Source organism: Alosa alosa, chromosome 11 (assembly GCF_017589495.1).
Source record: "Alosa alosa isolate M-15738 ecotype Scorff River chromosome 11, AALO_Geno_1.1, whole genome shotgun sequence".
Taxonomy (NCBI): Eukaryota; Metazoa; Chordata; class Actinopteri; order Clupeiformes; family Clupeidae; genus Alosa; species Alosa alosa.
In genome coordinates, this window is record NC_063199.1 from 6,630,561 (window position 1) to 6,918,918 (window position 288,358).

Here is a 288,358-nt window from a genome sequence, read left to right on the forward strand (position 1 = left end):
TCCATCACACCATGAAGAAAGCATCTGTCAGGGTAGTGAGAATATGGAGAGCGCTCAATTGACTGAGTTCAATATGCAATATGTGCTGACATAACTGACAATAACACTTGTGCACAGTAGCCCTTCCCCATAAATATGTATTTGAATGTGTGTTTGCATACACACTCTCACTGCCACTCTGTCTCTCTCTAACACAGTCACAGTAAGAGAGTGACTTAAGCAGTTACTAATATTTGAAATGCTTTAATTTTTGTATCCTCTAAGCAGGGGCGCTGATAATTTGGGCCCTATGACAAACAATAATTCTGCAAATATATAGTATTTGAGGGAGGGCCCCCTCTCAGTGTCGGGCCCTTAGAATCGCCCTAACAACCCCCTCCCCTTGCGGCCTACCATTTTTTAGTGTAGCTCTGGTATAGGGAGTCAGCTTTCATCAATTAACACAAATGAAATCCCACATGAAAACAAAAGAGGCATTTATAAATTCTATTTTCAAAAACATAAAACATATATCCTCTACTTTTCTCCCGGGACAGCCTTGATTAGATAGGCCCCTCTTCTGAGCTGGGTATAGTGCTCAAAGGTCATAACTGCTGGGTGCTCATAGGGAGTTCATGCCTCAGGCTACGCAATAAGAAAATGGGCTTTGTAAATTAATCAATATAAACAAAGATAAATATAACTTGGACTACACTGGACTATTACATTATTGATCCTTTGTGTTGTTCTGAAGACATTTGTAGTCATGTAATGAGAGGTTCATTCTATTTTGTCAAGATACTGTAAGCATGCATTGCTGTTGTTATTACAAAAGGAAATCCTGCTGTGGGACGCACACTCTTTGCACCTTCTTATGACGGATAAGATTGAGATACTATGACAAAATGTTTTTGAAGTGTACAGACCGGAGGACATAGATGGCTTTTAATTATATGAAATAATGCTACCACCTAGTGCTAGTATCTTGTAAACATTATTTCCTACGGGTACGTTGGCCTACTGTGCGTTGTCCTTTTCTGACTGCCCTCAATCAACTACTTATGGTGTATAGATGAATCATCCTCGGGCTGTAACAATCATAACTAGGGCTGTAACAATATGTCTACTCATACTAAACCATCATGGTGTGGACCTCAAGGTTCAATAAATATAAGCACATGGAGAATACATAATATATTTGATAAACTTCATGTTCATTCTCATTCGTAGACTGATAGATGGAGCAAAATATGGATAAAGGTTTACATGGCCAGGTCAGGAGAGCCATTCGTAGAATTTCACTCAGGGCCTCAGGGAGGTCAGGACTGTCTGAAACATAACATTATGGATTTTATTTTGTCAGAGGAATGACAAATCCATCAAATCTATAAAGGCATTCCGAGATTTTATTTTTATTTGTTCACACACACACAAATACACACATGGGAGCCTAAATTGGACCCTCTATTCAATTCAATTCAATTCAGTTTTTATTTAAATAGCGCCTTTCGTGCAAACAGCAAAACAAGGTGCATAACAGAAATTAAAAGATAAAACAAAATAAATATAAAAATAATAAAAACAATACAATATATGTATATGAATATATGTATATAAACACCAAAGTGCAAGTCATAAAATAAGAAATGTATACACACATACATATGCATACAGAACAAACCCATCAATTCATAAAATTCAAAACGGTCATGGATTAAGAAAAGGCAAGGCTAAAAAGGTATGTCTTGAGATGTTTTTTAAACAGTCCAGTTGACTGGGGCATTCTCAGCTCAGGTGGCAAGCTGTTCCAAAGGGAAGGACCATAGTGAGAGAAAGCTGCCTCCCCGGGTGTCTGTAGGAGGCCAGACTCTACATTTGACATATCCCCTACTAAAAGCAGTAACCGCACACACACAGGGGGCAGCTGGGTGGAAGGGTGGAGGGTGTTGAGGGCCAGCCTATCTTTCTGACTCCCTGGTCAGAAATCTTGCGAGGAGCTCCTGTGCATGGCCGGTTGATGATGCAGTGATGTTCCTTCCACTTGCAGATAATGGCCCCTGCTTACTGGAAGATTCTGAAGTTTTGACATGCATCTGTAACTAGTTCCATCAATATGTTTTGCAACAATAAGATTATGAAGGTCTTTACTCATCATGAGATGTTTCTTGTGTGACACCATGGTGGTGAAAAACCTTTTTATAGCCCATCAAAATGTACTAACCCAGCTTATATTAATTTGCAATTTGCATAGGAAGGGATAATTACTTTCTAACTATTTACAGATTCTAGCTCATTCCTTGCTTTTCCATACTTTTTTTTCTGTCGGTCCACTTTATTACACCAAACTCTTATGGATTTTAATTTTTGGATTTTTTAATATGTGTGAATTACCTGAGTTAATACTAATGTGTGGTGAAAATTTCAAGCGAATAGCCTCATTGGAAAGTACTGAAAAGGTAACACTTTACTTGACAGTATTGAAATAAGAGTGACATGACACTGGCATGACACATGAACCCAAACCCTAACCCTAATCCTAACCTCTAACCCTAACCCTAAAATGTTATGACAAAAAACAAATGTCACTTAATAACAGAAGCGTTATGTCATAAAGTGTATGACTTGTTTATGACACATTCATGACAGTGTCATGTCACTCTAATGACGATACTGTCAAGTAAAGTGTAACCACTGAAAAAAATGTTGATGTGAATACTTATTTGCCCCGCTGTATGTTTAACTTGTTGTCATTACTAGTTGTCATGGTCTGTCTAGCATACAGAGTATACATATATGTGACCTGACACTGACAGACAGGAACATCAGGATGTATAGAAAGATGTACAGTGCACAGTTCTGACCAAGGTGGCATTTTTCACTTGCAGAATGCTGTAAAATCCTTTGTTTTCTCTATGCTGTCAATGGCTTTCACCAGTAAAAACTTTGAAACACATCCACTGTCTTGCAATCAAACCTAATAATGTGTAACTTTGTAATTTTGAAATAAAAAATAGTGCTGCCTTGCGCATTGTTCATTAAAAAAATACTTACAGAGTAAACTGTTATATTGACGACAAGACAAATCAGTTTGACTATTGACATAAACAATGGCATCATGACTTGTCATTTTGATTGCACTGACCATTTCATTGCCATAAATATTTGCTTTTGAGGCATGAACTAAGCATTTTGAGTAAGACACATGCTTTTGCAGGTTATCCACTATGCTGTACAGTTTGCACTAATTGTTTTGAGAAATGCACTAAATGTTGGGCAAATGTTTATTATGATTCGAGAAATGCACCAAAGCTACTAAGAAAAACTGTAAAAGTCAAAAGCAATTACAGCATCTACATAATAATGATAATGCAAGTCAATGGCCACTGCAGCATGGAACCAATTCAATTCAGAAACAACTTCTTTTCAGCACCTGCTATTCAAAGAACTTTTGCTGATTCCCGAATTCTCCATTGTGACTTACTGTCAATGACATTCCGTCTACTAACAATTGTAACATAGCATGAGGTCAAAGTCGTTTCCTTTTCATGTTCCTGTAACAAGAAAAACAGAAACACTCAGATTAAGGACTTGCACAATGACATTTGTTTCAATTAGTGCCCTTGGTGCCCCTCACAAAAGCAACCAGGAGGCCATAGCCAACCTCCCATTCCCTTCACACTCTTATGTTCATAAGTGTAAGTGTTTGTGCTTATGGGGGGTCCATTTATCTTGCAATTAGTTTTAGGTTGGGTGAAACTTTCTCACAGATTTCTCACAGCATTGAGCCACCCTAGATGTGAATTTCCCAAATATTAGCCGCGGTTTATACATTGATTTTGCAAAATTTCTTCACCTATGAGCAGGCTTGGAATTTCACCATTCTGGGGGCAAGGCCACTTGGCCTTCAGTTGGGCATATTTGGTGGGGGGCACAAAGGCCAAATGTCAGGGCACCAAGGCCAAAGTTAACTATACAGTAGTAGGCTATAAAAATGATCAAAGTTGTATTTAGCCTATTCACTGCAGTAGACCTGCATCACTGTATGAAACATTACAAAAACATGAAACATGACATAACATAGAACTGTAAATCATCTGATCATCTAATATTTACAGATTTCTAGGCTATATATAACATTTGGCCTGTTATGAAATCATGTATTGAACAATTTAAGCACAGCTCAGCTTTAAGAAACTCAAATAGCCTAGATGCATGCTTAGCATTTTGTGATCATTAAGGCTACTTTCACAAACTCTTAGTCAACTGTCCTCTGGTTTACCAATATCTAGACGATATTTGTAACATTTATTTTGTATTTGACCCGTTTTGAAATCATGTGGAACAATTTAAACACATTGTAAAACTTAAAGGAACCATATGTAAGATTGTGGCCAAAACTGGTAAATCACGCTCAAATTACTGTAGAGCTGATTGTATACCTCCCCCCTGACTCGAGGTTTGCCAACCTGGATGCGAAACAATTACTGTCTTCTTGATTAGTAGATAGGCTGAGGGTGGCGCATCAGGCCAAAATACAACATGACATGACAAAACACAACATCAACATCAGTTGAGGGCTGCAACTTCACTTTTTAAATGACAATATCCTGGTCGGACTACTGTTGTCAGTGATATAAGTATTTGAAATTAACATGATTTCTTAATGTCTAGTGACATATCAGGGCCATTTTAGGATTAATTGAAATACATTTCTTACATACGGTTCCTTTAAAGCCCAAATTTGGAGACATCCATGTATGTCGAACTTTACTGCAAATTCAAAAGGGGATTACTCTGGAACGGCTAACTGTACAGGGGCTTTACACCTTTGTGTTCGGTAAGGTCTCCTGTTTATTCTGATATCTGGTTTGTCACGTGTTAAAAGAAGGGTTCGTAAAGTATTCCACCGAGATGAATGGGTAGGGAGATCATGGGACGCAACCTTCAGTGTAGAATGTATGATTAAATTGAATTATATTATTTACTTTTCTCGCGAACCGTTCAACACAATTATCGGCTAACATCGTTTAAAAGCTGAGAAAAAGCTCTTTCATGTGATACTTGTGATGTCTGTGTGATGAATAGGCTAGGCCTACTTCGCGAGTAGTTCAACTAAGAATGGGTGAATTTGGACGCACTTTCTTTCTTGCGCTGTCACTTTCTCCACTGCGTAAAAGACTAAATTAATTTTATTTAGCACAGGCTAAATAAAAATCGCTATTAGTAGGACGCAAAGCAGAATATTGAAAGAAGGGGGCACCAAGGCCACCGTGGCCTGTAAACCTCTGATTTTCAAAGGGGCTACGACCCATGGCCATCGTGGCCAAATTCCTACCCTGCCTATGAGGTTAATACACGGGGGCAGTTAATATGGTATTAATAGTTTGATAATATTTTTTTGTTTTGTTTATTACTTGCATAAAACACTGTCCTGTGTAATACACAATGTGGCTAATACACAGGAAATTACTGAGACAGCAAAAAAGTACAAATAACCAGTAGATGGTGCTATTCTAATACACTTTCACTTCTTCTGGAAGCTATCCACATTTGTATTAGCCTTAGATTAGTCACAGCAGTCATGTAAACTCTGGCTCTGATATGTTGTGTTATCTGTGCCAATTAAACAATATCCTCCTAAGCTGACATAGAGCTAACATTAGCCTCTAAGCGCAATTTTATCTTTGACAAACTATCCCACCTATGCCACCTACAACCCAACACCACTTCCAGCCGCAACTTAAGTCTTTACAGGAGGTCTCCTATTCAAGTACTAACCAAGCCCACAACTGATTAGCTTCAGTAATTCAGCAGAGACATCCATTGGTCTGGCTGCTGGCCTGGTTCTGTCAGTGTAATCGGAAGACCCAAAGATTATCCCTAGTGGATGTCAGAACTCAGAAGGACAGCCTAAAGACATCAAGAGCTGGTCCTGAACATTTTGGTGTATGAGATCCAGTTTAATCTCCATTGTACTTGTTTATGTATTCATTTTCATATCTGGTGTAATTTGTTCTGTGACTACAAAGCACATTTAACCTCGGACATGAATGAAAGGATGAAGAATAATAGCACTTAAACCATTTGAAATAATTTGCCATAATGTTTTAATTGTGAAGGCGAGGCACACAAATAATGAATTGATTTCTTTGGTAAAGGTGTTTGGATGTTAAATTTGTCATAAGATACAACTTGATTTACTACATACAGTGGAAAAAGTTTAACCAGATTGTAAATGTCACTCACCAGACAACTTCATGTTAACTTCATTTTACAATGGTGACACTGCTTTCTTGTCTTACTTGCCAGATTTTCACGTTTACTCTTTGGATTCCATTTGTATAACATTACATTTTGTGCTGATAATACAACATCATTGATCAATGTTGTGAAAAAAAACAATTGATGTGCAACAATATTTGAAAAGTAGAGTCGTTATGGTTCAAAAACTTTATGTGGATAATCAAAGCAGTTTGGTTGATGTACATTTGGGGGAAATAATCAGTAAAGGTTATCTAATCAGTGAAGACACACAAATGTTCTCACTATCTCCAAAATAAAGTTGCATAATATCAATAAATATTTTTGCTATGTCGTGGAAAAATAACCACAAAGTTACTGATAATGATAGCATGTCATTTCATTCATTATTTATCACATCTATCCATGCATATATATATTCAAGCATTTACTGAGGAATAATTTTGACACTTTTTGTCATTTATAATGGATTAACTAGTTGCAAGTATTCCTACCCATACAAAATATAATTGTTGCAATTGAGAAGAGGAAGATCAGCTGGAGAGCGCTATGGGCCATGGATCTTAACTGCAGTGAATGTAAAAGGAGTAGGAGCCACTAATGATGTTCTTTCGACTCCACAGAACCTTGGCCAATGGGTAGGTGAAGATGGAAGCTATGGCTATGGTATAAGCTATGTATAGGTCATGGCTATTTGCAACATATTTGTTCTAGTTGTAAAACTAGCATGAGAGAGTCGCTACACCTGGAGACAAAATCAGGTTTTAAAATCACTGGCGGGTTCTCTTGAGAACAAGAGTTGAGGTTAACTCTTTGCCAGGAAGTGACAGGGACTGTAGAATTACGTTTGTGTCAGAGGGACAGAAAAGGCCATTGGGCAAATAATAATAATAATAATAATAATAATAATAATAACAATAATAATAATGGCTTAAATTTACATAGCGCCTTTCAGGATACCCAAGGTCGCATAACAAACAAAAAGGGAAGGGTAGGGAATGAAACGTGGAAAAGGGAATGGGGGATCAGAGGCCAAAGGCTTCAGAGAACAGGTGTGTTTTTTGAACATGTCTAGGGGATAGACTGTTCCATAGTCTAGGGGCAGCAGCACAGAAGGCTCTGTCCCCAAAGGTCCGGAGTCTGGTGCAGGGAATGGTAAGCTGATCCTTGTCAGAGGACCGCAGGGACCGTGATTGACTGTAAGGGAGGAGGAGATCAGTAAGATTCTGGGGTGCAAGTGCGTACAAGCAATACAGGAAGATAGGGCAAAGCACAGGACTGGAAACTCCTGGTGGATGTTGGAAGGCAACAGCAAGTTCCACAGTATATTGTGACTGCTTCGACACCAGGCATGGTGTTGTATTTGGAGAGTGAGCGCATTATTTGCCTTATTGAGTTAACTTTTTCCCTTTGACGATATGATGGAGGAAGCCTTTGAAAGGAGGAAGTTAAAGTGCAGAACTAGTAGCAGAACTAAGGGAACATGGCTTGAAAGCACACACACAACTAGTGGAGATAGATGCCTGAGGATTTGTAACAGTCAGCCACAACACTTCTGTTAGATTTTGGTTTTCAAGGATGGTCACTGAAAGGGGCTGTAAAACAGTTATTGCAGGTTGCTGAAAATGCAATCCAACAGCTTTGGCTGAGGCGCTCACAGATTCCTTGGGGCCATGATGTATCCTGAATTGATTCTGAGATGCATGAAAACTTGCCACTGTGTTTCTAGAGGGGTACAGTAACTGTTGGTGCCCGCATCAAGGCATGGCGTTTTATTTGGTTAAGTTGCTGACTGGATCAGAAACGGCCACAGCACCAAAGTGGATACACTGAAGAATTTGATTGCACTTGTTGGTATTTGTGGGTGCCCACATCAAGGGTTTTGCGTTTTGTCTGGTTATGTTGCTGATCGGATCATAAACAGCCACAGTAATGAAAAGGAATGTCCAAAGAATTTGATGATACTTCTTGGTGCCTTTATCAAGGGTTTGCATTTGTTTGGGATATATTGTTGATCGGATCATAAATAGCCACAGCAAATGAAGAGAACCGTATCAGTATTTGTGGGTGGCTGCGGTTTATCTGGTTATATTGATGATTATCATAATAGTATTGGACAGAAGATGTCAGTAACACTGTTGAGCGCTCTGAAGGTGTTGTAGGGCCTAATTCAATGAAACACCAATGAAGGGAGGTACCTGGTTGATAACCCTAGTGAAATGCTCTAGACGGCTGTTTTGTTGGTGATGTTTTTTGGCCACAAAGGTTGCTTTTTTCCCTACCCACAGCACTGTGTATATCTGGAATTATTTCAACTCTTCCAAAGCAGATTGTTTTGTTATTGTTGTCCATTCATTTGGGATACTTCCACGGCCTCTGAATTTAAATCCATACCTGTTCTCCCATTCTTTCTGAAACCTACAAATGAACCATTTCCAGTAGCGCTGCCCTGTGCCATCTGCAGTAATGCTCCATTTATCAAATGGGTCTCCAGCATCTGTGTATGTCTTAAAGTGGATCCACTTATTCTTTGTATGGGCAAAGAAGCTTTTATCACTGTTAACTGATGTGGTGCAAAAATCTACAGAAAAATGGTCTGTGTCATCATAAAAGCACCCAGTCAGAGCCTCACAGCGATGAAACTTAACACTGTGTTTTCCATCATGGTCAGGGATGGTGTTTGTGCAGACAGCTTGGCAGAAAGGACACTGGGCCCAACATCCCTCGAAATGCTGGAGTAGATTTTTGGTAGGTTTCTCTCTCACTGCCTCCACGTCCAACTTTTCATCCTTGATCATCTCTTCCAAGGATTTGGCCATCATGTCTTTGAAGAACTGCCAGTCTCCAATGTCTTCATTTTCAATGCAATGCAATTCATCTCTCTTTATTGTAATTAGATGCCCAATGTTTCTGCAGAACCAGTCAAGCCACATGTGTGCATTGCCTGCCTTCTCGTCAACTTCTATAGTTACAGCTGTACTTGCTGTTAATAATTGATTTTTCATGGCCTGAAGGTGTTCCTGGTGGATTGCATCCAAGTTTCTGGTATCACATCTATATTCATCTACTTTTTCCTGGATAAATCTATCAAAGTATCTCTTTGGGAAATCTAAATATTCCTCATACATTTTGAAGTTCTCTTGAGTTGCCAGATGCTGTAGTATATGATTCTCAAGATTTGATCGGTTGCCATTGAGAGCAGGGTTGTTGAATTTCATGTCATCTGCTATCTGTTGACAGAGTTTCTCATTTGCTGCCTTCAAAACCTCTGGTGTGATGTGTTTACACAGAAAATCAACAAATATCTTTACAGAGCTGGCTCCTTTGCAGTAATTTTTGAAAGACTGGAGATATTTGTCTCTTTGGCTTTCTAAATACGATAGTGGTTGGTTTGCAGTCTTGAATTCCTCATGCATCCTCTGAAATCTTGTAACATTTGTGAGGCACAGATGGACAGACAGGTCCACTCTGAATTCATAGGTAAATTTAGGACTTTCCGATCTTCCCTCAAATGCAAGGACTTTAGTCTCAATATTTGACAAGATTTCATAGATGAAGTTTTCATCAAAATCCTTCTTATTTTCCTTGGCAGTGATGTATTCATCAATTGCACTTACAACATTGCTTTTGAAAACTTCTACGGAACGGCTGAAAGGACTGCCAAACATCAAGTCCCCAAGCATTTTCAAAGTATTTTGTTGAATGTGCTTTTTTGGGTCAAATTGAAATAAGCCTCTTTTAATTTTGTCTTGGATGCCTGGTTGTTTATGAAACCATTTTAAGAGGACTGATTCAACTATAGCTTTCACATTCAGTGGCTTCGGTTTGGGCTGTGAATTCAACACCTGACTTGTCCAGTCAATCCAGAGTTCATCAAATTTCTCCATCACTTGCTCATCCCTCAGGTGCATGTCTTTAAGTGTAGATGCCAGCCTTTTACTCTGCTGAGTCAGTTCATCTGTGTATTGGGTTTTCCTCTTGTCCAGTTCTGACCTGTTTCGCTTTGATGTAAGTAATTCCTGACATTTCTTTATGGTCCCATCAATGAGCTCATCCTTCAGGCTTTCAAAACGTTTGTCAATATTTGCCTTCCACTTTATGAGGGTCTCTTTGTTTTTATCTTCTGTGAAATACTTCTCTATCTCAGTCCTCAGAGGATCATAGACTTTGTCATACTTTCCCATAAGATCTGCTGCAATCACATTCTGAATTAGGTTGCTGCCAATTTGATTCTCCAGCTCAGCCTGAAGGCTCAGGGAATATTTTCTCAGGTTCCATGACCAATCTCCATATTTATTTTCCAAAGAACTGTACACCATCATCTCAACTGTGTTTTTGAAGCTGAACACAAAGTTCTCCTTCAGCAGTGCAGTCCAAAGATCAGAAACCCTACATTTGAATTCTGACAATGAAGAAAATGTACATTTCCTCTGCATTGATGCAGCTCTTAGGAGCTTGATCTTCAGATCAAGAACATTCTGACTATAGGAAGGATTAGGAGGGGCCATGGGAGGATCCCCCTCCAGAAGACTTTTGAAGTAGAATACCTGTGTTTCAATGTCAAAGTGAATTACATCACTGAAGCAACTGATATCATCAATATTCTCTTCTTTTGCTGCCATTTGAGCCATGTCATCCAGTTTCTCCAAGAGACGTCTCCTCCCCTCAACGTTTTTATCTCCAGCTGATGATTCGGCAACATTCTGGTGCACAAAAATGCAACTAGGTGTGATTTTAACCTGTTTCATTCTCAAGAAGGCCTGGACACAAATCTGAAGAATGTCATGCATCTCAGAAGGGTTCTCCCCCATGATATTGATTACTGTTGTATCACCAATTCCAATGATGAAAGTGGCAAGCTCGTTGTCATGGTTCAGTGATGTCTTTACACTGAACTCTGGTGATCGGAGTCCCTCCGTGTCCACAATCAGGACAAAGTCATATCCAAGATCATTTCTAATACTGGAGTCTACTTCCACAAGCTGCATGAAGGCTCCACGGGTGCACCTTCCAGCACTCACAGCAAACTGAAGACCAAACATGGTATTCAACAGTGTGGATTTCCCAGAGCTTTGAATTCCTAGAATGGATAGAACAAACACCTTTTTGTCTCCAAGGCTTTTGATGAGCTCATCCAGGACCGCCTTAATCCATGTTAAAGGAACATGGGCAGCATCCCCATCCATTATTTCAAATGGATACCCAGAGAGTAGCATTGTCACTCCTATTTTTGGAAGTGTGACATATTGTTCAATGTTTTTCCCATCTTGCATGCACATCTGAACGGCCTCATAGAGTTGACCAACTTCTCTCATAATGTGCTGCAATCCAACTGTCGTAGCAGCCATTTCGTCAGTTATTCTGTCCAGTTTGGTTTGCAGAGAATTTACAACTGATGCTTTTCCTTTATCTTTGGGTACACTTGTCATTTTTCTCCAAGTTGAGTGATAATCCTCTTCAAGCCATCCAAGCTTGTCAGTGGTAAGATCATCCAGGAGGACTCTAAGCCACTGCAACGTATACAGATGTGTGTCTTCAAACTGAGAAGGTACTGTTAAGCATTCCAGGAATGATCTCATGAAGTCATTGAGAGGAGTGGCTGCATGAAGTTGTCCCTTCCGGATATTAGTCCTCTCAGCTGAGATTTTACTCAGCTGTTCTTCAATACCTTCATTTTCTTTGGATTGCAATCGATATTGCTCTTTGTCTTTTTTACACCAATCATGCCACAATTTACCCTGTAGTGGTAAAATCCTTTCCTTAAGATTGGATAAATTTACATCCTTCAGAAGGCACATTAAGGTTTGGGCCAGTGCATACCCATCTTTACATGATTGCTTATCCTCATCGATTATGAACTGTTGTTTCCTTGCCTCTTCACAGCACCCTTCAATTGACACGGTCTGCTTATTTCCAGTGAGGCAGTGTTTGATACTTGAAATCAGTTCCTCTGTTAATTTAGCTTGATTCCTATTCTTTGCAGCTAGTTTCACCTTTGTAGGGTTATTTGACTGCTGAAGTCTGTCCGCACTTGAGAACAAGCATATTAAGGGGACAGAGGACTTGGATAGTTTCTGGGAGACCTCTTTAGCGGTTTTGCTCAAAGGATGCTCTGAAAGTAGAAGCACATTGACTGTACTTACTGCTTGAAGAAATTCAAGTTGTTTTGGATATTCTGCAGCATCACCATGAAGGTTTAGAAAGGCCACACAGTCATCAAATACATCATCTTCCTTCCCTCCAGGACAATACCATGCAATCTCCACAACTCCCTGCATAAGCAGGCTGTCTGGAGTGCTGCCTTTGCAATGACGGTGGAAGAACATATCATGCCTCTGTTTGCTAATGACACAATTTAATATCTGTGACTTGGAATTGGAATCAGAAACTCCCAATCTGATGAAGGACACAATTGGCACTGGTGTATTGAACATTTGTCTGTTATGGTACTTTCCGCAGGTGTCAGATACACCTTGTATTTTGCTATGCCATGATTTCCTGATGTGTCGGAGTGCCCAGAGGGGGAATTCCACTTCACCTGTATAGGGGTTGGGCACTAAGAAGGGTAGGCTAAACTGACATGCCGAGAGCTTTGTAAAGATGTACTGTCGCAAGAAGTCATTGGAACAGTGGAAAATGGCCATGTGTACATCCATTGGATGAACCTGTGCCTGTCTGCTGCTCAGCACTATTTCCGATTTATCATCAACATCAAAGAAGTCATCATCATTCTCAGGATCAAAATTCAAGATAGTTGCTTCAGGTTTTACAAATAGATACCTGGCTCTGTAGTCTAACGTCATGAGTTTGTAGAGATACAGAGAGCTCAAGTCTTTTTCTGTTGTGGGCTCTTTTACACTCAACGATAATCTGTCTGTGACAAGAACATTAGATTTTGTCATCTTTTTGGGGTAGGAGTCTTGTAGACCTAACTTCAGAAGCAGATCCATGAAGTTGCTTGTGTTTTCACTTTTGTCCATCACTGATGTGTTGTGCTCATCTGTTGTCTGAACCTCAGATAAAATTGCCAATGGCTTCATTAGAATACTTTCCAGCTGACTGACTGACTCCTCCACTGACGTACTTCCATCACTCATCTGCTTACCCATTATGATGGAATGTAATGCACTCTCCAGGGATTCCCAATCATCACGGTTTTTCTCAATCACTGATTCAATGTGACTTGAAAGCTTGCTCTTTAGTTGTGTTTGTATGAATTCCAATCTTTCTCTCTTTTCTTTAGGTGAAATAATTATGTATGCGTTGGTGGAAACAGTCAAAGCCGTATGCAACAGGTAGGCCTGTGCCCTAATGGAACACTGTTCTTTTAGAGAGGGTAACATGTTAAATGTTTTTGCAGTTCAGACTGCAAGAATATGATTTCATTCATACACAGAGCATGATTAAATGTCCTATTTTCTCTGTTGTACCCTAAAACTGTGATTATGGATAGTACCAACAGTTCAGTTTCCTTTTGATCATTTTCTCCCAAGGTCTTACAAAATGATTTAAGTGAGAGAGCCACAGTTTTTGTAGCTTTTATGTTTGCACTGTGTTCCTGTTCAGCAGACCTGAAGGCATGATTGCTTTCCTCCAGTTCTTTTTTGACAGACTGCAAGATTCTACTTAGATCTGAGTATTCAGAAACAGAAACTTGGTCATGGGAGTCGCCTTCAGTTTGGTAAGCCCATTTCACAATGGTCTTTCTGTTTGGGAAGTTCTCCACTGTATTATAAAGATATGGTTCCAACAGGGAGCTTGTTAAAATTCTTAAGTTTACAGCTTCGGATTTGCTGTTTGCTGTAGCCACTTCAAGCAGATAATTTTGAAGAATCTCATTTGAGAGGCATTTCCGAAACCAGATTTTGTGGGATCCTGTTTTCTCAAAGAGACTGTTTTTGAAGTTCAACAACTTTGTCAATAATATTTCACAGTCAGTGGCAATCCATCCCTTTACTGACTGAATCAGAGTTTCTGCTTTTTCCTCTTCCAAAAGAATGTTCTCTCCCCGCACTTCTTCCACATTTTCTTTGGTAATGTCTGTGTATGCCTCCATCAATATTCTGCTTAAATTGGACACATCTTCAAAATCATCTCTGTGGGAAGCCAGCACTATTTCCCAGACAGGAACCAGGTTTGTTCCTCTGTCAATAAGACTCCACGTTCTGTTTTTAATGGCAAGATGGGTTTTCCACTGCAAGTAGTCATCAATCTCAGCAGGACCACCAGTTTTACTGACTGACAGCTGAACTTGACTCATCAGGTCCTCTCTGTATTTCCCTGTGAAAGACCCCTTCAGCTGCGTGGAAGATGTTGCTACTTTGCCTGAGACGGACAGCGTACCAAATCCAAATCCAGCACCACAGTAAGCATCAAGAGATTCTGAAGTCAACTTTTTTACCTCTGACAAATCAGTACTTCTGAAGCCTGATGCAGAAGCTCTCCACCAGAAAACTCCACCAAAGTGTAGAGGGCCCTGGTTCACATGGGACCCGTATCTCTCAAAAAACCCTCCAACTTTGCTGGTTTGTCTGCAGTCATTAGAATACAAAATTACCTTCTCAATTTCTTTAAGGGCATTAATAGCTCCAGTAGAAAGTTTAAGTCCATCCTTCTGAAAAAATCCAGATGCAAGTGGGATGTAGTTGTATTTTGTGTGCAGGATGTAGGATTCTTCTTGTGAATTTGAACTTGTTTCCTCTGTCTCGCTGAATTCTTTTTTTTGTACTCCAGAACCAAAGCTGAAGCCTTTGAACCCAATGCTAAATTCAGAGCTAAAGCTATAGCCTAGTTTCTCCATAACCTTGTGAAAATGTCTTTCTGATTTGTGGGATGAAAATTCTTTTTGCTCATACCTGGTACATTGCTTTGGGCTGTTAAGTGAAAATGAATCTGGAATCTCAATGAGCTGCTCTCTTTTCATCAGCAAGTCTACAGGATTACCAGTTTTGTAAACACCTTCCAAAGCCAAACTTCCTGATGCATTCTTCAGGACATCTTTATCTGAAATCATCTCAGATGAGGATGTTACTTTCTGTACAATGTCCAGATGTTTATGCAAGTTTTCTATGACACCTTTTAAAGTTTGACCAGTTTTTATCCAGCTTTCACTTGGGACATCCAAAGCTATGCAAATCTTTTCTTCCATGTCTTTGACTTTAGCATCATTTCGATCTTTGCCCTCTTTAACCCAGTTCTCAAGCCTTCTTAGACTTTCCTTAACCTGAGCTATAGATTTTTCTGACAACTCCTTTTCGGTCTGCTCCTTCTTGGATAACTCCATTCCGGCCTTTCATGTATTCTTTTTTCTTTTCAAAGATGTCTCATTAGTCCCACAGTTGACTTATTTTTGTAATTGTAAATGTTGTCAAAGGTTTATTCCATATTTTCTTAATTGTCCTATTGTCTGAATTCCAATTGGAAGAATTAACAGGTCTTCAACGTGTCACATTTCCTAGAGGATGAAATAAATTGACAGAAATGGAATCAGTCATAATGAAATATATGTTGTCAAATTCTACGGAGCCTGGGAGGTGTCATTGCAAGGTATTTTACATTTTACTAAATTGTGCACACATTTTACTAGATTGTGCGCACAATTTTGAATATTGTGTACTCATTTTACTAAATCTTTTACTAAATTCTATGCTCATTTTACAAAGATTCAAATGAGAGCACGATTTAGTAAAATGAGCACACAATTTAGTAAAATGAATGCACATTTTCTGGATATACACAAAAATATCTTGCAATGACACCTCAAGGGTTCCATATATATAAATGTCAATGTCAATTTATTTATATAGCGCATTTACAAAACAACAACAGTTGACCAAAGTGCTGACTTATAATAATACTGAAAATAACACACATATTAGGCTATACAATTTACTTTCAGTAAAATTGTATAATTGTATACTTTTTTATACCATCATTTTAAGCATGAAAAAATCTGTACAGGAAGCATATTCACACATTATTGTCATCTGTCAAACTTTTAGCCTTATAGCTTTAGCTGTATGGACTTTTTTGTTGTTTTGTGAATTCTCTTGTAGGCTACAGATGGTCCCGACAATTGCACAGGTGACCATAATGCTCAAAACGCTCAATGAATAATGTTTGGTTTAACTATCAGTTCATATTGCACAAACCACAAACACACTGCCAGAAAGAAATAATTCCTTCACGCTTCTCTGGTAAACAATCTTGTGCATCAACGGGAGAGGACTAATTGTAGAGAGAGAGACATAGTTCACCGGAGCAGCACAGATGTTAAATCTTTAGATTTTTTTTAAGGTGCCAACATACAAGGGACTAACATTTCAACGTGCACCCACATCTTCGTCAGAGTCTATTATGAAAGGCATAGGTGGTGGTATCCTATTAAGCTAAACAGGATCATCTGACAGGTGTGTAGAGGGCGGTACCTCAGTCTTCCTATGACTACCATAGAAGTAGGCTACACTCAAAACATTATCAGTCCTGAAATTGTAAATATGTTAAGCAGTGGTTATAGACACAGGGACAATATTACAGATATAAAAAGACATAGAAAAAGCAGACATAGAAATCACATGCATGGTAACATCAAGTAAATGCCAATTCCAATAAATACTCTCATCAGTATAAAATGCCATTAAGATCAATGCAAAAAGACTAATCTAAGTTAATTTAGTACGCATGTCAGTCTACAAGAAACATGATAGATTTAATTCCTCATTAAGGCCATGAGGTTCCAGTGTGTCTAAAGTAAATATCCAAAACAAATTTTTAATCATATCTCCGTCTCTGGAGGGTGTGGTGATTCGTTCTATCCCGCATTTTAGTGAAGCTGGAGAGCCATGGTTAGCCTGCATATACAGTAATGTCTTGCCATGGCATAAGTGGTATTTTTAGTATTGCTGTTTTGTGTTCTGATACTCAGATTTTTAATTGACGTAGAAGGGAAGAACGATCAAAAGTTAAAGTCTTTTCCCAAGCGTTTTCAATATTTTCTTTCGCATACCCCCGTTGAGCAAAACACTGCGCCAGTTGAGATGCTCTAGACATAAAGTCTAGGGGTGGAGCTACAGTTTATTCTCACTCTTAAAAATTGACCCGTTGGAATATTGCGAATTAAATGGGTAGGATGGTTGCTGTCTGCTCGGAGCAGAGTATTTCTACTCAGTGGTTTTCCGTAGATTGTAGTTTGCAGTGTATTGTTCACATCTTTCAAGATTGTAAGGTCTAAAAAGTCAATCGAATGGGAGTCATGCTTAGGGTTGGCACATTTGATTTGTGAAAATCCGGGACATTCATTGGCGACCCCCCCAAAAAAAAAAAAAAAAAAGTTATCATTTTGATAATTCATATAATTCATAGTTATACTAGGCCTATTTCTGGTTTTAAATAATAAATTATTAACAAATGCTGCAAATGTTACTGTTTAACTATAAATGGTGCATTCATTGTCACTTTAGGTTGCTGAGTCTAAACGGTTCTTATAATGCCCTTTCACCTGCTCTTTTAGCTAATCCATAAAACATTAACAATAGGCTACTATGCATTTTAAGTTGTTACCAATGTTTTCACCAACAACTTACTATTGGCTACCCTCTCCAATCTGCCAAATCGACTCATAATTTCTCACTACTCTTGGACATGCTCTTCTTGGACATGGGCTGGTAGTTGCTAGGTGATGCTGATGGGTAAACTTTTGTTTCGCAGGTCTGCATTAACACCAATCAAATACGCGCATCCCTGCCTCCGACAGCTGGATACAATCAAGATAACTTAGTAGGAATATAGTAGGAAAATAGTAGGATTGCAGGAGCGGAACGTAGGTTTTATTGAAAGTGAAACTAGGGAATACTTTAAAAAAAAGTGCATTTGCACCAAAAAACGGGACATTTGGTGTCCCGGGAAAGCTTATCAATTTTCCGGGACAGACATTAAAAAAAGAGAACAATCCCGGGAAAACCAGAACGTGTGGTAACCCTAGTCATGCTCCATAGTAAAAGATATGTAGTTAGAGTTAGCATAAGACAGAAAGTCGTTTAATTCCTAGTACCTTTCCATATTAAAAGCACATCATCTATATATCTGTGCCAAAGCACGATTCTTGAATGGAAAGGATTAAGGCTGTTGAGCATGCACTTATCTTCCCAACGGCCCATGACTAAACAGGCATATGATGGTGCGAATGGCGCTGTACCTTGTAGTTGTAGGTAGAACCTTCCTGATTTTTTGAAGAAGCTGTTGGAAAGTATTATTTCAACTAAGTTAATCAGAACTTCAGGCTAGCATATCCGACAATTAACTAATGCGCTACTAATTTGTGCGATAATTTGTAATTTGCAAAACTATCATCCGCCATCGTAGTTACTTATCAGCATTCTCCGCAGACCAAGAGCCTAGCCTGTTAGCTTAGCTTAAAAAAAAGATGGAGGATATTGGTTTTAGTTTCTGCAAGTGAAGTCCCACCCACAGATCTGTAATAGGTATGTAGCGTGAGTGCGTAAAAATGAGAAATGAGTGTTTGTAGTCTCAAGTCCTCTACAAAGATATGGGACTTTCTGCTTATAATGAAGCAAAATTACGATTTTTACATAATTGTAAGCAGGAACTGCAACACTGAAATCCGTATTTTCCCATCTCAGGGGAAAGTGAGGGAATAATGCACGACCATTCAAAAATTTGACTTGAGTTTCTAACGATACAAAGCTTAATGCAAATGGGTGAAGTGTCCCTTTAAATTTGTAGGAATTGTCTATCCAAAAATATGAGGCACAAAGTGTAACATGCCTTATTTCGTGGACAGAATGCCTTTAGTGTGTCAAAATACATAGGCCTACTGTGACGGTGATGTAATTGCAGGTAGCCATGGTTTGGGGTGGTGGGTAGCCTGTAAGGTTCTTTGTTAGGTACAAAACCAAGTAACATTGTAACGCCTGTTGTCCACAAAATATACAAATCAGTTTGCATTGGGTAGATCCCAAACATCTATTTGCATGCGGCCTCTCTCCTCGGTCCTCCAGCGTGTGCCCCGGAAATAGTTCAAAGCTCGACATCATTGAGGATGTTTCATTTGTCTAATTGCAACCAGAGGAGGGGAGAACAAGGAGAGAGGAGAAAGGGCCGATACGCGAGGAAACAAGAGCAAACTATGCGGAAGCGTTTTCAGTCGGAATTGTGCGATCCCTGGTCCAAGCCATCGATATATATAGAATGGCTAAATGTCTCGTCCACGCTGCTTGCCAATGGAGGTTGACGTCCGCACCTCGCGGCCATCTTGCCACAGTCAGCTCGCTAACTCAACATTGTGTTTCAATGGTGCACTGTAATGACAGGTGTCCTTGTTATAGCCTGGGGGCATTGTTCTGCCTTTAGTAGAAGAAGAGCCATCAGGTACCACAGAGCCCACTAGATGGCCGCCGATCAGAGCCCGTTTACGGAGAGCCGGATCACTCCCTATTAACTCCATTGTACCTGCAATCTGTTGTAGTTCCGCTAGGGGCAATCACGAATAAGTGCAAAAACAATGGGGGTCTATGGAGCTAGACGGCTAAATGTATCTCTTTCACCTGGTTGTCGTTGAAAAATCGAAGATTTGATTGTGGTTTCTGCAAGCTCAATATGGATTATAGGTCAAAAGTTGAATGAACGAGTACTTACGTCCTTTCGATTTCTTACAGGTTAGGTCGTTGTTGCCCACAACACACTAGCTTTCTGCTAATGAATGACGTCATTGACACTTTTGAAAGGCTTTTTAGAACAAATAAGTGACTCAAAAAATATAATATAGCGGTCTGTATTTTCTCTGCACCCTCTTTCGCATTTCAAATTTCTGGGCAAAAAATTATATCCAGAGAAAAGTGGATTTGAGGGGTACAGCTCCATAGACCTCCATTCATTCTGCACTTATTCGTGAGCACCCTCATGTGGAACCAGAAGAGGAACTGCAACCAGTTCAAAAACCGGGAGTTTCCCTAGAGTGGAGGTTCTCCCCTTATTAGACATTAGGCGTGTTCGACTTGAGGCAGATCTGTGCAGATCTGACTTGATGTGATGCATGCTGGGTTGAACACAATGCATACTGCGATGGACACAATGCTTGCTGGTTAGAAATTCTGTCCGACTTCTGTCAGCCGGGGAGGGACTTACCACCGTGACACCATGTCACATGGCCTTAAAATATCGCGGGAGTCTTAGCCTGCAGACAGATCTTGCAGTTGCCTTCCACGAGCTGCACGAGCTGAAACACGCCCTCATGACGTCAGTTCAAAGACGTGATAGGGCCATTTGGGAGGAATCTCCTCATGACCATTTTGACGGGAGTCTCATGCTGCTTCCTTATGTTGGAATATGCGAAAATAAACAGAAATCGAAGGGATACCTTCTTATATGTGATTTCTGCAACAATGGTAGGCTAGCCTACTGAAAACGTTTGGATATTCTGTTATTTTCTGCTGTTGGCTAAATAGATAGACACACTGTGATGTCAATGAGGAGGCTGCGCTCTGGAGGGGCCTTCGTTCCCCTGAGATGGCTGCAGTCACGGACCGCTTTGGCTCCATCTGCTGGGGAGTTGGAAACTCCACCCCTCAAACACTACGATATCCCAACACACCTGAGACCCGATCAGGGGCCTGATGAGCTGAAGGGCTTTTAAGGCCCAGAGACACAGTTGGTGGGAGAGTGGGATTTGAGGGACAAGCTCAAGTTGTGCTCTCAGAGGAGCTACAGACGGTCGAAGTGGCACTTTCTACCTGAAGACTGGAATACTTACCTGAAGACTGGAATACTTACCTGAAGACTGGAATACTTACCTGAAGACTGGAATACTTACCACGGATTGGCCACGGGCTGCGGTGCTGTCTAAAGTAAGGCTGAAGACTAGTTTTCACAAAGAGATTTACCTGAGGGAATCGGGACTATGACTTTTTCGCTTGAAAAGACCTTTGTTTAGTTTTGACGGTTGAACAATCAACCTTATCCTCAGTTACCTTTTGTTAATTCCCCAGAACTTGATTAAAACCTTCGTTATACCCTAAATTTGTGTCCTTGCACTGCTGAACTGTCCCGCCGAGAGCCGTGTAGCCTCTCATGATATCACAACACATATAGGGAAAACACTTGATATTGAATTTATGTGCTACAATGCAGGCCTGTTAACTGTATGACAACAGTGGTTTATTTAAACTACATCATAAGAATTTATTTTGTCAGTCATCATGCTCATTTTAATGAGTAAGAATGAAAGTTCTGCTGTATTTATTCCAAACAAAATTCATGATATCTCCCATGAAGTCATGTCAGGCAGACTGTAGCCTGACTGTCCGGATGAGCTGTTGTAGCTCCTCCCGTTAGCCTCTGAAGATCACGTTTACGTGAAAGCCAGACCAAGTCAGATCTGCCTCAAGTCGAACACGCCTATTCTCTGCCGCCGATGATGCCGTTGGAGCAGTAGGGGTTAAGTCATTAGGTGTGTTCGACTTGAGGCAGGTCTGACTTGGTCTGGCTTTCTACGTAAACGTGATCTTCAGAGGCTAGCCGGGAGGAGCACATATAAGAAGCACATAGAAATCACATATAAGAAGGTATCCCTTCGATTTCTGTTTATTTTCGCATATTCCAACATAAGGAAGCAGCATGAGACTCCCGTCATAATCGTCATGAGGACATTCCTCCCAAATGGCCCTATCATGTCTTTGAACTGACGTCATGAGGGCGTGTTTTAGCTCGTGGAAGGCAACTGCAAGATCTGTCTGCAGGCTAAGACTCCCGTGATATTTTAAGGTCATGTGACATGGTGTCACGGTGGTAAGTCCCTCTCCGGGCTGACAGAAGTCGGACAGAATTTCTAACCAGCAAGCATTATGCTCATCCCAGTATGCATTGTGTTCAACCCAGCATGCATCACATCAAGTCAGATCTGCACAGATCTGCCTCAAGTCGAACACGCCTATTTAGAGACCTCAGACCAGCTTCAGACGAGTCCAGGAAGTGACGTCAATTCCGGAAATAAGTACATCATTTACTTTACTCTTTATGGAGAATACAGCGGGAATTTTTTTTTTTCTTTTACAGTTCATGGAGTTGGAGTACAGTTGGAGACTCCACCATAAGACATCTACCCTACGGATCGAACAATATGTTTTTTTCAGGGCCGATACCGATATCAATTATTTCCAAAACAGGAGGCAGATAACCGATATGTAAAACCGATATGTCAGTTGTCAAAAAGGGGGGTAGATAGTAAAGGCTATATGCTGCAAAAATTTAATTAAAAATAATTTAATTATGCAAACTTTTCTTTCTTCTTTTGATACACAATTGTCTATCAACTTGCATCACTTTGCAAGTGTAAATCCTGTGTATCATGTTAATCCAAGAGCTGAGTGATAGCAATTATTTTCATAGAGTAGGCCTGCACAATGGGCTATGTGCTTGTTAAGGGACCTGTCACAAAGAGGATGCTTTGCCATCGTGTGTGTGAGTGCACGAGAGAGGGAGAGGGAGAGGAGCATGCGTGATGGCAAGTGTTACGGTTGAATAGTTTAACAAAACAGTTTTAAAATAGTTCTTAGGCTATTTAAGCATGCAATTTGTGTCCATGTGTAGGCTATAAACTACACTTTTGAGAGCCTAAAAGGCACGTTAATAGCCAGCTGATGACGCGATTTTGTTCAGGTCGGATTAAATTTGGCCCTGGGTGCATGTAGTCTTTTCTGACAGTCCGTTTCAAAAAGGAGCAATTAGACTTTTTGACGTTCGCTATCGCATAATTTAGGACTTGTCTGTACTATGTCCGCCGAGGTGTCCCGTTATTCACAATTAACGAACGAGGCGGAGGCAGAGAACTCCCAACGCGCAGAACCCGAGTTTGTGGGCTAACTAGTAAACAGCATCAGTAACGTGCATCAATCGGTAATTCGCTAAATGAAGGAAGTGGGTGCTTTACTTATTGATCCGGATCAAAGAGACAATAGCTTACAAAGTGGTGTTTTTGTAACTTCAGTGTAGATGATTGTGATTCACTGCAACTTCAGCAATGTAGGCCAGGGGTTCCCAAACTTTTCCACGACAAGGCCCCCCAAATACCACTAGGTTCTGGCCAAGGACCCCCTTGATGTTTTATTAATTAAACCCATTGACAATACTACGGCAAATGTAAAAATACAGTGTGTAAAAATTTAATTTGGGTCTTTCTGCTATATGAGAGCCATCACTCTACTATTATTCCCAGTCATTATCATGGGAAATATATTCAGATATGCGTCACATTATTATAATGGCATTGTATAACAACCCTCATAGTATATTTTAAATGTTTCAAATGTATTTATTTCTTGCTTTTATTTTTCCCTCCAACTTGCTGAGGCCCCCCTGGCACCCCCTCGCGGCCCCCACTTTGAAAACCACTGATGTAGGCTACCTTCCTTACCTTCAAAAAATAGCTCCGTAGGCTACAACTGAAGCCCAGTCTGCCTCAGTGAGAATCCTAAACTTTGTCTGTGTTCAGTCTTCGATCCTGATTGGCTGCATTCGTGCTAACTAACAAATCAGACGGTGTAGTGGGCGGGACAATGCTCTTGACCACAGAGTAGGAAATGCAGGGAGTGAGAGACGCTTTACAGACAAAATAGCGCGTTTCATTCTTTATCCATTTCAATATCGGCTTATCGGAAAAAATTACCAATACCGATTATTATAAAAATGCTAAATATCGGCCCTAATAATCGGCCAGGCCAATAATTGGTCGACCCCTAATCTAGCCATTCTATATATCTATGGTCCAAGCTGCCAAGGTGAAAAGTTCCCTCCCACGTCTGTCAACTTTCAAACAAGTTCGTAGTGATTTATTAGCGACAATAAATGACTAGATAAACCAAGAAAAGATCTTTACTGTATATCCTGGAATTGATATTTTTTCCCCCAGGATGGTAGGGGAAGGTACCGTCTTTTTCGCCTCTGATTGGCTACAAGGGCTCTCGCCCGATTGGTTATTTGATTTGGCCGTGAAACGTCATCTCATGTTCATGGCAGTCTGTTTTGATCGTCTTTACAACAGAAGTAGCCTAAATGAAGTCAATCCAACAGGCTACTTAGAAAAGCGCTATAGATGTGTTGGTCGAAATAAACATAATACTTACTCTGACACACACACACACACACACACACAATAATTACTAATGTTTAACATGCAGTTAATGTTGATGCACTATATTGTTTAGGCTATTAGGCTACTTTGAAATGACAACTATGCTGCAAGCATCAGAGTTTGTAGGGAAGAGATTGTTTCTAGATTCTAGATTCTCCAGATCCGCACTTACAGTATGCAATATTAGGTTCACAATAAATAAAATCTGTCATATTTGAGTTATACTGTGGTGTCTTTTATGCAATTGGCTGTCTGTGGCTTCATTAATCTGTGGTAGCCTATTACAAATTATCATACCTTTACTTTGGTAATAATTTGGAGGTAATAGTTTCATTAAATAGTTTCTGTTGAGCAGGCAGGATACAAGTTAGGACCAACACATCTCTCGTCACATCAGGGAGCTTTAATGAACTCTGTGTTGACTGTTCTGTTATTGTGCTGCTGTTCTAAGCCTATTTGCTGGTTGGGAAAACTTGGAGTCTAACTGTTAGAGGTTGTTGTCAGTGTTACTCCCCTGCAGTATAGGCTACAATAGTCATTAAATGTGTCATTGCTTTCCATACCTAGTTCCCTCTGTAATTGTGTGTATTATTTAATGGACCTTAATTCAAAGCTGAGCAGCATGATGATGCATCACTAGTTTCCATTAGTCTGGAATAGGGACAGACCTGCACTGCACTACACACAAAATGGCATTTGATTGTATTGCATACATCTTAAAACCCAGGCAATGCATACGTCTGCTTATGTGGGCCACTCCTTAATAGGATAAATCAGTGCTCGAGCCACGGCAAATTTACGAAATGCGGGTCAGATTTGTACTCCCAAGTTCACGTTCATCACAAAACTCCCACAAACAGCTAGGACTAATCTAAACACGATCTAAACATGTTATGAAATTGTGAACTTGGAATATAAATCTGACGGCACGCACTTCGCTTTTCTTAGTAGCCTGTTGGATTGACTTCTTTTAGGCTACTTCTGTTGTAAAGACGATCAAAACAGACTAGCCGACCACTTGTCATGAACGTGACATGACGTTTCACAGCCAAATCAAATAACCAATCGGGCGAGACCCCTTCTAGCCAATCATAGACGAAAAAGGCGGTACCTTCCCTACCATCCTGGGGGAAAAATATTGCATCCTGGAATTATCATGAACTATCATGCAAACTTTTAAAAAAAGTTGATACCGTTTTGTTCACATGTTAAATAAGTATTTATTCATGTGTCGAGAACTATCAAACATGACCTCATCCTAAGTAGGCTATCCTGCAGAGTGCGAGGTAGAGTGCGAATTACCCCACCATAATTGGGGGGTACTGCTCCTTCACTTCTTCTATGACCATCATGGTCCACTACCATATCAATCCCTATTGTGATCGCCAAGTGCAACATGTGTTGTGCAACACACATACAAAGTGTAAACATGCAACAAACTGATAATCAGTTGGCTACAGAATATCTCATTGTTATTATATCCAAAAGAGAACTGTTTTGATCAACTCTCAAAAGTTAGAAGTTAAGTGCACTGAAATACCATTCTAATTACTAGTAAAAGTAATACATTTACAAGAAGCCTATTGCCTATTTCATAACATATTGATTTGGTTTATTTTTAGATTTCATAAGACCTGGATCCAACCCTCTATTATAGCCTACTGTATAAACAGAAACCAATTTTCCATTATAGTCTATGGTAGTCAGTGTCAAATCAACACAATTGCCTAGAGACAGGACTTTGAACCAGATTTTTTTGTCAATTGGTTCGTTCTGAACAGAAACAGTATTTTAACGTTTCTGGTTTTGGTTCCCACCCTAAAATTGACGTTCCCGAACCGGTTAGAACAAAAAAATATTGTTCCAGAACCGGTTAATAACGTTCCATGTCAGCTGTCGGAAAAAAATATACGTATGCTTTCAAAACGGCTATTAATAGTCACAATATTGTCTTTTAGACTCTATCCTACAGCAAACAAACACTAGGCCTGGTCAAACAAAAAAAGTATATTTTTGGTGGGTACTGTAATATTGGATTCTTGGATGCCTTCCCATTGTCTAAATGTCAAAATGAGGACTATTATGTTTATCCAAATAAATTAAAGCTGTAGCCTTAATGTTAATGCTAGGTTTTTCCAACAATGTTCGTCACGGCCTAGTAAAAAAAGAAAACAGGTGAAATGAAATCATTCAGATTTGGAGACTTAATAGGCCTTTTGATTGCCTGCTAGTGGCAAGCTCTGTCTGTCTGCACTCTCCCTGCATTCATTGACAGGTGGTGACCCTCACCATTTCACTGAAGACACAAAACTTTCCCAGGAACAAAAAAAGAACCGGTATTAACTGGTTACCACTATTTTAAAAAATCGTTTCTGTTCCGGAACATAAAATAATCATAAAGTTTCTGGTTTCGTTTATGTTCCTAGCAAAATGGCAAAAGTTTCTGGTTTTCATTTTCGTTCCATGAACCGGTTCAAAGCCTTGCCTAGATATGTGAAACCTGAGCAATCTTTAATGTGATTAATAAGGAGCATACTATGAAAAAACATACTACCACAGAAGAACTACAGAGCGGTAACCTACAAGAATCCGATAACCAGAATGTAAAAACAATACTATATTAAAAACAAATTCAAATACTAGCATGTAGCCTACTATTTAGCCTAGGCTACTTGGCTCTTTTTATGTTTTTCACAGGTTTCACTGATGTTATGTAGGCTTAGCTACATCAGACCCTCTTGTGCATAATATAAAAACAACACAGGATCTGTGCCAAACTAATTTCAAAAGGGCACAATAATTTATTCAAGAAAAAATGGAGAATGGACACCTAGGCTATAGACTGGAGTTCATCTCCTTGGAAATGACAATCGATTTTACCTCACCACAATGTAAAATAATAATAATAAATTATTTAAATAGAGAATTATCTTGCTTACTAACCAAGGTCCACTTTACTAGCCTCAGTGGGTAAGTAGCAGGTAGCCGGTAATTAAATGTATGAAGACATGACTATGACTCAGTCATGAGCTATGAAAGAACAAAACACGTTAAAACATGAAGGTTGTAAAATAGCACATTTTCAACAAGCTAGACGTCTGCTAGCAACTTACATTTACCCATGCACGTCAGCAGCAAACCAAATTTAGGTTACTGGAGGAATCTACCTAGTGTTTTGTCATTCAACGCGCTTGAGAAGTTGAAGTCGTTATCTATCTCCGTTGCTTCTAGCCACGGTGGTTAAAAATGGTACGGTCCATAATAGGGGTGTCTGACATCTTTTGATGTCAGATTGATCTGACATCAATTTTTCCTAGTGAAAATAGGAGTTGACTTGTATTGTAGCCAACTGTAAAGATATTTTTTCACAATATCAGAAAAATTATCTGACCCCCAAAACTGATATGTCTGTCTCTTTGGGGGTACTGGATAATTTTTTTACGAGGACATGGTAGGCAAAAAGAAACTCAGGAATAAACGGGAAATCGCAGGAGTTCTTAGCTGTGTGGTTGGTACATGTCTACCGGTTCACTCTGGCTTGTTCTGAGGGAATGTTTTCCCCTCAAAAGGGGCATGGCGCAAACAACCTGCTCTGTGTGACGCGGGTCCGGTTGTAAGTAGTATGATCTGCTCGAGGCGCTCGCTCGCACGCACGGCTACTATCAATGAAAAGGAGAACAGCACTTTGCATATCATTATCATTGAAATGCGTCTGTGCAATAAAAAGACTGACATGCAAAGTGCGGCATTTTCTCCTGTTCTGATTACCTGTACGTTTGGCCCAGCTCTTAAAGCATAAAAAGAGGGATTGTGTGAAGCCTGCTCCTGTCCTTGAATGCAGTCAACGAACGACTGTTTCTCAGATTATGAGTTAGTTACCCAATCTATCCATAATCTCTTAATAATTGTTGACATTAATATCTCAATGTAATTTGGCAATAATTGTTACCTGTATGTTGTTCCGGTAGGTTGCTTGCGCTGTGTCTCGTCGCACTCTACAGCTGCTCAATGCGAGACTGAATGACAATCGGAAAGTGATCTGAGGGGCTAGTTGGTATGTTACGTCATAGACTTTATCCGGTGATCATCTGTGAAGGAGCATGGTTTCTGGGAAGTTGAAACTGGAAGTAAAAAATAAGCCAGACCCACATTTGCTGCCGCTAGGGTGCGTCTAGATTTCTAGGCTAGTTGAGTGTGGCTTTTGAACACATTTATTGTGCAAAATGTTTTTTTACATAGCCTAGTAGCCTATAGGCTACACATGGCAAGAACATGATCAGCACTGCACAGTAGAAATAATTCAGTTGGTCAGCATATTTTCAATGTAGCTAGCCTACTGACTGGGAATTTTGATTTTAAAAAATCCACACAGAAAAGGAGTCATAATATCACAATCCACGTGTCATTAAATGGTATCATTGTGCAATACTAAACACCGATACTAAACAATGTGCCAGTGGCATGGGCTCTGGGTCCCATGAAGGTGCTGGAGCAGGAGGCTTGCTCCCTCCTGCTCTGTGGCACTGGTATCCAGCCACTCCCTCGTTGTTCTGGGCTGACTGCTCCTTCATGCAGCTGCCAGGGTAGAGGCACTGCAAGCTCGTCCCATTAGGGCTCTTGGAATGTAGTTCGACCGGGGTTATGCCTCTCCCTGCTGCAGGTTTGTAGTCACTGCGGTTGGGCCTGTGAGGGATTCTGGGTTTCTGAATTTGCCACCATTTCACTTGACTCAAAAACATTGCCTGATTATTTTTACCATATTATCCATCATCATTAAACATCCTGACTTAAGTCAAAGTTCTCGGCAATAAAGGAGGTTTTATGATTATGGTTACAGCCTTAATATGTAACGCAAATGACACTAAAGCCTCATTGTGGCATTGACACCTCTATACCATCCTCAAGTCAGAATCTTTATGCCTCAGTGAAATGTTCATTCAGGTCATATTGTATTCAGGCAGATCCATGCATGAACATGTTGTGGACTTTGCAGTATTACAGTAACACCAGTTACAGCAACAAAACAGATTGATGTGGAGCCACTCTGTGTGCATTGTCATTTCTTGTAAACCAGGTGACTGCATTTTTAGTAATTTGGCCCACTATTACAGCTTGATTTATCAGGCCATATGTTTGTGTTCCAATGAATGTGCCATAAATAGACACACCATCTGACACAAGACACCATAATCATGTGGCCTCCAACTAATGAGCAAAGGAAAGTATAAAACATTTTGATGTAGAAAAGAAACAGTTATGGACTAAAAAAATATATATTACAGTGACCTATTTGACCTTTATTGACTTTCTTCTGGTAATTTCCTGGAGATAAATGGAAGTTTTTTTTAAGCAGGCCACTTGTTACCTAGCCTGGAAAATCCAGACCCTGGTCTAGAAAGATTAAGGGTCTGGCCAAGAACAATGTAATGGCCCAACTCGTGGGGCGGCAACAAGCATGCATTTAAAAATCTCACTACAAGCAATTGGATAACACTAGACCATGTTTACTCTATGTTGGGTTTTATGTTGGGCAGCCGTGGCCTACTGGTTAGCACTTCGGACTTGTAACCGGAGGGTTGCCGGTTTGAACCCCGACCAGTAGGCACGGCTGAAGTGCCCTTGAACCCCTCACTGCTTCCCGAGTACCGCTGTTGTTGCAGGCAGCTCACTGCGTTGAGATTAGTGTGTGCTTCACCTCACTGTGTGCTGTGTGTGTTTCACTAATTCATGGATTGGGATAAATGCAGAGACCAAATTTCCCTCACGGGATCAAAAGAGTATATATACTTATATATATACTCTGAATGATTTCGGACTTTGACGCAATCGGATAACACTACGACCAATGTTTACTGTCCTCCAACGTTGCAGTCTTCATCAGTTTAGCTGGTTCCCCGGGATTCAAGGGGTAAAAGTAACGTCAGAGACTTTCTAATGTGGAGACACAGCACTCAAAAAATACTCAATAGAAATGCATGGGGCTAGTTTGTCACGCCAATATGGCCATTGTCTACACATATCCCACCCCTTCCTTGGCAAAACGTCGACATGTCAATACATTGAGCCAATCATGTGGTATGATGTGAATACATTGAGCCAATCATATGGTGTGTTGTAAAGACATTGTGCCAATCATGTGTTGTGATCTCGCCGCTGGAGCAAGATTGGTGTCGTGAAGCCTTGCGCACACGCATTTCTGCCGAAATGGATGCCCGACGAGTGCCCAAAAAGCGTTGTCAAACAGCCGCCGAGTGGAGAGACTTGCCTAAAAGGACTTTGGTAACGTGCATCATTGCTCATTGTCACAGTGTCTCGCAGATTTCCTGGGTACTTGTTACCAGTATAAAATGGGCATGCAGAACACTGGGTGCTAGCTCCCGTTGGACAAAATTTACACAGACATTGGATTTACTTTGATTACTTGATGATGATGATGACTTGTGTTGGCCAAAGGGGATCAAAAGTCAGCTGTCACACCATAGATGATGGTGTTCACAGCAACCCCCAAAGCAAAGATCACACACAGCTTGTGATATGCGCATCAGTCTGAAGTGCCTGTCATATATTGTCCATCTGTAAGTGCAAGTTCCACGAGTGCCGCTGTCGTTGCAGGCAGCTCACTGCACCGGGATTAGTGTGTGCTTCACCTCACTGCGTGTTCACTGTGTGCTGAGTGTGTTTCACTAATTCACGGATTGGGATAAATGCAGAGACCAAATTTCCCACACGGGATCAAAAGAGTATATATACTTATATACCGGCTTCGGCAGGGGTTTATCCTGCAATGGACTGGTGTCCAGGAGAGTCTACATCTCTCTTGCCCTTAGCACTATGGCCACCGCACTTTGTAGCACTACGGCCACCACAAACAGGCACCACTAGACATATTAGACTTCATGCCTGGGAAAGGACTAACTCCCTTCCTGGAATCTTGAGGAAAGGGTTACAGTGTATATAATGGGGACATCATAGTGATCCCCAGATGACCAGGATAGGTGGTAGGGAATGTTAAGGCCTAAACAGATTATGGCCTAATGGCTGGTGGACAGTGGGTCTTGAAAAAACAAAACTAAGCTCTGTAGATTTCTCGTTTTTAATGCTGCTACTGCTTCTCCTTTGTCTCTGAGCTTGTTGATCTTTTGATCTCAGTAACACTTCAGTTTAGGGAGCCCATGTTAACCGTACATAATTAAAGTTCTCAATAAGCGCAAGTAGGTTTTTATTCAACAATTTCTTATTCTTACTGAATAGATGACTTATTCTTGGTAAATCCTTAACTAAATAGTTGATCTTGATCTAAGGTTATTGATATATAGTATGGATCAAAATACAAACTTTATAACGCATTATAACACAAAATACAAACTTAAAAACGAATTGTCTTAATATATTTCTATTCTGTCACTTGAAGTTGCATATTCAGACAGTGTGTTAGGAGTTCATAAACTATTTCGATCCATACTATATAACAGTAACTATAGATCAAGACCAAGTAATTACTTTTTAAGGATTTACAAACAAAAAATGACCTATTGAGTAATAAGAAATTGTTTAATAAAGACCTAATAAATTACCCTGTTGAACTCTAATACCTACACATATTAGTGATGTATTAAAGGGACACCAGGCAAGCCTGATGCTTTTTCTCTACGAAACTCCCCCTCTCTCGGTCTGAAGCTCTTTTCCTTTTCTTTGCGGCTTCCGTCAAGGGTTTTAAGCTGCTTCTTAAATACACACGTTTGCAACAATCTCTAGCGTTTTGTTACCCTGCCTGCTTCGGTCGGCGGGTAGGATACACTGAACTTGCAAACGGGATATTCTTCCTACAGGCAGTAGGGGCAGGAGAGAGTCTTCATTCGCCCTGTAACGAGTCATTTAACCATATACCGACTTACGAAGATGAGTATTTAACACGAAAACGTTGCCTGGTGTCCCTTTAATGGTTAACATGTTCCCTAAAGCATTACACTTTTCTCCTAAGTGCACTGTGGGTAACACTGGTTGTGGGGATGTGCTGATTCTTGCAGTGTAGCTATGTTATGGAGAGACTGATCAGTGCTGAGTCTATTGTATATTGGACTGTTTTCTGCAAAAGTACCATAAAACATAAAAAAATGCCTCTACTTCTGTCATAGGAAAGCCATTGGCAGATGGGTTGAATAATACTTAATATTTTGCTCTAATAATTATAAAGAAGAGCGTTTGGCCAGGATGATGTTTATTGATATTAAATGATGCACCTGGTGATAGCATCACCTGGTGGCTGGTGGTAGCATCTTGAAAAGACGTGGAAACATTCTTCTTTGTCCTTTGTCTTGTTTGACTCTATTCCATGATCATGCAAACAACATGTCAGCATTATACATTATTTCAGATTTAATCAGAATAATACTTCAGAGTAATGACATATTCATAAAACACACCACAGATGCAACATTCAGAGACATCTCTTACCCCTGTTTGATTGACTAAAAAGAACTGTTAATGTACAAAAAAACTTTCAGAAATACAATATAAAAACAGAAGGTTAAAAAGTACACAGTGTGTTGAATTTCAAGTATCCTGGAACTCCAGCACTTGTAAACAACTCACAAGAATGTGTTTATTCTCATGGTTGCATACACATGCACACACACACATACTTGTGCACGCAGACGCACACACACACACACACACACACAAAATCCCCCTCATTTACTCCGGGTCTTATCAAACTCTAGGGCAATTTTCAGTGCAGTGGTGTTCAGTCCCACAGACTGCATGTTGGTAATGATGGTGACCACCACACCCTGAGGAAGAGTCTGACCCTGTGCCCGGGTCCCTGCGTCTGCCTCGCCATTAAACTCACTCGGCAGCACCAGCAGAACGCTACTGGCGCCCACAGCGCCCCCTGTATGTGAGACGTAGTGCCTGCGGCTCCGGCACTGGCCATATTTCTGCAGCTTCTCCACCACCAGCCAGCCCTGCGCGTACAGGCCGTCTTTGTCCCAGGAGGCCTCGGTCTTGTCCACTGGGGACCAAAGGGCCATGGCCGTGTGGGGCTTGAGGAAGCCAGGCAGGCGACCACTGGGGTCCTGGAGGCTGGCCAGCTGGTAGCTGTAGAGAAGGGCGTTCCCAAACAGAAGTAGATCCCCCGCCGTGGAGAGGAAACCTCCCCCAGCCCACTTGTAGGAGTTGTCCACATACGGGCAATTCACCACGCGGCCTTTCTTATTGAGGTGGTAGTTTCTGAGACATGTACGGGAGTGAGAATGGTAGCGAAGGAAAGAAAGATGGAGAGAAAGCAAGAGAGAGAGAGAGAGACTGATACATTAGCTTACAGCCACAGCTACCCCATTCTGGATTATAGAGAAACTGATTTCCCATGGCATTGTCCTCCGTAGCAAACAGGACGCACCCCACTGCCACTACAGAATTACAGGGTGGAAAAAGTATTTTATGGACACGGGTTGCCTGGGAAACTCATTTTAAACATAATTCAGCTGTCCCTCATGTTTGATCAGGACAAGCTTGTTTGGTGATTCTTATCTCACTTTTGAGCCATATTTTTTCGCTCTACTCAGTGTTATTCTACTCTTTGCTATACTAAGCAAGCCCAGACAACCCAACCCAAGTGATCTAATCCCTGTATCTACTGTGGCTTACCTAGCCTAGAAATCTAGACGCACCCTAGCGGCGGCAAATTAATTTGCTCAGCCTGTACGTCTAGTATCAAACCATAGGGATTTCTATTGGCTGACACTGTGGACGTCATCCAATCACAGCGCTCTATTTTGTTAGAGAGTCTTAAGGCGGGTTTAACAGGATAACGACAGTCCTGTGACGGTGAACAACAAGGAAGGTGGCTATGGCTAACTAAGAGCGGTTGTTTCAATCGGCGTTACGCCAACTTTGGAGGAGTTGGACTTGTGCTTTTCTTTGAAAGTTGAGCAACACAATGCACTTAAGTAATTCCTTTCAAGAAGGATGTATTTACCGCTTTTGCCGACCGGATACGGATATGGTCGTAGCGCTGGCCTATTGCATGCCTAGGCAGTTTGAAAGACAATTCTCTGCCCGCCCCTTGGATTAAGCGAGGTAAATGGTTCGATTCCAGACTATACATTTCAATGATATAGGATGGCCCGCCAGGCTATGGCTTACCTGGAGCGGTGATAGATGATGGGATCGTTCTCATCAGGGACAGTATTGAGCATGCCCAGTTCACGGAACATCTTGGCCATGTGATCAAGGAAGCGCTGGCCAGCCACCCTCTCCACCACAGCACTCAGCAGACAGAAGGCATGGGTGGAGTACAAGAAGGTGGTTCCTATAGAGATACACAAAAACAAATGCACTGACAAACAACAAACAACCTAAATACTACATGGGGTATGCCAACTGGAGACTCTACAGTCCTGTATAACCAGAGAGGAGATGTCACATCAGTGTCATGTGGGAATGGATTTTATCCCGTTGGCCCAGCAGGAAAACGCTTCACCATCTTTTACAGGTCCTGCAGTAGCACTTGTTCATATCATAGGTCAATTCATGAGTGATGACGATGACACTGAAAAAGAAGATGCACCTGGTTTGTAAATAAGTGGGTCGTTCTTGAAAAGGTCTAAGGCCTGGATGACATTTTCAAAGCGGTCTTTGAGGTAGTACTCTTCCTGTTCAAACTCCTTCTTTTTCTTGTCCTCTTTGGTCTTGCTGGTGCGGTCATCCTCAGCTTTTGCTTTCTCTTTGCTCACAGCACTGTTCTTTTCTTCCTTCTCATTCCGTTCAGGTAGCTTGATAAGGCGTTTGGCTTTCTCCTTGTCCTCCCGCACCTTCTTGGCATCCTTCTCATAGTGGCGAATACCACTCAGGTGAGACAGAATCAGACGTGGTGTTATGGTGACCTGAACAACACCCAAACATTAAACAAAAAGGAAATAAAATAATACATACACCAATACATACACATTTTAAATATGAATCCTAGAAATAGCCTATGCTTCCTAAATCTATACTGTACACAATCCGCACTGTTCTTATTGGCAAATGTTGACAGGACTTACAGCTTCTCCTTCAAATGTTTTCTCAGGGAATTCAGGCACGTATTTCTGGACAGGGGCATCAAGGTCCAGCTTGCCCTCTTCCCACAAGCGGCCGCAGCAGCTGCTGTCAGTGGCTTACTGATACTGGCAATACGCATCACCGTGTCTGGGCCGCAAGGCACCCGGTTCTCCAAATCAGCATAACCCATTCCTGTGTGGGAATGGTATTGTTTTTCTAAAGGTCTCACAAAACCAAGGACTATTGATTGTACCACAGTTGAGAAGACTTCAGAAAACATCAGAACACACCTTCAGTCCAGACCTGTACGCCATCCACTGACACACCAATCACCATGCCTGGGGCCCCCACCTCATCCTATGCCACAAAAGGTTAGCAGTCAGATCATAAAAGTAGCCTATACTAGAGTGATACCAACAAACTAACTCGATATCGACCAAAACTATTTGGAAATACAGTGGGTCTCCTGTGTACCTGTACCTTTATCCGTCGAACCAGATCTCTACTAATTTCTATGGCTTCAGCATATTTCAAGTCTGTTTGAGGCTCGTAGGGTGTCTCTGCATTGCACGACTCGCTGTTATACGCATGGTGTTTTAACCCAAATGCTAAAACAAATCCGGCCCCTAAACCCAAAACCCATAACTTCGACCTTGTTTTAGTAAATGACTGGTATACACTCTGTCCTTTAAATCCTGTGTATGGTCTCGTTGGTTGTTGGTAAAGAACGCCTTTAGACAGCTTGCCAGAGTAGTTTGTTCGGGATGTCAACAAAGGATAAGAGCGAAATCGTCCAGGACAGTCTTTACATCTGACGTTCACACGTTCCAGAGTTAAGAGTAACACACGCGACATAGTTACCAAACCTCCTAAATGTGTCTAGGACAAATTATTTATCACAGTAACAGGCAGCGCTTTAGTTCAAAGGTTGCGAGTAATGTTAATCAAATTTGTGAAAGGCTAGGCCAATCGAGACACGTCGCTCTAGTCATCAATAGCTGAATGTCGATATAATCGATGCAGTGGCCTTTCCTCTTGGGGTCACTGTTTCCTCGCCTGTGAAAAAGATACGGTCCGAAAACCACTCCATACGCCCCGTGATAATGAGCAAGAACTTAAGCATGTTCAATATTATTAACGGAGTTGGAGAGATGTCATCTTGGATTAGGCTGTATGCCTAATGCAAATGAGCAGTCTATTATTAGTTATTTTGCATATCAGTCAGCAAACAAGACACCTCTATTAAGTGCTCATTGGAAGTTGACACACACACACACCAGAACAGTTCATTCAAAATAATTCACCAATTATAAATGTCTGCATTGCATGACAAGTTGAACCCAACTTGAGTTCATTAGGTTAGTCTAGAGTCATTCCAGAGCCAGTGAAGATGAATTCAATAACGTCTTACCTAATAACAACTTTCCGGCTGGTAAATGGATTTCTTAAAATCCAACAAGCGGGAGAACCAAGCACAACTGAACATATTTCTGGATAACTTTTGGTCCATGGTGAACCCTGCTGGCCAGCTCCTACACTAGGTGACTTTGAGCAGGCCTATCACTGGCTACACGAAGCCTACAGACCGGTCACGTGTGTAGGCTACTATTGTTTGTTATAAAGGGCCACACCGAAGGTTAGGATCTGTCCTTAAATGTTTACACTAGCAATGGGCACATGTTTAGAAAGTCTAAACACTGATAAGCTTTTCCATTCCATCCAAGAACTTGACCTTGCCTATATTGCAGCACTTTCTCTTCAGTCCACAGAGCGGCCACTTCAAGAACAATTAAGTGGAAATATTAGTAAGTGAACAATGGACCCAAGAGCCCCAAGATTTTACAATTTTAAATAAGAATTGTATAGGCCAGTGGTTCTCAAATGGGGGTACCCCTTTGGGGTACGTGAAGGCACTCCAGGGGGTACGCGAGATTTTAAAATATACATATAGGCCTATTTAAAAAGTAGAATCCATGCAAAAATACTTTAAAAACAATTATTTAATAAATCTTTCAGGAAAATATAAAATCATAAAATAAATTTTATATTTCAGTAGGCTATTCAATTTCATTATCCTAAAAATTCAGTCCCCCCATACCAGGATGGTTCGACCCAACCTGTCACATGCCACCTGCCATCACCTGTCAATCACTTTCAAAACTCAAACGATGTCGTGGTTGAAGTGTAGCGGTAATTCGCGCAGGTTAGGGGGTACTTGGCTGAAAAAAGGTTGAGAACCACTGGTATAGGCTACACCTAGATTTCCAAGGTCAGTAGCTTGCATTTGCAAATGGACACAGACTATGTGTGACGTATATTTCACAGGGGGTACATCACTGAAAGGTCAGTAGCTTGCATTTGCAAATGGACACAGACTATGTGTGAAGTATATTTCACAGGGGGTACACCACTGAAAAAAGGTTGAGAACCACTGGTATAGGCTACACCCAGATTTCCAAGGTCAGTAGCTTGCATTTGCAAATGGACACAGACTATGTGTGAAGTATATTATAAACTTCCCTTTAAGAAGGCATTTGAGGTGAGGAGGCATTGTGCTATTAACATCCGGTCATTGCATGGTATCTCTGCATGCACTCACCACATTTAGCGGTCACAATAATACAAGACTAACAGCAAGATTAGACGCTATAATGTGACTTGTAAAGATCTTCTCCTCCTCTCCTTGACCGCGTATAGCCTACATAGCATGACATGGGGGTCGGGGTGTGTACTCATGCCCCACTTCAGCTGAGAGACAGCCGAAGGCAAGGAGTAATGAGATAAAAAGGAGAAGTGGGCTCAGTAGATTTTGTTGAATTCGCAATTGAACAGACATCCACTGAGATGAGCATAAAGGTCTCCAACCCACCTGCATAAGTGGCTGCACTGGTTCCGACACCTTATGCAATGATGGTCATCAATCCAAGAACAAATATATGATAACATCAAGAATGACGCAACAGACCATAAAATACCATAATTTTCCACCAGCCTTTAGAAAACGTCAAACTTGTGTGGTTTATTCATATTTATTAACTTTATACATTTCATATATGACATACATTTCAACATCTACATTTAAAACAGTAAAATAAAAATGTTTTGAACCATGAGCATGAGGAAAACCCACAATGGATTTGCAAAAAAATAATGCTGCCATACATTTTGTTTTGAGTTTAGTCAAAAAAACAAACAAAACATAAATAATAAAAATTACAATAAAAAACCTTTGGAGTGTAGGCAAGTCCCTTTATGGTCAGGACCAAGGTTTGGCACAAAATTATTAAGAACTGAAATACAATCCAAATTATGGTACTGGAATATTGGCAATAACTTATATCTACCTAGCAACAAGCTGCTAAAACTTGTTTTCACAGTAGCACCAGTATGCACATGAACAACCTAATTCAATGCACACTTCAGAAAATTTCCACAAAAAAAAAAAAAAAAAAAAAACTAAACGACAGTTGGATTTTCAAGAACGGAATTCGTACAAAACCTATGTGCATAATATTGGATTTAAGTGCAAAAGATTTATCCCATGTTGTCTTTAATGAATTGACAAAAGTATGTGCATGATCAGAATGAAATGACTAAGTGCCCAATTCAATCTTAGCTGAACTACATCTTTCAGTCATACCTAATAAATGGCACATGTGTTTTCAACCTGATAATTTGTCACAATGATGTTGGGGAGGGGAGGGGGGATAAACTCAAAGAACTACAAAATGCAGACATCATTATGATGATGCTAAGCTATCGATTGGGCTGAGTGATAGTGTTTCTCTGTTTGGGCCTCTTTCAAAGGATTCTTCCTTATCTATCTTCCTTTACTGCTCTTTCGTTGGTCTCTGCTGAAAGCAGGAATGGTGCAAACGGGGTAAAGGTAAAGCGCCTGGTTATTTCTCTCTCCACAGTGAAGTGCAGAGAAGAGAGAAAGAGGTGGGAGGGAAGAGTTCATGGCAAGCGAGGTGCAAAATAACCACAAATTATAAACACAAACACAGGGGAGTAAAGGTGGAGGGGCGCTGGAGGGGAGCTGGTGGGAAACTGGAAAGGACTGCGGGTGGGGAAGGGCTGGCACACCTCTGGCTTTTCACATATTATTTAACTCCATTAGAGTTTGGTCCAACATCTGGTTCATTTCAAGGTTCTCTTCTTTAGCATGTGAAAGTTTCTCTGTTAGAACATCAAATAAAGAGACATTTTTTAAAAATATGCCATACATGATAAAAAAAAAAAACAAATACATGCAACTGGTTCCATAAGCACACTTGTTTCCCTTTTTAGCACTCCATAAAAGGCCCAAACTGTAGTTGTTAAATAGTAAGCCGTTTGTGAATTCAACAGTGATGTCATATAGTTAACTCGAGTGTCACTGCTCATCCAGACATTCATGCATAATAAGCTAACCAGAGTGCAACAAAATTTCTGCTGTCTTGGTCCCTTTGTAAGACCAGTAAGTAAGCCTTGCAGCTCATCTCATCTTCCAACACGCAGCATGCTTAATATGAACAGGATGTTAAATTGGAGACATTACTCCTAAAGCGTGTATTAATAAACAGTAGACAGTTCACAACACAATATTTTGGAGTGATATAAAGTGTTGCACAGTATAAGTGTTTAAAATACAATGTTCATCTCAATTCAGACACACGGTTAGTATGAAGGCGTGTTATGTGTATAAACCCGTAGTTAAGACGCAAAACATCCAGATTATGTTTAATCCTCATTCAAGGCCAGTCTTAGTTCGTTAGAGAGAAGGCGGTTTTTCTCAAGTTGCTGGTAGAGGCGATCTAGCAGAGTGCATCAGGCCACAGAGCAGATGAAAGGCAAGGGAGCAGGAAGGAGCACATCAGTGGCAGAGCAGGCGAAAGGAAGAAAGAGAGAAAGAGAGAGAGAGAGAGAGAGAGAGAGAGAGAGAGAGAGAGAGAGAGAGAGAGAGAGAGAGAGAGAGAGAGAGAGAGAGAGAGAGAGAAAACACACAGAGTGAGGGAAAATCAGTAATCAGTACAATCACAGGATTGTGAGGGAGAGAAAACCTTTGGTGTTAAATGAGTATTAGTTCACATCCACTGGTATTTTCATATGCTGTCAATGTTAACACTACATACTGTAGGGATGCTGGCGGGGATAAGGCAATGACACTTCGGACACCTGTTACTATGGACACAGCAGGCACAAAGTCGCTCATTACCTGGCTGACAGAGGAGACAGTTGCTCACCCCAAACTACCACAGGGTCTCACCTCATCGACTCACTGAGAACCTGAGTACTCAGCTACAAGTCATCCAGCGATATATGGGACAGCCATTATTTACTGGACTATTTTCAGTGTATACAGTATATTATAAGCATGTTAGAAAGAAAAAGAAAGAAAGGGCTTGACTCAAAGGAGTGTCATGAGCAAACAGGACAGTCACAACCCCCACTTCCCTCTTAACTAAGGTGTTCTAGCAGCAGGTAGTTAGCCCCAGCCTCTATCTTGTCTCCTGATATGGCCAGGGAAGACAGACTCGCTCATTGAAATTGCTGCCCATACAAAACCACATTATTTGTATAGGCACCAATACCTGATTTGCATTGCATGCAAAATACAAATGACGCCATCCTTTCTTAAATCTCCTCCTCATGAAAGAATAGATTATAACAGTAGATTATAGTACTTTCATTGCATTCTCGTGAGTAATAGACTGCAGTAATATCATTAATTATAAGTATCACCATAAGAGCTGGTTAAATGTCCCTACGACTAATAAAGTGTTACTTAGCAAAATGGTATTTAAACGTAATGGCGAATCTCCAATGTGACTGTTACTGGTGAGGGGGGTCTGAGGGGTTTACATAAATTTCCATACAACATTTTCACCATGAGCAGAACAGAATGTAAACAGAGGAACAGCCAAAAAGGGAAGGGTGAAATAAGGAGAGAGAAGTAGGTTTAAATACAAGGAAGAATGTTTTATTTATACACAACTTAGAGAGAATGAAAGGTTCTGTACAACAAGCGTGACACACAATGGTGATGGTCAGGTGCAGACACATAGTGTCACAGAAAAAGAAAAGAAAAGAAGAGAGGGATAGGGAGAGGGATGAGAGAAGGGAAGGGTAGAGAAGGCAGGTGTAAAAGAAAGGGAGGGGCAGAGGGGCCACTCAGCTGGAGAGGCGGCGTCTTTGGACAGGTGGAGAGTAAACAATTTATCTGTGCGGAGGAAAAGAAGTAAAGACAAAGTGATGGAAGGGCCTTGTGGAGTATGAGGGAAGGTACCTTTTCCAGCACATTCACTCGTAGGCGCGCGCACACACACACACACACACACACACACACACTCTAAGGTAGCATTAGTTTTCTGATCCAACATATCTTTATCCACTCACATTCCTAAGGTTTATATCAACATTTTCCTAGGATTTACAGAATCATATGTGGTGCCAAACGGTGTCTAGCATAACACTATGAAAAGAGTAGCCTAGCATTCAATGATTACAGGAAGAAAACTTAAGAGGAGCTTCAACTGACCACACTGAAGGAAGAGGTCTCTCTTCTAATCAGAAGTAGACCACATTAGTAATGCAGGAGCTGAGTTACTCAAGAAGAGTATATAAGAGTATACACACACACACACACACACACACACACCTCTGTGGTACAGGAAGCGAATCTTGTACGTTCAGAGCAGACCTGTTTCATTGAAATGTCTCTTGCTAATCCAGTGGGGAAATTTCAACAAAGCATGCAGGATTTATGGGCCACTAAGAGGTTACCTTAACTCAGGAAAGGAGGGGGAAATACATTAATTTGAAAGGCGTAAGATAGACATATGAAAATGATCAGAGATTACTTTTCCAGTAAAAAAGTAATATTATTAAAAAAATAAATCATTATTTCACATCATTGCCGTTTTCTGTGCTCACACAAAAATAGTAAAAATATGGCTCCAGCTCTAATTTTTTTAAAATGGGCTCTTCCCTTGGCGACAGTACATAGCCATCAGACGTTTAGCAGTTAGTGGAGGGGGGTGAGAGTGTGAGTGAGGAAACCACTTGCTAACAAATCTTTTAGACTGGCTAAGAAAAAATAGTTGAGCTACAGACTTCTCAGTTTTTGCTTTCATGACATGACTACACAATATGAAACTATCCCATGATACAAATTCAGCTATGAGGACACAGAACTAGAAGCCATTGTTACCGTATGAGAGCAGAAATGCCCCCTTGTGAGAACAGAAAGAGCAGATGATGGTTTGAGAGGATGAAGATTTAAGAGTCAGTATAGGAAAGGGCAGTGGAGGGGTAAGAGGGGCAGGTTGTTGTGGGGTCAGGGGCAGGATGGGGCAGAAAGAGGCACAAGCAGACACGGCCAGGACGATGAATTACATTGAAGTCATGTCGTTGAGAGCGTGGTCCAGCTCCTCGCTGATGGCTTTGTACTTGAGTTTCTGGGCATACAACTCGTCTGTGGGTGGAGTGGGTCAGGGGGTTGGGGTGGGGTTTTGGGTTGGAGCAGGGTGGTGGAAGGGGAAGGGTGGTGATGGTGGTGGTGGAGAAGGAAGATTGGGAGAGGGTGACGATGAGGAGAGGGGTAGCGTGTCCATTCCAGCAGCAGAAACCAGGGTGAGAAGCCCAGAGAAGTGGAGGCAAGAAGACAGCAGGACAGAGAGAGGACAATGGGGGAGAAACAGAAACAGAAAGAGTGAAAACAGAAAAGCAATTATGAAACCAAATATAGAAAGGAGGAAGTGGTTGTGGAACGTCACAGATGGGGGCGGAAATATGGCGAGGGAGGCCCTGTCAAATTCCTCAAGTGCACCAGGAAATACCGGCATTGCCCAATAGCATCCATACCTAACTGCACCCATATACAGTCATGCAGATTCCTCAGAGTCAGTAACTGAACTGGCATCTCTGTGAGAGATTCCTGCATCCCCATTGTGGAAGGCTGGACTTTGAGCCCCAGCAGCCATAAATCAGATTACTCTTAACTAGCAAGTGCAAACACCACACTGACCTAATTATGAAAACGACTGGGGATGTATACGTGTGAAGTCAGCTGTGTCTAGAACGCTTAGCACACTAAAACGTCAAAGGTGGCCACAAAGACAAAGTCATAAAAACTTCAACATGACGCTATCAGTGTCATCAGCTCTACACATTTCAGGTTTCCGGTCATGAACATAAGGATGTGAACCAACGAGAGCTTTCTTTAGTGGAAACACTAACAACGGAGGAAAGAAGAGATTGTTTCAGCATAGCTCAATTAGCAAAGAGAAAAAGTGGAAAAAGGCTAAAGCGGTAGGATTTATAGAATATAAATTGGAGCTTTAGATTAAGTGTGACTGCAGAGAATGTGGTCAAAAACCAGGGTGCAATTGCTGAGTGAACCATCAATGTCGACGAGCCCTCAGCTCTACGATGGTGTTCAGGAGAAACCCCTGTGTAAGTGAAAGGACAGACAGTCATACCTTCCAGGTCATCAATGGTCTTCTCAAGCTTGGCTACTGATCTCTCAGCAAACTCGGCACGGGTCTCAGCCTGTGGGACAAAGAGACACACAAACGTATCACCCAAACAGCATAGAAAAACATTCATTCATTCACTTTCTTTTTTATTTACTCCTTTATTCACTCTTTTCTTCCTTCTGGCACACCTTCACCAACCCCAACCCACACACACACACTATCTCTCGCTCTCTCAAAGGACACAGTCCAAAGGTGAGCCCAGTAACTTGCCTCCTTCAGTTTGTCGGTGAGGACCTTGATCTCCTCCTCGTACTTATCCTCCTTCTGAGAGTACTGTGGGTAGAACGCAAACGACACAAATGTCAACAGTGTCTCCACATTCCTAAGGAGCCACTCCCTATGATGGAGTGGGGTGGGGAGTGGAGATGGCTCCCCTCCAGGTACACTGCCATAGATAGCCACCTCACCCACCATTCAGCTTTGGTCAGGCTATAGCTAACCCAATTAGCCTTTCTACATGCTATATTTTCAGTACCCTGGGAACTCATTTTAATGAGACACACAGTCCTAAGGCAAGACTAAAGAGTTAGACTACAATGTAAAGTTTACAATTTCATGAGACCGCACGAGCAGACTTGATTCAAATCCAAAGCAGAGTTGTCATACTGGTCAGTTTCAGGTCCTCCTGGCCAGTGTTTTGAGCAGGAGCTGGAGTATGTCCAGGGGATGGGGGGGGTCTGGAGAGGCTTGGGGGCAGGACACCTACCTTCTCAGCCTGGGCCTCCAGGGACTTCAGATTGTTGGTCACGGTTTTCAACTCTTCCTCAAGGTCAGAGCATTTGCTGGTGTTTCACACAAGAGGAGCGGAGGTACAGAGAAGAAGGGAGGGAGAGGAATGGAGAACACCACAAATGGCAGGGGAAGACCAGGGAAATAACAGAAGCAGTTGGAGAAAAGGAGAGGTAGAGCCAGAGAGTATAAAAATAAAACATAAAAAGAAAAAAATGTGAATAAGACCAGGGCAATTAAACTGTAAGGGAGCCAAGAAAGTCCAAACTCAGCAGGAATGTCACAAGAAAAATATCACAAGGCCATGGCTAAATATATATACACACATACACACACACACACACACACACACACACACACGATGCATATTTCCTGAAACACAATCATTAACCTTGCCGACACCACTGAGTTATTGTTAATCATGCAGCATTCCTGCTAGGTTAGAGGAGCCAAACTAAATGAGTTTCAAAATAAACAAAACAAAAATGCGGAGAGAAAAAAAAGATGGAAAAGAAAGCCAGGCAACCCAAGAAGCAAGCAGGAGAAAAGCCTTTGTTAGCAGGGAAGTTAGTATGGCGGCAGCAGACGCACAGGAGAAGGCGACTAGGTAGGTCACAGGACAGGTTGTAGTGAGTGAGCGTTAACCCTTTAGTACCTGATTTTGAGAAGCTTGTAATGACTTTGTGGCCTGGTCCAAAACCTTGGCCTCCTCCTCTGATTGTCGGACCACTCTGTTAATGTAGGCCACGAGGAGGGTAAGGCCAATCAAAGCCCGGGAACACATGCGTGTTAATAGTCCATGCGAAACAAAGGAAACAAAACACCAATAGTAATGATGACCAAGTAAAAACATGTTAGTATGGCGTCAGTTGTAAGTCCACCATAGGTCACACATTTAGCTTCATCTCTGTGGTGGGTTAACTAAATACTGATATGCAACAGATGGGTGTTATGCAGGAGCAATGGATTGCTGGTGCCTCCGTGCAGCTACACAATGTAGGCTACAGTAGAAGTACAACAGCAACACCATGCTCTAGCACATGCAGCAAATCAATGAGTCCAACAGAAATTACTAAAACATTGATCTGACAACTGACAAATTATAATAAGTATAATAAACTGTGTTTGCGGGAGAAGGGAGTGGGAGTGTCAGCCGTGGGGAAAAGCCTCCATCCTTTCTCCATCTTACCTCTCGGCCAGCTCAGCACGCTCCTCAGTGCGCTCCAGTTCACCCTCAACAATCACCAGCTTACGGGCCACCTGTCAGCACACCACACACTAGTTACAGCCTACCTAGCCAGCCCAACAACTTCCAACACTAACTATACTGAAGCTTCTCCGTAATAATCTATAACATGCAAATGTGGAAAAGTATACAACTAAGTTATTGCTGAAAAAAAAAAAACCATGTTCATAGCACTAAATTAAAGCTGATGATGCGAGCTGAAACAGATACAGACCACCGTGAATGATCTTAAACATCACCTAGATAGTGGAGTCTTGCACTATAAATACACACAGCTTCTTTAAACTATGGGGAATCATGGAATGAGACTGAGCAGTGGCAATGTAATGTTATACCATGAGTATGTAAGTAAGTGGTATCTATGCATGACAGGGATGGTTGTTTATTTACAAACAGTCATCAAGCTTGGAGTTGCTGACATGTGTCTGGCTGCACAGCGGGCATCAGTTACAGGGAGATTGGCAGAGGCCAACCTACCCAACCCCATCCCACTCACCTCCTCGTATTTGCGGTCGGCCTCCTCTGCAATGTGCTTGGCCTCCTTCAGCTGGATCTCCTGAAGCTCCATCTTCTCCTCATCCTTCATAGCTCTGTTCTCAATGACCTTCATGCCTCTGGAGAGAGAGAGAGAAAGAGAGAGAGAGATTAAAAGTTAGGCTTTCCTCTTGCTGGGGCTGTAACTTGACCCCAATCAATATCCCCTTGCACCGCACCATGGCAACAGGCTTGCCGGCAACCACCTACACACTCACTCAAACAATCCAGTGGGCAGACATGACAGAAAACATAAAATATCACATTATCAGCACTCCTTGGTGGTTGGAAACGAGTAAGGGGGATGTGGGTGGTGGAGTGTTAGCCATCGAGGGGAAGGTGGGCGGGTGGGAGTGGGGCACTGCGATGGTCACTGGCACACATGAACGTCAGGTCAGGTCCACACACACACAGTGGCTCTATGTTTAGGCAGCAGGCCCTGTGGAGCACAGAGGGCCACTGTGTGCTGTGGAACAAAGGCAGGGAAACACGGCCTTGTGCCCCGTGAATCACTGTTTATTCTCGGCCTGGCCATTTCTCCTTAACCAGCTCACGTCTGCAGGCGCTGCCAATAAACACCAGCGGCCGAGCGTCAGCTTCCTCGGGGCACACTCACAATGACTGGCCACACAGCCCCACATACATCACCTTTCATGTCCAAACTGCTGTGGAAAATGCTTCAGCTACAACAGCAGACACTGCCCTCATAGAAGGCCATGATCAATTACGAGTGGCTCGAATGAAATCACTTGTTGACGTTTTTTTCCCCTCCCCACTCTTTCCCAGTTAAACGGCTTTTAAAACATTGACATGTCTTAAGTGAATGAGTGAATGTAGGTCTGCTGCCACTCAGGGCAGGTTTCAGTTAAGCACAAACCAGCTGTGAGAGACTGCAGAGGAAGTGGGGACACACCAATACATTTCTCTCAAAAGAACAGTCAAGAGCTGACAACCGAAACCACAGTGGGAGGGACCAAAGAGAGTGACAGAAAGAATGAAGAATTTGAATCCGAAGAAGAAAAAAATGAACGGATACAAGCACTAGTGACAAAACAAAAAACAAAAAATCTTAAGAAACTGGTCTTAAGTAAAAGATGGGCGGGAAAGCAAATGGAAAGATGAATAGGTAGAAGCAGATAGAAAATCAACCCCAAACATCACAACATTGCTGCTATGCCACTGGTTCCTCCACAGGCCCTGTACAACCCCCCGCAGCTCCCGCCATCGTTTACCTCTCACTCTCATCTGCGGCCTTCTCGGCTTCCTCCAGCTTCTGCAGAGCGGTGGCCAGGCGTTCCTGAGCCCTGTCCAACTCCTCCTCGACCAGCTGGATGCGTCTGTTCAGGGAGGCCACATCCCCCTCGGCCTTTGGGAGCACACCAATGGCTGTTATGAGTCAATCTGCAGAGGCCGTGGATTAACATACCTGTGTCCACCCTGTGCATACGCACGGACGGGCGGGCACACATGGGCAATTCAACATATTTACACACATACACATTTTGAGTGTTCATCATTATCATAAAGGATGTGGTTGACTTTTTTGCATGCTTGTTGGCCTCGCTGCTAGGTGTGACTGACTTGAACTGATGAAACAGCATGTCAAGTTTATGTCCAGTTCCCTAAGTCATCTGTCAACAGAGGAGTGAGGGCCTAGCCCTGAAGACCCTTCCAACACTACTTGTACACGTACACACACACACACACACAGTGTGTATCTGTGTGCTGGCTGTGGCGACTGTTGAGGGGAGGGCAGGGCTGAGCTTTGTGCATTATTACTGGCCTCTTGAGAGAAGCTGAAGTCACTGTGGGCTGCAGAGACTCAAACCCACTGCCTGTCAGAGGCAACACAGGCCTGTCCAGGGGAATCACTCCTGCCCGTTTTAATAACTCCAGCTTCTCCTGTCTGGCCCTATTGTAAATGGAGCAACCTCTCATCACAGGTCTGTGGAAGGTTTATCTCCAAGGTCATAAAAATACAAGTAGCCAATTATTTTCAAACCCCAATGAATTTGCCTGAGCATATAAGAGACATCTTTGAACTCGAGATATCAGCTATTTGCACTGCACTTGTAGCATGGGTCCGTGTGTCATGATCAAACTGTATGAGGTCAATAAATGCATTTTGAGGTAGGCCTACTTCCTGGCGTAATAAGGGAGCTGAACTCTACTGAAGACTCCCATACAGTGGCCTCACGCACGTGCTATTTGCAGCGTACGGGCAAAGTGCATCTTGTGTAGTCAATTGAGATAATGAGGACGTAACGCAAAGATAAACTGACAGTATCTAATGCTGTCATCATATGCTTCACTGAGCCACTAACAAACCACACCCTAAAGCATGCCGTCTTTTTTTAATAGACGCGAAAGGCTCATTATAATTTGCATCTTAACCACCAATGTAGTTAAAGAGTTGGCAAGGAGACTGATGGCATAGACCACGCTGATTTTGAGTGAGATAGCTGTGACCGACCGTAGCCTCAGAGAGGAAGGTGGATCCCCTGACTGTTTGAATGTGCGACACCACGGCTTGCTTGTCCTTATATGGCAAACTAACTTTAAAACGGTGGTTGTCAGGTCCCAAAAGGCTCTCCACTGAGCACGGAGAAGGTGAGCCTGCGTTTAAATCAGTCATAGCCTAAATATTAGGCCTTCAGAGACAGGCCAAGATCAATCCGACAACATCCCTCCATCACAGCAAGATGCGTTGCTGGAATGCAATCTTACAACCTCTCAGCCTACTAAAGAGTAATTAATTAAATTCCAACAGGCGGGTTTTACCATTCAAATACCCCACCACAAGTCACCCAGGCGGAATTAAAAGAGGTATGCAAACCACGTTCAAACACCCACAGCACCATCGCCGTCAGGTTTCGTAGCCGAACCCACTCTAATGAATTTAGCGATTATTGAAGATGCTCATGACACAGGGGTAAGACGCCGCGACTAGCCCATTTCTAAGTTAGTGTGGAATTAACGCTTAGTATTTCGTACGGTCCTAACAACACACCAAGGGATTTCAGTCGAATTTCTGCAAGTCTTCTATCTCATAAGCCTGCCGTACAGGTAATCTGTTGCTGTGGGAAAATACTAAGGCGTGCGCATGTTATATTTAGCTGGCTAACTAGCTGGTGCGCTGCACAGCGGGGTGCAACGTAAATACCGCTATGTCACAGCACCACATCATCTTGCACTGTAGGGTACCATTAAACATATCTACAACCTCAGACTTGAAATGCATCTCCCTATGAAATGACATGGATTACAAAATTGTTAACGGAAAAAATAGAAGAAGCGGATACAATCGTCACTGGTGGTGCTACTTTGTATCAAATGAATCATTGAAGGCTTACTGTTTCTCTGGCTTTCCTCTCCAAGCCCAACTCCTTCTGCAACCTTTCGGCTTTCTCTTCAGCACCGTCTGCTTGATCTTGCAAGGATCTTATTTTTCGTTTCACAGCTTCCAGTGATGTTAGTCCTGCCATTATGTTTACTTTGTCTTAAAATAGTGAGCTATGATGAATTTCCCTGAAATTTCCACAGAGCGCAAAATCGCCCTGGAAAGCAAGACACCGACTAAATAACAGCTCAACGCTGTACTTGCCTCGAGACGCTCAGCAACGCCTGGATTTCACCGGAAGTAACCATGTTTTCATAGCCGTGTGTAAGAAGAGCGAATATGCTAAAATTACAATTAAAGGCTATTGTTTAATCAGTAATTTATTTTACACAGTGGTTGATATATTTATAAACAAATAAAAACAACTGTAATATTTGTTTATTTCAAAAATGCATTTTCTAAGTCACGCCTCCGCATTACCGTGCATTAACCTAATGCATTCCACTAGGTAAGCTATGGACCTCCGTATTGTTATTGTGCGCCCTCTGCTGTAGGCTAGTGATTTGCGCTGTGCAAGAAAATTCTACTGCGCTCTTAACTTGGATAAACACTACATGGTCTGTACAGCCTATTAAACATGCGAAACTACGAAAAGTAAATAAACAAACAACACCATTATTACCTAATAGGCTACATAACATAGTAGGCCTAGGCCTAGACGACTTGATTCAGCTTCATTGAAAACTTCATTGTAAGGTAGCCTACCCATTTTTTCCAATAGGTGGTACTTCAGGCTTGGATTATGTCAAGTTCAAAGATATATTTCACGAATTTAGTCAGATAGGCTATAGAAGCTCACTTTTCATGAGCTCGTTAAACACTATACATTACACTTGTAAAAAATTCCATGTATTTAACATGAGCATGATAATATATCATAGCCTACGGACAAAAATCTGCCATTAATCATCTGCATGATTGTAAATCACTACATATAGTAGGCCTACAATATAGGCTACTTGTCATATTACACTACACAGACACATTCCTTTCATGGAGTTTTTTTGCACATTGACTCACGATTTAATTGGCTATTATCGACTGTCCTGCTGACTTAATTAATAGGCTAGATGAGATCTTAACTTTTCGGATCAGGGCGTAGCCACTGAAAACATAACCACCATTTCAATAATAGTCCTGCGACTGAACCTAGCTATTTAAAAATAAAAATGCCTTTTTGAAACAAAGGCAAGAACCGAATAGGGAAGGGACAATTTAGAAGCGGACAGCCCAAATGTTAGTCTTTACCATATAAAGTACTGAGCTAAATGTATCGGGCTTACAATCCAGTTGAGAAGATTCAGCATCCATTTCAAGGGCAATAATGTAAATGCTGTTGCTGTAAATGTAGTTGTAGCAAGTTTGCCAAGTGTTGCTCGTCTCATATGACTAGTGGGCTACTACCAAAAGACAACCACATCCTTTACGAAGGTGAAAGGTGATTCTTTGGTGACACCACTTAAAACATGCACAGAAAATACCTTGTGTAACATGACAGTTCTTACGGATTTTTTTTCGCAACAGATTTTGACCTTATAGATCATTAATTATACATTAAGTAGGCATACCAGAGAAATATATTCAATGACATTGTTTAAAAACTGTCATTTCACACAGCAGGCAACTTGGAAATATGGACAACTTGTGGGGAAAGCAGTGAACTGCGAGAATGGTGTGGCATTCTGTGGTGACCCTTCATACTTACGTCTGTGGCTTTCTTCTCTGCGAGTTCCAATTTCTCTTGGGCATCTTTAAGGGATGTAGAATATTTGTCCAACTCATCTTCAGTGGACTTCAATTTCTTCTGCAGTGCTACCAGGTCATCTTCCAGCTGATTTTTTTATTATTATTATCGTGTGAGAGGTCAGAAGGGTGAACAGCAGGAAACAAAGCGTGTGCGCGTAGAGGACGCGAGGGAGGCAATGGACATGGACAGAGGAGAGAGAAAGAAGCAGCAAAATTAAAAAGAGGCAAAGATGCACACGTGGAATACCTTGGTGGCCGTCTTCTCGGCCTCAAGCAATTTTTCTTCAGCAGACTGGAACTCCTCATGTAATTTATCTCGCTCATCTTCGGTAATACGCAATTTCTTTTCCACATCTCTTAATTCATCTTCTAACTATACATGCATGTAAACAGTCAGCATTAGGCATACAAGACATGAAGTCATTCGAACTAATAATTAAACAAAGTGTCTAGGTAGCAACATATCTATTTCACTGTAATACAATCACTTATAGGATATACTGTAAAATGCAATACTGATGGTGATTAAATCACAATTGATGACAAATAGGCTATTCAGTATCATTCACAGCACAGATGCAAACTATTTTATCCCACACGAAACACAAAAGGTAGTCTAATTCAAACGTTTAGTTCTTTCAAAATACTATATTCCATGTTTTGAGCAATATTATTAAATCCACACCGGATGGGTAGTCCACTCAGATCGTGATTTAGAAGTTAACTCGCCATCCCTCGCTCTTTTCTATGGTACACATTTATCTCCCCCAAATAAAGCCGACCTGTTTGCTCCTGTCCTCCGCTGCTTTCTTGTCGGATTCAGCCTGCTCCGCTCTGTCCAAGGCATTCTCCTTGTCGAGCTTGAGCATTTGCATCTTCTTCTTGATGGCATCCATGGCTGGTTATTGTTTGTTTCACTGCACCAAAAATCTCCGAAAAGTTAACCAAGGGGGGATGTGAGGCAGCGCCGGTTTACACTGAGGCGACTGTGTCGGACTGATGGCTGAGCTGGAGTGCAAGCGTTTGCAAGAGTAAGTTCAGTCAAATATGTACTTCCACAAGGGGAGCGACTGAATTCCTTGGGACATTCAATACTTTTTTGGAAACGGCGTTTGTGGGTTCCTTCCCCATGCCCTTTCTTTTTTATGGATCTGCATGGCGATTCGCTGTTGCCAGACACTTGACCGTTGATATGACTATATATGGGATGTGATGTTCCAACCAAGGAGGTACACCTCTTAAGACGGCTGTGTGTATTGCTAACGCCTCAATCTGTACAAGTAGACCTCGCAGTGAAAAGAATCAGAAGTGCGGCGAGACAAGTGAACAATTTTCAGTGGACTAGATCTTCTTTCTGTAACCGCATTAAGCCAAGACAAACACCTTTTGTCAAGGTTATCCAACATACAAACTCTAAACCTAAGCCCTTCTGCTTATTTTCATTGCAAGTGATTTTCATATTTTAGTTGGCCTACTTTGTCTCTCGTGAAATGTGATTGTCTGGTTTGACAACAAATGTTAAGGGTTCATGGAGAGCACTGAGCACTCAGTCAAACACATTGCTTTTCAGCTGCAACTCGGCAAACTTCGTGAAAATGACCAACTGTTTTGCGTTGGAATGCTGACTTCCCCGTCTTCGACCACCCCCCCGAGGTCGTTTCGAAGAAGCAGCTGTTAATACAACCACTGAGATGGGTTTTACTGTCATGTCCCAAAGCATCCCAGAGAAGTACCTATGAGACTTGGAACTGGCAAATAGTTACATTAATTAGTATGGAACAGAGATGAATGATGGGGATTGACACCCTAAATGTGGATCATTCAAATATATTGTGGTAGGTTAATCCTGGCCCAATTAAGAAAGTCTCCAGATGGACAGTCAATGATTAGTCATCTTATGTTACTTCTGCCAGAGCCTGTCCTGTTTAACCACAGGTCTAACTCACGCAAAGCAAACAGTAATGACAAATTAAGTCAGACAAGGCAGATAAGTTGAAGTGCTGACTTGTTGGCAGTATCTTTTAACTCAATGTACAATAGATGCCCACTTGACAGTAAACAATGCAAACCATGCAATCCAATATTTTCTTTATGTTCTGTTCACTTGTCTCAAGATGACTCGGTGCATATTTTTAGATTTCCTTCGACCACCTGCCTCTGTTTGTATATCTCTTCTATGTGCTCAGGGCATAAGCACAGTGTTAGATGCCCTCTAAAATTATCACAGGCATCCTCTTCTGAATCTCAACCTCTCAGCATTGTGATTACTCTTGGAAATGCAATAGGTTGCAGGACATCATTAGACTTTCAGAAATGTAATATGAACAAATAGCTTAGGACTGACAAGGTATACCACAAGAGATACATCAGTTTCTGAATTAGATTCAATAATAATGTAATTCAGTAGCCAATACATACTGTAGAATGTAGATACATAGCGGATGGCATTAGAGACAACAAAACATGTTACATCATTAAGTAAATTAGTATTGTACTCCATGGTATATAAAAGTGGTAGATACTGAAGTGGGAGTTCCCATCTGTCAAATCAAAGCCAGTTCGACCCCAGGCTCTGTTACCACCAGGGGTAACAAGTTCTCAGATCTGTGTGAAACTCCTCAGGCCAGCTAGACTGTAAATGTGCTCCCAGGGATGACTTAACTGGCGAGTCATTTGTGAGTAAGCATTCATCAGCAGTGTATAGACTGGTAAATATGTGTGTGTGTGTGTGTGTGTGTGTGTGTGTGTGTGTGTGTGTGTGGAGGGGGGTGCTGTGTGATTATGACTGGCAGGTAATATTACATTGTTTTCATGATCCTGCAGGTCAGAGCGCAAGCCCCGACAGAGAAGTCCTGGCAAAACAATAACTGCCAGTGAAAATAATAGCCAACCTTTTTTAAAAAAAAAAACTTTTTTTTCAATTTTACCACACATCCCTCCCCAGCCCCTCCAATCCCAAACAGACTTTGAAAAATTATATTGGAATTCACATATGGTTGGAAAGGCAGAGGTCAACAAAGCTTTCATCCCATTGCTTTTAAACCATTTCATCGTGCTGTGAAGGTGTCACTAGAGTTTACTTTCATTAAAACTTATGCTAAAGAAAGTCCGTCAGCAGCATGGTTCAGGACTCCTGTCTCAGCACAGACCGAGAAGGGGGGTTATCCATCCTCCGTTTCACTTTACAACTCCATAAACTCTATTTTCTACAGTACAGATTCAAAGAGCACACTCAATATCCAGCTTTAAATTCATGTGTGAAATGTTATTGTTGTGTCTGAAGACACACTGAAGATCCAAAACAAGCAAGGAAACCAACACACACACACAGGTTTTGATACAGTACCAGGAAACACTCCTCCCCACTCCTCTCCTTTGTAACAGGAGCTGATCACGGAAGCTGTTAATTAGCTCAGCTTTTATTCTGAGGCTGTCAGTTGAAGTTTGAGGATGCCATGTTGTACTCACAAAGGCATTCGGGGCATGAGAATAAGTCTCATCATAAGGTATTAGTTTAATGTTTTCATTTTGGATATTGTAACGGTATAAATAACCACAAGCTCATTTGGAGAAGATTTGATGTAAATAAACAACTAAAAATACCTCTTAGTGTCTAGACAACGTGATGGGTTTCAGAAGAGGCCCCCTCAGGCATTAGGCAAGCTGGAGTTACCAGCAATCAAATTGGACAGTCCCGAAAGAGAAAATGGATCTGTTTACAAAAACTCAACAAGGTTATCTGTTTCTTTATAAGATATGAATCTTCATAGGATTCTTCATATTTATAATGTTAATGCAATGTCCATTGTGAACATGCCGTATTTTGTGCAGCAACAAATATTTGCCCGAAAGCACAGAAAAATGGCATGAAAAGTTTTAACTGTAAATGTAATGTATGAAGAAAAAGATACATAAGATACATACATATGTGTGCACAGATGCATGCTCATACCCACACAAAATAAGTTTAAATGTAGGCTTCTGAGTTATTTCGGTTCACTAGGTCAGACCATATCATGCCAGTTCTCTACTTTTGTATTTAAACAGTCCCTGCCTTGGATGTCATGTTTAAAATAAAGTGGTATAATTATGAGGTGGCTTGACATCCAACATTTCAAACAAACTGTGTGCCTGTAAAACTCAAGACTCTAAAAGAAGTTGACTCTTTCAAAGCCTTTCTGAGAGTTTGTCTTTTTTAAGCAACAGAGAAGACATTTTGCATGTGTCTTTTATGTTTAAGTGCAAACTTTTTGAGAGCCATTTGGTCTGCAGCTTCTTAAGCCTTCCACATTACATATGTCCCAGCAAATGACACATGCTCCAATCCCTATGGGAGAAGTGGATGAAATGTTTGCCATGGTTGTTTAAAACCCAGCCTGTCTCTGGAATGTCTGCTTTTGTTAGAAGGGGACCAGCACATCTTTACCCAGGCAGCAGTAGCTGACTCTAACATGCTTGTGTCCTTGATGTGCCAGACATCAAGGCCACGCCTCTTCAAGTATCAGTTTTTATCTTCCGCTGGGAAATACTGTAGCTGTCACTTTTTTCATCACACCGGGCGTGACCCTATTGGCAATCCTTCTCTAACATGCCTGTTCCACATGGAGATCAGAGAGGCTCAGGGAGCAAAGGCTTTTGTGGCAGTAAGGTTCCTCCTCACAGAGAGTTGTGCGTGTCCGGCCTATCCCTCACCTGGGCAGGCTCTTCCTTTGTTCCCATGGCGCTCACATGAGACTGTCCCGTGGCAGGTGGCCAATAGGAATCAGATCAGTGGACTAGCGTGTTTCCCCATCGTAAGTGCTGCTTTATAAAACATAGTCAGGTTATGATTAGGAGAGAGATTCGATCCATGTGCTCAAAGGGGGGTGGGGGGAGAAACAGGAAACGCTCCAACTAAAATAAGAGGAGACATGAAAATGGCACAATTACAGGGAGGAATGCACCCTCATAGCAATGAAGGCAATGTCTGTATGTCTGTTTTCTTTAGACCAGGGAGGGCTGGTTGTGCTGGTTGGAATGTTTTTGCTATTTTTGTCTCTTTAACTCCATTAGCTTGGTGTTACCGACTGTCTATCAAGTCAGCAGATCGCATCCAGTAAAAGAGATGCGGTGTTTATTTTGTTTAATTATTATCCGGTGTACCCCCGCCCCCCCCTGGTCAGCTCTGAGATATAAGACCACTGCCCTCTGCTGTGGAAGCTTATCTCACTCAGCCCTCCGGAGGGGTGCAGCTCAGATAACAGCCGGATTCTGTCCACCAGATGCCGCAGGATTTATGCCAGGTCTGGGCCGGATCCGAGACGGCTCTGAGCCAGGTCCATTCTAGAATCTGCTACTGCCTGGGAGCGGAACCTCCCCGTGGCCTAGAATGATCCAGGAACTCCCATGGCACTCCCTCCCTTCAGTTGTCATGCCGAGAGGAAATGCATTCCAAATACTTCAGAGGAGGGGTAGAGAGAAAGAGATTCAGAGAGAGAGAGAGAGAGAGAGAGAGAGAGAGAGAGAGAGGTTAGATCCTCCCCAACACACCAACTTCTCTCTTCTCACTCTGCGATACTGTGTCTCACACATGCCCAGCTGGGTCGGACAGTGTAAATGTGATGAAAGTTTAGTTCAAGTACATACTCACTAAGTAGAAAGAGAGGTTCAAATATTTCTTCAAATATTTTAATCGTCATACTGTAAATAGGGGTAAAAATATGCTCAGCCAGAGTGATTATTGGTCCGTAAACATTGACTTCATCACCCTGTGCACAAAAACGTGGCACCGTATTAGAGCATTGAAATATAAATGTCAATTCTGCCTCCAAAGAACCTAAGAACAGGTGTTGTGTACACCTACACTTATCTCATAAATGCATCAGGGGTGACTATGTGTCGTCATGGTCCCAGGATTTTATTGTATCTCATGCTAAATTCGCCAACCCAGGAGGGGGTACTGGACTAATAAGAAGCTACTGTGTATTTGTTGACGTTACAGTAGCTGATTTGGTTGGAAGGAATGCCAATGGACAAATCTTTGGATGCTACTGGGTAGAACTGATCTGGTGTCAGGTAAACTATATTTCACTGACAGACACAAAAACAGGCTTTTGCCAGCAGCCTACCTTGTAATGGTAACACTATCCACAGCTTTTTTATGTCTAAAAATACCCCACACTAAAAGAGCATGTTTTTACATGACAGCTGCGAGTCACCATGACTGCAGTTTCTTGGCCCCCTTTTTCCGTTCTAAGGCCTACTCAAGATCACCCACAAAAACTTAAGGCCCAACACAGCTGTCTTCAACATAGCCGACACAACATGGCCACACACTGCAGGCTGTACCTTAAAGCTGAAGATAGGAACTGTAAACGGCACCTTGAAACGTTGAGATTTCCCCACCTCAAAGTGTCAGGGTATAGCCTTCCCATCTGTGAGACATCTAGATATTATATGTCAGGGTATATGGAGTGATAAAGATCTCTCTGGCTTGTTTGAGGATTATCCCATTCCATAGAAGGGCACGCTCATCTTGGTGGGAGACCTTGCGAGGGTATAGGGAGCCAGAGAGGAGGAGGTTACGTGTGTATGTGTGTGTGTGTGTGTGTCTGTGGAGAGAGCTGCAACCTCATAACCCAAACACTCTACTTTCTCTCTCTCTCTCTCTACCACCCACCATATCAAAACCAGCCCTTTTAGCCGCTGACTGCCCTGGACCTCAGCAAAGCTTACACGCGCCTGGGGAAATCAGCTTCCACTGCGGACACAACTGAGCCTCAGCAGGGGTGCCTAGTCATCCATGGATTTTGAAACGAGAGACGAAGGGGCCGGCAGAGTACAATTTAGTCCGCCCCTCCAAGGTCACGACCTGCGGGGTGAGCACCTCACATCTCATGTGAGAGGGAGGCATTGATTGACTCTGGTTCTCCTGGGTCACCTCTGAGTGTTTGGGTGCAGTTTTACACAAATCCAATCTCTCATGATCGAAAGGTCACGTCTGAACTTTCATCACAGGAAAAGAAGAAAAAAAAACCCCGAACAGAATCATTTCCCCTCGTGTCCTTGCCCTTGGAAAGAAATATTGCTTTTTAGGATCACTTGTCAGTCAGTCAGCAATGACAGCTTAAACAGCAAAGCAGTGTGATACAACCTACCGCAGAGGGTGTATTGAATTCACTTGGCAGTTAGGAAATGCCAAATGGGCATGGCTGATTAGGGTCCCTAATGGCTCGGGCTGGTGTTAGTGACCTGAGCTAAAGTAATCACATGCTTGGGCTGGTGGCACTGTATAAAAAGCTCCGAGCAGAATGTCACCACTGCCAGCCCCCCCACACTTAAGAGGGCCAGCTGATGACGGAGACGGTCTCTCCAGGGGCACACAGATGGCAGAGGCACGCCAGTCAGGCCTGTTGGTTTGTTGGCTCTGAGGGAGGACTAATGGCTTTGCTGTGTGTGTGTGACTGACTGACTGACGGACGGAAGCTGATCTGATCTCCGAGGAGGAGGCCAAGAGAAGGGACTAGACCAGCTCCAGCCCGCCCCTGTCTCAGCTGACCGCAGATTTGGCCTCAGTCTTGTTCCTCACACTAACAAGTTTTTTCCCCTCTGGCTGACTTATTTCTGTGGCCATATTACTGCAAATCAGCACTTATAATCTTCAAAGTCATCAGTAAATGTTTTTTTTTTTATCCCAACCCTGCGGAGTGGGACTTAAGTCTCTTAAAAACAGCACACTGACCTGCAATTGACACCATTCCATCGAAGCTACAAAAAACAACAACAACATTATGTTCATGTTATGTTTATCTGCCAGTTAAAATGCCAGAGCAGAAAAAGTCGCTGAGCAAGCAAACTAATTTAAGTCCATGTGCCCTCTCTTGACCTAATGTATTATCAGTCACAAATGGGGGGAAAAAATCCTGTGCGGTTCCAGACGAGTAACGTTTGAGCAAAAGTTCCCGAGCCGAGCAGAGAGAGTAGAAGTGGAGGGAGGCCACCATGAGAAGAATTTGTTTTCTCTTCGTCCTCCGCTGGCCTTTGCTGTGGGTTGCGCCGCCATGATGGTGAAATACTTGTGGGCTTGTGTGGGCTCCTCCCAAATGTTTGTTTGCGCTCCACTGACACACAGCTGTGGAGGACAAAAGGCATATCTAACGCTGGGATGGGAGGGTACTGGCATCAACCATCAGCCCCATTTCTGCGATCACAGAGAAGAGGGTTGGCACTGGGCACGCAGCTGGTTGAGCCACAACGCCCAAACAAAGCCTTCCTTTGCACCTGGGAAACTCATTCTTGACCATCTCATACTTTTCAGAAAAATATCGCAAATGCACACCAGCCTGATTGGAGTAATTCCTAAGAAGACTGTCCCGAATGAACAAAGTCCTCTTTGAACTGGAAGCTACCCTGGTGTCTGGCACATTTGGCTGGTTGTTGTTTGCACATTCCACACTGGAAGCCAATGAGGGGTGGAGAGTGAATGGTCATTTAGCGGCATATCTTCTCAGTGTGCAGATAAGAGATTCCTTACCTGCAAACGGATCCATGCGTGCTGCTCTACTCTACCCCTCATCCACCCCAACACATGCACATATACACACACACACACACACACAGGGATGGTTTGCTGAACGAGCCTACCGGGCCCAGGGGCCCCTGAAGCTCAAGCCTCTGCGTGAAGTCACTACTATGTTCTCCACCCCTGATATCTGAATAGGGCCCCTCAGTCAAATAACCACGGGTTATGTTATGTAATATGCCCCCACACACACACACACACACACACACACACACACACACACACACACACACACACACACACACAGACACACACACACACACACACACACACCTTACTGCATAAGCTACTGAAATATTTTGATAGGAAAACGTTCACAAGCTGTTTCAGTTGGCTGAAGGCAAGGGCGTAGGTTTGGTCTCAGCTTTGGTGGGGACACATCCACAACTCCTGTTGTCACGAAACCAACATTATTGTTTCAATACAAGTGAAGTGAAGCAAGTGAAGAATCTCGCAAGTGAAGAATCTCGATTTCGATTCTATTGCGATTTTTTAAAATTTGATTTGGTTTGTGTGATTTGTGAGATCATTTACATCAGTGGCAATCATAGAATTTGATTGACCCTACACACACACACACAGAAAGTGATGGTTGTAGGCTAGGTTTCTTTTTCATATTTTGGAATTCATATAAACTATACATTTATATTGATAATTATTCATAGTATTTTATGATCTGCATGATTACTAATAGCTAAACATATTTAGTAATTTGATTAGGCTACATCATATCAATATTTAAATTATTAGGCTACACTTGTCTATATCATCACATTTGGTGTGTAAATCTAATTTAGTGCCTGCCACTTTAAGAGGAACGTGAATGCTGAAAAATAGTTTCGCAAGTGCAAGGATAATGTGGATTCAATGTTTGCTATGTCATTAGATAAAATAAATGTAAAAAAAAAAAAACTAGTCAAAGAAAATCTTTCTGGGATGAGATCATAGAAGAGATAAGTGTCTCGCAATGTTCATTTCTATGAGTATGGAAATGCACCAGTTTATCTTTTATTTCTTTGCATTGTGCAGGCACATTCACAAATACATTAGCCTACATAAACAGAATATAGGAACAGGAAAATGTCTGTGACAATATCCTGGGTAATATCCTAACAGCTAGTGCTATTTTACACAGTAAAATCCGCATTTGAAAGCCTGATCACCAGTTGCCAGTTTGTATGGCTAACTATTTTGCCTAGACTGCAATGAAAAAGCTTCGTATTTTTGTGTGGCAAAGCTGATCTACAAACCACAAAAAGGGGCAAACATGTACATGCTGAAGGGCAAAGGGAATATCACAATGTTTTACTCTGGCATTTTTTTGGGATAGGCTATGTATTGGCAGACAGCCCTAACTTACCGTTGTCGTTGACACACCCATAGACACACCCGCTCGCGGTGCAAGTACAGTAGCCTGCTTTGATACTCTCCGTGCGTGTAGGCCTGTAGCGTGCATGTCAGATAACACTTCCCCCTCCCCCTCTGTTTTTCAACAAATCATATGACGACGTTTCTTGTACTGTTGTGCTGGTTGTCGGAATGATCAGCTGCACAAATAAGTTCGCTAAAATATTGGTGGGGACAATTTTGTCATCTTAAAATATTGATTAGGACTAGTCCTTAGCGTCCCACCCTAAATCTACGCCCATGGCTGAAGGACTCGAATAGGTGAAATAGGTGATTGGCTGAATCCCTGAATTTGTTTGGAGGGAAACCGCGAGGAATGAGAGCAAGCATCTTTAACTGCATTGTACAGAACTAGAACTATCTTTTAAATATGAAAGAAACACTGAAGTATCTTGCACATACAGTCTTTACTGTAGGCCTACTACACTTGCTCAGCTGAAACAGCTTTCTTGTTCACACAAACACGCACACACACACACACACACACACACATACGTTTGTGTATATGAGTTCCTTAATAATTAACAATGCATTGGTTTTTTTTTATACATGAACATTAGAAAGGTTCCTCTTTGGTCTTGTCCTGCTCAGTTGATACAGAAGCACAACATTTAGACAACATTTCATCAGCTCTGAGACGAGGGATAAAAGCAGCTAAATTCATCCTCATCTTCCCATGCCCTGTGTGTATGTCATCTTGACCTGGCTATGAAATTATGTATGTTTATGTGTTGGTACTTTCGTGTGTGCTTTAAAGAACGGGCAAGAGCATGTTGACAGGACTGTCAATATTTGCCTTGATTCCTCTCTCAATGTCAGAGGGTTAAAACTTTCCATGGCTGCACGCTGGGCAAGTCTTTCCCAACCGGCCTTATATGGAGCCTGTCTTCTTCTCTCAGTACACAGAGAGCGGAGAGGTTCAGGTTGGACGCTCGATTTGTGAGGTCCAAAGACTCGCCTGGTTCCCCCTTTCCATTCCACAGCACTGTAAAACTTCTCGGTATGCACTTCACACAAACTTCATGCAGAGGTTCTTCACATTACTTTGCTGCTTGTGTCACAGCCGAGTCCACTAGAGCAGAACCAAGCCGGCCCAGACCGAGATTGCGGCAGCGCTGGGAGAGTGGGAGTGAGAGAGCCAAGCTGCTGCCGCTGCCGCTGCCGCTGCTGCCGTAGCAGGAAATTCACTCCGAAACAACAAACACAGGGCACCCCAGAGAGGGGCTGAGTCTGAGGACAGATCGGCATGGGATCAGACCTGGACCCGCACCAACTCAGAACCAAACCCTCACCAGATCAGATAAGGGCCAGAACTACACCAGAAAAGGTCCAGAATGACACCAGATAAGGGCCTGAACTACACCACATAAGGACCAAATCCACACTAGATAAGGACCACATATCCAGGCGATATGTGGAGTCTGCAGTAATCTGTAAAGCCACCTAACAATCAGTTCACATAATTGATTTTTTTATTTTGTAGTTTGTGGTAAGCAAATAGACTATCTTGTGCTGAGTTAAATGTATGTTTGATCGTTTTTCCTCTACATCCCAAACATCCCTCATTGTATGTAAATCGTAATGAGAAGCCATTTGTTTGAAAGTTCTAAACTGTAGTTAGTGCCAGCAGAGTGGGATTAAGGGGTTTGCAAACAGACCAGCAGTGAACTCAAAAACCCCTAAATGAGGGCTGCAGGGTTGAAGACAATATTTTGGGTGCTTGTGTGGGAATACCCAGATTCAATGCATTCCAGTGGTTTTGAGTGGGCAGTGCGAAGTGTGTGCGTGTGTGTGTGTGCGTGTGTGTGTGTGTGTGTGTGTGCAGAGCAGCGGCACGCCATACGTGAGGAATGCGAGGTAAACCCACATTGCTTGAGTACCTGTCTGCTCTCACCCCGAGTCTGCCAGTAAAACGTCCTGCCCTGGATTTGTTTGTTCAGATGCTGTGACTGACTGGTCTACTCCCCTTCCTCTCCATTTCTTCCTCACTGTGAGAAACTGGGTTCACTGGCTGGAGGGCCAGGCGTTTGCCATTTCCTCTCTCTCTATTTCTCTCACATACACACATACCACACAATCTCTCCCTACGTCTCTCACACTCACTCACTCACTCTCTGTTGCTCTCTACTCTCTCACACACTCATTCTCTCTCTCTCTCTCTCTCTCTCTCTCACACTGATCAGTGCCTGCAGGCAGTGCAGCCCAAGATTACAGTTTACGATGAGAAAGTTTAATTATCCTCTGCTCAGCTCAGTATTGCCACTGACTCACATCGGAAGAGGCTAAGGAGGAGATGATGAGTGAGGAGGAGTCAGAGAAACAAAAACAACAACGGCACAAATTCATTCGCAAGATTGCAAGTCCTGGGAAAGTCCTGAGATATTGGATTGCAAATCCAATATCTGGGTCAAACAGCGGTAGCAGCTAGTGGCAGGTAAATGAAGCACTGCCTGAGGGTGGAGAAAAATAGGGCCCATGAAGCATGCATGTGTGGAAGAAATCCACAGAATGTCATTTAGAATACAAAATTGTTGAGGTATTAACCATGCGTTGCAAAAAAAGATGTCTGAAATTGATCGCATTTTGCAAAAGCATTTGTCACTTCGAAATTAATTTCCTTAGCACAATTCTTGAGTCAGAGAGAGAGAGAGAGAAGACGTGAGTGAAAGAGGGGGGGGGTGCCTCGCTGTTGTTTATTCAGCTTTAATACAGTTTGGGTGGGGAAGCCACAACTCAGGGTGAGAGAGTTATTGAGTGTGGGACATTACAACAGCACTGCAGTGATCGTGAGTGTGTTAAAAATGGGCCAGTTTCTTCTCTCTGAACTGAAAAGTGTTTTTTTTAGTCAAAAACGTTTGGAAAAGGAATGGAGGAACAACATTTCTTTCAAGACAGCTCTCTCTCCCTCTCTTTCTCTCTCTCTCTCTCTCTCACACACACACACACACACACACACACACACACACACACATATACTGTACATGAAGCATTACAGTTCAACTACAGACTACAGACTCATTTCCCACTGTGAAATAAGTCCTTCCCTTTATTTGCTAGACATAAACATAAACGAGCCCCTACAGTACGTCTGTTAAAACCCCACAGAGTTGACTTGACCGTCCTTGTGGATGACCCACAGAGAGGCTTCACCGCGAACACACAAACAACCGAAGCTTTGCAAGTCCAAAACAGTTATCAATAAGAGTGTGCTAATTGCTGTTGCGTTTCTCGGGTCGTTTGAGGTGTCCAAAATTAGCCCCTGTGGTTTGAGTCTTGATCCCAGGCCTGATGTAAATTAGGCCCCAATGCTGACTCAGAAAAGCTGTCCTCTGGTTTCAAACTCAAGAAGTGTCCTTGGGTTAGAGGAGACGTCTCAAGGGCTCAAAAGCATTTAGAGGATGGGCACACACACACATGCGCACACACACAAACACACACACACACACACACACACACACACACACACACACACACACACACACACACAAACACCACCCTGTAACCTCCTTGTGTGACCTGGGCCAATGACCCAGACCCAAACCACAAGGCTGATGTGACATTCCATCAGAATAACAAAATAAGCCTTTTTTGAACCAGAATGTTCTGTCAGTTTATCTTGAGGCATTCTGAAGTGTCTTGTTTGTGATGGTGTGCCATCCATATTCAAGCAGAGAGAGTTTTTCATTGTGTTCTTAAAAGACATGATAACAAAGTTGATGATGTTTAAGTTGAAGTTGAAGTTACAAGATACAAGATACTAACGTGTTATCTTCTGTTGTTAAATCTGAGGGCGGGGATCGGTCTAAAAAGTTTTTGGAGGAAGTTCATTAACTTTATGTGTTTCTTCTTGACATGTGCTTGGATTTGGATACAAAGATGGCAACAATATGCAAAGGATCATCAGACTCTTTGTAAAAGTGTCAGACATTTTGTTATTCCTGTACTGATATAGATAGATATTTTGCTGTTCCTGTTTTGTTCTGTTCTGTTTCTGACAAATGAAATTTGAATGGAAATACATTTACAGTGTTTCTGATATTGATATCAGCTCCTCGGTTTTCTTCCATACTGTAAAATGTATATGAGTAACAAGAAGCGACATTGTCTGCCTTCAGATAACACCATAATCACAAGGAATGGTGTGCATCTCAGTTGTAAAGCAAGAAAAGCATACAGGACATACGAAATGCAAAGGTAAGTGAAAGTTGAATGTAAAGTAAGTGGTATACCGGTAGTTGTGCAGTTCACTGCTCGACACGACTCGTACGAATTTGCCGCCAGCTAAGTTTGTCAATTGTTTTGGTCTGTCATGTAATAGATCAACTGGAAAAAAGCCCAATACTAATTAGCTGAGAGTGGCCATAGCATAGCAGTGTCATACTTTGGATAATAAATTGATTCTTCTCCCATGCTTGTATTCAGGGATAAGGACAGTAGTCCAATTAAATGGGCTACTTAGCTGTACATGTAACAAATTGTATGCTATCTAAAGTAATGGCCGATGTGTGAATATGTACATGCCTGGTCTCTCTTTAACAGACACACAAAGAGAGAGAGGGAAAGAGAGAGAGGGGGGGAGAACAGAGAGGGAGAAAGACAGTGGGGGTTAAGAAAGATGGAGCCTCTCTAGACAAGGTCGCAGCCTGTATTTGGAAATGCCGTTTCTTCACTTTTAGACAGGGAGCAGCCAGCCTTGTTATGAAACAATCAACGCTGTTCTTCACCAAACATTGCGCTCCAGAGAGAGCCTGTGTTTGAAGGGTCTGACGTCTTAGGGGCCGCGCGGCAGGCGACCCTGCTGCCGACAGGCCTAAAATAGGCAAGAGCTGCAGCAGAGCCAGCCCTCTCTCCGATCTCCCATTCATTGCCTCCTGTCGTGTGAGTTTATATTACGGGGCAATCCATACAGCCCCGCGGCAGCAGATTCCTTCAGGTCTAAACAAGCTGCCCGAGTATGACCACTGCCATCAGCCCCTAAGCACTCTCCAGGCATGACATCACACTCACATCCAGGAAAGGTAAGACATTGTGGATGAAGGACATTAGCTTTTCAGCAGGGGAGTTTTGAACATTGTAACAAAAGAAGCAACAATGAAAGGTTCCAAAATTCCATGTTGAATACAATAAACCCAAATCTTTTTTTTAACCCACACAGGTTGAACATGGGTGTGCTCTGGCAGAAAAGACTTAACCTAATCACTCTTTCTATTTAAAAGCTCCATGCTGTCACTGGATAATAAAGGGAAGTGGGGCTCATTAAAAAGTTAAAATGTGTCATTAAAATTAAGCATAGATTTCTTTATCAAAGAAAGATCCAAAAATAAGTTCAGGTTGTGTCGGTCAGTCAGCCTGTTGGTCGGTCCTGTAACATTGATCAGTCTCACAAACTGTGTGTGTGTATACCTGTAAGTGTATGCAAGTGTGTGTGAGTGTATGTAAAAAAGGGGTTGGAGCAAGGGAGCTTTCACTTACTCTTTCAAATGTGTGTGAAATCGTGAGAAAATGTCACAGTGTTTGACACATAACATTTCAAATGGCAAATTGACTTTGTGAATGAGGGGTGAACAAACTGTCATGGTGCGATTTCAACACATACTTCCATTTCTGGTGTTAATTGTATATCCTTGCCACATGCTTAGAACTTTAAAGGCATGGTGGCAGAGTCTTCCCCTCTAAGGCAGTCAGCACTTCAATCTCCCTCTGATCAGTCCGTCATCTGTCATTGATCGAACCATCTCAAGAAGCCTGTTCGCGGAAAAAGTAAAATATGGTTTGCATTTGCAAACCCTAAAATGACTTTGTAGGTCTGTGAGAGGCTTGAAAAAGAAACAGAAAAATCAGACCCCGGGACAGATGAAAAAGGGATTTGTTTCCTGACACATGCAGACATTTATTTTTTTCAGAACTTTTCCTATTTCCCCTCTCACTCAACTTTCTGCTCAGGGAGGCAAGCCAGATCCACTGGGCTCAGCATGGAATCCACCCTCATTCAGATCTATGAAAAAAAAACTAAACAGAATCAAACGAAACGTGATTATATCAGAACTCCGTCCAAATTCAGATCTACTTATCTTGGACTACTGAAACCTACTACAAGACAACACAAACAGACAAAAGCTTGAGCTCTGGTAGGCCTTGTTCAGAGTCTGGCTCAGGCTATCTGGGTGCAGAGGCCTTTTTCTCTGTCCTCGGCAGTTTCACAGAAGCACAGAGTCTCCATTAAGAGCCCATCCTGTTAACATTAAAACCCCCAGCCAAAGACAGAAATCATTATAATTACACGCAGCCTTAAAATCTGACATCTGGCCTTGAAAGGAGGGATGAATAGGCGAAAATTGGTATTTGCGCTTGGGAGCAAGACTCCCAGCTCGGCTCCTCTCGAAATGCGAAACTGCTGCTCATAACTCTCGGAGCCTGAGAGGCAGAAATGGTATTTCATCAGCTCCAGCGCGGCGGGGAGAAATGCTGTGGTGCTGAACCGCATCGCTTTCCCTTCCCTTGGCTGGACTCCCACTTCGCCACTGCGGTTTAAGGCAACAGGAATTCAAGCAAGGCCACCAGACTAGCACTGGAAATACAGTTTTGGGAGAATGTGTAACTTTCTGTGTGAGTGAGTATGTGTGCGTGTGCAGTATGTAAGTGTCCGTGTGTGTGTGTGTGTGTGTCAGTAAAAGTGTGTGCTTATTTGAATGTTTACGTATGAGTGTGTCTGTTTATGTGAGTGTTTGTGTGTGTATGTGTGTCCCATGTCCTGATCTAAATGAGTGAAATGAGGGATAGCAGTGTAAGTGAATGTGAGTATCAGGACTCTGGTGAGCTGAAACTATAGGCTTGGGTTAACATCAAGCTTTTTAGGAGCTTGAGTGCATCAACTCTTTAAAGGGCACATGCCGGACCTCCCAGCCCTGCATGTGTGAAGACAGCTGAGGGAGGACAACAGTAACACACACACACACACACACAAACATAACAGATAGTTAGTTATCTCAGGGCAAAAAGATTTTTTGGGGGGGAATAATCAATACAAACACAATAATGATATATTTGATATCAGTGACACAGTTATGATATATTTGATATCAGTGACACAGTAATGATATATCTGATATAGACACTGGCTCCTACAGACCATCACTGTACGCCCACCTACAAGTTCAGTGAAGTGGTATAGCTGTATCGTTGAGGATAAGTAAAGTTGATGAAGTAGTTTCTTCATATACCAGGAATCTGACCTGACTAGAACTTCTTAAAGGTGACCAATTAAGCCAATCAAACCGTATTACCGTATCACAATCTATTAGTCTCGGTTCAGTGATGGTGGGCACGTTTAGCCACTGGGCCTTGTGGTTAAGTAAAACCTGCTTGTTCTTAATATCTTAAGTATTCGGTATCAATCACTGAGGTGTCAGAGCCATGTTTACTAATATGCCTCGTCTCACCTCACTGACACCAAAAATGTGCGAGAAATGAAAGACACATGACCTACTAACACCAAGTTAAGTCTCCAGCTGGCCTACTCGCTTTCAAGTGAATCCAAGAGCGGAACAAAACTAGGCCCAAATCACTGCCAGCCAGGAGGGATTAGACCCACCCGCAGTCCCTTAACCTCACACATACTTACACACGGGCACACACACACATGGGCACACACACACACACACACACACACACACACACACACACACACACACTAAAGGCAGTCACTCACTTACACACACATACTAAATGCAGTCCCCAAACTTCATATCCATATAAACTCATCCACACAAACAGGTTTCTGCATCATACAAAGACACCAACACACACACATGGTTGCACAGAGGAACGCAGCCCTGCAGGCTGAAATCCCGTTTAAGCAACATAAACATAATGAACCCATCTGTCCTGCACACAGCTCAGAATCATACACACACACACACACACACACACACACAGACACACACACCGAGCTAATGTAAGCAGCTGATAAGTGGTCGGGCTTCTGTGGTTAGTTGGTTGGGATACAGCTTAATCCCTTAGGCCTGCATGAGACCTCTCATTATTAATGACTCACTCCATCATGCCAGACATCAAAAGCATCCCAGCGTCCAGGTGTGCACGAGGCAGCACCCACTTTTACTCACACACACTTTAGTACACTCACTTTTACTCACACCCACTTTAGTACACTCACTTTTACTCACACACACTTTAGTACACTCACTTTTACTCACACACACTTTAGTACACTCTCTTTTACTACAACTCATCTTTTTTCCCTCTCTTTTACGTAGATGCTTACAATCTTCGGTAACCCTTTACTTGACAGTATCGACATAAGAGTGACATGACACTGTCATGACATATGAACCCTAACCCTAAGACAAAAACCGAATGACACTTAATAACGTTTATAGCGTGATAATAGTGTGAGGTCATAAACATTTATTACTTGTTTATGACACGTTCATGACAGTGTCATGTCACTCTTATGTCGATACTGTCAAGTAAAGTGCAACCCAATCTTTTTTCCTTTCTCTTTCACTCATCTTTTTTCTCTTTTCTCTCTCACACACATACCAGTGCACAGGATGTTAAACAGTCCACAGGCAATCACAGTGTTTAGAGAATAGAGCTAACAACTCCAATTCTTTGATTTTTGGCATCACTGAAAAAATGTCAAAATACATTCACTGTTGAGTGCAAATGAAAGAAAGAGAGAAACACAGAGAGAAAGTGGGAGAGAAAGAGAGAGGCGGAACATCAAATCAGCAATAGCTGAATTCTCAAGTAACTTACAATAACACAGTTTAGACTGACCACCTTCCTGACAGCCCTCAACATCATTCAGTAGCACGTGCCAGGGCCTGATTGCACATGTACTGTGACATTTTGCTCATCATGGAAACCGTCAGGACCTATGGTTCATCTAAAAAGCCTCTATGAGTCATGACGATCCTCCACACACACGCACGCACACACACACACACACCCCTCTATTTCATGGTGGAATCTGACAGAGCACAGTGCAACACAAAGCTGCTGAGTGACTGCCAAACAGACGCCGGCGGCGGCCGCCGCCTCCTTCCTCTCGGCTTCCTGGGCTGCTTTGCTGCTTCTCCACTGGGGTGGAATGGCACTCCCTGCCCTGAACACATGGCTTGAGTTTCGGCTCTTCCAGCGTGCGGCCGTGGCCCTCGCACGAGTCCCAGACATGCCGAGCGAGCGCCTAATATGGAGTTCATTAAGCAGACTTCCCCCAAAGAGCCGAGGAGAGTTGAGCCGGGTACCACTGGACAACCCCCTCCTCCTCCTCCAAATGCACGGACAAGAGTCGGACACATTGGAGCAGGACATAGTGACAGTGTGATGTGACACTCACCAGAGACGTTTATGGAACAGAACAAACCAAAACAGAACAGATTAGAACCGAACAGGGCCAAGCACAACAGAGAGCAGCTAGGGACCAAATTAGAAAGCCAATGAGGAGTGGTACTAAATAGTGGAGTCGGCCCGCTCTAAGCCCTGGTGGTTGCGGAGTCTGATGCCATCTCAGAAGATAGTGTGGTCCAGCTTAAACACCACCCATGCTCTGGTCCAGCCTACTCCACTCAGTTGTTTCTGGTCTCAAAAGGGGGATGTCATTGGCTGACTCAGACACAGCCAGTTCAGAATAACACTCTGGCCTCCCCAAACTTCACTTAGCTGCCGATTTCTTCTGAGCACACAGTATGTTCAGAACAGAATGGCACAACTGTTTTAATCTCAAAATCAACCCAGACCCTAACACCCAAATACCACCAGAACACCAAAGCCTTAATTTACAACAGGAATGGTTAAGCGGAAAAAATCAACCAATACATGTTACGCTCAAAGAATAATTTAGGCTTTTTAAGTTGTGTAGTCAACCGTCCACAACATCCTGTTTAGAAGTTCTGGTGGTTCTTTAAAAAGACACTCCCCTTCTTGGAAACTTTCCATACTGTTACTTATAGTTCAAGGTCTAGACTGCAGACCAGGAGAGAAAGGCCACATGTCCTTATTTGGTTCGACAGGCTGTAATTTGGCCATCCATCCATTCAAATACTTCCCAGAGCACAAGCATACTGCAACCAGCTCACAGGGAGGCGCAACAGTGACATCTACAGGAGAGAATGCAGCAACTGCAGCTCTGCTGTCCAAACAATCTCACGGCCTCCCACATGTGTAATTGCCATAAGAGGGAAGTATTATAAATATTATACAAGCTGTAAATCGAGCTTCGCAACGTCGCCTTGAGAGCTCATCGCCGAGTCTCGGGAGCCCTGGCATTCATGCTCTATGTGTGATACCGCGCGTTAAGGCTGGCATGAAACGGGGTGTGTTTGTGTGTGTGTCTGGTTTGACATTCTTCACTTGGCCCCTTCTGCGGCGTAGCCTGGCAGGACCACTGCTCCTTCCAACCAAATGTCATTCCTTTACCCAATGGGCCCCTCAAAACAGCCCCAGATGGAGAAGCAAGTAAATGAACTGGTGCTTCATAGCCGCATGGAAACTTTTATCATCTACTTCAAGTCTGGCAAAAGGTTGTTTAGGGATAAAATGGCTTTGTAAACACTAAAGAGCTGGTACACCAGCCATAGGGAAATAACATTTTGAGTGTTCTTGGAGTAGCATCATTCATGATTTTGCTTTTGAGACATAAAAGACAGCCAAAACTATGGTCTCAAGACTGCAACCGAGGAGATGAAAGCTTTAAGATAGCACCACTAAGGCACTATGAAGCAAAGTCTGGCTTAGATCTGCTAGTTTTAAATGACTCCTGGAGACTGAACAATGCGATGTTGAAGAAGAAGCCCATGTACAAAGTTTCCATAGTTTGAAATTCTTTTTTATTATTATTTTTTTTTCAGGGAATACAAAAAATACTTTTGTGACCAGATAAATATTATACATACAGCATCATTTTTCATGTTCATAATGTCATCATTGTCACTATCTCAGTGGGTTAAGAAAGCCCTAAACTCTATTGAAATGAAGGCGTAGTTTTTCTTTTTTTTATTTTCTGCTGCGGTAAGACACACCACATTTGTAACCACACGTTTCAATATCTTCATTACATTTATTGTTTCAAATAAAATAAAAACAAACAAAGAAAAAAAAAACTTCATTAGTAGTGGTTTGCCCACGACAGACATCAGAAGAACAGGAGTTATTACAGAGTCTTGTGAGTAGTGTGACGACTGTGACACTGCTACATGAACTCTGAATAAAAAGAAGGTAGAAGATGTACTCCGAAGGTAGAAGATTTTGTGTCATGACTTCAGAAGCATCATGGTACATGCTTATGGAATGCACAGTACTTATGACTCCTTATTACTGATCATATTAGTATACATACTTGATAGCATCTTATTACTTTTTATTTGTAACTCGACAGCATGTCTTTCAGTGACTACAGACAGTCAGAAAGACTGCCACGGCTTTGTATTGGGCCATACGGATTCATAATGGCTGACAAGGCCCAAAACGACTTGACAAGGGGCCGACAATGCTGAAAGCTGAGAGAGAGACATTGGCGTAGACCCCGGGGTTTAGAACAGGGACCTGGCTGGGCCCAACTGCCATTATCAGGTCAGTACTAGATCCGCTGTATTTCCTATTACCAGACAGACAGAATAAGGCACTATTAGACTAGGCAGTCCAGATTCTGAGGGAGAAATTGTTTTGTGTGTATATGTGTGTGCGCCTCTATTTCTGTGTGTGTGTGTGTGTGTGTGTGTGTGTGTGTGTGTAGATCTGAGTGTGAAAAGAGTACGTGGAGAACAAAAGACTAACGCTAACAAACTCAAAAGCGAGCATTCCTATGTGGGATTGTTGAGGATGCAGAACAGAGACAGCAGGAAGGAGATAAGCGGGCACAGACACAGAGCGCATCACCAGCTGCTCACAATGCAGCCAATTAACAGCTACTCCTGCCAGATACCAGCCGGCGAGTCCGGGGCCGTTCAGGCTCACATCTGGCACGGATCCTGCTAATAACGCTCCAGGCTCCCAAGCCATCTGGATTAATGCATGCTGAAGAGCTACAAGTGCTTTTTTTGTCTCACGACTTAAGTTTCTCCTAAATGCCATGCAATGTACAATCATAAATGTTCTTTTTGTCATAAAATAAGGGTCTTTGACGAGAGGATATGCAATGCTTTGTCTTCTTAAAAAGCTACACAATCAGTCTCTTTAATAGCACAACACGTGACTGTTTTGTCGTAATCAGACCCAACCTGTCTACCGCATTGTGTATTGTATGAACCTGGAGAGTGGCTCATCTTTACAAAGAGTTCCCGTTTTAATTGAGACTCGATGACCCCGCTACACTATAGATGTGTGTGCGTGTGTGTGTGTGTGCGCAAGCCTGTGTGTAGACAAAGACATTTGACTCGTGGGGGCTGAGTTCCTGACCAGCATCTGGTTACTGTCAATGAGAGCACAATTAAAACAGAGTTGGGAGAGAACAAACATCAAAAGGGAATGTAAACACAGGGCCCCCTTATACAGACTACTGCACCACTGTGCTGTGAGGATTTACGGCCATGTGTGGGGCAATGAGAGTACATGGATGTGTGCACTACTGTGTGTGTGTGTGTGTGTGTGTGTGTGTGTGTGTGTGTGTGTGTGTGTGTGTCTGTCTGTCTGTCTGTCTGTCTGTCTGTCTGTCTGTCTGTCTGTGTGTGGGGAGAAAAGGAAGACAGGGTGAATATTGGCCTGACAGCTCGGACAGTTTGAGCAGAAGATCCGACCCAAGTTTGTAGCACACCTGACTGCTGTTACAGAGACCCGAGCCGTATGCGGGCGGCTCCAGAGGAAAAGGCCTGCTCGGAAACTTAGCAGAGACACTCCGACTGACACCTCGACTCCACAGAACCGACAACACTGTAAATAGTCTGCTATTCATTCTGTCTGCTGTGGCTGCTCTGAAACTAACTGACCCCAAATGTTTCGCTGCACAGAAACAAACAACAACAACAACAAAAAAAGTCGGTAGCGACTTCCTCTCTTTATACTAAAACATGATAGTGTACATCCTATGACATACTAGCCTATGGCTTTACAAGCAGCCTTCTGATTGGGTATTAAACCATAATGATATGTGTGGTTTTAATACTGCTTGCTAACCCAGTGAGGACGCGGCAGAGAGAGAGCGCTACAACCATGCACTGTAAACAGGGGGAATGTTCTGAGAGAACTTCTGTGTGGCATTCCTATGGTAATATATTAGTGCTTTAAGCCAGTTCTGAAGTAAGAAAGACATCCTATTGCAATGGCTCACACAAGACTAAAACTCACTTCATCCACAGGGTTTACTCTGACCATTAATATGTTGTATCATAAAACACAAGGATACATTATAGCATTTATTGCGTAAGTGTATACTTATAAAATACGAGGCCTTTACATTTTTAAAATCAATAGACGTCAACTGAGGCCTAAACGGCATGATGTCGTAACATTAGACCAAACACTGTATATACCTATATTCAGATGGTCCTTGATTCTATTTTCACTGAAAGACTCTTACTCAGGCACACGTAACAGACACACACACACACACACAGGTGACCAAGACTCAAACACCCTCACACACACACACACACACACACACACACACACACACACTTAACCGAGCACACAGCCACTCATCAAGGCTTCCAGCAAGTACGCTAGAGAAATGTGGACTAGTTTGCATCAAACCCCGACCTCAATCACCGATTACTCCCTCCCCACAAGTAGTTATAGGTAGTAGCCCCACCCCCTTCGTTGAGAGAAGAAACCAACGAGTCATAAACTCTGCCCCTGGCCAAAAAAAAACGAGCAAGCAGCCAGCCAACCAACCAGTGACAGCCTCCCCCTCCCTCCCCCCTCTTTCAGCAAATGGATTAACCAATCAGAGGCTGATGATTACAGTGGGCTCCTCCTGACTGGACAGACTGATGGCCTAGTCCTGGCGGGAGTGGAGTGCTTGGCGCTCGGCGCTGCGTGGGCAGACGGCGCCAGCTCTAGCCCTCAGCACTTGCTTCGCTGGGCAGGAACTTGTACTGCTGCTGGCGGATCTGGGCCAGCTTTTTACGGGCCTCCTCCAGCTCACGCTCCTTACGCAGCATCTCCTCCTGCGCCGCGATGATCTAAGAGAGAGAGAGAGAGAGAAAGAGAGAGAGAAGGATTAAAGGGCCTATAATGATAACGGCACAAAGAATCATTTGAGCTAATATGAATGACGACGTCCACACAAACTATAACAATAACGACATGAGGAACCAAATTGTGAGGGATCACTTTCAGAGCGATTTTGAGAACAATAAAAAGCTGACAGCCAATCAGAATTCATCACATTTTAGCCATCACGTTCATCAACACGAGAGACTTTCCTTATCGTTGGTCAGTGTGGACGCTATTATCGTTATAGTTATATTTATAGTTATAGTTATTGTTCCTGCCTTGAATGGCCCTTAACACTATTTCTAACTTCTAATGTCTAACACTCTAACCACTATTTCACTCTCACTCCATTAAGCTACGCACTTAAAACACATGGCACATTAGAATCCCCAAACAGAAGCCATACATCTTCACATTAAAATAAGACAAAAACTGTGTACAAGTGCCTGCCACCTCATGCATAGGCTACATACAAACATTTTAGTAAGCATATCCAATATATTAAAGCACCACCTTAACCTCTTAAGGTGGTGCTTTGTAAGAATAGATCTTCTGTAAGATTAGTTTGACTACCAGTAGATTATTATTTCCAGGCCTCGAAACTGCCTTGAATGACCTGGCAAGTCTTCTTGGTCTCAGTGCATCTATTAGTCTACACACAAACTCTCCCCAAACAAGTTGCTGGTAATACGTCTACTCTATCATCACCTTTTAGGTGAGGGTCACATTGACCAGAGGCAAGCAGCATATTTCCTATTGTTCGCTATGGTATCGCTAACAATTTGAATGGCAGCATTGCAAACTTGGCTCAACTGTCAAAGTGCAATGCAAGGTTCATCAATGATAGTTTAAGAATGTTCAGGTGTTTTGACCAATCAATTTCGTGTAGGGGCAGTGAATTTGGCTTCTGTAAATCATTACACAAGGGGTTTGCTGACAGTGCTATGAGCCAGCATCCCTCTCCTGATCGTGACATTGCAACGTAATAAAAGTAAAAGACGGCCTTTCGCGAGGCTCAGAGACGGCCGCCTGGACTCCAATGCCAGGGGATATTACGGGCAGGCCGGCATTTTCAGCGGGATATGCATGACCTATAATTAACATAAGTGCAGAGTCCTAAAAGAAGGGGGGGTTTTGAACTGCGGGTCTGCAGAACGCGTCTAGCGGTCGCCCCGAGGGAGACGGAGCTCTGGCTGGATTTGGAAGATGACAGTGGTGGATTAGAAGGCGGAGCACTTGAGAGGTACCGGCAGAGTGAGAAATGCCTTTCACGAGCTCGGAGCCCTACACACAAATGCGCGCACACACACACACACAGACTCTCTCTCTCTCCCTCTCAAACACACACACACACACACACAAAAAACATTCACACCTTAACACATCATCAGTCAAACCACATGCAGAGCCTGACATCATGTACCCCTCCACCACACACACACACACACACATACAGTACAGCATTTGTTCTCAATGGGATCCTTTAGATCAATCAGCTCTTTCCAAATGAACGCTGAGCATTGTGGCTGAAAACACCATGGGCTTTAAAAAGGCAGCAGGCAAGCAGACAGGCAGCAAAGCACTCTTCAATTACTCTCCATCTGGCCCTGGATGAAACACAGGACTGGTCCTCCTCTGGGCTCTGCAAGGGCTGGGAGAGCCTCTGAGGAGGCCACTGATGAGATGCCGAGACCGGCCGCCGCTGCTGAGCCACGGCTTTCAGGCACGGCCAACGCTGGGCGGTTCGCTTTGAAGAGGGCGTTCCTAAACCAACACTGCCCCACCTCAAACCACGGTTGGAGATGAATCTCTGGTCCAGTGGTTTCATTAACTTCAGTCTCCAACACACACACACGCTTTTGAAAAGCAATTCTATGGTGACACCATCGTCTCTAAGCATGTCACTGGTGGGAATGATAAGGTGTGGTATGGTCCTGGGAACTTGCTGAAGATCAGAATAATAGACTAAGGACCTGGGAACTTGCTGAAGATCAGAATAATAGACTAAGGACCTGGGAACTTGCTGAAGATCAGAATAATAGACTAAGGACAGAGAGATTCCCTGACCATCCACCTCTGCACAGTAAATAGGGATGAAAAAAAAAAAAAAATCACCTGGGCTATGCCACCCACGAATTTGGTCTTGACCACCACGTTGTCGTCATCGGGTTTGTCGAAGGCTGCCTTCTGGGCTGCCTTCACCAGGTTGTCAGACGCTCGCTTCACTGCATTCCCAGCAGCCTGAGAGAGAGAGAGAGAGAGAGAGAGAGAGAGAGAGAGAGAGAGAGAGAGAGAGAGAGAGAGAGAGAGAGAGAGAGAGAGAGAGAGCAGAAATAGCTCAGAGCAACACACTTCAGCTGTATGGAGTCACACTGACAGACAGGGAGAGGGAGGTGTGTGTGTGTGTGTGTGTGTGTGTGTGTACTGTATGTGTGTGTGTGTGTGTGTGTGTGTGTGTGTGTGTGTGTGTGTGTGTGTGTGTGTGTGTGAAAGAGATAGATAAGGAGACAGAGCGATAGAAAAGTAGGGTGAAATACACTGTGTGAGAATTAAAGACAAACTAGAGGGAGATTCACATCAGAGAATGGGAAGACAACTCAAGAGTTTAACAGATAAAAAGAATGCTAGTCAGCCTGTTGAATCTGAAGATAAGTGTGTGTGTGTGTGTGTTTGAGTGTGCGCGCGCGCGCGCGTGTGTGTTTGTGTACCTGTAATCTCCTCATGGCCTCTGAGTCCTGGTCAGCCTTGACCTTGCAAGCCACCAGGAGCTGGGCGGTGGAGGCGGCCACCTGCTTGGCGGAGGAGATGAGCTTCTCCTCGCTGGCATGGCCCTGCACTGACGCGTTCGCTGCCTCGCACAGGTTACTGGTGGCCGCCGCTACCATTCGAGCCTGGGGAGGAATGAAAGAGGCACATGAGCAGGTCTAGATATAGCACCTTCACATATCACACAGTTTAATCCAAATACTTCAGTTCCTCTTATGGACACACTATCACACAGTAGACTGTGCCCCAAACATAGGTGACATCCTGTCCTCCATCAATGTTGTGTTATACAAGGAAACATGGCACAGAGAGCCGAGGCAGAGGCAAGCCTAGAGCTTCCTGAGAGGGGACTGGTGGACATCACCCAGGTGGTCATACAGGGCACATACTAAGGGCCGTAGGAGAGTACAGGGGCAATTCCACACAAAAGTGTCACATCTATAATGCCAACTAAATACCATGGCATTGTGTTGGCGTTACGGATGTGACAGTTTTGCGTGGAATTGCCCACAGGCTATTCAAAGGTTTAATCAAAAATCTCGATTTGCCAGTGAAGAATCTTCTGCTTCTTCTAAAAATGCATGACCCCCTTCTGTTCTACCTATAGCTAAGGAACCCTCATAAAGGTACCAAAATGGGTGCATCAACGCAGAGGGGTGTACATTGGATTTTAAAACAGTTCCTCTGTGTTGAATCCAGATAATCTTCAAGAGGAACCTGCATCCACTCTTTGTGTGAATAGGTCAGGGAACAGGACAAATGTAAAGTGCTACTCACGGCTGATATGAGACCCTGGGACCACTGGCCATCATCAACAGCATTGCCAAGGATGGAGCCCACCTACGGCAGAGAGGAGATTGGTTAGATACTTTTTAAATGGAGAGAGCAAGAAAAAGAGGAAAGAAAGACAATGAAAGCAGAGACAGTCATAGTGGAAGACAGGAAGACAGTGACGGAGAGATGGAAAGGCAGTGAAAAAGAACACGACAAGGGTGCTACACAAAAAGAGCAACTTCAGGTGAAGTCAAGTCATCATTATGCGACACGACAGCTAGCACTCACCTTGCCCTGTGCCACCAGCTCCCTCTGAGCAGCAGAGGCAGATTTCACCAGGGCGCTTGTTGCCGCGGCAATGGATTTAGCTGCCTCCAATATCTGCTCCTCAAAATCCAGAGACTCATCTGCTTGCTGAAACATGAAACAAGGTTTAGAAAGATTTTACAAAAGCTCATCCACAGAGTCAATGTTATAACAAGAATACTGCATGATTGTGTGATATATCAACTTGTCTGGCAAACCCCAGAGACATTTGATTTATAGATTTATAGAATGATATAAACATGGTTAGAAATAAGCATATGTCTGATCAAGCTCAACAAATATTGTCTGTGTTGAGCATAGCTCATCAGTCTTTCAACATTGCGAGGCAAGATTAACACTCTGAACAAACTCATCTTTCTCAACAGTCCTTTGATGGAACCATACAGCTCTGGATGGAACACTTATAGTGCGACACCTTGTGGTGTACAATTGTAACTACAGCCCCCTGCCTCATGTGGATAATTGCAGAGGCATTCCTGATGGCTGTTGACACGTTCCCCTCACCATAAATCCCTCAACAACATCTCCACATTCGCAGGTGTGCTGTTAGAAGACCTTGACTAATCATTGGCGGACACACACACACACACACACCAAAGGGGAGAAAAATGCTTTGTGGTATGTTTTCCCTCATAAGACTTTTATATCTGCGAGAGCATGCCAAGACTGAACATGTACACACGCACGCGCAAAAACACACACACACACACACACAAACACCACAAGAGCACATGTGTCTTCTGGAGACAGGGCGGGACACTGTAGGAATATGTTTGATATATAGTTGGACTGAATAACAACCTAATATATCAAACATATCAGACAGAGCCCTGCTGGGAAGGCTTCCGGATCTACCTCGTCTCACGAGAATGGGAAGTGGGCGGTGGTGGTGGTGGTGGGTGTAGGGGGTAATGTGGAGATCTATTCTGGGGTGAAGTGGGGCCGAGCACTGGGGCGCTTGGCTCAACATGCATGAACAAGTAAGGCCCAGCTACAGGTGGTTGGAGAGGAGAGGAAGAGAGAGCAAAAATGAGAGAGGGAGAGAGAGATACAGTAGAGGTACAGAGAGAAGGAGTGAGTCCACGGGATAAATATGACGGAGAGACCAGGATGAGGAGGAGGAGGAGGAGGAGGAGGAAGAGGGATTCTCATGGCAGTCCATTCATAAGAACATGGATTCATCAGAGACGGCTTAGATGGCAGATCATCCTTCTCATTAAGGGACACACTGAGGGGCAGGGGGATGTAAAACACAGAGTATCACTCCAGCTTGTTCTACACGTCCTCCTTAAGCCCGACCGGCCTTCATCATCATCATGCCGCTTTATAAGACAGAATCACTCAGCCTTCAGCACACATCACCTATCATTTTGTAAACTCATGAGCCAGCAGGGAGGCAACAGGCTGGTGCTCTAACGAACACTGATGCTGACCCAATTGCTCCAGCGGGAGCTGGGTGTCAGGTGCTCATGGGGCTAGTCACCAACGTCAATGACCCCACAGGGAGGAAGATAATATGCGGTTCAGGTAGTGTGTGTGTGTGTGTGTGTGTGTGTGTGTGTGTGTGTGTAATGGGATGGGGTGCATATCAGAATTAAGTTATGCTGTCATCTGTCCAGGATCAGTGGTGCCAAGACACAAACGCACACACAGATAGGCTACTGTATATGGGAGTACAAACAGGAGTGTGTGTATCTAAGAGTGTGTATGTACGAGTGTGTGTGTGCATGAGTGTGTGTGTGCTGGTATGTATGTTAATGAAATGGGTGGAACAGCTTCCTCTTTGCTTGCATGATCGCCGCTGACGTCACAGCCCTATCTGTGAATACAACATAAGTGTTTTGTAACATGTTGTACCAGATATTTTACAGTACTAGAGTCATCGACACCTCAAACGTTATCACCACTCAAACAGCAGGATTTGTGGCTCATCATGAAAATCCCCTCCAGTGAAAGTCTATTTGGAGGGATTAGACAGCTCTCTGCCTTGGTGCCATGCTTTCAAATGACATATTAGCCCACCAGAGAACAGAGATAGAGTCTATGTGTGTGTGTGTGTGTGTGTGTGTGTGTGTGTGTGTATTTATATGAATATGAGAGTGAGTAAGTGAGTGAGTGTGTGTGTGGGAGAGAGAGAGAGAGAGAGAGACAGAGAGAGAGAGAAGCCCACTCTGACTACAGTATAAGCCTTTTAGCCTCCTCATTTTCCTGAGTCAGGCAACACGAGCCGTGCGAGGGAGAGTCTTTGATCAGATCTCCTCATCTGCGCCAGCATCTGCTGCGTCCGCTCTAAGTGCTCTGCGGACAGCGAGCTTCGGAGCACACTGTACACTGAAAGCTGAGCTAAAAGGCCATCAATCTGTACCGGTCATCAACTGTGACAAGTGGGTGCTAACAGAAAGGAGGCTAATGGTAAACAAAAACAGCTGGCCAGAGACACACACAGTGTGAGTCGCAAAGGTTATGCACAGTTACTGGAACAGTGCTGCTCCATTAGTGACTGTAAACCAGATGTGACATTTCTGGAGTAGAGCTAAGCTGGTGAGCAAGAGACCCTGGTTGGAATGCAGCTGTGCTTTCTGGAGGGGCACTGGGGAGCCACGCGAATCAGGGCCGGATCTGGGCCAGATGTCCCCCAAAGGCAGGAGGGCAAGAGCTACATCTGGTCCATTCAACCACCCTGACCAAAAAGCAAGCAAACAGACAAACAAACAAAAAACAAAAAAACAAAACAAACGGACCAGGCCCAACACAAGCTTTGGCGCCACCCAAAGGAGCAACATGTCTAAGCAAAACAAACTTGCTAACAGAACCAACCGAACAGTCTCCTCCCCGACACACACAGGCCAAAAAACATAAGCAAAACAAACACACAAAGCCAACCAGAAGCAGAACTAATGTGGGGCAGATTTGAACCACCCGGCGCCTGTAGTCCACCCTCTCCCCTCTTCTGTGTCTGCCACCACTCAATCCCACGGAGAGTATCTTATCAGCTCACAGGACGAGTGACATGTCAGTCACGTCAAAGGACATTTCATAACCCATGAGCGGTGAAATAAAACATCAACACAATGTTATAAACATGCCAAGAATCCTGAAGTAGCATACACTATTTAAACAAATCTCTGCATACACAGTACACTGGATTGCTGCATGCCTGCCGTTGCATGGCAAGAGGATTTGGTCTAAAAATGTGTAATATATCTGATGAACTGGTAAAGACTGAAATGGCACCAACCCAGATGAAATCTGCAGTACACTGCACTTCTGTATTCAAAAGCGGGATTAGTACACTTCAGTGATGGATCAGTGATGTGTGTGTGCTTTAAACGTCACTGACTTACATACAGTACTGCCACACACACACACACACACACACACACACACACACACACACACACACAGGTTAATTGCTACCACTTTTCCAGCCCTGTCTATAGTAGAGCCAATCTTTTGTGACAGAGACAATGCTGGAGGTGGTGCTGGCCTTTGTTTGTTTGTTTGTGTGTGTGTGTGTGTGTGTGTGTGTGTGTGTGTGTGACTAAGAGCATGTGATTGTGTTTGTGTTTGTGTGCATGTGTGTCAGCACAAGTGTGTGTGTGTGTGTGTGTGTGTGTGTGTGTGTGTGTGTGTGTGTGTGTGTGTGTGTGTGGCGTGTGTGTGTGTGCACGCATGCTCATGCAGTCAAGAAGAAGTACAGCTTACAGCTAAAAGCTCTGACAGATATTCCCCAGTGATGTGTTCAGATACGGGTGTACTACTGCTTGTCATGCTTGCAGTGAGTGTTTCACATTTTGTTTTGCAATGTTAGCTTGAGATGGGTGATGCAAGAAAAAGATACTATGGCTACGATAAATAACCATCATCCTTTGGTTTCTTGAAGCTCAAAAGGATGAGCAGAACATGAGATAATGCCTTACAGGTCACGTTTTTGACTCTAAAAATACGAACCTTACAGAGGCAGACCTTCACCTCACATCACTTTGCATTCAACAATTCCTTCTTGAAAGCATTGGAGCTGACAGCATTCTTTGCTGTTTGCTGTTCTCTCGAGGGAAGCTGTTTGTTTGTTTGTCTGTGTGTGTGTGTGTGTGTGTGTGTGTGTGTGTGTGTGTGTGTGTGTGTGTGTATGTACCTTCGGTTTGGCTCTCGGCTTCAGCTGCTCCAGCTTCTTGGCGGCAGCTTCGATGGATGCCGCTGCGCCCAACAGCTCGGTCTCGGCGATGACGGTGGGGTCTTCGGGGTCCACCCACTCGGTTCCTGGGGGGAGAGGAGAGGTTTTCCCAGAGAGGGTCAGAGCAGCGGAGGCGCTAGGTCTGGCACAAACATATACGCATGCTAAACTAACACAGGCACGACGCACAACACTGTACAACATAGTTTGTGCTCAGAGACACACATCACCTTGCATACTCCTCCACCATGAACTCCTATAGGACGGGGCTGCAAATTTGGGGAGACCAAACAAGGCAAATTTGAGACACACACACACACACACACACACACACACACACACACACACACACACACACAGAAGCAGGAGGAGCAGTGTAAATGACACGCCAGACCCCCAGACAAGCGCCATCTGTCAGTGAATTCACAGAGGGCTAGACTCAGAGCACACTTCAAAGTGCTCACCAAATTAGCCATCGCAGTCCTTCACACACGGCACCAGTCTGGACCAGGCACTGGCTGGTCTCAAACGGATCAGGACCAGATCAGAACCAGCTCTGGGCCAGAACCATGTGCTCAGGACCACTATCGGGCTCGCATACTTCATGCCCTTATACTAGACTTTATGTTAATGACAGATTCCCAGAATTTTAATGCATAATTTACCTTCTTTGAGCATAATGAATCATCTTTGATTTTTATGAACCAATATTAAATTCCATTAAAAACAGGGTCACTTCGAACAGCTTGTAGAAACAGATGGAACTTTGTTTTGGCAGATTATGTTGAACCCTGGGGGGAATTCTACTCCGCAAAATCCCTCACGCTCAACCCCACCCCACCCCTGCTTCTCCCCAACACCCCCCCCCCCAAATACTCCCTCCCAGAGTGAGTGGCCCCCTCCGAGGAGAGAAAGGTGATCTTGATGAACAACATGGCCGAGCTCTTACTTACCCCCGTCTGCGGCAGAGAGAGGGAGAGAAAACATGGAGCGTTAGAGAGGAGAACTGGAGAGCCCCTCAGGGCCAATGGGCCTATTAACCCCACTGAGATCTCTTTTACGCACACACACACACACAGTCCTATTATTCCCACCGAGATCCCTCTTACAGACACACCATATAAACACTTGATACACACACACACACACACACACACACACACACACACACACACACACACACACACACACACACACACATAGCCATAAACCCAAAATTATGTTCACACGCTTACATACTGCCTACACACACACACACACACACACACACACACACACACACACACACACACACACACACACTATTGAAGTTCACAGAGATTATGGTATCTAACCAAACGCAGCTGTTGCTGTGTGACCTCACTTGTGGCTTTGGGTTGGACACCTACAGTAATATTTCATTCATGCGTTCTCGGTCACCCCCCCATCCCATGGCATCCAGCCTGCCCCACATAGAGACTGTGCCTCCCTCCTGTGTGTCTCTTATCGTGGCTAAGAGGGCTTTTACGGGTCACATTTTACTGGGAGGGTAAACGCCACTATCCACTGGAGGAGAAGTGAGTGGAAAAGCGCAGTCAACCTGAGAGACCATAAAATGGAGCAGGGCAGCAGAATGTGTGCCTGACATGTTTATTTCTGTGTGTGTGTGTGTGTGTCTGTGTCTGTGTGTGTTTTAAGTGTATTTATGTGTGTGTGAATGTGATTTGTATTTGTGTGTGTGTGTGTATGTGTGAATGTGATCTGTGTGCGAAGGTGTTCTGTGTGTGTATATGTGTGAATGTGATCTGTGTGTGAAGGTCTTCTGTGTGTGTGTGTACTGTATGTGAAGAGTCTATGTGTGTGTGCGCGCGTCTATGTGTTTGTGTGTGTAGTAGTGTATAAGATTCTGTGTGCGTTTCAATGTCCTACTGGTTGTGTGTACATGGAGATGCTCTACGAGAGCAAGATGCTCTACGAGAGCATGCATAAGAGGGTGTCAAGATGTCCACTGGCTGCAGTGGTGGGAGTCTGAGTGGGAGAAGCCATACAGCTGTGCTTGCATGATAAATGTACAGATATTCTTGTCTCCTGTGAAATATGGATGATATATACAATATCATGATGCATACGTGGGTGCGTGTGTGTGTGTGTTTGTGTGTGTGTGTGTACTGTATACTGGGAGAGTTCTCACCTTTCATGGCTTCTGCGGTCTGAATGAGTTCTGTGACAGAGCCGGCCACTCGCTTAGAGAACACAGCCAACTGCTGCTTCTGCTCGGCCGTGGGCTTCTGCAGGACCTGTTTGACACACACACACACACACACACAGATGCATTACTCACCTCACACACACAAACATACATAGACACACACCATCAGACACACACGCACAAACACACTTGTACCCACCAGGAGGACATGCTCCAGCAGGTCCACGTATCCTGTAGTGCACTCAATACCATAGAGCAGAGCCTTGTTCCTTACATCCTCGCTCACCTCTGGGTGATATGCAGCTTGCTATATGGTAGAGGACACACACACACACACACACATTAAAACCAAGTGGTGGTGCTTAGGTGTGGTAAACATACATCACATGTCTATCTCTGCTTCTCTTGTGAGAGAACCTGATAAATGCGTTACAATAAACAATGAAAAACACACACAAACTATAACATAGACATAAACAGATAAAGATAAAGAAAAACAAAGAAAAACTTCTGAAAGAACAAAAGGAAATAAATGAATGAATTGTGATGGGACCAACCCACATTAATAAGTCCAAACCCAGGTGTATTTATCTTCCCAGGACAAGACATCTCTGCAATAAAGATGTCACCACCTTTAAAGGTCAAGGAAAATGGCAAAATGCTCCAGATTCTTGAAGGCATTTGTGAGACAATCCTCCTTCAAAAACACCCGAGTAAAGGCATCAAATCATTCTTAGATCAGTCTACTGCATCAGACCTAGAGCTATTTTTTACAGACAGTAGCTTGTGAATGATTCAGCATAACTTTAAATTACAATATAACATGAGTGACAGTGGATAAGATATCCCTACAGCTGTGATTCAAGTCTCATATTGCTTCCAACTCCCAACTAATTGGGTTTGAAGACACCAGGCTGACCCTCATAAATGTGCAGTGTTAAGTGTTGCTAAGCAACACACACAGTCACTCTGCAGGCAAATGGGGTCAGGGAGGCGACTTGCATGAAATTTCAAGGCTATTTTATAGCTAAAACGTTGCTAACTTGGACTAGTTACAGTCGTAGAATGCCTCTTGTCCAATCAGAAATCAATGCTCAGTTTGATGGGAGCTCACTGTTGTATGATATACTGATAAGCGGTCTGTAGCGACTGGGTAAGGCTGCATCTCCTCTGGCCTGCCTGCACTGTTTGACTGACTGAGACATCTCCTTGGCTGCCTCGCAGTGCCCTTGTAATGACGTGCTCAGAAACGCTCAGAGCTACGGGTGTCAGTGTCCCTCTCCCGGAGTGGCTCCTCTTTGTGGCACAAGAGACCGTGACAAGCCAGGCAACCTGACACTCTCCGCTCTCCATTCACCACCAGCCTTCCAGGCCGAACCTGAGGACAAGCTCGTGGCAAACGCCCGCAGCTAGAGCGGCTGGGAGATGACATTTAGACGCACTAAGGAAGCGCTTTGCAGGTCCTCAAAGGGTACACTGTGTTACACTGAGTGCTGTACATTTACCCATTCAGCAATACCACACACTCGTCACTCGGGTAATAGCAGAGGTCCCCGAGCAAGGTGGCAACAGCTTCTCAGGAGGAAGAATGCCAGCGAAGGCCTTTCAGTAGCCATGACACTAATCTGTTGAAACGGCAACCTGTGGCCAGTCTGTGTTGCGTCAATAGTTCGGAATTGTTTCATGTTTTAATTAAATATCTCAGAACAGGTTTACATTAACATAACACATTAGCATTGACAGATGGAACTTAATTTCTGTTGTTTCACTGTAAACCAATTACAGCTCATCACAACTTACTAGTCACTGTGATTATAAAATGTGTAATTTTGTGGACCCTCCAGTAATGCTCACATTAATTGCATTTTTTGAGGTCAGAATATAAATTGGTTTAACTGTCAAGAGCAGCTGAACTAGTAATGTTTATGCTGAAGGGCACTATTGGCACCATGGCAACAAGTGCTGGTCTAGATACAGGGTACCTGAGTGATCTTCTGAAGACAGCTGGGTATGTTACCAGCCAATAAGCATACAAATAGTAGATCTGCCTTCAATGCCCTGAATGTGGCTTAGGTTGAAGCTCATGAGAGAATACGGCTAATGGCCAGAGTGGCATGAGAAGTGACCCCGGTGTGGACACTAGATGGCGTCCTTTTGCGTTTTTGCTGGTGGAGAGGAACTCGGTGACTTTGCTGGTGGTGACATTGAGCTGGAGTGAGTCAGACTACCCAGTGAGCCAAGTCAGTCACTGGGAGGTGTGTGTGTGTATGTGTATGTATGTGTATGTATGTGTGTGTGTGTGTGTGTGTGTGTGTGTGTGTGTGTGTGTGTGTGTGTGTGTGTGTGTGGGGCCTGGCAGAAAACTATGGATGTGGTTGAGAGGGCACAGATAGCTGTAGTATTGCCACCCTAACACACACAGACACAGAGCTGGAAAAAGCCTATCTTCACACAAGCAAACACACACCTTCCTTGTGGCAAGCTAAAACATTACAGGGTTTTGTATCCAACAGAAACACACACATCCACACAAACATGCAAAGACACACACTCACACACCTTGCAGGTGGTCAGCATGTCGGCGATGGCTTTACGGCTCAGGTTGGCAGTGGCAATCACATCCTCCTGCTGGGCCGAGTTGCCCGCAGCAACGGCCTTGGCCGTCGCCGTGGTGATGCCCTTGGTCATGCGGATGAACTCCTCGGGGGTGGTGGACTTCTCCGGAACGTCCTTGGACTGGAAGACCTGCGGTCGAAGGCCACGCGCATTACAGCAAACTGTGTGACTGCAGCCAAACATTCCACATACATATTTATAAATACCGCATTAGCCGCCATCACACCTCTACGCTCTCATCTCATGCTGTCACAGAGATGATGAGCAGTAATGAAGCAGGAAATTATGTAATGCTGAACAATGCTCTCACCCACCACACGCACGCACGCACACTGCCTGCACTAACACAGACATGCATGTAGCAGGGGCTGTGGGGTCTCGAGGGCTTCCTCCACTAGAGCGGAGTAAGTGAGTAGCACTAATGGGCCTGGCGGAGCAGAGCTCTGTTTGGCTTAGGGTGGAGCCGTGCTGCGGCTCAGCTCTCTCGGCCGCCTAGCGCCTCCTGAAGAAACGCTGATAAGCGCTAGCGGGCAAATCCTGGACCAGCAAAGCCAATAAAAAAACAGAACACCACTCTCCTGCACCCACCCCCCATATCTGTGCCCTTCTCTCTCTCTCTTTCTCTCTCTCTGACTTCCTCTTCTTTCCTATTTGTTTCTGTTTCTCCTTCGCTCGGTTTTCACTCCACGTTTGCGATCACTCTCCTCTCACTGGCCTCTGACTCTCTCCTCTCTCTTGTCTAAACATTCCACATTTGATAAGTGGCCTAAATCACCCAAAGGGATTCTGGGATACAGATATAGTCAGAGGTTGGTACTACTGTAGCAATAGCCTGGTAGTGTATCTCTCTCTCACTCTCTCACACACACACACACACATAATATCTCACAATACTGCGCCTTATTCAAAATTGCATTCAGTTTGGTTAGTAACAGGAACCGTGTATAACTACAGCACAACACACTGCTTTATCCGCTTAAAGCAGCATCTGCTGAGAGCTTTGACTTGACTAGCCAAACTGCACCTAAAAATCTGCTGAACATGGAGCACTGTTTGATCATGGCCTCAAAGCTACCATGCAGCATCAAAGTATACATGCTTTATGTACTCACCAGGGGCCTCATGTACAAAGCTTGCGTACGCACAAAAATGCTGCGTACGCCATTTCTCACGCTCACGTCCGGATGTACGAAGACTGACTTGAACGTGAGAATGTTTGCCCAGTGTTTTCCCTTCATATCTCCGATAGTTTTCATTTTAAAAGAAATACATATGGGACAGGATCATGCATGTGAATAGATAGGCTGACGAGTAAGCATTTGCATTATTGTCACACTTGTGTGCAAATATAGGGATATGATCCAGAAATCGTAATGTTGTGGCGAGGTGGCTTGGATCAACTTAGTTTATTCCATTCGGGTGCACATGCGTGGTACGATTGATTTAATGATTTTTTAATAAATGCAGTTATGTTGTAATGGTCCAAATGCATTCAAACCCAGTTATGCGAACCCTGTCACCTACTTGCAGACTGGCCAATAATTCTGCCGCGGTCTCCTATAGCCTAGCCACTGCCACACTCTGCCACTACTGTTTTTTTGTTATTAATTACAGATGACAAAGACGTAAGATTCTTGCGATTTTTGTATGCCATTTCGTCAGATAAGCACTTCTACCTCGCATTCGCTGGAAATAAACTTTTTTATTCATTTGATGATTTCAATTATTAAACTTTGCAACAGGTTTGAGTATGAATGGGTCCACAGATGAGTTCATTGTTCTTAATATTGCAGGATAGGCCATTTTGTCTTCGCGGAGGTCTGCACACTTGAATGTCCTTCTAGTTAGCATATTAAAATGAGTGTGATTGAAGGAGGAGAGAGGGTGGAGTGTAATGTTTGTGCATGTGCGCTTAATTTCACGTTAATTGGGATGTACAAAGAAAAGCTGCGTGGAATACTGCATACGCACAGTTTCATACATCAGGATTTTTTTTGTGCGTACGCTACTTTTCAGGTTTGGGCGTACGCAATGTTTTAGTATGAAATCCACGCAAGTCTTTGTACATGAGACCCCTGGGCCATAGGATTTGTGATGTAGCGGGTGCTATGGCTACATTTAATGTGATGCCATGGGTATCTGAGCGTTTGCAGTTTGAGTTCTGGTGTGTGTGTAGAAATATAGTGATATAATAGTGAGAACTAGGCTAAGGGCATAGGGGAAAGAGTGAGAGCAAGAAAGAAGGCATAAAAACAGGGCAAGAGAGTTATCTAGAAAGAGAGGAGACGAGAGACAAGGGTAATCTTTACGGTCAGTTACTGCATCCTTTGCATTGTGGCGACTTCCAGGGATAGTCTCACATGTGGCCTTTTGCATGTGCCTGGGAATATATCTGTGTGTGTGTGTGTTGTGCATAGCGCTCACAGTCAGTTCTTGTTTGATGCACTCGATGGTGGCCTCCAGGGCTCTGGTCCCTCGTGTGGCTTCGTCCTCGACAGCCTTCACCGTCTTCAGCAGAGACGTCACATTTGTCACCATCACCTGAGGAAGAGGAGGAGGATGAGGAGGAGGAAAAACAGTCTTACTCGCCCTCCAGCTTCACAAACACAGTCGAGAAGGACACACATTTGCTTAAACCTGGAAATTCAGTAGCTTAATGACCTTTACTACAAGGCATTGGTGTAGTAGACATTTTGAAACTCAGTTAACCATCAAACTGTTCTAAACTACCCTGAAGTGAATTATGGCCCATATGGTTATCTGCAGATAAATAACATACAATTTCAACTCTGAAGGACTACAGCACAAGCTTCATATATCTCAGACTAAAATGTGTGCTGGCTAATTTGAGTGTTGTTACCCTCAACTGGAGTGTGCCACCCTTCCCTTAGCCAAAGCCTATTTGTGTTGCTTGTTTCAAAGCTGACTGCACTGTTTCAGCCGCAAGTAATGATATTACTCTCAGTCCCTGAGTCAAAACAACATGGCGTGCTAAAACCTGATAATGGGTTTCAGAAGGAGCCTTTTGTGGTGGCAGGCTGCCGAGACTGGAGGATGAATCATATAAAAGATTATGGCTGGTACTCACAAAATCTAATATGGATTATTAGAAGAGCATCAGTGCATCCTGTAATAACAGAATCTAGGCTACGGCTGCTACCTTGGACAAACACACTGCTCTGTTTCAACTAACCTGAATTAAGGTGAAATGTCAAAATACAAAATACAACAAAAAAGAATGATTAAAAATCCCGAGGTGACCGGTCCTAATTCTCCCTGGTGGTGAATGTATCATGCAAAGCCTGCATGAGACCTACAGAAGGAGCTCTGCAGAGGTCTGAGTGCAGCGAAGAGCCAGACATTTTGGGCAAAAAGTGTGGGTGGATCAGTCACGGAAACACTGTGTGCATACATGCAAGATGACAACACTCAAGAGGAAGGGTAGGGCATGAAGGGGTGTGTGTGTGTGTGTGTGTGTGTGTGTGTGTGTGTGGTACTGGAATGGGTGGGGGGTGGGGTGGGGGGTTGCTCCACAGGTCACCATATGTTCTGCCAATGAAAGTGATCTGGGAGACTGCTCCCTCCCACAAGCCTTAATTAGATTAAAACCCTGTTGGTGAAAGTGTGTCTAATCAGGAAAAGTTTCATCTAAGAGTTTTTAAGGTGGTTCTGCTAAAACCATTGAACTGTGGCAAGGATTAGGGACGCGCGCATACGCGTGTGTGTGAATGTGTGCGTGCACGTCTGTGCGTGGGTGTATTCAATTACACTGAAACACAATTAAAGGAGGCCGATGGTTTTAATTCAAGGCAGTCAGAAGAGTAAGGGGTGGGATGTGATGGGGTCACTTTTACAAGAGGAAGGGGGTGTGAGTGAGTTTGGTTATGCAAGGCCTCCAACCCACACCGTTACAATGAGGAGGAAAGGCATAGGGAGGATAATGAGAGTGAGTGTTTGGTGTGTGTGTGACTGAGTGAGAGGGGAGGGAGGGGAGGAGAGGGAGAGGGAGAGAGAGAGAGAGAGAGAGAGAGAGAGAGAGAGAGAGAGAGAGAGAGAGAGAGAGAGAGAGAGAGAGAGAGAGAGAGAGAGAGAGAGAGAGAGAGAGAGCAAGTGGGAAGAGGGGGGAAAGAGAAAGATAAGGAAGCTCTTGAGATGTGTCGTCTCTGTGCCATGATCACAGACTGTTCAGTGACCCCCTGCTGTGAAACCCATGAGTCATGGCCCTGTTATCGGTCAGACACGCACACACACTTCCAAGAATGGGTCTCAGAAACGGCAATGGAGAAACAGAGTGTGCAGACACACACACACACACACACACACACACACACACACACAACACACACAGCGTGGTTGAGCCTTGGCTGGAACTGACTGTTTGGAGGTCACACACAGGTTCAACAGCAAGCCATGCGGTAATGACAAGTGTCTGGCCACTGCCAGAGGCCTTCACACTGAACTGAGAGAAGGAGGTAACTCTGATGTTCAGCATCACACAGTCAAACACACACACGCACGCACACACAGAAAAAAAACATGAATTCACACAGGCTAACAAACTCACACGCACACACACACACAAAAACTTCACACAGACAAACACAGATGCACACTGTATGCAAAAAAATATTCATACAGTTACAGCTTGGGTCCTTTCAGTGTGTGTATGAGTATGAGTGTGTGTGTGTGTGTGTGTGTGTGTGTGTGTGTGTGTGTGTGTGTGTGTGTGTGTGTGTGTGTGTAGGTCAACTACTTTGGCAGCGCTCTTCAACTGGTACATGGAGGGGTCATCAGCTGGCTTGCCTGCGGCACACTTGGTGGCACCGATGAGCTCGGCCAGTGCCTTGGCCACATCCCTCACTGCATTTATGAGCACGACCTGAGGGAGAGAGAGAGCAATGGAGAGTGACAGAGAGAGAGGGAGAGGAGAGAGGGAAAAAAAGAAAAAGGGGGAAGTGAGGGGAATGGAGAGGAGAGTAGAGAGAGAGAGAGGTGGAACAGTAAGTCCAGAAAAGGAAGAGCAAAAGTCGGAGAAGAAGCATTGGAGAAGAGAAAGAGATTTTGAGAAGGGAAAAAAAAAAATCATCATCAATAACTGTCCTGTCCGTGACACACACACACACACACACTCAAACACAGACAAAACATACACCCACACACAAACACAGGCAGACAGCCACACACACACACACACACACACACACACACACACGGGAATCCAGCGCCGCTCTAACTGGCCACAGACCCGGCGGGTTTAATACACATGGCGGCACAATGAGGCCTTATCTCCCCGCGGTCGCCTCAGGCTCTGGTCTTATGAGAAAAAAAGAGCCTAATGGCACACTGAGAGATGGAGGGGGGGGGGCTGTTTGCTCCTGCCTCTGCTGATGGGACACTAAAGAACAACACCCCCACCCCCAACACACACACCCGACTCTCAACTCCCATAAACCTTCACACATCCATCAATTTTAGATGGAGGGAAAAAGGGCAGTCTGGGAGAAAGAGAGAGAGATGTATATAGAGAGAGAAACAGAGAGAGGGAGAAATAAAGAGAGAATGAGGGAGAGAAAGAGGCAGGAGGCCCCTGTAGAAATGAGAGAGCACAGCAGACTCCTCTGAGAGATGGCGCTGGACACGCAAACATATGAAGGTGATTACCAGACAGTGGCACGGCATTTCAGCTCAGGGGGAAATAGGTAACTCATAAGAGTGAGTCAGAGAGAACGAGGGAAAGACCGAGAGAGAGAGAGAGAGAGAGAGAGAGAGAGAGAGACAGAGTGACTGAAGTCGCTCTTTGCAGACGATTTGGTTTTGCTGTCACCGAGGAAAGAAGGCCTCCAACATCACATGGATGTACTGGCAAAATTCTGCCAGACATGGGCCCTGAAAATAAACCCTCAAAAAACCAAGGTACTTATCTTCCAAAAACGTTCCAGGCTACAGGGAAATGCAAACAACTTTAAAATAGGCAACATCAAAATTGATCGTCCAAAAAACTATACCTATTTAGGTATAAGCCTAACTTCAACAGAACACTTTGGCTTGGCTGTGAAGGAACTAAAAGAAAAGGCAAAAAGAGCATTTTGTGCCATCAAAAGATCAATTAAATTGGAACTACCAATTAGAATCTGGATTAAAATATTTAAAACTGGCTGTGAAAAATTTAAATATGGCTGTGAGGTATGGGGGTTGGAGTATGATTTTTCAAGCTGGGATAAACATCCAACTGAAGCCCTGCATACAGAGTTCTGCAGAAGTATCCTCCGGCTACAGAGGAGGACGCCGAACAACGCATGCAGGGCAGAATTGGGCCAATACCCCCTATTAATCAACATTCAAAAAAGAGCCCTTAAATTCTGGCAACACATTAAAATGAGCAACCCTGACTCACTCCATCATCTAGCACTTCAAAGCCAAGATGACAATGAGGAGGAAAGGCATAGGGAGGATAATGAGAGTGAGTGTTTGGTGTGTGTGTGACTGAGTGAGAGGGAGAGAGTGTGAGAGAGAGAGAGAGAGAGAGAGAGAGAGAGAGAGAGAGAGAGAGAGAGAGAGAGAGAGAGAGAGAGAGAGAGAGAGAGAGGGAGAGGGAGGGAGAGGGAGAGACTCTAAACCCAGTCTAGTCACCTGTGTCTCTGGGTCGTCGGAGCCCATGCTGGTTGCCCCGAGCTTGACCACCTCGGTGAGCTGGGTGATCGTCTTGGCCGACGACTGTGCGGCCTGGGCCAGCTTCTCTTGGCTGGAGGCCGCTCCTGCCACCAGCATCTTAGTGTCCTCCACCAGGGCCTTGGCCGTCTTCAGGATGCTCTCCCTGGGGGGGAAAGGCAGGAAAACAGTACGATGACCTTGAGTAATGCTCAGCTCAACTCAACTCTGTTCCAGACCAGATCAGGGGACTCAGCAGAGAGTCTGGGCCGGAGCAGGTGTGGACTGGACTGAAGTCAGTCTGGTCTCAGTGGTCCTTGTGGGGCACCGCAACGAACAGGACCGAGTCAGCACAGGAAAAGAGCTCCTTCAGTCAGTCACCCAAAGGAGCTCAGCCCAACAACAAGACCATCTCTCCATTTTGGATTTGTGAGGGGCGTTGTTCAGATGAAGTGAAATGGGATTACTGGAGACAGAGAGATTAAAGCTGGGAGGAACTGGTTTGATTATGGGGCATGTTTCCACCTAGCCTGGAAGCCAGCAAAATTTAAGGATGTCAAATGCCTTGACCTCTTTTAAAAAGTCTTTTGAAGTATTGTAATTACGCCGTCAATGACTTGAATAACATAAGCAATAGTGGAATCTAAACATATCACTTCTCCTGCGGCAGCGATTTTACTGTAAACAAAATCAACTCAAGCGCTTTCAGCTGACGTGGATGACTGCATTACTGTTTCCAACATCCATCTTAACCTTATAAGTTATTTGTTTTTGCTGTCTGTGTATGCATGAGCATGCATATACATATTGTGCGAACATTAATGTTCATCTATCAGTGTGTGTGTTTGTGTGTGTGTGTGTGTGTGTGTGTGGCATGTCTTACCTATGGTCAGCGAAGGATTCCTCGTTTTCAGAGTTGAGCGTTCCGGCTGAGGCGAACATGATGGTAGTGTCGAGGTCTGCGATGATGCCAGACACAGAGCTGGCGGCTGTGATGCAGGCCTGCGTACCCTTATTACCAGCCTGAAGGGCAGAGAGGACCATAGACACCTGAGAGAGAAAGAGAGAAAAAGAAAGAGGGAGAGAGAGAGAGAGAGAGGATATTTATTCATGTACAGTATATGTAATTTACAAATGTGTTAAAAGCCATAATGGCCATTCATATTTCTACAATTTTTCCTGGGGAGCATTGAGAATTTAACTGACTGAAGAAAAGGACTAGTTATTGCGAGAAAGAAAAGTGTGTGAGAGAAAGAGAGAGAAAGAAAGAAAGAAAGAAAGAAAGAAAGAAAGAAAAGAAAAAAAAAAGAAGGAAAGAAGGAAAGAAAGAAAGAAAGAAAGAAAGAAAAAAAGAAAGAAAGGAGAGATGAAAGAGACCAGGCCCACAGTGCACTTCAAAATCCCTCTGACATTTAGCCCAGCCATCTACCACAGCCTGTTAAGTCACCAGATCCAGCCGTAGCCATGACTACATCATCACAGCTAAAATCCCAGTCTGACCCCTAGGGCTGAGAGAGTAGGGGCGCTCATGAATTATGTTACACTGTTACATCAACCTGACCACTGCTAATGCAGGTAAGCCTGGCGCTTCATCCGGCAGGCAAAGCAGATGGACAACAAGCAGCTGGTGGCTTTTCACCACAGGCCATATCTCAACCATGCATCTCAGATAATGATTACATTAAAGATGTGCGTGTAATTTAGTCTGTCTGTGTTTCAGATCGACCCTTATCTGCCATCAAACCCTCACGGTTGCACAGAGAGCCAGAGCTTAAGTGTGAAAGGGAGGGAGGGGGAGACGGTAAAGAGAGAAGAGAGAAGAGAGAGAGAGAGAGAGAGAGAGAGAGAGAGAGAGAGAGAGAGAGAGAGAGAGAGAGAGAGAGCACTTAAGAGATGAGGAGGGGACAGATGTGGCATGGGAGGCAGCTGACAGCAGGAGAGGCATAAAGGTAAGAGCACATTAGTGCCGCGCCCACTAGACAAACACATTTAGAAAATGAGACTGGAGAGGGCGGGGGAGGGGTGGAGTGAGGGAGAGAGGAGAGAGAGAGAGAGAGAGGGAGGGAGGGGGGGAGAGAGAGAGAGAGAGAGAGAGAGAGAGAGAGAGAGAGAGAGAGAGAGAGAGAGAGAGAGAGAGAGAGGGAGGGAGAGAGAGAGAGAGAGAGAGAGAGAGAGAGAGAGAATGGGGAGGGGAGGGGTACAAAAAGACAGAGATTGGCAGTGGATGTGTTCGTAGAGTGGAAGGAGACACAACATCTGATGAAGGAAAACAATCAAAAAGGGGGGGGGGGAAAGCATTCTACAGAACAGATGAGAGAAAAGAGAGTTATGAAGGCAGGATGGATGGAGTGAGACAATGCGAGATCTCCACTGAAGGATAAGGAGCCACTGGAGAGACATCGAGGTGATGAGACGCCGTGTCCTTCGCCTTCACATAAAATTGAGAAATTACTTCAAGACCGGGGCTGGAATTAAACACGGCAACCGGGGGAATCTCTCTCTCTCACACACCATCAAAAGCCTCAAGCTCATTTCACTAGCCCTTAATGGACCGGTGTCCTCTACTGCTGCTTATAACGACATAGAGAAATGAAGCAAAACACAGGGAGTTGATACCGTGTTGATGCCGTATAGACACCATCACATCATTTCACTTACGACACAGCCCTCAAATAACAGTGTCCACATTTCAGTCACCTGCGTAAGCACTGACCACAAGGGATCACATTAGTCTTCAGTGTGTTTGGCAAACCTTTAGCAAAGTTTGATGAAAAAAAGATGTACACATAGATATTTACTCAAATACATATATATCCTGTATTACCTAGGTGGACACTCAACAACCATGAAGAAAATAGTAGGCTTTCATCATGGACTTTGTATGAACAGTTGAGGGCGGCTGGTTATGACAAGTTAATCTAGATTCCCGGAGAAGCCAGGGCGCTTGAGGAGCCAAAACAGCTGCATGTGTCTACCCTAAAACTAGCCACTGTGTCTCTGACAGACCAGCCCAATGAGACACGAGGCTCAACGTCAGTCAAATATGAAAACATGATCGTTCAGCCATCAGTTAAGCAGATCTGGATGGTCTCATAGTTTACCAGTCAATATGGAAAATGTTGTGGCCAGCCAACGGAACAGTCAATCAATAATTCAATGTTTCAAATGATCAAACATGCAAACCACTTGTGTCTGCTCTCTTACATTTTCAGTGCCATTGTGGTAACACTTTAGTTCAGGAAACATTCGTTAGCCATTAATACATCTGTAACATATGTATTAGTGCTCAACAAGGTCTGTATTAAGCATCATTACACATTTATAAAGTCTTCATTAAACAATTTCTTACTCTTACTGAATAGATTTGTTATTCTATGTAACTAGTTGGTCTTGATCTAAGGTTATTGATATATAGTATGAATCAAAATAGAAACTTTATAGCCTTCTAATACATAGTCTTAATATGTTACTATGATATTACAACAAGTCACATATTAAGACATCAGTCTATTAGAGTCTATATATCTATACCAGTACTACTATGTAATAGCAACCTTAGCTCAAGACCAACTAGTTGCTTAAGGATTTACCAAGACTAAATGAACTATTGATTAAGAAAAATAAATTGTTCAAAAAGACTAATAAATGCAGTACAGTAATGCTTGATACAGACCTTGTTGAGCATTAATACATACATATTAGTCTGTTGTTAGTTAGTTGTGTATCAATGGTTAGCATGTGTTCCCTAAACTAAAGTTACTGACATGGTAAAGGACTACACTGATAACCTTCATTACCGACATGGTAAAGGACTACACTGATAACCTTCATTACCGACATGGTAAAGGACTACACTGATAACCTCAGTGACAAAGCAGATAGCCTGTGGTGGTTCCCTCTCTATTCTGTGATGGTGTAGGCGTACTGTGATACTACAGTGACTGTGCAGGCGTAGTTCGGTCAGTGACCCTCTGAGTAGGCGTGTGGGTGGTGATGTGAGAAAGGAGTCCTACCTTCTCGGTGACTGTGCGGGCACACTCGATCAGCTCCCTCTTGGTGAAGCTGTCCGTGGGGCTGATCTGCAGCGCCCCGGCCTTCTGGACCAGGAAGATACAACCGTGACCCAGCTCCTGGACACGCGACTTAATCTGACCACCCACCTGAGCGCGCGCAAGAGAGAGAGAAATGGAGAGAGAGAAAGGGAGAAAAGGAGAGATAGAGAGAGAGAGAAAGAGAAAGAGAGAGCAAAAGAGAGAAATAGAAAGAGAAGGGGGGGAAGTGACAAATTTAGGTTGTTGCAACACTCTCAACAAGCACCTACATAAAGCCCATGGCCATCAGCTGGCCTCTGCTGCCACTGTCTCCTACTGTCCTCCTGAGCAGCTGAAGCTCGCTTGCTCGCCCCAACATCGCCTGTAGGCTCGCCGGCTCTTATCACTGCTCTGCACAGCCCAGCACAGCAGCGCGCCAAGCTGTGCCTGGAGCAGCACATACATCTGATGTTGGGCAGCACGGCCTGGCGAGTAGGAGGCCGGCCACTACACCTTTTATTTCCTGACACCTCCGAGACTCCTGGGTGGGTGGTGCTTCATTCTGAACCCGCGCCATAGGCTTTCACTGACTCACTCTGAGTGTGTGTGTGTGTGTGTGTGTGTGTGTGAGACAAGAGTGAGGGAGTCTGTGGGGGTACACAGTTGCCATGGCAACAGGGGCTTTACAGGAGCTGCTTATGTAAAAGGAGGTATTGACGAGGGAGCGAGCGAGCGATCGGGAGTGGGCGGCTATTAGGGCTACGCGTCCACACTCAGCAGCAGCATGACTGGAGCGCAGGGATTTAAACACAAACCAATGTTCTCTGAGGTAAGAAAAGAAACTAAATAGGATGTCGACGTGACTTCACACGTTTTACCCCTCCAACCAAACACAATGGATGAGATTATTCCCTTATGTTTTATATCGTTCCTTGCATTAAAGAGGTCTGAGGGAGAATTAATTTGTCTGAACGGCTGACAAAACAGAAAGATTTTCTAGAAACTGTGTTCTTATCTATAACCTTTTGTCCTAATCTAACCTTATATAATGATGATTGTGAAACATAACAAGAAATGAACAGGATACCAGGAGCTTCTCTCTCATGGTCAGTCAGCCAGTCTCTTCCGATACCGATTTCTGAGAAGACCTCAAAAACACACACATGGGGGGATCGATATGGTACAACTGACACTTAAGACCCTCCTTAGGTCCACAGATCAGTGTTTGGGGCAGGGGGGGTCAGTGAGGAGCAGACTGGCCACATTGATCCTTACCTCCTCGGGCTCAGCAGTGGCGGCAGCGAGGCGGCCCTGGTGGGCGAGCTGGCTGTAGTCCACCGTCACCTGAGACGCCAGGCCACCCAGCTCGTCTGGACAGGTCACCGACTTGGTCATCTGGACACATGGGGGAGAGAGAGGGGGGGGGAGAGGGGTGGGGGTTAAGAGTGGACAGATACCCAAGATAAAGTAAGAGACGAACACAAGTGATTCAGAGAGAGTGAGAGGGAGAGAGAGAGGAGAGAAAAAAAGATAGAGACAAAGAAATGCAGTGAGAGAGCAGAGGAAGAGAAAACGGAACAAATCAGTTACGCATGACGCACGAACTTACACACACACACACACACACACACACACACACACACACACACACACACACACGCAGGTGTAGCTTCAGTGACTTACCATCTCTTGTGCGGTGATGGCGATGCCTTTAGAGTATTTCACCATGGTCGTCTGGTAGTCCACAAACGTGCCGTCGGGCTCAGGGGGAGTTCCTTCATCCAACTGCACCCATAAACACAACTCATTAAACCCTCTCTCTCCCCCCTACACACACACATACACACACACACTCTCCTCACTCCTCAAATAGACTACAGCACAATCACAGCCACTGTTCACTACAACTACCCCTCCAACTGCTTTGTATTTAGCCATCAAATACTTTGAGCCAAAGCGACGTAACCTACAGTGCAAGAGAGCAGTTCTAAATGGTATTGGCATCCCAGAGAGAGCAAGGCTCTGGATCCTATCTGACCCTGGACTATGTTTTCTGGAAGCATTGTTGAGCAAAAGTGACTGTAACCATGGAGAGAGTGCCCTAATGATTTCACTATGGCAGTGATTTGGGGCTGATTAGGTGGACGTGGGCCGGATCGGGGCCAGATGTGGCCCTGCACCACACGGCGTCCATGCCCTTTTGGTTTAGTCACCCTTCCAACACACAGTGTGCATCGCATCTGCATACAAACACAAGCACCGTTGTTCATACACTCTGCTCATGAGCCACTGTTGAAAGACGGAAGAGCCACTGACAATCTCAGTCTGTTTAGCAGCTCCGCAGGCGTCAGTGAAATACTGTGACTCTTTTTACCGTTTCTCGACATTAGCTCGCCCTGACAGGCTGACGAGCACTGCAGAGATATCTACGGGAGATAAAGGGGCCCTCATTTTCCCTCTAATTGCCAAATGGCCGATGCGCTGAGCCCATCCTGGCAGCACCATCGACTCAGGGAGACAGAGAGCTGCTTCATAATTATCACAAGGGGCTGATGCTCTGATGATTCAACAACAATAAAGCTCCAACATGCTATCTCTATTACTTTTGTTTTTGTTCCGGTTTTTCTGATAACGGAAGACTCTGGCTCAGACTAGTTCCAGGTCTGTTGTGGATCTAGTGTATTTATGGTTGTCTAAGCTACTGGATGCCTAAAATTTCCCTCGGGATGAATAAAGTAAGTATGTGTGTGTGTGTGTGTGTGTGTGTGTGTGTGTGTGTGTGTGTGTGTGTGTGTGTGTGTGTATCTATCTATCTATCAATATATCTATCTGAGCTTCTTTCAGATGCAGCCTGGTGTGTGAGTGTTATATCTATGCTATCTATGTTATATCTGGTCATTTCTGATGGTCAGTCTTCGTACATGTACAGTGGATTAGATATATGCTCTATGCCGAGGGTAATGATGGACAGAAAGAGTATGCCATTTTTGAGGGAAAGGCTTCTCTCATTTGTCCTCTTTCTATCTCCAGACAAGAGTTCGCCTACAGATTGTATTTAACTCATACAGTACATATATTATTGAGCTGTTGTTTTTGCAACATCCCCCAAACACTCATTGTTTATGTAACGCCGCCCTTGGTTGGCGCTCACTCACCCGGCCCATGGCCTCGGCGATGGACTCCACCATCCCTCCCACCATGCCCCCTTCACTGGCTGCGTCGTTCAGGGTCACCATGATGTCATCCACCGCCTCCTTCATCAGCTGGGCCGCCTCGGCAATGGCGTCATGAGTGTGGGCCGCCTAGGGTGGCCAACGCATGCCAGGAGCGCACACACACACACACACACACACACACACACAAACACACCCACACAAAACACAGCTGCATAGTCAATGCAAGAAAACTTCAATTCAATCAAGTTCAAGCAGCTGAAACAGGGAACGACAGTTTACAAATCTTATGCAAATCTATCTGCTGAGTATCAACAACAAAAAACACCTGCCGTGATCAGGTAAGTTGTGAAAACCGGATAGTGCATGTTTGAAGTAATATGGCTCCAGATAAGGAGTCTAATGTCTCAATAACCTCAATAAACCATACACTTAAGCCCTGTTCACATATGGTGATTCACAACGTTTTGTGTAGCCAGTGGTTATTCCACCTGTAATCGCTGAATAAGATCAATATTAAATGGTCTCGTCGCCAATTGCCGTATGTCGTATATATTGCTTTTACACACAACAAAAACAACTCAGCATCTATACCATGTATCTACACGGTTGTATTAGAATATTGAATAGTGCCGCACCTTGGGGTTGCCCCCTCCCTCCTTGGCAGCGTAGAGCATCTGCAGGGCGGACTCCGACAGGGTCTTGGTCTGGTCCAGGATGTTCATCTGCTGCTGGTGGTCCATCAGCTTCGACGCCAGCCCGACAGATGCCATGATGAGGGGCTCAAAATAGCTGGCCAGCTGGGTCACCTGCCATTAAAAAAAAACACTACAAGGTCAACTTAACTATCCCAACAATGTTGGAGAGTAACTCCAGAAGCGACTGTCCTTAAATACAGAACTTTTAATGTTTTTTCTTTTTTGGATCACAAACTGCCAGTGGAGCAATTTTAGGGCTGCGGAGCAGGTGCATGATGGGTAATTGACCTTGTGGCCCAGCTGGGCGGCTTCTCCTCTGGCTGCCGTAGAGACGGGGTCGATGAGGTGGCCAATCTCCTGCACGGCAGACGTCAGCTGCTCCTGCAGGGCCTGGTGAGAGAGATTAGCAGGAAATAGCATCAGCCTTGCTGCTCCACATAAAAGAACAACCAAGCGCTCATTAGCCCAATGATATCTCTCTTTTTTGTAATGTCACTTCCCTTTGTGACCATAATCCATTTGCACTTCTGATTCAGTGAGAAGTTTGATCTGGCGCGAGTAAAAGCATTTGGCATGAGGCCAAACCGCCCAGCAGCACAAAGCACAGAACTGACAGTCCACTCACCTCCAGAGAGATGTCATCCCTGCTGGGTAAGCTCTGGCCAACAGCGGCCAGAGACGCCTGCTCGATGTCCCTGATGCACTTGTTGATGCCGTCAATGGAGTGGTCACACTCCCTCTGCCCTGGAGCCTTGTCCCTGAAAACACACACAAGGAGGAGTTGAAAGAGAGGAGGAGAGAGAAAGAGGAGGAGGGGGGAGAGGCAGGGGTGGCTATTAGTTATATCCACTGAATCCTAATGTAATCGCCATGTTTACACGGCGCATCGTGGATGACTCAGCACCGCATGTGGGCCGGGTCTAGCGAGGACTACACAGAAGAGGGGAGGAAGAAGGTGTGCAGATTGGGCGGTTTCTGAAGATGGAAGATTACAGGCATTTCTGGCTTCTGCACGCAAGCGCAGACACACCCACACATAATCTGACAAAGACATATCCACAGACACACCCACTCGAAAAACACACATACAAACAACCAGGGTAATCACAAACACTTTTAAATATCAATCTCTCTCTCTCTCTGTCTGTCTCTGTCTTTCTGTCTCTCTCTCTCTCCCCTAGGATTGCATATATCAGGCCCATATTAGATGGGAGTTAACAGAAGAGGAGGGGGAGGATGAAGAAGAGGAGGACAACAGCTCTGGAGGGCAGCCAGTTGGGCAGGTGGCCCGGGCAGCCCTGACTGCTGAGTGTGTTTGGCACAAACAAACACTCAGCTCACTCACACAGCGTGCAGCCACATCCACCTGATCTCGGATCAGCCCCCGCACTCCGCCCGAAAAGCCCCTCAGAGGCTCCTCGCATGGTTGGAGAACTGATCTGCCGTCAGTCCGCCCCTCTAATCGGTACCAGCAGTGCCCGGGGCCTCGTGCTGAGTGATGGGAACACACCCATCGGTGCATTAGCATGCTACCGACGCACAGCACAGCAGAGCAGAGGCAAGGGTGGCGAGTCAGGCTGGGCGGGGGAGGGGTGTGGGGAGGTTGGTGGTTTGCCTGCTGGTGCTTATGGGACGATCAGAGAAGAGAATCACAGATCAGCTGTACCCCCTCGGCAGAAAGTCAAGCTGCAGCTACGCCAGGTGAATATAATAGGAGAGAGGAGAGGTCATAGAGTTTGCGCGACTACACACTCATACTTATCCTGGAGCGGATGCATTACTGGCCTGGGGTCACCATCCTATTAGACATCATATGATATACCATATTAGAAAGCAGCGTTTTATACATTCATACATCATTCGTACATCGGCGCTTTCAGGTCACATTGAACGAAATACACCAGGATTTGGGCTTTCTAAGTCGGAGATTTGTTGTACTTTTGGGTCTATGTGAAGTGAGGTGGTGCCACCTCGTGCCAGACATTCTGTTGAGGATGTGAGAGAGCTGAGGGGGGGTATGGGCGGTCAGTGGGGGTGGACACTGAAGTAGCGGCAGCCACAGCAGCTGCTCTGCGCGTACCTGATGGCGGTGATGAGGCCTTTGATGGAGTCGGACACAGTGCGGGAGTGTCCGGCCAGCACCGACCAGGTGGGCGGGTCCTTGGGGTTGAGGATGAGCGAGCGGGCAGTCTCCAGCAGCCACGTGGAGCTGTCCAGCATGGAGCGAGCTGAGCGCAGGATTGGCTCCTGAGCTGCCGAGCCCTGTGATTGGACGAAAACAAGAGACGATGTTATTTCCTTAGTTTTGCTAATAATAGGATACAACCAAAACCATTACAGACCACACTTGGTGCATAAAACAAAAAAGGAGTGAGTGAGGCTGCTTTGAGTGAAAGGGCGTCGTCCTAAAAACAAAAAACTTGTTTTTTTATGATGCCACTGAAGTATCCCCTGATGACCAAACAACTGTTCTGAGAGAGTCCTGACATCTTCTTCCAAACAGACTGAAGTAATAAGCTCTTAAAGAAGGTGAAAAACATTAAAAATCTGTAAAAGCTGGCCGACCTTCGGTCTCCTTGGGCGATTGTCTCTCATTTACGGGCTACAACTGACGATCAAGGCCTCTCATATCTGGAATAAATAACTGGAAAGTGCTTTGTTTTGGCACAGCGCTAAAGGCCCTGTTTCAAAAGGCAGTGGAGTTAGTCAGCAATTATTCATGAAAAAAATCCATTGTACCACTGATGCCTGGGGGTCCATTTTATTGTACATGGCCAATGGAAAAAAGAAGAATGTAGGCTAAACAAGCAGCCCTGCGTAGCTAAATGCTAATTCAAGCAGCCCTGCGTAGCTAAATGCTAATTCAAAAAGCCCTGCAAGGTTGATGGGAGAGAGGGAAAGAATGGACACATTGGCCCACTTCCTCTCCCTCACTCTCGCTCTCTCTTACACTTGCATACATGCACACACACACACACACACACACGCACACACACACGCACACACACGCACACACGCACGCACACACACAATTACTCAGAGGCGTTTCGGGTCAGCAGTGGTGTACCTCATTGCTTATCTGGGCAGGAATGCTGGCGAACTCGGGGTTGGACGCAAACGTGGACAGATTCTCCACAGCCTCGATGAGCGGGGTAGTAGCCACGCGGCACCGCTCACGGTTCTCGTTGGAGAAATCCCCGTCCAAGGCCTGGAGGGACACACACATCACATTACATTACTTTGTGTGACATTACTGTACATACTATGCGTCTCAACAGGCACAGGTCTACATGCCATAGGCCTAATCAGCCATATGAGCCAGCTACACATGCCATGTGACCAATCAGCTAAAACGGAATTCGGCTCTTTAATCAGCTGCAACATGGATGTCTGTCACTCAAAATGCACTGTTCTTTAAACTCAAATGTCCATATTATGTGTGCCACCTCGTTACCTTAATGGTTTTGACCAGGTTAGCGGTGGTGTTGGCCACCTCTTTGGCCGACTGGACGAACTGCCTGCGGGCCACAGGGTTGGCTGTCTTCGAGGAAGCCAGGCGACACGCGTTGCACAGGGCTGATGTGTGCTTGGCTACGATTGTGGCCGCAGACAGGACCTGAAGATGGAGGGCAGAAGAAAGAGACACAAATTAGAAAAGAGAAAAGAATATGTGTTAGTGTGTGTTATTGTGTGTGTGTGTGTGTGTGTGTGTGCGTGTGTGTGCGTGTTACTGAGTGAGGTCACATTTAGGTCTTCTACTAAATCATGTCTGACTTGTAGGCCTCCTCAGCCAAGAAAGGCTTAACTTTGAACTGGGAGATGGAGACAGTTGTTATAAAAACATGAGCCGAGACGGAGAGATCAAACCCTCTCCAGTGTTTCCTGTCAACTATGAAGACTGGCTAATTAGCACAAGTCCTGAGCCAGCATGTACAACTAATATGTGTGTCTTGAGTTCAACTTTGTGGTGGAGGTCACACTACCATGTGGCTTTCTTTGTACTTTCATCTCTAACTGTCACACTGTGATTGAAGAGGTGTGTGTGTCTGTGTGTCTGTGTGTGTGTGGTTGGGGCTCACCTGAGAGGGGCTACTGGCTGGATCAACCAGGTTCTGACAGGCCATCTGAATGGCCTGGTTGGCTCTGGCAAACTGGATGGGGTCCACTAGCCCTTGGTGGCCTGAGTGGCTGTTGGGGTCGGACACTCCAACCAGATAGGAGGCCTGTGAATTGGAAATTAAGTGGACAATCAATATTTGAGGAGACTGGAGGATCAATGTTTATATAGTGTTAAACCATAACCAACAGAGAGAAACAGAGATAAAGAATGAGAAAGAGCGATAGAGAGTGAGAGTGAGGGAGTAAGTGAGTGCGTGGATATGCGAGTGTGAGTGTGTGTGTGTGTGTGTGTGAGTGTGTGTGGGAGTGTGAAAGAGAGACAGAAAGAGAGAGAGAAATAGAGAGAGAAACTGTGTATATGTAGGGCATGATCCAATCTCAGAGAGGAGCTGGTATACTGCAGAGGGCATCTGGACCCCTGGCACCTGTGGCACGAGTGCTCACCTGTCCTGCTGCCTCAGTCAGCCCACACAGGGCTTTGGACGCCACCCCAACGCTCTCGCCAAATGCCGGCACGTCTCCCGTCTTGCAGTTCTGGGAGATGCCCGCCATGGACTCCCCAAGGACCTGTCCAGCAGAGGGAACGGCGGCACAAGCCACAAATACACCATTCAAATCCTGTGCTGTATATGGAACTCTCCATGATGGATCTGACGGAGTGCGTTAGGCATTCCTGAAATAAAGGGAGAGAGGGAAAAATACTGGGCCTTGCCTTGGAGTTTTCCATGACGCTCTCGATGCAGTCGAAGTATGAGAGATCGCTGACCGGTTCGTTGGGAGTGTCTAGCAGGCCTCTCACCGCCTGTGAGTGAGTGAGTGAGTGACAGAGAGACACAGGAGGGAAGGGCAAAATGAGAGAAGGGATAGGGGGAGCAGAGAAAATTGAGAAATTGACAAGATAATGGAGGGAGAGACAATAAAGAAAAGGAGAATCTCAGTGATCTTAAAAAAACATCTCTTCACTGAGGCAGCTATGAGCAGTGTGCGGGTATGAAGTGAATTTAGACGTCAAGTGACACAATTAATCCATTAAGCCAGCACATGCACACAAACACACACATAGACACAGAGCTTGTAATGCATGGACATGTAGATCTGACACCATGTGAGGAGAGGAGAGAGAAGAGAGAAGAGAAGGGAGGGGAGAGAGGGGAGAGGAGAGAGGAGAGAGGAGAGAGGGGAGAGGGGAGAGGAGACTGTAGAGTGAGCAGAGGGCGAGGTCTCAGTACCTCCAGCTCCCGCAGGGCGTTGTCACACTCCTTCTGGCCCGGCGCCTGCTGCGTGCACAAGGTGATGAGCTGGTTGATGCTCTCGGTCACCGCTCTGAAACACACAGGGAAGCAGAGCAGCCTTTCAGAGCCAAGCACACCTGTGGCAAGCTCACAAAGTACACATTTTACCTCACACACACACACACACACACACACACACACACACACAGACACATACATTCTACCTTGTATCTCTCTCTCTCTCACACACACACACACATTCTACCTTGTATCTCTCTCTCTCTCTCTCACTCACACACATACACACACAGGCAAGAACTGCCAAACAGCAAAGCCAGTATCACACAGCTCTTGGCGATAACAGTTTCTCATGGCAGAACCTAGTTACCTCTGAGAGGCAAACAGCCTTTTACTTATGCATGAAAAGGCACCATGCACTCTCACAAAGATACACAGCCGTTATGCTGATAAAACACAGACACTCACACAGTTATTATGGTGAGACACCATACACACATCTTACACACACAGACAAACGTGTCACAGTATCAGATCTGCTCAACCTGGCATGGAGAAGTGACTCAGTGGTGTGTGTGTGTGTGTGTGTGTGTGTGTGTGTGTGTGTGTGTGTGTGTGAGTACATACTGCTGCAACGTCTGCCTCATGTCCATCTCTCTCATTAAGAGGAGAGGGAGAATCAGTCAAGCGCAAAGCCCAGGGGGAGCCCCTGTCTGCCACCTCCTGCCTAGAGGGGTGGCCAAAGCTGTTTCACTGCTCCTGCAGATCACACCCTCCACACACACACACCCTCCACACACACACACCCTCCACACACACACACCCTCCACACACACCCACGTCTCAGGTGCCCAGCAATCACAACACACATGGATGGCTGAACACATTAAGCGCTCCCCCCTCCCCTCCTCCTCATTTCCTCCCCCATCTGGCATTCCGATTCGCCGTCTCCAGACTGGCTGTGAACTGCCGATATTTTTAGGCAACGAGGAGAAAGAAAAGCAGCTGCTGTTCAAGTTCAGGTGGCAGAAGCGGCAGCATCTCAAACCAGCACCCTGATTAATTAGGAGTGAGACAAGAGGAGTTCTAGATCAGGGCTGTGGCACTGTCGCATGCATCCCCATCCACCTCCTCCTCCTCCTCCTCCACCACCACTTCCTCCTCACCTGGCTGCAGCTGCGAGAAGGTTCTTGGCGTTGGCAGCTCCCGGGTCCACAGAGAGGGACTTGGCAGCTAGCAGCAGCTTGCTGGAGGCCATGGAGATGTTCTTCAGATTGCTAATGACTTGGATCTGGTCGTCTTTCCTCTGTGGGACAAAAGCAGGAACCATGCAGACACATACACACGTAGAGGTAGAGAGAAAAAGAAAGAGGGGGAGAGAGAGAGTCACTGAACGATGTTCTTTGGCTGGCACACACACACACACACACACTCCACAGGGAGGAAGAGTGATTGGCTTATTTGCTCCAGCAGCAGGTATTTTCAGGAGCGTTCTTTGAGCTTATTTGTGACTTCCATGAGTTCCTACTTTACTGTAAGTACAATTAACTGGAGACAGCAGTCATGCAAGATGTCGTGAGGGCTGACCCATGATCATAACTTTAACCATCCCAATCCCCACAGCCACCTTTACTCCCCCCTCCTGTTCCTCCTCATGTCCTGCCTACAGCTGATTTAGCGTTGGGCTTCATGCTTCATCAACTCCTTTCCCCAGACGATCTGTCCAAATTAATGAGCAATATAAGCAGAACAAGATCATCAAAGATCTCATTATGCTGGCATGCCTTAGCGCTCTCGGGGACAATTGTGCATCTAACCGAATTAGATGCACAAAAAAAGGTTCTAATTAACAAACGAATCAAAAAGCCTGAATGCTTTTGTCGGCATGTACTATACAATGTGGGTGGAAGACACTTTGACTGGGACTGATGGCAACTTTGCAGCGTGGTCCAAGTGATTGAAGAAAGCAAACAAACACAAAAAACAGCACTGAGAAGAAACATTCTGTCACGAGAGGCAAATTAATCAACAGAAGTCCCCTAGACTTACTGCTGCAGGGCGAATCACATCTTGAGAAGACTACAAATACAGAGCTCAGGTACATGGGAGAAGGTTAGCTAAAGATAACAAAAGGAGACTATGAATAAACTCATCTTTAGGTGTGTGAGGTATGGGTGTGTTGAGGTGAGACAAACAATGGGAAATACAAAGTCTATGCATGGGAAGATGCACTCCAAACCCTCTAATGTCCCATGTGCTATAATAAAGAACCTTCCATTCTGACTGAGTGAGTCTGAGGTTGGTCTAATTTAATTGCTGGGGAAATGCGGTCAATGAGCAAAATGTCTTGTGGGAGCATTGAACTGAGCAACAAATGATTGTACTTAGAAACTTGCTCATGGTATTAAATTAGCCAATAGACTTTGCATTGTTGCATAGTTATCACATTGGCTTTAGTTGATTTTTAGACTTTGCACATTGCCTGTCATTTAAATTAGGACCCCAAGTGTTGATCACCTAATCCGCTAACAGTCCAGTACCTGCGTATGTCCGGCCATCTCTATGCCGGCATCCAGGAACTCATCAAAGTCCTCACTGAACTTTCCGGAAGCCTCCGACAGCTGTCTGCTGGTGCCGCGGGAGGAGTGGACCACCTCTCCAGCCGAGTGGTTGAGCTCGGCGGCCGTGTGGTTCAGGTCACTCTGTGCCTCCTGGAAGGACTTGGAGCATGGAGGGAGCTGCAGGGAGGGAGGGAGGGAGAGAGAGTTGGAGGAGAGAGAGAGAGAGAGATGGAGAGAGAGAGAGAGAGAGAGAGAGAGAGAGAATGAGAGAGAGATGGAGAATGAGAGAGAGAGAGATGGAGTGAGAGAGAGAGAGAGAGAGAGAGATGGAGAATGAGAGAGAGAGAGAGATGGAGAGTGAGAGAGAGAAAGAGAGAGAGATGGAGAGTGAGAGAGAGAAAGAGAGAGAGATGGAGAGTGAGAGAGAGACATATGGAGAGAGAGAGAGAGATGGAGAGTGTGTGAGAGAGAGAAAGAGATGGAGAGAGTGAAAAAGGAGGGAATAAGAGATTAAACAATAAAGAGAGAGGGGGAAAGGGAATGAGGAAAGGAGGCAGGGAGAGACAGACAAATAGACAAATGAAGAGAAGAAGAAAAACAGCAGTCAGAGAATGAAAGAGAGAAAGATAAAAAACCAGAGAAATGATGATGTGAAATGAAGACAGAGACGCGTCTTGCTCGTCAGTATCACATACATGTTATGGCTGCTATGCTGTCAAGTCCTTTCATATAATCTAAGAAAACATCACCTGAAAATAACTGATTCCACCAAAGCATAGTCTGCCAACGCTAGGATGTCTGGCAGAACCTCTGTGTGGATCATGTTTTTCAAGACTGCTAAGAAATAAGCTGCAATCTACAGTTTTTTCCCCTTGTACTGCTGTCTGGGGGAATGCCAATATAAATATGTTAAGACCCTCATCCCTTTTTTGGTGGGAGTTGTTTGACAATTAAGGCAGTACACACCGCACTACTTTGTAAGTTGTTCATTCTAAAGTGTTGAACTCAAACAGCACACTTGGGTACATGCTGTTCTTACCACAGCTTCTTCTGAACACCCTATCAGCCAGCACTGATAATCCTTGGAGGGGGTACTTACATTGTCTACTTGCAGCTTCTTGCTGGCCTCTCCAATACTCCTGAGGGCCATGTCAACATCCTTCTGACCAGGGAGGCAGTTTACACAGTTATTAAGAGAATGGGAAACCGCCTTTGCAACCTGTAACACACACACACACACACACACACAAAGAAGAGTCAGTTCACTCCTCAACTCCTCAACGTCCCAGGGAAAGGCACAGACAATCTAAAATGCAAATGCACACCCTGTAGCCGCACAAAGAAATTTGCGCTCCTAATTTATGCCACCGTCACGGACATATGCCAAGCAATATGGTGAGATCCCATAGGGGCCCGCAGCAAATCAGCAGCTCTGTCACTGTGCGCCCTACCAACAGGCTGCGGTGCCAACAGCATACAGCAAAGAATGGCACCATTTAAAAGAGATAATTGCTTTGGAACAGGAGAACACTGTGCTGCAGGTTGCACTGAGCATTCAATCTAAGTTGAGGGCAAAAACAGGGCAGGAACACTAATTTATCTATTTCTTCTTAGTGCTTTTATGCCTTTCTTCAGCACTGCTTGTTGACAATGTCACTATGTATTTATGAAGTGCCTTTGAAGTCTTTGAAGTGCCTTGAAACATATTCATATGTTATGGTTGTATATAAATTAAACTGGATGTAATTAAATGACCACTACCACCCTTTTCCTCTACAGTTTAGTCTGTGTATCAACTTGTATATCACTCTGTATTCACCATGTAACCTCAGTTACATGAGGACTTCACTCATATTATGGGGTGGCATTTATAGTCTCTTCAGAGGTCAGCCATTCTCTTCACCTGTGCCAGTCTCTGCTGAGACTCCGCGTCTCCCGGGGAGATCAGGGCCTCATGGGCCTCGTTGATCAGCATGGCCGACCCCTCCATGACGTGGCCGGCCGAATCCAACATGGCCGCAGCGGACTGGGGCTCCACAGAGCAGGCCGCCACCCCTCGTGCTGCCTGGGCCAGAGTCTTCAGTGCCTGGGCCGTCTCCCTGGCTGCCACACCTACAACGTCAGGCCATAGAACCACAAACATTTTAAACAACTTCATACCATTCGGCAGTGAAGATATCATTAAAGGCACAAAAACCAACACACTATTTTAAACTGGTCATCCATGGTCAGCTTTATCTCTGCATGAATAAAACAATAAGTCCCATAAGAAACTCTTGGACTGGAGCCTACATGGCAAATAAAGATCTAGCCCCTTATAAGGGGAAGTATATCAGAGATAACAACCTATTCACCTCTGTAACATGCCCAAATAAGGAGCTCCTCTAGTCTCACATTTTAGTGCAGCTGTGTGTCTTAATGTCCTGAGTTTACGTGGCTTGAGGATGGCAAGATATTTGGAGCAGCTTTAGTGCTGCTAATATGGCGTGTGCAAAAAAAGGCCGGCCACCTTTTGAAGCCTTTGTGACGAGGGTCATGTCGGAGCAAGAATGGCCCCATTGTTAAAACAAATGAGTTAGATAGCCAAACGAGTGCAGCAGGCGGCCTCCGGTCTTTACTTATCGCACTGGGAAAATGAGACGGAGAGGGGGGAATATGGCAAATTGCATTATCCAGTTGAGTAGCGCCAATTGCTGATGGTATGTTAAATCTAGTGAAAATAAGATTAATGAGGGGCGCGCCGGGCATCCTAGGCCCTCGGAGACGCACCCCCCCCGAGAACTCACTGCTCATTGTTAGAAGACGCTATTTAAAATCTGTCTTGGTGAAGTCCTGCGAGATGGAGGGAAAGAGATAGAGAGAGAGCAAGAGAGAGAGAGAGGGAAAGAGATAGAGAGAGATATAGAGATAGAGAGAGGGAGAGAGATAGTGAAAAATGGCTGTGCCCTGGTGCGAGCAGCTGTCAGGCCCGAGTACAGTGAGCGAGCGGTTCTGCCAGTGCATTGGCACTTATTAAACGATACATCTCAGGCGCTATTCTCTGGATATTCATTCCGATCTGATTTAGCCGGCTCCCTGTGTCAGCGAGTCAGACACTCTGCAGACGTTGCTATGGCATTCAGCTTCTTTTAAAACGTGAAAGTATGACACGGCTCCCTGCTGACGCCGTGAAAGACTGCATCTTGTGAAGCGTGAGGAAATTAATTCTAATGCGACAGTGAGCATCTAACTTTAAGGATCATGACCATGGACCAGACCATATACTAAATATGATTCTTATATTATTCATTTATTATTATATTATTATTATTACAAATTATGAAATATACCAAACATCACTAATATTTATTATGTACAATTCTAATGAAACATGCCACCTCACCTGCATCAGACACACCATCTATAAAGCGTTCATTGTTGCATTAAATGTTTTTTGTTTTTTTCTACAGCTACTTACTGTAAGCTCTAGCTTACTGTAAAATGTGATGCTAGCAGGCGAGATGCTAACGGTCTAATCCGATTCAATGATCTATGCTTGGCTGAAGCTAAAAGTGGTATCGCCAGACTCAGAATGGCTGGATGAACTGGAGAAAGGTAAAAAGCTATTGTTTAACTCAAGGGGAGGTGGAAAATGAGTAATTCCCCAAATGGTGGAATATCCCTTTAATGGGGAGAAACACAGCAATGTCATAAGTGACTCTTGAAAGGTCTGAACCCTGAAACCTGTCTGAGATGCAAACAGCTAGTCCACTGTTACAGGCCCCTACCTGTGTAGTGTTCATTGCCCTGGGCAGCACAGGTCAGGAGCTGCGCCATGGAGGACCCGACTGCTTTGGACGTGCTGCCGAGGTCCTGGGCACACTTCTCCAGCTGTGGACCAGTACCAGCACATCCATTACACAGACACACACACACACACACACACACATGGCAAACACTTGCTAATAGACTAAACACACTACACACTGCTAGCCACAGCAAATATAACATTAGAGACGAGCAAGTGCAAATCAATGATCTGCTTTAAGCAGCCTTTTAATTTGAGATCCCTGCTCATATCCCTCTCTAGTGCCGTCTCCCTCCATCTCTCTCCAACAATAAAACAGAATAGATCATTTAACGCTAAATATGTAAGCATAAACACACACACACACACACACACACACACACAGTTTCCCGCCAACACAGACCGATTCTCCAGGCAGTGGCTTGAGCTGTCCCTCCATCGCGGACTTCTTGGCATCCTGCAGCTCGTTCTTCAGCGTCTGGACGGTGTTGAGAGCCGAGTCGATCTCCAGTGGTCCGCAGGCTTCATGCGCCTGCATCGACCCAACAGTCCTACAGTTACTACAACCATACTAGCCAGTGACCCGAATCACCAACCTGCACGCTGGATGAAAGTCATACACACTGGAAACAGAGTGCTTTGATGTAAGGCTATTTTCAGTCCCAGTTTCTGAGAATGAATTGGCAAATGCTTTTAATTAGCATCTAATCAAGGGAATTAAGGGGAGTATTTTAGTGTTATGACTGTTCACAAATCACGTGTTGATGTGAAGTATTACTGTTGTGAAAGGCTAAGTGTCCGTCAGGTGTTGACAAAGATGAAATAGAGATGATAATAGCTAGAGTGCCACTCACAAACATCATGTCCAGTGTAAACTGTGCTACGTAAATGACCAAACTGTCACACTGCCCAGTAGCTAAGAGTGCTGGTGGAGCTGGGTGGTGTTAGATGGAGTGTGTTGTGATGATGGATGGAGTTGGCAGGTAGCGCAGGCCTGGGGCGACACACACCTTCTGTGCCGCGGTGCGGAGCTCAGCCAAGCAGGTGGCCAGGTTCTTGGCACACTGGCCCAGTTGCATGGCGGCCGCCTGGTCAGTCACTGTGGGCACCGCCGACTTAGCCGATGCCACCATTTTACTGCCAGGCTTATGGAGAGAATGAAAAGTATGCGCACACACACACACACACAGATTAGCGCGCGCGCACACACACACACACACACACACATGCACGGACGCACAAGACATACAGACACAGAAACGCAAACAATTATGCATAGGCTAAAGATAAAACAAAACAGATTAAATAGCAAAACAAACAAAGCGGCAGCTGTTTAGATTTCAAAGGCTGTACATCTTACACTCTTGAACCCAGCACTGAGGTCAGGGCTTGGGGGAGGAGGGGGACAGCCGACACACTGTACTGTGCTGTGCTCCAAGGGCTAATGTTTTTGCCAACTTGTTAGTGTGTGTATGTGTGCCCCACTTTTAGAGGAGCACACACATACACACACACACACACACACACACACACACACACACACACACACTTAGAGGGTATAATACACACACAGATGAATAATGTTGTGCATTTATGTTTATGTAAGCATGTTATGCATGTGTGTGATGTGTGTATTGTGTGTGAATGTATGTGTATGTGTGTGTGGTGTGTATGTGTGTGTGGTGTGTGTGTGGTGTGTGGTGTGTGTGTGTATTGAGTGTGAGTGTGAATGTGTTTGTGTGTGTGTGTGTGTGTGTGTGTGTGTGTGTGTGTGTGTGTGTGTGTGTGTGTGTGTGTGTGTGTGTGGGGTTGTGTACCTGCAGGAAGTTTTGGCTGGCGATAATGAGGCTGAGCTGGGCACCCAAGTCCTCTGGCTGAGCTTGGCTACTCCTCATGCCCTGAACCAGCTGGGGGATGTGGTCTGCTACTGCCTGCCACACACACACAAACACACTTATATATAAACAAATAAACAATTAAATACATGCTAATTTACAAATAGTGTATACATGCACAAACACACACAAAAGAAAAACAGAATCATAAAAGTACACAATTGCCACACACGCACAAACACACACACACACAAAGACAAACACCGATAAAACCCCCCTAATGCACTGCCTATCTCCAGGCAATCGTTTTCAACACATGTTCTACAGCGTTCAAATCTGCCCGGCCAGATTTCCTTTCAACAAGACTACCCACAGTACCTTGCAGCTGAGCACCAGCTGCTGATGGGAGACAGTGTTTTTGTTGGAGGCTGCAGCATTCTGGGAGGCTGCGATGGTCTGAGTGGCCGCAGCTGCAGCCTGCTTAGCCGCGTTCTACATGAAAGAAAACAAGACGAGGGAAAAATGACATGAGAGACATACAACGGATTTCAAAAAAAGGGACAACAAAACAATAGTGCTTTTACATCAGGACTCATCAGGACTGAAGGGGACATTATGTGAGGCTGAGAGGCTGTTCAGGGACTTGTGTGTGTCTGTGTGTGCATGTGTGTGTGTGTGTGTGTGTGTGTGTGTGTGTGCGTGCGTGTCACATGGACACTATTTCTCTAGCGCTGTGGCTGCCTTCAAGTGACACCGTTACGCTGAGGCGGTGCCATTCAGCAGAACACAAACAGTGAGGAGTATCACAGTTCTCAGAACAAACGCCTACACACACACACACACACACACACACACACACACACACAAACACACACACACACACACACACACACACACACACACACACACACACACACACACACACACACACACACAAATATGCACATACACACACAGACACGGAATGATAGGGGATTGCTCGACATGTCAGAGATCTACTGAGGTCAGCTTTGGTCCTCCTGTCAAATACTAGGTTTTTGTCTCTGCAGTACCACTCTTCCCCTCCCCCTCATATAAACCACATTCTTTGAAACAAAAAAAGAAAAGAAATACTGATGTTGGGAAAAAAAAAAAGGGGAGAAAATATTTCCACATTTCTGCCAATGCAAATCATCTCTCAGGCCACATGATATGCGTTTGAAGTATCAGCAAAGCTTTGGCAGAGTGAAAAAAGGGTGTGACAGAAGAGGAGACAGAGGAGGAAGAGGAGGGAGAGAGTTTGGTGGATAAGAGTGAATGGAAGGGGGGGCAAGCCAGAATAGCTGTGTGTGTGTGTGAGATTGAGAGAGAGATAGAGAGAGAGGGAGATAAAGTAAGAGGGAGATGGAGAAAGAGAGAGGAAGAAAAGGATGGAGTAGGGGAATTAAAGGGCATTCCCTGTTGTGTGTGGGTGGAGGGATGGCAAGGGGAGAGGGGAGAGAGAGAGAGAGAGAGAGAGAGAGAGAGAGAGAGAGAGAGAGAGAGAGAGAGAGAGAGAGAGAGAGAGAGAGAGAGAGAGAGAGAGAGAGAGAGAGGGGGGGGGGCATGAGGAACAATGCCATCTTTGTAGGGAGCACAACAAACAGTCTGCAGAATGCTGGCCCAAGCCGAGGAGGAACACAAGACACAACGGTGGCTCACAACACATTCCTCTCCCTCTCAGCTTGTGCTCTCTCTGTCTCTCTCTCTCCATCTCTCTCTCTCTCTTTCTCTCACTCCCCTCATCTCTGATTGGCTCTCCTCTCATCTTCATTTTCATCTACCTATTGAAGCTGAACCTGCCATCCCTCTCCCTCTGCTTTGCACTCTCCATTTGTGGCTGTGCCTTCATAAAAGCTAAGTAGCGCTGCAGGCCACAGAGGTGGACACTGAATGAGGCCATTCCAGGTGAACTGTCGACTGGCAAACTTAGGATATGAACATAAACCCTGAGTAGAGTCAAATAGATAGGAGTTTTTGATTGAAAAAGTCAAAGCAAAGATATCAGCAAGACCCAAAACAATGTTTAAAGAACCAATGATTAACATGAATGGGTTAGTGCGAAGCTGGGAGTAAGATATATGGATGGGCCGCTGAATGATTCACCCTGGCTGCTGACACCCACACCCCATCAGCCAAAGCCAGTCAGCCATCAGCCAAAGCCAGTGAACGAGTCTCTCTCCATCTTTTTGTCTGTCACACTCTCACAATGGCGCTTTTTTCTTGCTCTAGCCCTCCACCTCTGCCCTGTTCTCTCTCACATACGTACTTCCAGTCGGTTGACGAGTTTCTTCTTGATGGCGTTCTGGGCAGCGGCGTTGGTGGCCACTCTCAGGCCCTCAGCCGCCTCTCGCAACCTCTGCTGTTGGTCCTCATTCTCCGGGTTTGCTGCAGCACCCTACACACACACACAAACACAGACACGCACACCCACACACAAACAGACATAGACAAATAAACACAGACAATAACAGAAACAGGCAGACAAACAAGCAGTACACACAGAAACACAAACATACACACAGACACACACACACACAAACAACAAAAGCACACAGAAACACAGACATACACAAATAAACACAGACAGAAACAGGCAGACAAACACGCAGTACACACAAAAACACACACACACACAAAGAGAAAAACAGGTCATTTATTCACGTCGAGACTCGGTCCATTTACTCACAGCATGGTGCAACAAACTCAACAGAGATGGGAGTCACTTCCCTCTTCAGAGCACTTCTGCTTTATTTGCAGCACATAGCTACAGTAGAGTACTGATGTAGCTTGTCTGGTACCCAGCCCCTACACCACCCTTTTCAGGGGGTTGAGGGTGGCGTGGAGAATAAGAGGAATGAACTGTGCAGAGTGGAGGACGAAAAAAAAAAAAAAATGAAAGAGAAAAAGGAAAAAAAAAGAATGAATTCTCTACAGTCCCATCAGCTCTGCCCACCGGAGATCAGCCGAAACTAAAGAGACCATTCCCTCGAGGATGCGGCCGACATGGTTCCCACGGTGATACACAACACCGATGGCACGCTCGGACTCAGAGTGGGGCCACAGAGACACACAAACAGACCTTGTTAAGGTCTCGTCTCTTACACAAGGTATTGCACATCACATACACACAACTACCCTTTGCAGTCGCTTTTTGTTTTTAAACGGTTGCCTAGGAGAAAGATGGCCACAATCCCTCCAGCTTCCTCCCGTCCGTCAATAACTGGTGGCAGAGCCATGATTAATGCGCCGTTAGTCAGAGACATCCAACCAGCCTCAAGTTGGGCGGTTCAACTCTACTGGGAGGCTCCGATTAATAACATCCTGAACATTCATACTTGTCGAAATGGCTCCGAGCTGATTAAGCGCCATCCACACCACGCTTACTTTATTTCAGTGCTAAATCACGACAGAAAGACGACACCGCGCAGGCTGAACGAGAAGCCAGCCCCGAGCCGTCGGTGCCGACAGCGTTATGCTCGATATATTTGGAGAGTGATGGGATATATACGACGTGATATCTGCACACTTGATTGGTCTTTTATCACATGGCTGTTAATAGTCCCTTCCTATTTTAAGAGCTCTGTGGAGAAATGAGCGCAGGTTGGGAGACGGCCGGAGAAAATGTCCACTGCAGGCAGGCCTGAGTTGCTTGGCTGATGACCAGGGTGGTTTCCCTGAGACAACAATGGGCATGACCTTCCCCTAGGTGGAGGCGTCCTTAAATTACTGCCCAGCGGTTAACTCGATGTGCGAGAGAGTCTCTCGGCCTAATGTGCAGGTGTCCCAACGAGGGCAGTGTTCCATCCACACCGCATGATGACAGACACAGCTGATTGAGCCGTGCGGACCGACAAACCCACCTTTTTTACCGCCCCCGCATTTCTGAACGATGTCTCAGCAGTTTAAAAAACACAGTGTGAGGATAATAGGCCTCTCGAGCAGACTCTTCTGCAAAACGAAAGAGACCCAGCTGCTCACTTTAGATGAAGGAAAAAAGTAAAACCAATTGTACTAAATGAATGGGAGATGGATGTTGGCGTAGAGTACTCGTGCTCAGCTGATTCACGCACCTTGGCTGCCTCCACCATCCTGGCCGTGGCGTCGGCTAGCAGCTTGGCGGCTGCCAGCAGCTTCTTGGAATTGTCCACGTCGATCTCGGCCTCCGCGTCTGAGCGCATGGCGTTCACCAGATCCGAGGTGGCTTGGGCCAGGACGCGAGCCTGACGCACCATTTCACCTGCGGAGAGGCAAACAAGTGTGTGTGTGTGTGTGTGTGCGCGTGCGTGTGTGTGTGTGTGTGCGTGCGTGTGTTAGAACACTGAACTTCCTAAACACAACCGTGTATATTAAACAGAAAAAAAACACAGCAACATACTGTACATAGGCATGTTCACACAACCAGAAACAGACGTACTCCATGCCAGACGGGTGAGTGGACATACACAATACAAATGCAACACACACAAACACGGACACACACATACAGAGGGAAGGAGGATAAATGCCGAGAGATCCCAGTCACATCCTCTAGCCTCAGAGCCTTTAGTGGTTAACCAGGGCTTACGGTAACAGAAACCCCCTCAGACCTACCTACTAATTTAACTCTGCACCTCAGCTTTGCACCGCTCAACGTGGACTGTAAATATGTTGTTGAGTGCGCACGCACGCTCGCGCGCACACACACACACACACACACACACACACACACAAGTTTCAGGGGAGAACCATCGATTCCCTGGGTGTTTTTTTTTTTTTTCCTTCCTTTCTCATCAGAGTTTCATGCAGGAAGGGGAATCAAAGCAGGAGAGTGACCTGCAGTAGGTTATTGATTCGGAGATCAAACCCCTGTGCCTGCACTCTCTCTCCCTCTCCGTCTTGCTTTCTCTTCCTCACTTTCTCTCTGTGAATGCCAGCGTGTTGCCTGCACACCTACGCACCGCTTGAAATAACAGTGCGCAGAGGCCCATCAAAGGAGCGACATTCGTGAGGCATGACTGCAAGGCGAATAACCTTTGTGGATGCAGGACGCTTCAATCTCCTCCTCTCCGCTCTTGCTGAGGAAGTCGGTTCAGTTGATTTACCAGTCCGATTTTCTGAATTTTTTCATATAAATAAATGAAATTTGTTTCAGCTCAAGAGAAACATGTTCAACCGACCCCCCCGTCCCCCACTCCTTTCACTGGTCTTCTTCCCACTAGCAACTTGAATATCATGTGTTTTGCCTTAAAATTTTCAAAGGGCCCGGCCGCTGGTGATTGAGAACAGATTGCCGGAGCTCTGTGGTGGTTTTGGATGACATGTTTTCAGTAAGCCCCTGAGCATGGGGTGGGCTGGGGGAATTCTTCAGACTCGCAGCCATACCATAACAAACGCTTTGGCCTTTGAACAACAGCAAGAACAAAAAAAAAGAAAAAGGAAAAAAGAAAACAGGCTTCAGCCAGGGAGCATGTTCGAGAAAGGGAATGGCTAATGGGAGACCGCGGCCGGGGAGCATCTTGAAACTCCGGCGCAGTCAAAACAAATGGAAAGAAAAACTTCACTTCTGGTTGGAGGGCAGTGGAGTCAGACATCCCCGCGATTGTGAGGAGGGGTAAAAAAACAGCCTCTTGGAAAGAAGTTTATTTGGAGCTTGAGAGTTGTGGATTTTTCACATTAAGGATGGCTGTTTAACGACAGCTTCGTATTACGCTGTGAGTGAGCAGGTATAAGATGTGGGAAAGAGTAATAGCTGGAACAAAAGCGTGATGTTTCCGTGTGTAAATGTTAGAGATACAGCTACAAGGATTACAGGCCTGGCTATGGAACATATAAGATGGTGAGCATCAAGGAATTCTCATCAAATTCAAAATGCATGGAAGTTTCTCTCGTTTTTAGTTTTTTCCAGTATGAGCACTGTGCTTTAAAGGACGCTCTCAAGTGCAATGGTGAGTACCGAGTTCTGATCTGACGTAAACTGAAGGAGAGTTCAGCTTGTCCAATGACACTTTTCACTTGGCTTTCTTTACATTCTTTTCAAAGCACACAGCTGTATTCCAACAAACAATGGAAGCATAAAGGAAGGGGAGCACGAGCAGGGGAAAATGACTGATTGGACATGATGCCTTGCATACTCATTAGCACTTAAAGGCATGCGTGTTGGAACAACGGCTGGCCTCTGCAGTGGTCTTTGCTCACCATAGAGGAGGTGTGCACGTCCTTAGGGATAGATGATAAGCATTTAAAAATCACATGTTATACACATGTGAATTGTGAAAGACTAAAGGGCCGTTCACACCAAGAACAATAACTACATCGATAACGGCAAAAAAAGTATTGTTGTCGATGAATGACAACACCCACACATAAATTATAAAGATAACGACATGAAGAACGATATCATTGGGGATCACTTTCACAGTGTTTCTGAAAACTTGGTGTGAATGACCCTTAACCCCATATACCCCCTGTTTGAAAATGTTGTTGCTAAAAATGAAAGGGTGACAGTGACACACCCTTAAAAAGACTTCTTTTCTAAGATACAAAACGTATTTCTGTGGTTATGGCCCCATTTCCCTTTGACCCCTTTCTCCCCCTCTTTCCTCTCCCTCTCCAGCAAGCTCACATCAACCCACCCTGCTCACCTGCGTCGCCCATGGAGGTGAAGATACTCTCAGTGACCGTCATGATGGTGTCTGTGGCCTGGTCGTAGCGTCCGATGGGCTCGCCACAGCTGGCATAGTGGCGCACATGCTGCAGGAGGTCGCTGAGGGCCTGGCTCACCGTGCCCGCTGCCGCACTCACCTTTGTACACACACACACACACACACAAGAATCAATCACAGAGTCAGCTAGCAGACCTACTCATCCAAATGCTTCCCACACAGCATCTGACACTGGAACAGATGTGGCACCATTCTGCTCGGCCATAGCTGTTCTGAAGTCAGCAGCCATCTAGTTTACAGTGCAACCAAAGAAAAAGCCCTTTGATGCACCACATAAGAATGAAGCTCTGCACTCACACAGGTGAATAATTCTTGCCCGCCAATGCTTGACTTAACAAGGGGACATGGGAGCATAGTGTGAATGGATTTGGTTCTTGATGGGAATTTATATGTAGCACTTTTCCACAAGGACTTGTGGAAGGACTGCGGTGAAAAATGGCAATACGATAACCCTCTTCAACAGGGAGTTGTAAGCAGCATATCAAGGGATCCTCCAAGAGGATAAGGCCACCAGTCCTCTTCTTTATACTCTGAGAGCGCGTCATCTTCACAGACAGAACAGCTTACCTGTTTGAGGAGGTCACCCTCGTCTGTGGCGGAGTGGCAGGCCTTGACACAGCCCTCCACCGAACGCTCCACCAGCCGGCCCGCCTCCACCAGCTGCTCCTGGCACACCGGAGAGCTGATGGTGGGACTGACCACCTGGGGACGACCAGACCAAAACCAGTCAGCGCCCAATACTAACCCATGGCTGAGCAATGCATTTAGAATATCTACAATTGATTTATTCTTTAGATATACATGCACACAATTAATTTCACACCCACACACTCACGCATATCTGTATATTAATGAATGAAGAAATGTGGTTCAGAGAATGCCAAAATAAACTTTAAAATCATTTTAAAAGATAAATCATTAAGGGGAGCTCCAATATCTCCCAAATCTCCTTCCTCTTTAGCATAAATAGAATGTTAGAACTGGTCACTGGAGTAGGTACTGTGCAGTCCTGTGAATGAGGGCATGGCCGCTTAATATGATGCTTGTGCAAACTGCTTGTGCTGTGTGAATGATAGTGAATCAGTGAATCAGTAAATGATTTGTCTCTTTATATAATCAGTGAATGTTTTATCTCTTTATAGATATGTGCTTAATTATGCATACATGACCAACTGTGTGTGTGTGTGTGTGTGTGTGTGTGTGTGTGTGTGTGTGTGTGTGTGTATTTGGAGAGGATGATGTGGGCACCTTGGTGCAGGCGACCAGTTGAGAAGTGGACAGGGCACACTGCGTTGCCGCAGCAATCACACGGTTCTGCAGGACGGGGTCCTCGGCCACCTGCGCCACATTCTTGGCCTTGAGCACGAGCATGGCAGCTGCGTTGGCCACCGCTTTGGCCAGGTTCATCAGCACTTCCTGAGGATGAGAGACAAAGAGACAGACAGAGAGATAGAGAGAGAGTGAGGGAGAGAGAGAGAGAGAGAGAAGAGAAAAAAAAAAACACCTTTAATATCCGTCACATGTGGTGGAAACACCAACACAGCCGTCGCCTAGCAACACAACACTTTTGCAGATGGCAAAAAGGCCTAACCTCCAAAAATGGCTTTATTAGCATGACGTAAATGGTGAGATAAACAAATCTTTTGAAGTAGGCTAAACACACAAGGCATTGATGTGCATTTATAGTGCATCTGTGCCGCTGGCCATTTAGCCAAAGGTGGAGAGGCCTACAAACAAAAAACGAGCTCTCTAAACAAAATCCACTCAACATGACCACAAGCACTGGACACAAGAGATTTAAGCTGCTTAAATCCTATGCAGCACATGTAGCTGTAGAATGAAGAGTTGATAAATCTTACTGGACTCTTGTGGAGTGACCAATACCGCTTGCTACAGAAATGATTAACTTTAAACGCAGTTCTGAGAATGATTAGATTGCACTCCTCAACTCCTCAAACATTCCAATAAGATCAGTGTTTCCCATACATTGACTTATTTGTGGCGGCCCACCACAGTATCAACATTGACCACCACACAATGATTTTCCAGGTTGTACTAAATTGTGCTTAAATCTGGTTAGCATCATAACCACGCTGTGCTAGTTTGTTAAAACTGTTGTATTCAAGTTAATTCTACAAACCAACCACCACAAATGGAATTCAATACTGTGGGAAACACTGAAGATGATATGATTGGATCGTATCTACTCAAAATCAAGTAGTACAGAAATTGCCTCTCCTCTCCAGAGATCAATACAAGTGAAGGGTTCAGATGCAAAAGCCTCTAAATGCCACCTATGTCAAAAATGAGATAAAGATGGTGAGGGGATGCTCTCCACACATAGTATACGCTAATCAAATAATTTAACTTCTAAACCCACTAAATACCACTCTCTTCCTGGTCTGAAATATCGATTTATAGGCAAAAACCTATAGGAGCCTGAATTTAAATGCTAATTTAAAAGAAAAGTAGTCAGACGGATTTAGAGGGTTTTGCATCTGAACTCTTCAAGTATACACCGTAAATACACTGACATGCACTAACACACTGACAGGCACAGTCACACATATAACGTCCTGCCCCACCTGGAATCGGTCGTCGGTCTCCCCTTCTCCCATCTGCCGCAGCAGGTCTCCGCTGGCCTGGCCAATGCTTCCTGCGGCCGTCAACACGGTCTGCCTGGGCTGAGAAATACACAGACACACACAAGTAAAACAACTGGTGTAACACACACACACACACGCACATCGTACACACGCCATGGTGCTGTTTAAGTCCTCTGTGAGGCATGGTCTTCACTCCACACAATGTACATGTACACACATGTACACACACACACAGTGTTCATTCACACACACACACACACACAGTATACATACACACACACACACACACACACATACACAGTGTACATACATACACACACACACACACACACACACACACACACACACACGGTGAAATGCCATGATGCTGTTGAAGTCCTCTATGAGGGGTGGACTGAACCCCTAATCTTGCCTTATCAGCCCAGATCTCCACCTTTATCAGCACAAGTCACGCATGCTTTTAAGGCTTCAGAAGATCATATGTCAGGATTACTCTGACCTAGCTTTGGCCTCCCCCCCCCATCTCTCTACATCCCTTTCTTCTCTTCCTCCTGCTTTCCACATTCTGCCTCGTCCTTTTCCTCACCTCTCCGGAGGCCGGCTCCACGGCCTTGAGCAGGTCCGACACGGCCCCGGCAAGAGTCCTGGCAGCACCCATCAGGTTCTGCCCGCTGCCCACCTCGTCGTCCATCAGGGCGGCCAGGAGCTTGACCCCCTTGGACATCTCTGTCAGGTTGGAGGATATGGTGGTGATTGCGCAGCCCACGGCTGTGTAGTCTGTGTCCGTGGGGTCACCTGCGGAGGAAGGAGAAAGGGATAGAGAGAAGAAAGAAAGAAAGAGTCAGAGGGAGAGAGGAAGACAGAGAGAAAATGAGTTCCATCTATTTGAACTGTACCGTAATTTCCCAACTATTAGCTTATATATTGATTTACATATATGCACACACAAAGTGCAGCTTTGGTACTGGAGTAAGTGACAGGCAGCCATCAGTGACTAGGCACATGGGGAGGACAGGTAGCAATTAAGATCTCTCCCTTTGTTCCCTTTGAATGAGGTTAGGGAGAGATGAGACTATCAAGATTATAGAGTTGGGTAATTGACTGGCAGCATGATAAACAACAATCAGTTGATCCACAATTCATCATCTATTATTTAGCATCTATTATCATGTGAAGCAGGCCATTCTATTAGACTATGGGCTCTGATTTAGGCAAAGTAATGTTCTCATGCATGAATTATAGCTATCATGCTGCATATTGTAGCACTGAGTGGACCCAATCAATGTTTGTGATTCATGTCTTATTCATGGTGTTATATTAGCAAATTGATTTTGCCTAGTCATTAAATTAGCTTTAGTTAGACTTAAGATTTAGCACTTCCCCCATCATTCAGATTAGGCTCTATGTGTGGAAGAGTAGCTATTATCTTAGCAACATTGCATGGCTAGTTATTTTTTTAAATGGCTAAATTGGTGTCTATCCCCAGAAATAGATGCATAAAACCGCTGCACATTCATTCTATAAAGTGTGAGTAGAATTAGTGTGACAGCACAGTACTGACACACACCCGCATGCATGTTGACACAAACACACACATATTCAAAATATGCATGCAAATGCATGTGTAAATACACACAGACATGCACACAGACACACTTCTCTCTCTCACTCTCACTCACATACACACACACACACACACACACACACACACACCAAACGAATGCAAGCATACAATTTTTCCATGACACTGGCGGTGGCTGATCAGCACAGATGTGGAGTGCGGGAAGAAAACAAAAGTGAAGTTTCAGCTGGGAGGTAGTTAACGGAGAGCCGGCGTGCCATCCAACAGATGGCGCACGGAAGATTAAACTCCAGCAGAAAGCTGGCACCACTCGGAGGGGCGCACCTCCAGGAGCTGGGGGAAACTGGCGGGACGCTGCCAACTCGCGCAGCTTCAGGACACGCCAAAGAGTATTTTACCGCCGGAATATTTATTGGAGCGAAAATGGAAAAATGTTCCAATATTTAACAGATACTGAGGGGTTTATAGCTTTTCTATCACTCTCTCTCCCTCGCATGCTCTTTATATCTCTCCCTTGCCTCTAGATGCAAATCTTTATCACCTGGATTGATGTGTTAATTCAGCATCCTGAGGTAAGGTGCTTCTTCTTCCCCCTCTCCCTGTCTCACTCACTCTCTCCCTCCCCCCATACTTCTCTCACACTGTTTTTCCTTTTATCCATCAGCACTTTCTCCTCCCTTCCTCCCTCCCTCCTTCACTGTAAATGATTCCTCTCTATTCAGCAGGGGATATACAGACAAGCCTATACATCTGCTGTGCGGAACCTCTTAGAACCGGGGCCCGCTGGGAGACAAAGAGGAGCTCGAGAACGGGCTGCCTGCTGAGACGCTGAAACGCCGAAGTGTTCGCCGCCAGCCTGCCTGCCTTCCGCCCCCGGGAAGCTCACTCACTCACCTGCCGTGAGATTGACAACAGATGCGGTTCCGGCGGTGATGGCGTCGACTTGAGAGTGGATCTCATGCTTGGACTCGTCTACTTTGTTCTGGACCCAAACGCGGGATGCCTTTTAAGGGGAAAAGACGAGAGAGACAGACACAGGCATGTGGGGGTGAGCAGCTGTTAATCCTTCAACAGTCCATATAAACATAGACATTGTTATATACCCCTGTGTGCGCCATTACACTGCATATCATGGCTTTGGTCCAGATTGCAGTGGTCTGTGATGCGGATCAGGCTCAGCTCTGGTCGGAATCCGGTGCAGACATGCGTCAGCTCTAAAACAATCTGGTCATTGGGGGGTTTTTCACCAATAAAACAAGCCATTCGTTTCATTAATCCTCTGGATGCGCAACTGTGCACAAACATTCAGCATTTCTTTTTAAGGACTGTTCATGTTTCAGTCTGCAGCCAAGCTAGAGTGCTACTCCCTACAGAGGGATCACATCACAAGCACCTGATAAACGTTGAGGTGGGCAGGTCAGGTTCAGAAAGTAAAAAAATCCTCCCTGTGAGATTGGCTCCACAATGCTGATTTACAAACAAGTAGGCAGGAGTATCCACTTAGCTGAGCGCCAAGTTGGCGCCAATACACAACAAAGCGCCTCATTTCTGAACCTGGATTCCCAATCTCAATCTTAATAAGAGGTTAAAAACAAAAATACAGATATTCATTAAGAGGGAATGAAATCAGGAGGTATGGGCCACTTCTGCCAATCACAGCATCTGACTACTCCGGAACCAACCCGGAACATGGCTTAGATCTGACTTGGGACCAGCAGGCCTGGAGTGCCTGTTTGTGTGTATGTGTATGTGTGCGCGTGTGCGTGTGCATGTGTGTGTTGCACGGTCAGAACTGTCTGACTCACCATGTCCTGCCCCAGAGGTGGGAGGTCGTCCACCTCCCCCAGATCTGCCTGGGCCTGCTGCACCGCCTGCATGCTGCTGTTGATGGTGCCCATGAGGGCCTGCTGGGCCAGGCTCTGCTCAACACCACAGACACACAGGTCAGAGGTCAGGGGTCAGACGTGTACATCACACACAGAGATCATACAAACCCCATAAAGACCCATGACAACGGAGTTTCCTTTCAGGGGAACGTGTGAGGGAAACCAGACTGACATTGCCTAACTGCAGTGGGCTCTACCTAAATAGCTCAATGACAGATGACATTTAGAACTACCGGACAACTCCTCCACATGCAGAGTACTATGATGGACCGTATGCAGAATGTGTTAGAAAGTCAGGATGATCTTGTTTACATAAAGGCAGCCAATAGAACAGTCTAGATATGTGTCCAATAAGTGACAGCACAGCATCACAATTTGCATGTCACATCTCTTTTTTTTTCACACAGGATGAGAGAGGTGCCTCTCAATTCTACAGCATGGAACTCTACTAACTCATATCTACACTTGGGAGCTATACTGCACAACTCCCATCATTAAAGGAACATGCCAAGTTATTGGAAAATAATCTCATTTGCCCTCTACCCCAGAGTTAGATAAGATGACACATACCCTTCTATTCTCTGTGTGTGCAATAACCTAGTCTGTTAGCCTAGCTTAGCATAATTCACTGGAAGAGGGTAAGACCAGTTAGCCTTGCTAGCGCCACCACTTCTCAATGAGACGTGGTCTGGGAACCAAACGTTAATTTTCTCGTATGCCCAGATCCGTTTATTGGGTGCCACGGATGTCTATCAAATGCGTCTGTGCATAGCTCATCATCGTCTTGCTTTCCCCCTTGTTCTGTGATTGGTCCCCTATCTCAGGCGAAAATTTGCTCCATGGTATCCAGGCTGCCTTAGCAGCGTGAATCAAATCGCGCGCAAGGCAGCATGGGAACACCCAGGCTAAAGACCAGTTAGCATATAACTCCCTTTCAGCTGTAGTAGACTAACTGGTCTAAGTCACTTCCAGTGAAACTTGGCGTGTTCCTTTAAACCCAACCATATGTTCATGGTCAGTCATTTCGCTGTGTTCACTCATCGGTCCTGCTCACCAGCGGGGGCATGTGCCCACGGTGCATCTGGCCCGTGGTGATCTGCTGCTGGGCAGAGGGCATGGTGCCCATGTTGAAGGTGTCGGGCCCTCCAACGGAGCCCGAGCGCATGATGCCGGGCAGGGCCACTGAGCCGTGCTCCACCCGCCCCACCCGGTTAAACTGCTGCTGCAGGATGGTGGACCTGATAGGGGGTGGAGAGGAGAAGACAAGACAAGACACGGGCGAGTGGTTACGATGCGAGGAGCGACTATCAACATTTATACAGCAATACATGCTCACATACAGAGATCATTACACTAGGGTGTAGCAGAGAGGTAGAGGTTCAGTTACGGAGTCCAAAAATGTACACAAAAGTACACATTGTACACGCACGCACACACACACACAGATTAAATGGACAATGAGCAACAGACAGAATGTTCAAGGCTAGCGCTTAACAGGATGTGTTCTGGTCTCCTTTGTCAAACCTGTTGACCAACGGATTGTAAACACCTGTTATTAGCACAGAGGATTGGCCTCTCCAGATTTGGGTAAACAGCTGCTCCACAGGCTCTATGGGTTAATTACAGCACTGTGCCAGAGGCAGCCATTTTTTATTGGTCAGATCAGGGGGAACAGAAGAGTGGAGTTGGCACGGAAACAGCCTTGCGGATGTGATGCCTGGTGTCCATCATCACAGAAGGCTCCCCAGTGCAAAGATGCGGTTTCCAATAACAACCGGTTTCTAGGCAGCACTTCAGAGGACAAGAGCCCATCTGTAGATCAAATTCTCTCAGACATAGAGGAGTGTGTGTGTCTGGGTTAGTAAGTGTGTGTGTGCATATGCATGTAGGATAACAAGCATACAGTGTGCAATTGGGAAGGACATGAGTAGAGAGAGAGAGAGAGAGAGAGAGAGCGCAAGCGAGAGACAAAGCAATAGAGAGAGAGAGAGAGAGAGAGAGAGAGAGAGAGAGAGAGAGAGAGAGAGAGAGAGAGAGAGAGAGAGAGAGAGAGAGAGAGAGAGAGAGAGAGAGAGAGAGAGAGAGAAACTGAAACAAGGGAGATGGAAAGGGAAAAAAGACTTTAAAGGAACACAATATTTTAACTGAAGTCAACCAGAGGATTTTGCCGTTTCCAGTGAAATGATAAGCATGTAGTCTCTCCATTTCTCAGACTCAGCAACTTCCTTCACGGAGACCCTGTCCTTATTCTCTACTTCTCTTAGGGGACTGTAGTATGGGGTCTCCATTTCCAGACAATGACCTCTTAGCGCTACGGTCATTTCCACGGAGCCCCAACATGCTTGTCTCAGGGTTACACTGAAACCACTGAAACATGAGCCAGCGGTTGGACACTAATGGCCTCAGGTCTGCTACTCTTACCATGTACAATACTGTAACCACCTAGAAAACATCAATATGCAGACAGTTGGGGCATGCAGCGCAATGAGAATGGAGATGGCTTCAACCACATGAAAACGCCCCCCACACACACACACACACACACACACACACACACACACACACACATAATTAGCTTGAGTAGAAACACTCATACTTCTTTGGGGAGACCGATTCTTCCAACATGGTGGACTCCTCATCGCCGTCCAAGCCGAAGCGATCCTTACTCTGCTTCTGTAAGAGGATGGAAAAAAATGTTAAGCAATAAAATAATAAAAAAAAGAAATATGCATTCCCCTACCATGTTTTGATTTTCTGTAGTCTACATAAGTACAATAAGACTATGCATTCATACAGGGCTGCCATGGCTGATATGTGCTATGTGCTTTGTGTGGGAGGAAGTTTCAACAGCAGGGCATGTGTCTGAAATTGTGTGAGTGCATGAGGAGTCACTCTGACTTGTGAGGACACTTGCTTTTTTGAGGATGATGTCGATGTATCCGGCAATCAGCTGGGAGATCTGCTCGCCTTCTGTAGTCTGGACCGAGTAATAACTCTCCTGATACTCCCCGAAGTCCTGTGGGGAGAGAGAGTGTGTGTGAGGGTTGGTAATATATACACACACACACACACACACACACACACACACACACACACACACACACACACACAAACACATAAAAGGAAGGAAAGAGAAAAAAGAGAAAATTAACAGACAGAGCCACTGCATCCATTAAAGGAGTGTGTGTTCCTGTGTGTGCACATCTGATATTTCTCACACAGGCACCAAAAGCACAGCTCAGGCTCGTCTGTCAGCATGCGGGCTCTCCAGCACTACCGATGGGTAGAACACACAGACTCATCTGAATGCTTGCTGCCTTTGCTGTGTGTGTGTGTGTTTACTAATATAAGGATCCAGGTACAGATACACATGCATATATCCACGCTCACCATTCTTGTGCTTTTCTTCGTTTGGTTCAATAATTCATTAAATGATTTCCCAATCAAAAACACAAAACCAACATGAATCCTTTGGTCTGTATGTCGGATGTAGGATGCAGCGGAGAAACATCAAACTAAGATAATCTCATTGATTTAGCGTTTTGATTTTTAGCTGTTTACTCCCAATTCATCTCGACACTGTAGTCCCTTTAGGCGCATGTATTACTGGAGGCCCAAACAACTTTCACTTCAAAGAGCTCTAACGCAAAGTGGCAGTGTAGAGTAACTTCACTCTGATCCATGTTGGCAAATGAGCTCCTGTATGCCCATGCATTCCTAAACGAACGCCACTTATTAATTCACACAGGGCATTTCACTTAAATAGGGGCCACACTTAACAAGTTATAAAGAATATCATTAGCAAATATGAGGCTATACGAATGAATGTGGATATGCAGGTTTGAGCGCACGCACGTCCCCAAACGTGCATTTAAATATTAGTCACATCAACACCAGATGTTTGTTTAAAAGCTACGCTGTAATTACCATAGTCCATAATCAGCAAACATGAACTTCTCTGTTAGCAGCGTCATCCAGATTGAACGCTAGGCTGGTCGCGTCGGTTAAAGCTGCAGCGAGCTGCTCTGTGCTGTGCTGCACTGCGTGACACGGGCAGATTTTTGTGCCGTGACGTTGGGGCCTCCGGTGTCAGCACGCGAGAGCGCGCTCCCCTCCCCCCACCCCCCCTTTCGAGCCGTTTGGACAGAGGTCCCCCGCTCTTAAAAGTGTCCCCTCACATTACGGGGCACTCCGGATAAAAGCGTTGCCGTACATTCCTGAGGGGGTTAGTGTGTTATGTGGCGTGAGAGCAAAAAATTTTTTTTTTTAAAAGTACACTGTTCCTAGAACAAAAGCGGCTACTGGCATTCTGCTGTTTGTCGAGGATGAGAAACAGATGGGCTTCACACAGCTGAGTACCTCAACCGTCAGACTGCAGACGCCCCATCCCCACGCAAATCCCACATATCGAAAGACCCAGGAATGAAGAGGGGGGTAAAGGAGAGCTGGGATGTACCAAGGTGAAGCTCTTGGGGGAGGCCGCCCATCTCTTTACAGTGGTGAGGGGCCACTCCTGGACCACGTCTTTGGTCTTCTCGTCCACCCGCATGACTGACTCTTTGGTAATACCCAGCAAGCGCGGGACCAGCTTATTCTTGCTCTTCATTTTTTCCTGCAGGAGAGAGAGAAACAGAAACAGAGTGAGAGAGAGAGAGAGAGAGAGAGAGAGAGAGAGAGATGAAAAAAGTGAGCGAGAGAGGGCCAACATACTGCTTTTGAGAAACGCTACACTCTCTCCTGTCAGTGAACTAGTGCTTACCCACAGCTCCTTTGATTCCTTAATTGAAACCGACATGCCTCATGGAGCGGGACAGCGTGCTCCATCCCTCCCTCCCTCCCTCTCTCCCTCCCTCCCTCTCTCCATGTCACCAGCCCCCCCCCAACTCTTTCTCTCCCTCCTCCCTAACGCAGGCTCTCTGATCCGCAGTGGCCAGTGTCTGACCCTGCGGAGTTACAGGTTGTCTCAGCGTCAGTTCCTGCCGCTTCGCTGAACACCACTTCAAAGGGGAGATGGGGGGCAGGGGGGCTAGGGGACCTGGTTGCTAAGGGAGCCGTAATGCAGACACGCTGGCCCGGTCCGTCACGCTCCGAGTACCGGACCCTGCCACTCTGCTCTGCTCATACCCAGCGAGGAGCAGATCCACTTCGCTTCAATGCCCCTACAACGCCACTCTGGCACCAGCCCAGGCCACCAGGTACCCAACGAGCGAAATTCACAGGCCAGCCTTGAGCTGGGGAGTAAAAAACTACCTCCCAGGACCTCTGGGCTATTCTCTGGGCTATTGTTTTCAATGCCAGGGTCAGAAGAGGACAGCTTTCTGATAAGCACAGACATGTTTCAGCACTTGAGCAGACTTACCAGCTCGCCTTGGCACTCACAGAAACAAAAACACACTCAGTCCGGGGACAATGACCTTTTTATATATAATACTGTGTATATATAGACCTCTTAACACACCTCTATTGTCTCGTGATTCAAGGCCAGATAGCTTTTCTTAAACATAACAAGATTGTTAAAAAGTTTTGGCTGGTAGCAAACAATGAGTCATAATTCTTCACTGGGAATTAACTCCGGTCTCAGTCAAGTGCTTTTCATTACGGCTAAGCTTAATCCGACCGGCCACAACAGGCCAGCCCCGAATGACTTGACAAGGCCCTTACTCCACAGCAAGCCACCCGAGGCCACTGACCACGGTGCGGAAAAACTCAGAGGGCTATCGCAGAAACAAAGTGGTTGGTTTTTCGACAGGGTTGCAAATACTTGAAGCATTTTCACACACTGGCATGAAGAGATCAAAAGAGGTGCGGGGCTGGCGAGCCGGATTTATGGAGGGATTAGCCGCGCTTGTCAACAAAAACAAACAAAAACAAGCGTGTCGACTAGAGTTCTCAACAAATCACATCACATCAGTTGCACCTCTACTCTGGCATGGTGATTCTTAAACAGCGCTGTATGATTGGCAACAGCTTGCCTCACTCTAGCTATTCCTTCAACCTTCCACCAGTGCTCCCCATCATTATATTAACGACAGATCCACTCTTTTGAAGGTATGGAGATGAGCCTCGCACTGCTCCAACGTTTCCTTCAGCAGACACTTAGCTCTCTCTCTCTCCATATCTCTTACAATCCTCTTTTCTCACTTGTTTTTTATTTCCCTCCTTCCCCTCCCTCCATCTCTCCCAACATCTGCTGGCGCAAGTGTGGAATTCGCAGCTCAGGTGAAAGTGAACTCGTCAGCAGCAGCTGCCTCCTCCCCTCCCCTCCCCCCTCTCTCCCCTTCTTCTCCCCTCTCTTCTTCTCTCTCTCTCTCTCTCTCTTTCCCTCCCCTCTCTTCCTCCCCTCTCCCTATCTATCTCCCCCCCCACCCCTCTCTCTCACTCTCTCTGAGGGGCAGACATTCCTCTCATAGCTGTGCGATGCACCACAGAGCTTGCACTCAAACACCCCTGGAATGTTCTGGAGTGACACATTACAAATGGATGAGGGGCACTGGTACAGGACGAGAGAGTAGAAAAAAAAATGAGGAGCAAGAGGAAAAACATGTCTGCACATTTATGACCTTGCGTTTCCACCTGGACTGGGTTCAAGTCCATTACAGTCACAAGAAAAGGCCACCACAAAAACACTCGAGAACTACAATGGGCTACTTCAAAAAGCTAAGGGTACCCTTATATAAAGTCAGCTATTTTTAAATCACCATGAGAACATCCTCGAAAGATCTCACCTTCACCAGAAAGAACGAGACTCCATACGTCCGTAGAGATCGGGCCAGTTTCACGTACTTCACTTTGGCCTCGATCTCGGTCATCTCGCCACAGCTCTTGTGGTCCTGTGGAGCAGAAGAAACAGGTTTCCCTCAGCCTCAACACACTTTCACCAGGCTTCAATAACTCAGCAATGAGCCCACTGTGAGCTTATTAGCCCACAAAGCTTTTAATCAGGTATAAATTCACTTATGCTAATCATTAGAGAGAGAGAGAGAGAGAGAGAGAGAGAGAGAGAGAGAGAGAGAGAGAGAGAGAGAGAGAGAGAGAGAGAGAGAGAGAGAGAGAGAGAGAGAGAGAGAGAGAGAGAGAGAGAGAAAGAAAGAAAGAAAGAAAGAAAGAAAAGAAAGAGAGAAAGAAAGAAAGAAAGAAAGAAAGAAAGAAAGAAAGAAAGAAAGAAAGAAAAGAAAGAAAGAAAGAAAGAAAGAAAGAGAGAGAGAGAGAGAGAGAGAGAGAGAGAGAGAGAGAGAGAGAGAGAGAGAGGGTGTGTGTGGGCAAAGTGCTTTACATATTTCAGCTAATTCACTCTCAACACAAGTAAACGTCTAATTGTAATTACTCCGCTCCATGGAGTCGGCGGAGCACATCAAACATTAACCTGGTTAAGTGGCAACACGAGAGGTGGGGAACTTTACGCGAGGCATTCATCACGGGCAGCTTTTGACAGGGCTACGGCTACGCACCTGAAAGATCCTCTTCTCTGAGCCCCTCTGCTTGATGTACTCCTTGGGCAGAAACTCCTTCAGGCTGGGGGAATAAATCATGTGTGAAAAGAGGCAACACCCAGGAAGACACTCCCCCCACCACACACACACACACGTCACACGCCCACCCCAGCCCACCTGCAACCGCCTCAGAGAACATACCAGACCGTGAGGTGAAGGCTGGGGTGGGGGTCAGTCTGCCTCTGATCTGCTCTGTCTCTCATCCGCATGTCTGTCTGTCTGCCATGATCCACATTCTCTCTGTCTGCTTTTCTCACCCAGCCAGCCAGCCACACAAGTCAAAAATCCCCCTCAGCCAACTACAACCCACCTGCTAATGTTATTGCTGGAGGCTTGTTACAGCTTCTGTGTTTCTGTGTATGTACGTATGTTGTTTGTGTGTATGTACGTATGTAATTTGTGTGTGTGTGTGTGTGTGTGTGTGTGTATATATATGTGTTCAAGTGTATTAAGTGTGTGTGTGTGTGTGTAAGCATATGCATGTGCGTTGGTATGTGGGGGTAGAGTGTCTGAGTCGGAAATGGCTTGCAGGCAGCTGTTAAGCATCCACCCCTGTGTCAATGTGTGTGTGTGTGTGTGTGTGTGTGTGTGGGATGGGATGTGTTGGCTTACTCGAGGAATCCAGGCTTGTGTTTGTGCTCCACGTGTGGCCCAAACTGGATCTGCGCCTGGATCCCAGCGAACTCGCAGGCCTTGTCGAAGGACACGGGGTGGGAGCCGTTCAGGATGTCGTCGCGGGCCTGGGAGAGGGGAGGACACAAGCCAGCAGCAGACAGGAGTTACTACACGCCACATCGCTGCAGATAACAGGCCTGTCTGCCTCCGAGGAGAAGAGGTCAATCCAGGGTAATACCACACACACACACACACACACACACACACACACACTTCTACTCTGGTAAGGCACATATACAATAACAAAACACAGACACAGACAGTCGGACTGTGCTCAAGTGATGACTTCATAGGAGCTCTGTCAGTGAACATAAAGTGGTGTTTTGGAACCCCACACACATACATACACACAATTTTTAATTATCATTCAGCTTATTCCATTGCCATAGACACCAGACATTACACAGCGCTCTGTTTTTCAAAACATTACATCACACTACAGTTGTGAATGTATAATAAGCTGTTTTAAGGAGTTAATGAGAGATTGTGACAGTCAACCTCCTCAGCACACCAGAGGAAAACTAAGTCCCTGAGCCTGAATGGTGACATCTGTTATCGCAGACATACTTTTCCCTTCTACTTTGGCTTTTTTTCCTTCTTAAATACCCAGGGTCTCAGAGGCTGCCATGTTTCATGGGTGGTTCTGGGAGATGGATAGTTTTGTTTTGCTGTTTCTCTAAAGCTCATTTCTGCCCAGACGGGTGTGGATGCCAATGCCTCCTGACACCGCCTCAGATGGGTCAATATGAACGCTTACTGCTGGGGGAGAATTAGATCCAACACACACACACACACAGTTTAATCATCTCCTGCCACTCAAGAAACCTCGGTCATTTCACAAGCCATGTTTGTGTGTGTGTGTGTGTATGTATGTATGACTGTGTCTACATATGTGTGTGTAAGCACCCAGTAGTGAGCTCTCATCTTGGCCATGTGTCTGTGTGTGCATTTGTGGTGTTGTGTTGCTGAGGGCCTGTAAAAGATGCACGTGTTTAAATCGAAGAAGGATCTCTCACAGAGACTCATTGGTGAGAGGGTAGTTTAAGCTAGTGTGTTTGTGTGTGTTTGAGTGTTTTTGTGAGTGTTGCTGGGAGCCCTTGAGAGATGCTCATTTTTGACAGGGTAGTTTAAGCTAGAGTGTTTGTGTGCGTTTGTGGTGTTGTGATGCTGGGGGCCTGAGAAAGACGCACATGTGTTTAAATCAAAGAAGGATCTCTCATGGAGACTCATTTCTGAGAGGGTAGTTTAAGCTAGATGAAATATGTGAGGTCTGAAGAGGTTTTCCACAGTTCCTCCTAAGCCACTGGTGGCAAATCATTTCTCCAATGCCATTCATCACCATACCACACTGAAAATTACACACACACATAGGCAGAGATTCTCACACCCTGTTATATACACTGACAGTACTACAATCCTTTACACAAACACTCTCTCTCTCAGACACACACATACATTTATGGATATACACAATGTAGGCCAACACTCCTCACAAATGAGTATATATGCACAGAGTGTGTGTGTGTATTTGTATGCATGTATACTGTATATTGATTTGTATGGTACGAGCTGAGTAACAAGAATCTGTCTGCAGCATTTGGTGTGTAAATATGTGCATCCGTTGTTTATATTCTAGTCAGAAACAGAGTGGTACAGCTTGGTTTGGCAAGGACCCATCTGTGTGTGTATATGTGTGTGCCTGTGTGTGAGGGGTCTGAGGGAGAGAGAGAGAGAGATGAGGTCATGTAAGCTGCAAGTCATTATAACACAGTGCAGTTCATCAGTGAGGGGCCCTCCCTCAGGAAATCAGCACATGATATCAGAACACACACACACACCCCCTACTAACAGACTCTCAGATGCAAATGGGTTGAAATGAATGTTAACAGGAATTTCCAGCAGACAAAAAAATGTGTGTGTTTTAGTGAGTGAAAGAAAGAAAGAAAGGAGATGGATGTAGAGGAGTGTGTTTGGGTTGGGCCAGAGTGTTCACGTTCCACATGCCAGAAAGCTCTCTCATTCTCTAACTCTCTCTCCGTGCGTTTGTCTCTCTCTCTCTCTCTCTCTCTCTCTCTCGTCTCACACTCTCCACTGGGTTCTATCATGTGGAGGAGAGGAATCCCCTGCAGCCAGTCATCTCTGTGTGACCTGCCTTTCAGAGTGTGTGTTTCACTGTGTATGAAAATGTGTGTGTGTGCGTGGAAGACAGTCAGTGTGTGGGAGGGTGAAGTGTGTGGTGCCTATGTTTCTGAAAGGGAGAAAAATATGGTGAGCACTGGCGGAAGCAAGATGGAGTGCCAGTGTTCGCCTGGGTGCCTGTGTGTGCGCGCGCGCTTGTTTGTCCGTATGTGTGTGTTTGTGTGCGTGCATGCGTGCGTGTGTCCTTGTTTGTGTGTATGTTCGTCTGTATGTGTGTGTGTGTGTGTGTGTGTGTGCGCGCGCGCGCGCATGTTTGTTTGTGTGTTTGTTCATCCGTATGTGTGTGTGTGTGTGTGAGTGAGAGAGAGAGAGTATATTGGAGCGAGGCGTCACAAAGTGCCATGCAGCCCGAGTGGTTGTGGGTGTGTGCCACTGAGTCAGAGGTTGAATAGAGGAGTGTGGGTTTGAGAGACATAAAAAGAGAGTGAGAGACTGAGAGGAGAGGACTGAGAGGAGAGGACTGAGAGAGGACTGAGAGGAGAGGACTGAGAGAGGAAAGGACAGAGAGGAGAGGACAGAGAGAGGAGAGGACAGAGAGAGGAGAGGACAGAGAGAGGATGGCGGAGAAGGAGAAGAGGAGGACGAGAAGCACAAGCAGGGAGAAACATGGCTGCCGAGATGTGTCCTGCCAGACCAGATTAGTGTCCCCTGATACATATGCAGCACACGGGCCGCTAATTGAGAAAAGAATGTGTGTGTAACTGTATGTGTGGACATGTGTATTTTACGCGTCCAAATGTTAATGTAACCGTGCATTCATAAGGGAGCATATATTAGTGATTAGTGAATTGCCATGGATCCTTTGACATTCACTCCCAGAAGACACATCTGAGAGAGTGTGTGTGTTTGTGTGTGTGTGTGTGTGGCCGCATGCATAGTGCAGTTTTGCTGGGGGCCTGTTGAGTTGATGCATATGCAGTGAAGCATGCAGCGAGAGCCAGGGTGGAGGATAAGGATGGGGGTGGGGGACACTCGCAGAGGGTGTGGGCGTGAGCACTGAGACTAGCCAGCCTGCCTGCCAGATCTGCAGACTCAGCTACAACCCCCCCCCCCCCCCCCACACACACACACAGGGGAACTCCTGTGTCAGCAGTCCAGAAGCCCCTATCTGAGATGAGCCAATCTGAGTGCATAACAACAACAACAGCAGCAGCAGTAGCAGAATCCGCAGCAGCAGTTTAACAGTAACAGTTAGCACTGGGATAAAATAATAAAGGATCCCCATCTGCAGCGGATCAGCACGGCGTTGCCCCATGTTGTAGCATGGGTCTCAGAGACCAGCTCCACAACCCCAGAGAGTAGCAGCATCTGGCCCGAGTCTGTCCTGGAACACTGCTCTGGAATGTGACTAATCTGGAAGAGTTCTCTTGCTCCTGAGGCTGAGAGAGTTGGGTGGGGATGTTGTGGGGTGGGGTGGGGTGGGGTGGGGTGGGGGTGGTGGGGGTATTGCATAACCCTTCTAGCTGCAGCATCACAAGGGTGGACCAGTATGCATCCACATGGAGACACAGGGATGAGATATGGCCATCTTTAGATGCTTTCACACCCTCATCTGGAAAGCGAGCGAGCGAGCGAGATAGATAGATACTTGATAAATGATGAAGGGATGGAGAAGAGAAGAGAGGAGCACTGCTTGGTGTTCTCACCTGGACGTAGAGCAGATTGAGCTGGACCGGGTCTCTGGAGTCCACGTTCTGGTCCGAGTAGAAGAACTTCCTGCGCAGCAGCAGGGTCTCGCTCTCCTCTACGCCCTGCTCACGGAACGTTCGGCTGTGGTCCAGCCAGTTCACTGATGGCAGAAACACACACACACACACATAGCAGTCTTAATGCACATGTGAAAAGGCTGGGGGAAGAAATTCACACCAACATACAAGCACAGCTTCAGAAGAAACCCATATTGCCCACAACCACAATTTAAGCACTTTCCTTTGCACTGTAATAGCAGTGAAAACAACTGATCCAGACACAGTATTTGCCATCTTCAAAGGGAAGCCATAATTTAGACATTTAACTGAGTGACGAAAGCACCTGCACTGTTAGCGATGACTTCATTTCATAATAATTTGCGGCGGCATTTAGTGTTACTTGAAATGAAGGAGAACTTCATCATGCCACTGTTGCGTAATGTCTAGGATATCAGCTATAGCCATCACAGTCTCGACTGGAAACAGCCTTCATTTGTGTGTGTAGTGGGAATGGGAACACACACACACACACACAACACACACACACAAACACACCTCCCGTGTCAACAGAGACAGGTAATAAAGGCTGAGACAGGATTGCACGCGGGTTAATCAATGTTTATTCACCTGCTCCATAGAGGCCCTTGTGTGCTTACACAGAGCCCATTTTGCTTGTTTCTTTGAGTGTGTGTGTGTGTGTGTGTGTGTGTGTGTGTGTTGTATGTATGTGTGTGTGTGTGTACGTGTGTGTGTCTTTTGGCACTGGGTACACAATACGAGCAGGACACACTGTCCACTGTAGAATGTGCAACACCACATACTACTCTTCCCACAGAGGCAATTGCCTTATTCCTCGACTAAAGTTTGGCATTCAGTCCAGAATGCCTGGTCCAACTGTGACTTAATCCAAGATGCAGGGCTAATCCCCAAATGGTAGAAAAAAGCACACACAAACAGGCTCTAAATCTGTCTTCCTGCAGTTGGGCAAGTGTGGTGAAATGTAATTTTGCTTTAACTGGAGTTTGTCAAGTTTATTACTGACGCATGTGTGTGTGTGTGTGCACATTCATGAGTATGTGGTGAAGGCACGTGTGCGCATGTGTGTATGCATGCATGTGCATGTTTTTGTGTGTGTATGCATGCGTGTGTACGTGTGTGTGTGTGTGTGGCAACTCACGGTCGTCGTCTGTGTGCAGCTTGGCTTTGAGCTTCTCCATCTTCCTCTCGTCGCGCAGCAGCGTGCGGTCCTTCTTCAGCGTGCCCATGCCATCCTCCTTCTTCTCCTCCACCTGCTCCTGGATCAGGGAGTACTCCTCATAGTTGGTTATTCCTGCCAGAAACAGATGGGGAGAAAGAAAGCAGAGAGAGAGAGAGAGAGGGGAGAGAGAGAGAGGAGTGAGGGGGGATGAAAATAATAGGGAAAGAGAAGGAGAAGGAGAGAGAAAGAGTCTGAGATCTCAAGCCAAGACATCAGAGCGTTACTGTATTTTTGTTTGTCTCCATTTCAGCCATTTGTGAGAAATTCGTTTCACTCTCCCCTCATCTCTCCCTTTGATTTTCTACCTCATCTTGTGCATTTCGCAGCTCTTCTCTCCATTTCATTCACTGGGCAATTTACTCTGTACCACCCCCCTCTCATCCCTCTCTCCTCCCCTCCTCCCCTCCCCCTCCTCCCCCTCTCCTCCTCCCCTCCCGCTCTCCTCCTCCCCTCCCGCTCTCCTCCTCCGCTTCTCTCCATTTCTCTCCACTTCTTCCCTCTCTGCCTTAGTCTGGCAAAAACACTAGAGTGGTGAAAACACTGGACGTGGGCCAGAAAAAGAAAAGTAAGAAGTCAAAGAAGGACAAAAAAAAGATGGAGAGAGCGGGAAGCCAAGCAGAAATCCCCCTCTAAACAACCAATGGGCCAGCACAGGCTTGCCTGTCTGCCAGACGCAAAGCTCCCCTCCTCACCCAATTTCACTTGGGCTCGAGCCCTGGCCCTAATTGAAATGTATTGCTGTGGGAACATCTCAATATCGACAAGGAACCCGTGGGGGAGGGGAAGGATGCTGTATAACATAGGCACGGCTAAGCTGACCTATAGCACAGTTCGTACACATTAGTGTTCCAAAGAGCATCACTAATGAGCAGATAAAAGAAGAACAAATGGAAGCAGCTTCGTGATGGTAATAGTGTCCACGTAGAAATGAGTGCAGTGTCTTATATTTTCATCAGGATGTCCAGCACACTCTAGAAGCTTTGCACGTGTGAGCCAGCTGCCAGAGACAATAAGTGTGTGTGTGTGTGTGTGTGTGTGTGTGTGTGTGTGTGTGTGTGTGTGTGTGTGTGTGTGTGTGTGTGTGTGTGTGTGTGTGTGTGTGTGTGTGTGTGTACAGAATTCTTACAGTTTGCGACGAGAAAGTTGCTGAATTATTCATAGACTGGAGCCCTGGAGAAGAAGAGGAGGGCCAGCTGTACTAATGCTGTGTAAGAGAGGGCACAAAGGACAGGGAGAAGGCTGGACGACACACCACAACACACCTATTCTACTGCATATAGTGACCAGCAGCTCTCCCACGGTCTTGGAGTCGTCCACCATGATGGTTTTCACCGCACCGTCCAGCATTTTGATCTTCTGCGGCCTCTGTTTCTTCTTGTACTCCAGCACATCCTGGGAGATGACGAGACCGCGGGGCAGAAGGAGGGAAGGACACAAGCAGTTTAAATTTAGGACAACACATCACAAAGAGCACAGCCTCCTTGACAGTTTTATTTGCTTTTTGAATTGCAGTTTCCTTTAGAAACCTTTTAAGCATACTGCTCACATACAGTAACTGTCAAGTCACTGGGAATAAAATGTGCAGATGGTGGGTCCCTTGAGCTGCTGGCTGAGAGACGATGTTATGCATTCTGCTTCAAAGGCAAGCCGCTTATGGGCAAGTGCAGGAGAAGCATGTGAAAAGGGCTACAGGGCCCAAGATGGCTAGGGGTTCAATTTCTACTACTCTGCTTGTGTGCTCAACATGACAATGATTCATAACCATCATAACGCTAAGCATGATCGACATGGGCTGCGCGGATTGCTCTGCAACTGCCCCGATAGCTTTCTGCATAGTGCTGTACCCCATTCCGCAGCATGTAGTAATCCAGTGTTCGGCCCGATTCCAACCAGATTCCTTTCCTCGGGTCATCGTCTGAGAGGAACAGGCCGTAGTCGGAGGCTTGAGAGAGAGAGAGAGAAAGAAAGAGAGAGAGAAAGAAAGAAAGAAAGAAAGAAAGAAAGAAAGAAAGAAAGACAGAAAGAAAGAAAGACAGAAAGAAAGAAAAAGAGAGAAGGACACAATGTTTAATTTATTACACTCCTGTGGAAGAGAATTCATATTAAAGAGTAGCGCTACTCTGTGGCAATAAATTGTTGAGACAACCTCTGCAGGGAATGAGCTGGACACTGATTCAGCCAAAGAGCAGCGGTCAGCGTTGCTTTGATGGCTGCGGTTAGCGTGAAACCCAACTGGCGTTTCGCTCGCTCCACGGGTACACACTGACCAGTTGAACCAGATCACTGAAGGAGCATGTGTGTGTGTGTGTGTGTGTGTGTGTGTGTGTGTGTGTGTGTGTGTGTGTGTGTGTGTGTGTGTGTGTGTGTGTGTGTGTGTGTGTGTGTGTGTGTGTGTGTGTGAGAGAGAGAGAGAGTGTACACATAAACCCACTCATCCCATGCACTTGTGAGAAGTGCCAAGGCTCTGGCAACAACTCTGCAGGGTAGAGTGAGTCAGGGAGGCAGTCATGAGGTGACACAGCATGTTCCGGAAAGGAAAGAAAAAGAAAAAAAAAGAAAAAAGCTGACTGGATGTGACCCCCACGGTGTAAAACTTGGGCAGGAGTCACCCCACTGTCTGACCCTGTGAGATGCATAGAACCCCCCCCCACACACACACACGCACATGTGTGAGGAGGAGGTCAGGAATGTGTGCTCTCGCAAATGGGGGAAGAAGGAACTCGGAGAGAGGGACAAACTCAATTTCTAGTCGCATCTCAGGACTACAGGACATCCGAGAAGACATAGCAGGACTTAGTGGTGTATGCCGATATGTGATGGAGGAAGAAAACAACGATGGCATTTGTTTGAACAGCGGGAGATGGCCCTGGAGAGAAGTGCTTGATATTCATGGACTCATCTGAATAGCTCATGTGAGTGGGGCATGGGGAGGCCAGTGCTAGTCTCATCACTCAATGTGAGTAAATACCAATTTGCCTTGAGGCCTAATGACAGTGTGCACCACACACACACACACACACACACAATACATAAACATTAAGAAGGGTTATATCACATTGTACACAGAAATGGTCTCTAAAGTTTTGTACCACCACTAAAGTATGAAAAAACATTCAAATTGTTTAAGCTTTACCAGACCATAAAAGCATAACTGCTTTGGTCTGTTTGACTTTGAAAACACGAGTTTTGTGCAGCAGTGCTGTGGATCCTTATCACTGACTCTCCTTAAGCAGATACATCCCAGAACATCCTTCTCTACAGCTAACGCAGAAAGCAAAAAACTCATCCTGTTTAAAGCTTCAGGAGTTATAAGGAGTATTTTCCCAAAGGAAAGCAAAATCCAAAATGAAATCTGAATGAAATCGGTTTCTCCAAAACTAAACATTTTTCTGCAAAAAAAGGTTTTTCTTTATTTGCATTTCTTCTGAGGGGGGGGGGATCTCAAGAAGAGCTTATATATTTATTTATTTAAAAAAGAAAATGCATCTTCAAGAAATGTTCCTTTGGGTTGGTCTGAAATGGGCCGAAGGTTCTGCAAATGTACACAATTATCATCTCTAGGGCCCTCTCTGTGTAGAGTATGGAGACTCTGTAGTCAGTAGTCTGTAGTCCACTCTGTGAGTCGGGAGAGCATATACTGTATATACTGCATGTAACCTTGAGCAAATTCCCTGTATGGCCATAATCAAACAGAAGCTAAGACAAGACAAGACTGTCCATCCAGCATTTTAATTAAATGTGTGGAGTCTGGTGAATGGAACGATGGACTGATTAAGAGGCCGTAGGGAGGTGTGTTTTTGAAGACCAGACTAATGCCTGTCTGATTAGCAGGTATTATATGCTGCAACTTCAGCAGGTGAATTCACTCCTGTATGAGTCTCTAATTTGTATAATCCTTCTATAATTGCTGGTGTGTCAAAAAAACTGGTATTTGTATTCAAAGCACTTAATACAAAACTGGTATTTGAATGAAACACTTAAGTCAAAATGAACCCACATTCCAATGTCCTTACTACTGCCTCCTACAGTAAGAAAACCCTCCATTGTTATACAAAGCCATACCTTTAATCTGACGTGGGATGTTCAAGAAAAAAGAAATCCATTAAAACCCCCAAATACACACGTACATGCACACGCACACACACACACACAAACACACCTTCACTCGGTGTACTCACCTTGTCCAGTCTGAGCCTCTGGGACCCTTTCTCGGATTATTCGGCAGGCGTCATAAACAGGCGTGGAGGGCTCAAACTGCATAGTCTTGACTACATTGCACTGCCGGACGCATATCTTCAGCGATAGGGCCACCATCTTTACCACTGGTGTAATGGGAGCACCCGCTTACACACCTGCCAAAGAGACCACAAAGATTCTTCAGTGATGGACAAACACTGCTCTCTAAATGGAAATTATGGCTATATAAAACTGTACCAGTGAATAAAATAGCAAACACTTCTTACAGCACATATTACTGCATATTACTGAACAATAGCAGAATAATGAAGGAAAATTTTAGCCACTCAAGGGAAAACTCTGACCGCATTCAGCAGTGTTAAGGCAGGATATCAGGCCCACAGTTTTTTATTTCCATAGAAACAGGGGAGAACAGACCGACACACACACACAGACACACACACACACACACACACACACACTAGAATTGGCACACGGGGAGGGAAAAATACAGGCTGTTTGGAGAGCCCAGAAATCAAACCATCACTCTTTGGAACCACTGACAGCATGTCAGAGCGTTATCATCAGCAGAAGAGGGAGGGCCAATCTATATCTACAAGGCCTTTCAACACCACATTACACCACACAACTGCCCAGTTAAGAGCTCACGCACGGTGTTGGCCTTCAAAGGCAGTGTAGTCAGAGGAGAAAGCACCGTTACACAGCAGGCTTCCCTGTGTTGGGTGAAGTGTATGGTTCTGATAACACAAGACAATGCGAAAGCTGGATTCCCCAAGAACAGCTAAAAGGTAACCAAATAGTTGTTCTCTTTTATCCATAATGGTAGCTGCCATGTCGGTTGAGCGGCACTGGTCTGGCTGATTGACACCGACCCACGAATGAGAATCCTAGTGATGTGTAAATCACCATACACCCCCAACCCCTGGGAGCCATCAGCCTCCGAGACGGCCATATGAGCGCACAGCAGGTGGGCATCCGCCACCTTTAAGAGCAAACATGTTCCTGCCTAATACCTCATCATGTGGGAGGTAATGGAGGCTGCGGAGAGAGAGGCAAGGGCAAAGGGACGCAGGAGCGTCCACCTCCACGCGCAACGCTGAGCCCCCGAGCTTTTTCACACACTGACGCCAGACAAGACCATGGACTCGGATGTGCTATTTTCTCTTCCCTGTTCCATTTTTTCATTTTGTAATTTCACACAGTGATTAGGGCGTTTATAGACTCTTCTTCTTGCCAAACAAAGCTGATGCATGATTCATGTGAACAGGCTTTAAGACGGCTCCACTGGTGCTCAGTTGGTTCCAAGGGCCAAATCCCACTTAACTAACAGTATTTCAGATCGTTCACACTGGATTGGTATTTTTGTGCCTTTTCTGCTGTAGAGACAAGAAATAATCTTTTTTTTGGGGTTTGGACCTGGGTGCACGGTAGAAGACTCTACACTTAAAATCTGTTACCATCATTTTGACAGCTATGCGAGTCCGAAAACACAATGTGATCTGATCTGCCACGCCTCATCTCTCCATGACCAGTAGCCAGTAGCCACAACAGTGCAGCGCACATATTACTGCCACAATGACATGGCAGGCGCCCAGTAGCAACAAATAAGACTCCATCCCATAAGACGAGCCCAAGCACTGTCATTCTACAAGTTTCCGGTGAACACAAGAGGTGGTCTCTCTCCAACAATCATGTGGGCGGCAAAGGCAGAGGGGAAGGAAAAACCTTGTTTGACAGAGGGGCAGTGAAAGCTCCTGCTTGTCTGACCAGACCCAGATACAATGTTTTCTTACACACACAGGCTGATGGTGTTATTCCGGACATGAGCACACGCACACGCACGCGCACACGCACACGCACACACACGCACACACACACGCACACACACACACACACACAAAGCAGTTTCTCTGACACACTGATGATCTTATTCCTGACGTGGGCAACACACACACATAAGCACCTTTTACAAAGGCACACCCACCCACTCACGCACATGGAGGTGTTGCCATTATGCGTCACATTTTCACATCCCCATACAGAAAGAAGTCCCATGGTGCCATTATGAACCACATGTGCACTCATAGAAAAGAGGTCTAGAACCACAGCCCCCCCCCCCCACACACACAGACACTCTCTCTCTCTCTCTCTCGCCTTTATGAAATGTAGTGGAATAAATGTAGAAAGAAATGTAGAGTCTGCTTTTCTCATCAGTACATACACCATTACTTCTATAAAAAGTCAACATGCGACCTTCAGCTCTTTCCTTGAGTCTGGACTTTGTCCTGTGAGCCAGTGGCCTCTCTCTCACTCATGCATGAGAACTCATACACACTAAACCAAGTCACAGAATCAGAGAGGCCCAGGATTACATGTGCTGATGTATAGCTCCATCTCTTGTCCTCTTTCGCTCTATCCATCTCTCTCTCTCTCTATCTCTCTTTCTCCCTATTCATTTCTCTCTCTCTCTCTCTCCCTCTCTCTCTCTCACACCACTCCCTCTCTACCAGAGATTAATTATAACCTCCCTCAGTGTTCTGGCACTGTGTTAACCTCCATCTTGATCTGTGAGGAAGACAACAAGCATGTCCTTTGTTCTACACCACTACATCTTATCGTGGACCACATGTTCTCTACCCCTCGGGAACCTCACAGATAACTCACATGCAAACATATGACACGTAGGAAGCATGTAAACAATGTGCAACCCAGACACAGTCCGTCAGCAGATCATCTGCATTAGTTCTATACTTAGTTCTATGCATACCCAGCACACATCTCACCTGGGCACAGTACGGATCTGGCATAGAATCAATGAAGATCAATATGTTTCACTCTACAAAGTGATGCATTTCAAGCCACAGTCACTAACATCAACTGCATTTAACGTGTAATGTCACCTTGTCTGTGTGTTTCTAGTTCTATGTGCTCGTCGGTTTCTTGTTGATCCTGTGCTTGGTGAACAATAAAGATGAGTGCCATACAGCGTCTATCTGGGAAAAGTTTTCCATTAGCCTTCTGACAGGCAGACAGATAAACAGAAGGTAGAGAACAACAGAGAAAGACACACAGGCGATGTTATCAGCACCTGAGACACTCGGGATGCCTCTCCACCAGACAGCCAGTCCAGTTCCAGAACTTTCTTCCAAAAAGCTTTCTCCTTTATGGAAAGCTTTTAAATATGTTTTCCCCCTCTCTCGTGCATCAGACCCAACATCCGCTTCCCTGCAAATCGATATTGGGTTATGTGTCCGATATGAACTCATTCGAAAAGCATTAAAGAAAGTTCCTGAACCGGATGGGGCCGATTTCACCCAAACTCTCCTTGAGAAGCCGTCTCGGCACGGCGCAATTCAATTGGCCGGGGAGAGAGGAGGGCCATCTGGAAGGGATTTATTACTGGTGATTTGGAGTAATAACAATAGCACAGAACAGGAGCCCTGAGGGACCACTCTGCCCGCACTCATTAGCGGGGAGTCTGATAGGTGGACCACGAGTGTGTGTCGTACACAAACATACACACATATACACACTGTCCTCAGTGACATTCACATGTCAAGTCAGGCCTTATAATGTCTTCAGAGCAAAGTGGAGATTTACAGGGCCTTAGGAGGTCTCGGTATGATGCTTCTCGGGGCCAAGGTCGTGGCCGAATCGGCCAAGTAGCGTACACAACGCTAAACACGACATCCCTCGTCGCACCTGACGCTGGGAAGAACTGCGATCCGGAAGAACTGGGCCGGACCTGGGCCAGAAGCCGGATCTGTTTAACAGCTTTTCTCGGCACAGCCATAACCAGTCCTGGCACTGAAAATGTTCAGTGGATTCCCATCCCTGCATCCAATCAAGGTAATTGAGGAGCTCTTGATTGGCCAAAGCAGGTGTGTTCTCTTCAGGCTAATCAGGCCATCCTGTAACAGCGTTTCAATCCAACTCCATCCACAATTCAGCTAAAGAAAATGCGAGCCTGTGCATGTTTCCATTTGGTCACTTAGGGGCCGTTTATACGAGAACGATTGCGAAGGAAGACGACAAAATATTTGATCATAAGTGCCTTTTCGTTTACAATGGGCCAAGCGCCATCGGGGCTTGAAGACGCAAAAATCTGAAGACTCCTTCCAGAGTGTAGAGTTTTGAAGACGACCGGGTTAGGTCTCTGTCTAAAACGGCTAAACCAAAGATCCTTGATTACCTCTCTGGCTAAACTGTCAAATTAGAATGTCTGCACGTGACGTACCGGGGTTCTATCACACCACCACCCAGCGGTCTGGAATGCATATCCAATTGAATATCACATACTCTTGCGTCTTCCTTATAAACAAAGATTTCCCCAGAATGCCTTTCGTCTAAACGCTAAAAAAAATGAAGACGAGACGCCACTTCTGCGTCTTCTCTTTTCATCGTCACCGTATAAACGTAGCCTTATACAAATTAAATAAAGAGTTGTGAACAGCTGCGGGATCAAAGGGTTGTCAAAAGGTTGTCAGGGAAACAAAATCACCTAAGGAAATTCCATCAAATGATATAATAACATACATTATAAACCTATACACAACCAACCCTGCCCCACCACCACCACCAACACCCCCCAGCCTAGCAAATCGATTTCTTGACACTAATTTTATGAATGCTTGCAAATATCAAGAGATCTGCTGTCTATTCAAATGGTCAACATTGCCATGAACAGGCTGGTGATGAGCTCAGAGAGGGAGGCATCCATAATAATAATATAATATAATAATAATAAAGTTTTATTTGTATAGCACCTTTCATACACAGAATGCAGCTCAAAGTGCTTTACATTTGAAACATGTAACACAATAATAGTCAGTCAGTCATTATCAATCACTTTTTCTTTGCTGTTTATGTTATACTCCAGCAACATATCAAAAATATAGAAAATGACGTCCATAAGACTGGCAGCCTTAACCCTCTTACCCCCACAAGCACGCTATATGGCAACTGTGGCAAGGAAAAACTCCCATATTCCAGGAAGAAACCTTGAGCAGAACCTGACTTAATAGGGGAGCCCATCCGCCTCTGGCTGGCTGCCCTCAATAGTAGCAGATGTAGAATAATCTGAAAATGTAGTCTACAGGATAAGATGAGTTAACTAAAAGCTTTCCTGTACAGGTATGTTTTCAGATCTTTTTAAAATATTTACTGAACTCATGCCTGCTTGATGTACAGAGGCAGGGTGTTCCATAGTTTGGGGCATAATGGATAAACGCAGCTTCTCCACTTTGTTTGTGGAGCACTTTGGGTAATGATTAAAAGATTAGAATTGGATGATCTAAGTTTCCTTTGTGGTTGATAAGATATTAAAAGCTCAGAGATATATGAAGGTGCTATGCCATTCAGAGCTTTGTAAGTAATTAACATAACCTTTAAAATCAATTCTATAGGAAATAGGGAGCCAGTGCAGTTCAGCCAACACAGGGGTGATGTGTTCTCTCTTCTTAGTCTTAGTTAAAAGTCTAGCCGCAGAGTTCTGTATGAGTGCCAATTTCTTTAGATGTTTTTGGGAAGACCAGTGAAAAGTGCATTGCAGTAGTCTAACCTGCTAGTGATAAAGGCTGAATTAGCTTTTCTGCATCTTGTTGAGTTAAAAAAGGGCCGCACTTTGGCAATGTTTCTCAAGTGGAAATAGGCTGTCTGAGTAACTTTACTGATATGGGGCTTAAAACTTAACTCTGCATCTAAGATGACACCGAGGCTTGTTACTTTTGGTTTGACCTGGTGTGCCAAGTTCCCCAGATTACTAAGAATAATATCTCGCTTTAGTTTTGGTCCAACCAGAAGTACCTCTGTTTTGTCATCATTTAGTTTCAAAAGTTTTGCTCATCCACTGATTAATGGAGGTTAGGCATGCAGTGAGGGAGCAAAGGCCATCTAAGGTTAGTTGGCTCCACAGAAAGATACAATTGGGTATCATCTGCGAAGCTGTGGAAGTTTACATTATGCTGACTTATGACGTTTCCCAATGGGGAGCATATATAGAAAAATAGCAGGGGACCAAGGCAGCTCCCTGGGCCACACCAAAAGGCAAGTCATGTTTTCAGATACATGATCTCCTAGACTGATATAAAAAAATCTCTGCCAGTAATGTAGGTTTGTAGTCCAGTAGCAACACACAGAGGAGCCCACTATTAAGCTGATGATTCACAGAGCAACTTTAGGCAATGATAGCGATGCTATCTGGGCACTTTCCCCATTGATTTTTAGATTGAGATTTGACATCTCAATCTTTTAAAATCACCACTGGGCAACTAGTCAGGTGATTTCCCAGGAACAGAGTTGAGAGTCGTAACAGTTGGAAATTACAGACAGCATTCATACAGACAGCATTCATACTTCAATTGCATTCAATTACTACAGCTCTCCTACAGTACAATGGAGCTCTATGGTACTCAAACACTGGGGCTCAGCTGTGTGCTCATTAGATTCATATTCCAAGGTTAAAATAACAGCATCAGTATGCGGTGCAGTACTATAGTTAAATGTCAAATATCTCCCTATATTAGGCCTACAATATCTGCATAGTGGTGCATACAGTATTACACAATGTTCCACCCTTGTAAATGTTCTAGAATATGAAGTGATTATATTCAGCTTCGGCATGTCTGCTAGGGAACAGGGAGATTAAGAAATGTCCTCATCCCTTCAGCGCTGATGCTGAACACATCCCCTGTGACGATGACATCTATAAATACAATCTGGTGATTAATCATGTGTGGAAGGCCAATTTCCTTCTATGTAGCTGGTCCAAGTCACTGGTCATTTCTTGGACAGTACACGAAAAACCCTTTTACTAGAGATGGTTAGTCTACTAAAGGATCCGGTCAGCGGCTGGTCTGGCTCTGATCTGGTACAAATCCCCCAGATCTAAGCCGTATCAATGTTGTGGCGCTTGGTGAAAGGTCTCCAGCCTGTCTGTGTGTGTGTGTGTGTGTGTGTGTGTTTGGAGGCATTTTTCTCATGGCCCTGTGGAATGAAAGTCAGATCTTGCCCCGTGTGCCTCAATCTGGAAACGCTTTTACCCCAGAAGGGACGAGCCCCACGGAGGCATGGATGGGAGGAAGCGACCACAAATCTCCAGCTGTGTTTGGTAAACAACCCTACAGCGGGTGGGGGGCAAGGACTGCTGATATTTCTCAGCCGATCAAGAGCACGGAACAATAGCGAAAAAAACCCCCAAACAATTAGGATAGATGAGGGGAATGATTTGCAGACTTCCACAACCTTCCTCCAAATCGCCAGAAACAGTGCATTTGATCCATGGTTGTGAGAAGTGTTTAAACTTCACTAACCACTCGGTGAGTTGCACAGTTTTGAAAAAGAACGTTAAGGGTTGTTTTAGGACATGTTTGAGTAGCCTACAGTATGCCTGTTTGCAGCCACTCTGAGAAGTCAAAGGCGATTCAAAACGAGTCAGAAAAGTCGAGACAGGACCAATCATCAAAATTTCAGTGTCCACCACTCTAGTTCATCCAAAACAAACCAGAAAAGGGACTTAAAGTGCTAAATACCGGAATTTTCCTTTAACTATACTTAAATCACCATAAGAAGAGTGGTGTATATGTTTAAAATGGTCTAAAGCAAACACGGTCTAGACTTAAAAGGATACCATATTTGGATAGTTCTGATTAAAAGATGGTGCTTCTCATTTTACTACATTCCTATTACAACTCACTAGAAATTAAAATACATTTATGAACTCTGAAATAAGAATCCATTTTTTAAAATAATCTTTGCTTTGTTCCTTCAAAATCCTACCTGGGTTGCTCTCGAAATATTTTAATTTCAAACAGCAGAAAACCCCCAGCATATTGCATCTGGAAGACAGAAATGGAAGACACTGAATACTGCATGTCTTCATGCCTCCTCTTCACCTTACCTGCCCCCCTCACAGAGCGCAGCGCTGGGGGCACCGAGTCTTAGACTCCCCTCCGCAGGAGTGAGGGCAAACAGGATGTGGGGAGGCAAATTAAGATGGGAGGCATGATAAGATGGCTCACATGACCTGGACTCTTACACATACATACACCTTTGTCGTATCGCACACTACATCTGCTTCGCCTGGCCTCTCTGGAATGCAAGCTTTAGAAGTCTGTCAGCGCTAGAGGATATCGGCCCCTCCCTTCCTCCCTTGGCTATATCTCTCTCCCTCTTTTCCACTCATTCTCCATCTCTAACTCTCTGTATCTCCACCATACTCATTCTTCCTCCCTCACTCACTCCCTCTCTCCCTCCCTCCCTCCATCTAAGCTTAACCAGCAGCTCTCCATGGCACTGACACAGAACCAGATTACAAATCACTAAAAGTTTGAACCAGAGATCGGGATCATAGCTGGATTAACCCGCTAACTTCATATTCCCTGTGTACATACGGATGAAAATTAATTTTTAATGGGCTCTAATAAGCCCTAATGAGATTTAAAACAAGCATAGGCTTTACGCTGAACCATCGCCGCACTAATCTTTAAAGTATGCAAATACCTGATGCTGGAAGCTGGACTCATCCAGTGGGTGCAGTCATGAGAGGATGCAGTTTCGTATTATCAGACTGATGTAACTCTCATGCCAAAGCAGCCCAGTCTTTCTAATCCACTAAAGAATGCCAATATTCATAAGCCGAGATCCTTTAGATAAAACCAGCTGCTGCCGCACAACGCCCCATTGTCGCAAATAACTGAGTAAACCAAAGAGGAAAAGGATGACACACACACACACACACACACACACACACACACACACACAGGGATCCGGCTTACATGACCATTGATTATCTATTGTTAGCCTTGGTGTAAAAGCATAGAGAGGGATCAGTGCTTCCTCCACGTCCTCGGCAGGACCTCCGGATTACGGTAATACCGCCGGCTGTTATCGGAAGACTAAAATGGAACTTGTGCTACGATCAGTATGTCATCCCATGGATGCAGCAAAGAGTTTTTGACAGACAGCCAAGAGTCATTTACACGCACATTAGGGTGGTTCACAATATAATGGTAAAATTAAAAGTTTTCCAAATTTTGCCAGATCGCATTTTGCCTTGTTCCTATTGACATTTTGAACTGTACCAAAAATTGAGCCAATAGGACGCTAGTAAAGGGTGGCACACTTTTTCACAATTGCTCAACCTAAGAATGCATAACTTTCGCAGGAATCAGAAACTTGAACAAAATAAAAAGATGGTCATTAATAATATCTCCCTGTACTTATACTAAATGAGAAAGAACATTAGAAAAGTGCAAACACTATTCGCTGTATGATGACTTTGTTCTTTTTGATACTTTATCTCGGTGTCCACAACACGGAGCCAAAAATGCTTTCGGTCTTCATTTCGCACAGATTGTTGACAGCGTTTAATAAGGGCAATGCCTCTCTCTGCGCTGTGGTTGATGACCTTCAAGGAATGAACTTTTTGACACAGATTCTCATCTGTGAGAATGGACCTCACATCATCAGGGTTACTTCTGCCATCCATTTGGCCTTCAGTAAGAACCTCAAAGAAGTGGATTGAGCAGCGAGTGACGAGGCTAGAGATGGTAGCTGTACTGCTCTTGTGGAAGAAAGACTTGGCATCAAGGAATTTTTTTTGAGTGCTTCGGTGAGCTAAGAGGTGCGTCTAGAGTGTCGTTTTGTTCTTTAGTCATACAATGTACAATACAATACAATACAATAACAAATACTATAAATGCACAATGTAATATTTATAAATTCATTTGAAAAGCAGACCTCAGCCTCGCCCATAAGAGGGTCAAACAACCCCAGGAAATGTACGGCTGATATCACTGTGTACAGACCACAGATCACCAGACAAGATATGCAAGTCTGTGTTACATTCACAGCTCCTATATCTTAGCACTGATGCTTCCTCAACTTGACAGAGACAGCATACAATAGTCACCAAGAGCTTAGCTTTGGCTTTGGACTTGTCAGAATTGACTATGAAATCGGTGTGTGTGTGTGTGTGTGTGTGTGTGTGTGTGTGTGTGTGTGTGTGTGTGTGTACACACGTCCCCAATACAAATCAATACAATACAGATTTGAGGAAATCCTGAGAGCTCTGCATGTCAATGTCTGACTGTTGGCGCGTCCTGAATGAGAATTCCGCACAATGTGGAGCTGCTGTTGTACAAACATTACGAGCGCAGCAGCGGTTACATAACCCGCCGTCCCTGGAGTTGTCACCACGCTGCCATTGTCTTCAGATGACTGCAGTCTCGCACACAAACCAGCCCTGACACAAAGGCCCTGGGTCCAGGAGTACTCCCACAAGCACTACGCCAACAAACTACACTGCTCTCATGCGCCACGGTCACTTCCTGTTCTGGGGCTGGCGTGCAAACCAATCAACTCCATCTATGCAAATTGGCTTTTGTACCCCTCTCTGCACCGCTCACCCCCCCCAGCCACATTCCACAACAGCGTTCCAGAGCATCCCGTCCACTGCTGCTGTCGACAAGAAGGCTGCCGTTTGACGTTTGAGATGTGTGAACTACACTTGGCATGTCGCAATTCATGCCGGTAAAACAAGACCAGCGTGAGCCTCGGCCCCTAAATACAGCAGTCAAGTCAGATTTCCCTCTTTTCAAGAAGAGCCCAGACTCAGGCACGCGATGAAAATTGCAACCTCTTCTCAGCCGATGAATCCATAAATAAAAACAAAATCACCAGGACATCGCTCACTCTGCCTTGAACGATGAGCTGCACTCTTAATGATATTTGAGTCATCAATTGGAGTGCATGTGAGCCTTAATTGAAAAGCAGTAAATCTGATGCTTCAAGAACAGCCTGCATCTCTGGGAGCATTAATCATTAGTCATAAATACCCACCCCAGAAAATTATTCCCGGTCCCTTTTACAACCCTTCCACCCCCCTACGTACACCACACCCTACGTGCAAAACGGGGACCGGAAGATCCATCACAAGGTGTCTCACCCGTCACTATACATACATGGCACATTCATTATAGGATGAGATGTAAACCATGCAGCCCATGAGAGCTGGGGTATGGGAGGATGATGTTCTGCTCACCTACAGAGGAGGATACACGGTCTTCCAGGTTTGGATGGGAACAGTGGAAACGAGAATTGGTTGAGATTGCACTCCTCTGATCAAGCTCACACTCTTGAATCCCCTGGATGGTGGTCTTGCATTCAGTCAAGAGTATCAAAAACTGCCTAATAAGACTCCTATTGACCATCAGATGGTGTGTGTGTGTGTGTGTGTGTGTGTGTCCTACTCAATATGATACATTACTTGCAATACCAAAGAGAGCTTAGTCATAAGCACAATATATGCTCATTAAATACCTGAATCTATCCCTCCACGCCACAGATGCAGTTCAAAGATAAAGGCTTCCGAGGCTTTATAGAGAGCCTCCATTACATTAAGTGCACAGACGCGCTCTGTCTCTCTCTCTCTCTGTCGAGGTACTCTTCAAAAGGAAGCCTTTTAAGTTTTCCACGAATCAGAGCGACATCAATATTTCTACGCTTCCGTCTGATCCGATGTAATGTTGGCTCGGACTGGGACAGACGAAATTAGATAAGACTGCAATTATGATGACTCATCATACTGGGCTCCTCTACCTCCTCTGTTAGAGAGAGAGAGAGAGAGAGAGAGAGAGAGAGAGAGAGAGAGAGAGAGAGAGAGAGAGAGAGAGAGAGAGAGAGAGAGAGAGAGAGAGAGAGAGAGAGAGAGAGAGAGACACTAGACTGATGGAGGTCTGCTTGGGTTTGTGTCTGGTTTCCAGGCGGCCTTGGGGACAGGAACTGCTGCCCACCGGAGCACAATGTGGAACGGAGGCCACACAAAGGTCAGCCGGGAGCTATTTAAAGCCCCTGACCACATCTGGCCTCTTCCCCTCCCAGCAACCTTGTCCCACTGTGCCAGGGCACCAGTGGCCCTCAGGCAGGGCCCAGTCCGTGCAAATCCACCCGCTTACCCTGGGGGGGCAGTGGTGTGAGTGAGAGAGCGAGAGAGAGAGAGCGAGAGAGCGAGAGAGAGAGAGAGAGAGAGAGAGAGAGAGTGATGGGGAAGGGATTAACTGGTTCACTGAGTGGCATTGAGGTAGAAGAGTTCATACAATGCGCGCACTCTCTACACTCTCCTTTCTCAATTGCACGCACACATGCACGCACGCACGCACGCACGCACGCACATGCACACGCACACAAACACTGAAGTGAAGTTGGAAGAGGAAGCTTGAATCTCACAGCTGAATGGAACAGTCGAATGCAAGTGATCACTAACAAAACACTAGAGGTCATATTTGGCAGTGTGGATGTGTATAGAGATGCAAAAATCTGTGCACTGTGCACCTTTTGCACTGTGTCCACTGTGAGTGCAAAAGGTCAAGTTGCAGAAGAATGAGAGAAAAGCCAAGGCAAGCCACTCTTCATCAACAAAACACATCAAAAGCCTATTTCATTTAACAAGAATGCAACACACACACACACACAGTCTTATCGAAGACTGGATTTTTGACATCATGTATAAAAACTGAAAAGACACTGCAAGCTTAAGGCCTCAGGGCAATACCCTTCTGAGACAAAGTCAGAGTGCTTCACCTTTCCTTCACATTTTTAAGAGGACGTGAACTAAAAAACACACACACACACACACACTGTATATGTGAGAATATTTCCATGAGATTAATTTCATTCGAAGTGGACATAGCTGTGAAATCAGTGGCGTGAAATATTAGGGTGCAGATGGCGGCGGCCTCAGTGACACACAGCTCCCAGCTAAGCTATGTGTGGGAAGGGCACGGCCCTGCCTGACATCAAACTGGGTCGGGCAGGACAGAGAGAGCCAGGGAAGACCCACTGCTGCACTACTGCGCTCACAGCTCCACAGTAATGCACAGACGAGAGCAGTGCGTCCTGTCCTCGAGCACTGCGGTTAAGTACCCAAACACCCCAGCGGTGATAAATGGCACAGTAGTTTGCTAATTGGGTCAATCGCATTTTGGGAAAAAAGCCTATGCCTGCCGCAAGAGAAATTAGGAGGAGGCTGGATGAACATTTCGTCCAACACACAACGCTAAATTAGGCCGGAAGTTACCGCTCTGGGTCTGGTTCTGTTGTCCTCAGCACTAGGCCACCGTTTTAGATCACTGCAGTGGCATAACTGCCTACAGGACGCACAAACAAGAAGAAACATTCTGTGTTAAGATACTGAGGTAATAAGTGTGTGTGTGTGTGTGTGAGCTTCCAGTGTGTGTGTGTGTGTGTGTGTAACTGTTGTGTGCGTGCTTTGTGAGTGTGTGGAGTGCAGGGGGGTCTCTCCTTTTTTATGTAATACGAAGCTGCAGCCGCTTACAGAAAAGATGAATCCTGCCCTTTCTCTGGAAAAGGAGATGGGTGGGTGGGGGTGGTGGTGGTGGTGTTTCAGCTTCTCTAACTCTAAAAATACCCCAGCAAAGTGGAACGTCCTCCTGCACTCCACTACTCCTCTCTGCAGAGATCCCTCGGCGCAATAAATAGATAGTGCTCACTTTCTGCACCCATTCACCACAATGGGCCTTAACCTTGTGGGAACTTAAAAAGTAGAGGAGAGAAATAAATGTTTTTAGTATTTATATTGGAGTTCAAAATGTGACTAGAATCCCAGCCTGAAGTAAATGTCAGTAGTTTCCAAGCACTGAGAGCATGATGTATGGCAGGCCAGGCGGCTGAACTCCTTCTTCTTTGTAGACTAACCTCTCTGTAATTTAAGGCCATTTAGCAAATCTCCTGACATCCAAAAGAGTATGGAAGACTCAGGGGGTGATTCACAAAGAGAGGAGTGACGTGAGACTCCAAGCATGACGCACACCCAACAGCAGATGTTTCAAATGTACAACACCACACGACACACACACAAACAAACAAAAAGAACCACACATATGCACCGCATAAACCAGCCAAGTACATCTGTGCACACATGCATTGATATCCACACAAATACAAAATTAAAGTAGTTTTCCAGCATATACATATTCAGCACTCCAAATAGTCAGATGTTTTATGGACGAATACCATTGCTATACACAGGACAGCTTCAAAATTAACATTAATTTGCCTCTACCGAATATTCATCTCCTGGACTTTTCCTTCCATCTTGTGATGACAAGTGATATACGATTGGTATACAGGGATCCCAAGAGTGCAAGGACAACAACTAAACAGAACTTTAACACTACACTCTGAATAACGGTCAAGTTAAGGTAAATTACTATTTGCGCAATTTTGAAAGAAGTGTAACCATTTTCTTTTATCAGCATAATATACAACATAACATACTGCAAATGACATGTGGTAGAGTGTGCTGGACGAAGAAGATCCCCATGGCTGTGATTTGGCAGTAGGTAATCCTGTTGCTTTGAATGAATGGAATGTTGACGCCATAAAATTCGATGGCTGAAGCATATCAAGCCCAGAGTGATTACTAGCGGTGAACAGTCGGAGCTAGGTTGTTCCAGGATACCCTACACACATGGAGTACATTTTGTCCAATCAGAAATGAATGAAATCATTCAACTGGATCCGACTGCTGTATAAAAACAATACATACATCGACTGCAGGGCATTGTAGTTTCACTTGCAAATCGTGCACCAACTTTAATTGAGGCTTTATGGAAAAGCCAAAATTGTGCTGAACAACACACTACTGATTGGGGAGTTTCAAAATTCCTTCGAACTCGAACTCACACACACCCCCACACACCCACTAGAGACGGATGTCCCAATCCAGTGTAGTCACTCGAAAATGCAGAGCCGCAGAACTAATAGCCATGAGGTCACGGGTCCACCGAATACAGTAGTGCACAAGGCACTTGGAGGAACTCTTCTGTCCCGACAGCAAATTAACGATTCCTTTCTTCCTTTTATCTATCTCTCTCTCTCTCTCTCTCTCGTCCCGCTCGTGGCGCTTCAGAGGATCGGTGAGGAGAATGGGCTGTGATCGCTCCGGCTCCAGCCTCGCTGCTCCAAACCTGACAGCTGCACTCGCTCATTAGCCATCCGCCCACGCAGGGTCGCCATGGACACAGCCTCTGTCTGGCGCTGGCTGGCCCTCCACGCATCAGCCCGGAAGGGAGGCGACCTTGAAAAAGCAGATTGGGGGGACTGTTCTAGACAGGGCCTGATTCGGTCCAACTAACCTCAGAGCATCAACCCAGACTCACCCATTCGATGAAGTAAGCCTCAACCGTGTGAGGGCAAAGCACACACCACCCTCCATTCAGTGAAATCCACTGCGATCACTTGCAATCTTACTCACAAACACAGGCCATTTCTCTTTCTGTGACAAACACACACAAAACTCTCCCCTCACACACACACACACACACAGCGCTGTCAACAGATTAAACCCTTGCACCAGCAGATGACACCACCGCGTAGGAATCAGGCGCTCAGGCCAGCACTGTGTGATAAGTCTCAGCAGCAGAGAGAGGCTTCAGGCGCTGAGGTCAACATGGTGTGGCAGCTGGGATTATCAATCAGCCTGACCGACCGGGGAAAGAGAGAGAGAGAGAGAGAGAGAAAGAAAGAAAGAAAGAAAGAAAGAAAGAAAGAAAGAAAGAAAGAAAGAAAAAGAAAGAAAGAGCAAGAGAGAGAGAGAGAAGCAGAGAGAAAAACAACGGAAGAGGGTGGGAATTGCAAGAAGATGTGTCAAGGCTGATCCCCTTCACACACACTCAAGCCCATGTCACAAAGGGGCAGCTGTCAAGATACCACGGACTGCGGCAATCAAGCGCCAGGGTCAACTATACCCACTGTGTGTGTGTGTGTGTGTGTGTGTGTGTGTGTGTGTGTGTGTGTGTGTGTGTGTGTGTGTGTGAGAGAGTGCGTGCGTGTGTGAGAAGCAGAATGAGAAGTATCATACCAACAGTCTCCTCAATTTCATCTTGAGGGGAGGAGATAACAGGAGAAATTGCAAGTCACTCAGTAAACATCTAGGACGCCCCTTTGAGAGGCCTACACTTGTACTCCAATGAGTGAAGCACACACACACACAGAGATCCCAATATCTGTAAAAAAAACAGGGACTTTTGTGGTTTGCGGGACTATTTATAAATAATATAAACATAAATTAAATTAAAAATAAATCCACATTAATTCCAGCTATAGCTAGACTTGCACTCTTGTCCCTCTGCCCTGTGAAAACCTGCCTGGTATGGTGTGTGTGTGGTGTGTGGTGTGTGTGTGTGTGTGGGGTGTGTGTGGTGTGTGTGGGGTGTGTGTGGTGTGTGTGGTGTGTGTGTGTGGTGTGTGGTGTGTGTGTGTGGTGTGTGTGTGGTGTGTGTGTGTGGTTATTATTATTATTGGTGTGTTATTATTATTATTATTGGTGTGTGTGTGTGTGTATTATTATTGGTGTGTGTGTGGTGTGTGTGTGTGTGGTTATTATTATTATTATTATTGGTGTGTTATTGGTGTGTGTGTGTGGTTATTATTATTATTATTGTGTGGTGTGTGTGGGGTGTGTGTGGGGTGTGTGTGTGTGGTGTGTGTGTGGTGTGTGTGTGGTGTGTGTGTGTGTGGTGTGTGTGTGTGTGGTGTGTGTGTGTGTGTGTGTGTGGGGTGTGTGTGTGTGTGTAGTGTGTGTGTGGTGTGTATGGTGTGTGTGTGGTGTGTGGTGTGTGGTGTGTGTGTGTGTGTGTAGTGTGTGGTGTGTGTGTGTGGTGTGTGTGGTGTGTGTGTGTGGTGTGTGTGTGTGTGTAATTATTATTATTATTATTATTATTAATAATTATTATTATTATTAATTATTATTATTATTAATTATTATTATTATTAATTATTATTATTATTATTATTATTAATTATTATTATTATTAATAATTATTATTATTATTATTAATTATTATTATTATTATTATTAATTATTATTATTATTATTATTAATTATTATTATTATTAATTATTATTATTATTATTATTAATTATTATTATTATTATTAATTATTATTATTATTATTAATAATTATTATTATTAATAGTGTGTGTGTGTGTGTAATTATTATTATTATTATTGTGTGGTGTGTGTGTGTGGTGTGTGTGGTGTGTATGGTGTGTGTGTGTGGTTATTATTATTATTATTATTGTGGTGTGTGTGTGGTTATTATTATTATTGTGTGGTGTGTGGTGTGTGTATGGTGTGTGTGTGTAATTATTATTATTATTATTATTGTGTGGTGTGTGTGTGTAATTATTATTATTATTATTATTGTGTGGTGTGTGTGGTGTGTGTGCAAGTGTATTAGTGCATCTGGGCGTAAGGGAAGCATGCAGTAATTGCACTAATGGCAGACAACTGTCTCTCCTACGCCCACTGCGATCTGAGCATGAGCATCAGCGGTCTCCATGGCGCCTGAAGTGACGATCATTAAGGGGAGGCTGGGGCACGGTGAAGGGCTACAGCAACAACCACAGCTGAGTGTGGCGTCCCCTCTCTCACTCTCCGACACATGCAGATGGAGCGGCCGGCCGAAGAGGAGACCACTCGGCTGCTAGTCCAGCTACTGCGGCTGCTGCTGCTCCACCACATCACCTCCACCACCACCCTGAGGCAACTTCATTCTCCACACTAACTGCACACACACCAGTAATGAAAACCACACACAGGCACGCACACACCTGAATGTGTTAGAAACAACACAAACTGTGTTGTCCCTCTCTGGACATAGAGATGTGTTAAAAAAAAAAACAACGAAAGTTGTGTTATTTTCAACACATACTGTGTACACTCTTGAAACAAATAATAAAAGCAATGTGTTAGAAAAACAAACGGTGTTGTCCCTATCCGGACGGACGGACGGACGCTTCCGTCCAGACAGACAGACAGACAGACAGACAGACAGAGAGAGAGAGACCTCTAGGGAGTGCTTGGGTACTAGATACATGATTTATTTACCCAAAAGCATTCTCAATCACCTCGATCACTCGCAATACAGATGTCAAATGAATAGTCCCACAACCTCACTATAACACACCCCACCCTGCCTGCACCCATTTCATAGCCTCTCCTAGCCTACCTGGTGCTATACGAGGCATGGCACAGTAAACCCAAAGCCAATTCTTATTTCCTCGCCGCTTGGTCTTTAGGCGGATTACATCTTCGGAGAGCAAGTTGCTCCACTCCATCAACTAGAGCATGAAGCCAGAGGCTCTCAGGCATCACTCACCTCACACACAGAGTGTGGGAGCTGGATCTCTTAGCGCTGCCTCCCTCCCCATACCTTTCAGAATACAATGTTCCATCCTCACAGACTACCCCCTTCACAACAAAGCTACTGCTGCGCACATACACATCTATAGTTTCACACCCCGCAGGCTTACAGACAAATTTGATACATGCTATTCAGTGTGTACTGTGTGTGTGTGTGAGTGTGACTGTGTGTGTGTGTGTGTAGGAGGAGGATAAGGAATACAAGGCAGAAAATTCCCCAGGATCAAAGAGAGTGCGAGAGTGAGAGTGAGAGTGAGAGTGAGAGTGAGAGTGAGAGTGAGAGTGAGAGTGAGAGTGAGAGTGAGAGTGAGAGTGTGAGGAGAGTGAGTGTGTGTGTGTGTAGGAGGAGGATAAGGAATACAAGGCAGAAAATCCCCAGATCAAAAGAGAGTGAGAGTGAGGAGTGGGAGAGAGAGGAGAGTGAGAGGAGAGTGAGTGAGAGGAGGATAAGAGAGAAAATGGATCAAAGGAGTGAGAGGAGAGGAGAGGAGAGCAGAGCAGGAGGAGGATAAGGAATACAAGGCAGAAAATTCCCCAGGATCAAAGAGAGTGTGAGAGTGAGAGTGAGAGTGAGAGTGAGAGGAGAGTGAGTGTAGGAGGATAAGGAACACAAGAAAAAATCCCCAGGATCAAAGGGCAAGTGAGTGAGAGTGAGAGTGAGTTATGGAGCCTGCCTATCCTTCGGATCAAAGGCAACAGTGCTGTCCCGCTTATCCTTCTCTTGGCAGTGTGGGCTGGGGTGGAGTGGGGTAGAGTAGGGTGGAGGAGGGTGGAGGAGGAGGGCGGCAGATAATGCCATTTATTTCCCAGAATTCTATTTCCAAGTGATCATGGCAGAAAATGGAGTTAGAGTTGACCTTAGCTGGGCCTGAGAAAACACGAGGCCAACAGGAGGAGAGCCCAGTAAATGTTGCATGTACTCAATACCGGCAGGTCAGCAAGGATGAAAAAGAGAGTAATGGGAGTCGGCACAGGCCAGTACTTGGACAAACAGATATGTCGGGCAGTCAGGGTTGAAGGCCGAGGGGGTCGAGAGCGCCTCTGGTTGTCTGTCTGCGGAGGGTGGAGGAGCGGCAGAGTAAAAGAAGGGGCTCGCTATCTGCCTGCCGAACACCAGCAAGATAAATCCTGCGTTCGACCCAGCACATGGCGTACAGTAAATCAGTGTGCTGCAATCTCCTAACTGGGCAAGGCAGTCCGTCAACGAGAGCCACAGACGTGAGCACACGTATAGTCATAGTCACAAACACACACACACACACACGTTGACATACTCACACACCCCCAACACACACACACACACACACACGCCGACATACTCACACACACACGATATGCCACCCACACACCCCCAACACACACACACACACACAAAATAAAAGCAACCCACACACACACACACAGGGCTGTTCACATCAGGAGGATGGAGGATGAGAACAGAGCTTCGACTGGGTCTTCTCCAGCCATATTGTAATGTCGGAGACTTGTGACTTAGACCTTGACGGTGGCGGCACACCAAAGCATGACGGACTGCTTCTACTCCAGAAACATGAGCTGTTCCAGGAATGTGATAGCATTGACCATGGAAGGGCAGAGGAAAAACAGAGTGATCGAGAGAAAGATGAAAAGAGAGTAAGTGAGGCAGAGAGGGGAAAAAAGGATGGAGTAAATCTGTTTCAGCCCAAGCCTCCAGGGCAAGTGTCACGATGCTCATCTCTCATTTCAGATAAAAAAGCAACCCACCTGAACATCACACGCAAAGTACCTGGATATACTGTATGCCTCTTGGGAGAGAGTAAAGAGAGAAGTCCAAATAATTACAGAGAAAAAGCCAAGAGATCCACACGGTTCAGAGCTACTAAGAGAAAAGGAAAGAGAGGAAAATACGTTGTTGGTTGTGCATTTCTACAGAAGTAGCTGACTCTCTGTTGCCATGACATCCACCTGACCTGTAATCCCCATCATGCATTAAAGCATATGAAGAGAGAAGAGGAGAGGGGACTGTGCTTGTGTGCCATAGCTCACAGCTCAAGTACAAGCCTGCAGGAAGGGCTGTGTGTGAACTGAACATTCCCAGCTGTGCGCGCGGATGCTTCCCACCAAGAGGTGAGCGAATGAAAAGAAGGCCATTCAAAAGACTCCCAACGCCATGCGGGATGAGTAAACGCCTCTTATACAACACTACAGTATGTGGACTGTACAAAACATCTTTTGATGTACTTATCCTTTACACCCACTCTCCAAACACACACACACACACACACACACACAAACACGCGCGCGCACACATGCGCACGCGTGCACAAACACACACACACACACAAAGTGTATGAAGAGCTGTCAGCTGCTGCATGCTAAAGCACTTCACTAGAGAGTGAAGGCTGATGACTAATGGCAAAGAGTTGTGACATGGGAAAATTCTGTGGCATCCTGACGGCATGTAAAAAATTAAAAGGCCATCTCAGTAATGCTGCCTGTCTCCTTGGGTTAGCTGCACCAGTGGAGGCAGTCGAGGGGAAAGGCAGGGAGGGATGAAAAGCATGAGTACCAGCCCAACCAGCTCTCAACGAGCCACAACAGAAACCCTTCTCCAGATTTCAATGACTTTGGTGCTAAAATCAGATGCTCCAGATTTGAGCTGCGGCAGTTAAACAAATCGAGGTTCTGCTGAGATCCCAGACTCAAAGAAAAAAAAAAATCTTAGAAGACCAGTACCAGTAATGTCTGTGATGACAGAAATGACCAGTCATTCTTGGCCATTGGCCACACCAGTGGTGTATGCCCAGAATTAAACAATCAGTGCGTCCCTAGTTTCTGCAGGGAGAGGAGAGGGAACGGGTTAAGATGGGAGGGAAGGGGGGAAATGGAGAGGTGGGGTCAGTGCGTTTGACCCTGGTCTTCATCCAGCCACAGCACACAACACCACCTACCCATCCACCCGCATCCGCGCTGCAGACCATTACCCCAGTAGACCAATTATCCTCGTGCGGCAAGACTCGGCCTTGGCGGGGAAACAAAGTGAAACTTCCCCCTCGCGCTGGACAGAACCAAACAAGACATTGTCGGCCGGCCGGCCAGATCAGCCAGCTCATAGATAAAGCACTCAGTGCTCAGTCCAGACTCCCTTTCCCAAAATCCAGCACCTTTCTCCCGGCACACACTCAATTAGGCAGCGGGCTATTCCGTCTATGTTCCCTCTCCAGATGATAAATGATCAGTCAACATCCACATCGTAGGGGGCTGAGGCAATTGTGTTGTTATTCCATTGAGAGAGAGAGAGAGAGAGAGAGAGAGAGAGAGAGAGAGAGAGAGAGAGAGAGAGAGAGAGAGAGAGAGAGAGAGAGAGAGAGAGAGAGAGAGAGAGAGAGAAAGAAAAGAAAGAAAGAAAGAAAAGAAAGAAAGAAAGAAAAAAAAAAAAGAAAGAAAGAAAAAGAAAGAAAGAGAGAGATAGTGAAAAATGTCTGAAATACAGGAGAGAGAGATAGTGAACAAAATGCCTTTTCCCCTGACAAACCCAACAGCCTTACAAACCGCCTCCTTACAAAGCTCGCAGAGAACACTTGATCCTATGAAGCGGCTCGGGTCTACTTAACTCTAGTCTACTGTACTATGCATTGGCTTAATGTGACTCAAAACCTATATGGACCTATATGAAAAAGACACAGACACCTGACTCTGTGATAGCCCTGTAGAGGGACTGGCCTTCCTAATTGGGCTTCAACATAAACCTGTTTTTCCGTTGCCTTGCAACAAGCCACCCCAACAGCCAACAGAACCTGAGACGATGGTGACACAGCAGGCCATATGGGACTGGGGGACAGTAACTGAGAAGGGGTCTGCTAGAGAGAGAGGCCCACGTTGTAGACGGGCTGCGAAATTCATCCCCGAATCCCGGTCGATCTACCAGTCTCTGACTTTTGGTTGCGTTAGTGGTCATGTCATGTCATGTGCTGACAGCTGAAAGCCATTAATTCTTCAGCATCCAGACCACCGGCCACAATGCTAATGACCAGAGCACGGACCACTAACTCTTCAAACTAGTGCCAAGATACACACACAGACAGACGGAGTAATAAAGCAACACACAGACACAATGTGTGTGATATAGTTTATCACATCCCAGGAAAGAATGAGGAGAGACAGTGATAACAGCGACTCCTGCGATACAGCCATTTTAGGAGATTACAGAACAGCAGCAAATGTCACATATCACATGGAGCAAGCACAACGAACACACAGCCAGGGCCCTGTGGCGCGCACACACACACACGTAGAGTCAGCAACTCAGTGTACTCCTGTCACAGTCCCGTCAAAGCCGGATTTCCAGAACACTCCGCTGCAGAACATCCCCTGCCCAAACCCACCTCCTCCTCACCTCTCTCCTTTTAAACTGGATTGTGTGGCGAGAGTAGTGGGTTGCACCTCGTGAACATCAGAGGAGGCCCTCCCTCCCTCGCTGGCTGGCTGACCGCCTTCACTGGCCTGTAAAATGCCTTTGATGTGGGGAGGGCTCCACGCAGCCGCGACCGCAGCGCTGCTTCTGAGGCCAGTGACCAGGGCTCAAACGGCTGAAAGGCCCACAGTGCTGCCGGGCAGACGCAGGGAATGGCACACGAGTGATAAAGGCCTCCCTCTCTCCCTCTCTCTCAATCACTCTCCTATTCTTTCTCTCCTCTCGGTCATTTGGTCTCTCCCTCCTTCTTCCCTCTCATGCTCACATTCTGCTTCCCTCTCCCTCTGCTGTTCATTTTCTCTCCCTTCTCAAGCCATCTCTTTTGCTCTCCCTCCCTCTCTCCGTCTCTCCAGGCTGGTGGTTGCAATGGAGGCGTTGGGAGCAGGCGAGGGAGAGGATTAGAGCCTGAGCACGTGAAGGATGCTGCTTTGCTTTGTAGAAAAAGAAGGAAAAAAAAAAAAGAAAGAAAGACTTGCGGGTGCGCTATTTCATGCTCCACATCCGCAGGTTGCCAAGGCAACCACTGCTTTTTCCCCTTTACAGGGCTAGTGGTGTGGTGGTGGTGGGGTGATTCCCATGCCCAGTGGCTTACTCTAGTCACAATCTCACTGCCTTTTATTTTATTTATTTATTTATTTTTTTTTGGAGCTCCACGGCAGAAGTGAAATGGAGTCAGCCCCACCCCCTGCAAGAAATGACAAAGGGCCCCAGAATCCATTATAAACTCTCCTAAAAAGTCAATGGCTATTGACTGCGGCTTGGGACCCCTAAATCACTATGCACACCCTGCTCAGGGCCTAGCTGATGGAGGATACCTGGAACCAGGAGCTGCGAGAGGAAACGTCTGAATGGGCAGCTAATCAAAATGTAAAACTTTGTCATAAACACACCTCCCCTTTTCCATTTCCCCAGTAGCCATCTAGTGCTGATGGTCACTCCCTTCCAGAGACAGAAACTAAAAGACCAGAGAGGGAGAGACGGACAGACAGATAGACAGAGAGAGAGACAAAATGGCTGTGTAATAGTCTCTTACCTTATTGCTGGGGCATAAAATGGCCAAGGATCTCAGCAGATTTTCACAGCTGGAGGGGGAAAAAAGAGAGAGAGAAAAAACTAAAGTGAGCCACAGGAAGACAATGTGCCGGACCGACAATAAAATCTTGCTGATTCATTGACACTGCAGCTATTAGCTGTATGGGGAGAAGTAAGGGGTGCTTTAAAAAACACAATGACCAAGCGTTTTACACCACCATTAGTTTAACTAGCTCAATAAGAAGCAGCACCAATCAAACAGCTATATTAACCAAGCCTAGGGTGCCCTGCCCAAGGAGGGGCTCCTGGTTTGACTGACACACGACATTACTAGAACACCTAGAGAAGCCGTACTATCAGGAGAGGGGGAAATGAGGAGTGAAGGGACCATAATTATTCCCAACAACATTCACAGAGAGCCATGTGCCATTAGCCATGCAATTCCGGTAAAAAGGGGTCTTTCTTGGGCACAGTAGGGGCTTTTGCGGCCAAGTACTTGATTCCCCCATTGGCCTGCCACGGTGAGCTGGTCATTACCCACTCACGCTCGACGCAGAGCTGAATGGCACAGCAGGGGTGCGGGTAGTGAGGAGCGGGCAGCAGGCAGCAGGCAGCAGGCAGCAGGCACGGGCACTGCAGGTCACAGCAACCCCCATCATCATTAGGCCAAGGGAGAAAGAGCAGAGCCGGGCATGCTGGGAGCCCCTCCACTGGGCACCAGGCCTGGCCCCTGCTCCCCGCCGCGGTGAGGTGGGGGTGGATGCGGGTAATGTGGGTTATGTTGATAATGCATTAGGAGCTGCCGCTGTAGAGACAGCCTGGAGGGGTCAGGGGGTGGCTGGAGGGGGGTGGGGGGGTAGTTAAGGCTTCTGGCTCCTTCCTCTGTCCATAGTTCACTGCCTCTGGTCAGAGCCTACCATCTCCCCCCACCCCCCTCTTCACTTAAAAAGGAGCCCTCTCTTTAACCTGATTACTGTAATGAGCTTAGAAGGCTGCGAAGCATGCTGCCCTGCACAGAGATGCAGGCAACTCCTCTCCTTCCCAATCTTTCCCCACACACACACACACACACACACACTCACAACCCCCTCCAAGGCAGGCAAACATGACTAGATGGTACTGGCAGAGGTGGAAATATGCGTCTGTCTAAAACGACTAAATATTTGCTGGTGAGTCAAAGCGGACTTGATGAACCCAAGCATGTCCAATTTCACATGCTGGCAGAGAGTTGGAGAGGCAGAGAGTTGGAGAGGGAGAGAGGGAGAGAGGGAGAGAGGGAGAGAGAGAGAGATATAATAAAAGATGAGTGCAGATGTAAACTGAGACTGGAGGACATTTGTGAGCTGTAAATGGACTGAGGCTGGACCGGCTCGGCACACGAAGGAATGCAGAAGAGAGACAGCTTGGGGACCCCAGGCGAGAGTCCGCAGTGTAAACAATCTGCCGCTCACACGCTTCAGCATGAGGAGCGGAAAGGAGGTTGTGAAATCAAGTTTTCAGAGGCGGAAATAAACAGCCATCTCCCACCAACTCATCAATCCACTATTTGACCAAGAGCATTAATTAAGTACGTCTGAAGAGGTGGGGTGCTGGCTGAAATATAACGATCTTGATGCATTGCACAGTCTAAGCAGGAAGAGGGCCACAACACTAAACACGCAACCACACTTTGAAATCCTGGTCAGATGGTGAGGCAACCCTGGCTACAGTCAGCATCATCTGACCACATCAAAGTGGTAGCATAAAGATGGCTTAGCATTTCAGCAAACCACAAAGGATCTCTATTGTTTATGTTCCAGTTTCTTTCTTTCCAAGACAAGGAGGAGGAGGAGGAGGAGGAGGATGATGAAGAGTACCACTGAGACGTTAAGCCGAGACAAGGCCTCCTGCGCAACACCTGGATCCCACACGTGGAACAGGAAGAGGAGGAGCTTGCGGTGTGAGCCAGTGGGAGCTTAGAGCATCCCGCACGGGACATACATCATCCTCAGTGACATCATCTGGAGGAGATGCTGTTGCTGCGACTGGGCTCCTGACGTTCTGGAAAACCGCTGGTGCTTTTGATCGCAACCGCTACACAAATGTCAGGTCATAACTCAAGGCAATGTGAGGGGGAGGAGGGTGATGTTAAGCCATAATAGTGCTTATAAAGATTAAATAACAGCGCAGCAAAGACTCTCCAATCAGATCCCATCTGGTCAGACCTGGGCTAGAACAGGGCTAGGGCCGGAGCCGTGCCAGAGCCCATTGCTCTCCGGCGAGGCTTTTATGTGACAGAGGGGGGTTAGCGGGCCGTGATGTTACACGCTCCTCATCAGAGCCAGAGAGCGGGGAGCCCTAAACAGCTCTCTGCCAGAGCTGCTGACAGTGCTGACAGCCCTGGAACAACACCACTTCAAAAAGAGAGAGAGCGAGCCTTTTAAACGACACAATCTGCACATCCGCACTCAGTCACATCTCTCTCTCGCTCCCACTCTCTCCCTCTCTTTTTTGCCCCACCTCTCCTCTCCTTCCCCTCTTTCTTACCCACGTTGCACTTTCTGGAAGCCGTCACAACATCGGAGACAAGCCCATAAGAGTGCGCAGTGATTTATCTTTGGGCTTGTGCACTGGGAGCACTAAAGAGACGTTTTCGGGGGAGCGGGGGAGGTGGGGGCCTGCTCCACGAGGAGAGAGAGGTTTGTGCTGAAGCGTGGTGGAACAGCGGAGAGAGATGAGGGAGGATATGGGTTGGACCCAGCCTGCAGGGGCGTGCCCAGCCCCGGGGAGAGAGAGAGAGAGAGAGGGGATGCGCGGGGCTTCCTGATGGGTCCCGGTGGCGGATGTCGGGGGAGGCTGGATCTCAGTCTAGCGGTTGGAAGCAACTGGAGCGCTTCCCGTGGACCGAGCCCTCATTTGGTAAAACCCCTCAAGTTGGAGCAAGAATCGGAGCCAGGGCTGGGTTCTGTGAGAGCTCATGTCTTAGCAAATCCTGGCCTCTCTCCCTCACGCGCTCGCTCTCACTCGCTCTGAAGAGCCGACATGAGCTGCTTTGGAGCTATTTCTGATGTCCCAAAACGCCTCTTCCCCCGTCTGAAGTGTTAGAAAACTGGGATCTAATTTACGCCAGGCTCATTCAACAAGAACCCTGGGAAAATGGAAGCAAAACATGACTTGCACTGCGAGAGCACTTCACTGTGCTAAGTGTGGCATAGAACAAACCTCTTGCTGGGAAACCATGGAAAAACACACACACAAACACACACACACACACACACACACACACACACACACAGGTCACCCCCATGGCTTGGGAAGTATGAAAGGGTACTTTTGTCTGTATGTTGATGCTGATGCTGGTGACATTAGCCCCAATGTCACACAGCCAGTAGCTGCCCCTTGTGACGTTAGCAGCTGAGGACACAGAGGGGGGTACACATTGCTAAGACCACTGGATGAGCCCCTTCTCTGGGAAAGAAGGAATAGCAGAACCCCTTGTTTGGAGGCAGGATGGCTGAACCCCTTGTTTGGGGAAAAAGCCCCTGGAGCATCAGGCATGGCAGGCCCGGCCCCAAAGGACCCTCTATTTAGAGATGAGATGTATAGAGAGGAGGGGGGTCTGGAGTATGGCTGTAGGACAGTTCCGCACAGAGCTCTGAGACAGGAACAGTCTTGAGACCATGTTAGGAGATGTGGAAAGGGAAAGAGGAAAGCTCCACAAGTGGAACACACCCAGACTAGCAAGCCTAGCTGTGTACTTCATTCATTAAAAAGAAACCTCTGCATACTCATTCTTATGACCTAGTTTCAAAGGTTCATTAAGAAAATTATTTTTTACAGCCCTATAGTAAATAATCTTACTGACTGAGATTTCCTTTCAAAGATGAATAAATAAATGACCTGCACATGCAGGTCTCCAGTTGGAGTGTGTGTAAGTGTAGGCTCAAATATATAAATTATTCATCCTCCTGTATTTATAGAACTACTCCGGGGAGCCGATCTGCAGCTAGAGCATAATCCATTTAGTTTAGATGGACGACCACGTGGGCTCCCATATTGTTGAGATAACATACAACGGTCTTGTTATAGATGGAACAACCCTGTACTGTACCAGGGAAGAAAATTTCATTTGTAATGACTTTTGAAGGAGAGCGAAGACTATGGTTCAGTCAGAGTGGTTGAAAATGTATATATCCACTATATTATATGTAATGTAAGTTTTGGTCCTTGCACAATGACAATGCAATCAAATTGTTTTTGGCCAAAAAAAAAATTTTGAAACAAGTCTACGGAGGATCATTATGAGAATTTCTGGGCTGAAAAATGTGGCGACAGCATCTTTTCTTCCCTGAAATAACTAACATTTGTCTGCATTTTTCTAGGGATACCCCTGACCTGACTCGAACAGAGCTGCAACTGAAAAAAAAAAAAAGGGAGAGCCGGTAGACACAGAGCAGAAGCCAAAACAAAAACAAAATCTGCCTGCAGGCTCATATCGTGCAGCAGCATCTTTAAAAAGGCTCTCTCTCTCTTCCCCGAGTTCTCCTCTGAGGCACGGCTCGTTTGGAAAAATTCCTACGCTAAAACGGAGTGGTCCTGACAATGGTGTGGAATAGGGAGAACAGCGGCGATGATGAATCCATTTATGCATTGCATCTCGAAGGGGAGATTGCTACTAATGGTGATCGGCGGCATTTCCCAGATTCTGACTCTTCTCACAGCCAGCAGCATGATCTGGCCCGATACTCCAGTGTTTCCCATACATTGACTAATCTGTGGCGGGGCGCCACGAAATAAAATCGGCCGCCACAGATGAATATTCTATGTTTAATTTAATTTAAATTAAATATAAGGTCAAAACCTTGCATTGCCATTGAGCTGCGCTTTTTACGCACGCAGCCTTTCCTTGCCCTGCCCCACTCTCTCTCATAGCCCGCTGCCACTCCTCTGCATGTGCATTTAACAAAATATTCACGATTGTTGAAGGATTGTTGTTGCCACATAGAAGCATTGCATAGAAGACGTCTGGCTAAATTGCTATTAAATCCGCTTAGCATCGTGACCATGCTGCGCAAATTTGTTCAAAACTGCTGCATTGAAGTGAACTCTGCTAAGGTCTTATCACAACATAGTAGGCTACATTGAAGAGACTAAACTAAGTTTTATGAAATTTAGCATGCTTAGCCTACTTACAGCTGCTTGTCAATTTCGTTGAAGGGCTCATTTTATTGACTCTGACACTGAATGTTTGCAAAATCCCGATGTAAATGGAAAAGTGTTTTCCAAAATTCAAAAGTGCTTGTCCCAAGGAGAAGTACGAACCTTTATTTTAACTATGTAGAAAACGTTATGAATTGCATCCACACATCAGCAGCCTTTCACTGTGCAAGGGTTCCCTCAAACGTCTTAAAGTAAACGATCTTAAACCCCCGTTGTTAAAGTCAGCTACCACCACAAATTGAATCCAATTCTGTGGGAAACACTGTACTCTGCCAGTTCCGTGACGGATCATGGCCGAATCCGTCCCCAGTGCCAATCTGCTATCGGAGACCCTCCACGCCCTGCCCTCCACTGCCCAGGGGGGCTGTTCATAGAGGAGTGCTGGAGTGGGGGAGGCCTGCCAGCAGGACTGGGGCGATCAACACTGCAATCTGAAGGCATCCAGCAACAACACATGGCAGCACTTGAGAACGGCGCAGCAGATCGAATGCACCGCCGGGCCCTGCTGACGGAGCCAAACTGTCATATCCACTCCTCGGGACCGCTCTGACTGCCGCATCACTGTGTCAGCATGGACTCCGAGCTCGAAAAATATGATATTTAAGTGGATTTGATTTGAGTGGAGTAAGGAGTGCTCGCGCACACACACACACACACACGCAAAATGCCCTTTTAGCATCCGTAGCTTAACATATAGTGCTACAGTAGACAAAGTCTCTCGTCATATGGCAACAATCCATGACCAATGATGTGACTTACACAGAGTGTCCACTGATAAGTCCCTGCCAACAGAGCATGCTACATCTCATGAGACAGGACATCTAAGCAGTAGCAAATGCACAGTCATTGTGCTCCAGAGATGACAAGAGCAGCTAGCTTATCTGGTGGGAGCGCTCACACGGCTGTGACAGACGGGCACAATAAACGAGCTCCACGTGCCACACTCCACGGAGTCACCATGGGCCACCACGCCATCCTCCACCTGCATTAACAGGGCATTATGAACGGGTGTCCCCGTCAAAGATCACACACACACACACACACACACACGCACGCACACAGGCACACACACACAAACACAATAAAATGGCGGACAGGCGGGCACATGGCTCGAAGTCTCTACATAGTTGGGTAAGACTCTGTATTAAGGCTGGTATGGGCCATTCAAACTGCCCTGACAAATGTCTCTGAATGCCGAGTGGGGAGAAAAAAAATAAGACAATCCTGCTAATGAGAGACATAGGAACGAATAGCAGGGGCCTTCCCCTGACTCCCGGTAAAGGTAACCTAATTGTCAAGTCATCTGAGCAGATCACACCCCACTCCAACCTTTCCCAAACAAAGCACTTTTAAATGAGGACAGAAGAAAGTATTCACAGTCAATAGCAATGCTGTTATACTGCATTGTACTGTACATAAATTAGGACTGGTAGATTATGGCAAAAATCAATCATGATTATTTTGGTCCATATTGACATCACAATTATTTAACACGATTACACAATTATTTTGGAAACAAGCATCATCCATTTTCTAATAAGAATACATGCTAAATGATAAAATATCATGTTTACAAGAGTTAGCACTGTAAAGCAAATGGGTGTGCTGAATTTAAAATTGCTACATTGTTGCAAAACGGAATGCAACAAAATAATCATTATTTCCATCACCTGTGAGTTGTTTTCATAATTGTTGGAAATCACAATTGATGATTAATCGATTCATTTGATCTTGGTCTTAACTCAAATATCTGTTAAATCATGTCATATGCTCAGCAGTGTATGCAGTTTTATGTCATACTGTTTTATAACTACAGTGAAGTCCCAATAATTTAAAGCTGCTCTGAGTGGCTTAACCACATCCAGAAGGCACTTGCGCCAACACAGTCCTAGAGCAAACATAGGCCGATTAAATAATGAAGGCCTACCATAATATGACCCCATCAACCACTTTTTATTTTTCACTTTAATGACAGAGTACAGTTGCAATTGATTACAGTAACCACACATTTAATTCACTTAATGACCTTCAGACTGCATTATAAATATACACTGTACCTACCTCAAGATGACATGATACCGTAACAACCAAATGTATTAAGAAATTCATAATCACTTTCATAATTCATGATTTCACGGTCACTCAGATAGCTTACCTGAAGTAAAATAAAAATACCAGCACATAAAGTATGAGAAGCAAACTACATTAATAATTATACATATTTTTGTAATGCTAATCTACAGTGCAGATGGTGCTTAAATTTCCCCATGTTTCTCCAAAGAAAAAAAATATGGCACTCTTGATTGAAGTAACTGAAGGTCATTCAATAAAATCCGATTTACAGAAAATATGCACGCCCGAGAAATAGTCAAGCATCAAGTGATGTAATTATTTTTAATAAGGACATGACGGAAGGAGAAAGGGGATAAGACTGGATGAAATAATTATGTTACATGCTCTCCAGTCATTGGATATTGCCCCTCTGCCAAACTGTTCATTTTTTGCTGTCAACAAGGACCGCGTTTCACCTCACAGCAACGCTACAATAACCTGACCCTAGCGTGAATGAATTTCGTTCCGCTTAGCTCTGCCTAGCTTCACTCACATCCATCTGGGACCTCTTCCATTGAGAGTGATTTCTGCAACCGACTTTATGGTTCAGCCAATCAGGGCCTTGGGCGGGAGTTTCATAGATGTGACATAGCGTAGAAGCGACTGTGAGACTGTTATTAGAGTCACGGGTTGGCTTCGATGTGAGTGGTTGAAGTAGCACGTCAATAGATGACGGACAAGTGGCTTATTCAATTATATGCAAGCATTTTTTGATTAGGCCCAGCCTTCTGAAGCAACACTTCAATGGATCGGTTCCAGATGGATGAGTGGAGCTAGGCGGAGCGAAATTCATCTGGCTAGGGTCAGGTTAACGGTACAATGCTACAAATAAATATTTCTCATATGAAGAAATATTAGGTCACAACTTCAACACTTCTACATTTCATGTACTTTGGTCTGTAATTAATTGGAAGATATACATGTTTTATAATAATAATAATAATAATAATAATAATAATAATAATAATAATAATAATAATTCACAGGCCAGCCCACTGGGTGCAGAGTATATCACTTGAAACTCAAGATGTTTTTTAAACAATTTGGAAAGCAAGACAAGGTGAAAAGCTAACCACAAAATGTAAAGACTGCCAATATGGGGTTGTTTTTTAACACTAGTGATGAATACTTTGTTTAAGTTGTCATGCATCACCTGCCCACCCTGGCTACAATTGTATTAAAAATCACAGTGGTTTTACAAGCTGTACCTCAGAGAAAAACACACTACAGGGATAAAGCAATCATCTACTGCAAGACTGTCAGAGACTCTGATAGAGAGTGTTATGCTCCGTTTCTGACAGATGCCAGGACACCACAGCGCAGGGAGGGCTTCAGCTCTCCCTCCCCATCACCTCCATCACTCAAGGGCACGTCCCATGCTAATTGCCGAAGGGTACATCTATGCGTCTCATCAAGAAGGCAGCTCAAAATTGTTGGCTCGAGTACTGGTGCAGGCATGACCTCACAGGTGCAAACTAGAGTCTAGAGTGAACCGGTTCTTTAAAAAGAGGAGAGATGAATGATAAAAGCTCATGCAAAGAGGACAGGTGTGCAGACGAGAAGACTTACTTACTGAAAGATGTACAGCCCCGGGCTTAACATCCAACGAGGATTTACAGCCTTTTCTCCAAGTCCGACAATCAGCGGAGCTACCATTTCCTTGGCCCATTAGTCAGACACACACCATGGAAACTGCACAGTATTTATAAGGAGAACAGGGACGAGTCAACCAGATGTTTACCATCTAATGATACAGCACAATCCCAGAGGAAAATATCGCTCTGGTGAAAGAGATGGCCTTTTCACAGTATCTAATGTAGCCCAGTGAACTCCACTTGACCTTGCTAAGAGGACTTACAATGTGGCATAGAATACAGCATGACACAACAGGAATAATGTTGTCAATAAAATCCTTACATTTGATTACATTCCAAGTCAAGAGGCCATGTGACTGAGAACCAGAAATAAAGGGTGCTTATATCAGGTGATCCATACAATGATTTTAGAGTGCAACCTCACTAAGAAAAAAGTAGAGATAAAACCATCAAGCGTGATTCACATTGCATGCGCAAACGGCGGTGCTGCGCTATGAAACACATTTTCAATGGCTTGCGAGCGCAAGAACTGATCTGCCGCTGCGCCAAGCAAAGTCGATTTGCCGCTCCTGTGCCACATTCGAAGTTCAACCATGTTGAACTTTGATCGCGGTGCGCTGTAAATCATAGGTCTTTTGCGCTAAGCCCGGCGGCAACCACAACAAAAATCTTTGGGACATTACCTCAACTAAGAGCAACCTAGCGGCGAGCAAAGTGCATGCCGCATGCAATGTGAAGTCCCCTTCATTCAGAGGAAATTTAACAGTGATCCAGTGATCCAAGTTGCATGAGATAATGGTATAAAGGAGGACCAGGTAACAACAGCAGTGAACAAAGCTCTCTGGTTGCCTGGTACCGTACCATTTGTCAGAGGTAGAGAATGGCAGGCCTAGAGATTATTTCAAACACAAGGGCCCTCTAGTCTTCCGGCCTGACTGTGTGAAGGCCTGTGAATCAACCAGCTCTGGCTGTGTGAAGGCCAGAGCTGGCCAGAGCTGGCCAGAGCTGGACACAAGCTCACACTGCAAAGTATAACAGGAATGGATATACTATTCACTGGTGGTCTATTTGAGGTGTGGCCAAGAAGTGTATTTGTCTGAAAAAAGAGAAAGAGATTGAGAGTGTGAGCGAGTGAGATATTGAGTGAAAAAATTAATAGCATATGAGATTGCACACACCTACACATGCAGGCTATACACGTAAGGAAGAGCCCTTGGACACAGCTCCTTTAATCTACCCCATTTAAAGCTGACATTTCCATGTAATCAGTCTCAAAGCATCCCAGAAGCGACAGACGGAGAGAGGAAGTGAAGGAGAGAGAAAAGCAGGAAATGAAATCAACGCGCTCCCTTCCAGCGTGCCCCGTGCTGCTTTATTGGTGCAGGCGCTACAGATGTTGCAGCGAGCCTGATTTATGGTCGGATCCGTGCAAATCACCACAGCAGCAAGGCCAGCGCCTAATAACTGAAAGCACTTCAGGGAGACGACATGTGGTGGTGGTGGGGGTGCGGGGAGGGGGCGGGAGGATGGAGATCTGCAATCTCCCGCCACGAAATTACAGACATCATTCATCAAAGCCACAACGAGAGGGGAAGGGAGAAAGCCGTGGGGCCGGGCAGTCCCGTCTGTTTGAACGCAGCCGCTGCCTGATCTTGCATGGACACGAGTCTGTGCAAAGCGGAGAGGCACGCTCTGATGAAATAGGGGTTTTTTTCCGTGGTGGGCATCACAGCTGGTCACTCGGGCCTTCGAGGGGCAGCAGGTCACATCCCTCCAGAAGAACCATCTGCCAAAAAAGCTGCATAATCTCAACAGCTCAAGACAAATTGAAAATATACATTTTTTTGTTTTGGAATAGCACAAAAAAGAAGCAAAGCAGTACTACTGCTGCCGCCAAATACAGGAAAGTTACAGGAACGGCATAATAGTCCCTTTCTATTCTCCACATCAACAGATACTAGGGAAGAAAGGGATTCATGTGATCGGGTAATTTGAGACCGCACCTTTCAGCTGACAACGCAATTCAAGTGAAAATGTTTAAAATGCCATTATAGAATTAAGTTATATACTCTCAGCAGGGGCACAAAGGGCATATTCTGATTGGCTTCTCATTTTTTCATAGAGCGCTTGATGCCATCTCTCCTTTCATAGGCTGTCGTTGGAAATTCTACACATCTGGGGAGCAGCTGTCATCCGCTCACCCACCCCCATGTAGAGGTCACTGGGTTAGGGGCCTTCTGGAAAAACGCCATTTAATCCCGCTCAGCGAGGATTCCCTGGAAAATTAAAACGTGGGTCTGGACCGTGACACATCTCCGATGACCTCTCCCTCTTCCATGGAAAAAACCTGAGAGATTCCAAATAATTAGTGGTCTGTGCCCTCTTAAAAGAATGTGTGTGTGTGTGTGTGTGTGTGTGTGTGTTAGTGGGAAGGGCTTGTAATTCAATTAGTCCCACAGCTCTAGTCCCACCAAAAGTGGAGAGAAGGATGATGTCTATGAGGGGCATGCTTCAGCACTCACTCTATGGCCCTGTCCCCAATCAGCAGGCTACTAGCAGCCATTTGTATAATAACCTCCACATGGGGCTTCAGATACACACTACAACCCCACACAAACACACTCTCGGCTTCTATGGAGAAGTGAACAAGTGGGGGGAAACTTTGGCCGGGTCCTGAAAAAATGGCATGCCAACTGGATGCTGGGGATGGGGGTGGGGGGGTGCTAGTAAGCCACACGCGTAGACAAAGACTGACAGGGAGTTTTAAGCAACCGGGTGCCTCCACAGATTCATGACAGGCTCTCAGCACCCGTCGTGCAGTAGACAGCTTTGGCCCGAGATGACGCCTCTAACCGCTACCCCCGCCCCAATCAAACTCTCAACTGTTTCCCTGTGGAGATGGAACACACTGATGCAGACTTTACATGACGGCCTGATAAATTATCACTGATTTGATTTCTGTGTTGCCAGACAGGGGAAAAAAAAGGCAAAGTTTAAATGTCGTACATATTTCCTGGGTGATCTGCATTCACAGGCCAGACAAATGCAAATAATCATCATCATCAGCCAAAGCTGATAGTCATTAAATAATGGCGTCAACAGTCTAGCCTGCAGGGGAGGCATTGTTGGATTGGAGATTACTGGGGTAATGGGAGAACAGTTGGTAGAGGACAACTGGTGAAGACATGGGGGACGGTGTCAGCACTGGGGAAATGGGAAAGAAATGAAAGCGTATGACGCCGAAAACAAAAATGTCGAGGAGGACGCAGAAATCAGTGGGAAGGGAGAACAAGCTGCTCAGCGTTGCTAGACGCGCAAAACTGTCTCACTCGCCCCAGCCGCCTGGTGTGCACAAGGGGAGCGTTAACGCGACACCTCTACATCCTTCCAGGCCTAGAAGGCCCTGGACGAGTGCCATCTCCTGGGGAGGAAGGAGGTGGGGAGCGGACTGGTGTGTGTGTGTGGGGGGGTTGCGGTGTAGTTGGACTGTCGTCGAGGGTGGTCGCCAAGATAAGAGCGGCGAGCCTGTGACAGCAAGCAAACGTATCAGAGGAAACCAAAGCTCCATGGCAGTGTGTGTGTGTGTGTGTGTGTGTGTGTGTGTGTGTCCGTCCCTGGACACAGCTGCTGTGAGTCGCAGCTAGCAGATGGTAGAGGAGGTCTCGGAGTTAACGGGGTATCATTTTAAACCTACGTACTGCATTTCCAATGCGGGGCCCTGTAAAAGCGGACGAGGAAGCTGGCAGCTCCTGGCATCCCATTCATCCGGTTATTTTGGGGTGCGCCACATGGCTTGCTCGGCCTCTGCTCTTGGCCGGCCGGGGGGCAGGTGCTCCCTGACGCCTTCACTGGCCACACTTGAAATGGGGATTTACTCACTACGGCCCTCTTTGTGCCTGCTGTGAAGTGCAAATGGCTTACCATAACCAGCGCTTTATGGACTAGCTTCTTAAAACACAGCACAGCGCTCTGTCTAGTGTAGTTACGGTCTTTAGTTGCACACACACACACACACACACACACACACACACACACACACACGAAGAGCTGTCAGCTGCTGCATGCTGTGCATTAGGGAAGACCTTATCTGCTGAAAGGCCCTTTTCATGACATCTTCACTTTAAATCTCTAGTATCCTTATTAGATATACTTCATCTGCTCTTGTAACATTGCATTTTCTCCAAGGCCCTGCCATGTGATCAGAAAGCTCATTTGTATAGAGGAGAAAGCAAGGAACAGGGGAAGAAAGAGGGGGCCATGGGTGATTGGAAGGAATTTCAATGCATGATTCATGCAATATAAAATTACATCTGGACTGTGGATAAAAATGTGCTGCACAAGAGAGCGTCCGAGCCAAATACAGACCTCACTGCCGACCGCTTTAAGCAAGGGGGGGGCTTTCCAAAGTTGGAGAGGATTAGCGCCAGCGTATAGATTTACTTTGCAGAAACACATCCTGCTTGTCTGTCCTTTGATAGTCCCATGACTTATCACACGTTACTCAAGGGAACAAATAAGATCGCCTTACCAGACCAGCAGGGCTGAGTCGGTGTAAGCTCTGCTCTTTTAATTCTTAAAAGCACATTCATGCTCAAAGCCTATAAATAGAGCTGCACTGCTCTTATGATGGGTGGGGATGGGGGTGGGGTTGGGGGTGGGGTTGGTAGTGGGGGGGGGAGGGGAGGTTCTTGGGTTTGGTGAGCCACTTTAGAAACACCCCCTCCCCCTTAATTTTAATTTTCTCTCAACAGATACATGGGTGGGGCAGAAGGATTGCTGGTGAATTACACTCTGAATTCCACATGTGGGGAGAGTGAGAGAAAGAGAGAGTGTTAGAGAGAGACAGAGAGAGGGAGGTGTTGAGGTGGTGGGAGAGGGAGAAGGAGAGAGAGCGCGAGAAGGAGAGAGAGAGAGAGAAACAGAAGAAATGAGGGAAAGACAAAGTGGGAGAAAGGATAGGAGGAGAGAAATGTCAAAGCCACACCATGGCCACACCACACCAGAAAATGGCATCTCATACGTAAAAAGAAAAAAAAAAAATGCAAACAAGTGTGCAGGCATGTGATGGCTTTAGTAATCCTGACTGCCAATATATTACATTGTACAGACTTTGTCACAGTTGTGCGTGCAGGCGCACACACACATGCACATGCCTTGCATATGTATGTCCCCTGCATCAAGCCTCCATGGTAAGTCCTGAATAGACTCTCTTCCCCTCCGTGTTGAGCATAGCTGCATTGACAAGGAGACAGAGGCCCAACACACAGATAGAGGCAGGGGAAGCCTGGAGCAGGGATCTGGACCATGGCACTGTAAATAAATTTAATGCATAAGCACCTGTCGCCAGCAATAACGCATTGTGCTCCTCCTGGCTAACGGCAACTTGCTAAAGAATTTTAAAAGCTGCGGACAAACATTTGCCCAGTGAACCTTGATATTGCCATATTCATTTGTTCATGCTCTTGAACACCACAAGACTAGAAGACACGAGTTTACACTTCATCAACGCATGCACACACAGACACACAAACACACACAATATATAAATATACAAACGTGTACAGTATACTATATGTATACATACATCCATACATAAGTCATGTGGTTCTCTATTTATTTTTGGACAAAAGCACATGCTCTCAGATGTCACAGTGAAACAGCCGTCGGGGGGCACTCAGTCGACACAGTGTCCAGAGGCAGGGCTGGCCTGTAACTGGATAAGCTGTCATTATGGAGGACACAATGCGAGTGTAGCCCATGGGCAGTTCAATCAGTGCTCGAGTGTAGCTCTGGCTCCGGTGCAGCTTGTGTTCCCGCTCACGCCCTCTCTCCTTTGACCAGCCGTCCAACCTGGCTCACTCCGGCTCACACACACACACACACACACACACACACAAGCCCACAGGACAACTTAGGGACCGCAAAAACACATGGGACACACACTTCAGTTCCAAAACCAGATGATGTGTGCTACCACTACCAAGAGAGTGATGTTAGGAGTGAGTACCAAGTATCAGCATTGAACATTAACTTGCCATGGAGTTAAAGGCTGGCCAACTACACAATTCTTTTATGTCTTGCAGTTTTACTTTCCTTCCATGCCTTTATCCAAAGCAACTGATATGGTGTGTGTTATCAGTGTGTGCATTTCCTCTAGATTGTATTTATGATGGGTTTTAGCACCCTGTGCTACCAGCCAAGTTCCAGGAACACAGTTGGCCATTTTTCGCAATACAGCCTCTTGAGTTCCACAAGACCACCACCTTTACCTAGAAACAATAATTCAATCATTCTGAGAAAAAAAATCTGATTACGACAGTGACATGACAATTTCTGCTTGATCTGGAATAAAGACATCACTGAGATTTTTTTGGACAGAAAGACGCGAAAGCGCGTCATCAACATAAAACAGACAGTAAAATATGAAATATGAAGCTGAAAATCCTAGTTTCACACCTTAAGTGCTGCCTCACGGTTACAGTGTGGAAACAAGGTTAGAAACAAGAGTGCGGCAGTGTTACTAATTATCCAGTCTGATGAGACAGACTGGTAGCATGGGGCGGGTTCTACAAAGTGCCTGATGCCAGTTCGGACCTGGCCCGCATCGGGGCCAACACCGGCACCGTGGTGGAGTCAGCTGCTGCAAGGGAGCTCATGTGACAAATTCAATTAGAGACTGGAAAGAGCTCTCCCTCCCTATATGCCAGCCACTCAGAGCAAGCAGAGACTCATACAAACAGCAGTGCACAGACACACACATACACAGAGAAAGACACACACACACACGAACAATATTCACATAACATACATACAGCAAATCACACACACACACGGCAATCACACATACACGGCAATCACACATACACAGCACCACTGTTAGACTAAGAGTGCAGCCAGTGCTAAAATGGTGCACCCCAACAGAAGGTCACACTAACCCTGCTGGATGCAGATGAGCATCCGGAGCTCCATCTCCGACGGCGAGGCAGTCTGCCCAGCGCAAACTCACCGCCAACCAACAAGTGACTGCAGGTGCTTAAAACATGGAAAGCAAGGGAACATCCGGAAAGCATCGGAAACAGAACAGCCCCGACCCCCAACCCACATCCATTGACCTAGCCTAGATGGAATCATAAGAGGACAGGAAAGCAGGAAATGTAGAGAGAGTGTGTGTGTGTGTGTGGATTAGAAGACAGAATGTGAAAGAAAGAGTGACACAGAGCATCAGTAAAAGAGAGGGTGTAAAACACTGAGACAGAGAGAAAGAGAACACTAGGAGGGGCAAAGAGTGAGGGTGTGTGTGTGTGTGCGCTGCTGCAGCTTCTGCTGGGTCAGCGTTCTGCAGACAGCCTCAGCAGAAGAGACAGTTATTCCCGCTACTCCCTGTGTAAGCCTAGCCTGTCTCCTCACGACACACACACACACACACACACACACCTCTGGGCCAGGTCAGGGCCAGCCACGTAAAACAGATGCAATCTGGTTCAACCACAAACCCACCACAATCGCACCACATTGATTTCTCAAACACATGTTCAACATCATGAAGATGGCGGATGCATTTCAATCCAGATCAGAATTACCACGACGGATATGTCTCCGTTTTAAGTTTGCCTCACAATGACAGAAAATGATTAGCTGGTTTAGGGCGGTTACTGGGTGCTATGATCTTTTCCAACAGCATGTCCACAGCCCTGAGCTGTGTTAGATGGATTCACGGAGCCAAGCGATGGCAGCTCAAATGCTTTCTATATGAGGCCCAAAATGGTATCAGTCTATTGAAACTGATCATTCCTGCAGACTCGATACGACACAGTTCATTCTAGACAAACAAACGGAGTCAACTCCCTACACAGCAGCTGAAAAAATGCCATGGTGTAATTCTCCTTTTTTATCAAAAAAAATCTAATCAACACACAACCTGCATTGCTGGCTAAACCTCTTAGGCGGGCGGGGTAGTCATTATTACATCCTGGCTCAATGGCCAGATCACGTTCGCCAGCGGGCGCCTGTCTTAGCCGTGTGATTGGACAGTTCGCCACCACTGAGTAACGCTGCTGAAGCTGTGATGAGGGGGGCAAATAGGCTGTGACCTCCGCTTGAGCAAACACACACTGGCTGTTCTTAGAGAGAAATCATAATAAAAGCCTCTCATAAGAGGCGGAGAGCGTATTGCACACGTGCACGACACACACACACACACGCACACAAAACACTATAATGAAAGTGTTTGCCAGTGTACACGTGACAATCTTGAACCCAATCCCCCTGAGGGAACAAACGGGTCATGTGACTAAAATCTATGGCAATAAAAAAAAGAAAAAAACACACAGCAAAGGCTCTTAAAAGAAATAGACACAACAGTAAGCCGTGGGAGGAATAGCAGAAAAGCCCATTGTGTGTGTAAGGTGGTGGCTTATGATTTAGATGGCACCACTGCAAACAAAGGCCAGGTGCTTCTGCAGAACATGCTGTAAATGTAACTGAACACTTGCTGGGACTTGGGTTGCTTGCGCCTGGCGTTGTAATTTGTCACCATCTAAATGCCACTGCCCCGGGGGCCACCAACACCAGCACGGATTCAATTTGAGGCAGCGCCCTCTTCGCACACCCCTCATTTACCTATGGCAAATGTGTACAGGGCAGGCGCCACCCTGGGTCCTTTTTAGAGACGGCTGAGATAGTGAGACAAACGGAACCATTGACAATGGCACGGCTCATGATCTGCGCTGGATAATCAATTTGGCCCATGGGATTGAGAGCGGGGTGAAGAGGAGGATAGAGAACTCCCGACATCCCAGGATTCCTCTCTCCCTCACCATGCCTTAATCCCAGAAGAGAGCCTCTTTTCATCTAACATGCAAGACACTCCCTTTCCCACGGAGCAAATCACCACCCACCACACAGCAAAGCCTTTAGTGCTGATTGGAATGAATTTCCCTCCCTAGGGTGTCCATGCGTCTCTAGGGGCTACTAGGGCCCATCAGCACTGACCCTGATGCCCGTCCTCTCTCTCTCTCTCTCTCTCTCTCTCTCTCAGCTCTCTGCAGTGCACCTAAAGGACTTACTGGCACATCCATCATCATGTTTTCTTGTCACAACGAGACAGTGACAAAATAAGAACATCTGTAAACAAAACAACTGATATTTGAATCAGTAGCTCCAGTCACAGACTATAATAGGAAGAGAGTCTAAAAATCTTAAAAAGAAAAAAAAATAATAATAATATCAAAAAAGTACAATAGAGGCATGTCAGCAAATGCACTCTCTCTGCATAGAGATGCCATTTTAAATTGAGTCGTTTCATTCATAGCACAAAGAGATGAATTGAGCAGAGTAGCTTTGAATTCATCACATCACATGCTTTTCATGTTCATACACCCTTATCTTCAGTAACTGTGTGCTGTGAATTCTACTTGGGCATTCAATAATAAAAAGGAGAACACAGTCAGAATCAAAAGAACATCGTCTGATGTTTCAATTTATTTTAATTTCATAACCCAATTTTAGCAGGAGGCAAAGCATTCCTGCCAGCAAGACCAAGGCGGATCTGTGGCAGATAAAAGGGAAAGGGGGAATAAGATTTCATCAACGCAAAAACTTAATCACACACACTCTAGCCCCAGGTGAGGCGGTACATGAACTCTTCTTTCACACAGACCTCATGGTTTGTTTATTCTGGGCCATTACTACCCGAGAACTGGTTGGATCTGTTCAACACTAGTTAGTGATGGGGACGAGACCGCCTATGCCGAGTCCGAGTCAAGACTGAGTCTTTGAAGGGTCGAGACCGAGTCTAGACCGAGTCTGTTGGTTTTCAAATACAGTCGAGTCCGAGTCAAGACCGAGTCTTTGAGGAAGCAAGTCCGAGTCGAGACCGAGTCCTTTAGGAGTCGAGACCAAGACCATAAAAAATGTCAGTTTTAATATTCATAATTTAATATCACCCCAGTTAACAATCAACAGTTAGGCCTACAGACTAAGCTAGATTGGGAATTGTTTAGAGGAGCAGTCTTAACGTCTTAATATGGACTATGCTGACCTACAGACACTCACCGGCAGCAGAGCCAAAGAGATAAATAAACGGCTCCGACAGCAGTATCTTTGCATTGCACCATGGGATGTCATTTTCAAATAATGCCAGTCAACATTGCATTTTATTATTATTATTGTTGTTATATGTTGTCTGTTTTTTTATATGAACATAAAAATCGTTGGTCTCGAGGACTTCGGTCTGAAATTACAGTCCTTCTCCTCCCACTGTGGTCCGAGACCGAGTCAAGACCGAGTCTTTGAAGGAACGAGTCCGAGACGAGACCGAGAAAGCAGAAATTGGTCTCGAGACCGGACTCGAGTACTACATCACTAACACTAGTCATACACAATAATAAAACCACAATCTCAGCAGAATTATTATCTTTTATATTGTTTTTTTTATAATTGTTCATCAATGCCTAAAAACATAAACACTCTTCCTGAAAAACAGTAATAAGATAAAGGCACAAAGGGTCAAATGTGTTCATTTTTCTGTGCCATTTGGATTAGTTTATTCACACATGGATGAAATTATTAACAGAACCAAACAAGGAGAAATAGGGAGCGCCAGTGGTCATTGTACATACTTGACTACATGTATGTTAATTTATTATGACCACCGTGCAAGCGAAGCATCGGTCATAGATTTAGTCTTTTTTTCTTTTCATTTTGTGTCAACGATTCCCAAGACACTGAAAGACCGGGCTGCATGAAACTTGGTGGGCATGTGCCACATAAGGATGACACAGAACCATTGACCCCCCGCCACACCAGACTCCCTGAAATGTGGGTAGGGCAGACGGTGAATATCTTGAGAACCGTAGGGCCTAGGAGGTCCTTTTTTTTTTGTATTTTGGTCTCAAGGGGCCATCTCAACCGATCCCATAACCGCTCATTTGCGGTATAGCATTCCGTTGAATTCCGTTCATGGGGGGGCCATACAATAAATTAATTGATGTGTACATTTAGTGACTGTACACCAATCGGCCTGTAGATGGTGGAGTTGAGCGAAGGGTTGCGCGCGCACACACACACACACCATGCCCCCCCTCCCCCAAACACACACACACAGAGAAGTACACAAGCAAACACACACATGCACACGATCATTTACATGCAAGAGTAGAGGACGGAGTAGATGGAGACAAATTGACAGTGATTTATTTTTGCGGAGATAATGTGCAGGACTGGACGGCATATATGTGCAGGACTGGACGGTCATATGTTGTACCGCTCTGTGGTACATCTAGTTTGTTTTTAGTGTGTGTGTGTGTGTGTGTGTAGACTATGAATCCCTGGACTGGTCCTGGATATATCACCACATGCTGGGGTCAGACAAGCTGTGGGCAGAGATACCTGAGGCACACTTCCAGCTTCATCGGAGAGTGAACACACAGAGCATGCACAGGGCACAGAGCTTCTGCAGAGAAGAAGTCATCACGAATGATCAAATAAAACAAATCAAATCATCACCGTGCCACCCTGCAGCATTTATTGATTATCCCAGTATTGATGAGGATCACTGGCAGTATCCAGTCATGCTAGGCACGAGTGAACCAGTCTGGCCAGCGTCACTGGCATTCCAGCTCTCAAGGCTAAGCTAGACAAGGATCTCAAACCAGTGCCAAGGACAAAAGGTCCACAAAGGAAAGTCCTGGGGTCCTGATGGACACTACACAAAGAGACAACAGAACATGGTGGAAGGGTTATGCAAAGGCCATTTCAAAATGAAATCCACAAAGACATTAAAAAAATGTGGTTACTAAAACTGCTCACACCTACATAGCTTAATCCATGTTCTACTGTGGTCTAAAAGGCAAAAACAAGTCAAGGACTGCTTTGTTGCCAAAATGGATTGGATGACTCCACAATAGCCAGCCAAGCAAGACACTCGCCTCGTGCAGGTTGGTGAACGCTGACACAGTGCTTAAATCAATAGGCATTTAGCCACCGTCCCTTTGGGCACGTGTCCAGCCAGGGTGACGGTGGGCCAGTCTGCAGCTGTGACAGAGCGGAGATGCAGTCGGCCAGCCAGGCACAGGAGGCCGGTCCAGCTGCATGCTCCAGTGCTCCACAGCGCACAACCACCAGCCCACTGCAGTCTACTGACCTAATTCTCAGAGCTGCCACAACCGGATTCCCACCCCACCATATACACACACACACACACACACACACCTCCCAGGTCTGCCCTGCTCTGCCTGCTCTTAACCCTCGTGCTCAGCAGACCCCTGCGAGAGACTGCCGCTAATCCTACACGCAGGGCAAACATCAGCACCAGCTCACTCCCTGATCACCGTAAAGACTGGCACGGCCTAAGACAACCCCTCGCCTCCCCACCCCCCCAATCCAGATGCCATATAGGAGAGTATGCAGCATGAGAAATGATGTCAGTAAGCGTGATCTATGGCTCCCAATCAACACACCCCAAAAGGGGACAGTATTTTGTGGACGTGATTGATGAAGCAGGAGTGATTAACATAATAAAACATGTAATGCTACAATGGAAGGCAACAAACATAAATCATGAACTGGTGTGGTCGTACTGCATTCATTTTCACTATTACAACAGAAGACCAGTTTCGCTGTAACATGCGTACACACACACACACACACAGAGAGAGGACAAGGAGGAATGTAAACGGTAAGAGAACGCTGCCAGAGTGATTTTTTTTAATCAGAAGCATTCCAGGCCTAATAAAACACTTAACACACTTCCTGAGAGAGAAGTGTTTTCGCTGTGGCATGGTGAGAGGGCCCACCTCTTGGCAGGCCCAGCACATCTGTGCATGGGACAGAGAGCTGAGCCAGATGGGGCCGCAAAGAATAAGAAGAAGAGAGAGCGAGAAAGAGAGTGAGAGAAAGAGAGAATAATAGCAGAGACGGTTGATAAAGGATCTTTGATAATAGTTAGTGTTATATTGCTAGGCTATAGTACCATTAGCTTAAATATTTGGCAACATCTGAATAACATAGAACATATTAGTAAAGCAACTACAGAAAAAACCGAAATACAAAACTGAGAAAGAAAGAGAGACGGAGAGAGGGACAGAGACTTACAAGATACACTCCTCAGTCCCAAGCACAGGCTTAATCACTTCATAACTTCTCCATCCACTCTCCCAGGACTCTGCTGGTCTTCCCTTTTATTATGCTGACTTCCGGCTGCTCCACCACCGGCGGCGGCGGCTCCCCTGCACGGGGGCTGTGGCCCGGCGAGGAGGAGGGGGTAGGAAATGAGAGCTGGAGCGGAGCGAGGGAAAGGCTCTGGAAAAAATGCAGCTGAGGAACGAGTAAGGCCCCAACAATGAGGAGCGAAGGGGCTGGGCCCGAAGTCAGAGTCGATCCCTGCCCTAGGGTGGGAGGTGAACAAACACTATGTTCCACCGTGGTTCACCTCTTTTAACACACTTAGATCATTCGGAAAAGTTGCACAGGACTCATGGGAGAGGAAGGGAGGAAAGGGAGGAATTGAGAAAAAAAGAGAGCAAGAGAGAGAGAGAGATAAGAGAAAGTTAGAAAAAGAGAGAACAGAGAGAAGAGGAAGACAGAAAAAAGGGAGAGATAAGAGATAAAGGTGATGGTTGAGTAAGAGAAGAGAAGAGAAGAGAGAGAGAGAGAGAGAGAGAGAGAGAGAGAGAGAGAGAGAGAGAGAGAGAGAGAGAGAGAGAGAGAGAGAGAGAGAGAGACCCATGTGATCTTGCTTTGACAACACCTCATGTTGTACGGCCATGCCAGTAACATTGAATTACATTGAATAGAGACACAGAGAGAGAGAGAGAGGGAGAGAGAGAGAGGGAGAGAGAGAGAGAGAAAGCGAAAGAGAGAGAGAGAGCGAGAGAGAGGGAGGGAGAGAGAGCGAGAGAACGAGAGAGAGCGAGAGCGAGAGAGAGCAGCGAGAGAGAGAGAGAATATAAGTATGAAGGTGCGGTGGCTCTGACGAAATCCTGCTCTTGGCCCCCTGAGGGAACAGTCATGGGCAGATTTTGTCATCAAGTCTCGTTTTACTGCTCTGATGAGGGAAGAGCGGCTATTAAAAACACATCCAAGATGATACGCACACCAGCCATGCACCTGTCCAGCCAACACCCCCCACACACACACACACACACACACACACACACACTATTACAGAAATCTAAGCATCTAAGCATGACTGCCAATATCGCTAGCTCCCCGCTCCCTGGACATATCCTGAGTGTGCCCTTGCCAACGCCAGGCTCGTTTCAGTGTTCAGATTCGCACTAGCCTGTCAGATAATCCACATCCACTTTCTATGAGAGTGCAAATGCTAGCTATGAAGCCTCCTCGATGCTGCTCTAGAAGAGCATGTTCACGGTGCCATATTTAGGACTGCGCGTTCTCTACAGGAGAGCCCGGAGAGGAGTCACAGGGGTGGGAGGGGAGGTGTGGTGCGCGAGGTGTGACACCCCCCCCCCCACACACAGCTCCTGCTCTTAGAAAAGGCCTCCTATGTATCCCCTTGTCTCTTGTCAGTCTGGTCCACATCTTCTCTTTCCATGTTGCCTACAGTGTGTGAGTATGCGAGTGTGTGTCAAAAGGGCATTCAACCATCACACAAAAACACATATGCAGACGCACAGACAACCTAACTTACCCACCCTTGCATATTAGCAACGATGGTTCAACACAATCACTGTCTCCAATGACTGCGGATACCTCCTGCTTCCCACCCCCACTGCTAAACATTTCTTGGGGAATTCCAAACTGGGCATGTTATTTTGGGTGATTGAACACACCACCACCAAGGGGAAATCACTTTGTAATGATTCTGAGGGAAACAAAGACTTTCTCTCACATAAATAAATAAATAAATAAATAAATAAACAAACAAACAAATAAATAAATAAACAAACACACACACACACACCATCATCATCATCAAAGCAGTGCCATAACACTGAAGCAGGAAATAGCAGTGGTGTGCAAATGGACAAGATAGAACCTAATATATTTTGTGACCTTCCTTACTGCCTACTTCACCTCAAGCCAAATCCTGAGCTTCGTTCTTTGTAGTTAATTTCAAGCAAATAGAATTTTCCATAGCAACATCAGAGAATGCTCAAGTTACTCTGATGATGGACGACAGCCTTAAATATTTCACCCATGGCTCTTCATCACAGAAAAGGCAACTGCAATTTTCTACAGAAATTGAAACCTCGAACCTTCCTTGCAAGTTTTTTTCCCCAACCTCCATCAAATCCAGGTCACTAAGTAACCAACCTATTAGCCTCAATTTTCAACAGGGCAAGTTACTGATGAGATTAAGTTAGCGAAATCACATGTTTTTGGGGACATTTTAAAATCCACCATCCTTCGTCAAGGTGGTAGCAGTGCTCCCCAGAGCAGCACACACACACACACACAGCAGGCATGGAACAACCTATGTCTCTGAGGCGAAGCCACGCAGTTAGGAGAGGAGAGAATTCACACCCCATTTTTAAGGCTATGAAAAGCAAGGAGAGAGGAGGAGCGGTTAAGTGCCAGTGAAACACTACCTGGGCTGCTCTGTCCGTTCCTGGAAATGTAACACTGCGCGCTGATCCCCCTGACCTCAAAAAGCAACAGAAAAAAAAAACTGAGGGCAAAAAATCTGAGGCGGAGTACATGAGCACAACACACGATGAAACTAAAGCGGCGCCAAAGCTGGATACAAACATTGAGGGAACACCCGAGTGAATACCACAAGTATGTCAATTAAGGATTCTAAGACAATCCAATCAACCATCTGTCATTCTGTTTTGCAACTCCAAGCAAAACAATAACCTCCTTGTGTTTAAAGGAATTATCCGGAGTAAAATGCACTTTAGATCAATTTACGGATGATTGGGAGTACATACGTTGAGTTGACATCAAAATCATGTCATTCGGATGTGTTTTGAGAAAGTTCGATTTTACAGTTTTTATTCAAAACTCGTTAGCCTGGAAGTGACCAGGGCAAGTCATTTCACCGCTACAAAACGCTATTTTTATACCTCTTCTACAGTTCCAAACAACATTACACTTACGTGGTAGTGAGTAGAGGGTCCCTAAAGCCAAACCCGGCGTATCCCGGGTCTTTATGTGGTCGGATATAGAGTCCAGAATGAATTTCATCAAGCCAGTACCTTTCCAGAAATGTTGCTGCTGCAGCTGGCGTCTTTAGGGGAAAGTCCGTAGGAGTCGATTGCGGAGTGTGGAGTAACACGCTCTGGAAATTCACAATTTCGTCGCTGTTTTTAAAAAAAAGAAAAATAGTCCAGTCCATACAACTTCATTTCAATTTCGAAAGAAATACTGGACTATGTTTTTAAAAAAAAAAAAAAAAAAAAAAAACCGCAACTAAATTGTGAATTTCCAGAGCGTGTTACTCCACACTCGGCAATCTACTCACTCTACTCACTACCACGTAAGTGTAATGTTGTTTGGAACTGTAGAAGAGGTATAAAAATAGCGTTTTGTAGCGGCGAAATGACCCGAAATGCCCTGGTCACTTCCAGGCTAAAGAGTTTTGACTAAAAACGGTAAAATCGAACTTTCTCAAAACACATCCGAATGACATGATTTTGATGTCAACTCAACGTATGTACTCCCAATCATCCGTAAATTGATCTAAAGTGCATTTTACTCCGGATAATTCCTTTAAGACTGAAAAACTCAAGAGAATTGTGGACATGCGAGATTCGTTTAAATTCATGACTCTGATGGCTTCACATAATCCAAAAGTCATTTTGATAATGGCCCTCCTTAAAGGGTGGCTTGCGGCAGGGAAAGTCAACGTCCAGTGCATTTAGGGGTCATGATTTTAATTACTCGGGCTCTGGGAGAATAATGAGGAGAAATTACAATGAGAGGTAAGCCGATATCACTTACTGTAATTACCTTATCATATTACTTACTACTGGGCTCTCAAGGGTTTCACTAGACACACGTTTAAAAAACGGGTGGGGGTTTGGGATGGGGTGTGGGGGATGGGGTGGTAGTTGAGGCAGATGAGTGTGAACTTGTGGATGTCAAGGCTGGATGAAGCGCTTTGAGCCGCTCCGCACTGTGACCTCCAGGGTACAGAGTGGCTCTGTCACAAAGAGAGGGAAGGGCATTGCGTGTCCATGATGCCCCCCAATAAGCCCCAACACTTCCTGAGAGCCTGTCGGGGACATCCTCCTCACAAACACCCAAGTGCTCGCTCTTGCCGCTCAAAGCGCTAGGCCTGATGGTGCTAACACACACAGGAGAAGTCATGTGGCGCTATAGCAGTTTCATTCACAATTGGGGTTGTGCGCAGAGCCCAAAGGTAAGATTTACACACCAGCCTTGTGCCTTTCTGGGGTAGGAAACATGCTCAACCCACATGGTCATAGGCTTTATCCCTCAAATGGACACACGTAGTGAAGCAATAGAACCAAACATGCACTGATCTATTTCATGATCCCTACTCCTCCCCATACTTGCCTTCAGGTTTTATGGCTCGCATCTGATGCACATGTGTATGAGAACGTTTGAATGTTTCAGAACCCCATTCCAGTCACTTTCTCTCACACACACGCATTCACACACACACACTCACACACAGCTCAAAGAAAGCACAAACACCCAACCATGCCAAGTGACGCAACGGCTGAGGCAATCAGACACGACCTCGCAGTCCATAGCAGCCCATTCATTCTCCATGCACAGAGAGGCCACTGAAACCCGACAAGGCCATTTACATAGTCTCATATTCTCCTCCTGTATATTTAAAAAGAGTTGAACAAAAGTCCATCCAAGAATGAGCAACAATTGTGAGCATTATCTGGTCGGCAGCCATGCCCAGATTTGAATTGCAAAAGAAACTGTATCCGGTCATGTCCCCTGACTCTCTTGAGAACATGTGAATATATAGGGTGGAGGCAACAAGGGGCTGGGAAGGTGGTGGTGGTGGAGGTGGTAGTTGTGGGGTATTCTGGCTGGTTCTGATAGCACCTATTCTAATCTTTGTCGAGGCAATATCAGGAAACAAATAATTCTACACCTCACTTCGCAGCACTTGGCATTTCGCTAGCGGAGCATGTCAGCGGAACCGTAGGATTTTATCAGTTGCTGTTGGCAAGAGAACTGCCGCATCTAAGCCCGTGACACTCGCTGTGCTGCGGGCTAATTATAACCCTGCATATGGGCAAGTGGGTGGAGAGGTGCTGTTCAGCATGATGGGGGTGGGGGGGGTCACTAGGTTCTTCTCTTGGCCAGAGACAAGTCAGGGGGGTTAATGTTAGTTAGTTGACCCCCCATGCCCCCTGGGTATGAACTTTACCACTTGAGGAGGTTGGATACAAGCCAAGCATGATACCACAGATGGGCATGCAGCCATCAAGTAAAAAAAAAGTAAAAGAGCCAGACTCGAAAATGACTCCTTCCTCTCTCTGAAATCAGAACTAGCCAAAGGTCAAACAAGACCAAATTACAAATTCTGATGACAGAACTCTGAACCCAAACTTGATTGATTTCCAGCCTTCGAGGCAGCAGAATTACACAGCAAAATCTTGTGTCCCATACTCCTCCGAACCAAGATGAACAGAGCAGCAGAGCTGCTAATGGAATTGTAGTGCACATGAAGAATTCATACAGAACTCCCACCATGTTTCATGGTGTCTGCTTTTATTACTCCTGGCACATGTCAAGGCAGACTTCAGAGGGTTTCGGGGAGGCTTGTGTTGCAGTCACCCCCAGTGAATGACAGAGCTTCTGCCCCAGTGCCCAGTGAAGTAGAACATCCCAGTCATGTGTGGGAATGGAGTCACCACATGGTCCCATGCATTGATTTGATGGGAATCGTCCATGGTTTGTGCAACTGTCTGGCAGAGCCGGTCAACTCCTCCAAGTCAGAACATAAGTTAAACCTACTTCAAGTCTCCTGAAACATCTGATTCTGTTGTCACATTAATTTGGATCACTTTGGATGGGAGTGATGGGGGTTACTTTTCGTAAGACCCTCTTCATTAAATTAGATTTTTTAAATGCACTGCTGCAGGTGCAACTAAACTGTCCCTGTGAAAAATCAAAGGTGGAATCCTACTCCGTGATTTCACTTGGCCACGGCATTGATTGCCTGGACTTATTAAATCAAGTACTATTGATCACATTTAGAGCTCAGGGTCCTCTTGTCGCCAAATATGTCTCATTAAAACAAGAGGGAAAGATCACTAAACGATTCTTGCATTCTGGCATAGAGCAGCTTCTGGATACTGACAGAGTTAGGGCTGTTCAGTCAAGTCGAACATTTCTCCCTCAAACACATTTCATTCATTCGCGACGGGTCTCGGATGCTTATTTCTCAAGGGGTGTGGCAGCCGTGTGCGCAGCTTTGGGAACCAACGTAACGATCAAGCGCCTGGACCAACCTGGCTGACCCTCCCTTGGAGTGTGGCTGAAGCGAAATGTTCAACGATTCATGACACTAATGGCAAATGGTCAATATTTTCTCCTCATTTACTATATCCAAGCGTTGCCTCTGCGACACCCCTTCTCGATTTGTGCTGTAGCTCGGTATGCAAAATGTCAGCCTAACCTGCTATACCAGCAAAAGTTGTTTTGCATTTTGCTTGGCTCAACTCCACTATATACATTTGTGTTATCTGTTCAAAAAGCCCATCAAAGGTAATTAAGCTACACGAAAACTCCCGACAAGAGCGTCCGCCATGCAGAGGCGTGTAGCCTAATGATGGCAAACGGGAGTTTGCATGCTGTACAATCGTGGTAGCCTACATCGGGCTATATTTGGATCTCCTCATAACGGTACAGTTCAGGGTAATCTTGGAACTGTTAAGCTTCGGAATTAATCGACATTGATATAGCCTATTAATAATTAAGCACGTGTTTATGTCCACTCCACTAGGCGGGTGAAAGGATACGGCAAGGAGGACACCCCAGAATATTAACCCGAAATGCCACTCGCAACAAAATAGCTACATGGAATACCATGCGAATAGCTATGATGCTACATTTATTATAAGGGCATACCGGATAGACCACTAACAATGTGGATGTTATCGGACATAGCATTAAAATATGGCGGCGTCAAATTTCGCCCTTTAGCAATGACCCCAACGATTTTCTATGATAGAGGCTGCAGATTTTTCCAGATGAGCAAAACATGCATCAATGTAGTGAATCAGACGTCTATCTTTGCCTAACTTGGCATCCATCGGTTTTTATTCCGGTTGTGTGGGTTATTCCAGATCATATTCCTAGACATTGATGTGGTTTCGGCAGTAGTTCAAAGAGCTGCCCGAGTACTTCGTGCTCATGAAGTAGGACTTCAACAGGGGGTAACGTAATAACCATGTTCTTTGCTTTTAATTTAGCAGCAACCCACAGTTTCTTGTTAACACAGCCATTATCTATAGGAGAAGATTCAACAGGCGAAATACGGTTAACGTGTTTATATTGCAGATGGTGCGTTTACAAACAAAACGCCTAACTAATTGGGTAGCTAATTTAGAGCACCAGAACAAAATTTTACAAGGCGCTGCTGCTGAAGACCAACCCCATTCATTTGCTCCGTCCAGGGAGCACACCGATTGCGTCTATCGCTATCGTCATCTACCACCCGCGCGTAAACGGGCTCGCTAAAACACCAAACGAATCCTTTTCTGAATTATTGCCGTGCAACATCGACAAGAATAGTCGACAACAGTGGGAGAAACGTGTGCAAAACAGCCGATAGAAGATAGCAATTCCTACCTGAAATCCACTACTCTGGTGCATGGGTGATGACTTGATGTTGAGGCAGCGGTCTGCAGTTCTGCCTCTTTGCCGCGAAGCTCCTCCCTCCTCGTTGGAGGAACGGCGTAGGCTCCACAACCAATACACTTACCAAAGCAATTAATTTATGCACACAGCAAAGTCAATGGGCCAGATGCCCCGACATCCTCAAATTCAGGTCGGGTATATATTTCAAGAAACGTATTACACTCTCCCCAATGAACCTTGAGATCATTGGTTAAAATACAAATACGCAGCATCCCAGGTATATTTTAGTTGCAGGTTATATGGCTGAGTCGCCCCCCTCTAGCCATGGAGTGAGAGTTGAAAAGTCAATCTGATTTGTGTTTTTTCATAATCAGAAATTATTCTTAAAAATAGCCTACTTTGTGTGGGAGCAGCTCAGCAATAGTACAGTCCACCATATGGATAGGGCTGCTCTGTCATTTGAGAAAATTAAAGCCTAACTCAAAGTCCTCAGAAAAAAGCTTCTCATTGATTCTCAAAATTTGCGTTGGTCTTGTGTATAATTACAGAAATAAATTCTGTTCTACAGTGATATGAAATGATGAGATACTCTGGCAGTGCCATACTGTCTGTGTCCTGGAAGGTCTCCTGTACTGAGTGCAATGTACAATGTCACCCTATAGGCAATACACAGAGCACTTCTCATCAATAGAAATGGAAATTATGACTTGTAAATTACAGAATAGTCATTCAACCAATAACTTCATAGCTTTATGTTTAAAATATGGCTTTATTGCATGAGGAAATGAAGGAGTGCGCGCACATCACAGGAGTGCAGGTGATGGACCAAAAAAAGTAACTGAGAAGAAATAATAAAGGTCCGTCCAGTAGATTATTAGGGAATGGATAGATCGGGCCCTGATCTTGAGTGAGTGTGGTGTCCCAGTGTCACATGCTTTCTGGGATGGTCATTTTCGTCCTTGTGGAGCCTGCTTGTTGGTGACTACTTGGTTTCCTGTGTATCTGAAACAAGTTTAGCTGGGTAGTGAGTGTCATATCTGCAGGTTTGGTACTCCGGGGACCCGAGTTCAAGGCCAGGTGGGGGTCACTGCTCTCTCCCTTCACTACAGGAAGATTGAACTTTTCTATCAACCACAGATTCTCAAAGACTGGCATTGGTTTTCTACCTGGTCCTTGTGTTACAAGTTGACTGGAATTACAGGAGTGTCAGTGTGCATGTATGAGGTGTTTAGGTTAATTTTTTCTCCTGAAACAAGTTGAAGGTCAGAGCTTTGTGAGAGACACATCAAGCCATGCATATTACAATTTTTCAGAGTTTAATGAGATTCAGTTAAATTCTCTCTCTCTCTCTCTCTCGACTTTCTCTCTCTCTCTCTCTCTCTCTCTCTCTCTCTCTCTCTCTCTCAAAACACTCCTTGCAAGGTCAGTCTTTATATCCCAATGCAAATTCAGTAGAATTGTCCACTGTAATTAAGGCAAATGAATGATGTGCTTTATGAAAGAAAGAGAGAAACAGACAGAAAGAGAGAGAGGAATCGGAAAAACATTGAAACATCGAAATTTGGAAAAACATGATTTGGAAACTGAAAGACTGACATTAATTTAGCCAGAAAACAATCAAACAAAAACAATGAATCAATTCAAATTGATGATAGAAATCACAATACATTTATTATGTGGTTAGGCACACACTTTTCCTGATATGAACAGGCTACATACCGTTACCTTATGATATGTTTAGCTGTTTCAGGTCTTGCAGTGTTTTTTTAAGGGTAATTCATTTGAATAGGTAAATTCAATGTACTCATCTGAAATTGAAATGTAAAGCACACAGAGCTGTGTGTTATAAATGTACAAATGCTGTCCTCTAGTGGCAATAGGCAATAATAAGACATCTAGTCATAAAACAGACTCCAACTGGCAAAGGGTTTGATCTCTCCCCCTCTCTCTCTCTCTCTCCCTCCCTCCCTCCCTTCCTCCTCCTCCTCCTCCTCCCTGTCCCCTTGAAATTATATGGTATAAATAGATAATTTTTGCAGAGAAAGAAGGTTATGTGTAAATATGACCTCTAGTCATACTGTATGTTCCTATTCCATGGGAACCTATGGTTATTCCAAAGGATACACATACTTCACACATAGGTCAAGGGTCTTCTGCATTTACTGACACAACCAGTCAAAGGAGTCTTGATCCAACTGAAGTTCTAAACAAGAACAAGACATTATCTCAATTGTGATACAAATTGCAATACGTTGAGCCCTCTGTGGAGTGTGATGAGAAATCCTTAGATGTGGCTGTCTGTGTAAGAGAGAGAAGAATGAGAATAAAAAAGGTTGTTTATTTAGTCTAAATGATTTGCACACACTCAAACCCTTTAATCTCAACCCCACTCATTTGAAAATATGTGGCTCTACAATAGAACCTACTGCTATTAAAAACACTTACCTGATTGAGTAGGTGCATGGGAACACTTACCTGATTGAGTAGGTGCATGGGAACACTTACCTGATTGAGTAGGTGTATGGGAAGGAATTCTTAGAAGGCCCCTTTGATTGCACATAGAACCATGTTAATCTTTTGTGTGACAAACACCATTATGCTTTATGTATAACTTGAACAGCTGGTGAATAGGTTCCCAAAGGCAGCAGAAGTCAAGTCAAGTCAAGTCGGCTTTTATTGTCAATTTCTTTACATGCACTGGTCATACAAAGAATTGAAATTTCGTTTCTTACTTTCCCATGCAGACATAGACATGCTTTAAATACAGACATAGACATACTATAGACATAGCCATAGACAATAAACATTAAATTAAAGTGCAAGACTGAAATATAGAACATGTATGTATCAAAATAGAAATATAGGACATATATATAAAAAAATAGAGGTAGTTGTGTTGTATATTTATATAGTCTTAACAGTTACATGAAGTTTAAACTTGTGCTTGTGTGACCTGTATATTTACATTGATATGCAGTATGCAGTAATTTCAAGTATATCAGGCTTGATGTGAAGCAGCAACACGTTAGGGCTGCTTGAGTCACAGTGCAGTTCCACAGGGCGGTGTTGGGGGAGGGGTTAGGGTAGACAGGATCCTAGTTTCCTAGGTTCCTGGCTGGCTGGTGGGTGGGGGCTGTCAGTGATGGGAGAGTGGGTAGAGTGTTCAGCATCCTGATTGCTTGGTGGATGAAGCTACTTGCCAGTCTGGTGGTGCGGAGCCGGAGGCTCCTGTACCGCTTCCAGAGGGCAGGAGGCTGAACAGTTTGTGTGCAGGGTGGGTTGTATCCTTGACAATCATTAGTGCTTTGCGGGTGAGGCGGGTGGTGTAAATGTCCTGCAGGGAGGGGAGTGGTGCTCCAATGATCCTCTTAGCTGTAAGAGGATCCTCTTAGAAATACTCCGTTTGGACTTTGACCACAATCTTTCAAGAGCATGTTTGTAGGGAACTAACTGCAAGGTGATGTCAGACACTAACAGGTAAATTCAAAATGGGACCTGTCCATTTAAGCACAACAGAAGGCTTTATAATATTACAGGCATAATTATGGGTGGGTGTCAACAAGCAATCTTTTATTGAGGCAATTTTGTGCGTAACTGGTTTGTTTTGTTTTACAATAAGCAGTCGTTTTAAAAGTGGCCATGGTTGAGTAGGTTTTATAGGGTTCATATACCATGTGGTGTGAAGGGACACAACGTCTGTGCAGCTGTCTATTTTCTACCACAAGAGTGTACCCTTGAGACATGATGAGTAGTCCCTGAGAACACATAACCCTGAGACCTGTTATCATTTAACTTATTGGGGTTGCATTGCTACAAAAGAGCAACCCTAGCCAGAATTCATGGGCGGATTATGAACTTTCGGGCCCCTCGGCCCAGATGTATTAAGGGCCCCCCACTAATTGTCGTATATGTGGGAGGGGGAGTTTAGGGGTCCTCCCCCAGAAATGTTTTAATTTGTTTGATGTGATTTCCTGTATTCTGGTGCATTTTGGGGATGGCCAATACTAAATTCAATCAGATTCATAGCCTACATCCTGATTTGTTGATATTGAGGCAATGATTCCATGCAAAGACTTGGGCTTCAGGGCCCCCTGACCCCTTGGGCCTCTGGGCCTGGGCCCGGTAGGCCCGTGCAGTAATCCATCCCTGCCAGAATTGAAAAGTAATACTCCATTCAAGCATTGTATCATAGTTAGATACAGCGAAACAGTGTGAAATTGAAATGATGCGTGACAAGGAAATGACTTACCTTTACCTTAAGTGTTTTCTAACATCCATTCTGAATATTTGTCATATTGAAAAATGGAACCTTGTAACATTAATTCTGAATGCTGGTCTTATTGATGAGTCCTTCTATACAACCTCTAGAAGTCACTGTGTTTACTTGATTAATGACTGACTGATTGAATTTTTTTTTTTTCACAACAACATTTTGATAGCAATATATGTCACACAAACACAAAGAGAGTTGATATTCTGCTTTACATGTAATTCTTTTTGTACATCTCATAAAGCACAGGTCTATGATTCACTATATAATTCAGGTTAAGTCAACATTGCCAATTCCATCTACCATATGGTTGTCTTTTTATGCTACTGTGCCCAACCTCTGAAAGTTTTATGGTACTTTCACTGCAGCATTTCAATCACAGTTGACCTACATTCTTCACAGGCAGTTATATTTACATTTACATCATGCATTCCCTAAGCCCACTTCTCCGCCCCTTATAAATGCTGACACATCCGCCTAAAGATAGGTTATTCCAGACACCTGTGTTCTGGTCTACATTTTCTCTGGCCATTTCTGAATACCCCCAGTACCTGTCAGCTCCTTTCCTCATCGACATGAATGGAAAATCAAACAAGCTAACTAACACATTTGCCTCTTATCAAACCCATTTGTTGGATTTGACAGCAGTTCGCTTATCGTACCGGCCTTTACTTTGCGTGATTGCAATGTTACTGATTGAGGATCTCCATGGAGACAGATAGACAGTGAGAGAGAAAAAAAACAGGGGCTGTCCTATCCAAATGTTGGAGGCTCCTCAGGGCTCCTCCCACTCTGCTGGGCAAATATAAAACCACTTGTTACACGTAGGACAAGTCTCAGACAAGCAGGTGTGCTCAGGGAAGAGAGTCAGTTAGCCTGCCATTCAAGAGAGAGCCTCAGTGGTTATCCTGAACTAATGCTGTGGAACACCTGTGCTGACTGTTCATTGGATGTTCATAGGAGGATTAAATCTAAAACTCTAAAAATCTAAAAGGGTCCTATACTGTAGCTCCTTCATAAGGTAAGCATTGAGTTACTTCACACTATTAGAGCATAAATGCTATTTTATGGGGGTTAACTGTTTTATCTAACATATGTAAATGTATTATATAAAATATGTAATATATGAAAAATGTATATCATATAACTAATATTCAGTTCTGACGATTTGACTATGAATATTGTGCACTAAAAATTCCTCTTTTTGTTCCACAGTTCCAAAGCTGGTCTATTACTGCAAGCTCATGTGGGTGGTAGAAAAGATCCGAGTGTCAGTGGAGAGAACCAACCTGCCCCTGCCGGTCTCGGAGTACACCTTCAAAATTGGGGACATCATGTTTGGAGACAAGCACTCTGTGGAGAAGAGCAAGAAGGCCCTGCTGTGTCCCAACATCATCACCCCAGACACCATCCCCGAGTTCTGCATCCCTCCAAAGGTCCACACCACCACGCTGGAAACGAAGGCAGCAGAGCAGTGCAAGGCGTCCACCATCATGAGAATACCGGTCTCAGAGCGAGGGAGCCCCAAGAGGGAGGCCCCTGGACGGGAGCTGGTGGCCCACATCATCCAGGTGGAGAGTGTGGATGACGCACCTTACGACAATGTCTGCAGCGATGAGGAGACCACCAACGCGGACCCCCAGAGCCAAGCAGCCCTCTCGCTGCCCCACCTGGCCAAAGCCCAGACCTGCTACGGCTTTTGCACACTCCTGGAGAGCCCGCACACCCGCCGGAAGGAGTCTCTGTTCCACAATGACCCGAGCACCAACGGGCTCCCCCTGGTTCTGCCCCGGAGCCGGTCCAACACGTACTCCCCCCGGAGCTCACCCTCCGTCTCACCTGCCCCATCCCCGACCTCGCCCCACTTCAGCTTCAACGGCCTGACCAGCAGGCTCTCGCCCCGGGCCTTCACCCTCCACCGGCAGGGCACGCTGGACAGTGACACCACCTCCTCCACGGAGTCGTCCCCCTTCAGCTCGCCGCTGCTGGCCCGCTGCCCACCGCCCAAGTCCTCCCTCTTCAAGGCCCTGAGCCACGAACGCTTGCTCTACCGTAACATCCACCGCAAGACGACCGTCTCACGCAACAACTCGCTCTCCACAGACGAGAGCAGCTCCACGGACAACAGCCCCTGCGTGCTGCGGCGGGCGTCCGAGGGCCTGGTGGAGCCCATCTCCCCGTGCGGCGGTGGTGGCGGCAGCGGCGGTTATGGCCTGGCGCCCCCCGCCATCTTCCCCATGGACCTGGTGCTGCAGCGCGAGCGCGTCATGAAGGAGTGCCTGGTGTCGGTGGGGCGCGACGGCATGCTGCGCCTCTCGGCCGAGTACTGCCCCGAGAACCAGCGGCTCCGCGTGCGGCTCATCAGCGCCGAGGGACTCTACTCACTCGCCGTCGACCCCAAGAGCATCAACTGCAGTGTCAGCATCTCGCTCATGCCCGGCAAGGTCCAGAAGCAGCGCAGTACGGTCATCCGAAAGAGCCGGAACCCCATATTCAACGAGGACTTCTTCTTCGATGGTATTTCGGAGGAGGACCTGTCTTTGTGGTCACTGCGCTTTAAAGTGGTCAATAAAATGTCCACTATGAAGAGAGACTATATCCTGGGTGACTGTGAGCTCCCTCTCACCAGCATTATCAACTTGTAATTTCAGACTGATGTCCATTTTCTTGAATTGTCCTTATTTATTATCTTTGTAAATGAAAAAGGCTATTTATTTACTTTTTTACACTGTGACAATTGTTTCTAATAAAATTGATGAAAAAGGGAAAAACATGGTTGTTATCTTTTTTTCTGATGAGGTATGCTGTCATTTTCATCATGAATCCCAGTCATCTATAATGTCAATTAACTTTCAGTAAATATACAGTATATATATATAACTAAATAGGTATCTGTAAAACTTTCACAATGGAGAGATTACAAGTGCCATGCCATATTATCTGATTACATCAGGTGGAAAGGCCTTACCATATGGTTGCACATGTAAGTATGTCAGTAGACAGTTACTGATTAAATAATCAGTATTACCACTTAACAGCTTTTTGTGGCATTTCACGTTGTGATGTTTTGAAATGCGTATGCGGCTACAGGAGCTTCCAATCGCGAGGGAACAATTTCGCATTGTAGGCATAAAAGGATGCAATAACGCAACCAACAACAACCAAAACTACTCATTGTCAACATGTAAATTAAATGTAACGTTTCATTGTGAATCAAATTAAAATGTTCTCCTCTTTGCAAACATAGTCAAATGGTGACAGATTAATTTAATAATGTTGCAAAGATACTGCAAATGCCACAAAAAGCTGTTTGTGAATAGGTCTTAGTGAGTTAGGAGTCCTCTCGACTTCTTTTAAGCTGTCCCAGACTTAGGTGCTAGTTTTAGGTCTAAAATGCTTCGTGAATTACTTTTAGTGAAAAAAAATGAGGAGTCCTAAAGTTAGGAATGACACGCCCATTATTTTTAGGAGTTGCTCCTAAATTCGCCAGTTAGGAGCTACTTTTAGCCTTAAAATTCTTTGTGAATACGGCCCCAGATCTTTACATGAAAGGGAAGAGTTCAAGGCAGCCATCAGTCTACATAGACTTTGTTTCTATGGAAACCCTTCCCATCATTTACTGCTGTCTATTGTTATGGTAACTAGGTTAGTGTCAAGACACTGCTGACTATGTATAGAAAAACCATATTCGCTCAGAATACATGAATGATTACATATATATTTCAAGAAATGTGCCTTTGTTGTGTGGATAGTGATGACCCTGAAGTTCTACTTGTCCATTCTGAAGATAAAAAGTTGTCACTGGAAAGTTAAATCAGATCCTCTTTTTTAAATTAATATTTGTTTTAATGACACACCAGGTGGAACGATGGTTTAGACTGTTTTTGCGAAGGCTGTGTGAACTGGTTTTGGTTGGATGGTTGGCTTAATGATAAACATGCCTTCCTGTGTTGCTAGATTGAGACAGACTCTCCCCTTCCCTCTAAGCCTGTTGTTTCCTCCTGACCTTTGGTGGGATTAAAAATATCCATGGTAACCTGAACCCTGGCTCGGTCCATCAAATCAGCTGCCGGCATTTTCAGACATGTCCACTGACCAGTCCAGTGTCTCCTTACTGAGCACCGGCCAACCAAACGCTACATGTGGTGCTGGTGATGATCAGAGTTTATCTGCACATCGCATGTCTTTCATCTTTCATCTTTCACAGTTGTTGTAAGAAGAGCAACGAGGGAATACACTAAGATAAACTGGCGTTAACATCTGATAGCCACAGAGAGAGCAAAGTGCTATGTCAACTCCAAAAATACATGTGATGGGATTGTTGAACCAAAGATCTTTGATTACTGACTGGAGTTCACTGGAGTATGGCTAGTATTAAGTGAAAGTTCCTGAAGTGTTAGCATTGCTTACAGTAGTTGTAGCTAGACAGAGTTTACTGTTGTTCAAACATCCTGGTCTGCATGAGTGAATCCTATTTGTGTTTCAGTGACAGCAGATGGAAAATCCCATGAGCAGCGTGCTTTTGGGGGCTTTTTAGAGTAGAGCCACTTCACCAGCTCTTACGTTGGGCAGCTGAATTTTCCCAGCTCCTTTGATCATTTGGAGCTTGTCATTTTAATCAAGATACGCTCATCCATGCAAGTGTGTGCGGTCTGAGAAACAAATATCAAGGATCAAGTAGGCTAGTCATCTTTTCAAAGCATGCTGAACTCACTTTACTAATTCTGGCATATTCAGCCTACATGGTGTTTTTTACACAATGTTCATTAATATGCATGGTCCCTATCAAATAAACCAATAAATAAAACACCAAACTACAGGTGTGTGCTTAGGATTGCTCAGAGGCAGCAGAAGAAATGTGTTTGATTTGGAAAAGAAACAGTCTGGAGGATGTCCACAACAAGAGACACTCAAGGTGGACACAAGGTGCCTTACACCTAAGGGAAAATATGAATCAAACTACTAATTTGATTCATAATTCATAATATGAGTTAGTATTGAAGGTAAGAACAGAGATACACACCACTGACAGCATTTCAAACTACAGTAGACACTGCCAAGCTAGATCTAGATTTAGATCTAGATGTAGACTTGATCTATCTTGCACACTGATCATTTGCATTTGTCTTGGTCATTTCCTCTATAGAAATACAGTGTTTGGTGAAGTTGTTTTGATCTGTTCCCAAACAGCATGATACATCATAAAGACTGCATTAGTGGAGCATTGAAGCATTATTTTACAAGCATTTAAAAGCTCTTGATGCAAGTGGTGTATGCTTGATATGTTTGCTGATCTGAAATGACCAGGCTATTGAGCTGTTTTATTTGTAGGAGTAGTAATAATAATAATAATAATAATAATAATAATAATAATAACTAGAAAACGCAATTCCAGGGAATTACCAGTGCATGAAAATGCAAAACATATGGTGTGAAATATATTTTTAAAACAGATGATGTGCTAATTGGCAACCAACATAATGAGATTTAATATAGTTGGAATGACTGAACTAGGTAGATGAGGTTTAATATAGTTGGAATGACTGAACAGTTAAATAGGTGGATAGTTTAAAACATTAAATTATTTGCTAGGTAGATGAGGTTTAATATAGTTGGAATGACTGAACTAGGTAGATGATGTTTAATATAGTTGGAATGACTGAACTAGGTAGATGAGGTTTAATATAGTTGGAATGACTGAACTAGGTAGATGAGGTTTAATATAGTTGGAATGACTGAACAGTTAAATAGGTGGATAGTTTAAAATGTTAAATTATTTGCTAGGTAGATGAGGTTTAATATAGTTGGAATGACTGAATAGTTAAATAGGTGGATAGTTTATATAGTTAAATGATTTGCTTGTTAGATAAGGTTTAATATAGTTGGAATGATTGAACGGTTAAATAGGTGGATAATTTAAATGGTTAAATTATTTAGGTAGATAATTGATGATAACTGACAGTTGGAATGGCTCTAATGTTTGCTAGCAGTTATGCTAACTATGTTATCAAAGATAATAATGTTAACCAAGTTACTTAACTTAGTTAACTTAGCTAATGTTTTCATTTTTAGTAGTTATGCTAACTAGCACTATGTTAACCATGTGACTTAGCTAACTTAGCTAATCGTTTTTAGTAGGTATGCTAACTATTCTAACTAGCATGCTAACATGTTAACTATGTTAACCATGTTACTTAGCTAACCTAGCTAATCATTTTTAAAAGTTATGCTAACTATGCTAACTAGCATGCTAGCATACTAACTATGTTAACCATGTTACTTAGCTAACTTAGCTAATCATTTTTAGCAGTTTTGCTAAAAATGCTAACTAGCATGCTAACTATGCTAACCATGTTGCTTAGCTAACTTAGCTAATTATTTTTAGCAGTTATGCTAACTATGCTAACCATGCTAACTAGCTACAGTGGGTAGGAGTCATAGTTGATGACAAGTATCAGTTACAATGGCTGAACAGTTAAAAAGTTCAGTAGTTTAAAGGGTTAAATTGTTTAACAGTGAAATATTATAGTGAGGACTTTTATTTTGAAACAGATTTTGGCAGAGGAAGCAGTTGAACAGGATGTGTAGTCTTAATAGGGCCAGTTTGTATGCTTAAAGCCTGAGACTGGCAGTTGATCCAGGTGGCCTGAACACCTGCCATAGGATTCTAATTGCTTAACGGCCGTATTGTGATGTCATAATCATAATGTTAAGTCAATGGGGAAATTTTGATTAGTTTTTAATTAATAGTTTAAAAAGTATAAAAGTTACAAAGATGAAAAATACAAAGCCCACATGTCCTAAGTAAGACCTACGCAACATAGTTTGAATGAAGTTTCTACGTTAAATGGTTTAAGCTGCATTAACTGCGTTAGAAGAAGAAGAAGAAGAAGAAGAAGAAGAAGAAAATGCCTAGGAATAACAGTACAGTGCATTTTCATGCACTGTAATAATAATAATAATACGCTTCATTTGTATAGCACCTTTCATACACAGAATGCAGCTCAAAGTGCTTTACATTTGGAGCATGTAACACAACTAGAAAAGCATTTCTTGAAGGAAATACAGTGCATGAAAATGCAAAAAATATGATGTACAAATACAGAGTAAAAACAAATAATGCAGATATAGTTGCAATAGTGTTGCTAGGGTACATATGTTGGTCATTATGCCAAATTAAGTGGTTGCTATGCTGGTTGCTTGGGTGATCCTGTTGGTTGCTATGGTGGTTGCTAGGTTGACATTGTGGTGGTTGCTAGGCTGTTGCTAGGGTACTTGAGGTGGTTGCTAGGCTGTTGCTAGGTTAGTTGAGGTGGTTGCTATGCTGGTTGCTAGGTTAAACTCATTGGTTGCTATGTTGGTTGCTAGGTTGTAACTGTGGATGTGGTTGCTAGGCTGTTGCTAGGGTATTTGACATGGTTGCTAGGCTGTTGCTAGGGTTCTTGAGGTGGTTGCTAGGCTTTTGCTAGGCTGTTGCTAGGTAAGTTGTGGTGTTTGCTATGCTGGTTGCTAGGTTAAACTCATTGGTTGCTATGTTGGTTGCTAGGTTGTAACTGTGGAAGTGGTTGCTAGGCTGTTGCTGGGGTATTTGACATGGTTGCTAGGCTGTTGCTAGGGTACTTGAGGTGGTTGCTAGGCTGTTGCTAGGTTAGCTGTGGTGGTTGCTATGCTGGTTGCTAGGTTAAACTCATTGGTTACTATATTGGTTGCTAGGTTGTACCTGTGGAAGTGGTTGTTTGGCTGTTGCTAGGGTATTTGACATGGTTGCTAGGCTGTTGCTAGGGTACTTGAGGTGGTTGCTAGGCTGTTGCTAGGTTAGTTGTGGTGGTTGCTATGCTGGTTGCTAGGTTAAACTTCTTGGTTGCTATATTGGTTGCTAGGTTGTACAGTAACTGTGGAAGTGGTTGCTAGGCTGCTGCTAGGGTACTTAAGGTGGTTGCTAGGCTGTTGATAGGTAGATGGTGGTTTAATATAGTTGGAATGGCTGAACAGTTAAATAGGTGGATAGTTTAAATCGTTAAATTGTTTAACAGTGAATTATTGTGGTGAGGACTTTTATTTTGAAACAGTTGTGGACAGAGGAAGCAGTGGAACAGGATGTGTAGTCTTAAAAGAATGACATTGTATGCTTAAAGCCTGAGAAACTGACAGTTGATGCAGGTGGCCTGGCCACCTGGCCTAGGATTTTAATTGCTTAACGGCCCGATTGTGATGTCATCAGCCTAATGTTAAGTCTATGGGGAAATTTTGAGTAGTTTTTAATTAATAGTTTAAAAAGTATAAAAGTTACAAAGATGAAAAATACAAAGCCCGGATGTCACAAGTAAGACCTACATAACAAAGTTTGAATAAAGTTTCTATGTTAAGCGGTTGAAGCTGCATTAACTGTTTTAAGTTGTAAGTTTTAAATACCTTGGTGTCCACATTACTGAAGACTTAACATGGACTGTTAACACTCAATATGTTCTGAAGAAGTCCAGACAACGACTCTACTTCCTTCGTCAGCTAAGGAAATTCAAAGTTTCTACATCCATCATGAAGGCCTTCTACACTTCAGCGGTTGAGAGTGTTCTAACTGGTAGCATCATCACCTGGTATGGGAACTCCACAGTTAGAGATTGTAGTACTCTGCAGAGAGTAGTGCGCTCAGCTGAACGTACTATAAGAACTCAACTCCCTGCTCTACAAGATATCTATTCCAGAAGAGTACTCCTAAGAGCCCAAAAGATTCTGAAGGACTCTTCTCATCCTAACAATGGATTATTCCTACCGCTGAAATCAAGAAGACGCCTATGTAGTCACAAAGCCAGAACTGAGAGACTCAGGAGAAGTTTTATCCCCAGGCCATCCTAACTCTGAACTCACACTATACTGACTTTGCACACATTCACTCCTCAGCACTCTCAAACATTTCCCAACTCTGAACTCACACTATACTGACTTTGCACTCATTCACTCCTCAGCACTCATGACCCCCCCCCCCCCCCACACACACACACACACACCCACAAGACTTTTAGCACTTTTACATCCCTCTCCCTATGCTACAGACCTTTTATTTATTTTCTTATTTCATCACACGTCCAAAACACACACACACACACACACACACACACACACACACACACACACACACACATATCTGACTTTCTCCAACTTTTTGCTCACTTTTTTATTTATTATTTTTGATTTCTCCTCCATCTACCCATGTCCTTGATTGCCTAGCCTTTCTGCCCCCACCCCCATCCCCAACACACACACACTTACATCATCACTGTCATCACTTCACATACATACAGCACACTGCTTGCTACAGTAAGCCTCCTCTACATACTTGCTGCACACTGCCCCCCACATACACAACACATTGTCTTCAGGATCTTCTCCAACACACATCCTCTACATACTTACAGCACACTGCCCCCACCTACCCACACACACACACTACACACACACACACACAGTCACTGCTCCACTCCCCTCCCGCCCACACACACATCTTCACTGTCATCACTCACATACATTACATACAGTACTCTGCTTGCAATAGTAAGTCCCTGACCCCCCCCCCCCCAACACACACACTTACATCATCACTGTCATCACTTCACATACATACAGCACACTGCTTGCTACAGTAAGCCTCCTACATACTTGCTGCACACTGCCCCCCACATACACAGTCTTCAGGATCTTCTCCAACACACATCCTGCACACTGCCCCCACCTACCCACACACACACACTACACACACACACACAGTCACTGCTCCACCCCTCCCACACACACACACATCTTCACTGTCATCACTCAACATTACATACAGTCTGCTTGCAATAGTAAGTCCCTTGACCCCCCAACACACACACTTACATCATCACTGTCATCACTTCACATACATACAGCACACTGCTTGCTACAGTAAGCCTCCTCTACATACTTGCTGCACACTGCCCCCACATACACAGCACATTGTCTTCTGGATCTTCTCCAACACACATCCTCTACATACACAGCACACTGCCCCCACCTACCCACACACACACTACACACACACACACAGTCACTGCTCCACACACACACATCTTCACTGTCATCCCACTCACATACATTACATACAGTACTCTGCTTGCAATAGTAAGTCCCTGACCCCCAAACACACACACACTTACATCATCACTGTCATCACTTCACATACATACAGCACACTGCTTGCTACAGTAAGCCTCCTCTACATACTTGCTGCACACTGCCCCACATACACAGCACAACACACATTGTCTTCAGCACACCGCTGCCCCCACCTACCCACACACACACACACCACACACACACACACAGTCACTTCCAGTCATCAATTACATACATTACATACAGATCCTTTTTCTTGCAATAGTAAGTCCCTGAAACACACACACACACTTACATCCTGTCTACATACATACAGCACTGCTTGCTACAGTAAGCACACTTGCTGCACACTGCCCCCACCTACCCACATTGTCACACTGCCCCACATACACAGCACATTGTCTTCAGGATCTTCTCCAACACACATCCTCTACATACTTACAGCACACTGCCCCCACCTACCCACACACACACTACACACACACACACAGTCACTGCTCCACTCCTCCTCCCACACACACATCTTCACTGTCATCACTCACATACATTACATACAGTACTCTGCTTGCAATAGTAAGTCCCTGCCCCCTACATACACAGCACATTATTTCATCAGGAAGCTTCTCAACACACATCCCAAACATACTTACAGCACACTGCCCCCAATACACAGCACATTGTCTCATGAGGAAGCTTCTCCAACACACATATTGCACACTGCCCTCTCCCCACATACACAGCACACTATCCCATCTCCCCTGTCATCCCCCCAACACACACACCAAGACCCTGGCAGTTGGGTTTGCCCCTTGAGCCGTGGATCTGCCCAAGGTTTCTTCCTTGGTAAGGGAGTTTTCCTTGCCCCTGTTGCTCTTGGGTGCTCCTTGTTGGTGCCCCCACCCAATCCCAATCCTCCCCCACCTTTTTATGCAGCCCTTGCCACTTGAATCTACTAAACCCTCTTCTACTGCACTTTTAACCCTCCCATTAATGCACAAATAGGCTGACACCAGACATAATTTCACTGCATTTCTTACTTCCAGTAACTATATGCATGTGACAATAAACTTCCTTGTATCCTTGTATCCTTGTATCCTTGTAACTGCGTTAGAAGAAAAAGAATAAGGACTAGAAAATGCAATTCCAGGGAATTACCAGTGCATGAAAATGCAAAACATGGTGTGAAATGTATTGTTAAAACAGATGATGGCTAATTGGCAACCAACATGATGAGGTTAAAATATAGTTGGAATGACTGGACAGATAAATAGGTGGATAGTTTAAATGGTTAAATTATTTGCTAGGTAAATGAGGTTTAATATAGTTGGAATGACTGAACTAGGTAGATGAGGTTTAATATAGTTGGAATGACTGAACTAGGTAGATGAGGTTTAATATAGTTGGAATGACTGAACAGTTAAATAGGTGGATAGTTTAAAAGGTTAAATTATTTGCGAGGTAGATGAGGTTTAATATAGTTGGAATGACTGGACTAGGTAGATGAGGTTTAATATGGTTGGAATGACTGAACAGATAAATAGGTGGATAGTTTAAATGGTTAAATTATGTTGTGGACAGAGGAAACAGTTGAACAGGATGTGTATAACAGAATGAGACTGTATAAGCCTGACAAACTGACAGTTGATGTAGGTGGCCTGACCACCTGGCCTAGGATTCTAATTGCTTAACGGCTTGATTGTGATGTCATCAGCCCAATGTTAAGTCTATGGGGAAATTTTGAGTAGTTTTTAATTAATAGTTTAAAAAGTATAAAAGTTACAAAGATGAAAAATACAAAGACCACATGTCCTAAGTAAGACCTACGTAACATAGTTTGAACGTAGTTTTAATGTTTCTACGTTAAACGGTTGAAGCTGCATTAACTGCGTTAGAAGAAGAATAATAAGAAGAAGCCTAGGAAGAACAGTACAGTGCATTTTCATGCACTGTAATAATAGAGCAGTCAGTCATTGTAACATGTATATATTTTAGGGCTGTCAATCGATTAAAAAAAAAAATCTAATTAATTACATACTCTGTGATTAATTATTCGCATATATAATTTTTGCTGTGAAAGTATTTTAAATATTTAAATTCAAATTAATAATTGAATAATCAGCATTAGTGACATTAAAGTTCAAAAACTCTTTTATTATTATTTTCACTGTTCAAATAATGGCCATAATAATCTATGATATGACCTAATATGCTGAGGTTCTTCAGGAAGAAGTTTTTTTTTTTCACATGCAAGGCATTTCAGGCCACAGATATAACCTAGAGGACACAATGAAAATAAATTAAAGGAACCGTATGTAAGAAATGTATTTCAATTAATCATAAAATGACCCTGATATGTCACTAGACATTAAGAAATCATGTTCATTTCAAATACTTATATCACTGACAACAGTAGTCTGGCCAGGTTATTGTCATTTAAAAAGTGAAGTTGCAGCCCTCAACTGATGTTGATGTTGTGTTTTGTCATGTCATGTTGTGTTTTGGCCTGATCGCCACCCCTCCACCTATCTACTAATCACAAAGTCAGTAGTGTTTCAGCATCTGGGTTGGCAACCTCAAGTCAGGGGAGAGGGGGAGGGGATACACCGCTCTACAGTAATTTGAAAGTAATTGCAGTACCAGTTTTGGCCACAATCTTACATATGGTTCCTTTAACACTCCCCTCAATGTCAACACTTGCAGACATTGCAAAGGACTTTATTTTCAACACTTTATTTTTATAAACACCATCAGGCCATTTTTTAAAAGTAAATGTTCCAATCAATGATCTAGGCAGCATGTTTTCTTCTCTCTCCTTCATTTTACAGTCTAATTTTTACTGACTAGAACGGCTCGGGGTCAAAGCTCATACGGAATTGATTAATCTGCACTAATTTTTTTGAATCAGTTATTTTTTCTCAAATTAATTAATCGAAATGAATCTGTTATTTTGACAGCCCTAATATATATATATATATATATATATATATATATATATATATATATATATATATATATATATATATAAATAGGCTTTGCCAACAAATGCTTAGGCCCAGTTGATGTGGACTCTAAGTAGGTTGCCTTAGAATGATCTTAGTATGTGTTGTGATTACATGACTTTATATTAAAACGTTTAAAGAACACAACGACCGGACCACTGATAGCCTTAACCCTTTACCCCCTACAAGCACGCCATATGGTGTTATTAATATATGCTTATGAAAAATATGCATTCATTGGTAGTGGGCAATTTTCACATGCTTACTCATCCATATCACAAAGTCCATTCACTTGTCTAGGATACACACACACACACACACACACACACACACACACACACTGGCAGGACAAGAGTGAATGTGTGAGACTTATTAAATGACAATTAGTTGAAACTGAATCTAGCATGAATCTGACACGACATGAAAGGTCGCTACCACGTGAGCTCATTCACATGGCTTGAGCGGGGAATGAGATATCATGACTACATACCCACTGTTATACGTGGCACAAACACTGGTCATTATCCAGCCATGCTTTATACATTATTAGAAAATGTCAGAAGGATGGAGTATTGTTTGTGTATTTTTGAGCCACATCGCCAGGTCTGGTTGAAATAATGAGCTCACATTAACTTCCGAAAAAGGGATTCTGTCAAGATGCTCCCTATAGAAAATAGCAGTTGCTAAGCAACCATGTTGTTTGAAGTCAGTGCCTTTGCCATGTTTATGTCTGAACAGTGGATCACATCCCTACTAATGGTAATCTCATTGACTTGTTTGGTCATCCAACTGAATTAACTGTTCCCTCTCTAACAAAGAGCCTGTTATTGTTTTGATTGAAGACTTTGATTTTGCATGTACATTGGGTGACCCTCAGAAACACATGCGCAAGAAACATGAGGGCATTTTATGGAAAAGCAACAACAACCCAGCAAAATGGGAACTCAATCTACAGCCTCCACACAAACATATGAGTCAGTAATCAACTCCCCCCAGCTTTAGTTCTTTACAGCCATGTTGTCATCCTATAGTAGAAACCTATAGGTGTTTACTTAGCTGAAGTGTTGCCAGAGGGATTCTGAGTTGGTTTGGCGTGTGTGTGTGTGTGTGTGTGTGTGTGTGTGTGTGTGTGTGTGTGTGTGTGTGTGTGTTGTGTGTGTGTGTGTGTGTGTTTGTTACATCCTGCTGCCCTCAGCAGATCAGATCCGTTTCTAAAAGCATCCTGCTTCTGCTCACCAAGCTCCCCATCAGCCTGGGTTAAATATTAACATGTGAATCACTTCAGACGTGGACCTGAATACACTGTCAGACGTGTGGCTCTCTTTGCCGAGCAGAAGGACCTCCTGCCAATGAACTGATTAATACAAAGGGCTTTGGGTCATCAGATAATTTAAACAGAATGTAGATGTTTTGTGTTTTGTGTGTCAATGGTGGTAGGAAATTAAAAAGCAGATGTTGACGGAACTTGAATCTAGGGCAAAAGTATAATCTTGCTCTTGTATTCAACAATTATTTATTTTACCTTTGAAAATAATTATTTATTTTACATCTGTTGCATTTCCCAGCCTCTTTTGAGTTTCCCTTCTCTCTCTCTCTCTCTCTCTCTCTCTCCTCCTCCTCCCCCTCAACTCGACCCTTTGTTTTTGCAATGTTTTCCCCTGCATGGGGCTAAATGCACTGATGACTACCACTTCACAAGACTACTCTAATTCACTCACATTCAATTCACTGAATAAGGTCTTCTAGAGATGTTCCAGGTGGCAACTAACTCTGGAATAAGACCAGTGGGAATCTGGTATGTATTAGAGAGATAGAAAACACACTTGCCCAGGTCAGGACAGCTTCCCTACCACAAAAAAGGGGGGATCTTTCGTGTAACACCATATAGGACAGCAGGCGGGGGAGTGGAGGGGGGGGGCAGCAACCGCCGTCATAGAGAGGCCATCTCACCCACCCCACTGGCATAAGTCATTTAGAGTGCCTCCTCTCTGAAGGATTTACATGGGGTGGGAGTGTACACGATAGCCATCTGTTAACAGGCTAATCAGTGCGTGGCCAGGCTGGGGAGTCTCCCATAAACATCCGAAACATCACTAGGCCAAGCCCAGCTGGCCAAACACCGGGACAAAGGTGACAAGCAGCAGAATGGGTTTCCCAGCCGAGTCTGGGAGGACTCCCCCGCCGGCCGCCATAAAACCATCTCAGGCCCTGGATGAAGAGTGGAGGCTGGGAGAGCCTGGCAATCCCACTGATGTGATGCTTCAGCCTGAAAAAGCCCTGTGACGTCAGCCAGACGTCCATTTATGCATTCACTGCAAAACATAAAATCTAACCAAGTGTTATTAATCTCATATTAAGATCTATTTGCTATTGTTTTTAGTATGTAGTGACTTACCTAGCGCTCTCTTGAAAGATAATTTTGATTTAATTTAAGAACACTTTGACTTATTTTAAGGAATCTTATCAAGACAAATTTACTCAACACACTGGCAGACAAATGTGCTTGTTTTTAGGACAAATTTGCTTAATGCACTGGCAGACAAATTTACTTGTTTTCAGGATGAGACGTCTTAAAAGAAGTCAAACTATTCTTAAATTAAGTCAAATGATTTTACAAGAAAGCACTGAGTAAGTCTCTTTATAGTGAAAACAATACCAACTAGATATTTTGATCTTGATATAAGATTAATAGTACTGTACTTGGTTAGATTTTATTAGATAGGCCATTTTTGCAGTGTTGAGTTTAACAGGTGTTACCATCCTTAAAACAAGAATAAAAGAGAAAGGAAGTAGCTGACCTTGAGACAGACCCAAATCAAGTGGATTCTGTCCCAGACCTTAGCCGTAGCCGTCCTACTGTCAGCCTCTAGCTGGGAATATTCATGGCCTCAATCTTTTGCTTCCAAACGTCTTATTCAACATCCGGCATGTAGATAAGAAGAGATTGATTTTGAAGCTTTCTGGAAGTGTGAAGAGAGCTCCTGCTGCATATCATTAATATGGATTGATGTTTGAGAGAAATCTTGGTCTCCAACGGGGAAGGGGTGGTGGTTGAAAAGGCCTCGTTGTTTAGCTGGCGGTTGCTTGGTTACACAGGTGCTCTTCTGCGCTTTCAGCTCTGGGCATAGAGGGATACTGCATGTTAATCAGGTCGTAGAGAGAAGCAGCCGTCACAAGGTCACATCAAGGTGCAAAGGAAAGATCTAGGGGTTTGTGAGCTTGGTCCCTGCTGTCATTAGCACTAATCCCACATCCAGTGTAGGTCACCCTTTCAGTTTTATTCAAAACAAATGGTCATATCTACACGTCACACGTGAGTTTGTGAGAGTTGTCTTAGTCTTGTGCCAACCTTGACAAAGAATATCTGATGGGGAACAAGGAAGTGATCATACAATAGCAGAGGGACTACCGGCCAACCATTTCTTGTAAATGAGTTGTTGTTTTTAGCATCTGGTGGTAAGATTGTGGTACGTTTGGACAGATCATATCAGAGTTGAATGAATTTCCTTTATGGAAAGTGAAGATCTCTTGAATTTTGAATCTTAAAACAATCACACCAAGGAAAAATAATATGGGTAAAACACATAAAGTTGCAATGGACAACTACTGTAGTTGATCTGTGGAAATAGTTTGAAAAAAAATCCGCTTTGTGATGATCTGATTGCGGCTGATTGGCAAGAAAGGTCAATGCTTGAAGGAGGCTCTTCTGGTGGAACTCTACAGATGCTCTGTCATATCAAACATGCTCATTACAGCTCGCCAAAGCAGAATGCTATTCATTTCATCTGCATTTGATTTTTTTTATTTTTTTTTTATTTGCAAACAAGAATGAAGTTACAAACAAAATACAATAATACAATAGACAAATGAATACTACACAATACAACATGACACATGTACACTACACAAAACACACATCTTGACATGACATAACATTGACTTGACATCTTGACATATCTTGACATGACATAGCATTAACTACAGATATAGAGGCTGAGAATTATTGCATACAGGTTGACTATAGATATGAATGAAATGCCAGAAATGAAATTACTGGAATAAAATAAATGACAGGGATGAAAAAAAGGGGGGGGGGGATTGTGGGGGGGATTTGGTAGTCGGATGGTGGTTATGGGAATGTGGAAGTAGTGTCCTTGGGCTAGATCTACGAGTGCTCCAGAGTACTCGTTACCGGCTAAGAGCGTCTTAACAGTACTCACTGAGGTCACCAACAGGACATACAGAGGAATTACAACTTAGAATACATAATCCAATTTACGTTCCCATTCTTTATTGTGTTTACCTGTGATGAATCAGATTTTAGCGTGCAAAGCCTACATTTAATGGTCATAATAATGTGATGAAAAGCGGACAAAAATGCAATCAAGTTATGAAACGAGACGTTGCCAGAATATTTTGACATTATCTTTGCTAATCTAGCATCAAAATCTAAGCCTACACGTTTCTTCTCTTTCTTACTCGACTTCTTTCTTATCTTCAAACGTGTTCTTAAGTGACACCGCAAAAAATTATTGCATGGTGCAACAATCTTAAAATAATTACAATTATTTATGTCTCTGTGTGGTATATAACCTACTTGGGATGCTTACATGCAGATGTCAAAGTGTTTCTATTTTCGTATTGATATGAATTAATGTGTAGATCCGAAGTTTAAATGGTAGGCCTAAGAGCTGCTGCACGGGTGGAAGGAATGGGAGGCCGAGCTTGGGGTTCTACCACAAATATCTCTACCCCGACCTTATGTGCCAACTCAAGCTGACGTTCTCACCAGGCAGATCCACATCTTCAGCGACGCGTCGGAAAGGGTTTATGGCTCTGTCGCATACCTACGGACTGAGGACACTCATGGCAGAGTATACCTGTCATTCCTCGTGGCAAGATCCAGAGTCGCACCAAGGCGGCAAACGTCAATGCCAAGATTGGAGCTCTGTGGTGCCCTTACGGGAGCACAGTTGTCTAGCCTGTTGGAAAAGGAGCTCACACTGGCCATAGACAAGACCATACTGTGGACAGACTACACCACAGTGTTGACGTGGCTCCAATCAGAATCGTGCCGTTTTAAGGTGTTTGTAGGCACGCGTGTGTCTGAAATCCAAGAGTTAACAGACTCCAGCTGCTGGCGCTACGTAGACACCGCCCAGAACCCCGCAGATGACATAACATGGGGGAAGACTCTGGAGGAACTAGCAGAGTCAAACCGCTGGAGTCAGGGGCCAGGTTTCCTTCTCAAGGGACCAGAAGAGTGGCCTTCCAGGCCATCCACAGTGGTTGAACCGGATCCTGCAGAATACCGTAAGCTTACCTTCTGTGGCCTGACGTCAACAGTTGACCAGCCAAGAATTTCCACAGCTGAACAGTATGCCTGCTGGAAGGACTTTGTTGAAGCCACTGCACATGAGCTTGATGGGGCGGCCGCACAGCCTGGCAGCCCGACCGCCTCCATCTATCAGCAAGCAGAGTTGTTAATCATCAAGCAAGCGCAACAGGACTGTTTTCAGGAAGAGCTGCGCCTCCTAGAAGCAGGCAAGCCTGTACAGCGCAGCAGCCGTCTACTTACCCTGTCGCCGGAGCTGGACCCTGAAGCTGGGATCATACGTGTAGGGGGAAGGCTACGGAGAGCAGAGGCACTAGACTCCAGCTCCTTACATCCGATCGTCTTGGACCCCTCCCATCCAGCCACCAAACTCCTGATCCAGGATTATGATGCTCGTCTATGTCATCCTGGGCCTGAACGGGTGTACGCAGAGATGAGGCGTTCTTTCTGGGTCCTGCGTGGGAGAGAAGCTATCCGACGCGTACAGCACCAGTGAAAGTCAGTAAAGAATGTCGAAGGTGGAAGGCCCGTCCTGCAGTGCCAAAGATGTCAGACCTACCTGCAGCTCTGTTGCGACTCTTTAAGCCTCCATTCTTTTCCACTGGCGTTGATTGTTTCGGGCCTTTCCAGATCAAGATAGGCCGCCGCACAGAGAAGAGGTGGGGCATTATCTTTAAATGCCTCACAACCCGTGCTGTGCACTTTGACCTTCTACCAAGCATAGACGTAGACTCTTACCTGATGGCACTTAGGAGGTTCATCGCTCGCAGAGGGACGCCGGTAGAAGTCTACTCAGACCAAGGGACCAATTTCAAGGCCGGTGAGAAAGAGCTACGTGAAGCCTTCACCAGTATGAGCCCAGAACTCCAGAAGCTCCTGGCCAAGCAGAAAATTGCTTTTTTTACTTCAACCTGCCTGCAGCTCCACATTTCGGTGGGGCCTGGGAACGGGAGATCAGATCAGCAAAGAATGCTTTATACACAGTGATAGGATCCCAGTCAGTAGCTGAGGAAGTGCTTCGCACAGTCCTGCTGGAAGTTGAAGCCATCCTGAACTCTAAGCCGTTAGGCTATACGTCCTCAAGTATAGCCGATGAGGACCCAGTGACACCAAATGTCCTGTTAATGGGGCGGCCTGACGGCGCCTTACCACAGGTAGTGTACCCTATGGACAAAGGCCTCACCAGAAAGAGATGGAAGCACTGCCAAATTCTGGCTGACCAGTTCTGGGCAAGCTTCATACGGAACTACCTACCCACTCTACAGCTTCGCCAGAAGTGGCACGCCAACACAGAAGACCTCGCTGATGACTCAGTGGCCTTGCTGGTGGACCCACAGCTCCCTAGAGCCAGTTGGCCCATCGGGAAGATCATCAAAGTTCATCGGAGCGTAGATGGTCATGTCCGGTCAGCAGATATTCAAATTAGAGACAAAGTGTATACCAGGCCAGTGACTCGACTCATTCGCCTTCCAGCCATTCCGGACCATGATGACACCGGAGATCCCATCGGCACCTGAGAAGGATGAGTTTTTCCCAGGAGCGAATTGCCTTAGCAATTCGGGGGCGGCTGTACGAAAGACTCTTATTTTGTTTGTTTGACGTTGCCTAGCAACCTTGGCTCGTGCAGCCTCGTTAAGTTTCAATTCAGTTTCAGAGTGACACGAGTTCGTGGTCAAACAATAGTTTAAGTAATTTGCCGTTTACGTGCCCAAAATACATGTATGTGCTGGATTGTGTGCGTCCATACAAAAGTAAGTGTTTGTAGAGTTGCAGACATGATGAGTCAGGTTGTAGCGGTCACCATAAATGTGTACATTCCGTTATTCATGATTAGAATGCTAAGCGGAAAGTTAGCATGCTAAGCTGAGTTTTATGTTGCTATGTGTTGGTTTTATGTTGCTTAGCTTGATACCCACGGTCATTTTGATATGCGATGCTTGCATGTAATGTAGTTAAATTGTGTGAAGGTTAATGTCATTTAATGCAGCATAGTGATTTAGTCCTTCTTCTTTATTTACAGACCACACATTAAAGTCCACACACACATACTGTACGTAAAGGCATCCACCCAGACTTAGATAGCCTCCATTACATTTCTGGAAGATTGTATGGAACCAATGAAGGCACATTAAAGAGATAAAAGAAGACTGCTTTGTGGATTCTTTGTGTTCTAACAGACACGCCCGAGCAATACAACCAGCCAATCCAACCAGCAAATACAGTCCTTAACCTCATTAACAAATCCCATTTCAATTTCGTCCACAAAAGTATTGTGCCGTAAAGGCCGCTGGCGACCTACCTGGTACAGGTCCGGCTGGCAGCCGAGCTGAATGGCTGGTCGGCGAAGAGAACGGGCGTACAGGTGGGGTTGGCTCTGGAGGGGGATGCACTACAAGTATTAGAAGACCTGCCACCTGCCAACTCGCTTCCAGACGGCGGCACAAGGACGAGAGACTGGGCAAGTTCGCGGCTGACCTGCAGCTGTATGCCCGGCGGGGCTACCCAACGTACAGCCAGGGTCTACATGAAGATATGGCACTGGAAGCGTTCGTGCGAGGCATCCACCTAGAGCGGCTAAAAGAACACCTTCGCCTGAGCGCCCCCAGCTCGCTGTCCGCGGCCCTCGCGGAAGCCGAACGGGTGGAAAACCTCTTCCGCACAACAGAGTCGAGGCATTGCGTACGCCAGAAATCGATGGAGGAAGACGGGGAGGAACTGGAGGTGACGCGGCAGACCACGGCACAGCCACCACAACGCGCGCCGAAAGTGGAAGAGGCCGGCCAGCGGAGACGGATGCCACCGGTGTGGCGAGCCGGGACACATCGCATGGTACTGCCCAGCCCCGGCACCCCTCACGCTCGCGCCCCAGTTACTAGAAAAAGGTGGCACGGCGGGAGGGGCTATGGATTGCATACGGCTGGGCCGGCTCGGCCAAACCGGAGGACTGTATGTGGACTGCACGCTAGACGGGACTTCGGTGTCGCCCTTGATCGATACTGGCTCCACCATCACAAAGCATGCGCTCTGGTCTCTTACCCGGCACGCTGGTAGCCAGACCCAGAGGCTGGGAAAAGACAAAAACGCGCATCATAACAGTTACCGGAGAGCAAGCGGAACTGTATGGACAAAAAGTGGTGTGCGTGTGCATCAACGGTGAGACGGCGAGCCGCCAGCTTTGGTTGGCTAACATTCAGTATGATTGCATTCTCGGCCTGGACGTGCTAGAGAAATGGGGGGTTGTGGTGGACATTTCCCGGTTCACACTACACTGGGGACGAGCAGCGTAGTGTAGCACACGGCGGGGAAAACAGAGCATGAAGTGCGGAGAGCTGGCGCGACGAAGAACTCTCCAACTCGCTCCACACAAGTCCGCAGGGGCGAACTTCGCAAAGAGTACTTTCGTCATCCCAGACTCCGCCCCTCCCCCACAAGCCCAGCGAAACTCAAGCCAGCGAAAAACAACAGGTCTCATCCAGGTCCGCTCGCTGAGGCCGCCACTGCTCAGCTCACGCCCACCAGGGAGGAGCCAAGAGAGCGGGTTGAGCAAACACCACTCTCCGCTCAGAGAGCGCTGCACTTTGTACTCTGCACTTGTAGCTGTGAGGGGCTGAGTGAAGCACAGGGTAGCCAGGTGCGGAGACTACTAGCAGCATACACCGACATCTTAAGCCATAAGAGATGAGGACTGCACCCGAACGAGCCTGGTCCAACCGCGATATCGACACGGAAATGCCCGGCCCATTCGACTTCAGCCGCATCGCTTACCGTTAACCAAACGACAAGCAGCTGAAGGAAACATCAAGGAAATGGCCGCGGCAGGAGTGATAGAGCCAAGCAGTAGTCCCTGGGCTGCGCCGGCTGTACTCGTCTGGAAGAAGGACGGCTTGTGGCGGTTCTGTGTTGACTATTGACTATTGACTATTGGCGCGTGGCGGCGCGCTGGACAGCATTGCCGGCTCCTGCTGGTTTAGCTTCGCTGGACTTACGCGGTGGCTACTGGCAGATTGAGCTAGCCCCGGCTTCGGCCGAAGACAGCGTTTACCATCGGGCAAGGGCTGTGGCAGTTCCGGGTGCTTCCGTCGGTCTATGCAACGGGCCAGCGAACTTTGAGCGGCTGATGGAGCGTGTCCTGGCGGGCATTCCACGAACATGCTGCGTGGTTTACCTGGACGACATCCTGTGTCATGCAACAGACTTCACCGGTGCCATAGGACATCTGGAAAAGGTGTCCGACGCCATACGGGGTGCTGGGCTCAAACTGCACCCGAAAAAGTGCCACCTGTTCCGGAGGCAAACCGGAAACCTTCACGGCAACGCGGACGCCCTGTCCAGGCGTCCGTGTGCAGCAGACCAGTGCCAGCACTGCCACCGGAGGGAGGAGAGGAGCCTGGCCGCGGCTCAACTGGAGCCCGCTCGTCGGCTACAGGCTGCATCACCGCTGGCAGCTCTGTTCGGAGGAACCCCCCTATTTCCATAAGCACCATGGAAAAGCATTAAGTCAGGGGGCAGCAGCAGTTTAGGGAAATCTCACTCCAGCAGGACAGGGAGAGAAAAATATTCCCCCCATGAACAGAGCCAAGCGACGTGACAAGAGAACATGCCGCATCATACATGACAAGGTGGAGCAGGGGAGGCGGTGGGTAGCAAAAAACTGAGCTGTATATGGTTGAGAGGAAGTGGGTAGAATTTAAAAAGCGTGCCGAAGCTGTGTGGCCAATCGCTAGGGAAGAAAGATTATCGGCTGAGGGGATGCACCTGGATCAATTAGGAATGAATGAGATGAAGGGGATGGCGGCAAGCTTCTTGACTACCATGGCCTGGCCAGAACTGACGTTAACACTTTAATTTAATCTGAGGGAGAGTTTTCATTTTGACAGCGGCTATTCTTCCGATGAGTGTGAGTGGGTGTTTTGACCAGCGTTTGAAATCGTCTTCAATTTTCCTAAGGAGAGGAGTAGAGTTAAGGCTAAAAAGCTCTGACAGCCTGGGTGAAATATGAATCCCTAGGTATTTGATGTTGCCAGTTTGAAAGTGGGGGGAAGTATCCTGAGCTCCAGAAGTGGGGGGAAGTATCCTGAGCTCCAGAATCATAATGCATTATCGGAGAGGGGCAGTATGATTGATTTGTTCCAGTTGATAGTGTAATGTGAAACATGAGAAAATCTATTGATGATAATGAAAGTTTCTTTAAGTGACACCTGTGGGCTCTTTATGTAAAGTAAGAGGTCATCTGCATATAAACTGATTTTGTGTTGTACGTTTGCCACCAGAATTCCTTTGATTATGCTGTTTTGTCATATTGCTGCTGCAAGAGGTTCAATGAAAATGGCAAAGAGGGAAGGCGAGAGTGGGCATCCCTGTCTAGTGCCCTGGTGCAGTGTGAAACTCTGTGAAGTGATTCTGTTAGTGGTAATTGTTGCCCTTGGTGATGTGTACAATGTTTTAATCCAGTGGATGAACGACTCTCCGAAGCCAAACCTGTGGAGAGTGTTGAATAAAAATGACCAGTTTACCTTATCTAAAGCTTTTTCTGCATCAAGTGAAATGATAATGGTTTTCTGTTGTGTTTCTTGTGATATATTCATTGGGTTGAACAGTCTGCGGAGGTTATCTGTGGCGTGTCTATTTTTTATGAAGCCTGTCTGATCTGGATGAATGAGTGTGGAAGTGACTGTTTCTATTCTGGTGGCTAGTGCTTTGGTGATAATTTTCAAGTCAGTGTTCAGTAGTGAGAGAGGTCGGTAGCTAGAGGGATGGGATGGATCTTTGTTTGGTTTTAACAGTAAAGTCATGGCTGCTCTGTTCATGTGTGTGGGTATGGTGGAAGAGGATTTCATTTCTATAGTTACTCTGTTGAATAGTGGTGCTAATATGTCCCAAAAGTGTCTGTAGAATTCGGCTGGGAGTCCATCTGGCCCAGGTGATTTGTTGCTAGGAATTTTTTTTGAGTGCTTCGGTGAGCTAAGAGGTGCGTCTAGAGTGTCGTTTTGTTCTTTAGTCAATTTGGGTAAAGTCACTTTGTCTAGGAAGGTGTCTGTTTCCAGTTGTGTTGGTTGGTGGGTGGGGTAATAGAGGTTGGTGTAAAAATTCCGAAAAATGTTGTTTATATCCTGTGGGTCTTGATTAATGTTTCCTGCGGAGTCCAAAATGGATGGGATAATTGATTTCTCTTTTTTGTGTTGAAGTAGATTTGCCAAATATTTACTGTTTACTTTATTGCTGTATTGAAACCCATTATATTTCAGTTGTTGCATTTGGAAGTGTTTTTTTCTGTATGATATCGTCAAGTTGTGTTCTGAGTTTTTTTTTTTAAATTCTTTTTGTTTTGGTTTACTGGGGTGGTGGGATATTTCTTTTGTTCCAATGTGTTTTCCAATTGCTGTTGCTGTTTTTTCTTGTATGAAGAGTATGAGATGATTTTGCCTCTGATTACGGCTTTCCCAGTTTCCCATAGCAGTTGAGGAGAGAAGTCCGGAGAGTCGTTCATCTCCAGAAAGAATGCCCACTCTCGCCTTATAAGGGTTGTAAAGTCGGGGTGCATTTGATTTTTAATCGCAATAGAATTTCCTGATGCCTAGAAACTATATTCTCAATAGTTACATTATTAAGCAATATTGACCATGTTTCCATCATAGAGCTTTAGCATCACAATACTATGATTAAAACTAAATTAATCCGTTTTTGTAAGTCAGTAAAATGCTATCTAGAATCTGATCATTATTCATCAATCATATCAACACAGTCTCAACAAAAATGTAAGAATGTTCCATGTTTATGGTACACTTCAGGTTTACTGCATGTAGAATCCCAGAGGAAAGAAAATGTTAAAATGAGAGCTCCTCTCTTTCTCAATTGTTTCTCCTAGACAATAATGAGATCACAGTGATATAAAAATGAGATTATTGCTTTTGTCTCCCGCTTCTCAGGTTTGTCTCTGGAGAAAAAGAGTTAAGTTATCTCAGTGTAGACTCCCTTTAATATACAAATGAGATCTCATCAATATTTTAAATAATGCTCAGTGTTGTCTAATTTATACATCTCATATTTTACTCAGGCTGATCCACCAGAGAGCTCTCTCTGTAAACTCATGCAATTCTCATTTCAGATCTTTTTTGGTAAATCTCAGATTAGGCTCCATCAGTTCTGTAAAAGAGATCTCTTCACAAGCTTGAACCGTTCTCATTCTAGTCATCTCAGTTTAGTCCTTTTTTGATTTACAAAAGAGATCTCAGCAAAGGCTTATACAATACTCAGACTTGCTCAATTTATATATCTCATATTTTACTCAGGCTTATCCATCAGAGCTAGAGCTCTCTAAGTGAACTAATGTAATGCTCATCCAGACCTATTTGTTTTATAAATTAGTCTGATCTGTAAGAGCTCTAGCTGTTGTACAACAATTCTCAAATGATTTTCATTGGCTTATTTGTTTTAATTGCACATATTTTCAAGTTCACATTTGCAAACAGTAGGCTTAACCATGTGATGTGACCACCACACATGACGATGCTCTGACAGACCTCTGAAGTTCGCCTACAAAAAAGCTACAATCTATGCCCATATTGAGATCACCTGTTAAATTCTCACGCTAGCCTGGGTGTTCCCATGCTGCCTTGCGCGCGATTTGATTCACACTGCTAAGGCAGCCTGGAGACCATGGAGCAAATTTTCGCCTGAGATAGGGAACCAATCACAGAACAGGGGGGAAAGCAAGACGATGATGAGCTATGCGCAGACGCATTTGATAGACATCCGTGGGACCCAATAAACGGATCTGGGCATTTTTTTCAAATACGAGAAAATTAACGTTTGGTTCCCAGACCACGTCTCATTGAGAAGTGGTGGCGCTAGCCAGGCTATTCTCGCGCAGGAGGGAGACGAATCGATCGAGGCATGAGCGTTTTCCTGAGCGCACTTTTTCTTCAACCTTCGAGTAGATATTATAATCAATGGTACGTGAAGGCGGCACAATTTGATTTTTGCTACCCCAGAGCTAACTTGCGACTTGTTAGCAAGTTAGAGAAATCAAGTTAAATCCAGAGGTCTATGATGGTCGGACGTGACAAACTCGTGTGCAGAAGACTCCTACCAGAAAATGACTCCTACCAGTCTAGATTTGGCGCCCAGTGAAACCAAGTGAAACGGTGTGTGGGTATGAAGGATTGTGCAGAACTTGCCACCACGAAAACTCAGAGAAGGTACATTAACATTTTGGTAATTTGCTAACGTTCTTGCATATTTTTAGACTCATTGAACAACCTGACTGAAGCAGCACAGAAAGTTAGCTAGCTAGTCAATGTTAGCTACTTGTAAGACTGGCTGTGCCGCTTGTATATAAAGCTAACGTTAGACAATTTAACGTTGCTAGCTTACTTTGCCTTATACAGCTTTAGTCTGTATGTTTTGAATGGTGTTAAGCCATGCTGTAGCCAAAATGCACGGAATTTTAAAATGTCTTTGGGATGTCAGTCAAGATGACGAAGCTAACGTTATTGCCACTGGTTTAAACTAGTTCCAACTCAATTCCACTGAAAAGAGGCCGGCAGCTTCTTAAAAAATTGTAAGACTACGCTAGACCATCAGATCAAATTGCTGAACAAACAGCGTACCAAAATGGTAAGTATATTTTTCCCCACAATATGTTCTCACTTTTGTTTAAGTAAGGGATAATGGACGACACGGTGGTCTGTTCACAGAAGTTAAAGGAGAATTCCGGTGTGATATTGACCTAAAGTGTATTGAAACATGATACCGAGTGTGAATGTATGTCTCATAGCCCATCTCGGCTTGTCCCCTGCACTCCAAAATCTGGCGCTAGTTAGCCGATGCTACCAACAGCTTTTTCAATAGTGGTGCTTCGGCATGCCGAAGTATTATAAATACTTCGAAATACCGAAATAATTATAAAAAAAATAATTCAGTGGAAATGCATGGATTCCTGTTTCTTCCAGTAGCAGCAACTGGAATCCATGCATTTCCACTGAATTATTTTTGGAATCTGATCCTTATCATACCTGTTCATTCTTACTCGTTGCTTTCGACTTATCGTGACTAAATTCAAGATGGCTGCAAACGCTAAACTTAAATGAAGATACTGTCTGTATAAATCGTCTTGTAAGTAAACTACCAGTGCTTTTCAAAGTTCTCAATGTCTCGTTTTAAATGTCAGGGCCCTCGGAAGTCTACCAATGAAGTGTGGAGATACATTGAGCCTCGTAAATGGGTGTAAAACAGTTATTTATTTGCATGGCTAGCCGATGCGAAGCACCACTATTGAAAAAGCTGTTGGTAGCATCGGCTAACTAAGCCCAGATTTTTGGAGTGCAGGGGACAAGCGAGATGGGCTATGAGACATACGTTCACACTCGGTATCATGTTTCAATACACTTTAGGTCAATATCACACCGGAATTCTCCTTTAATGCACGGTCGAGGTTGTAAAACGGCCCCGACGTGAAGCGGAGGGCCGTTTAAACCTCTTTAAAGTTCTCAAGAAACTTGAGGTTGGTATGAAGGAGTGTATTGTGGATGTGTGCAAACATTGTGCACGTTGCACATGGTGCAACTTCTTGCAGGGCAACCACATAACCGGTTCCATGTGTTTGAATTGGATGACTAAAGTTCTCAAGAAACTTATCTCCCTGAATCTCAATATTCTGATCACAACAACTCTGGGCAAATTACAAGTCAGCACCAGTGCTGCATTCATTGTTTTGCACTTTTATAATCACATCACCAAAAGTAGGTTATTGGTTTTACCAAAATAATTTGACACTATTTTTAAACTACAAACCTATAAAGTATTTTGATACAAAATATGATGCCATTTTTTTTCCAACTAAATAAAATAAAAATGACAACATACTATTTTGTATTTTGCATACATGTATCAGACATACTGCTTATCCCTGGCTGTTGGCTGCAGCAACTCAAGCTAGGTAGTACTGATTGTTTTGTGTTTGTTTTGTGTTTATGTTAGTTTTGATCCAATTTGACAGCTTTGCTATGTTGCCCACCCAAAATTTCTACCAGCCCACCCAAATATAGTAGCCTAGCCTAGGTTAGAACCAGCCCTGCCCTGCATGGAGACATATTTTTACTTATAATAATGGAGAAAATGTTAGCAAAACTTTAGGTTTTTGTTAACGGAATCTCCCGACCCTCATTAATCTATTTGCGCAACAGCCCACATTCTGCCTTCAATCCAGCGAGACAAGTGAAATAAATGTTGTGGGGTCTTAAAAGTCTTTAAACGGTCTTAAATGTCATGTTCCTTAATTAAGGTCTGAAAAAGTCTTAAATTCTGTTGCCAAAGTCTTAATTTTTTAAACGAAGGTCTTCAATTTTAATTATACTAGCCTGCAAGCAAGGTGAAATGTGGGAAAAAACTAGCCTGGCGGGCCATCCTATATCATTGAAATGTATAGTCTGGAATCGAGCCATTCACCTTGCTTAATCCAAGGGCACCGCCAGCAATGAATTAACATAATCAGTCGAAAGGAGAGGACGGCACATCATGGGGAAGTGTTGTTTTAATTGTCATTATGGATTTGATCTGGTGTTTTACAACCGCATAATGGGTGTGATGTAAGTCTTAATTTTCATGTAAGTGGTCTTAAAAAGGTCTTAAAAAAAGTCTTATTTGGGGTGGTCAAACCTGCGGAAACCCTGTAATGGAAAGAAGATACTGAAGGCTTTTTTGCCATATTGAGTCAGCTTTACTTTCTTGTCCATAACTTGTCTAGGTTATGACACATTTTATTGTTCTTTGTCCTTTGGACAGTGCCTGGTGAGCTTAAACAACAAGGCTTTGAATCAGTTTACACCAGATTTGCCCTTCAATGAGACTGTGTGACATGTTCCAGCAATACTCATCACTTAAACCTCACTGATCACAGGAGAAATGTGCTGTTGAAACCCACTATCAGAACTAAACAAGGCAACGCTGCATTTAGTTGTTATGCGTTCTGACTATGGAGCCAGCTCCCAGATGACAAAAAAATTGCCCAAATTACTTTTTTGACATCAGGACTCTGAACTAAACTATTTTCAGATGCCCATTTTTTTTACACTGAATAGGCTTAGTCCAACCAAAACAAGGTTTTGCCTAGTGGTAAAGCTGGATAGGGTTAATCCTAGCCTGACAATACAGTTTACTCACTAGATGAGGTGAGGGAATTCAACAAACTTGTTTAAGCTTGACAAATATATCAATACAATCTGTTTTTCAATTGGGCAACATATAGCAAATGTGAGTGGTAGCTATCACATCCCCCATTCTGTGTTTAAGTGATTAATAAGGTGTGTCTGATCTTTGTGCTGTATCAAAATTCCCACAGTTATGAAAGCAGACGGTCAAACAAATGTCTTACTTTGTATTTTTGAGTGGCTCACAAACTAACAATGTTCTATTTTCTGCTCTTCTGTCCCTCCTCCCTTTGGTTGGTTCCACCACCAGGATAAAATACGCAGATTGACCAGCCCACGCTTTCATCCACCATTGTACACAGTATGGCACACTTTGGCACAAGTTCAGTTTTTTTATGTTATTGTTTATTAGTTCATTTCTCCATGTTGTATGATTTATAGATAGACTTAAATTGTCATTGTGCAGTTGGTCCGTAAAATGCAATTTGCTTGTGCAGCTTTTAAAAGTAATACTCACATACACACTCACACACACAAAAAAATAAAAAATAAGAATACACATTATAAAAAGAACATATCAAGGCATTAACATGCTTCCATTGCTGGGAGTCCATTTTAAAGTGCAACTGTGCAAGCTCCCATTGCTTAAAGTCCATTTTTAAAGTACAACTGTTTTGCTTTGTTTTATAAAATAAAAGTTTGAAATGCTATGGAGTGCCCTATTTTTTGACCCTCAAACTGATATCTCAATTGTAACTCCTACTCATTGCAATGTCTCCTCATTTGCTCTATTATTTCTCCTAAGGAGAAACAAGTTGTAAATGAGACTACACTCAAACATATAAGAGATCTCACGTATTTCTCCTGCTTCTCAAACTAATATCTCTTATGTGACTCCTACTTGTCTTATTGCCAGATGCGGCTCGTTCACTTGGGCAGGAGGGGCAGAACCCTACTAAAGATTCATCCACTAGAAAAGTAGATCCACAAAATATTTTTTTTAAACAAAATGTTTGTTTATTATTGTAATCAGTGGCAAAGTACTCAATCATGTTACATTTTTGTATGATTTGCAAAGAAATTTCGCAAAGATCGCAAAGATCTCGTTGATCATAGCCGTAGTTGTTGTAGGCCTACTGTAACGTTACATTTCATTTCTGGTAGGACTGCCCTGAAGAAATTGAACAGCGCCTGCTGTTTGTCTATGTAAATCTGTCGACCGATAATGGAACTGCAGCTAGAGCGCGGTTAGTAGAAGGTCGGGTGGGCAGATCATGCCACTGCCCACCCTATACGACGTCAGAACTTACTGCCTACTGTAGGTAGTAGTATGCCTACTGTATTAGTCCGCACGAATTTTGTGAGGTCAGGCAGACAGTTGAAAAATGGCGAGTGAACAGGGTGTGTGCAATAGTGTGGAGTTTCTATTAAAGAACATATTCGAAAGACTTGAGTTTGTAGTTAACTTAGCTATCAAAGACCTAGGACCTGATCAGCCCGACATTAACATCGTATACCAACAAACAAAGGACAAGAGTCGGTCATTTAATGGGACATTTTCACGTTCGTGGTAGGCCATATGTCTGCTCTGGTTGTCCTGAACGCAATAAAATGTTCTGTTTTCCATGCCTGCTTTTCCGATCTTCTGGGGGACAAGGGGATGTTTGGAGTAGGCTAGTGTAGGTGTGTGTGACAAACATTTTTCAGAGAAGGCAAAAAACATGAGGCTAGCATCTGAGTTGTGCAAATTAGCCATGCTGGGGAAAGCTAATATTGCAGCACAACTCGATGAGGGCTACACTGTAAGTGCGAAATCGTGTACGAGTTTGTTTACCTGATAGTGACACAGATAAAGTAAGGCTGATTGCACAGACATTTGATGGGGTTAGTGTCATGAGAGGAGCATCTGGTGGAGTGCGTAAGAAAGTGCAAGACGTGTACCCTAATTGCTATGCACATCAATTGAACCTGGTGATGGAAAAGGCTGCGTCAGCAGCATCCTCAGTGCGTGTCTTCTTCTCGGATTTGTATAGTTTCTCCGCTTTTTTCACAAGATCTCCGAAAAGATTTAAAAGCTTATTTTGGAGTGTTTCGAAATAATTGAAACATCTGGAGATTTTAATACAATCTCAGTTAGAGAGGCTAAAGGGTTTTCTCGAATGCTCTTCCGAGTTTTTATTCCTTAGACCTGTTCTAAGATCATGCCCCGTGTAGATGTGCTCTATGCACAGCTGCAGAAAAGTGCAATCGATGCAGTGGAGGCACACAGGGTTACAGACAAGTTTGTGGCCAACATGAGAACGACAGGCCTACGTGATGTCCCGTGCCTTTGTGCTAAACATACCGGTGTCCAGGATAAGCTCAGGACCGCTTGTAACTTTGCGCAAATTGCCTATGAAGTGTGTGACAATCATAGTTACCGCCACCGACAGATTTTCATTCACTGGCCATTTGTCTGCCGCCATCCTATTTGATAGTTCAAGCTTCCTCAAATTTTCCAAATCATTCCCCAAGGAGCTCTTGAAAAAAACTGCCCTTTTACGTGTATGTGTCACTTAATATTAATTTCTATACAAACCACGGTGGACACGCAAGCACTCATTCATACACACAGAATATTTACCTTTTTAATGAATAGCCTATAATTTACTCTTTAAAGTTGAGCTGGCTCTTGAACACAATAATTTCGTTGCTTATAATTTCTTTTATGAGTAGGCTAGGCCTACATGACAATAAACAACTTAAACTTGACTAAGAGAGCTGAGTGGTGTAAGGCGGCGTGAAGCCTACACTTGGAGCTCTAGTGGAATTTTGATTTCGCAACGAATTCTCGGTTATTTGTTTCCCTCTTGAGTTTTCCCCCCAAAGTAGTTCTCCACTGATCTGAGCTAATGAGCTGATTACCGGTACCTACATTGTAGCTTTTATTTGTCTGGAATCTCAACATTTTAAACTTCACTTCTTATGAATAAAATAACATTAAGTAGGCTAATATAGGTTAATAATGCATGAACAAAACGGTATTTTGACCGCAAGTGGTAACATTATGAAATTCCATTCCCCAGATTTCGCTCATAGCCGAGCCATAGAAAGAAAGAGTCGTAAAAATTAACAAAATCTCCGTGGACCGCCCTTGTGCGTCCAGCTGCCGGTGACCTGGAACTATGCCAATTTTTTTTTCTAAACTTGATCAACAGACTCTGCCCCGCCTATTTGTCAACCCAGGAGCCGCTACTGCTTATTGCTATGTGTCTCATCTTTTGCTTGTTTTATTTCTCCTAAGGCAAAATTAGGAGAAATAATTGTGACAAAAGTAATACTTAAATGATCCTTAAAAGAGAATCACCATTTTGCCTCCTTAGCAACAGAAGGGATACAAATGAGAAGCAAAAGTTTCCTCTGGGATAGCACAAGGCCTAATATTCGAATAGGCAAATGTTAATGTTAATTAGATATCAGCATAGTGCAAGTTTCTGGACACCAGAAGTATTGTTACCTAAATGTTTGTCTGATTCACAACATTACCAAAAACTTGCCAAATAACTTGATCAATATAGATCAAATCTATAATAGAAACTGAATTATAATGTAGTATGATATGTATTTTTACATCTTGGGGTATTTTTGTTTAGCCTGATTAAATGGAATAGGACTCTCCAATAACAGAGATAGTGACGCAAAGGCATGGACCAGGTAACAGTGAGATATGCATGAGAGTGGTGTTTATTATCATCCCCCCAAGGGTAAACAGAGACCATATTGACAATTGCAGCTACAAAACCAGACCAATCTGTTTTCGATTTCAAATGCGAGCTTGTTTTGAAAGTGACTGTGTTTATGTGTTTTCAATGTCGGTGATGTAATTTTGTTCACATGATGTGCTTCCTCTTTGCTGATGGAATAGAGGTTAATAACCTCTATTTTTCTGATTGTTCTGTTCCCCAACTGTACCTTTAAGTTAGGTGGCGTTTGGACAACACATCAAATACAATTTAGAGAAATTTAGAGCCAAAACACACACACACACGCACACGCACACACACACACGTCCTTCCTACCGTATTGTGTTTGGGTTATAATAGCCTCCTAAGGCTTGCAATTGCAGCAATTTAAAGCCTGCCCTCCTTATCGCTCACCACTGTTACAACAGCTGTTGAGTTGTCCATGCCAATATGTGTAAGGCATTCAAGACATCTTTAAAACAATTCCTTCTGGTTCACCTATATTATTCAGATAAAGTTAGTATAGTGTTAAACATTGTGGCATGTGAGGGACATTAGTCTCTGTGTTGCACAGTTGGTTTGATGTCATGAGGTCAATTGGTCAGGGAGCATGAATATATATTTTTAAAAAATGTAAAAATGTTTAGTTTGTTTTCCTGTTTTTTATAAACTGAAGACATCTCCAGGCTGAAATATACAGATAAACTGATCTTAGTCAAAAGCCACAGATTGGAAATAAAGCTATCAGGTTTGCTGTTAATCCTGTTTTGCTGGTACAGCCTGTCAATGAAAGAATGCAGTACAACATGGCATTGAAAAACACAACTGCAGTTACAGTAATAGAAAGAAAAGGGGCTTTCATAGTTCCGGCTAGACACAATCCTTGTCGGGTAATAAAGGTCATTCCTGTCAGGTGATTCTTCCTGCAAATCCTGTTTACTGGCACTGCCTGGCATCTGAGAATTCATTTTGAGAAAGTCTTTATGCAAATCCCACTGTTTAATCAGTCGCATATCTACTGACATGTGTATGTCTTTGCACAGACTTTGGACACCTTTGTAGTCCATCTGTTATTCCTCGAGTCAGTCTATATATGCCATCTGGAGGATTTGTTTGGGTACTTTTTAAGATCTGTGCCCTATCAAGTCTAATCAGCTTCACCCGTCAGTGCACATTTTCTAAGAAAAACACTGACACTATAATATATGCATATTTGCAGTACTACAGTAGCATGCAATCTGTGTCTCCATATCACAAATTCGATGAGGGTTTTGTTTGCAGTGCACCAAGACTTAATTAACGCCACTGTTACTTGCCTGTAGTCCAGAAGCAATCATTCAGAAGTAATGGCCAGGGGCTGCGTCATGCCCTTGCGTCATGCCATGTGAGAGAGAGACAGCAGATCAGTCATGCAGAGTGCCACATCTGCAAGAGGACACTTAGACCAGAGAGCCTAGGCCAGCCTCCCCATCTGTCTTCCTGTCTGTCCCCCCTTGTCTGTCAGAACTGCTGCTGGGTCTCGGTGTAACGTGTCCCGCAATAAATAGCTCGGATGAGTGCCTCTACGGCACTTTTCCACCGAAGCCCTCGTCCCTTCCTAAAAATGAGGTTGTTGTCTTTCACAGCTCATTGCATCATCCTAATAGGAGTGTAGAGAGCTCCTGTGTGAGCAGCCCTTTGTGGAGAGAGATTGGCATATGCAGTGCATCTCCAGGAGTGTAACCATATGGTGTGAGCCAAAGTACATGGTGGCCACATCACCAAATGACGAATTTTAGCTATGCTTCAAAGGGGAATGCTGCCTCAGCCACACAGGTCACATAGGGATCTTTGTTTTACATGTAATCCTCAGTAGAGCCTGGTTGAGAGAAAAGAGTCCACTAAAACAGATTGCTCATCAAAGCTCAAAATGCTGTCTGAAAATACCTTTCCCACTTGTTTTAATACAAAGTGTGATGATAACATAGTGGCAGATGGTTGACTTTATTCAATATTAAAACTTTGATAACTACATACTTCACTTGATGACATCCACTTTGACGTTTAGGTTCCTAACACGTTTCAAAGTTTCTATCTGTTGCTGAATACTGAGCACTTATCACTTATGGATGGCTTGTGACTATGTTTCTCATGCTACTTTATTATACTTTATTTATGTTGGCTAAATCTTGAGTGCTCTCCTTCACCAGGTTCCTACCATCCCATGCAGTTGACCTTTGACCTAGCAACTGATTTTGTTGAAACTAAAATTTGAATGAAACTAAAATGGCTTTTCAGTAGCACTAAAAACAAATATTTACAGTCAATATGCATGTTTAGGATAACAAAAGTGTGAGTCTACGCAGATGTTAATGTGTGATGTATGGTATCCTCTCAGCAGTTTTGCTCACGGGAAACTGAGCCTGTAGTTAGGGTCATGCTTTACAATAAGAGGACTGTATACTACTGAAATGTATCTTTTCCACCTGATGCACATTTGAGGGAGTTTTATTGGGGAAATGGTGGCTGCTCTGAATCTGACACAAAAGTAAAGTAGAATCATGATGGAATGCAGGTGTCTTAGATTACAATGAAGATCACTTCATTTTCTTTTCTCACGGTCATCTTGGTATCATTTGCCAGTGAATAAAATCGTAAAGCTGAATGTGATGGCAAACCGTTGCAAAAAGCATCAGCGTTTTTCATAGGACCACTGTATTTGTTTATTCAGTGTGAGGGCAATCTTGGGTATGATTCATCTATTTGTTTGGATGTCAGGTCATGGTGACTGTTGCCTTGATTGCAAACAGAGGAAATGCTATTTTTTCCAGGCAATTGATTTTGAGGTGGGTGGCTTGAGATCTTGAGTCTCTTGTTGTTGTGGATGGATTTGTTTCTCTTACTTTCTATGTTCGTATTTTATTGTCAAACACAAAGTTCTCTCATTTGTCTTTTCTGAGGACCCCTGAGAGTAGACCTTATAAGTTACTTCTTACTTCTACCTCTGTCTCAGTACTGTCTCTTAAAGTTTTTCTAGTCCCCACCCCCCTAGTCCCTCACTGCATTCATACCACTCCGAGAAGAAAATGTCTTGTTTTGAACATGCCTTTTCTTTGTCGTTCAAGAAATAAATCAGCTCTTATTGAGATCGGACCTGTTTCACCTGGACCTCATTTAGGAGAAATAAAGAGAATAAATAAAAGAATAGATATAGATAAAGTAAAAAAGAGAATTTTGAAATTTTAAATTGAACTTAAAAAATTGGACTGGCTGAGAAGAGAGGATGGTTATTTTTGCCAAAATTTCATATGGACGACAAAACTGACTTAATTTGTGTTATGGAAAAACAGCTAGACAACGGAAAGATCTCATTTAGAATTTTCCTTTCCTCTGGGCTGGGTCACAGAACAGTCTATGCCATGCCTGACCTGTCCTCAAACATGTGGTCAGATGGATTGGGTCCGCCTGTGAGGCCACTGAGCGGGCTTGAGGCACTCTCGACTCGCACGTACCTGATCCAGCTGGACACCGTTGCACCTGCTCCTGGTTATATGGCCGCTGAAACCTCCTGAGTCATTGTATGGAGTGCACACCAAGCGTGTCCCCTCTCTGTACATAACAACCATGTCATGACGAAGCGCGCCATACTGCATTTCCTTTTTCGATTTTATCTTATTTAAACAGAATGTACAGGGCCATAATGTGCTTCACAGGTCACTACCCATACTCTACAGCAGTGATTGCTTTATAAAATGTTCCCCAGGATTTTTTGGTCTCATAACATTTTGTATGGTTTAGCCTATGCTTTTGACACTAGCTTTCTTTCTCTTTGAGGTCAGTCACCTGAATACCCTGGCCCAAAGTCACTTTCCTAGCAGTCTCCCCTGCACAGACTGTCTGGAGAAAGTTAGACTAGGCAGACGCTTAAGCAACAGGGAAATGCAACTGACTATTACTTAGTGACGCACCACACTGACCATTCCTTCTGTCTGTGTCCCATGGCATTGCCACATTTAGTCACATTCAATCGTTTAACTGACGCTTTTATCCAAAGCAAAAAAGGTGGTGGAAAAAAGGTCATGGTAACTGTGCTAGATTAAGCATGTCCAGCTGTTTAATAGTGTAAGGTACTCTAGGTAGAGGTGGGTCTTCAGGAGGTTTTTGATATATCTTCCGAGGGGATCTGATTTAAGCGTCAGGTCAGGATGTCAGAAAAGAGTGACTGGGAGCCATATCCACTGGAGCAGGTGCGTCCACATGGCCTGCTTAATTACCCTGTGGAATGTTGGAAGGAGTCCTAATGTTTCTATACTGATCAAACTCCTGATCATTTGAACTGTTGATTAATTACTCTACCACAAGGTACATTAGGACCTCATGGTGGGCCCATTGTCACATATGGCTGCTACAACAACTTTTGATTATGTCTATAACCTTTGCCTTTTTCACAGGAGAAACTAACTAGGAAGCAGGAAATGTAAATAATGTGGACATTGTCATGTCTTGATTAATGCACTCACTACAACAATGGTCTCATCAAAGTACTTCTCATGTGACCCAAAATCAGCTGACCCCAATCATGTGATCCATTTCAATGTAACCAACCACAAACTAGGTAAACTGTTTAAGTGAGGTTCACAGAGCATTCTAGGAGCCATTCTGTAGTCAGAATCTCCCACACCACTCTGGTTTGTAGCCATCATCCTCTGAGCTGGTATGTTCATTCTCTGATTACTTCATATGGTTTCCTAAAAGTTCCTTTAACCTGTTTTCGTAACTTTCACATTATTCATTTAGATGTACCTTCTATAATGTATTGGATGAATAGCTTGAATCTGACAAATAAATTGTTATGCTTTGACCCGCATAGTGTTCTAGCATTTCTTTAGATATCCCTCAACGTTTAAGATGTGCCAGGAGGAACGGCTAGGATTAGTCTCCAGGGCCGTGGGGGCTAAATCAGTGAAAGTGTAGGCATGCTACCAGGAGAACTGGCCATCGTATTGTACTGTGGTGGGTCACTGATTTTATTAGTAGTCTGGAATTAGACAGCTAACCTTAGCACACCCTGAACCCTCTGTAGCTTCGGTAAGATGTTCTGTCCAGATGAGCATAGTGGTCCAGGTCAGCACTATAGCCTCTGACCAACTTTCACACTAGGATCATTACTCAAGTAATGGCGCCTCCCGAATTAATCGGCCGAGGAGGGCCTCGCACACTATTCTTGGGGAAGTTGAGTCTAATTAAATAGCTAGAAGGCATTCTTGTAACAGCATTGTGGGTAGGCCTACATCGGCCTACTATGGATAGTAATATTACTTTGACTGAAACTTCTCCATATCTAGCGGGGTCAGAATCATTAGGTTAACAGGGATTCTATAATCAATTGTTATTTCCAACAGCGCGCGGACAGCTTCACGATTTCCTTCGACCACTCCCAGTTCCCTCATTGGTCCTGACGAGTGAGGTCTTACAATGTTATGCAATCATTTTCTCAATAGCCATTAAGCAAAAGGCAAACAGAGAGGTAGAGGTCACTGACACACTGCAGGCATAATATGACAACGGCTACATGGAGTGATGTGGGGAATCGATTGTAAGCACTTGTGACCTTCCTGTTGGAATAAAGGACAGAAAAAAAAGACCGGAAGAAAAGTCAGCCAACAGTGACATTTTTTTTTCATGACTTGCAATATCATGCTGTATGGTATGTGATTTAAACAGAGGACAAAGTTTTTTTTTACAATTGCATTATCAGATGATCCTAATAATAAAGATGCTTGACACCTCTCAACATACGTTATATCAGATGTTAGGCAGGGGACCAGTGTCAACAGTAAGTGAACAATGACCCATAAATAAAGCAAACAGGTCACAATTTGAAAGTCATTTGAAATTAGCATTCAAACAGAGACATTGTCTGTCTATCACTGTCTCGTTTTGCCACTGCCATCCAAAAGGTTTCCCACTTCTCTCTCCATGGCAACGAAGCCGGGCTCGAAAGGAAACCATGGAGATGCAGCCTTTCATGTGTGCGGCTCTTTCATCCATACACCTACCTTATTAATGACAGCGATGCACCTCTGCTCTGTCAAAACCAGACTAGCCATGCACCCCTAAAACATGCCTCGTGCAAAAAAAGAAAAGAAATGCTACAGCTGTTCAATGCTTCTCTCTTATGATAGAACATTCGTTTGAAATGCTTGCTGATGTTCCTCGGAAATACAACATTTCATACTGCAGCTGCATGCCATCCACTGTTTTATGATCGATATTAGAAAGCTAGATACTGTATTTTCCGTCAAGTTCTATTAGGTGGCATCGTAAACGCGGCTGCCATATTGCTGGGGGCAACACCTTTACTGTCTATGGGCAACACTTGCCGGTAATCAGAGACACCAGTCTGATTTCCAGTCAGAGTCACATGCTTCTCCATTGGCCTCCAGTGATTGTTGCCCCCACCAAGATGGCATCGCTATTTACGTACGTTCTGGAGCCCAATGTGATATCTAGCTTTCTAATATCTATGGTTGGAACTGTAGACTATTAATTGAATGGTGAGACCACATCGTCATCCAATTGAAACAAACAGCAGTGTCAGTCCAATCACATCACACCAATGACACACGCCCATTTCCCTCTGCTTACTTCTTTTGACATCCCCTCAAAACTTTTTTCTATTAAGAAACATTTCTTTACCAATTGTGAAACTTAGAATGCCAGGGAAATTGTACTGTTTTTCTTGGCTGGCATAACTGCTTGCAAAAAGACTAAGCTAGCGTGAGAGTAAGCTTGAGGATGCTTGTCCTACTGCTTGCCATCTCTGTCTAGCACATACAGAGACAGTGCTGTTAGAAGAAGACATCTTGTGCCATGTCCACCTCCAGGGTGAAGACAAAGATAATTAATGCGTAGCAAGATGGGTCGTCCTAGTTCATGTCTATGAGGGCAAAGTGGAGTTCAGTCAGAGACGGGCTCTGGTTCAGTCCCTGCCTGCACAGGGGCGTGCCACTGACATACAGTATGACTGACGTTTGGACGCCTCGGTTCCATGCCAGACAGAAGCCGGAGTACAAAACAAACTTGGTGTACACCTTCATTAATGTTGATTTTCTCCCGACTGGAGGGTCATACTGTCACGACATTCTCCTGAAATGGGGAGGAGGGTTTGGAGATCATGATACCGTGTCCGAAATGTGCATCCATTGCTCAGAAAAATAAGGCTTTGACAAATTCTTGGAAATTCTTGGATTCTGCCATAGACCTCAATGTTAAAAAGGGAGCCGATCACTGCATAAATGGGGGATAGTGGCCCAACCTCGTGCGGGGCATGTACTACTGCTACCCTATTTGCATACATTTAACGGGGACAGGAAATGGCCTCTCAGGAAGTATCTGATCAACCAATCAACCATCGGATTTCATATTTGTTGAGTAAGGATGATCTGCCTTCCACACCAACCGCTAAGTTATGATGTCTGCCAACAAGACTCGAAGCAGAGCTATAACCTAGCGCAGTGGACCACAGACAAGTTGGGCAATGTAACACAGCACTGTCCATGCAAGAGGGAGCTGTTCAGCAAGCTGCCACTAAAAAGCATGCGCCAATTCTTCTGTTCCAGGAGAAAGACACAAAGAACTGACCAAATGCATCTCAGGGAACGTTATACTGAATAAAATAACACAAGGAGGGTCATGCTACCATGGTCTTGCCACCACTGAGGAACATTAATTAATACAGTCTTGTTTGTGATATCTTGCTATGGAGAGATGACAAATACAACAGACACCGAAAACATTATCCCCCATGGGATGTTTAGATCAATAAATAATATTGTAAACCTAAAATAGCACTGTTACCCGAGTTCACTTCCTCCCATGACCGTGTCTCTTACAGTGGAATATTATTTCCTTGCACAATGGAAAACCTCTCGGAAATGTCACACCTTTGCCTTGACCTTGTTTTAGAGCTGTGTGCTCGTGCCGTTTGTGTGTATGCCCTCCTTTTGCCATCATCCTGTGACGTGCGCTCAGCGATCAATCTCTTTTCAAGGTATTGTAACAAAGTAAACTCAACACCATCTCTTGTAGAAGAATTACCTGACACACACACACAAGCACATACAAATGCGCACACACACACACGAGCGCATGCACACATGCACACACCAGAATAGTCCAGTGCCAGTTTTCCTCCTTGTGATCTAACAAGTGATCAGTGTTAATGAATTTATGACTTGTTTCAACTGATAATGGTCTGCCATTTGTTATGGAAGTCGTCAAGACTGAGGGCCAGATGTACGTACATTTGTGAACGTAGCGTTTTCAGCGCCACGGCCAACCTGCAGAAAGCGCACGCTGTGATTCTTCAGTTTACATGCTATTTATCAAACCTGCAGTTCATCGGGTAATCAGCGCCTTTCTCCGCCCCCTACCGCAATTTGCGAATGTTCACTACTGAACGGCATACTTCAAATCACAAAAACAGTTGAATGAAGTTAATTGATGACAACATTAAGGTTTAGCGATCATGAAATAATACAATACATGATAAGATGTCAACAAGCAGGGTGATAATGAAAGAACAGTATAGTTCTACTCAAACTACTTGTGCACGTAGGCTATGGAAGATTGGTCAAATCTAACAAGTAGGAAAGTTTAAGTGGATGACATGAGTAAGACATGAGTAAGTTTAAGTAAGACATTCGAAAGGCCAACGAAAGTTAAGGTTGCTTTGAATACAAAGACGCAAAACTGGTGCTCTGAATAGCAATTCTGTTGTCTTTGAAAGTTCCTCTTATTGAGGCATTTGTACATTTTTATACATACCTTGCCATGTTTTTGTTGCGAAACAAATACGCCTGAAGTGGGCACAAAAGCATTAGTACATCTGGCCCTGAGCATTTTTAGCTGTAAATGAAGTCATATTTTATGTATTCCTTTGTTTTGCTATGTGTTTCGGTTCCCTGTGCCTCCACCCCTCACCTGATCCTCGTTAGTCTGTTAGTTTAATTAGGGTTTCCACCTGTCTCTTGTTTTACCTTGATCATTGTCCACCTGTTCCCTGTTACCCCTGTGTATTTAAACCCTCTGTCTCCCCTCTGTCTTTGTCGGTTATTAGTCTTTTTTGGGTTGTGTTACACATGGTTTGTTTCAGTGCTAATTAAAGTATCTTGTAATTCCAAGTTTGTCAGACCTCGCCCTGCGTTTGGGTCCAGCTCTCTCCTTGCAACCGTGATACCAGCGGTCAATACAATAGACCAGTCACATGGCTGGGACAGTGGTTCTCTGGGCACGATAAGACACCATAGCTCTTTCTGTGTCCTTGCACAAGAGACTGTATGTTTCCCCAGCTTTCATTTACAGGGACACGGCCATGGCAGTGTTTGAGTCATCGGTCAAAACCCAATTAATATAGAATGGAAAAGGAAGACATCCTTTTTGCACAGACGATTGGCCGGGCAAAGTGTACATTTCTTGATATAAGACGCCTATATATTGCCTATATATTTCATATTTCCAGCCATATACACTCTGTCAAGCTAAAGGATAACACTGCAAACACACAATTCATTTGTTAGTGAGGCAGGAGTGATTTGTACTACGGTATATTGATGCTGATTAATATGTCACAGAAACTTGAGCATCGCATTACCTTGATGATTCAATTGTATTAGTGTAAAATGAACATCGAGGGGATGAATGTGTGGATTATTAATTTGACTGGTGGCGGGGACTGAAATCCCATCTAGTTTTTCCCCCAATTAGCCTAAAGAATTTAATTTGTGTGACAGGTGCTCAGGGAATCTGCCACCTGCCTTACATGTAACAGGTCTGAAGTATGCCAAGAACTGCCAATATTGAACCCACCTACAGTGAGCACGCTCATTCAACCGCTCCTATTCTCCTTACGGTAGTGTAGGCCATTTAGTGCATGTATTATTACTGCCTCTGTGCTCTCATTGAAAGCCTGACCTATGGCCATGGCCCCACACATGCATGCCTTGCTCTTCCAACAAAGCAGGCAGATTTGTGTCGAGCAGGAATAAAAGATCCCACTGTTACCTCTACATCTAAAAATCACACACCTGAGACCTAATAATGATCTCCAGCCTTCAGCATGCACTATTTTTTACTACTTTGAGTGACTATTTATTTGAGTGAAAAGCTGTGTATATCTGCTTATATACAACCCATGCCCCCCAGGCATTGCTGAGGTCAGACACACATTTGTCCAAGTTTGAGAGTTCTGTATCATTCTATCAGGTTAAGGTATAAGTGTAATAAAGAAAGTGACCTGATGAAGAAGACTGACAAAAGAGTGTTTGAAGTTTGAAATCTCTCCTTGGGTAAATGAGACAAGCAGAATGACCCTATGTTGGCATTTCCATTAAAGTAGAATGATATATACATTCAAACTTCAAATAACAATGTGTGATGCAGTCCTTTGCTCTAAGTTATGTGAGGTGGGATCTACAGATGTTTTGCACTGATGCTGATCTCTTTGCTCTGGCTCTATTCTATCCTCTCTGCTAACCTCATCATGGTTGAGCTTGGAAGTAGGGCAACACTCTGGGCAGCCGTGGGCATATTAGGCTACTGACAATGTAAAAGTAATGGATGTTCAAAAGAAATGTGTGAATGTTCAGTGGAAGGTTCCACCAAATGCATGAATCCTGAAGTGGGTTATTGAGACATTAGAGCGCTATTATACTCTACCTTGTCTGTGGACATCGTTATTTCCAAAGCCTGTGCTGGGAAAAAAAATAAAATCATTTCTAAACATTAACCTTTTATGTAATGTATGTTTCTAGTCATACTAAAGTAGTTATATACTTAAGCACGAGTAAGTGTGGGGTTGGTAAGGATATTTTTCAAAGTCTCATCCTAAGAATGGAATTTTATTTTTGGAGTTGAGCGTGTCTGTTCCTGTGTTGGCAATGTTTGCCCACAGGTGTGGTTTGGCTGCAGGCATAACGCCAGAGGCCGAGTGGCGCAGGTAAGCAAACCTGACCTTTTATTTCCTCTTCAGAATAATTTTATGTCACAGCATCACTGTAAGCAACTCAAACAATGATGTGAATGACATCCTCCAGCGTAGAGGCTCCTGTTATGCAGTGAGTAGAGGACAAGTAGCAGGTCCACAACAACGGCTCCCCCTACAGGCAACACCAGACATTACTGACCAGTGCAACTTTACTATGACCGATGGGCAAAAATATTCATGCACCAGCTAACCAGTTACGCTTACAAAATGGGCTATATGTGGATTATCTCTTTTTTATTGGTGCACATGTGTCTGCTGTTGTATAGGCAATCTCTTTTATCTTCCCATAAGAAAATGCTTTAGTCCAGGCCCCTCCCGAGTGCCTGCTTTAGGAGGCCAGATTAAAGTGATTAAACAGCTACACTCAAGTGAAATGATTGCTGCATATAAATGAATGAGTAAGACCAGGCCTTAATAGATTATGAAGAAGACAACATTGGCAGTAACCTACTTAAATTTAAAACACACGACTCAACATTATATTCGTTTTCTGTTTCTATTCAGCAGGCTATTTAAAGATTTGTGTCTGGAAAGTGTGTCTGGTGGTGGTTTGCTTCCAAAGCCACTATCTGTTATAAAATATGTTGCTGTAGTGAGGCTACTCTGCTTATTCAGGAATGGAAGGAAAATGCAGGTATTTTGCTGTGTAATAAAGCATTTATTAAGCCTGCTTTTATTTCCAGTTCTTTGTTAGAAGAATAATGTTAAATATGCACTTCACAGGTTCAAATTTCCACAGTTGTAATTTTGATCATCTGCAATAGATCCTTTTGCATCCTTTTGATGTCAGTGAAGCAAAATTCCTCCGGCTAATTACATTTTACAACGTCTTATACTTCCTTGAATGTTATAGCTAAATCAAGTGTAAGTCCTCCGTCAGAGAACCTTTTCTGCTGTGCACAGTGCACTCTACCCATGGCTTCCTTCGCCCATTCCTTTCACACCTAAACACAAGCCCAGCCCACATGCTACACCGAGAAGGCTAGCAGTGGTAATTGGAGGTTACTGTAATGATCAATGCCAATTCCTTCTCCCCACCAAAAGAGCCTTTCTGCCAGGTCAAAAGCTAACAGGAGCCTTGTTGAAGTATTGCAAACAGCCTGATGCTGTAAAGATTGTCAGATTGCAAACCTTTGAGACTCTTATTTGGCTGAATGCAGGATAAACATTAAGCATTTGTTTTGTATTTTAATTATCTGTTTACTAAACATGCAGGCTGTGTGTGTGTGTGTGTGTGTGTGTGGAGGAGGAGGAGGAGGAGGAGGAGGAGTTGGCTTATTGTAGAGCTGAGAATACCTACAACTGCCAATTTACATTGCAACACAGTGTTCTCACTGTGGATGATCATACAGTACATATACATAAGTTCGCTGCTCTCTGACTATGCCTCACACTTGATCTAAATGGTTGTTTCACATGCAATTACACTTGATACACAGATGGTAGAGGACTACATATTCTGAGAGGATCTTCATAAGTCTCTGCCACTGGTAAGGGCTATCCTCTGCCCATAACCAGGTTTTCATGATGTCGCAAGCAAACAGGAAGAGTTCACTTAGGAAACACTTCGCACGAGTGTCCCTTTTAAAAAAACAACACCTTGCTGTTATCTTTAGATTTGTTTAAAATGGAACTTCCAGAAACCCACTTGTCTTAGACACTCTGTAATTAGACCCTCAATTTTGATCAGGTGCTCAGAAAAAACACACATGAAGAACTGCTTGAGATGAGAGGTCTGTAAGGTGAGACACTCACTTGTCACGCTGCTGTCTAGAAGCACTCGTACGCGAGTCTCGCCATCTTCAAACTACCTATTAAGGGATAGCTGTCAATTGCCTCTCTTGTAAATGTGTTCCACTCTCTTACAGTGAAATATTTCAGTTACCTACAGAGATACAATATAATATCTGTATACAGTGCTCAAAGCAAGATCCATAAAGACATGTTTAAGTGAATTTGATATGGAAGAACTTGACTGGCTTGCAGAGAACAGGGTTCTCTACATAATCAAAACACCTTTGAATGGGAAGTCATTGATGTTTCTGTGGGTGTTCTGACAGGTGTCCCAATGCTTTTATCTAGTTAGTGTAACTGCACTGTATGTAGGTTGACCAACACACTGATAATCCCTGAATATCATAAGTGATGGAAAATCACTTATGGAAAATGTTTTGTGCTGCCAAGAAAAACACAAACCAGTGCTTCAAAACTGTAGTGCATTTGAATGGGAGTCACGTTTCACAATGGAGAGCAAACAGGTGAGGAGAAATTGCTTCCTGGTAGATGCTCTCAAGGGCCGTATTTTTAGCATATCAACTGATAGAGCTACGGTGAGCAACTGACGTATTTATGACCAGATGTGTGTTGCTGAACTCAGTAGCCTACTTTCTAAAGTAGTGCACCAACACTTTCTTTCTGGTGGCAAAATGCTGAGGGGAAAAAAATGCATCCTGCTACCAAACGTTTGTGCAAGACATATAAGGACAAGTCACAAAGATTTTATATTTAATAGCTAAGTATAACTTAGTTCAATAACTCCAGCTTTTTTAATCAACATCAAATACAGTAATTGCTTTTGACATGTGATATATCAATGTACTTGTTCATATTCATCCTTTTGACCAGCTATCCGCGGATGAAACAGATGTTGATACGGTAGCAATCACTGGATCCCTGCAGTGGACGACTGTTGGAGGACAACCCAGCAGATTTTGCTCGTTAGAGCACAGACCAAGTCACCCTGCCTACGTGTTGTGCAGCAATCCTTATAAAAGCCTTTTACAACCTTGTTTTCAGTTTTCAGCCCTAAGTCCTCAGAAAATGCCCTGATGTTGCAAGGCTATACCCTAGCCAGTCCTTTTTAGGCCTTTATTGCATTTGCTGGGGCTCACCCTGAAGACTATAAATACACACGCTGACTTCAACAAAGGATTAAATTCAATAAAGTGGGGCCTCCCCTTTTGCAGTCCCTTCTAATGGCTCTGTAAAAGGGCTGCCTTATCTTATACCACTGAAATATTTTCTCTCTCTAATGGGCCATTATCATAAAACCTCTAAATATTGCCTGGCACAGGCCAGTAGCATATGGCTATTGATGCAGACTCGGTGTGGATTTGTCACAGATTCTCAGCTAAGCAGATTGATCCTGAACTCTTCAATTGTTTAACCTTGAAAGCATTATGGATTAGACATGAACCTGCTGTGGGAAATGTGAAGACTGAGTGCAATGTCTATTTGAGATACTAGTGGGTTTGTATAAAATCTATAGAATTGTTTGTTTCTACTCTACCACTGCCTTTTTTCCGTCTTTCCAGGTCTCACTTCTGCTATTACTTGGCTGTGCATCCTTCTGATGGCAACATATAATGTGTACAGTATATGAAATATATTTAAACTAATTAATTTCTGATCATACAGAAATGAAACAAACACAATGCATACAGTGAACAGTGAATACAGTATCAAAAGCACAACAAAAACTTGCATAAACCTTATTTGCAGTCGTACTGCTCTGAAATATTGCAGCTGCTGCATATGGATGACGGTTTCCTCCGGTGAGCTCTCTTTACACCCACGGTTGACTAATGCCGAGTGGCCTATCCCTGTGTGGGTGGGAGACAATACTAATGACATGGAGCCATAGTCAAAACACTGGTGCACCAGTGAAACATAATCTCAACCACACACTTGGTGAAGGCCATGGAGGATCTGCTGTTATCCCACACAAAACCAACATTAACACATTGGGCCCTATTTTGGCGATATGAAACGTCTGGTCAGAGGCACAAAGTTTAAGACATTTAAGGCATGTCCAGACCACATTCGCTAATTTAATGGCGTGATTTTGTGATCAAATGCTGGGCGCAGGGCACAAAAGGGTTGTTCTATATGTTTCTTAATCATGTGTTTTGGGTGTAACATCCTTTAAACCAATGAGAATGACATCTGTCATTCCCTTTAAGAGCCAGCAGCGCAACATCAAATATCCCGTCTGTATTTTGACAGTCAACACATCTGAAGGAATCTGCTTGCACAATTCCACTAGTAGGCTACTGTACTTTACTAAAAACCTGTGTGTGACTTGCAGAGTGTAGCCTACTGTACATGCATTCTGCACTTGTTTATTATTTGAACTCATTAGAAAAGTGAAACTAACTTCACCGTGGTCTCAAAGTCAACAGCAAAACAGTTCTACACAGTTATTTACTTTCACTATTGACTGACAAGGGGTTACAATCATGCAAAACGTAGCCTGAAAAAAGCAACACTTACCCCAATGTTCGAATGACTGAATAAAAAACATTTACTCTGTAGAGGAGTTGTTGCTTACATCTCATGACAGTGCGTCTTCAGCTGTGCTTCATATTTCAATGAATAAAAATCCCAAGGATATATAAGATAGCGATTTTTGGATCATGCGCCAGACCACACCTTATGTTAATGTAATTATTAAAAATTTCTATTTCAATTAAATTGAGATGGACAATGCATCTGCACAACTAATATTGGATAAAATTACATGAATATTCAATTTCTATGGATTCCTGTGAATATTTCAAGAACCAATATCAAGAAGAAGTGGAGCGTATGGCGAAAAATTCATCACTGACTGAGTGAATAATATGAATAAGACTTGCGTCACACTTTGCACCACGTTGCACTGGGTGCATGATAGGGCCCAATGACACACACTAAAGGGCCGTTCACACCAGGAACGATAACTATAAAGATAACAATAACTATAACGACATTAGCGTCCACACTGACCAACAATAAGTCTCTCCTTGTGTTGATGAATGTGATGTCTAAAATGTTATGGATTTTGATTGGCTGTCAGCTTTTTATCTTTCCAAAATCACTCTGAAAGTGATTCCCAACGATATCATTCTTCATGTTGTTATCGTTATAGTTGTGAGGACGTTGTCATTCATAATAGCTAGAACTTTTTGTTGTTACAGAAATTGCGTACTGGACTTACATTTTTCCATTGTCGTATAAGAACATTAAGTACAAAGACTTCTGAAAACAATAAAAGACACTGTGTTTTCACTGGGGTACCCCAAGGTTAAAAGCTTGGTCCTTTCAATTCTTCAAAATCAAGTGTGCACCACCCCGTTCAATCATCCAAATGTTATGGTTTCATGTACTAAAGAGCTATATCTACCAAGGTAATGTTTCACAATTCTCACAAGATGTTTCTGAGTCGGTAATTCTTGAAGTTGCATTGCTGGTTATGCCGCTATGGCTATGCTCTATGGCTATACTAGGTGAATGATATCCCTAGTGTACCTTTAATATGAAATTGAATGACAAGAGTGAATTTTGAAGGGCAAGTTCAGTTTCAGTGTATAGTGTAAATGTTATAATTGACTTAATTAGCTTTGGAGTTTGGCTATATCTAGTCTTAAATGCCATAGCAGTAAATGCCTGCTTGTACAGGAGCACATCCTTGATTCAATCCAGGGTAGTTCCACCTTTATTTTATTGTAAATCAAGAAAATTAAATCATGCCTCGTGTCACGGTTGCAAGGGAGAGCTGGACCCAAATGCAGGGCAAGGCAAGGCAAATCAAGGCAATCTTGGAATTACAAGAATCTTTCATCTTAACTGAACCAACCGCGTGTATAAGACTACATGAAACAACTAATGACCGACACAGACTGAGGGGAGACAGAAGGTTTAAATACACAGGGGTAACAAGGCACAGGTGGACAAGGAACAAAGTGTGACGCAAGTCTTATTTATATTATTCACCCAGTCAGTGATGAATTTTTCGAGACATGTGGAAACCATAATTAAACTAACAGACTAATGAGAATCAGGTGAGGGGCAGAGATACAGGCATAGGGAACAGAGACACATGGCAAAACAAACAAAGGAACGCATGGAACAGGACACAGGAAGCAAACAAGAGGAGCAGACATGAAGCAAAAACACTAAACAGGAAAAACAAAACAAGACAGGTCCCTTACACCTCGCCACCCCTCAGAGTGACTCCCAGTTTAAAACCATTATTACTTTCCTACAAAACAGCTACCTCCTATAACTTCACTTATTGAACCTTTATTGATTTATATCACATCCCCCCTGATTGATGTTTGTATCACTGCATGGTAAAAAGGGCCAGTTAAGACTTAATCATGATCCTACGGTGGATGAGTAAGCAAAGACAGTAAAGGGTAATGGGTTACTTATACTCTGACCTTCCAACCTAACTTAGCTTCATGTTCAGAAACAGCACTAAACCACCTCTCTGGATAGTGATCATGTGACCATAATACTGTGTAGTATAGTATTGGTATATTACACTGTTTCTATTCACCTGGACTAATAAACTAAATTAAAAGCAAAACTCTTCATGCCATGATTTTAACCATCTGAATTGGTGTAGCCTCCATATCCTGATATCCACTTCTTCCAGGCTTCTCTTGGCTATGTTAGTTCCATGTTGACTGTGAGTTGGTCATCTGTCTCTTCCTATAACGGCGTATAATGGAGCATAAAGTGAAACCAGATATATCTGGTCCCTTTTTATCCCCTCATTAATTATAAATCACAGACTGAACAGTGTTTGGTCTTACAGTATAGGAGGCTTTCATAACATCCTTTGCCAAACAGACAGCGGTAGTATCACAGCAAATGTCACAGTTTACTGCAGGCTACTAGCATTTGACACCCAATCTGTTCCCATGTGCCGTGCAATTCAACTCATGGTTTAATCAAAGCATTGTGTGTGTTGTTGTTATTTTTAGTGGAGCTCCCACATTTGTGTGTTCACATTACCTTTTATCACACTGTTCTGCCTTTTTATGATAAAATACTGAGAATACCTCTCCAGTGTAGGAGGCAGGAAAGCACCTAGTTACACGTTTAACCACATGGTTGTTATGACACATGGTTGCTCCTGGCAATTCTGATAAAATCTCCAGACATCTCTTGTTGGTTGCAGTTAGCAACCATAACAGAGACCAGGTTATTGGTAACCCTGGTAGTGGCACACATCACGATTATGCCAGAGAGCTAATGGTTATACTGCAGGGAGACCTTATGAAATAAATACAGTGAGGGGAATATGATAAGAAGTAAAGTTCCAACTGCAATGTTTAGTCTATGTTTCCCTTATTTTGTGTTCTGTTTTTTTTAACAGACTTTCAGTGACCAATTCTATTCTGATGTATGTAAATGGCTATGCTCTCTCGTGAGAAAATCCCTGTGTCATAAGCTGAGCAGTTTGTCTGAAGCTGCTCTTGCCTGCCCATCGTGGCTTCATCAGAAGATCATGCCAGCGGTAGCGGCAGAGGACAAGCCACAGCTGTTTGCGCTCTGTGACATTACAGCCAGCTTTTATGTGGACCCTGCTTTGTCAAACTATCTTTGAAGTGATAAATGGCCATGTCCTTCTCTTCTGATCCCCTCACGCTGTGTCACGCCGCTGTGTGTGCTACTTTCCCCTGGAAAAATACTGTCTTCTATCAGAGTATTCCTGTAGACATGGAACCTCCCATGTGAGAATGGAATTTTGTTTTGATATGGAGTCCAAGCACCCATTAATCCAGTCGTTTATTTAAACATTGTGAGGAGTCATATATCTCATAGTGTTTTTTTTTTTAAGCAGGAACAGGACATTCTAAGAACTCAGATTGAGGTTTCCCTAACAGGAGCCAAGAACCTGCACTGGCATCCTAGTAATCACTCATCTGTTTTTTCTCAGGGCAAGGACTTACCAGTAGTTGTTGTCTTTTGTTATGATTCGACGGCACGTTGAGGCTTCTGAAACACATCTCTGTTGAAGAGAAAGGGCAGAGGAAACAACAGTAACCCCCCTCCTGGATCACGTGTTTCTCCCCTGAACGTGCATGTGGACATGAAGCCTGTGTGTGTGTGTGTGTGTGTGTGTGTGTATGAGTGTTGGTGTGTATGAATATGGGTGTGTGTGTCTAAGCGTACTTTAATTAATTGCTGTTGTGTGGTGTGTATGTGTGTGTGTGTGTCAGGGATGGAAAATTAGCCCTGTTGTTGATGATACTGGGTCCAAAGCACAAAACAAATGAAATAGCTATTATGAGAATATAAAATAGGATAACCTTCAATAATTTTGCAGGCACTTAATTTTCACTTTTGTAATAACTTTTGTAAGTGTTCCCTGGATATTAAAGATACAGTCAGCGATTTGTTGCATTTGTTTTTGTTTATGCTTATATTTAAAATAATTTATTAGCAGCCCCTTTTGTCCAAAACAATGCTCATTATATTTTAACCAAATGACACCAGAGAGGAAGCTCACCCCTCCCTTACAGTAAGTATTCCCAGAGAAACTCCACACAGTGTTTCATTTTTGTCTGGGGGACAGGCTGCCCCCATTTTGTTTGTTCCCAGTTTTCAGAGCATGGGCTGCCTACAGAGGCCGTTTTTACATTTTACGGTGTAAGTAAGAGTTGGAAGTGGAATGTATTTCAGTATTCTTTCCATCCTGATCTATCAGTCTCTCTGCTAAATATGTTTGGTCAGGGTGGACATCTCAGTGACTGGTTTGATAATAACACAAATTCCGCAAACTGCATACTTACAGTATACAACAACATACAGCATAGAGTGTAGAATATCTTAATCATAGTCCTAAGATGGGTTATTTTATGTACGGGATAATGTATAGAATGCCGGTCATTATGGGGAAAATAAGTCCCGACAGGGCGAACCGGACCCCGACGTGCCAGCGGTCCCATGATGACCGGCGTTCTATTCATTATCCCGCTTATTATACGGCTACTTGCCAAAACGAAAAAATAAACTCCATGATATGTCTCTTTACACTTATTTGTTACCGTTTAAATCGTGGCTTTTGCTGAGAAACAAATAGTTCGCAACACACGCTGAACTTGAATCAAACATTCTTTAGAACACAGCTGATCAACCGTCTGCTTTCACTTTTGAATGAAGTTCCAAGCACAAACTCCGTTGCCATTGACAGCGGTCATTCTTGTTTTCAGAGGTCCTTTCCCAAGAAATAATGACCGCTAGAACTTTCGGAAATCCCATTCAAGTCAATGGAGCATTCTACTTGCATTGTGAAGAGCCGTATAATAATAGCTCTTATGGTGGGTCATCCTTAATGTATCTATGTGTGTTTGTGTGGATTTGAGTGAATAAACAGTAAGTGAGTGTTTGTAGAGTACGGTACAGTATGTTTGTGTGAATACATTGCACACATGTTTGTACTCTTAGCTATACTGGGTGTGTCCTGCCTTTAAAGCTCTTGATGTACAGATGCACCCACACATACACACACATTCCAGAGCGGTAGAAAAACAGAGTGGCGACACTCCCATAGACTTCCATAGGAAACAATGGCGGCGCTTTTTCCAGGCTACTTTGGCGTTATGCAAAGCTCAAAAGTTCCTAACTTTGAAATTCACGGCTTTAGCCCCATTCACTTCCATTGCTTTCTGCCTGATATTGTCAGTGGTAAGTAGACGAAGGTACGACGTTTTTTCAATTGGCATATGCATTTCCTATACCAACTGCACTAGTAGATACTGGTATTGTTCTTTGAGGTTTATGTGCTGCTTGTTTAACTGATATTTATAGCTTAAATGTTGACCGAAATTTCAAAGCTAAAAGTTAGCCTGCAAACCCTGTGGAGAGAGGCTAGCTTAAAGATAATGTTCCTATGTCAATAATGAATTTCAGACAAAACACATTTGGTTAGCCTATTGTAGTAGGGCAACTTTAGATGATAGGTTGGTTGTCAAAAGATTTTTATAATGCTAGAACTATATATTTCAAACTTGATTGCAGGGGCGATTCTAGACCTAGAGCTTTGCTGGGGCACAGGCCCCCAACTCCCAATACATAAAAATGCGCGCAATATGAAATAAATGGCTAGCCTACGGGTAGGCTACAAGCTTCAAAATCATTATTGTCACTGTCATACTGTAGGACCAGCACTCTCTCCCTCAATTGTTGTAAGAACCACGCAGCAACATCCAAACACATAGGCATAATTAGGCCTATACTCACTGCATGAATTTAATAGGCTTTCCTACTAACACAAGGGAAAGCTTAGTTTTTAGTCAAAATTGAGATATACTTCCCTCCCAGGCAAGGGCCATAGTCATCCTGGCAATACTGCAGTTCTTTGTAGCTTAAATAGCCTACTAAAGCCTTATTGACTTTTGGTGATAATTTCCAAATGTAGCCTATAATCTACACAGAGTCTGTGTAGATTATTATAGGCTATATTTGCAAATGCAGCAAACTTATTTAAGTTTGCCATTAAACCATTGATCAAATCACAGCACTGGCACTTTAACATAAATGTTAATGTCACCGTTAATGTGGGCAATTATCATACCTCCCTCGTCCTCCTCATCTCTCCTCACTGTTCCTCTCCTTCTGCCTCTGGTCAGGAAGAATTTTCTGATGTCCATCTCTAAATAGTTTATCAACCTTTAAAACAGGGACTTACTCTGTGCTCAAAGTGATGTGATGAACTCCAGCGGTTTCCACTGTACAACGAAACACCCGGAAGAATCATGTGAACGATTTTCATTGGTTGTTGCGTTCAATCTTACCCAGCTACAGAGGTGCTATTTCCTGATTGGCTATTATGGCCCCTTTCTTTTTTTCCCTTGTTTGTTTTTTATTGGCTGGTAAGTGACAGGCTCGAGTCATGACTAAAGCAGGCACGGAGATGCGCTCATGAATGACGTTTCCAGCGAGAGCAGTGCTAGAATTTTACTGGGACACTGGAGACTTTTACTAAGGCACGTGCCCCAGTGAATAAGGTCTAGTGACGCCCCTGCTTGATTGCGTTAGCTTACGTTAGCTAGTCAGCTCATTCACATACATAGTGTTAACGATATGCTATGAGGGGGAACACGAACTTTATCTTGATAAAATACATTTCATTCAGCATGGTAACTCATGGTATTCAGATGTGCTGGTTATCAATGGGTTTGTGATTAACGCTTTTTAGGTGAAAAATGGAGCAAATGAATGTGATTATTGTCTTTTAACCTGATATAGATTAGCTTGCTATGGCGAGTTTTATGGCGTTATTGAACTGAACCGTGGGCTGAAGTAGGCTAGTGTCCACGACTCGTGAACAAGGGGATTTCAGTTATGAATTTCAGGGGAAGCAGTAGGAGCAAAACCTAGACTATTATAAGTTATTGTTGTTGTTACTGGTGCGTGTCTCTTCCCTTGCCAGCCCAGTCCTGTGCCACTATCACTGTAACAAACGGGACAGTGCAGTGGCATAAGCGGTAGGCGAGTGTGGCACGAGCGTGGACAGTGGCGTCTGTATAGTAGCCTACAGTAGGAGTTTTTGCTCCAACTGATAATCGATTTCAGGTTTCAGTTCATTTAGTTTTCAGTAATTTTAAGTTTAAGTGTTACCTGCTCTGTTCTCTCCCATTCTCCACTGTGCCTGTTCTGCTTATCCAGGACCAAGGATGCAGAGGACAAGAAGGGTGTGCGCAGTGTTGGTCATCTTACTTTAAAAAAGTAATTAGTTACAGTTACAAATTACTTCTGCCAAAAAGTAATTGAGTTAGTAACTCAGTTACCACACTGTAAAAGTAATTAGTTACTCAGCAAAGTAACTGACGTTAATTTTTATGTTCTATAACGCTATTACGTTCTATAACATCTTTAACGTCAAAGACATTTATATTAACTGAAGAATAAAACACATACAGTATTTCAGAACAGTTGGTATTTATTATGACCGCCGCTAGCGGAGCTAGCGAAGCGGTCATATAGGGATTGTCAAAGATACCCGGGACACCGAACCACCGGGACACATGAAATTTGGTGGGTATGTAGCCCCACTAGACTTTTACGGAAAAATTTTGTTTCGTCCCCGGGGTCCACTAACCCCCCGTGCCGGGGCCCCCGAACCGCAAAAAAAGCAGTTTTTCCTAAATAACTACCTGAACTGTGGCACCGAGGATGAAGAATCTTTTATGGTATGTTGGTCTCAAGGGCCCACATCAATCTGGCCCATAATGAAAAAAAATGGTAAAAGGTAAAAAATGAAAATGCAATATTATTCTGCTTTAATCGCCCCTATCTTCAGTTAAGATGTTCAGAATTGCACCACATTTTATTTGTATGATTGACCTGGCATTCTCTGGGGGTATGCCAAGTTTCGTAGAATTTCATCCATGGGGGGGTCTTAAAAAAATAGATTATGTGTACATTTAGTGACTGTACACTCATTGGCCTGTAGATGGCGGTGCACACATATACACATGCACACACACACAGGCACCCACATACTATCGGTATTAGAACGGCCGATACATAATTACAAATTCAGTAGGATTAAAAGAAAGCCAAAATATATATCATCATCATCATGGCTGCATTTCCAGTATTGGCGATAAGTAGTCGTTTGTCCACTAGATGGCGCATCGTTGCAGTGAGACGTAATTTTGTTGGAAGTTAAACGTGGGTTGGAATAACAATGGACGCTTCCTACAAGGACTATAGTTTACCGCAGAGAACGTCTAATAAGGATAGGATGATGTTCACATGAAATGTAATTCCCATTTCTTCTTGAAGCCGAAATAAATCTGAGGATGTTTATCGGACATGCTTGGTTTTTACTGCAGGTACGTTAATCTTATAATATCAATAAGGACCTAGGTAATGTTACCGTTAGCGTTGGTTGAGTGATGATGGAGGCCAATTTGATTGATTGCATTTGTAGAAAACTATAAATGTGGTTATACCAAGCAAATTGATAGCAGCACTGTAATTGTATCTTTCGACTGTCATTTGTTGCATGTGCTACAAAAATCATTCTGTGCAATGGAAGATTTACCAATGTTACACCGGTCTGATACAGTTTTGCCTATACATGCGTGAGACTGAGGTGCAGGGTGTGAGAGGGGAATCGATGTGCTTTGATTCCAGCTTGGTAGTTGTAGTCTGTGAAATTAAAAAGCACGTGTGTGTGAAGTATCCAAACAATGACACCTTCATTTCATTATGGCTGCTTTAGCAACACACCTTAAGCTACTGTGTAGTGGGTCCCATTTAGAAGTGGGTAGCCTACTTCATTCGCGCTTTCCTTGATTCATGGAGCTGCGTGAATTTTATTACAACTTTTCGCCACGATATGGCAGTTTAAGTCCGCTTGATACTGTAAGGCGTAAGCCATTGGTTTCCAAAGGAGATTTTATTTGTGTTGCATAGCCTATTGACAATTTATGTTGTAAATAGGCCTACCTTATAAGCCTACTGTACCTGTAGCTTAGGGAAGCTAACAGCTTTCTATTAGGATCTAGTGTGTTAGTTACAGTTTTGTCATAACTCCCTGATGCATTTTTGCATTTAGAATAGCCAGAGCGTGAACAATATCGGGTGCCTATGGACTAGGCTTGGTGAACCCAGTCTGATCTGCCCGCTATTTATTTTTTGATTTCTTAAAAGATTGAGGTTGGTCTGGTGAAAGCCAGACTAGCCATGGACCTCAGTTACACAATGCAAGGGAACATGAATCAGCCTATATTTGCACGAACAATAACGGACAACAGCTCTTCAACTTTGGCCCGTTAAAATGTGTATGAACAGTCTAGCGACGCATTTCATCAAGGCCCATTTGGACATGTCAGTTATATGCACCACTAGATGTAAAACAGCATTTCGTTTCAGACTACTGTTACTTAATTTGTGCATTGACAATAAAGTATTACATGAACTAAAGATGACTAAAATCTTATGTAGAAGAAACATTCACAAAAAATCCATCCATCCAAAAATGACCTTTGTTTTTGATAGCTGTTGAAAACGGCACGGAACTGACAGAGATGTTTTTGTTTATAAATAAATAAATAAATAAATAACATTATGCTGATACCTTTTGCTTTTCCCAAATACAATGTAGCCTACAGGTGTAAGTGACCTTTCATCAATCCAGTTGCAATGGATGAACTGTGATGAACTGCCCTACTTGTGATTGTTTAGAGATGTTAAAGGTTTTATAACAATGCTACATCTTCTTTGGCTATTCTACAATCTATTCACCTTTTCAGCACCAGTAGGCTACTCTCTGTGCAGCCGCACACACACACTCAGGCATGCCAAACAAGCATACACAAAAGTTTCAAGAGTGGGGGATGGAGTAAAATATGGAGACAAATTGAAGTGTGATTTATTTTCGCGGAACGGATGTACAGGACTGAGCGGCGGTCATATTTTGTACCGCTATGCGGTACATCTAGTTTGAACTTAGATTGCAGCCTGCCATATGATATGCATAGAAATAAAAACATATGAAGAGTTCAGATGCAAAACCCTCCAAATCCGTCTGACCACTTTTCTTTTAAATGAGCATTTAAATTCAGGCTCCTATAGGTCTTTGCCTATAAATCGATATTTCAGACCAGGAAGATAGTGGTATTTAGTGGGTTTTGAAGTAAAATTATTTGATTAACGTATACTATGTGTGGAGAGCATCCACTCTCCATCTTTATCTCATTTTTGACGTAGGTGGCATTTAGAGGCTTTTGCATCTGAACCCTTCATATACAAAATAAATATTGAAAATAAAATTCAAGTGCAAAATTAAGACACACAAATGTAAACTTGGGTAAGAAGAAACAAAGGAAAATCTAGCCATTAATTAGTGCAATTCTGTGTAACTGTATATTAGGCCTACTGCACAATAAACAGAACACTATCTTACTCCGTATTCCGTAAGGGAACAAAATTAAATATTGAACATAAATAATATTCACACACTTTGCATTCAAGTACAAAACCCAATACCCAAAAATGTAAACTTGGGTAAAAAGAAACCAAGGAAAATTTGGCCTTTAAGTAGTGCAATTCTGTACCTGTATGCCATTGCACAATAAACAGAGCACTATCCAACTCTTAAATATTCAGTACAGTAACAAAATTAAATATTGAAAATAAATAATGTTCACACACTTTGCATTCAAGTGCAAAACCAAGACACACAACTGTAAACTTGGGTAATAAGAAACATGGTAAAACCTGGCCTTTAATTAGTGCAATTATCTGTATCTGTATAATATTGCACAATAAACAGAGCACTATCCAACTCTGTCAGACACCAAACAGGACGAGGACCACAAAAGCGTCACGTTCAAAAAGTTTATTTAAGGGTTGGGGGTTAAGGGGGGGGTTCAGGGGTTCGAGGGGTACAGGAGTTCCAAGAGTCTGCGTGTGTGTGTTCCCCAGTAGCCGAACAGCGATGGCAGGAGCTGGATGATCCGGGGAGTCCTGGGGAAACACACACACACAACAGCAATTGAAGCGAAGCAGCAGTACAGTCAAGGACTAGGCGGTATTAAGTAGAAAGAGGGGGCGGAAGGCAGGCCAAGATTACGGGGCTGGAGAACACAGAAGTAGTCGAAGCGGGTCGGGATCACAGGCAAAAAGAGTCAGAAGCGTTTTTCCAAAATAGGCAGGTAACTGGTGCTGGTTGCAGACGATCTGACAAGTGTGGACTGAAAAGCAAGGCTTTATATACAGGGCATGATGAGTGGTGAATGCAGTGCAGCTGGTAGGTAGCGAGGGTGAGGCAGAGCAGAGGAAGAGCAGGAACAGGAGGTCAGACTTCAATCAGCGTGTGTTACCAGGCAGAGAGAGAGCTCATGACAGAACCCCCTAAGGGGCGGCCCCAGAAGTCCCCAAGAGTGACACCACGTCGGGGAGGGCGGAGGGGAGCGGTGGAGGGCTAGAATTCCTCCCGAGTGGTCAGTGAACATCCTCATCCTCGGAGGGAGCTGGAGGGTCGTGGACAGAAGGCGGGACAGGTACGGGACAGGGTCAGGGTCAGGCACAGGACAGGAAGCCGGGCGGGCAGGGCGGTTAGGGACCCCTCTGGGGCGGCCCCTCACGGTTGCAGGTTGATCAGGATGCAGGCGGTGGAAGTTGGCGATGAGTGTCCGGTCCACAATCCGACTGGCTGGCACCCAGGTTCTCTCCTCAGGTCCATAGCCCTCCCAGTCGACGAGATACTGGAGGCCCCTACCTCGCCGTCTGGACCCGAAGCAGGCGTCCCGCGGTGTACACCAGCCCACCGTCCAGCGAGGCGAGGAGGAGGAGGAGGAGGAAGCGCGAGGGGACCAGCGGGCTTTCATCGCGTCGGCTTGACTTTGAAACATGGAAAGTAGGGTGCACCCTCATGGAGGTTGGCAACTGGAGCCGGACTGCGGTTGGGCTGATGACCCTCTGGATAGGGAGCGGGCGAGGAATCGAGTGCCAGTTTATCGCGATTCCACCCGCGCAGTGGGAGATCCTTGGCTGACAGCCACACCTTCTAGCCAACACGGTGGCGGGTGCGGCGATCTTGGCGGTTAGCCCCAGTGGCATAGCTGACAGCTGACTTGAGTAGCGTGGCGAGCTTGTGACCAGGGTACGGCGGCAGCGGCAGGCATGGCGGCGGCAGGACACATCTCCTTCCTGGCTGGGGAACAGGGGGCTGGTAGCCATACACACACTGGAAAGGTGACATACCAGTGGCAGAGCAGGTGAGGGAGTTGTGAGCATACTCTATCCACATCAGTTGTGCCCAAGCCTGGGGTTTTGCGAGAAACCATGCACCGCAGCCGCCTTCTCCAGCTCCTGGTTTGCCCGCTCCGGATTGACCATTGGACTGGGGGTGGAACCCAGAGGTGAGACTCACTGTGGCCCCTAGAAGGCGGCAGAACTCCTTCTAGAATGTAGAGGTGAATGCGGGCCTCGGTCAGAGACAACATCCCTGGGCAGCCCGTGTAGGCGGAAGACATGATCAAGAACAGCCTGGGCAGTCTCTCTGGCAGATGGCAGTTTAGGGAGGGAATGAAGTGTGCCATCTTGCTGAACCGGTCAACCACAGTGAGAATGACCGTCATCCCACCTGATGGTGGGAGGCCAGTTACAAAAGTCAAGGAGGCGTGGGACCAGGGTGGTGTGGGCACAGGCAAGGGCTGGAAGTAAACCAGCGGGGGCCGAGTGGAGGACTTGTTCTGATTGCAGGTGGGGCAGGCACGGACCGAATTCTCGGACATCCCTTCTCAAAGAAGACCACCAGAAGCTGGGCAAGGAGATGGCAGGTGTCTTGGAGCCAGGCTGGCAAGCAAAGCCCGGGAGTTGTGTCCCCACTGTATGACCCGGGACCTCAAATTCTCTGGGGCGAAGAGGCGACCGTCTGGGCATGCACTGGGACTGGGATGGTCACGGGAGGGCCTCTTGAATTTCCTCCTCGATATCCCAGGTCAGGGCAGCTCTGACGGCCTTGGGGATCGGGCAGGATTGATGCAGGTTCCTGGGAAGGGGCGTCATCCTTATGAAACTGACAGGAGAGGCGTCCGGCTTGGTGTTCCGAGAACCTGGGGCGGTATGACAGGGTGAAGTTGAATCTGGTGAAAAACAAGGCCCAGCGGGACTGTCTGGGAGTTAAGACGTTTGGCATTGCAGATGTATGAGGTTTTTTGTGATCGGTCCAGACCAGGAGCGGAACTGTGGACCCCTCCAGCCAGTGGCGCCCACTCCTCCAGGGCAAGCTTGACAGCCAACAGCTCCGCGGTTTCCAACATCATAATTGCGCTCTGCAGGTGAAAGCCGGGCGAGAAAAAATGCACAGGGGTGCAACTTGTTGTCCTCCTCTGCCCGTTGAGAGAGTATGGCCCCGACTCCCGTCTGAGGCATCCACCTCGACAACGAACTGCCGGTCTGAATCCGGCATCTGGAGGATAGGGGCAGTGGTGAACCGGGCCTTGAGGGTATGAAAGGCTGTGTTGGCCTCTGGGGTCCAGAAAAAGGCGTTTGATGCTGGTCAGAGCTGTGAGGGGCGGCGGAGCTGTAGTTCGGAAGAATTTCCGGTAGAAATTGGCAAAACCGAGAATTGCTGCAACTTCTTCCTATTCCCCGGAACTGGCCAGGAGGTAACTGCCGAGACCTTTGCGGGGTCCATCTGGATATTGCCTTCAGCGACGATGTATCCCAGGAATGACACAGTCTGAGCATGGAACTCACATTTCCGCTTTGACATAGAGTTCTCCAGGAGCCGTCGAAGAACCAGCTGGACATGACGGGTGTGTTCGGACAGAGTTCTGGAGAAAATTAAGATGTCGTCCAGGTACACGAAGACGAATTTATTCAGCATGTCCCGCAGCATATCATTCACCAGCGCCTGGAATACCGCTGGGGCGTTGGTGAAGCCAAATGGCATTACCAGGTACTCATAATGGCTGGTGTGGGTGTTGAATGCAGTCTTCCACTCGTCACCCTCCCTTACTCGCACTAGGTGGTAAGCATTTCTAAGGTCCAGTTTGGTGAAAATAGTGGATCCCTGGAGCAACTCAAAAGCAGAGGTGAGTAAAGGCAGAGGGCACCGGTTCTTCACTGTGACATCATTCAGACCTCGATAATCAATGCAGGAAGCCCGAAGAGAACCTTTCTTTCCCACAAAGAAGAACCCGGCACCAGCAGGAGAGGAAGATGGGCGGATGAGTCCAGCTGCCAGGGAGTCCCTGATGTAATCCTCCATAGTTTTTTCTTTCAGGAGGGATAGTGAGTAGAGGTGACCTTTGGGTGGAGCAGTCCCAGGGAGGAGATCAATGGCACAGTCGTGCGGGACGGTGTGGGGGCAGAGATGTGGCTTTGGTCTTGTTGAACACCTCTAGGAGGCCCTGGTAACATTCAGGGACATTAGAAATGTCGGGGCAGTGCTGGGGGTACTGAGCCGGGGCAGCAGCTGGCAGCACGCAAAAACAGGTCAGGTGGCAGGCATTTCCCCACTCTTTCACAGTTCGGAGGCCCAATCGAGGTGAGGATTGTGGAGGCGGAGCCAAGGGTAGCCCAGGATTAGGGTTGGCCTGGAGAGCTGAGCAGGTGGAAGCGGATGGTCTCTCGGTGGTTTCCTGACATCATTGAGATGGGGGCTGTGATGCTGGTAACTGTGCCAGTGCATTGTGACCGTCCAGGGCCCGGGCTGGAACAGGAGTGGACAAGCCGATGGCTTTCCAAGCCCAGCTGGCCGCAAGTCCTGTGTCAATAATGTTTGCTTCTGCGCCAGAGTCCACCAGGGCTGCCAGGGTGTGAGTGGAATCAGACAGGTGAAGACAGACTTGGATGAGGGTTTCACGGCTGATGGAGGGCTGAATGTTCATTGAGCTCATCCCGTTCCTCCTACATCTGGTGAGCTCCGGCTTTTGCTGGACAGGTGGCGACTTTCGATGACCATCACCACCACAGTACAGGCACAAGTTGGAGGTGATCGTCGGCTGGCTCTGCAGGGGGTTAGGGGCGGCCGATCTCCATCGGTTCAGACTGGTCCGGCTGGCTAGATGGTGTGGCAGGTGCGGACAGAAGGGCAGTTGGGACACTCTGTGTGCTGGTGGATGGACTCTGGCCCCTCTCTCTCGGGCCGGGCCTGGATCCTGCGGTCGTCGCGGACAGCCAGAGCAATGGCTTCATCAAGAGTGGGGTGTTGATCATGGGAAACCAGCTCGTCCTTTATGTAGTCCGCCAGGCTGTGGAGGAAGGCATCCACCAATGCGTCCATGTTCCAGGAGCTCCGACTTGCCACAGTTCGAAAGTCAATGGAGTAATCCGCAACAGTCCTTCTGCCTTGGCGAATACTCATCAGGGTCGAGATGCCTCGGCTGTGCGGATTCAAATCGAATACCTTGAGCATCTCCTCTGCGAATAGGTTGAAGGTTGCACATGCTGGTTCGACCGTGCGCTGGGTCCATGTTTGGTCAGATCGTACTGTCAGACACCAAACAGGACGAGGACCACAAAAGCGTCACGTTCAAAAGTTTATTTAAGGGGTTGGGGGTTAAAGGGGTTTCAGGGGTTCGAGTACAGGAGTTCAAGAGTCTGCGTGTGTGTGTTCCCCAGTAGCCGAACAGCGATGGCAGGAGCTGGATGATCCGGGAAGTCCTGGGGGAAAACACACACACAACAACAATTGAAACGAAGCAGCAGTACAGTCAAGGACTAGGGCGGTATTAAGTAGAAGAGGGACGGAAGGCAGGCCAAGATTACGGGGCTGGAGAACACAGAAGTAGTCGGCCCGGGTCGGGATCACAGGCAAAGAGTCAGAGGCGTTTTCCAAAACAGGCAGGTAACTGGTGCTGGTTGCAGACGATCTGACAAGTGTGGACTGAAAAGCAAGGCTTTATATATAGGGCATGATGAGTGGTGAATGCAGTGCAGCTGGTAGGTAATGAGGGTGAGGCAGAGCAGAGCAGAGCAGGAACAGGTGGAGGTCAGACTTCAATCAGCGTGTGTTACCAGGCAGAGAGAGAGCTCATGACAAACTCTTAAATATTCAGTAAAGTAATACAAATTAAATATTGAAAATAAATAATATTCAGTTATTCACACACTTCACAATCAAGTGCAAAACTAGGACACATAGATGTAAACTTGGGTAAAAAGAAACAGAAGGAAGATCTGGCCATTAAGTAGTGCAAATCTCTGTACCCGTATGTTATTGCACAATAAACAGAGCACTATCCATTTATATATGTATCTACTATCTAACTAACATGTTGTTCATTCTCAGTGAACAATACATTAATCTATACTAAAATACTCCTCTCATCTAACGACTGAACCAGTGGTTGTAACATAGGAGGAGAAGCTTCTCAAATCTTTTGTCTGACAATCTGTTCCTCTTCGGAGAGAAGACAAGCTTGCCCAGGCTGAACAGTCTCTCAACAGGTGCACTAGATGGAGTAGCAGCATTGTAATTGTAGCAGCTTTTTTGACACCAACTCATCAACCGTTTCAGTAGCCAAAGTTGAGCGACTGGTCTTATTCCACAGGGCAGTGCATTTGGCAGTAGCACTTCTGTACACAGCCTTTGTTGCAGTATTTGACAGCAGCCACTTGTCAACATCTGTGCATGAAATTAGGTTTAGTGTGTGTGATGCACATCTCTTGTGGGGGGGCAAAGCTATCACAACATCTCCATCATTATCATCAGTTGCATGTAGAGCTTCATTAATAAATTAGTAAATGTCACGTCATCTTCGTCTTCAGAATCAATCTCCTCAAGTGGCTGGTACCTCTTAAATGCTTTAACAAAATTAGACCCATTATCAGTCACTGTTCAACTGCAATGGCGTCATGAGTATGATGCCCCTTAAATCGTCTGCAAGCAAGAGCTGCTTTCTCTCTTTCCATGTTATTTGGATTGATCCAATGTGCTGTCACACCCATGTAACTTTTATTGTGGGCAGTCCAGATGTCTGCTGTTGTAGAAATGTATTCTAATTCCTCAAACATCTTTTTAAGCTCCATATCCATTTTTTCATATTCACTGTCAATGAATTTAGCAAACGTGTTTCTGCACGGGGCAACCCCCCTACCTCCTCCTCGTATTTGTATTTTAGAAAGGATAGCTCTAAACGATTCCGACTCCACGATGGACAGGGGTAGCATGTTTTCCACGACATACCTTGCAATCAAAGTATTCAGCTCGGCCTTGGTCACCTGCTGCTGACCCGAAAAATCGAGCGTTGCTTGTTTCAGTGTAGTGGCTCCGTCTCCTTCGCTGGAGCTCACGCTAGCTGTTGGGCTTGGAACTGGGTTAGCAGCAGCGGCAACAAGCATCGTGTTCGCGTGTGTAGATGTGAGGTGCTTCATAAGGTTAGAGTTGCTTGCGGCAGATGTGGATAATATCTTTTTCCCTGGGCATAGCGTGCATGATACATATACATTCTTGCCTTTGATTTCAACGAGAGAGAAGTAGTGTCGGTACTTCCAGTTTGAGAATGCTACCTTCGAATTTCCCTGGCTCGTCGCCATTGCTGCGGTCCTGCGTGTTCAGAGGTAGTCATAGGTGGAAGTCAGAACGTGCAGTGAGACAGCGTGAGCATGGCATCCGCCCACCCAGCCAATCATCATCGCATTTGCAACGGCGTCATCATTTCCCCATTAGGTGCTCTCGCCAGGCAGCTGAGCTGATAAAGCCCAAGCTTGACACCTCGCGCTTCATTAAACCAAATTGTAATGTAGCGCCGGCTTTACATTCTCAGTAGCGATACTTGGCGTTGTAACTATGAGAAAATTAATTAATTAGATTACTCCGTTATTGACTAATTAAGGCCGTTAGTAACGCCGTTATACTTAAACGCCGTTACTCCCAACACTGATGTCCACACACAAAAAGGATACAAAATGCATAGCCTACGTTTTGACAATGTAAGTAAAGTATATGTAGCGTGATACAGGCAAATGTAGGAATCCAATAACAGCTTATGTCCAGCAAGGAAACAAACGTTCAATGTTAGAACTACCAAAGAACATGTTTTAGATCGATGTTGCAGACCAATTATACTCGCAATATGTAATTGACACTATAATGTAAGCATGCTAACACGTAATAACACTCGTTTTTGGCTTGTTGTAATGTTTCCCGTTCAATAACGCACTCGCTGCTGTCTATCCCATTGAAATAACACTACACGCAAAGAGCTGTTTGGAACTGTTGAAGCGTACGTGACCGCGTGTCGGCGACTTCAAAGAGTGTCGCAACTCTCTTTTTCTATGACTCTGACACATTCATATGAATGCACGTACACTAACTCTCTCTCTCTCTCACACACAACACACACACACACACACACACACACAAACAAGGGGGCACACACTACACAGAGATCTCTCTCTCTGTCTCTCAATTCAATTATGCTTTATTGGCATGACAAATCATATGATGCATTGTCAAAGTGTTCACAGGAATAGTTCTCTTCTCTCTCTCTCTCTCTCTCTCACACACACACACACACACACACACACACACATACACATGAGGCAGCTGTGGCCTACTGGTTAGCGCTAGTAACCGGAATGTTGCCGGTTTGAACCCCGACCAGTAGGCACGGCTGAAGTGCCCTTGAGCAAGGCACCTAACCCCTCACGGCTCCCCGAGCACCGCTGTTGTTGCAGGCAGCTCACTGCGCCGGGATTAGTGTTTGCTTCACCTCACTGTGTGTTCACTGTGTGCTGAGTGTGTTTCACTAATTCACGGATTGGGATAAATGCAGAGACCAAATTTCCCTCACGGGATCAAAAGAGTATATATACTTATACTTATACTTATACTATACATACACACAAAAGGGGGGACACACTACACAGAGATCTTCTCTCTCTCTCTCTCTGTCTCTGTTGAGTCTTCCAGCCAGGTGAGAATCACGGGAGGCACACCTCATCATCAACCCCCAACCCCCACCCCCCCCGCCGGCTGCTGCAGCTCCTAACATGTGTGGTCATTACAAGATTCATTTCCACATGGGTTGTCAAACCCTCATCCTGCCGGGGGAAAACATGTGCTCTGTCAAATGAAAACAAACCTGCTGGCTGCCGGGCTCCCATTACTTCTCTACTTCTCTACTTCACACCTATTCATCTCACTTCAATTGCTCACATGCATCATGTGAAACCATACAATCTCAGCTTTCAAATGGGACTGTGATAAACGGTTTGCGAGAAAATTTACTTTGAATTAACATGAAATGTAATGGTATTTACATTCTGCATACAGCTCTGCATCTGTGTCCAATCCCATTCTTCTCTTCCCGGTGGAATATTTCACAAACGCTTCACTCAACACATGAAATGGTGTATATCAAAATAAACAGCAGACGGTATAAAGCATCACTCTGTAGCAAATGTCTACATTGTCTCCAACTTTGGGTTGAATTTCTAACATAATAACACCCCAAAATAATGATTTCGCTTTCCATATCGAAAAATCAAAAGTTGGTCACAGCATTCACAGATTCACAGAACTCTGCCTTGGGCTAAATGAGATCTGCATATGCAAGCACAGGTTACTTCAGGTCAACATACACACCTTATACTGCAGGAGTATAAGGCCCATTATTCATCTAATGGTTGAGTGATGTCAATGAATACAGCAATTTATAATAAATAAAATATTTATGTCAGTACATACATTTTTGTAAATTGCTAAGCCATAGAGTATCCCACCATGATGATTCTTATATTGTCAGATTCCAGACAATCCCACCTACACAATATGAAAATATATTTCTAATGGCATGCTTCCTGGTGACATGAATGCAAAAACACATTATACTGTACTTTCCCAGATGTGGGTAGCCTAGACCAGTGGTTCTCAAATGGGGGTACGTGAAGGCACTCCAGGGGGTACGTGATATTTTAAAATATACATATATTTAAAAAGTAGAATCCATGCAAAAATACTTTAAAAACAATTATTTAATAAATATTTCAGGAAAATATAAGTTTATTAAATTCATTTTATATTTCAGTAGGCTATGGTCACTGTTTCCACTACATTAGTTTGACATTTGTAATACATTTTATTATTATTATTACATGTAATGGCCCTTGCAATGACCAAGATAAAAAATTAACAGTAAAGGTAATAAACTTACCGGTACACTGAAAGTAGCTTTGGCCCCAAAGGGTTAGCTGAGCATCACACAAAGGGTGTGTGATTTGTTTCCAAGTTGTTCAAATGATTTCTTGTTTGACAGAAATGTTGCCACAGCGCATTACAAGAATGCTTCCTCAATCTCACTGCAGAAAATACATACTAAGTTGATTTTGACATGCTTGACAACATCTACAACAATTGTTTTTTTGTTTTTTTTCAGTTCAAGCCCAGGTAAGGTAAACCCAAAGCGGTGGAGAAAACAGAGTGGCGACTCCCATAGGAAAAAGATGGCGGCACTTTTCCATGCCAGTTAGTTTTGGAACTGTAGCGGTGACATCAAAGAATGTTGCAACTCTCTCTGGTTCTGGGTAAACCAACTGCATTGAGTTCATGTTGGTCACATTTATTTGCATGCAAGTGGAGGCTCACCAAACATTGGTATGCCCTGATGAATGAAACACTTTGAATGTATATGTGGATCATTAGGCACTGGGCAGCTGTGGCCTACTGGTTAGCGCTTCGGACTAACCGGAGGGTTGCCGGTTCGAACCCGACCAGTAGGAGCGGCTGAAGTGCCCTTGAGCAAGGCACCTAACCCCTCACTGCTCCCCGAGCGCCGCTGTTGTTGCAGGCAGCTCACTGCGCTGGGATTAGTGTGTGCTTCACCTCACTGTGTGTTCACTGTGTGCTGAGTGTGTTTCACTAACTCACAGATTGGGATAAATGCAGAGACCAAATTTCCACTACGGGATCAAAAGAGTATATACTTATACTTATACTCATTGTTAGTGTTACATGTGCATATGTATACGTGTGCATTTGAACCCAAAACCCAACTATGATGACCAAGACAACTCTGTAAGGGTAATAAGAGAGGTGCTGTGATATTGTGACTGAATGGGCTTTCCTGTTATTCATTTCATTTTGTATGTGAGGATTGGAAGGTGGTGATGAGCAACCTGCGCCTCATAGTTCCTCTTATTTGGCCATGATTGCATCAGCAGGAAAAGCAATAAATAAGACTGTAATGACCGTATGGTGTGGCAACAGCTTAACTAACTAAAACAGTCATGACACAACAGGGCTGCACACAAAAGGCTATGAACAACGCACGAATATTAAAAATACACCACCTCACTGGCAATTTTATCTGGTCACGACAGGGAGCCTCGTCATAAAAAGACCCTGTCACTAAGCAAGAGCGAGTTATTGACTCATCACACATTTGGATTGGGCTTCGCTCAGCCTCTCAATGAGCTTGTTATCTCCTACTGAGCTAATTTATCAAAGTCTCAGATCCCTACAATATGCTCAGTGACTGTCCACAGACACAAAATGAGCTGCCGGTCATCCATTTGCCAGACCTGGCCTCTCTGTGGCTGTGCACATCACGTACCTGCCCAGCCCTGTTTTCCGTAGGCCAGAGGGACAGCTAAGTATTCCCGCTCCATGAGTGGGCAGAGTCTGTGGCCTCAGGCAGAGTAACTGTTTCCTCTGCTCTCTGATGTGCGGAAACAGTGGCTTTCCACAGGGAGACCCCTTCGACCTCCCATCAGCATGGTCCAGTGAGCTGATTTGGAATGGGAGTGTGTGGATGTGGATGTGCCACTGGAAAGTGTCTTATCTAGATTTACCGAAACAAGCAGGAAATGGAGGTCATTTGAAAGTGGTAAGCATATGATCAGGTCCAACGGAATTCTTTTCTCACCTCTTTGTGTGTGTGTGTGTGTGTGTGTGTGTGTGTGTGTGTGTGTGTGTTTGTGTGTGTGTGTGAGAGAGAGAGATAGAAGGCTTTTTGGGGGGGGGGGGGGTGGTAGGACAGTTAGAAAGACAGTTGAAAGTTAAGAAGCAAGTGGAAGAGAGAGCGAGAGAGAGAATGACCAAAAACCCCTACCCTGCCCCCCCTGTTTGCATTTACATTATTTTCCATACATACTAAAACCTGCTTCTGTCTCAGTCTGTTCCTCTTTCCTATTTTTATCTGTTTCTGAACAAGTAGTCTCTACACATTTACATTACATTAACTGTAGAAATTCTTATCTAATAGAATCTAACCAAGTGTTATATCAAGATCAAACAAATCTAGTTGTTATTATTTTCAGTATAAAATAGTTAACTAGTGCTTTCTCGTAAAATCATTTGACTTGATTTAATAAGAGTTGGACTTATTTTAAGATGTCTCATCATGAAAACAAGCAAATTTGTCTGCCAGTGTGTTAAGCAAATTTGGCTGAGAGTGTGTTAAGCAAATTTGTCTAGATAAGACTCCCTAAAATAAGTCAAACTCTTATTAAATTAAGCCAAAATTATCTTTCGAGAGAGCGCTAGGTAAGTCTCTTTATACTTAAAAATAATGGCAAATAGATTTATTGATCTTAATATAAGGTTAGTAATACTTGCAGTGAAATTAAATTATCCAACATAGCTTACAGTATTGTGCAGATAAAACATTTTCAGTATGTGAGCTGTCTGAGTGTCAAACCTGACCTAGGTGTTGTTAATGCCTTGCTCTAACCACCTGAGCCAGATGCACATCTTACAGGCATGCATCTGCAAAACACTACATGGTAGACAACTCTAGTATGGAATGTGTGTAAGCCGTGAATGGAATCAACTTGAACCATGTGCTGTAAAGTCAAATATATAGCATAATCACACACAGCACATGTTTTTATCACATGTTAAAGGTGATACTATTAAAACTTGGAGGATACATTTGTTTATTTGGTGGGTTTTTTATCAGGGTATCAGTTAACCTGTTAGCAGTGGCGCGTGTCTCCGGACTAATGCATTGCAATGCTACCCTCTAGTGGTTATAAGTGTGTTACTGCAGTTACTGATACAGTCAGACAAAGAATTTCATGTGTACCTTAGTATAAAATAATATTAGCCTTTGAGATGGAGAAAATTCCCCATCTCCAAAAAAAAATTGTCCAACAACGGATATAGTACGATTTTAACAATCATACTATTGTTCTGAAATGTCTATTTTTTTTATATAAAAAGCACTGATTTAGAAGTTTTACAAAATGTTGTGGTCCCTGCAACTGTGGTGCTTGTACTATTTCTGTTATTTCTGGGAGTGTTTTGGTATGAGGCTCCTTTGATAGCACCAACCACTCCTGATCCCAGAGTGTGGTAGCAGGTAGAAGCAGCTCTCTCTCTCTCTCTCTCTCTCTCTCTCTCTCTCTCTCTCTCTCTCTTTGTGTTCCTGCCTGTGCCTGTTTGTGTGTGTGTCTAAACTTCTTACTGGTGCAGGGCTTTAGGCAATAATCTCAGAACTGACAATAATTTTACAAATATATACATATACTGTGAAAAAATAGATTTCTAAACTGTCTAAACATACAGGTCTATTTAATTCCCCAATTATAGCAAAATATTTGAACTGAAGCCTAAAATGCAATTGGCTCTGCTCATTGAATTGTTTGAGGATTGTGTATATTTATATCACACAGAGAATTCCATCAGAATAATAGTACTTACGTGTGCAAACATGACATTGTGTGTCTATTTCTAACACCTAAGGCTTACTTCATCTCAATTACTTTTAAATGTGTTCATAAAGCAATATAAATGTTCTGTGTTTTTTGCCATCTTTAAGTACCACACGTGTTTGTATTTTTTGTATTACAAACTCTATATTTACACTTGATATTTATATGTATGAGAAAAGAGCATTGCATTTTGTTTCGTTTTTTAATTCAAGGTTTTGCTTGAGCACTACCGTGCCATGATACTGGAAATTAATTTTACAGATGTTTACACAGTAGCATGAGGAATGGCTACAGCAAAGACACTTCTTCCATCATCTACTCTTGTGAATGCAAGGACCGTGCTTTGTGATACTCTTTCTCCTCTCTTTCCAAGCTATTTTTAGGAGAGGAAAATACCTTTGGGCAAATATCACACGAATACAGTATGTATTGTGTGCTCCACTGTTGAATGTGGTAGTGGCCGAAGGCCAAATATAAATGAAAAAATACTTTTTATACAACATGAAATGAGGAAACATAAAATAAATGCAGGCATCTTATTGTAATTCCCATAGCTGGTGCTCTTGGAATAATCTCAAAGTAACCAAAAAAAAATGAAAAGCACAACACTGCTGACTTGACATAGAGGGCCGGTTTATTGATAAACTGATGTTTCGGTCAGTCAGACCTTTATGAGAGTAACTCTGTTGAATAAAACACAGCATATTTGTAATGTGCGAAACAGGAACAGCTATATGGATGTCCTGACTAATTTTGCAATTATCTAATGAAACATCACTTAAACAACCTTGGAATAACATTAAAATAACTCTTGGAATAATCAAATATATATCAACACATTTCAAGTCAAATACTATTTTAAAATTACATATTGGCATACTGTACTTTACCTGACACATCATCACTAATAAAAATGGCATCAGTAACAACAGAATAAACTTTTTATTCCAGGGTTAAATTTGGGGTTCTGAATATTCTGTTGCATCATAATCAAAACCCTGCATTACAAAGACTTTAAAAAAGGTCTCTCAATCAGGGCATTTCCCTTTCTCTGATTTGCCGCTGGGGCTTTTCATCCTGCGCTGAACGGTCCAGGATGCAGCCACCGCCTCTGATCTGAAGTGTTTATAAAAATAGATTTGTCTGAGTCTGTCTGTGCATTTACTAAATGACTATTTTTAAACCTAAAGCCCATTGCATGTTTCCTTTTTCACTAAAAATGGAAATGAGCTCTTTATTGTTTCATTCCAGTGATATGCCGCTTATACTCAAAATCCACAAAGAGTGCATTAGGCAGGCAGTACATGATTTCATACTGGATTTCCTGTGTTTGAATAAATGCTATGTACTGTAACTAGGAAACACAAAATTAATCATGTGTTAGTTACATGAGCAAACAGGCTATGTGTTGCTGTGTGGTGAGGCAAATAGTTCCGTTTCCTTGGATGGAGTGAAACTCTTTGTACGCCTTTGGTGTTCGCTTGATGATGTCAAGCAGAACATTAATGGTCCTGTCAATGAGTTCCTGATATAACTTAATGAATGCATCTTGGGCTTTCACCCCCCATGCTATCCAGGTGGTGGTGGATAATTGAAAGGATATCTATGTATATAGCTTTAGATTTAGGCCAATTTGTGGCCGTGTGAGCATACATCTTGGAAGACAAGTTTATTTTGGCGATACTCAATTTTCCATCTCTCCTTAAGCGTCAGCTCATATCCTTGAGAAAGAGGCCAGAAGGAGAGATGGCGCCTAATCAGGTCTCGGAAGAGCCGTGGACAGGGCCGACCAGACCCCCCTTCCTCCTCACCACGCTCTTGCGAAACCACCAGGGGGCAGTATGTGGCCCTGTCTGGCCGAGGGCTCCTCCAAGCAGACATCTGTGGGCTGCTGAAGACTGGCTGGGTCTCTCTCTTCCTCCCTCCCTCCCTCTCTCCCTCTCTCTTTCTCTGAGTGCCTAATGGATTGCACAGTAAACATCAACAACACGACCCCCCTGGAGGGCGCGGCGGTTTTGAGCGTTACAGCAGATTGGAGCCAGATTCCACACCTCCTCTGCTTGTCTTCTTTCCCCGGGAGCGCGGCTGGCAAAGCGACACTCAGAGGGAGCGCATGTGTGAGACTGAGAAGTACAGAAAGTGTGCTCTGCGCCGAGGGAGCCACAACTCAGACATTCCCCCTCGCCGAGGGACCACGCTTCCCCTAAAAGAGATGGAGGAAGCAGAGAATAAAAATGTTACTGGAGAATAACATATTCTCCTGCAGATCTCGTCCCGTGCAGGAGTGTTTCTGTGTGCTGATGTGGTGAAGGTGCTTAGAGCACTCACCGAGTGTTGAGCATACACTAGATGAATTCACTCAACAGAGCAATTAAAAGGCCTTTGGGTTTCATGTTCTGTTTAAAGTCAATTATAGACCTTTTAAGTGACTTCCATCATCTCTCTTTCTCTCTCTCCTCCCTACTCTGTCTCCTCTTTCCCTGAATATCTTTATACATTTTTCAAATTCAACTCATTAAAGATGGAAACCGTTTGCAGTATCCCGTCACACACTCAGGCTGGCCCTCTCAGGTGGTACAGACAGAGTGGTGTCTGGTCTCACTGACCGACTGCATCACAGGTCACCCTCCTCCTCCTTCTCTGTCTAGCTGAGAGACACACAGAGACACACACATACACACACATACACACACACACATATAGACACAGACACACACACACACACTCTCTCTCTCTCTCTCTCTCTCTCTCTCTCTCACACACACACACACTCACACACTTGCATGCAGCCAAAAGCTTTTGACACACAGCAGGATTTTTTTACTCTAAACAAACATGGGCCTGACACCATTGTGGCGGTCAGCTCTTAATGTGTCAGGTCCTGGGGAGGAGGCAGTCGGCTCATGGTCACTCAGCACCATCCGCCCATGTGGCTGGCTATCTTTCTCTCTTTCACCTATCTCTCTCTCTTTTACCCCACAGGGCGAGGGTGGTGGTGTTGGTCACTGTAGGCGTCCACTGGGACTCTCTCTTCTCTTTGTCTTCCTTTTTAATCCCTCTCTCCCTCCCTCTGTCCCTCCCTCTCCCTCTCTCCCTCCATGGCTCCCTCTCTGTAGTATTCATGTTCTTCTCCACTTGAGATGATGCGAGTTACACGTCCGGGGCTGATGCGGAGTGACGCGTCTCCCCATCACGGGGCGGCCGCTGTGGCTCGGCCCTCGCTTCCCCCGCACTGGGCTGTTTTTGTTCGCGGGAGCTCATGCGGATAATTTGCCGGGATGCAGCGGAGAGCTGTCACAAGGACTTGGCTCAAGGGGTGTGGGAAAAATAGCAGAAGCATCTTCCATGCTCAAACCCAGCCGCATGATGAACATTAAATATGAATGTTTTCTTTTTTGTGCGTGTCCACACACACACACACACACACACACACACACACACACACACACACACACACTCTCACTCACAAAAAGAAGAATCGTCCCTCTTCATTCTCTTTCTTCTGTCTTCTTTTGTGTTTTGGTCTCTTATGCGCTCTCTTCTTCTGCTCCCTCTCTCTGTCCTATCTCTTTTTTTCTCTCTCTCTGTCTCATTTTCTCGCTCCTTCTGAAAATGGAAGGAATCATTTGGAAGACAAGGACTCATCAAATTAAGGCTTCTCCGTTTAGAGGCATGTTTTGTTCTGTGAAAAGGACTGAGTATTAATACAGCAGTGTGACATTTAGCCAATGCAAGTTCAGGATCAGTAATGGAGGCAACAAGAATGCTGAAATCTGTCTGACTTGAGTGCTCTCTCTCTCTCTCTCTCTCTCTCTCTCTCTAGGCATTCCGTTTCACATGGCAAAGTCTTTGTCTGCTGTCACGCATGCAACCCAGTCCATGAGTCAACTCTGATGTGGTGACTTGATACAAATACATGAAAGGACATCAGGGAGTCATACCAACATAACATGGCATGAAATATATGTTCCTCCAAGATGAACATGCAATGCAATCCATTTCTTTTTTCAGGATGTGACTAATTGTCGTAATGTGGCATATAAAAGGAGCACACTTCAGTTAAACTGAAGTTGCATCTGTCTGGACACAGGCAAATCAAGATGGCAAAGTGCATGTCTCACCAACAAGTTAGAAATGCTTTGACAAGGACGATATCACTGTCAGATCATGTGATGTGATAAAAGACAATTTTCAAATTCATTTAATCCTTCATGCAATATTTTTAAAGTCAAAGTTGAGCATAAAAAAGACACAAAAAGTCACAAAAATGACTAAATTCTGGAGTATCCTTCATAATATCGCCCCTTTTTAAAAACCAAAACTTGACCTCACTGAAAAGATCCCCTTATGCTTTAATGTGCTGATGAAAGACTCGGGATGTAGAAGTGGGATTGTCTCTCTTCAAGGGCACCCATTTTAAAAGGCATTTTGGAGTGACTCTGGCGGTCGTTTCATGGTGCGCCAAAAGTGGCATGCGCAGGAAGTGCAAGAGAATGCTTATGCACTCCATACTTCAGCTGTGTGAATTTTTAGAGACATGACCCAGATGACCTCCAGGAAAACCCCACCTCATCGGAGGCCGACCAGGCAGAACAAGTCAAGTGTGATATCATTACAGTGAGATGGCGAGGGGACCTGTGTGGAGAGTACAGGTGGGAAACTATCTTTATCAGTCTCTCTCTTTCTCTCTCTCTCTCTCATTCGCTCTCTATCTCTCCCTAAAATAGTCCTCCCCGGGCATTGTAGCAAAGGACAAAGTGACATTGTGAACGCTAACATCTGTGTATAACCTCGCAGTTACAAACGCCCGAGCCCAAGTTTCAACAGACTCTACCGTCATCCTCCAAGGAACAGCCATTTTGGAATACTCTCCCGGCACAGATGTTGCATATTAAAAAGTGGGGCTCGTTGAGAGAAAGAAAGAGAGAGAGGGAGAGAGAGAGAGAGAGAGAGAAGTGAGAGAGAGAATAAAAGAATGAGATTTTTTTTCTTTTCAGTGGGGTTCACCTGTGCCTTCATCCGAGAAGCCAATCCATAAGAGGAACCTGACTAACCAACCAAAAACATAAAGTGACAACAATGATAAACTCATCCTATTTCCTCTTTGACCCTGAGTGTGTGAAGATATACACAATTGACTTCACTCTTCGAAGTGTCTAAGTTTCATTTTTTTCTCTTCTCTCTCTCTCTCTTTCGCTCTCTCTTTCTCTTATCCTCTCAATCTTCAGGTTGACCATTTTGCACTTCTGGAGATTTAAACACAAGTGTGGTTTTATCTTCACAACATACATTTCAGTAGCACGATAAAATTCTTTGAGAAATACGTAGGCAAAACGCTTTTAGTCCTCTGACCTACACTGAGTCTCCATTTTAAAGCAGTGTGGTTGTCCACAAGATGGAGATATTGACCAAAATAAAACAGCCACTCTACTGATCTCTCTACCGGCAAACATGGGCAGTGCCATCCACTAGTGTTTGAAGTTGTCTGAGTATATAAGTGAAATCCAGCATACTATATAATATTCTCCATAGGTAAAACATGTTTGTATGGTATTTAAATGTGTCTATATTAATGTGCCTGTGTGTTTTATTGTGGACAGATCTGCTGCACGGACTCGGAGTGAGACGTGCACTGTCTCTGTTAACAAAGTGGCTCGGCTGTTTCCCCAAAAGCCGCCTGAATGGTCTCCCAGGAGCGCTGTGTGGAAGGCGAGGTCGGCGCGGTTCAGTGGATCCAGGGCCCACTGCCCAGTGTGGAGGCCAGGGTTCAGGTGTGCCCCCACCCAGACCACTCCACCCCCTCCCCTGCTCCTGCGGCCCGTGAGTAAAAGGGTTTTGACCGGCCGACCAGTCTGCCAGCTGACCAGCCGGTACTCACTCAGGGTCCTAGAGACCGCCGGCTGTCATAGCGGCGGGCGCAGAGCTGCCCACACAATCAACACCCCCCAGTATGTATTAATATCCTCCTGTATGAATGTATACAGTACACAGGAGCACATCACGCATGTAGGTGTATGCATACAAAGCTTTGGCAAAGCCTCCTTATATTCTATATTTGTTCTTTATGTTCATTGAAATATACAATATTACCACTTTGTGAATCATCAGGGATTAAGCATCATTTTAAATTCAAGGAAATATTTGATCCACGCGAGCGGAAAAAAAAGTGAAACGTCTTTGTGTAAAGAACATGCCATCTACTTTGAAAGATTCACAGCCATGGTATTAACAAGGCAAGACCAATTCATCATCCGAGTGTCTTATATCCAACAAGGGCATTCCACTCCTTTATCCTAACCCAAAAACTTCATCTCAAAACAGATAACAACTGCAACCTTCTGTGCTTCCAGATCCCACCCCCCTCTCCCTCCCACCTCTCTCATTGTGTTACTACACATTGGCATAGTGGGCAAGGATCAAAAATAAATACCATGCGGACTTTCCTCGCTTGCTTTCCTGCCAGATCATGTATTATAGGAGTGTCAATTAATCATACAATACACCAGCGTGCCAGTTAGATGAAAGACAAGGGTGTCTTATTTTTAAGAAATGACATCAACTGCAGATATTTCACATACAAAAAACACAGTGATTCACCATTATGGAGCTTTCACTCTGCAGCAAAATCTTAAAAACTGTCACTCAATACTCAGAAGAAAATCCACAGGCTAAAATAGGATATTTCATCCCCTCAGTTGAGTTGCAGATATTAAATTGACACTGATCTAGTGTTTGTGTATACTGAGGTTGTTTAGCAAAAAGGTAATCCATCGATGTCCATCGCAACACAAAGAGATCCTTGTTATGATTAGTTACACACTGAGGACATCTTAAAATATGCTTTCTTTGAACACTTAAGTCATTTTCTTATTTATTCTCCAGTACTGAGATTATACTATAATTTAACTGAGATGTTATTATATTTAGCTTGAGAAGAAAGTGATAGAAATGTCCTGAAAGGATCGGAGAAAGACAGTATGATAATACTCCAATTATTCTCTGGGTTTCGTTTGTTTTTTTCCCCTTTGGGACAAACAGTAAGTAGAGTCTCAAACTCAAGCATGGAGGCAGAGACACTCATTTGGTTGACAATGCTTATTCTGAGTGTGCATTACTGCAAATTTGCTATTTGCCAGAGCAGCAAATGCAATAGAGCGCTTTCCCCCCCACTTGGAGGGCTGCCCGAGTACCATGAGAATGAGGGGGTGAGAGAGAGAAAGAGAGGAGGATAACGAAAGAATGATAAAGTTGCCTCTCTACTGTAGAAGCAGTCAGCTTGAAAACATCATTACAGAGACAATCAGATTCATTCAAGGACGTTGGCATACAGGGCCTTTTTCGCATGACAAACACAAATATGGGGCTATTATGCTGGCAGTGCAATCTGCTTACTTTTCTTATTTTTTCCATACATACTGCAAACTGACAAGCTGAGAAATGTTTTTTTTTTTAGAACGTTTCTTCCACTCTCTTTCTCTTTTCCTCCTTGCTCTTTGTAAGGTTTTCAGCAGGAGTTATTCAAGGGCACCAAGTTGCCCCTGACTAGCAGCTGTCCTGACTGCTCACATGGGCCATGGAGAGGGCAGTGCTCAAGTCCACGGGGGTGATTATAGCGAGTCGGGGTGTCTCGCAACCACCGGCACCACATCTATCAGGGCGTTCTGTTGCCCTCGACAGAGGAGAGGGGCCAAATTTACCGGAGGTGCACCTGGTCCTCGATAGGCATTGTTTGGCTACCTCTGGTGCCCATGCCGTGTGACACATTGGCCTCGAGCGTTGACCATCTGACCAGGCAAAAGGCTTTAAACATGGAGGCTAATAATAGGCATGTCTTGCAAGGCTTTAGCTTTTAGCAATTAAACCCCGCAGTGGGATGAGATCAGGAGAAGACATGGCGGCCGACGTGCCAGGAGATCTTCACCACTAGGAGAAGTCCTGGGCTCCCATCATGCAACTGGTGGGGGAAGGTGCAGACAAAGTCAAGGTCATAAGTTTAATGCCCAGGACTGAAGGACTCCAACATGTGCCTGTTCTGCATGTCTTAATAACATTGTTTACACCTAAATCTAAATTGTGTAGGTCTGAATATCTTACACTAATATAATCTATAAATGAATGGGGACAAATTCCAAAATAAAAGACTCTTTGGGAATTCAATTTCAGATCAAACATGAGATCTGAGAAATATGTACATTTCAATGATAGTTAAGGCCATGGGACTCTGAGCTGTAATGCATACACCAACGTCCACACCTAAAGATGAATTATTTTCCATATACTAAAAACACAAGCCAGTTGTCAGATGAGCAGTGAGAGCCGGAGAGGTTAAGAAGATGATTTCAGCTCAAGAACATGAACTGCGTCACCTTCTATTGATCTAGGAAACTGAGGGCACAGGGTTAGCGTTCCTGTCTAAGCTCAATCCAGCCGTGAAACGCTCCCCAGACATTTCTCTCATTCGGAGCCAAGGTCAGAGGCAGCAGGCCTCTCTCTGGGTATTGCAGACCTGTCCTTGAACTTGAAGCTTGGAGAGACAAGTTTTCTACAGTGGATGCTATAAAGGGGTGAGATTGGATTAGTAGCCTACTACTTCCTCTGAAAGATTGCAATTAAATGCATCACTTTCCTAAGTAACAGTAATATACAGTATTAGACCATTTTTAATAGACCATTTCTGTTGTTAAGGGTATTTCCAAAGTTTGATTTGTTTGTTGACTTTCATTTGTTTATGTAAATCTATGTTTTCCTCTCAGAGAAGAGTTGTATTAAACAAGCCTCTCACCATGAGCAGGAAACACATGTTAGAGGCAGTTGTCTACCAACGAAAACATGGGAGACTAAAAATATAGTGACTTGAGAATTGATTAAAGTTTGGCTGAGTTGCCGCAAACAGATGTGTCCTATATAGGCTAATATCAACTTCATCTAACTAGTGGTGGCTATAACTTGTGATTGATAGTGTTTGTCACACTTCCTGAAAAAAAACCCCCAGTTTTCGAATTTGAAACCAGTCATGGAGGCGCATTGAAATACCATGCCTGATCTCTCGTTGCTTTATTCAAATGCTATCGATTGAATTGAGTGATCAGAGACGTTGCCCTCACCCTGGAAGAGCTTAATCTCTAGCTGACACTTCGAAGGCTTGCCGGACTTTGATGATGCACCAGTATATCCTTTTGGGCTTTCAGACAATGCGCTGAGCGCGCCGCTACCGCTACCTCAGCCAGCTGTCTGGAGAACAATCATTCAGTACAAAGCTACTGTCAAAGCTTCAGCCACACTGCAACCTCATCCGGTCGTGCCGCTAATTCACAAGCTTTTTCCCTGGCGTGGACGACTCCCTGCGCTGCCACCGGGGGGTTTCATAACCAAAAATTCCCACATGCAATTAATGTTGTTTTTAGAGGCCACGGCTAAAGTAACGTTATGGGAATCTAAGAAAAAGATTCTTTAAGACAATGACTATACTGCAGTGATTTATGGTCTCGTGTTAAGGACTTCAAAGCATAAACAACACTATATGTTCAGATACTATTTAGTTAGGATGGCAAGTGGTGTTTGCGAAAGTGGTGTTTGCATGTATTTCAAGGACACGTAGTAAAACCAAATCATGTATCAATGAATATGTATTGGAGCATTTCTAAGTCATGTAGGCCTATACAGTAGATTTCATTCCAAAATGTCTTCTTTTGGTATGAAAATAATGCTGTGAAAAGCTTATTACAAAACTTTGTCTCTCACTCTTTCAAATGCATAAGGCTAATACATATCTTGTGTTTATATTTCCAATTTTAATACCAAATTGGCAAAGAAGTTTTCTTGGACCACTCCCATTTTGCCAGTATAAAACTATACGAGGATTACAATATAATATAACATGCACTTACAGTCCCCAGTTTCTACCACTAGTTTTGGCAACTCAAATGGCAATGGAGAAAAATGGTTAGAAAAAATTCCACCTCTGATAACAAAATGTCCAAAACAGGAAATGAAAAATGTTAGCTTTTCAGTTTACTAGGCATTATCAAGCAGTAAAAGTGTAGCCATCCTGTACATTATTGCATACTGGCCTATATACACCATTTGCCCCTTCTCATTATATGCTCACCACCACCATATGCAAAGTAAACATATTCTACTGAAGTAGTGAACATTAACTTTGTTGATATAATAATTTCCTTAGAAAATAGATTTAATGTTAGTATAAATTGAGAGAAAAGTGCATTTCCTCAGAACGATTAAAATGACTGAATGATTTAACTCCATTTGACAAGGGCCTACTCCCCTCCAATTATGCATGCCCCAGGTACTGGAGGATTTCCACTGTCAGTTGAGTTGGCATTTTCTTTCAATCGATCAGGAGGAAATGCTTAATCTCTTATTTACATGCACAGTATGTAATGAACTGAATGTTCCCTTGAAGTTCACCCTATAGGCCGAGTACATCAAGCATACGCTTAAAGCCTGTGCTTCATATACTAAAGACATAGGTAGAAAATGAGCACACAACTGAAAGACTTGTGTCTATTCAGAAGTGTAACAGATTATCGTTGGGAGTGCAACTCGTTTATTTCAGTTTACCTGAGATCAGGTGAAGTCAAGAATAAGTTATCCATTTGAATTATGATAGTTATTTGATTAAACAAGAACAGCATCAACTAGTGTTAACAAGGTAGATTATTTACAGTTGTACATGATACTAATTGTATTTATGCAGATCTTCTAGACCATTAAAACATACATATTCATCAGAAACTCATTATCTCTTTACATATCATTTCTATTTCATTTAGTTTTACAACATTCAGGCAAATAAAAGTAAAATCAGTCTAAATGTGGACTCTCTACAAGGTTACCAATGATATGGAAATAAGAGGCAAGAAGGAGACCTGAAAAGCTTATGACAGCACTTTCCGATGACAATTACCTTGAGGTCATTATAGTTAACCTGGTGAAATTATCCATGCCCAGCACCATTTCCCTCCTCTAAAGAAACAACCATCAAACACACGAAGGGCCGTTTTCACGCCCCCGGCTCTAACCAGCTGCCATTACCAGGGAGAGAGTTGGGTGCTGTGTGGAAGGGCACGAGGAAACTAATTCATGCCTCGGGGCATACTGAGAGCACGGATCATATATACTGCATGCCCTCCTCTCTGAGTGAGAGCGATGTGCAGTAACAAGGGGGACCGAGGGCTGGGCCGGGCTGGCGTTTGTGGTTTGGCTGATAGAGGGGGGGAGGGGGGGGGAGCGAAAAATGAGGAAAGAAAATAACAAAAGGAATTTGTTGAAGAAATTCTGAGGCCATCTGAATCACTGTGCGTCATTAGTCATTACGCATGCACAAGGATTGTGATGAGTGTTGCAGAGTGAGGGGAGTGGGAAATTAGACATTGATTTGCAGGGAAGAGAGAAGTGTGTCATCTGTTTTTCATGTCTGATCGTATGCAGGGGTTCTACCGT

The 288,358-nt window shown here is 44.4% G+C and overlaps 5 protein-coding genes across 20 annotated transcripts; 1 reads left to right on the forward strand and 4 right to left on the reverse strand.

The window, feature by feature from the left end:
* Positions 1-13,102: 13,102 nt before the first annotated feature.
* Positions 13,103-28,431, reverse strand: LOC125303179 (interferon-induced very large GTPase 1-like). The gene is made up of 2 exons (XM_048256748.1): positions 28,332-28,431; positions 13,103-15,694 (listed from the first exon to the last, which is right to left on the reverse strand). Exon 2 carries the CDS (start codon positions 15,521-15,523, stop codon positions 13,568-13,570), a length of 1,956 nt encoding a protein of 651 aa, XP_048112705.1. The 5' UTR covers positions 15,524-15,694; positions 28,332-28,431; the 3' UTR covers positions 13,103-13,567.
* A 4,152-nt stretch (positions 28,432-32,583) lies between these two features.
* Positions 32,584-36,464, reverse strand: lactb (lactamase, beta). The gene is given in 7 exon segments (XM_048256082.1): positions 32,584-33,610; positions 34,526-34,691; positions 34,950-35,265; positions 35,425-35,516; positions 35,519-35,614; positions 35,713-35,779; positions 35,897-36,464. Coding segments are annotated over 7 exon segments (1,656 nt in total). The 5' UTR covers positions 36,278-36,464; the 3' UTR covers positions 32,584-33,072.
* Positions 36,465-38,435: 1,971 nt separating this feature from the next.
* Positions 38,436-52,702, reverse strand: tpm1 (tropomyosin 1 (alpha)). 16 transcript variants are annotated; one of them, XM_048256332.1, is made up of 10 exons: positions 52,379-52,695; positions 51,844-51,969; positions 51,556-51,681; positions 47,683-47,816; positions 46,413-46,530; positions 45,860-45,930; positions 44,648-44,723; positions 44,152-44,214; positions 43,885-43,954; positions 38,436-39,601 (listed from the first exon to the last, which is right to left on the reverse strand). In XM_048256332.1, exons 1-10 carry the CDS (start codon positions 52,490-52,492, stop codon positions 39,519-39,521), a joined length of 981 nt encoding a protein of 326 aa, XP_048112289.1. In that variant the 5' UTR covers positions 52,493-52,695; the 3' UTR covers positions 38,436-39,518. The 16 variants fall into 16 exon arrangements, with proteins under 16 accessions (XP_048112289.1, XP_048112278.1, XP_048112273.1 ...); XM_048256323.1 differs by lacking the exons at positions 38,436-39,601; positions 44,648-44,723; positions 51,556-51,681 and adding exons at positions 41,369-41,624; positions 42,800-42,878; positions 45,326-45,401 and having other exon boundaries at positions 52,379-52,689; XM_048256321.1 differs by lacking the exon at positions 51,844-51,969 and having other exon boundaries at positions 52,379-52,696.
* A 22,873-nt stretch (positions 52,703-75,575) lies between these two features.
* Positions 75,576-200,428, reverse strand: tln2b (talin 2b). The gene is made up of 61 exons (XM_048257166.1): positions 200,354-200,428; positions 170,698-170,746; positions 146,967-147,140; positions 144,633-144,730; positions 144,051-144,180; positions 142,708-142,860; positions 141,489-141,631; positions 137,581-137,708; positions 136,927-136,990; positions 136,204-136,308; positions 133,935-134,090; positions 132,393-132,494; positions 132,075-132,151; positions 130,533-130,716; positions 129,398-129,511; positions 128,487-128,595; positions 126,597-126,805; positions 125,990-126,088; positions 124,653-124,820; positions 123,972-124,106; positions 123,324-123,483; positions 120,774-120,940; positions 118,970-119,098; positions 117,061-117,174; positions 116,665-116,778; positions 115,858-115,992; positions 115,251-115,379; positions 114,828-114,930; positions 112,964-113,172; positions 112,160-112,279; positions 111,040-111,237; positions 109,666-109,805; positions 108,479-108,572; positions 107,962-108,051; positions 107,694-107,816; positions 107,210-107,353; positions 106,585-106,746; positions 106,198-106,338; positions 105,211-105,392; positions 103,756-103,888; positions 103,419-103,520; positions 103,071-103,241; positions 102,415-102,561; positions 100,943-101,044; positions 100,535-100,654; positions 99,242-99,388; positions 96,112-96,278; positions 95,211-95,394; positions 93,334-93,459; positions 91,005-91,121; positions 88,524-88,709; positions 86,164-86,271; positions 85,947-86,052; positions 84,730-84,735; positions 84,007-84,045; positions 83,738-83,862; positions 79,564-79,689; positions 79,279-79,341; positions 78,444-78,626; positions 77,851-77,976; positions 75,576-75,701 (listed from the first exon to the last, which is right to left on the reverse strand). Exons 3-61 carry the CDS (start codon positions 147,100-147,102, stop codon positions 75,576-75,578), a joined length of 7,674 nt encoding a protein of 2,557 aa, XP_048113123.1. The 5' UTR covers positions 147,103-147,140; positions 170,698-170,746; positions 200,354-200,428.
* A 5,057-nt stretch (positions 200,429-205,485) lies between these two features.
* c2cd4a (C2 calcium dependent domain containing 4A) lies at positions 205,486-207,379 on the forward strand. The gene is made up of 2 exons (XM_048257584.1): positions 205,486-205,653; positions 205,848-207,379. Exon 2 carries the CDS (start codon positions 205,877-205,879, stop codon positions 207,275-207,277), a length of 1,401 nt encoding a protein of 466 aa, XP_048113541.1. The 5' UTR covers positions 205,486-205,653; positions 205,848-205,876; the 3' UTR covers positions 207,278-207,379.
* The last annotated feature ends 80,979 nt before the right edge of the window (positions 207,380-288,358 follow it).

Excerpts from the sequence above, each read along its gene's own strand:
- LOC125303179 (XM_048256748.1), bottom strand. The coding sequence starts at position 15,523 with ATGGAGTTATCCAAGAAGGAGCAGACCGAAAAGGAGTTGTCAGAAAAA.
- tpm1 (XM_048256332.1), bottom strand. The coding sequence starts at position 52,492 with ATGGATGCCATCAAGAAGAAGATGCAAATGCTCAAGCTCGACAAGGAG. Across the intron at positions 46,531-47,682 it reads GCCGCAGATGAGAGTGAGAG|AGGCATGAAGGTCATTGAGA; the intron begins GTAAACGATGGC and ends CTCTCTCTCCAG. Across the intron at positions 44,724-45,859 it reads CGTGCTGAGCTGGCCGAGAG|CAAATGCTCTGACCTTGAGG; the intron begins GTAAGATGGAGA and ends GTGAAACACCAG.
- tln2b (XM_048257166.1), bottom strand. The coding sequence starts at position 147,102 with ATGGTGGCCCTATCGCTGAAGATATGCGTCCGGCAGTGCAATGTAGTC. Across the intron at positions 137,709-141,488 it reads TCAATCTGCTCTACGTCCAG|GCCCGCGACGACATCCTGAA; the intron begins GTGAGAACACCA and ends CCCCTCTCCCAG. Across the intron at positions 106,339-106,584 it reads ACCTGGTCAAAACCATTAAG|GCCTTGGACGGGGATTTCTC; the intron begins GTAACGAGGTGG and ends GTGTCCCTCCAG.
- c2cd4a (XM_048257584.1), top strand. The coding sequence starts at position 205,877 with ATGTGGGTGGTAGAAAAGATCCGAGTGTCAGTGGAGAGAACCAACCTG.